General features: G+C 44.5%; 1 protein-coding gene across 1 annotated transcript; it reads left to right on the forward strand.

Annotated features, from left to right (window-relative positions):
* The first annotated feature begins 26,975 nt into the window (after positions 1-26,975).
* On the forward strand, positions 26,976-242,365 carry LOC146833196 (keratin, type II cytoskeletal cochleal-like). The gene is made up of 9 exons (XM_085600854.1): positions 26,976-27,736; positions 30,634-30,857; positions 59,781-59,841; positions 87,317-87,412; positions 89,107-89,271; positions 138,617-138,742; positions 193,187-193,407; positions 241,039-241,067; positions 241,166-242,365. Exons 1-9 carry the CDS (start codon positions 27,053-27,055, stop codon positions 241,591-241,593), a joined length of 2,034 nt encoding a protein of 677 aa, XP_085456980.1. The 5' UTR covers positions 26,976-27,052; the 3' UTR covers positions 241,594-242,365.
* Positions 242,366-243,793: the final 1,428 nt, after the last annotated feature.

Below are 243,793 nucleotides of genomic sequence, written 5' to 3' on the forward strand. Positions count from 1 at the left end.
TCTTGGTGGACCAAATCGCCCACCACGCCGACCAGTCGGTTGGCGAGCACCTTGGCAAGGATTTTGGGCTCCGCATTCAAGAGCGAGATAGGCCGATAGGAGGTAACCCGGTCTCGGGGTTTCCCCTCCTTGTGGATCACCACGATTGTAGCCAGACGTTGGTCCGGCGGGAGGGAGCCCCGCGAGTGGGCCGCCAGGAACATCGCACGGAGGTGGGGTGCCAGTACGTCCGGTCGCAGCTTATACAACTCGATAGGGATGCCGTTCGGGCCCATGGCCTTGCCAGATGCGACCGAGCGTATAGCGAGGGCAATTTCGTCCGAGGTGGGAGCAGCATCCAACGACTCCCTGTCCTCCACCGAAAGGGAGGGCAGCGCGATATCTCGAAGCAGGGCATGAGAATCCGCCTCCGAGCAGGGAGAAACCGGGGAATACACCTCGCGGAAATAATCCGCGAAGCAAGAGACAATGTCTTCTGGCTCGGTGACACGTACACCATCCATCCTCTCAATCAGCGGAACCACACGACTCGCTCTCTCCTTTTTATCCAACCACGCAATCAATTTACCAGCCTTATCACCCACATCATACAGTCGCCCCTGTTGCTCTCTACTGAGGCCCCTGGCTGCCTCCGTGACGAGGGCCCTATAGGCCGCTTGCTTAAGGTGTAGAACATGCAGTGCAGCATTCGTCACCCCACTCCCCAAATCACCCTCTAGTTCAGTAATTTCGGCCTCCACTCGGGTCACCTCCTCCTGCTCGCGCCTCCGGGCATGGGATATGAAGGAGAGGGCCTCCCCCCTAATAACTGTCTTGAAGGCCTCCCAGAGGGAGATGGCCGAAGGGACAGACCCCACATTCTCCTCAAAATACCGCTGCAAGGATTTAATCAGGTCAGCACGAATAGTGGGGTCGCGCAGGTACCAGGCATTGATTGGAGCTACCCTACCCTCCCCCCTCGGGAGGACACCAAAGTGCAACAGGAGCGGGGAGTGATCTGAAATACCCCGCGCCAGATGGCGCACCTCTCCCACCCTCCCAGCATAGGCCGCAGGGACAAGGATATAGTCAAGCCGTGAGAGGCTACCATGGGCACCCGAATGGAAGGTGTATTGCAGCTGCGTGGGATGTTTTAAGCGCCAGCAGTCCACCAATCCCAATGTATCTAAGAGGCCGGACAGCCACGCCTGCGCCCGGGGGAGGTCCCTAGGGGGGTGACGATCCATAGTCCCAGAAACCACCGCATTGAAATCCCCCCCAACCACCAGAAGCCCCCCCGGAAGGTCAAGGAGGAGGCGCCCTAGGTCCGCAAAAGTGGTGGACTGTAGCCCCGGTGGGACATACACTGAAACAAAGACAACCACTTTGCCCTCCATTCTCCCCACCAAGGCAGTGTAGCGTCCCCTCTCATCATGGCTCACCTCATCTATTTCCAGCGGGAGCGAGTTCTTAACCATGATGCCCACCCCCCGCGAGCCAGTCGTGAAGCCCGAGTGGGCCACCAAACGATAGCCACGCCGATTCATGGCACAAAAGGAATTACCAATAAGGTGTGTCTCCTGCAGAAAGACCACATCTGGCGAAATTCGTTTCAGATACTGCAGGACCACACCTCGCTTAATCCTATCCCCCAGTCCATTAACGTTCCAAGACAACAAAGTCAAATCCCTACCCCCCATCACATATAGAAGCCATCATTCGTCCCCCCGAGAGCACCTCAAAAACACCAATACAGTAAAGGGTTTGCCTTGCGGTAAAAACGAACAACACCCCACCCCAACCCACCCGTCCCAACAGAACTCCCCCCTCCCTGCACCCCTGCATGAGCCCAAACAGCCCCCCCAAAGTGCAGTGTGCCTGTCGCCCCATAGATGAAAACACTAACTAGTCCCCCAGAGGAGGAGGGAAAGCCCCCAAGAGACCCCGTACGACCTCCACGGGAGGGGAACGTACACAATCAGTCGATGATGACAATAATGTTGTCCAGAGCAAGGCCTACTATTAGTCCCTCAGTCCTGATCCGGCAAGCCCTCCCCACCAACCGCGCCCCCCCCCACCCCCCCGGCCCCGATCCCCGGGCAAAGTGTCCAACCAGTCCCCGGCCGCCTCGGGACGATCAAAAAAGTGCGTGCGGCCATCCACCTCTACCCTCAACTTCGCTGGAAAAAGCATCGCATACTTGAGGTTCAGGTCCCGTAGGCGACGTTTGACTCCGAGAAAACTCAGTCTCTGCTTCTGGACCGCCGGAGTAAAATCAGGATAGAAGTTGACGTCCATATTGTCGAGTCTGACCGGTCCTTGTTGCCTAGAAGTCTGCAGGATAGCGTCTCTGTCCCGAAAGTTGAAGATCCGGGCAATGAGAGGCCTCGGAGGGGCTCCGACCTTAGGTCTCCCTCCGGTTCCACTGCAAAGAGTTTACTCAGCCCCCGGGGCTGGAGACGGGTGAGGATCAGGTCCTCCACAAACAGATCCGCCGCCTCCTCCTCACGTCCCTCCGGCACCCCGACAATGCGAACATTGTTCCTCCGGGCCCGACCCTCGGAATCTTCCAGTCGACGATCCATCAGGGCGCTCGCCTGGCCCAGTCGGCGCACCTCCTTTTGGAGGGCCGCCACGTCCGTTGTGAGGCCCGAGGTGGTGTGGGCCAAAGAGTCGACCCGATCATTTGTCTTGGACAGATCGGCCCTCACCAGGCCCACATCCACGAGGACCGAGTCAATCTTTTGCGCCAGAGTGTCAAAGCGCTGGTCAACTGAGGCCTTCATCTCGGCGATGGCGCCCATGACGTCCTGGAGGGTCAGATCCGCGGGCAGAGCAGGAGCATCAGTCGGGCCAACAGGGGACCTACGCGGCGCCTCTGGAGAGCCCTTCTGGAGGGTGTAGCGATCCATGCTGTTAGACTGAGGGGCTGCGCCACGGCGGGTCGATTTCACCTTTGCCCGGTCGCCATCTTGTTTCGTGGACATGGCTCCAGTCCCCAAGTCGTGCCAATCTCCTTGAAAGGGGCTGACAAACCAGTTCACGGGCCCCGGGGGAGGGCGACCACGGCTCCGAAGGGCGGATCACAGCTGGCGGGCCGGCAGGGCACCCCGATGAAGCCACACCACCGCAGGCCGCCTCGCGACCCTACCTCGCTGAGCAGCAAGGAGGGCGCGAAAGCGAAAGTGAAAGTGCGGGGTACGCGAATCGCCCAGCCGCGCCCGCCGCTGTTGTTCACTTTGTCTCCGGATCGCCCCACAACTCCAATCCGGGGGGCCGGCGTGGAGAAGGCCGCAAACCTCAATCGATGCTCCCGCCGGTGTCCGAGGTCCGATTTGGAAACGGAAAACGGGTGGCACCTCAGCTCGGTCTCACGAACACAGTCCCCTCGTCTAGGACAGGATATGGTCAGGATTTATGCAGGAGGTCGCGGAGGTCCTCGGGAGCCTCGCACCTACGCGGCCATCTTGGTTGCGCGCTAGGCTCCTCCTCCGAAAAGGACACAGTTAATGAGGAAAATGAGGAACAGAATGTAGAACTCATTATTACTAAAAATGTTGTGGAAGAAATGACAAAATTTACTATCATCTCTAATGAAAGACCAAATATTATTTGTATTTGTTGCCGCAGAAGCCATTATAAAATTCAAACAAGGAATGTTGATCTGTATAAAAAAAGTGATAATGAAGATAATTATAAGTGGAAGGATTTTGCAACATATATATTTCTGGAAAATTGTTTTGAATTGGGTGAAGATCAGCGTATTTGTAAATACTGTTATAACAAGTTAGAAGAAAATAGAATGCCGACCAGAGCTATACGTAATAATTTAGAATTGGATGCTATTCCTGCCGAACTTTCTGATTTAAATACATATGAGTCTATACTCATTCAATGTGTTCATCCATTCCAGACCATAGTACGTATGGAGCCCAAAACTGGTAAATTACCTCCTTCAGATTTACTGAGAGGTTTAAAAGGAAGAGTGGTGTATTTGCCCTTGGATTTGAAAAAAAATATGGAAACTATTGATGCAGATACTTTGGAAACTGAACCATTAGTTATTCTGGTTAATGGTGTACCTACAAAGAATAAGAAGATTTGGCAGGAGCTGGTAGATGTACGGAAAGTACAAAGAGCAAATTTATATTTGAAAAGGAATAATAAATGGTATGAATCAATTTATATAGATGAAGAAGAAGAAGATTTACAAGAAGACACAGAAACACCAACTGGACAAATTGAAAAAGTGGACAAGTCAAAGGAAGAAGAAATTTATGAACATTTTAGCATACATCCTCTTCATTCAAAAGAAGTTATGGGAGACACTATTGATCTGTTTCAGATGAAGAAAGCAAAAGGAACTCCCGTGAGTGTATGGGAGAAGAGCTTGGAAGCTCAATGTTTTCCTCAGCTGTTTCCTACAGGAAAAGGTGGACGATACGATGAACGCCCAGAACAGATTCCAGCTTCTGAGTATCGGACTACAAGACTATATGCTGAAGATTCAAGATTTCGTCAAAGTATTCCTTATTTGTTTCATCTTTTATTTGAAAGCGACTTGTCTGCATTATCTTATGCAGTAAATCTCATTTTAAAAAGTCGAGTACATCTACATAATGTGTCTGCTAAGGATTTTATGGAGAAAGTGCAGCACCGAGATGATCATTTGGAAACACAACTGATCAATCTGATGGCTTGTCAGCGTGGGACAAATGAATATTGGTACCGACGCCATGGAGAATTGAAATGCATGTTAAGGAATTTAGGAACTCCTACATGGTTTGCAACCCTAAGCTGTGCCGAGTACGCTTGGGATGATTTATTGGATTTTCTACGAGAGGCAAATTCAAACATTAAAAACATTGAATACAAGACAGCAGGAGAACTGTGCTCATTGGATCCGGTTAATGTTTGCAGATATTTCAATCATAGATTTGAGGCTATGATGTCCTTCATCTGCAATAAAAAAAATCCACCTCTTGGAGAAGTAGTGGATTTCTTTTGGAGAAAAGAGTACCAAGCAAGAGGTGCTCCTCATATTCATATGCTGTTGTGGATCAAGGCTGCCCCAAAATTTGGAACAGATGCTGATGAAGCAGTGTTATCTTTCATTGAAGAATATGCAACATGTGCTATACCTAAAAGCACAGAGGAGAAAAAGTTAAAAGAGCAAGTTTTACGTTTCCAAAGTCATCGGTGTGGAAAATACTGTCGACGGAAGTACAAGACTAAAGATAAATTCTACACAAAGTGTCGATTTGGATTTCCTAGACCTGTTCTTTCAAAAGGAAGAGTCAACAGTTTTATGTCAGCTGTGCGACATACTATAACCAGAAAATCTCCCAAAAATACATACAACCTAAGAAGAAAAGAAGAGTAAAAATTTATAAATGACTTCAACCCAGTCATTTTATCCATGTGGAATGCTAACATGGATATTCAGTATGTGGCAGACAATTCTATTGCTGTTGCTCGGTATGTCACATCTTACATCACTAAATCTGAGAAAACAGAATTGAAGGAAATGTGGGAAGAGATTTCTCACGAGAAGACTGTCAGTAAGAAGCTGTACAGTTTCAGTTTAAAGATGTTATCGCATCGAGAAATTGGATCCTACGAATGCTCAGATAGGTTATCATCTGCAAGTCTTTACTCGAAATCCAGAAGAAGAATTTGGGTAAGCTTAGGCCTTGCAGGAATGAGAAATCGGGTACTGAAATCTGTTGGAGAAATTGAATATTTGGCCGAGAATGACCCAGAAAGTACAGATATTTTGAAAACAAACATGTTGGACACATATTACCCAAAAAGAAGTCATCATCTTGAGAACATGTGTCTCTATGAAGTGCTGCAGAACTACATTTTTTCACGGAAAGCCACAGAAGACATCAACAATGGAAAATATAAAGTCATTGGTGAGGAAGGATGTTTGGTGAAGCAAACAAAAGGAAGTTTGATAAATCACAGGAAGCTGAGTTGCGACACTACTGACAAAAAGGAATTTTACTACTTGGCACTTTTGCAGCTGTTTAAACCATGGCGTTCAGAGTACGAACTACTTGGAGAATTCCAGAGTTATGAAGATTCCTTCAATGCTAGCAAAGACAGCATTGAATGCAGTACTTTCACAACTTATGTCCAAATGTTAAATGAAGAAAATGAACAGGAAGCAAAAATTGCAGCTGAAGTAGCTAGAGACAGTTCTCAAGACAGCCAAAGTTCAGGAACACTTAGTCAAGATCCCCTAGGACAACCAATTGTAGAAAATGAAGCTGCAGTAGCCATGACTGAAGTAGAAACGGCTATGAATCAAGCACAGAAAGATTCAATCGACTTACTAAATCTGGAACAACAACTGAATGAAGAACAAAAACAAATTTATGAAGAAGTCACCAAAAGAATTGATCATGGATTACTACATGAAAAAAAACAGTGCTCATGCACATCATTTGAACCAATCAGGATGTATGTGAGTGGACAAGCTGGAACTGGTAAAAGTTTCTTAATAAAAGTCATCAGAAGCTACCTACAGCAAAAAACAGCTTCAAATTTGTCTTGTGTGGTAACTGCTCCAACTGGGTTAGCAGCCTATAACATAAAAGGAATTTCCTTACATCGCTTGCTAATGTTACCAGTGGAGCATGAGAACAAAATAGAATACCACAAGATAACTGGAGAAGCATGCTTCGAAGTTTCAAGAGTGTTGAAGAAGATGCAAGTACTCATTATTGATGAGGTGAGCATGGTTTCAAACTTAATGCTTGCCTTTGTGCATTTAAGAATGCAACAAATTCTTAAGAGAGACTATGACGTGTTATTTGGAGGTAAACACGTCATAGTTTTTGGAGATCTTTTACAGCTCACTCCAGTTAAAGGACAACCAGTGTTTTATACTGTGACACATGAAGACACGAAGAAGTCATTAGGAAGCATTGGTAATGCGAATATTTGGTCGTTCTTTGAGTACAAAGAACTCACTACCAATATGAGACAAGCAAACGACAAAGATTATGCTTGTATTCTGAAAGATATCAGAATTGGACTACTCACAGAAGTTGGCAAAAAAGCATTACAGAGTAGGATGCTACATAATTTATTTCCAAATGAAGAAATAGTTGCAGAGAAAATATACAAGAACATTGCTGAAAAAAATACTGTAATCTGCTTAATGCCAACACTACGTGAGTGCTCAATATTCAATGAAGAACTTTTGAAATTGGAAAACGAAGAGATTAAGAAAATGGAAGCAAAGTACAAAATTCAGCATCAAAGAATTACTTTTACATTAACAGGCAAACTGAAAAATAAATTGGATTCACTAGAGAAGAACATTTCCAAAACAGCTGGATTAGAAAAAAATCTATATGTTTGCATGAATTGTCGAGTGATTTTAAGGAGAAATTTGGATGTAGAAAAAGGTTTAGTGAATGGAGCTATGGGAAGAGTTGTGGGTTTCATTAATTATCAGAAAAAAGAAGGAATTGAATGTTTAAAAATAAAATTTGATCAGATAGAAGAAGTTAAAGACATTTGTCGTTGTTCAGTTCGTTTCATGCTTGTGAAAGACTTATATGTGCGTAGAAAGCAGTTTCCATTTTCTCTAGCATATGCTGTAACTATTCACAAGTCTCAAGGATTGACTGTAGATAGTGCTTTTGTAAACATTGGTTCTACTGTGTTCAAAGAAGGTATGGCATATGTTGCTCTGTCACGAGTAAAAACATTATCTGGTTTATTTATGATAGACTTTGATGACTCAAAAGTTAGTGGTGATACAAACTGTGTAAAGGAGTATAATAGATTAAGAAGAACCTATGCTCCTCATTTAGGACAGTATCCTGTGATTGAAAAACATGTTGTTTCTCGGAAAAGGAAATTTGAAAATATCTGTAATGTGGATGAACAGAACAAAAAAAAAAGACAGTGATGTGATAGCAAGGAAAAAGAAAAAGGACAGTGTTGAAGAGGTTGTTGGTTGCCATTTTGAAAATAGCTCTGGTGTCAACTGCTATGCAAATGTAGTGCTGAATGTTGTATTTTATCTTGAAAAGTTGCTAGAACAGATAATAGTAAATCATGGAAAAAGATTGTGTTCTCTGCTGAGTCTCCTTTTTGAGAAGCTGAGTACTGATAAAACTGAAATAGAAAGTGCAACTGATGTTAGAAATCTTTTAGATGTATGTTGTGGTTCTACACAGTTTAAAGAAAATGTCCAGCAAGATGCACAGGAATTCTTAATATATATTTTGAGTGTACTTGAAGATGAAGGAGTAGAAGTAGAAAACTTATTTGGTGTCTGTTACAAATGGGAACATTGCTGTGAAAACTGTATGAACACATGTAGTAGTAATGTTGATTCAGAAAGGTTCATATTTTTACCATTACCACAAAGTAAATCAGTGACTTTTAGTAAATTAGTTAAAGATGCCAATCACAACATGGAATGTTCTGAATCTAAATCTGACATGTTTTCCACGTTATTTTTACAGAAATGTGGTCAGTATGTAATTTTAATGATGCAACGTTGTAGAGCTGATGGTTCAAAATTGGATACTTTAATAAAGAAGTTTACAGGACAACAATTATCAATTTCTGAAAAAACTTTTGTTACAGTTGCAATAATTTTTCATGAAGAACCTACTGTAACTTCTGGACATTACACAGTTTATCTTAAATGTGAAAAAGGCTGGACACTGTGTAATGATTCCCAATTGATTTTCAAGTAACGTTTGCCTTATGATTTACCCAATTCATACTTAATTTTTCTGAAACCTAAATTTTGAAAACTAAAAACTGCATCTGAAGAAATTTTAAAGGATTATAATTGAAGATATCACTTAAAAAGAATTTTGAAATTACTATTTGGCCTAAAGGAAAAGTAATAAAAACAATTGTGGAGTCCTTTGACAGAAATTATTTTGGCATGTGTGCTTTTGCGACAAGGTTTAAAGATGGTTTATCTAGAAAATTTTTATTCATCTAGAAAAGTACTTGTAATATATATGTAATATTTCTAACAAGGTATATTTTAGTGAGGATAGTTTTTGGGCTTTTTTTAAACAATCTTACAGATTGTTTTTTTTTTGCCCGCTGTTAAATGATGAATACAACTGTTTTCACTATTTTAAGTGAAAATTAAAAAATTCTGAAAACAGCAAAAAAGGGCAAAAAATTGCTTTGTAAAATATGTAAAAACAAGTAATGCTTTTTGTAATGTATAATTGAATATTAATACTTTTTTCCTTTTTTTGCAGAACTAAAAGAAAAAATAAAAAAATAAATTCTGTTCCCTTGCAAAATACTAAAAAAAAATGTTTTCAAAATAATTTTTTTTTTTTTTTAAATAAGTGAAAAATATTTGTATTTCTCAATCCTCCCTTTTCATGCTTCCATTTCTTCACCTCTCTTTGTACATTAAATTTAAAAAGAATTTTTTTTTTTTTTTAAAACATCCTTGGGTGCGCGCAGGGTGCGCGCACCCCCCAAAAAAATAAAAAAAATAAATCCCCCAAAAAATGTAGAGGGTTTAGTTTATAAGTGGCTCCTAAAAGAGCCCTTGAGTTACTGGAGGGAAACAGGAAGAGAAAAACGAAAAAAAAGAAAAAACATCTATGGCCTACTGCACTCATGCGCATCAAATTTTCTCTTAATGAGATCAAGACTGGTCTCACCCACAGAAATAAGTCGACCGCAAACAGTGCAGCGTGTGGACAAACTCGCAAAACAAGGTGGTCCAAAAAGAGGTGTGGAAGAAGGCAAAGGCACCACTGCAGAAGAAGTGCTCGCCTGAGCTGCCGAAGATGTGCTCGGCTGAGCTGCTGCAGATGTCGTCGGCTGAGCAGGTGGAGGGTTTGCTCCAGAAGCTCGACGAAAAGTCACTGGATGCATTTTGTCAACATGCCTCAACATAGTGTGAATGCTAAAAGAATACTTCTTGTTAGGATTCCCACGTGACAAGACTTTTTGACAAAGTACACAAGTCACTTTAGGTGCATTTACCTTTTTTTGTCCCTCTGGAAAAGTGAAAAACTGCCATATAAAGCTGTCTTTCTGCTTCCTGCTCCTCTGCCTCTCAAGAGTGTCCTGGTCACTGTCTGAAGATGGTTGCTGTTCAGCCATTGTCTCTCAACAACAGAATAGCTCCTTCTCCAAAGGAATCAGAACTAATAATGAGGGGAGTAGGTGTGGTTTGGGAAGAATCTGGAACTGAAAGTACTTCAAACCAATCAAAAGTGATGAATCATGATCACATGACTTGCCATGAGGGTATTGGGTGTGGTGTTGAAACAATCAGAAACTGAAAGTAATGATAACCAATAAGAAGTGTTGTTTTATTAAGCATATAACCCGAGGTGCAAAAATTAAATAAACTGTTCAACTTTATCCTAATTGAAATTTTAAAAAAAGAGCAAAAACAAAGAAAAGGATACAGATAATATATAAATGAATACATAGTAATTTTATTTTTATTATAAAAAAATAAAATCAATTTAATAATTCAAAAATTAGCATTTAAAAAAACGTACAAATTCACTGAAAAAACCAAAGGTTTCACACACGTTATAGTTAGGAATTAGCATTTAAAAAACCTTGCAAATTCACTGAAAAAACCAAAGGTTTCACACACGTTATAGTTAGGAATTAGCATTTAAAAAACCTTGCAAATTCACTGAAAAAACCATAGGTTTCACACATGTTATAGTTAGCCGGACATTTCTCTCATACCAAACCAATGAAATTCCCCCGTTATAGTTAGTTCAGCTAACTATAACTCGCGTGCCCGCAATGCACTGCTGATGACGTCACATATTACATCACTCATGACATGGTCAGTGACATCACTCATGACATCACTGATGACATCTCAAATGACATCACTGATAAAATAAATTTTTTATAATGTAGAAAATATATTAAATATATTATATTTTGTTTTCCAAAAACATGTAAATCATTCCTATACCACATCAAATTTAAAAAAAAAATAAACACATAGGGGTCTATTAGGATGGCGGTCGGAAAACCACCCCGACCGCCATGAAAGCGGAAAACCACCGTCCGCCGGTACCGTGGAAAAACCGGCGTAGAAATTAGGATCAACCACCCAAAAACAACGACCACGGCGGAACGGGGCCAAGAAAAACAGCCCGTAGCGGGCAGAGATGGCCAAATTCCGTCCGCGGCGGAAAAACACCAACCCGACGCAAGTATAGCGGAGACACCGCACGGGAAATTAGGATATCACCGATGGTCCCGCAGTAGGTTCCGCTGTTTCCGACCGCTGCGGTCGCAAACAGGGATGAATGGGAGAGCCAGCTGAAGAGCTGCAGCATAGCTACCGCTGAGGACGATCCGTGAAAAATATGGCGGACGAATGAAAAACCCCACAAAAAAAGGCCAAAAAGTGCACACAGCAAACTAGCCATGCCCCCCAAAAACACAAAACACACCCCAATGACACAACCACATGGCAAAAAGAAAAATACAATTCCCAGGACAACACACACACTACACCACACAGCAATACCCCATTTGGACACACCCACATAGCTGAATATAAAACCAGCCCCTTCCCTGACCACAATCCTTTACAACACTCCATAATAGAATGGCATTCACCAGATCAGAGAGGAGATGCAAAAGAATACAGCACACACTCAGCACCACCACCACCATTCTGTGGCAAAAAAATGCAGGGCCTCCATCACCTTATACGTTGGGGTGAAAGCTGTTGGATATGTCCTGCAAGGCTGCAGGTGGGGCTCCAACATATCACAAAGGGTTTTAGGGTGGCTCTATCCAGACGGCATTTCCGGATGATGGCCTCATCCTCCATGTCCTCCAGCACTGTCAAGTGACGAAGCAGATTTGGTCTCCTCCTAGTTGAGATGAAAGTGGACACATGTCAATGCAATACATCATGAGATGGGCACAGCATCTCACGTTCTGGATGACACAACGCCAACAATGACTGTCATCAAAATTGAGTTACAGACCAGCTTACATGTAGGGACACCTTCAGCTGCACAAATAGCACACCTGTCAACTTACAGAAAACAAGTACCTCAAACACCACCTTGGTCAATGTGAATGCACATAGGGATACGGCCACATTTACCATGGGCACACCTGGGAGTAGAGCATCCAGCATATGTGTAACAAATCAACCCACAATCAATGCACACTACCCCCAGGTTCGCTGGGGAAGGGAACTAGAGGCTTGTTAGGGTAATAGGAGACGGCCTGCCTCCAACACAACTTGATACACACAAATAGGGCCGCTCCTATAAGAATGACCTAAAAAGTGCTGAGTAGTGTTATGTGACTGTGTTATGTGACTGTGAGTGTGGACATCTCACTAAAAGTTACGGACTGGCCTCACACACCACCTGGTGTCATGCTTCATCATCGGCCAGTCTTCGCCCTCTATAGGTTACTATAATGGTTTTTAATTTCACTTATTTACTTTGGGCCCCACGTAGATAGAAGTTCATCCCTGTCATCAGGTGTATGCCCGCCCTCTATCAAACCAAGTTTTTAGAGGGCGAGGACTGGCCGATGATGAAGCATGACACCAGGTGGTGTGTGAGGCCAGTCCGTAACTTTTAGTGAGATGTCCACACTCACAGTCACATAACACTACTCAGCACTTTTGAGGTCATTCTTATAGGAGCGGCCCTATTTGTGTGTATTAACAAATCAACCCCACTGTCTCATATCTAGCTGCTGTACCTGCTGTACCTGACACACCTTCATGCGTCATTTGAACCTGGCATACATCCACAACACTGTGACCACAGTCGAAGCAGAAATGACAATTGTGTGCATGATCAGACAGAAGAGGACATGCAAAAAAGAACATCATTCATTGAGACGAACATTGCTGTGATTGTCACTACACCTCAACACATTGACATATGTACACATTGTAGAGTCCATAACAACACTGTATTCAATTTATTGCATAATTAATAAAAATTATTACAATCCACTTTTAATATAAAAACAATTATAAAACTTGCGTTCATAAATTACTTATTTCGTCTTTTGTTTTGTTTTTAGTTTTTTTTTTTAAACCCTGTCACAAAGTCCCCGGAAGAATATACTTATAGTTTTTGAGTTCTTAGTCTAACACGTTTTAAGATGTAGTCACGTGGTAGAACGTCCGGCCTTAATCACTGTGTTCCTCTTTAATTGTAGTGTAGGGCTGCTCATTTGCCCGGGAGTAGTTTTTTAGCTTCTGTCATAAATTTGAGTCCCCGGCAAGCAAAAATGGGAGAGGAGCCACTCAACCAAGTTATTATCGCTTGCCGGCATGTTTTTATGTTCAAATTGAGACAAATAGCACGTAGGTATTTACTTCTCAATGTCATTAGCGCTGGTCACACGCAAAACAGGTGAGTTAGAGTTTCGTTATGGTATCCACATAGTCTACATTGGAGACTTTCGTTCTGATGTTTCCACGACGGTCTTAGATCTTTTGAATAATGCAGACCCAGTCTATAGTCAATGAGGATTTTTTTTAAGTGTTGACTAAAGTGAGTTGCTAAATAGGTCTGCTGTTTCTGATAAGAGTAGGAAGAAATTACGGTCCAAGCATGGCGTCGAGTAGCCAATATTGATTTGTCCTCTAGTAGAGATTTCCTTTTTGCCACTCTGTTGGCTATTTTACAGAAAGAACTATGTTCAATTTCTTTGTTCCAAGTTTCTAGGAGATCTAGTTCGTGCAAGCAGGAGTTCAAGTAGGTTGCCCAAGAGACCAACAATATCATAAGTGACATGTGAGGGAGTACAGGGCGATCTACAAAATCATATACACAAACATGGCATGTGTAGTCACCAGTGGAGTAAATGGGACATTGGCATTGTGTGCACAATGATGTGCCATTGACCATGTGGGCACTGTGCACTGTTGATGTTTGCCAGATGGCCATTGTTATTGTATGGCACCCAAATCACGGTAACTACCACCTGTCCCCAGCGGTGTGTCACCAGCAAATCCCATATACACAAGTGCGGTAGTGATAGCCATTGAGACATGCCCAAATGGTGGTTGGCATGCCGCCCGCCACCCAAATCTCGGTGCCTCATGTCAATGTATGGCACCCAAATCGCAGTAGCTACCACCTGTCCCCAGCGGTATGTCACCAGCAATACCCATATACCTAGGCGCGGTAGTGATAACCATGGAGACATACCCAAATGGCCGTTGGCATGCCCCGCCACCCAAATCGCTGTAGCTTCCGCCTGTCCCCAGCGGTGTGTCACCAGCACTCCCCATATACACAAGTGCGGTAGTGATAGAAATGGAGACATGCCCAAATGGCGGTTGGCATGCCCCGCCACCCAAATCGCGGTGCCTCATGCCAATGCATGGCACCCAAATGGCGGTACCTACTGCCTGTCCCCAGTGGTGTGTCACCAGCACTCCCCATATACACAAGTGCAGTAGTGATAGTCATGGAGACATGCCCAAATGGCGGTTGGTATGCCCCGCCACCCAAATCGCGGTGCCTCATGTCAATGTATGGCACCCAAATCGCGGTAGCTACCGCCGGTCCCCAGCGGTGTGTCACCAGCAATCCCCATATACACAGGTGCAGAAGGGATAACCATGGAGACATGCCCGAATACCGCTTGGCAGGCCCCGCCACCCAAATCGCGGTAGTGTCACCGCCATGGAGCATGCCCTTGCAGCCAATGTGAACCTTGATTGCGGTGGCATGATGCAATTTTGAAAATCGCGGTAGGCATGCTCTGCCACCGCGGAGTCGGTCATTGGATGCATTTGAAAGCTGCACCATAGCAGTAGCTACCACCAAGCCCCAGCGGTGTGTCACCACCATGGAGCATGCCCTTACAGCTAATGGGAACCTTGATTGCGGTGGCATGATGCAATTTTGAAAATTGCGGTAGGCGTGCTCCGCCACCACGGTAGGTGTGCTCAGCCACCAAGGAGGCGGTCATTGGATGCATTTGAAAGATGCACCATCGCGGTAGCACGCCACGGAGCATGCCCTTACAGCCAATGGGAACCTTGATTGCGGTGGCATGATGCAATTTTGAAAATCGCGGTAGGCATGCTCTGCCACCGCGGAGGTGGTCATTGGATGCATTTGAAAGCTGCACCATCGCGGTAGCTACCACCAAGCCCCAGCGGTGTGTCACCACCATGGAGCATGCCCTTACAGCCAATGGGAACCTTGATTGCGGTGGCATGATGCAATTTTGAAAATTGCGGTAGGCGTGCTCCGCCACCGCGGTAGGTGTGCTCAGCCACCAAGGAGGCGGTTATTGGATGCATTTGAAAGATGCACCATCGCGGTAGCTACCGCCGGGCCCCAGCGGTGTGTCACCGCCACGGAGCATGCCCTTACAGCCAATGGGAACCTTGATTGCGGTAGCATGATGCAATTTTGAAAATTGCGGTAGGCATGCTCTGCCACCGCGGAGGCGGCCAATGGGAACCTTGATTGCGGTAGCATGATGCAATTTTGAAAATTGCAGTAGGCATGCTCTGCCGCCGCGGAGGCGGTCATTGGATACATTTGAAAAAGGCAGACCTAGACCACCAATTGCTGCAGCTTGGCACCTTTGAAACAACCCCAGGGGGCCATATATGTGTGGGAGGGAGCCTCACATTTCCACTGCTCCCAGAGCCTACTGCCAGAGATCCCTCTCCTGCTGCTGCCTCCAGGGACTGCTGCCAGAGACCCCTCATCTGCTGCTGCCTACAGGGACTGCTGTCAGAGACCCCTCACCTGCTGCTGCCTCCAGGGACTGCTGCCAGAGACCCCCTGCCAGCTGCTGCCTCCAGGGACTGCTGCCAGAGACCCCTCACCACCCAATTCTGCCACTGTTGTCTCATGTGCACAGTGATGGCAAGGACAGAGAAGATCCGTGCCAGTCCCTTCACAAGCGAGGAGCTGGAGGCCCTGGTGTACGAGGTGCTCACACAGTACCCAAGGCTATATGGTGCCCCAAAAGTCATGGTTAGTCCTCAACAGTGGGGGAAGAGGGCAGGGGGGCACGCGTGTAGTTGAACTGATGCAGTATGTGCCTGAGAGTGTGGGGTTGTGTCATGCACTGCCTAACATGCTGTCTCCAGGGGGAAGGTGTGAGTACCCAATGTCACAGGTTTCCCTGCCTACACATGTATGTTTGAGTGACCTGTGTTGTGTTGTCAGCCATACAGTGACGCTGAAAGTTGTTCATGCAGGAGTCAGGACAGTGATTGCGTGGCTCAATGGCTGTGTGTGCCCCTGTTGTCCATCTCAGTGTGAGCCCACTGGCCTGCGCAGTCCTCGCCCAATAAGACAAGGACACATCACTTCACTTACAGAGTATTACATCAGTCTTTTCTCATTGTACTCCAGCTATGAGCCATCGCAGCACTGTAGATTGCACACAACCGGCCTTGTGATGAGGATCTTGGATTTCTGAGATCATGTCCCTCAATGTGACATCCATGACACAGTTATCTATTCACAGGGCAGGGACATTGAGAGCTGCGCAGTCTTGGACACAGTGAGTCTACCCCCAAACACAGGTTGATATGTGATGTATGTGTTGCTCAACCTTAAAATGGCTTGGAGATGTGGGCTGGCTGCACAGGGGTTTCAGTGCTGGCATCCTGCATGTGTGTGAGATGTGCAGAGACTGTGTTCCCCCTCACACCTGCATGCATTTACATCAGATTTTCCCATGCAGATGTACCATGTGAGAAGTATACTTGTCTCTGTTAGACATATATTTGGATTAGTGATGAGTTTGTATCTTGCTGCTGTACTGAGAGATGTAGGTACATAACACTTTGTCACTGATCATTTCCCCTTCTTGTCTCCCATGCCTGCAGCTCAAGGTACCCCAGCATAAGGCCGTGTGGGGGGGCCATTGCAGCCAAGGTGCGGGCTCTGGGTGTCTAAAACCGTCGGCGCACCCACTGCCACAAGAGGTAGGACGACATCAGCCGGCTGGCAAAGAACATTGCGGAGATGACCTTAAGGCTGCTTCCTCGCACTGGGTGTTTGGCATGGCACAGCATGACACCACTAATGGGCCGCATCTTGGCGGTGACACAGCCTGAGCTGGATGCACATTTGAAGGAGCATCAGCAGCAAGCTAGGGGTGAGAATTCTGGGAAGGGTGACTTTGGCTGGGAGTGGCTGCATGAGTACAGAGTCTGTGCCAGCGCTGGCCTATGTGATGTTGGTAGTGTGATGCAGTGGCATGTAAGTGGCTGCTGGGCTGGGTGCAGGTGTTACGCATTGGCCCTACCTGTACTTACAAAGGTAATTTGAGTACTGTGCATTCCCATTGCATTCTGAGTCGTGATCTTCAGGTATCGTCTGCATTGGGGTAGTCTGGGGAATCCCATGGGACGGAACGGCAGTGTGCCCGATCTGAGTGTGCCTTCATCAATGTGTCCATTGCATGCACTCAGATTTGGGAGGCCTAGACATCTGCCAACAATGTGCACCAGTCTTTGGGCCCCAAAGTACAACATGGTGGGTGGCATGGGCTCATGGCCATTGTGGAAAGTCATGTTGTAGTCTGTGTCTATGTTGTCCACTTCTGTTTCATCCAGATATGTCAGTGGCAACAAGTAGTGTGCCCCCGTCATGTCCCTAGGCGTGCTCAGAGCTATTTGTGTGTCTGTTTGAAGGGAGCCACTAGCAGGGTGTTGTGCTGTGTGGTCATCACATGGCCTGAATTTCCAGTTTCCATACACTATTTGAGTCAAATTGTGGTGTGCAACATGTAGTTTAGTCATCTTTTGTTACGCATTGCTTGCATATGTTTGTTCTGTTGCTGCCACTGAACTGACCCTACATCTCTCTCTCTCATGCAGCATCTCCTGTGGTCACGGAGGGACAGGAGACGGACACCAGTGGGGGTGAAACAAGCACAACAGCTGCACAGGAGCCTAGTGACACAGGTGTCACCAGGGGGACAGGAGTCTGCTGGAGGAATCCCAGCCTGAGACGCAAAGTACCACATCATCTGATGCCAGAGGGGATGTATCCATGTTGAAGGGCACAGGGAACGGGGACTCTGCATCATCTTCCACCACACAGCGGTCAGTGCCCACCCTCCCACCCACTTCCTCTGGTGCTGCCCGTGATCGCCTCAGTAAGAGGGGAAGAGTGACCTTCACCCCAGGCACCGCTGCCCCTGCCCCAGTCCCCCCTGCTGCCATCAGTGCTGAGTGGACCTTTTGGGCCAGCTGTGTGTAGGCCAGACAGCTCTCCTTAATGCCTTCATTGACCACGACAAAAAATTGGCACAGGTGGTTGCTTTCATGGAGGGTATACATTCAGACGTGGGTGGGCTGCACCGGACTGTCCAGGCTTTGTCCTCCGCAGTGATGTCAGCCCTTCAACAGGCACATACTCACAGTCCAGCTCCGGTCCATTTGTCCACCCTCCTGGCATTGGCCACGTCTGACGATAGTGACCATGGTCCACATACCTCAAAGTCACGATACAGCACACGAAGCACACAGTAGCAACAACCCAAGCGGTACCGGGCGCAGAGACCATCCCCACAGAAGACCAAAGCCACCCCAGAGCAAGGACAAAAGCCCATCAGACGACACCAGGGGCAAAAATGCTAAGAAGCAGACCTCAGGCTCACATGCCTCACATGCCTCAGAGGCATCCCCATCCAAGGACTCTCCTGTCCCTAAAGCATCTCGCAAAGAGAAGCATACAGTTTCTCTGCCCACCGAGAAGGTGTTGTTTGCCAAGGGTACTCCTAGGAAGGGCTCCAAGGCAGATTCACCCACCACCTCGACTCCCATTCCAAGCCCAGGGAAGCAGGGGAAGGAGGGCACTGTAGGGGTAACACCTAGTAAACAGGGGAAGGAGGGGCAAAGGCGAAGCCAGGCAAAGAGTTCCGCTGGATCCAGCACATCACCAGAGGGAGTGCCAGCGTCTGCACCTGATGTAGCTTTGGTGGTGAGTGTGCCTGTTGTGTCCACACCACTTCCCATTGATCCAAAGTCAGTCAAGCCAGTTAGGATCCCCAAGAAGTGGAAAGGCACCCCTCCACTATCTCCCAGCCATACTGTGTCTCCCGTCTGCATGACTCCGCCTCCACGTGCCACTACACCACCTGGTCCAAGCAGCCCTCTGGCTTGCCAAGCCACTGATAGCTCTACCTCACCTGGTCCGCTCTCTCCCCGGTCAAGTGTCCCCAAGACACAGCCAGCTCCCAGTCCGCCTGACAGCCAAGTCTGAGTGGTAGTCACCCTCACACACCTGTCTCTCACACAGGTGGGCCTGTACTGCACATTGTTACCCCCTGACTGTGTTGCTGACCATGGAAAGGTACAGTCGCACACATTCCCTGTGCAGCCGCTCCTGGACATACTCTGCACTTCGTTTTTGCCACTGGCCTTGTTGCTCTTTGCTGTGTTCAAGTATTCCCTGTGCAGCTTCTCCTGGACATACCCTGCACTTCGTTTTAGCCACTGGCCTTGTTGCTCTTTGCTGTGTTCAAGTATTCCCTGTGCAGCGTCTCATGGACATACTCTGCACTTTGCCCTGCCCACTGGCCTTGCTGTTTAGCCCTTGCCTGTGCAGCTTCTCATGGGCATACTCTGCACTTTGCCCTGGCCACTGGCCTTGTCATTTTACTGCTGTGTGCCCCTTGCCTGTGCAGCTTCTCATGGACATACTCTGCACTTTGCCCTGGTCACTGGACTTGCTGTTTAGCCCTTGCCTGTGCAGCTTCTCATGGACATACTCTGCACTTTGCCCTGCCAACTGGACTTGTCATTCACTGCTGTGTACCCCTTGCCTGTGCAGCCTCTCCTGGACATATTCTGCACTTTGTTTTTGCCACTGGCCTTGTTGCTCTTTGCTGTGTTCAAGTATTCCCTGTGCAGCATTCTCCTGGACATACCCTGCACTTCGTTTGTGCCACTGGCCTTGTTGCTCTTTGCTGTGTTCAAGTATTCCCTGTGCAGCTTCTCATGGACATAGTCTGCACTTTGCCCTGGTCACTGGACTTGCTGTTTAGCCCTTGCCTGTGAAGCGTCTCATGGACATACTCTGCACTTTGCCCTGCCAACTGGCCTTGTCATTCACTGCTGTGTGCCCCTTGCCTGTGCAGCTTCTCATGGACATACTCTGCATTTTGTGCCTTGCTCTTCTCTACTCAGTGCGCCTATTTGTGCAATATGTGAATAGACAGTTGCTCCTGTTGTCTGTTTTGTCAGTGTCCTTACTGAATAAAGTTATTTTGCTGTGTGTATATGGTTTACCGTGCCACATGCTCTGTGTGCCACTTCAACATAGCCAAAGTCTTGGCTCACTTACTCAATTTTTTACAGGGGTTACAGGGACTTCAGTTCTTCCTGACCCTGATACTTGTGGGGGCAATAATGTCAATTTTAAATGGGAAGCAGTTGTCAGTTTCTTAATTTGTTCATGATGGCTATTGTACACATGTCAGGTTGGGGGGCACTGCCAGCACAGAGTGGGATTCTATCCACATTATTGCAGGCAGGCTGTCCAGGGTCATCATGTATGTGTATTCTTCCTTTATGTGTGCCCAGTGTTGTATGTAAGTGGTCATCTTGTGCTGGCCAGTCATCCTAGTCCCATGGCTTACTTTCAATGTGTGCATCTTGGGTGGTCAAGAAGTGTGCAGTGTGAAGAGGGTGACTTTGTCGGGAGTGTTGATGTGTGTATGCCCCTGCATTGTCAACTACACACATGTGTCACCCAGGAGTTGTTTGCCTGTTATTTTGATTGTTCAGCACTGTGGATGTGGTTGTATGCACATGTGTGAGTTGTATGTTGTGCACTGTGTTGGTGTGTCCTTGCAGTTCTGGCTGACTCCTACTTGTTGTGTTTCTCACTTGTGAGTATGCAGAGTGTGTGACTGGCCAGTCAGAGTTGTGTTTTGTTGATCATCCGTGTGCCTTGTTACTGTTTGTGGAGACTGTGCAGACCTGCTGCTCCACACTGCCATTGTGGTTGTGTTTTCTCATGCATTGCTGTCACATGGTGCTTTATTGCCTCCAGTATGGCATGTTGTGTGTGGTGTCATACCATCCCCTATCTGTGCTTCAGATGCCTATCCTTTGTGAGTCTGTACTCCCTCTCTTTGTGTATGGTACACTCCTGCCATGTCCCCTACTGACATGCAGTACACTTCACTTTGATGTCAGCTGTCCCCTTGGTTTACATGTGTGTGTGCCTCCCCATCACTTCATTTGTGACACTGTGCTTTGTGGTGCAGTTATTTTGCCAGGGGCAATGTGTCACTCAGGGCATTTCCCCAATGAGTTATATGTCATGTTCTAGTGCTGTTTGGCAGTCATGGTTGCTCATATGCAGTTCAACTATGTGTGCTGCCCAGTCCTCTGGTCAAGTTGTTTCCACCTTTCTGTCCCAGACTTGTGCATCTGTTGGTGTTGTGTTGGATGTATGTGTGTTGGCTGTGGTACTGCTTCATTTCCTGGGTGTGCTGTTGTCTTTGTGCTGTGCTGATTGGTGTTGTGTGGGTTGATGTTATGTCACTGAGGTCTGTGTGGGGCTGGTATGCGTGGTGTGCACACACTGCTTGTTGTGCAGTGCTGTGTGTGTATGTAGCCTTGTTAGTGCCTGGTGTGCATCCCCTGATGTCCTGCTGTGTTTGCTATGTGATTTATTTGCCAGTGCCAGTGAATCAGTTGTTTGTTTGATGTGGATGTGTTGTTCTGTGATGGTGCACTTCTTGTCTGTGTTGTGGTATGTTGTCTGTGCATTGTTCCTCAGTGATTAGGTTGTGCACTCCTGTTGTGTCTGTGCTCCCATTGCCTTTCCACAGTTTAGCTGCACAGGGCATGTCTGTTCTTGTTGTGGTTCTGTGTGTGTTTCTGGTGGATTATGTGTTTCTCTGTTGTTTCTGTGCATCCCTGTGTGTGTGTGAGGTTTGTGGCTACCCCCAGGGTGTGTGATTGTCTGTCTGTGTATTGACTGGCAATTATTGCCAGCCTTCAGTGTGTTTGACACTGGGGTTGTGTGCTGCTGGTGTGAGTGGGAGTATGTGTGTAGATTCCTACTAGTGTTTGGCAGTCATGGAGTGTGCCAATGGTCCCTGTGTGTTGTGCTGCTGGCGTACTCCTGTGAAGTAGTTGTATACATATGTGTGGCTGTTCACAGTTTGACTTCAGGGCCTTTCTTTCATCCTTGTGCCTATACATGGTTTGCCTTGCTGTCTCCCTGTGTTGTTGCACTGAGTTGTCTGTGGTTTGACTTCACTGACTGTTGGGCTTTGATGGGCTGAGGGTGTTGTTCTCTGTTCCTTGTCTTGCATGTGATGTACACATGTTTGTTGGTTGTCTCCATGGCCTTCCATTTGTGTGCACCCCACTTTGGCTTTCCTATTTGTTGTGCTCCATTGCTGTTGGCATGTGGTGTGTGTATGTGTCTGTGTCTGTGTGTCAGTATGTGTCAGTATGGGGTGTGTATGTGTACGTGTGACTTGGCAGGCTGTGTGTCCAGTTGGATGTTTGTTCCTGGATGTGTGTGTTCATTTTGTGCTTGTACTCATTTTTGTTGCCATGAGTGTGGTGGTGTTGTGGTGTGTGTGTGTATCTGGGCCTGTGCTCCTGTGCTGAGTGTTCCTCTGCAGCCACTCCTGCTGTGGCTGTCTCCCTCGTTGTTTGTTGTGTGGTGTATGGTGTGGATTCACCTGGCTTGTTGTTGTGCAAGGGGGTGCACAGGAGGGGCACATGGCATGTGCCTTCAGGGGGGTGCTACTGTGTGGAGTTGTGGAGGTGTGGCCCTGTGCTCTTTGTGCCCTGCCCATGTCTGTCGCTGGCCCTGCCTTCTGCATTGTGCGCATGTATTCCCTTGTCTTCACCGCTGCGGTGAGGTGACCGGGACATTGCTGCATGATGGTGGAAAATGTGTGTCCAGGATGCGGAGGGGTGACTTGGTGGCAGGTGGGTTATGTGTGGGTGCACTCGTGGATGTGTTCCTGTCCCCACCAGGGTGTCTGATGTTGATTTGGTCCCTTTATCAGCCCATGAGTTGTGTGTTGCGGTTGTGTTATTACGTACCTACGGTGGCGCCTGCGGTGGTCCATGAGTTGCTGGTTATGTAGCAGGTACAGTACCGGAAAAACATGTAGAGCTGGATCCATGGTGGTCGGGACCGGGTGGATGGGACCGGGACTCTCGTTTCGCGCTCCGCTGTCGAGCTTCTGCCGTCTCTCGTTGGGCGGTATCTCCGCTGCGGTGCGACTGGTTGTTTGGGACATCTTAATTTGTGGAGGGGGCAGACGTCATTCCCCACGGCGGTGAGTGTCCATTGGCTCCCACCGCCGCAGTGGCGGGCGCACTTTGATGGCAGTGCGCGTCGCACCACGGCGAACGAGAAATGGGCTATGTTTGGCCATACTAATATGGCGGGCGTGGGTTCTGCTGCTCGCGGGCGGTAAAATGCATTTTTCCGCACCGCCAGCACCGCAACCCCTGATGTCCTGCTGTGTTTGCTATGTGATTTATTTGCCAGTGAATCAGTTGTTTGTTTGATGTGGATGTGTTGTTCTGTGATGGTGCACTTCTTGTCTGTGTTGTGGTATGTTGTCTGTGCATTGTTCCTCAGTGATTAGGTTGTGCACTCCTGTTGTGTCTGTGCTCCCATTGCCTTTCCACAGTTTAGCTGCACAGGGCATGTCTGTTCTTGTTGTGGTTCTGTGTGTGTTTCTGGTGGATTATGTGTTTCTCTGTTGTTTCTGTGCATCCCTGTGTGTGTGTGAGGTTTGTGGCTACCCCCAGGGTGTGTGATTGTCTGTCTGTGTATTGACTGGCAATTATTGCCAGCCTTCAGTGTGTTTGACACTGGGGTTGTGTGCTGCTGGTGTGAGTGGGAGTATGTGTGTAGATTCCTACTAGTGTTTGGCAGTCATGGAGTGTGCCAATGGTCCCTGTGTGTTGTGCTGCTGGCGTACTCCTGTGAAGTAGTTGTATACATATGTGTGGCTGTTCACAGTTTGACTTCAGGGCCTTTCTTTCATCCTTGTGCCTATACATGGTTTGCCTTGCTGTCTCCCTGTGTTGTTGCACTGAGTTGTCTGTGGTTTGACTTCACTGACTGTTGGGCTTTGATGGGCTGAGGGTGTTGTTCTCTGTTCCTTGTCTTGCATGTGATGTACACATGTTTGTTGGTTGTCTCCATGGCCTTCCATTTGTGTGCACCCCACTTTGGCTTTCCTATTTGTTGTGCTCCATTGCTGTTGGCATGTGGTGTGTGTATGTGTCTGTGTCTGTGTGTCAGTATGTGTCAGTATGGGGTGTGTATGTGTACGTGTGACTTGGCAGGCTGTGTGTCCAGTTGGATGTTTGTTCCTGGATGTGTGTGTTCATTTTGTGCTTGTACTCATTTTTGTTGCCATGAGTGTGGTGGTGTTGTGGTGTGTGTGTGTATCTGGGCCTGTGCTCCTGTGCTGAGTGTTCCTCTGCAGCCACTCCTGCTGTGGCTGTCTCCCTCGTTGTTTGTTGTGTGGTGTATGGTGTGGATTCACCTGGCTTGTTGTTGTGCAAGGGGGTGCACAGGAGGGGCACATGGCATGTGCCTTCAGGGGGGTGCTACTGTGTGGAGTTGTGGAGGTGTGGCCCTGTGCTCTTTGTGCCCTGCCCATGTCTGTCGCTGGCCCTGCCTTCTGCATTGTGCGCATGTATTCCCTTGTCTTCACCGCTGCGGTGAGGTGACCGGGACATTGCTGCATGATGGTGGAAAATGTGTGTCCAGGATGCGGAGGGGTGACTTGGTGGCAGGTGGGTTATGTGTGGGTGCACTCGTGGATGTGTTCCTGTCCCCACCAGGGTGTCTGATGTTGATTTGGTCCCTGTATCAGCCCATGAGTTGTGTGTTGCGGTTGTGTTATTACGTACCTACGGTGGCGCCTGCGGTGGTCCATGAGTTGCTGGTTATGTAGCAGGTACAGTACCGGAAAAACATGTAGAGCTGGATCCATGGTGGTCGGGACCGGGTGGATGGGACCGGGACTCTCGTTTCGCGCTCCGCTGTCGAGCTTCTGCCGTCTCTCGTTGGGCGGTATCTCCGCTGCGGTGCGACTGGTTGTTTGGGACATCTTAATTTGTGGAGGGGGCAGACGTCATTCCCCACGGCGGTGAGTGTCCATTGGCTCCCACCGCCGCAGTGGCGGGCGCACTTTGATGGCAGTGCGCGTCGCACCACGGCGAACGAGAAATGGGCTATGTTTGGCCATACTAATATGGCGGGCGTGGGTTCTGCTGCTCGCGGGCGGTATAATGCATTTTTCCGCACCGCCAGCACCGCAGTGGTGCCACTTCCCGCCATCCTAATAGACCCCATAATATCATAAATACATTTTTAAATTAATTTAAACAATAGAATATCTAAAAATTATTAAATTAAAATTTTAAATCATAATATATTTTTTTTTAAACCTCCCCACTTTTAGCCCCTATTAACCCACCATCCCCATACCAAAATGTTTTTTAATTTTTAAAGACATTTAAAACAATACAAATTTACAAATTATAAAAATGTATTAAATACAAATTATTTGTGATATAAAAATGTATTAAAAAGAATATAAAAACATAGAATTAAAAAAACATTAGAAAGTATTTTACACTAAAAAACTATTATATCCAACGATATTTACTCCATTGATATTTTTTACATCGATCTTAAAAGCAACAGTTAAAACAATATTTTTACCCTCGATATTCCTGTTCACAATATATATAAGATGCCAATATTCTTGACACAATATTTCTGCAACACGACATTTTTTATTAAATTTGTATCCAAACACCCCAATAGATATAAAAAGAGTCACATTTTGTAACTTTCCAAAATATCTCATAGATTTCATTTTAAAACTGGACATTTTTATAATTATTGGCTGCAGACTCTGGATTTTGGAACACATCAGTTCCTTATTCACTAACGTGCACCGTGACTAATCTGCTGATAACGAGAAACTTTGCCAACCACTCTGCCACTACGAATTGCTCACTTATATGTACTCTTTTCAATATAATAAATGGTTTGCGCCCATCTGTTGCCATTGCTCATATCCCTCTTTTTCAAATATGATTGATTTTATTTGAACAGACACTCTTGATTTGGTTTTAAAAGACTTCTGTACACAGAACCACATTGGCGACTAGCCCCTTTTTCACACTATCTTATTTACAGATTTTGATATGAGTCTTTTTTTTCGTTTTTCCAAACATATGCACTCCACATTTAAACAGCAGCATTTTTACATTTTATTATTTTTACACGTTAAACTTTTACTGCATGTGTTTGAAAAATAAATAAAAGAAACACTGAAGGTTGCCAAAGCAAGACCTGGCGGCTGTGCCAGTGCTTTTTAAGGAATGATATATTTGCATGGCACACTAGATTAAATAAAAGAGAAGCATTGATTTGCACGTTGGGCCATGAAGCCTGGAAGCAGAAGCTCCCAATATATTTGAGATAGAGAAACGTGGAGAAGGAAAAATGATAGTTGAAGCAGCATTAAAAACGTCAACCCTCCATTAGCATTTTAGGGAGCCTACAGCTATAGAGCCTCCTACCACCTTTAATTAATGTATACTTTGCAATAAGGAGGGTGGTGGTTTGCCACTATCTGACCACATCTTTGTTCTCCAAGACTAACATACAGTGTATTAGACAATGATTATATAAATGTAAGAGTTTCCGTGGGCATTTTAAGAAATGGGCACCGACTCATGCCATGAACTAAAAAGCTACTAATTTACCACTGCAAAAAGCATTGAAGGAGCTGTTTAACATGATATGTGAAGCCGCTTAAACAGTTGTGCATTCCAAAAGGCCTCAAGCAATGCAGTTTTTGTATATTTTGTAGGTGTGTTGGTTTATTTGTGGTTTAACTGCTATGGGGCACAGCAATCTCATTAATTCTGTAAGATGATCTCATACCAGATACAATCAGGGCTAGTTGCTATAAAAGAAGCGCCGAGACAAAGATCAGAGGGTTCTGGTTCCCGCTGCGTCTGCAACTCCATTTAATTTGATTTCCATTCCCCTTCCAAGAAAACATTATGAACCAAGCAAGGAGCTATAGCGCTTGGTCGTCTATCATCCCTGGAGCCGGGAGTAGAAGTAAAAGTAGTGTCAGCTCCTTTTCTGTATCCCAAAGAGGAGTTGGGGGAGGATATGGCCGTGCTGGTGGTGGTGGTGGTGGTATTGTAGGGGGAGGTGGGAGTGGATATGTTGGGAGCTTTGGCACCCAAAGTCTCTTTAGCCTAGGCGCAAATAAAAGAATTTCCCTTCCATTTCAAAGTGATAATGCAGCATTTGGGAGTGTCGGTGCTGGTAGTGGAGTACGTGGTGGTAGGGTATTTTTCAGTGGTGGTAGTGGTGCAGGTGGAGGCTTTGGACCAGGTGGAGGATATGGGTCTGGTGGAGGCTTTGGGCCAGGTGGAAGCTTCGGACCAGGTGGAAACTTTGGCCCAGGTGGAAGCTTTGGGCCAAGTGGAGGTTTCGGACCAAGCGGAAGTTTGGGCCCAGGTGGGTCCAGACCCATGGGTGGTATTGTTGGCGGGCCAGGAGGAGGACCAGGGTTCCCTGCTTACCCGTCCACCGGCATTCAAGAAGTTACAATCGACGAAAGCCTCTTGACACCACTCAATGTTGAAATTGACCCAGAGATTCAAAAAGTGCGAACTGAAGAACGGGAACAGATTAAGAGTCTGAACAACAAATTTGCCTCATTCATTGACAAGGTCAGTCACATTCAATCTTTGCGTTTTTGTTTTGGAAATCTCTACAGTAGCTTGCCCGACCTACTTTGCAGATTAGTAAACATAATGTTGCTAAGCTATGACATCACATTTGTCCTGAGTGCTTAGAAATTATTTTCACAGTTGTGGTACTCAAGAGAAATGTTGCTCATTGTTTGAAATCAACTTGCGTTAACCTATGGAAATCAAACTTAAGATCTTGCTGCCCGAGCCAGATCCAGTCTGAGAAAGAGTCTGTTCAAATTAGTTGAATGAGAACATTATACACTGGCTGGAGAAGCAGCAATACAAGGCTGTCTTTGCTCATAAAATAGTTGCCAAATTAAACTCGTTCGTCAAATATATGATGTTTCCCTCTAATTTCATGTATTTTGCGCCTGACCATGCCTTGCACTGTCTCCCCATTTACAGAAAATAAATGTTTTCTAGACGCTATGTACAGTATTTGAAGCAAGTTATTTTTATCAATTGTTTTTGCATCTTGGGGGCCGATTAAAATGAGTTTGATGAGACTTTGAAGCAGGGTGGAAGATAAACAGCAAATTCAAGTGAAAAAGGAAAGGTACAGACTGATTAGCAGGAGGGACAGAGACATACTGAAAGCCAATCGGAAAACATGCGTCATCAGTACTTTCCTGAAATCAAGCAAATTGTCCTCACAGGGAGGAAAGAAGCAAGTTCTAAAGGAAAGAAGTTTGACAGTGGCCATGACCTACCACCAAAGTGATTGAATCTTGCACTGAGAATGGTGAGACTGTTTTGTGTAGCCAACATTAAGGGCCTTATTACGAGTACGGCAGTCCTGGGACCGCAGCATTCGTGGTGACTGCCCGACCACCACCACCAAGGCTTGTACCCCCACCATGTTATGATGGTGGTGGTGGTGGGACCGCCACAAGACCGCCGCCTCTGCTAGGATCCAGGATCCCACAGTGGTGGAGGTGTGGAAAATGGAAGTAAATGCTGGTGGTGCCAATGCCTGTACCTTCAAGCATATTACGACCTGCTTTTCCACTGCCCATTTCAGGGCAGAGAGTCTACCATGAAAAGGGTTGTGGAAATGCAGGGCTCATCTGGCCATGGCTGTGCGTGCGGGAGGCACATGTTGTGCTCCCCTGTAATTGCACCTTCATTCGTGCATGATGTGGCATGCACTACATGTTGCAAGTCACGCCGTGCAGGAATATGCAGTAGGCGCTGTCAGGGCGGCAGTATGCTTGTTAGGCTCTCCTATAAGCCTAACAGACCACCGCTGTGTCACTGCATCGCACACCCACTCTGAATTCAACTAAGGATCAGGCGCGCAGGAACACCAGAGGCTTGGTGGTCTTCCTGGAACCGCTGCGGTAGCGGTCCCAGAAGAAGACCGCCAAACTCATAAGAAGGCCCTAGTTGTCTGATGATGGGTAAGGTGACAGCGGTTGTATGAAGCCTGCATATTGCTGATTTTTTAAAAGTTTGTAGAGTATGTGAAATCCACAAACTTTTTTTAAAAAAAAGAAAAAATGGAGCAGTTGTAAGTGCCCTCCACCACAGTGAGAAACTGTTATTACTTTGGCAACTGGCCATGCATGTTAAAGTGCTGAAGCCACTGGCTGCTCCCACCGCTACCACAAGGCAAATTCAAGCTGTATAATCTTACCAGGAACCCTGCCCTCAAGCAATGTCCCATTGCCAGATCTGTGACACCAACTCTACCACCAAGCTAATGTCCAACTGCCAGTCCATGCCACCACTTGCACACTCATTCCCAAGGCACAGTTCAGTCTGTACACCCTCGGTCCGAGTGCTTGCCCACTCTTTATGCAAAGAATGTCCATATGAATCCCTCCTGGGACAACCTAGTGTCATTGCAGACTGCACTTGACAGCAAGTAAGCTGGAAATCGTTATAACGATAATTCACGGGTCATTTTTACTCCATATGGAGCCTGGAGGGGGCCATGTGAATTTAGCAAACTCTGCATGTTTACGTGGAGATCAACATTCCACGTCTGCATGTGGCATAAAACCATCCACCATTTCTTCTGCAGTTTATCAAAAGTAGGTTGGCGCACATGTAATAATGACCCATTTGCACAACCTATAAGGTTTTGAGTTCAACACTCAGGGTTGTGGAGTATCAGCAGAGCGGTTCAGAATTGCTCTTATTCATTAGTGCAGTAATCGCAGCATGTTGAGTTGGTGTGTGGCTTCACCAATCCAATTAGAGATACGGCCAACATTCAAGTCATCCACTTGACAGTGTCTTCATCGGTAAACCACTTACCCTCCTTGAGCGTCAATAAGCCTAATAAATGCTGAATGTGGGCTACTAATTCTTCAATGTAACGTAATCCAGGACTTTCCTATTCCTGCTTCACACGTTTTCTTTCCCCATGTCTGCATATTCTATGACATTCATCTTCATAACTAGCAAAGGAGTCCCCGAATTTCAATTTTCTTTTAACTCCAATATTGAAAACCCTTGGTGCTCAACAGGTAGACACAGGTGTGCTACAGTTTTGCACGCAGCGGATTATGAAGAGATTCCTAGACATATTCGGTGACCCTTTTCTGCAAGAATTTTGGTTACCACAGCTACATATGTAGCTGAGAGAATTGCTACATAATCTAAATCTTTTGCCACATTCCATCTGATTTTACAAAACATACAGGGCTTAAATCACTTTTGGCACTTTAGGTCATACTGCTTGCACTCTGCCATGTGTCCACAAACTTATATATGCACACTCTATGTTGCTAACTATTAATGACAACATTTTCCCTTTTCTTGTGGTGGTGTTCTGTGAAGGCTTTTGTGTACGGTCCTTACACCTCACCTATTTATACAATATATTTAAATAAATAGTTTAAAATCTGCAATTGCTTGGGTTTCAGGTGCGGTTCTTGGAGCAACAGAATAAGGTGCTAGAGACAAAGTGGGCCCTCTTGCAAGAACAAGGTGGTGTTTCAACGGGTTCTCGAAGGGACAACATTGAACCCATCTTTGAGGCTTACATCAGCAACCTGCGACAGCAACTGGAAGGCTTGAACAACGATAGAGGCCGTCTGGATGGGGAGTTGAGGACCATGCAGGATTTGGTAGAGGAGTTCAAGCAAAAGTAAGTTAAATTAACTATTGCAAAACTACTGTAGATATAAAACGAAACAGTAAAATAGCACACTTCATATATGTAAATTCATAAAAGGTTACTCATTTGTACCACTGCTTCGTTTGCGTAGATCCCTTCTTAAGTAATCTATTTTGCTAGAACATTCACTGACTTTACTCGGAGACTACCAAAACGTTTTTAAGAGCCTTGCTTTCTGATGTCACTGAAATGGTCTTTTTAGAAAATGGGATTCGGGGAACATTTATCAGATTTTGCACTGGGTTTGCATAAGAAAAGTAATGCATACCCAGAGCAAAATGTTGGGTTGGGATTTACCTTCAAATGCAAATCCTGATTTGTGTTGGGAGCTTGCTTAAAGGAATGCAAAACAACTCTATGGGGATGCCTGGATGGTATGTGTGTCAGCCACGGCCTGTGCAGGTAAGAGCGGTGAGGCCGGGTGGGGGGAAAGGGAATTTCCATGGACGATGACGAGGGAAATTGAAATAAATTATTTTCGCTCGTCATTGTCTGTCAAAATCCCCCCCCCACCCCCCCCCTCTCCCGGCCCCACCGCTCTTACCTGCACGGGCCGCGGCTGATATGTGTGTTCCCATGCAAATGTCACAAATTCCTGTTGACTAAAATTGGTAGGCAGGGATTTCCACCAAAAAACGTACCCCTTCGAGACAAGCTCTTTTCTCAAAAGTTCTCAAACTTTGCATATTTGCTGCACTTTACATCCCACATCCGAAGAGGGGCGTATTAAACATAGCTTTTTGTGCTGGAGGATTCTTCTTCCAATACAAACCATATACTTGAGAGAACGCATACTCCCTCGCACGGTGATGCAAGAATGTCTCATCGGTGCATGGCAGCCAAAAGTTTGCCGGTGCGGGGAAAAAGAAAATCAGCACCATATATTTGGAGATATGGTGCTGATTGTGTCTTTCTCATTGATGTAATGCAGTGCAGCATCTTAGGTTGTTTGCAACACAGTGCACCAAAAATTGGTAAATCTGCCCCCCCCGATCTTCATGATTAAGATCTTACATAATGATCCTTTTTATCTCAGATTCCTTTTGGTAGAAGCAAGAAAAGCACAAGGCATGATTGGAATGGCAACTTCATTCTGTTATAGAAACACTGCTAAGAAAGGTAATAACGTTTCTTCTCAGGCTTAGAATCCATCAAATCTGAGGCTCCTAGAATTGTGTAGTAGCATATACAACTACAATTGAGGGAATAGGGCAGTGAGAAACACTGTCAGATACAGGTGCCTTAGTGAACCCTATATTTTGTAGTAAAGAATCAAGACACATAAAGTATACAGTAACCTCCACTTGGTTCGTCTGCTGAGGTCAGAGAGGGAAACGGTGGATTATGGGCAAGGAGGATCAATAAACATTATCGGCCTGATTAAGAGTCACAAGGACTGGTGGGGTGCAACTCCACACATGTAATCACTGTCACACTCTGATGACGTCTCACCAGTCCCATGTAGTTATAATGTAAATACCTCTGGTTTGACACAGGATTACCGTGTGGTATTCCACACGGTTTCCTTTTTCTAAGTGGTGTACCACAAACATTTACCACCTGCTCTAAGAAGGTGATGAATGTGTGCAGTGGTGTCTGTGTGGGCTGGAGTAGAGGGTGGGTTTAGGAAAGGCCGAGGAAGTTTTGTTCTGGTAGGGGGGGCATTTAATGCTCCTCACCTTTCCAGAGAAAAAATTCAGGGTAGAGCACGGGGGCTTGGCTGCTGTTGCGACTAAAGCCAGAATTGCCCGGTTCTCTCTCAGCAACGTGGAAGATAGGAACCCAGATAACCGTGTGTAAACAGGCTGCCTCTGAGAAGGCTGAGGGAGTACTGTGGGAGAATTGGGCTATTTCTTCCAGTCTCTCCCGTTAAGAGACACCTCCTGCTGCTGCAGTACTACCACTTTTTTGAGGCGGGGTAATTTGCTCCACAGAATGTCTCCTTGGCAGCAGCTCTAGTACTTAACTGCGAGACAGAGTATTTAGAAGTCTTTACTGCTCGCACCCCTGAAATGCAGGCAGTGGGTGAAAGCCTCCACCTGCTTTGCTAATTCAGTAGTGGGATTCAACGAACTGCCCTGTTAACTTTAGGAATCTCTTTACCTTTCCAATTGGGACTCCTTACCTTTCCAAACGCTGTTGGGGGTCGTTGCAGGGGGCAGCTAGAAGCCCCGTGGGACCGTCGCTTCACCCAGACCTGCGTCCCTGCGCCGGAGGACTTCAATTCCCGGCAGGCAGGGGACACACTTGTTGCACGTCATCAGCAAGCGCCCGGAGGCGCTCAAAACACCGAGGCGCCACCCGCAGCGTGGGACTCCTTACCTTTCCAAACGCTGTTGGGGGTCATTGCAGGGGGCAGCTAGAAGCCCCGTGGGACCGTCGCTTCACCCAGACCTGCGTCCCTGCGCCGGAGGACTTCAATTCCCGGCAGGCAGGCAGGGGACGCACTTGTTGCACGTCATCAGCAAGCGCCCGGAGGCGCTCAAAACACCGAGGCGCCTCCCTCAGCGCGGGACGCGAGCGGGCGTGCCGTCCTGCGCCTGTCAACGACCGGAAAGACAGGGCAGGGCCCAGTCTCTAACTCCTGCCACAAGTCACCCTCACCTTTGGCTGGACACTAGAACTTGAGTAAAAGGTACTGTGGGGTTATAGCAGGGGGAATCATGCAAGGCTGTTTATTGTGTTGCATGATTAATTGACTGCATTACACTCAGAAGAATGGGCAAACGGAAATCTATGGAGGGGGGGGGGGGCAGCAGTTGAATATAAAGAAAGGGAAAAAGATAAAAAAAAGCTATCGCCACCAGTTCACATTGTACCCTGACCCGTATTGAAAATCTTGTCAGTGATTTTGAGGTTATTCTAGCAGACAATACACCACAACATGAGGCGTTTCCCACCCCCAATACAGAAGATGCAGGCCAATGTAGAGGGAAGGTGATTCCAGATATTTTTTAAAATAAAAAAACACTGCAATCTCTACCCATTTGCTTAGTGCACACCCAACCAGAGATTAGTCCTGTGCCTGCTGCAACTGGGTCATCGGGCTTTATAGACGATGACCTATTAATTGCAACAGACATTAACACTGATAAGGGGACTGCATCGTCAAGCCCAGGGGATACCACAATTTTATGTAGTAATAAATATGCCGTCTTGGAGGGGGAAACAGGTGACGCGGCAGATGTAATCGCGCAGGCGTCTAAGAAGGGCTCAGTTGAAAATGTAACAGCTATATGCGTAGAAAGATCTGTGGGCTGCCCAATTTGTCCTGGTTCCACCAAGGCTATCCTGTTAAAGTTAGAGAAACTTGAACAGGACATGGTGGATATCAAGAGATTGTTGGCGACACTATCCCAGAAAGGGAATGTAGCTCTGACAAACAAAATTTTGCGCCCTGGCAGTTCCACTCTAATACCAACGCCACTACCTCAATTACCGTCCCCCGTCCTTAGATCTTCATCTGAGGGCGAGCGCCCAAAGATTACACCGATGAGCACCAAGTCCTGCCCCAAATCATATGCTGATATTATAAGATCGCAGGGTGCAGATTTGCGAAATAAGCCTGGTCCTCTAATTGCCCCATCATTTAGTAATGGGAGGATGGAAAGAGATAAAATCACTAAGGGGAGCACAACCTATACATCTGTGTCCAACACCAAAAGTACTGCTAATAATATAGTATACATGACCGGTGTCCCTAAAATGAACAATAAGCAGGGCCCTGAATCCAGGGAATCCATACATAATAAAGCCATTCATTGGCTCAGACACGTTAGGGGCTGCAGATCCATCATCAGAGAGGATTTGATAAGCGTTAAGAGATTGTCTCTATTCAGCTCCAGCAGTGACTGTATTGAAATTCACCTTAATAACCAAATTATGGCGGATAAATTGGTGAATTTGGAGATCCGGTCCTCCCCGCCCAATAACTCAAATATCCAGATTAGGCGTCTGCCCTTATAGTTCACTGAAGGGGCAGACGATGATTCAGGCCTTAATAGAATAGATTGACTAATAGGTGGCAATGCCAGTCCTTATCAGGAGTTTAGCCCTAAGTGGAATTCTGTGGCGAATATCCCCACGGCATTGAATGCTTCCCTTATTGCTCCCAGCATGGACTTTCTAAACCAGACCACGAGTGAGGTAGGTGGGGTAGGGGAGGGTAATTCTGTTATAATCCACATTCTCTCCTGGAACATTGCAGGTCTCAAAAAGAAATTGGCCATCCCCGATTGACATGAATTTATTAACAAACATGAGATCTGCATGTTCCAGGAGACTTGGAGCCTGGAATCCCTGTATATGTCTGGCTATTCCACCTTCTATATACCGGCTGTAACCCAAGGTATGGGCCGCCCCTCGGGGGGACTACATATCTGGGTGAAGGTAGCACTGAATCTGAATATTAAAGTCCACAATGCCAACTCAGAAGATATTCTCCACTTATCTTTTAAAGGGCCATTGAATGGTACCAGAGTCGACCTTTTCAATGTGTATGCAAGAGGAGGTCCGTCTAATCAAAATTATGTTACAATCTCCTGTTTGGAAATGGCCCTAGCAGGTATCCCCCCACACTCTAATATTATTCTGGGAGGTGATTTAAATTGCACATATGAACCTCTAAGTGAGGAAGATCTTTTAGGGACTCATGAGGAAGACATAAAACACTCCATCCCTGTTCTAAATCTGAGTCCCATTAAAAGATGGACGGTGAGGGCACTGCAGATCAATGCCCTAACTATGGAATTTAATCTACGGGCACTAAACGGGAGAACTATTTCGGACCCCAATGGGGCTATGACCTTCAACAGATTAAATGGGCCTTCACGCATTGATTACATTATCTTAGATATAAATTCATGGGGGTATCTGGTTGATATGAAGGTTAAGCAGATGCCAGATAGTGATCACAACCCACTCTGTGCAGACATTAGATGGGAAGCAAGGGAAAATACTATAAATGCTCATTTAGCTTCAAAAGCAGTGATTCCTACTAATTGCAATCGAAGGCTCAAATGGCATAAAGTGTCATGTCAAGAGGATATTTTATCTGGTATAGGTCTCCAAGTGGCCTCTAAGGCAGCAGAATTTGCTCTGCTTAATTCCACGCTCGTCAAGATGAATAGTGCAGACCTTAGTAAATCCTATGAGGAACTTATAGAACATATAGGCTCTTATTTTAAAACAATCGGGGCTAAGGGTGGGACAAAACATGTAGTTAAAAGAGGTAAAACATGGTTCACCACAGAATGTAGAGATCGGAGAAAGGCCATTTCTTCAGCCCTACAGAAAAAAGATCCTGTAGCCGTAAGGTTGGCTAGGCAAGAATACTGAAAATCTATAGAAGCTGCCAAACGGGTTTGGGAGGAGAACCATTAGCAGGAATTAAACGAGGCGGCCTTTTTAAAAGACTCTACTATTTTTTGGGCCTTAATAAACCAATTAACTAAAAGGGGTTCAGATCCTATCCCTAATAACATAACAAAGCAGCAATGGTTTATGCATTTTTCAAATCTTTACTGCAATGAGGTAGGGTCCGAGCAATCCTCGACTGTCCGTCCAGACCACGAGTCAGTATCTATGCAGCCCGAATCAGTTGTTTATTTCACACTTCTAGAGGTTCAGACAGCTATTAAAAGTATAGCTCGTGGGAAGGCTGCAGGCCCGGACGGGCTGCCAGGTGATTTAATTCTTCATGACCCCATAGTATGGGCCAACCTTATCCTCCATTTGATAAATTTATTGTTAAAGGGCCATACAGTTCCAGACTCCTGGAAGGGAGCAGAGGTGGTCGCAATTCACAAGAAGGGGACGAGAGAGGACCCTGCCAACTACAGACCAATAAGTTTAATTGATGTCATCCAAAAGGTGGTTGGCAGGGTTCTTATCTCCAGAATGGGGGCCTGGCTAGAAGAGGGGGACATCTTAACACACTTACAAGCGGGTTTTAGACAGAACATAGGTACTATGGACCAAGTATTTAGATTCACAGCTACTTACTGGAAGACCGTTTTAATTGGTAAGGGGTCCTTGTATTTGGCCTTCATTGACCTTAAAACCACTTTCGATCTTGTCCCCCGGGTCAAATTGTGGTAGGTATTGCACGACATGGGCCTTCCGCGATACCTCCTGGAACTAATTAAAAGATTGCATGATGGCACGTATGCGAGAATCAGATGGGGGAATGAAGGTCAGCTGACAGAGAGAATATCTGTGCAGAGGGGGGTCCGCCAGGGGTGTGTGATGGCTCCCACTTTGTTCTCCCTCTTTATAAATGGGGTGGCAGACCATTTGAAGGAGGACCCAGCGGATGCCCCCGCCCTGGCAGGGGAAAAAATACCTACCCTCCTCTTTGCAGACGAAACTCTCCTTATGTCCAAAACCCCCTCTGGTCTCCAGAAACTTCTAGACAGGTTTAGTGCCTTTTGTACAGATCGCGGCCTTACAATCAATACTATCAAAACCAAATTGATGGTTTTGTCTAGAAACAAAAAATTTAAGAAAATCCATATTGTACTAAATGGCACTTTACTGGAGGAAGTTGATGCATTTGATTACCTAGGGGTCAGGATAAACAGTAAAATGAAGTGGGACTCTCACATTGCCAAGATGCTGTTAAACTTTAAAAGAGTGACAGGAGCAATTGCCAGAGACCATCGCTTGACCTCTAGTAAACCCATCAGCCCTGTTCTAGCAGGCTATGAGGGCAAGGCATTGTCCGCTGCAACTTATGGCTCTGAACTGTGGGGATCTGAAAGAGTCACTGACCTAGTTATAGCGGAGCATAAATTTATGAGAGAGTTAGTGGGTCTTCCGGTCTCTACCCCCATTAAACCATTACTTCACGACCTGGGACGCCGCTCAATTAAAGACATTGTCGGCCTCCGGCCTTTACTTTTTTGGACCCGCCTTAGAAGGACGCCGGAGCTTAGCAACTACGCCGCAGTCCTTGACGAACGTATTGATCTGAATGGCTTTAGGGTGATTCCTTGGCTGAAAAATTTAAGGGACCTGGCGATCAATTTGGGGTTAAAAGAAGAATGGTTATCACAGCTGCCCCCGCCGAAAGACACTATCAAAAAATTGTACTGGGAGAGGATACAAGCAAGGGACTTGGGAAACCCCAAGTGGGGTGCACTAACCGACCAATTTTTGATCTATAAGCCAGTACCGAAGCTGGAACCATTCCTTGATTTTATTACTTCACCAAGAGACAGATTCTTGTTTCTTAAAATGAGGTATGGCACGCTACCCCTGAATGTTTTTACCAGTAGTTGGAAAAATTTTAAGCACCATCAAGCAGCTTGTCCGGGGTGCCCTAATCCAACTGAATCACTGGGCCACTTCCTGTTTGTCTGTAGGGCGTACAGTGGGGCCAGGAGAAGATGGTTAAGCCCAGTTTGTAGAGAATTGGGGACAAGGCAGTCTTCAGTGGCCTTTCGCATCCTGACAACAGACACTACATCCCTGATGGTAATCTGTGGGGTTGCAAAATTTCTGGGGAAAGCGTGGCAAAAACGAACCAAGCTTGTTCGATTGAGCACTGGGTAGATCTTTAAAATGTGTAATTGTGCCGTTCTATGAATTAGCACTTTATTAACCAGCATCCTTTGGCCCTGATCACATTTGCCCGGGCTTGTTGTCTTTTTTTTTCTTAATCATGATTTTTAAGAAAACTCATTTTTAAATGTGCTTTTTTTAGTTTGCATTTGAATATTGTTTTTAGCAAATTTTATTCAATTTTATGATGTAATTGTATTTACTAAATTTAATTCGATTTATGATGCATTGTATTTACTTTTATGATACCTTGTTATCGAATAAAGTATTACAACGAATCTCTTTATAACCTTTCCAAAAAATTGTGGCCTACGCTTTGTTAAACAAGCATTAAAAATGCATTATGAAGACCTAGGGACGTCTGTTGCTCCTGAGGCGGAAGCCGGGAGTTAGCTAGTTTTTAACCTTTGAAATTGTTCTTGTTCACTTTTATTTTCACCGTTCTGATTAAAATTGATAAAATTGAATTTTACCTGTCTCTTGCACTTCGCGCTCACAAGCAGCGGTCTACACCCGCATAGCGCAGTACCTTTGGAGCCATCTCAGCTCCTCGTAACGCTGGCAGTTTGGTACCGGGACGTAGAGGGGCCAATTCATCACAGCGGCCATCTTGGGGAGGACGAGGTTGGCGCGCTAGTTGTTGGGAGGTAGGGCGGGACACGCAGGCAGAAGGCACATAAATTGAGTGGGACTGAACAGCCTGGTAAGACCTAGGGACGTCTGTTGCTCCTGAGGCGGAAGCCGGGAGTTAGCTAGTTTTTAACCTTTGAAATTGTTCTTGTTCACTTTTATTTTCACCGTTCTGATTAAAATTGATAAAATTGAATTTTACCTGTCTCTTGCACTTCGCGCTCACAAGCAGGGGTGTACACCCGCATAGCGCAGTACCTTTGGAGCCATCTCAGCTCCTCGTAACGCTGGCAGTTTGGTACCGGGACGTAGAGGGGCCAATTCATCACAGCGGCCATCTTGGGGAGGACAAGGTTGGCACGCTAGTTGTTGGTAGGGCGGGACATGCAGGCAGAAGGCACATAAATTGATACGGCCCACCTACGCGCTAGCGTACGCGTTTGCGGACGCACCGTGAGCGCCGAAGGAGCGCCTAAGGAAAGCCCGTCTGTGCCCGTCCGTGCCAGGCCGGACCAGGACGGGGGATAGGGCCAGCGCAATGGATTCTTTCCCTCCCAAAACTCTCGTTTACAATGGTGAGCGGTTAAAGGCACTTAGTAATGCGCAGAGGCTCATTTGCCCGATAGAGGCGTTACCTGAGTACATATGTACCTTCTGCCCCCATTGTAAGCCTGCTAATCCAGGGAAAGCGAATAATCTCTGTTATACATTTACCCTGCTAAACTGTAGATCCCTCCCGAAGCACGCCTTGGAGATCCATCTCATCTTAGAGGAAGGTGATCCTGATATACTCTTCTTGACTGAGACCTGGCTGACCGAGTCATCTGACCCAGACATAGTCCAGGCGCTCCCGCTCAACTATTCGATCATCAGACAGGATCGCCTGACAGGTCGGGGAGGCGGAGGTGCAATTATTTATAAAAACTCTTTTAGATGCAGAACCTATGAAAGCCCACTCTTAGATTGCGAAAGCCTTGGTTTCTCCATCTCCCTATCGCCCACATGTACCTTTTCAGGGATCTTGGTGTATAGACCACCGGGTGTCCACCATAATTTTTGCCTTAACCTTGTGGACAAAATCTCTCACTCCATCAGTAATTCCCCCAACTTCTCCATTCTGGGTGACCTCAACATCCACCTCGATGAAAGCGATGCTGCTTCCTCGCAATGTCTGCTTGATTACTTGGGATTAGTACACCTGAAACAAATTGTGACAGAGCCTACACATGTTGCTGGCCACTTATTAGATCATTGTTTCACTAATCTCACGAACTTGGCATTTGAACAGTCCCTCTTTGTCCCCTGGTCTGACCACGCCCTACTTTCTTTTAGGTGGTCGCCAGAAATACAACACCACAGAGTTACTCTCTCTAAGAAAGTTAGCCGAGTGTGGTCCAGACTCCCAGTTGGGGAGTGGGAGACTGCTTTGAAGAGCTGTCCGCCTTCTCTTCACGAGGATCCAGTGGTTGCTAATGAAGCCTTTGACAACTGGCTTAATTCCACCCTAGACACCACTCTCCCTAAGAAAGAGATACACCATCGGAAGGGCCACAACAAACAACCATGGTACTCCGATAAACTTAAGGAACTTAAGCAGGTGTGTAAATGGGCGGAAAGGAAGTGGAGAAAGGATTTTGCACCTGATACGAAAATCCAATATAAAGCCTCTCTCAGATCCTATAAAATTTTACTAAAATCTACTCAAGCAGCATACTATCAGGGTAAAATCTCAGAAGCAGCGAATGCTCCTAGAGAGATTTTTAAAATCTTCCAATCTCTGGTGGCTACTCATAGGACTACTAATCCTGCTCCCGATCCTAAAAAACATTGTGAGGATCTAGCCGCTTTTTTTGCGTCCAAAGTTTCCAATATCTACTCGACTTTTCCAACAACACCACATAGTCCAGATGAAGTGGAGATTAGTCCTGAAACGCCGGTTGTGGTCACCCCTAATTCAACTGGAGCTCTCAAAGCCTTTCCGCTGCTAGATCTGGCCAATGTCGAAAGGCTCCTTAACCACCTAAAATCGGGCTCTCCTCAGGATGTTGCCCCCCCAACGGTTCTCAAGCAGGTTTCTGAAACAGTATGCCCGGTGATAATGCAGGTCATCAATGCCTCTTTAGCTTCAGGAGTAGTGCCCCCCAATTGGAAGAAGGCAAAGGTGCGTGCCCTATTGAAAAAACCTAATTTAGACCCGGAAGATCTGGCAAATTACAGGCCTATCTCGCTTCTCCCGAGCCTTAGTAAAATAGCCGAAAAACACGTCAACCAGGCTCTTTCCTTATTTATTGAGTCGTCTGGTGCATTACACTCATCCCAGACTGGATTTAGAGCCAGGCAAGGAACAGAAACTGCACTGGTGGCGGTAGTGGAGGCGACCAGGGCTATTGTAGATGCTGGCGGCTGCGCTGCGGTGGTCCTATTGGACCTCAGCGCAGCCTTCGACACTGTAAATCACTCTCTTCTGCTACATAGGCTCCGCCATGCAGGGATTTCCGGATTGGCTCTTAAATGGCTTCACTCCTTTCTATCGGATAGATATTTCTCCGTCTTTGAGGACGAGGTGTCATCAAGCCAGCTGCAACTGAGTCACGGCGTCCCCCAGGGATCATCCCTCAGCCCCACCTTGTTTAATATCTATATGAGACCTTTGGCTGAGGTGGTGCTTCCTTGGGGAATTCAGCTTGTCACCTACGCCGATGACACGCAGCTGGTTGTTTCCCTTGTGAGAGACGATACTTTACATCAGGGGATTAACAATCTTACCCCTTGTCTCTCCAATGTCCTTGACTGGATGACCTCGTCCTGCTTGAAGCTAAATGGAGCCAAAACGGACATTATGCTGCTGGGCTATAAAGCCCCAATCAATTTGGACCCTTGGTGGCCGCAGTGTCTTGGACCCCCTCCGAAGCCTAAGACCAAAATAAAAAGTTTGGGGGTCTGGCTGGACTCTGCCCTGAACTTCCAGCATCAGGCTAACAAAGTAGCCGCGACCTGTGATGGGCTTATGAGAGTTCTTAAAAAAGTCCTAGACCTGCTTCCTTTTGAAGCCAGACGTATATTAGTCCAGTCGCTGGTTCTCTCGCGACTGGACTATGCTAATGCTATCTATCTGGGGACCTCAGCAACTACAACAAAAACGTTGCAAGCTGTACAGAACTGTGCAGCTCGCTTACTCATGAAAGTCCCCAAACGGTCATCAGCAAAGCCCTCAATTCGATTGCTCCATTGGCTTCCTATCCATGAAAGGATTGTGTTTAAGACTATGTGCTTGGCACATAAGTCCATTCACAACCTTGGCCCTTCCATTCTGGACCCTTTCTTTCGGCGTTATCATTCGGTTAGATCTAAGAGATCTAACCAACGCAATCTGCTTGTTGTGTCAAAGGTCAGGCTGGCCCGCATGGGCGGCTGCCGACTCTCGGTCCTAGCAGCTAAAGAATGGAATAAACTCCCTGACAACATCAGGCATGAATTAAATCACATTGCCTTCAGGAAGCAACTAAAGACATTCTTGTTTAATAACATCTCTTAATGCTTGATAATGTCCTTGGTCTTGACAGCACTGGGATGCTTTAGGGTAGCCATGCGCTATATAAGAAGGTATTCATTCATTCATTCAATAGGTCCTGCCTTTGATTAAGTTAAAGCCATTTGCTTTGCTAATGGTATTGTACAGCAAAGCAAATGGCTTTAAGTTAATCAAAGGCGAGACCTATTGCATTTTCAATGCTTGTTTTGCCATGGCGTTAAAAAGCCTTGGAATGTGTTCAAAATTGTTTACTAAGGCAAGCATATATTCCTTTATCGGACTGCATGATCTAGTGTGTAGCTATTGTATAGCTCTTCAATCCCTGGTGGCACAGCATCAAGGATAATGTCATGTATGGCTAAACACTTGTAAGGTCCTAAACGCGAGACCTATTGGCTATGTCAATGCTTGTTTCTTTTGAGTTAAGCACTCCCCAAGAGTACATGCATTTTCCAACTGTCTTTCTCATGTGCCTCTCTTACCCTGCCCAATGCCCAACTGAGCACACTTGCCGTTGCACAAACAAAAAATGGTCTCACATCTGATTTCAGAATGCGTAGGGCTTCTTTATGACTATGTGTCCCTAGGTGTCTACATACTGGGATAAGCCAGTTCCTTCTGGGACTGGCATAGGCGGGGCACACAAAAAATACATGGCCTATTGTTTCTTTAGGGCAAGGGCAAGAAGGACAGCCGCTGGGCTGTGATATATTTGTCCTCCAGGAATTAGTAAAAGCATTGATGGGAAGACAACCGTGTCTAAATTGAGTATATAGTTTCCTATCTTCTGGCACTTTTATTAAAACAAGGAAGCTTTCTAACCGGCTGCTAGATTTAATATCAAAGAACAAGTCAGTTAAGCAGCCATGTCATGTATTCATAAAATTCTTCTGTTCTACCCAAGCCCAAAACTGTAGTTTTAGTATATCCCTAGAGTATGTGGGAGGGTGACCTTCTAGCTCCTTAGGCACACCTCTGTCCGCCCGGATGGTATTTATATAGTTAATCCACCCAATTTTATGATTTGTGTCCAGGGCAGAAACTACATTAAAAGCAGCTGCATAGGACATCAGTTCTGGAGTTGTAACTAATCTGTGCCAAAAAAGCAAGGGGCGTAAGCTAACCAGATCATTGATAGACTTAATACCCATATCAAGTTTCAAGGGAAGGAGAGGAGTGCTCTGTGGGAGTGATAACAGGTTTCTAAGAAACTTATTTTCTATACCATCCGGGCAGACATAGATGTGCCTAAGGAGCTAGAAGGTCACCTTATGATTGGTATTAAGGAATCATTCCCCCTCTGTTCCCTACTGCAGACCAGCAACAGGAAGTTAAGTGGCTGACGTGTGATTTCTTCCAGTCTCTAAGTACATGATTGTGCTGCACACCTAAGAGATGTCTGAGGTCCCTAGCCCATTCAACCCTTGGACTTTCAGCTATGTTTGTCAGCTGAAAGTCCAAGGACTGAATGGGCTTGGGACCTCAAACGTCTCCTCAGTGGGTGGTCTTCCTTAAAGTGTGACGAAAGCTTGCATTGGCAGGAAAAGAAATAAGCAAGAGTCACCCTCCAGCAGAAGGCAGTATATAAGGAAGCTTGTACTGTTGCACTAACTATAAATATACTATGTACAGCTGCACTGTTGTTGGTGCACTCCTTGCATATTTGTGAGTAGAAGTGAAGCAAAGAACTGCTGCTTATGCTATGCCCATTAATGAGTCACTTGCATTACAGCGCTCCATGTAGTGCACAAGTGGGAAGCTTGCACTCATTCAGTGCTGTGCACACAAAGGGAGCCTATATCAAAGTCCAGAGTTCTATGTTCACAAAGCATGCTTCTGCTGTAATTCCTTGTGACATGTACACAGTGTAGTGCATTGCCGCTCGCAGTCATGCGCAAAAGGGAAGATTGAGGAGACCTTCAAAGCGCTTTGGGCACTCAAGGGAAGCCAGTACAGTACGATAAAACAGCTTGCATCGATGTTGCGTGTGCTACAACGACTGGTTCAAAAGTGCGGGGGGCAAAGACGATCAGCAATTCTTTAAAAGCAGCGTGAAACATTAAACAAGCGCTCGCCAGGCAGCCGCTGTTTATTTTTGCATCGCGCTTTCACTTTAAAGTGAAAGGGAGATGCAAAAATAAACACACAGTGCCATGAGAGGGGGTTGGACGAGTGCTACGTGCACTTTTAAGTGGGCATGCGTGTTTGGCCGGCCATCTCAGGCTGGCAAAACACACATTTCAACCTAGCTTTCTCCAGTCTGGCTCTATTGAACAAAAAAATATCACCAGGAACGAAAATACGAATGAGGCACATTTTTGTTCTGAAGTGTGATGGAAATATAGATATCAATAGGACAAAGGAAACCAGAACATTTTGCTTGTGTGACGGACAAATGATACATTTGTGTGGCACCCCGTTTTCCATACATTATCTTTTGTGTGCCGTATATGTTTAGTAGTAAAACTGCACGTCTGATAATTTAGTGATCCTTTCAAGAGGCCACTTAAATGACAAATGTGCTCCTTACATATGGGAGTATTCTACTACATCATGCTTTATTCATACCTTTGAGACAGTGTGCTCTAAAATACACCATTGGACACCTACTGTTCTCCTACCACACTCCTGATGAATGGGTGTGGCTCATTTGCTACGCTTAGCTTTTTCATCATTTCTGTGGCTTCAGTGGCATAAAATGCAAACACCCCCAATCTGAAAATTGTTCCAGCACCCTTGTGTAGCACTTTCTGGCTGGCTATGACGTTAAAAAGTAATCAGTATCCAAGAATGTTTAAAGTGGGGTGGATAAGTGGTACATTGGTGAACCCCAACATTTATCACACCATATGTCATATAAAACTAACTTTTACGTTTGAACAGCCTTTAGTGTCCTATGTATCTGAATGGAATTCTATTTGATGGATGCGTCCATTGGGTCTAAGGATGTATTTCAGTCTCTAACCGAACTCATGGGAGTTTCCCATTTAGCAAAATCATTTTCCATTTTTGAAGGCTGAAACTGAAACATCCATATTTCGGTTATATATACTCCCACTGTAAGAGCCTTTGGGATAATTAACAAAGTTGCAGCTATCAATCTCCCTCAAGTTATGCCAGAGTCCTGGATGTTACTAGCATACTGTTTGTTCTTTTCTGTCTGGATGCTAAAGCCAGAGTGGCACAGTGTATGTTTTTGGGAGCTAGAGTTTGCTTAGGGGATTCCTTTCTGGTGTGCAAACCAATGAAACCTGACACTCCTCAGGAGTTGACCCTATTGTTTCAATTTGCTATGGGTTCACCCATATGTCACAAATTACTTCCAATGCATCAGAGCCAGCATTTTGCAATGGGTGCCCTCTTAGACCAAAAATTACATACACTGTACCAGAGCCAGACTTTACCATTAATGCCATCCATAAACAATGAGCGACCCTTATGTCTAAAATTACCTCAGTATGTAAGGGCCAGCTTTCTGCCATGGCTTCCCCCTTCTCAAATGCCACAGCTGTCCTCCCCGATGACAGTAATTACCGCCAATGTTCTACTTTCACCATTTTACCATGGATGCCCCTAAGCCAAGAATTTTCTGCATTTTTCCAAGAGTGCACCATATGCCAAGAATTTCCTCCAGTATGCCTCTACCAGATCTGCTTAGCGATCTTTCACACTTTTTGGTAAGTAGCAGGGCAGGTCCCAAAGTCCAAGTAGCATAATTACTTTACTTCTATTCAACATCTAGTCTGATATATTTTATGCTTATGAGTGTGCTCAGATGGCATTGATGTGGTGTAATAATTGTGTAGATGTCAGCTAAAAGCTTGGTACCTTGTGGTCTACAAGTGCTGAGGGCTGTTGCATGTGGTTCTTGTTGTCAGAGGGGCTGCTACATAGGCTGTTTGGGCTAGGGCTCTGATTGGCTATTAATGCTAGGGGTTCCTGTTGAAATTAGAGATTAGGGCTTTTGCTTTGTTTGGCTATTAGGGCTAAGGCTGTAATTGGTTAATAGGGCCAGGTGTCCCATTGGCTCTAGGGTCTAGGGTTAGGGATCTGATTGGTTAGGTTTCGGGCTCCATTGGCTTATAGAGCAATTTTAAGCACAGGGCTCAGGGCATCTCAGCCTGGGTGTCGAGTCTAAGTGCAGAGAGAACAAGAGCAGTCGCCTGTGAAGCTGGGCGGAGTGGACAAGGGCAGTTGCCTGTTTGGGCTGAGAGGAGAAGAAAAGGACAGTTGCCTGCTTGGGCCTGTTTGGGTAGGTTCAAGGGCCAGAGATGCTGCCCAGTTTTCACTTTCAATCTACCACCTTAAGCCCTCCACATCCGCCAACATCCAAACTAATATCAGCAAAGGCATTCTACTCATGCACCACAAACAAACCTCAAATGGATTTCAATGTGTATTGAACCACTACACAACCACTACAAAACCCCACAAACCACACCTACACACATTTCTACTCCAAATACAGCACTAATGCACCTGCATTGTCACTCAAATCACAGCTCTGTTCTATACCACTAACACATCCACAAATCACCAACACAACACAAAGTCACATTACATACATAATTCAGTGCATCCACACACACTCCCTGTTCAAACAAAACACACTCTCTATCATCTACATGCTCCTAACAGAACTCCTTTGATCATGACAAAACCTATACTCAGCCTTCCATCACACTATCCACCAACATTCACCTCTCTTTTTACCAATTACACACAAACATACAATCCTTACATGCCACCCCACCACACAGTACCTATTACAGTGATCAAATCCAACACATTCATAACTCTTGTCCATCCCCTCTTAGACACCAGATATTCTTCATCAAAACACATCACCACCCCTGTACTATTCAAATACCACTCAACAGCAGTACTGCCCATACAAATCTTTCACAGAAAACCACTATATCAATATCTCATCTCACTACTCCACATAACAAAACACACAAATCAATATAATGCATTCCTTACACATATATTCCCTCACTGTGTAATCATGTATCTATATTTATTATTTCAGTATTATTGTATGAAAAAAACACTCTGTTCTACCCTCAGCCTACACCTCTATCAGTTTATCTTTTATCTGCACTCTCTCGCTCATCCCAAACCCTTTCTACTACTATGATCTAAAAAATAACCCTTCCTAGACTCCTACCTCCTCTACACCTCCTGGCTCACCCCAAACATCAGTTTACTACTATGATCTCCAAACAACCCTACTACATTTTCGGTCATGTTATCTCTCCTTTGGTCCATCCCCAACCTCATTTTTCTACTCCGATTCTCTTTCACCCTAATCCCTTTCTACAGGCTCTTCCCTTCTCCATCTCTCCTTTACACAACCCAGACCTCAACGTATTACTATGATCTACAAATTAACACTTCTGGTTTTCATCTCTCTTCTATCCCTCCATTACTACATTCAATCCAACCCAACAGACTCATATGTCCTCTGACACATACCTCTCTACACTTATACTATACCCATATTTCCATATACTAATCCAACACTAATCCTTTTGGGTTCCAGAGTACCAGGCCAGTCAGCAAAAAGTGCTTCGGTGCCTCATCAGGGGTAGTAAGCGCTATATATAAATACAATTGCAATTACATTTACACAAGTAAATAAGTCCAGTATTAATCACCTCCAGTCTGCTGATATTTTTGGGGATTTTTTTTTGCCCACATGCCACCATCAGGTGTATGTGGGACCTTAAGCAAAACTTCCCTTGCCCATCTACAGACTATTTTAGCTGATGACTCTGTCAGCAGATCGGTATCTATTGGCGTAACCCAGTATTCTTTGGTGTAATCATCAGATATACTGTGCTTTTTCTTTCTGACCTACTCTTTTTTACCGAATTAGTATCACATTCCATATCCACCTAACAAATATAATTAGTAATTTTTAGGCTATTTTGAAACAATGTGAGGATTAAATAACAGCTACTTAATGCAAATCCTTCGCCTAGCTAGAAGAATCATATAAAAAAACAGTCACTTCTGTGAAACTTGTCAAGACAAATCTTGGTGGCAAAGAAATTTAAATATTGGCTTACTTAAATGCAAGTGCAAGAACTGTTGCTACTACGTTACTCACTTCATCCAATATATTAATGAGGTCAGGACAACTTAAGAACATATGTTTATCATCAGTTTTCTCCATCCCACATTTGTTGCATTGAGGTAGTTCAGTTTCGGGGAATTTGGCTATTATATATGTAAATCTTATGCACAGTGTACAAATTGCACTTCTCTGATGCAGTAAATTTGACATTTCAAAAAAGAGTTAAGCATACTCCCCATAAGTTTTCCTGCTTCAGTGTAGGCAAGTGCTATTCCATCTGTCTGTACATGTTCTCCAAAGTCTTCTCTTCTGAGATTATCAGTTTCTAATGCCAAATCAACAACGATTTCTATAAATGCAGGGGATCTTGCATTTACTCTTCATATACCCAACTGTTTTTAAGGTCCATTGTTGTGCTGCCCCCCATGATATGGCCTCCACTGTTGATACCCATAATATCAAGCTTGAACCTTCCTGTAACTGTCCCCATCAGTTATGTCTGCCATCCATAGATAAAGAGCCAATCTGTCTTTCATGCATGCTGGTGTCCTGAGGGTGTTACAGTTCATGGCAAATTGGGCAAAATAATCTATACCCAGAATTTTCCTGAAGCTATAGTATACTTCTAAGCGGCCTTTCAAAACTTTTGGCAGATTTTTAAAAACAACTTTGAGTCACCAAATGTATACGTTAAATATATCTGGACCTACATTTTTAAATATTTGCAAGAATTGTGTACCTCTACTTGAATTATCTGTTGCGGTAAGTAACATTCAGCAGTTTTAATTTGAAAGGAGTTGCACTAAAGTTACAGGACCGGGAGTGCTAGGCTACCTTTATCTACCTTTGTTTTAAGTTTCATTAATGACAGCCTGACTCCTCTGAATGGCCAAATAAATCTACTTATTTTCCCCTGAAATGATATCTTTGGGAAATTAAAGTAGTATTGTATTAAACAGCAAAGATCATTTTGAGACAATTGGCATTTTAACGAAATTAGTTCAGCCATATATTCATAATGGGAGGGTTTAACATTTATTGATCAGACCACACCCTCTATCGCCTTAACCACTTTCCTTTGATTTTTCTCTGGAATCTTGTCTAACTATTGCAAGGTAGACTATCTCAGTTCACCTTTCTAGAGTATCTGAGACTCCAAAACAACATATCCACGTTAGATGTATTCATTTTAGATGCATGGGATTGGTGTGGTATGGTCAGCTGTGTAAAGGATAATGCCAACTGCATGTTGCGCAGTCCTTTCAACAAAGCCTCAGAAACATATGGCATAATTTCCCTATCTATTCTGATTGCCTTGGCTAGTGGTTCAATAGACAAGTCAAATAATAAGAGGGATAATGAACATCCCTGCCTTGTGCCTCTGGTAATCAAAATCTGTAGGTGGACAAAAATATAGTTTCTTCAATACACTGATGATTTCTGGACTTAACCTGAATGATGTCATTGCCTCCCAAAGATATTACCAATTTATCCCATTCAAAGCTTAAGCAGCATCTAATGTAATATTAGCCAAAGGATTTGAAAAGAAAGTTACTAGGGGTGGGTGCTGAATTACGCTTCACCAGCGGAGTTTGCAGAGTTTTGTCCAGTCCGTATAACACTTGTAATACGGACTTCTGACAAAACCCCGCCAACCGCCGCATACCGTAGTTTGTCTTTGTGAGCCGCTCACAAATATTAAGATGGCGAGAATTTGCATCCCATAGCGTGATTCTCAGGTGCTAGAACAACACCCGGCGAGATTTCCTCAATGCATCAATCGCGGGCAGTCGCAACTGTTCGCGGTGATAAAGCTTCTGCTTAAGTAGAAAATCTACTAGAGCTGCACCAAAGAAGCAGAGCCCTCTGGCGTTCAGTGTAGTGCAATTTGCGCTGATTTTGCAGCATAAAACAAGCTCACGGGCAAAAATCAGCACGAGCAGAGCAGCGCACCGAGTTCCACCCACCCCTACAATAGACCATATCAATAGACTCAAGTAATAGATGCATCAGTTCCTGCCGGGAATAATTCCTTTTTATTCAGGGTGTATTAAATTATGGATTACTGCCCGAAATCGTTTATCAAGAGTACTTCCAAAAATCTGCAATCTGAATTTAATATCTATAAGTGTCTATATGAGTTTCCCTTGTTCTAATCTTCATTAGATGTTAAAATAAGAACCATAGTGGTATTGTTCCATTGAAGCAGGATCTCTGTGTTTTTAAGATAAATGGAGTTAAACATGTGTTTTCAAAATAGATACTAAGGGGCATATTATCAAGACAGGCGATAAAATTATCGCCGCTTTAGCGGCAGAAAACTGCCGCTAAAACGGCGATAATGGGCTTGGTAATATGCTCTATGGAATTCCAATTGAAACCCATGTTAGATGTGAAGGACATCTAACCTGAGCTTCAATTGGAATTCCATAGAGCATAATATCAAGCCCATAATCGCCGTTTTAGCGGCAGTTTTCTTCTGCTAAAGCGGCGATAATTTTATCGTCTGTCTTGATAATATGCCCCTATAGACTCCTGTAATCTCTTCTGAAGTTCCTCTGGAATGCTAACTGGATATGCGGTTTTTCCGTTCTTCTGTTTCTTCATTTGCTCAATATTTTCTTCTTCATTAATTTCTTCTATATGGTCTCTTTTTTGTTTGGCAGAAAGAAAACAGAGATGTCTATCTTGCAGCCATGTTGTTAACTTGGATGTGTCTGGGTGCATAGTCTCTTCACATAGAGAGGACAGTGCCTTGAGCATACTAGATTCTAGTTCATCAGAGTTACAGATTTCTATTCCTGTATTTGCGTTAACTAATACATTGATGTAATTTATTGCTGTGTCTGTTAATGTGCTAGAGGTGCTTCAATTCTGTCTGCATATTCGAAATGTTTAATGGTATTCGTCTAACATTGAACTCTGTTTCTCTCTAGCATTCTGCCTGTGCCTCTTCTAACTTATCTTTTAGACTGCTGCTAGTGTCTGGTAAAATTTGTGCTTGAAGCTCTCACTAAAGTTCTCTCCTCTTCCCGGGCTCTACAGGCTTCCTTAAATTACATTTTACTGGAGATCCCCTAATGTATGTCCTATAAGCTTCCCTTATTAAGTTTAGTGTGGCTGTTCCTAAGTAAAGTGAAAGAATTCTTGGTTGTTCTTAACTAGTTCTTGAACAACGTGTGGGTCTCATACCAATGTACGATTGAGTGCCCTTCTGCATCGAACCTCAGCTTCTGGGAACTAAAGGTGTAATAAAATTGCTGAATGGTCTGAGCAATGGGTCGGTACATTCCTAACTGAGCTTACTCTATTTACTATACTATAGTCTAAGAGAAAATAGTCGAATCTAGAGTAACAGCTGTATTTTTTGCTGTAAAACCTCTATTCTCCTTGGAGCCCGCCTTTTTATTGCCAAATATTCACAGACCAAAATCCTGCATTATGCTCATTAATGTGCTACTGACCTTAGGGGGTGTTTACAAATTGTTAATTTGTAGATCTATTGATATCCTTATTGGGGAACATATTGAAAACTACTCCAATTAAAAAGGATGATGAAAAGTGAGGTAAATCAACATCCAAAGTGCTAAGAGGCATGGTGTCATCACAATTGGGAACTCTATCTCAACTGTGAAGTCTCCTTATGGCAAAGTATGGACACACATTTAAAAAAAAAAATGTAACTAAAAGAAAAATTCGTGAAAATATTTTCGTGTTAAATATTAATGTAAAGGTATTTAATTAAATCCGAAAAAATTTCTGAAGTTTTAATTGACAATAAAGGACATTAAAGTAAAAGATTATTTTGTTTACTATGCATTAATAATCATTAAAGGTGCTGTATAGAAATAATTAAAAGTAATTTCATTAGATTTTAATGAAAATGAATGCTCAATAATTTATACATTCAAACAAGGTTTATGAAATATTAAATAAGAAAAGTTTTATTTTTATACTGCTTTTGGAACTATATTTGCTTACATTATTTTGATTGCACTGATTCCTGGGGGGGTGGGGGAAGGGGGGGGGGAGTTTTATGGAATGTTTTAGGTGTTTTTTAGTGTGTTTTATTATTTATGATGAAATTGTCCTGATCATTCATTTTTAGGCTTGAGCGATGTTAGTGCTCACTGAATCATGTCGCCTGCCATTGTGCTGGTGCTGCTTCCCTGGTCACGGCGTTTCTTTGCCTCCCGCCATTTTGGGTGAAGGCGGAGCAGAAAAGAGTGCGTTCAGTCAGCGGGCTAGTGTTTGACTCTGACTATGAATTTAGATGCGGGGGCAGTGTGGCCGGGTTGATGGCACGCCAAGGGCGGGCCAAAGTCAAGCCTATCTGCACCTTCAGCTCCTGGCTGAGCCAGGACCACTGTTCGTTTTGCCAAAGGTAAGAAACCTTTGACCACCTTTTCTCATGACATGACGTTTGCTCTGAAACCCAAAGGCCTCATTCATCTACCTGTTGCAGAGCGTTATCTGGAACCACCTTTAGCCTTTTTGCTTGTGTAAATTGCAAGTGGGGATGTTTGAACCTTCAGGGGACAATCTATTCGGACTATGGGAAGGATGCTGCATGTATTGAAGTGCTGCAAAGAGAGAGGGAGAATTTGCGGCCTTAAGACACAAACCCCCGATTAGCTGCGTATATATCAAGTCGAGGTCTCTGCCTAAGTATTGTCTGGAAATCCGGATCTAGTGTTTATCACATAGACTTGGCTTAACAACCACTCCATGGTGGCGCGCGCCCTGACAGTACCCAGCAGGTACAAGATTCTAATGCTTAACCTGGAAGACAGGCAGGGTACGGTGCGGCAATCATTTTTAGAAACTGCTGTGAATGTATGGAAATAAAGATACCCTTTATTGGTGACTGTGAGATGCTGCCATTTCAGCTCTTCAGCAAAACATCTGTGATTTTGGAGGAAGCAGGCCAGCACCCTAGCCTCAGTATTGAGACCTTTGGTTTTAAAATGCGTATATTTCTTACAGATAAGTTATTTTATTAATCACTTTGAGAAGGAGGACGACTTGCACAGTAGAAATTTGGAGAACGAAATGCAAATTCTACAACTTACTCAGTGGATTAAGGGCACCATCCATAGAGCATGGCATACCCTGGTTTTATTGTTCTCAAATCTTTGCTCTTTTTCTATCCTTTCTATTGACCCTGTGTGCTGGTCTGATCACTTTTTATCAAACTTCCAATTTATGTTTTGCGACAAGCCTCTCGCCAATCATGCGACCCTCCGGTGATGTCAAGGCCATGGAGGAACGTTTCTCTGGAGTTGTTTTCTGATAACTTCTGTGCATCCGTCTTAAATGCAAATCTTCCTGTCGATATAAATGTTAAGGCCTTAGCGAGTGCAATAGTTGAAGCATTAGATAGATGTGCCCTTCTTAAATTGAGGAGGTTGTTGAGATCTTTCCCTTCACAGAAATGGTACATAAATGATCTCAGAACTGCGAAGAGGGAAGGGAAAGCTTTAGAGCATTGGTCATGGATTTCTAAATCCCCATTGGATCATACAGCTTTAAGAGCCACTTTAAAATGTTATCATAAAAAGCTTAAGATTTCTAAAAAGGCTAACTTTTTGAGGAGATTTGAGGAGAGTAGTAGGTCCTCAAAGGAACTTTTTAAGATAGGCAAGGAACTATCTCAGCCTACATATTTGTGTCAAAATATTCCAGTCTCGGCCTAGCGGTGTGAAGACCTGTCAGAAATATTTCATGAGAAGATCAATAAGATATACTCTACTTTCGAGATCAACCCTCCCTGGCAGAGTTCTTCCTAGAAGAAGTCAACTCTCACCATGGAATATTCATCCACTGGGGAAAATTTTAGGAACTCACACAAGAAATGGTGTAGGAGCCCATGAAGGAGGGGAAATTGGGTTCACCATTGGAACCCTGTCCCGATTTTATGTTCTCTAAGTGAGCTTCATAGGCTTCTCGAAGCAGACCTGTAGTCTCTATAATGGTTTGGAAGCGTTCTTGTCCAGCTGATCTTATTTTGTTTATTTGGCTCTGCTTAAAACAACACTTTTGCAGACTAATTGTGGTGTTCCTCAAGGGTAATCCCTAAGCCCATCTCTATTTAATGTCTACTTCACCCCCTTGGCGAATATTGTCAAACCTTTGGGTTTTGAGACATTTTCTTGTGCAGATGATACCCAGCTTATCGTTACCATTCACTGGAATCATCCTCAAACCCACAAAAATATTTTGGGCTGATGCGCGATTTCTTCAGCCGCAAAGCAAGGCCTGCGCTGGAGTCGGAGCATGCAACACATACGTCAGTGAAGCGTTGCTCGGGACTCGGGTTGCGGTGATTGTTCAGCTGTACGGCAGGCGCTGCATTGATTCTACGGCCGCACAGCAGTGATATGTTGGTGTCTCTACTGCACGGCCGTGCTGCGTCGGAAAAATGGGTGCTGAGAGTCAATGCGTAAATCTTCTTAGTTCTTAGCAGGAAAACTACTGTCAAGGGCCCAGAAATAGAACTGGCACCACTTAGCAGGTCAGAACTCTCTGCAGAGGAATTTAGGGACTGCAGATGAAGTCTTTGAAGGCCCTGAGCATTCCTACAGGAGACAAGCACACACAAGCCCTTGGAGAACCTTTGAAGGCAGGATGTACATTTTGAAGTCCAATCCTTTCAGTCCCAGGACTGAAGTAGCAAGCAGCATGCCAGCACACAAAGCAACAGGCAGAGTGTCAGTCCCCTCCTGCGGCATCTAGCTCTTCTTCCTGCCAGAATGTCCTCTCAGTCCAGAAGTGTAATGAAGTTATGGTGTCACAGCTCCAGTACTTATACCAGTTTCTGACTTTATAGTAGGCAAACTTCAAAGGAAAGTATTTGTAGTGCACAAGACCCTGCCTTTCCCTGACCTGGCTCCAGACACAATACAGGGGGAGAAAACAGCTTTGTGTGAGGACAGGCACAGCCATATTCAGGTGTCAATGACAAGTCCTCCCCCCACTCTAGCTCAGGGAGATCCATCAGCCTGGTGATGGGCTAGCAGGATACGCAGGGCACACCTCAACTCCCTTATGTAACTGTCTAGAGTGACTGCACAAACAGCCCAATTGCCACCCTCCCTCAGACATAGATTCTACAGAATGGTAACCAAGGAAATGGCCACTTTCTAAAAGTGGCAATTCAAACACGCAATTCAAATGCCAACTTCACTAAAAGATGTATTTTTAAATTGTGAGTCCAGGGACGCTGAACTCCAAATCTCTATCATTTCCCAACTGGAAGTTACACGTGTCAGAGGTTACAAGGCAACTCCCATGATAACATGTGGGAGAGATATTCCTTGCAAAAGTGAAAACTTAAATTAGTAGCATTTCACTATTAGGACATGTAAAACACACCATGTCCTACCTTTCAAATACACTGCCCCCTGCCCATGGGGCTACCATGAGCCTACATTAGGGGGGCCTTACGTGTGATAAAAGGTAAGGTTGGGGCCTGGCAAGTGGGTGCACTTGCCAGGTCAACATGGCAGTTTAAACCTGCCCACATAGACACTGCAGTGGCAGTTCTGAGACATAGTTGCAGGGCTACTGATGTGGGTGGCACAATCAGTGCTGCAGGCCCCCTAGTAGCATTTGATTTCAGGCCCTAGGCACACCTGGTGCACTTTACTGGGGACTTACTAATAAATCATATATGCCAATCATGGATAACCCAATCATAAATACAATTTACACATGAAGCACTTGCACTTTAGCACTGATCAGCAGTGGTAAAGTGCCTAGAGTTTGAAAACCAGCAAAAAAAAACAAAAATTAGGACACAGTCAAAAACAGGAGATTAAAAGCAAAAAGACAGGGAAAAAACACACATAAAATGCCAGGTCTAACAGGGATGATGTGTGTGCTTCATAATTAAAATAGATAAATAAATTAAATGTATCATTTATCCCTTTAGCGTTTTATTTTATGTCACTACCTCAATTATTTTCTATGGGAGGGTGTTGCAGTATAAGTGATTGCCCACATATGGTGCTGGACATACTCTAGCTCTGAGCTGAGTACATTTACAACTGTTTTGGGTATTTTATGGCTGTAGTAAAAATGGAAGGGCGGTTTGTAAATATCAATGGGCTTACACTTTTGAAGACATCCTTCTCTAACCTCCCTGCTCCTCCTTGAGCCCCTTTCCTTTAGTAGTACCTATTCCGCATTTTCCAGCTACCCCCTCTTTCCCTCCTACATTCATAACTAGAGGCCAGTTTTTTTAAATACTTATAATGAGGGAACAAGTCTGATGTGTTCAAGTACCTATGCCTTGTCCAGGCCAAGTTCAATCTCAGACCTTTGGAATCAATAGTCACATGTGAAATTAAGCTTCTTTCATGAAAACAGCTTTTCTTGGCAGCCATGGCATTATCCAGCATCAAAATCATGCTCTTTGCACTCAAACTCTTCATGATGCTATGAATGGAGACTGTGCCAGTAAACAGAGTCAGTACCAGTCAATTTAGCACTTGATGGTGACATCTTTGGTGGGGCAGTGGGGGGAATGGAGTGGATGCTCACAGGTGGTGGTGTTTCGGGTCACTTGTGCTCCTAGGTGGAGGAGCATCAGGCCACTTGTACTGAGGATGGTTCAAGTCATGGTGGCTTGTGGCTGCGGGACACTCGGGCAGAACATTACAGCAACATTGCACCTCTTGCATGATGAAAGAGTGTCAAAGTTAGGTTGGGGAGGCTGGGAGACCCACTCTATACTGGTTCTGCACTCTTTGAACACTCCCAACAGCAGTCCTCATTTCCCGATGCTATCCAGACTTCTTGCATGGTCAAGTCATCCTTCCCCTTTCTCAACAGACCAGCAGCCTCAGGATCACAGGCAGACTCACAGTTCCTCTCAGTCATATTGCTGACTTTAAGTCCTGTCCCCTAATCCCTGGAAGACTGGCTGTAGAAGATATCATCTCTAGATCTCAGGATTTCTTTAGGTACTCTGCAGAGTATCCCCTCTTTGGTTAATGAAGAAATTGGAACTGAGTGGGAAAGGTTGGGTCCCACTTTTATAGGGAAATGTGGATCCTGTTGTTAAAGGCTTGAAACTGGTTTGGGCCATTTCCTCCTTTTGTGAATCTCAACTTCATGGAGTAGACAAAGGGCCTTATTTAGAGTTTGGAGGATGGGATACTCCATCATAAATGTGGTGGATATCACCTCTGCCACAGTATGTGCATTACAACCTTTGAGCACATATAATACGGAAGACGGGATGTCTGCCACTTTTGTGATGAAGTATCCCATATATCAAACTCTCAATCAGGTCCATATTCTTCATCTCGGTGAGGCTCTTCTCACAAGGCAGCGATGAGGAGTGTCTTCAACTGAAGCATTCACAGTAGTGGCACAATCACATGGGGAATTCTGCATCTGGCAGTTAAGTGCCCTTTTGGGAGTAGCTCTTAAAGGAAGACAAGGATCTGAAATGAATCCAGTGACTCAACTCCCCCTGCCCGCTATCAACTCTGACAGTTATTCTGGGGGTTCTCAGCCAAATGGTCACTGCTACATTTTCAACACAGCGCTGACTACATCCTTGAACTCTTTGGTATCTGGGGTGCTTTCCAACAGCCTAAAAATGCTATCAATATACTACTTTCATCTTGTGCTACGTTGTACCAGGGACCAACCAAAAATGATCCCACATTTCTGTTCAAGCTTAAACTCACATTTAGAAGGGTCCTGCTAACAGAACCACAAAGTACATGCACACATTTTTCTGAATGTCTGTGTAGAGTCTGGTCACTACAACCATGCAGGGCTACACTTCAGTGAAGCAGGTATTCACCACACTCTTCCCAAACAAGAAAAAGGCAGTTCAAAAACATATGGTGCACTGCCACGACCGCTTAAGGTTTGTGCCCCAGGACATAGACAGTAGTCAATTTGAGCATACACTTAGTGTGCCTCTCTAGACCACAGAACCGGATCGACTTAAACAATCACCTAGCAAATAGTAGGCAGTCATGGCTTTTGTGCATGTTAGACCAAAAGAAAACATCAGCACACCAGATATCATGCTGCTGGGTTACTCAGGGCAAGAGTTGCACGTCTGTGTTACCATGCAGGCTATAGTCCTGTGCCAACAGGCATCACCTACCCCACAAATAAATCCTGAACCTTTCTCCACCATTGGAGAAGTCCAACCATCTGATTGGCAGAATGGGCTACAAAGTTCATATGCATTCCCATGATGTAGTCCAGGTCTGTGAGTACCTGAATTTGAAAAGTGACAGAGCATTCTTCAGCCTAAAGTGGATGATTTTAAGCTGGTATAAGTGAACTGGCAGCCAGCTACATACGTATGTTGGCACGCTATCTGCATCTTTCGATGTTCATTGCCAGAGTCAGCATGTTCAGCATAATTTCCAGGGTTATGCTCGATAAGGACATATTAGAAAAGAAGCAGGGTGGGCATTAGGGGCACCAGAGAAGGTAAGGGCAGATGGCCCGTAAACTTGCAAAAGGTTCACCTATTCATCACATCTTTAGTCAGCTGCACAGATCACCTAACCACCCTCAACCCTGCCCTCACTCCACCAGCCGTTAAAGGGCACACGAAGAGCCACATCTATGCTAATGACAAAAAAAAAGCAAAAAGCAGCCAACAGACATTAGCTAGGAGCCCATCAAACTGCCCCTCATATAGATGATAAACTGAAGTTTCCATCCTTGGTGCAGGTTTTAGGGACCCTGTTGATTTTCATAACTTGTCAAGGACATAGGGTTAACAAGGGCCAATTTTCCAGATTGGCTGGTCACTTCACTTGGGCATTGCATTTGCTATTTGTAGCAGTCTCATCGAACATCAGATGCTTGCACGTCAACACAATGTTCCTGCAGGAAATAATCCTATCTTTCTTGATGTAATTGTTAGGTTTTTCCTTCCTGGAAGGATAAATATTTTGCAGTTAAACACCAAACCATATAATCTATCGAGGATTTTTAGTTTCCCCCATATTCCAGCAAGTTAGCACCAACTATTTTCACGAGTGTGCCACTAGGTATGGGTGAATGTGAGTAATTAAAGTACATATCTAATTTTTCCCAACAGGTATGAAGAGGAAATCATCAAGCGCACAGCCGCTGAGAATGAGTTTGTAATGTTAAAAAAGGTGAGTGCACTTTAAAAAACACTTCACAGATGAGGGGTACTTTACACTGACCGTGATAGCGATGGTAAAGATAGTTTTGCTACCTCTGATTGCAAATCAAAAAAAAATCTTTTTCTCTTGTCAGATGTTAACTTGCATAGATATCTTGATGCCCATGCACATATTAATGTCCAAAATGACACAAGGTTTATCACAAAAGAAGGAGCTTATTTATAGTATTCATTTCAATGCATTTGGTTATCTGTCTTAGCCACCTGCTTTCAACTTTGCATAGTACATAAAATAAATAATTATATACATTTTATATATACGCATTATTTCCCATATTATTCAGTTTCAACGTTAATAAGCAAACATGAGTTTGCACAATAGGTACTTTCCTAAGTGTACATTTTAGTCTATAGCCAGTGTTGTATTTCTATTCTCGTTAAGGAGCATTAGTTATTGATACAATCTGATACAATACAAAAGGGACACCTATACCTTATCCATGATATGTGTACATTGTAATGATGCGATTACGAAATGTAATAGTACCAGTAAAAGAACTGCAATATGAATTTATGCATCTTAGGATACACTGTTTTGTGTATATGCTTTAACCCCTTAGCTGCTGAGGCTTTTCCATCCCCAATGGTGGCCCTGTTTGACACTTTGGGCACTTTGTGCTTACAGCTTCATAACTTTTTTTCCACATAAGGTTTCAATGCCACATTTATGTCCTTCTTTCCAACATCCTGGGGATTCTAAAGGTGCACAGGGTTTTTTAGGTTTCACTTGAGCAAAACTACAAAATAGCTGAAATATAGCTAAGGACCTCAGTACGATGTCGGTCGGAATGCTTACCGACCAACTCGGGTTTAGAGAGTCCGACCGACCGATTACAATGTTTCCGAATACCTTTCGGAAAGTCTCTTATTGACTTAAATGGGAACCTGTGTTGCGACCGACAACACAGGCTCCCATTAAAAAATGGGGTAGTTGCGGAAAACCATTAACCCTGTTACGGGCACCCCATGGTGTCTGCCACACTGAGCATGGTAGTAGAGAGGGGTAAAGAGGGTATCCATCACAGTGGAGACCTCTGGGTGAGGGGGGGCCTGCTATGGGCCCCTAAAGTCAGTTTCTGACAGCCTTTTCGTGACCGTCAAACCAATTCAGAAAGGCTATCAGAATCTGACATTGTAATACGTTGGTTGGAAATACGGTCCATAAACCTGTACGATTCAGCTCAGACTGACTCGGAGTCTCCGAATGGCAGTTGGAACCACATCGGAAAAACCAAACAGTTACTTTTCCATTGTGATTGGTCTGTAGGAAATGTTTCCGAGTTGGTCGGAAACATGGGTTTCGACACGGGTTGAGAAAATCCGAATGCCGTTTGGATCCTTTCCGACAAAGATTGCAATGAGGCCCTTAATGTTTTATTTTAAGGGAAAAAGTGCTGTGCAAGAGTTGAGAAGGGAGTAAGGCAGGGATGCGTATTAGCCCCAACTCTTTTCTCCCTTTTTTTAAATGGGCTGGTGGAGGAGATTTTGGCCCTAAAGGATATAGATGCACCTAGGCTGGCGGGTAGAAAAATACCTGCATTAATGTTTGCAGACGATACCCTGCTCCTGTCCAGGACTCCCATGGGAATGGTTAGAATCCTGGATGGTTTTGCTTCATTTTGCAGGAAAAGGAACTTAGTCATTAATGTGAACAAGACCAAATATATGGTCTTGAACGCAGACATTACAAATCGCCCCGCACCTAAACTGGATGGTCTCCACCTTGAGCGGGTGAACATCTTCGATTATTTGGGCTTGACCCTCAACAATAAGATGAACTGGGGCCCCCAGATCTCAAAAGTGAACTTGAAATTTGTACAGATAACCGGGGGAATCTTAAAAATGTACAAAAATAGCCCATTAAAGTTGATTAGCCCACTAGTGGAGATATACAAAGCACAGGCGAGGGGCTTGGTGGCCTATGGTGCTGAACTTTGGGACCATAACACAGTCCAGATTTTAACTAAGTCAGAAAACCAATTTATTAGACAATTACTGGCACTCCCTATGAGCACTCCTATGCAGCCGCTTAGGATGGACCTGGGCATTCAACCCATTGCGGACCTGGTCTCCTCAAGACCGGTAATGTATTGGCGCCGACTATGGACCACTCCCGAACTTGCAAACTTTCGGGAGGAACTAAGAACTATTCTGTCGATTCCAAAGGCAGGTGCCATTCCCTGGTTAGTCTTTGTAAAAAAATCACTGAGGGCAATCGGGAGAGAAGATCTCTGGCTAACACCTGAGGAGTGATGCCCTTCTCTTTCAAAAAAGTCTCTGGCAAAAATCCTAGAGGAATATAATCTGACCCAGGTTTTTCGATCAGTGAATAGCCCTAATATGACCTCGGTATTCCTTGAGGTCAAAAATGGTTACAGCTTTGAGCCTGCACTAGATTTGATCCACCCGGTTATTGCCAAGAAACTATTTATACAATTTAGGCATGGCTCTCTCCCTCTCTTCTCGAGAACGAACAACTGGGCTGGATTTAGCAGACAGCCCTGCCCTGGGTGTGGTAATCTCGAAGAATCGGAGGTTCATGTAATTTTCTTTTGTGTAGCCTATAAAATCCCCCGTAGAAAATGGATAATCCAGCTTGCAAAAAACATGGGGGCTAGGAACTACAGAGACCTGTTTAGGTTATTGAAGTACGATCCCTCTCCCTTATTTGTCACGGTGATTGCCAAATTTTTATTTTCAATGTGGCTAATCAGAAGACGATTATTATTGTATTAATGTAAATCCAGCGGCACTACTCATCTTAAATTTTGTGCTCTTTTTTATGTGCTTGCTTATATGTCTCAAATTTTATTCCTTTTTGTATTTCTGTAACATCTTTTTACATTTTTTGTACTTGTTTTATTGTGTCTTATTGTGTATCATGAACTTTTATGGCTGACAGCCGAAATAAAGTTTTCTGACTGACTGACTGCTGTGCAAGAATCGTGTTTTTTTCCCTAAAAATTGCATCAACAAAAGGTTTGCTCTGCTAGGGTCACCATCTTCCCATCTTTTTGGAACAAATAGAGTGGTATCAAAAAACATTGTTTTCCACCACTTTTGCAAGAGGTAATCCATTTTTCCAAATTTGTGTGGTATCAACCAACTAACATTTTGTGGTAAAAAAAGGCCACAAACCATCAGCAATCCCAGAAAGCTAAACATTTACAAAGTAAATAAAATTCTGAATTTAGAAAGGGGTCATTTGTTTGGATCTAGCATGGTTTTCCCAAAGAAACTAACTGTTGAAATGAAATAAATAATGAAAATTAGTTGGAAAAACAGCCATCTGTAATTTTTTTCACGATGGCCAATTTACAAAAGCAATACTCTATTACATACGATAGACACTTCTGGTCGTGGGGAAGTATACTTTTTGTAGGCTCTCCAAAAACATGCAATATGCAACGCCAACAACGGAGCGGCTCGTTTTAATGATTTTTTTATTGAGTACCGACTGTACAGCAATTTATATGGTAAAATATAAGGAATAAAAAATTGGTATGAAGGAAATCTATGTATTCTTGAAATGTTCAGAAGATACTGAGTTGAGGAACAGTAGTTATTTGACCACCTCTGAACTTTTAATTGCTCTTACTAATTTGATTCCGAAGGCATTGTGTGAAAAATCTTCATTCAAGCACACAAGCTCACATTTGAAATCCACAAATGCAAAGAAATACAATTGGTAATAACAAATGTTACTATTCTGTGTTTTCATGCATCTCCAGATAAAAACACTGCAAAAGGTAATAGCCAAAATGCATCAAACCCAGACAATTTTTGAAAACTAGAAACCCAGGGAATTCAGAGTGTTGTGACTTGCGTAAGCCTTACATGGTTTTATCTGCTTGCAAACCTCAACTTGGCTAAAACACTCACTTTCCTCCATTTCTGTAAGGTTAAGTACAGTAATCTGTGGGAATCCACAAATTTCCCACCACACAACGTTCCCCCACATCTCCCAATAAATATAGTGCTCCACTTGTCAGGGTGGACTTTTGGTGCATGACAGGAAAGGGACAAAAACCCAACATGAACAGTTCTAAGTTTTCTACTCAAAACTCACAATATTATGTAAGTTGGTCACTGTGAAATTTGGTTCCACGCTCAGCCAATACCCATGGAAGGATACCAAACTCAGACATTTCTGAAAAACAGATGCCCTGTGCAGTCCAGGGTAGTGTGACTTGTGTTGATCCCAAGATGTATTTTACAACCAGAAGCCCTTGCAAACCTGCAACTTTGGCTAACAACACATATTTTCCTCCAACATTTGAGAGGGAAAGTTCTGGATTATGTGGTGATACAAATGTCCTTCCAACCACCATTCCCACAGTCTCCCAATAAAAAGTGTGCCCTACTTGGTGGGTTGATCTAGTGCCCACAACAGGAAAGACCCCAAAACACAATGTGGAGACATCAATATTTCAGGTAAAAAAATGACCTGATTTGGCAATGGGGGGATGTGGTATTGAGACTCGGGCTCAGTGGCCACCCAGGGAAACAAACCCAGATATTTCTGAAAACTAGACATCCGGGGGACTCCAGGGTTGCATGCCGTGCATGGATTCCACTAAATGCTCTTACCAACAATACCCTGCAAACCTCAATGGTTGCCTACAATCAAACATTTTCCATGTATTTCTGTGATGGAAACATCTGGAACCTGCAGAGATCCACAAAATTCCTAGCATCTAGCATTCCCCCACTTCTAACAATAAAAACGCTTTCCCTCTTGTGTGGCTTGGCTTCTTGGCTGTGACAGGAACGGATCAAACTAGGGATAAGGGGAGCCGTTAGTAGCAGAAACACTGATATGGCTGGAGTGGGGGAACCACAGGCCCGTGCTCAGGAGGGCAGCTCCCCCCCAACCAAAAATAATGATGGGTGGGGGGAGGGAAGAGGGCCTGAGGTGAACTTTAGTAACATGGAACCACTGTTTGACCGTTTACCACTGCTAAAAGAACATGATGTTGATGTATCACTGAAACAGCTTATTTACTTCACAGATAAGTATTGTTTCTGTACTGCAAAAATGAAACTGCCAGTAAAAACATTTATAAAAAAAAAAAAATAGTGATGGGTTTCTTCGCTGGTGTCTAGTGGGTTTTCTGCCACGCGAGTGGCAGATTGGGGGTAAACACCACTTATCTGCTTCCCAGGAGAGGCAAAAAGACTGACTAATCCGGGCTGCATGGGTGGGCCGTAGGTCCATGCCCTCAGTCTTTCTGCCACCATGGAGGTGAAGAATTAAAAGGGTGTAAAGCTTGTGTTGAACCACAATTGCAAAATCTCTTCCAGTTTGCTGTATAGGTTTCGTTAGTAGAAATTGCTCGAGAACTTGCTAGTATCTCTCGGCATTCTTGAGGAATATCTAACGATTGAAATTCATGCTCATAAGGTTCCAAGCTGGCAAGTTTAGAGAGGTCAATTGCGGATGAAGAACCTGTCCTTGTGTCATGGAAATTAGATCCTGAATTACTGGGAATTGCACTCTGGGTTCCACTGACAATTGGAGGAGTTCCGTGTACCAGAACTGTCTTGGCCAAGCCGGGGCTATCAAAATTATGTGGCATGGCTCCGACCTCATTTTCCTTAGTATCCTCGGAATTAGAGGGAATAGGGGAAACGCACATGCAAACATCCCTGTCCAGCGAAGGTGCAGAGCATTTCCCTGCGATCCTGCTTGTGGAAATCTGCTTGCGAAATGTTTGCATTTTTTGTTGTGTTGATTTGCAAACAAGTCTAACTTCGGTTTGCCCCATAGACTGAATATTCATAGGAGTTGTTCGTGATTCAGTTCCCAGTCGTGGCAGATGGAAGGTGGTCTGCTTAGGTAATCTGCCCTTGTGTTGTACACTCCAGGAACATGCTCTACCTGCAGAGCGATGTTGTGCTGTAAGAGCCAGTTCCAAATTTCCTGGGCTTGAGCTGAAAGGGATTTTGACTTCGTGCCACCTTGCTTCAGTAGGTAAAACATTGTTGTCGTACTGTCGGTCCTGACTAGAACTGTCAAGCCGCGGATTCTGGGAAGGAAGGCTTGAAGGCCCAAGAATACCACTTTCAATTCCAACAGATTGATGTGCAATGTTGCCTCTTGAGTTGACCAATGACCCTGAATCTCTAGATCCTGCAAGTGTGCTCCCCAACCCTGTAAGGAGGCGTCTGATGTCATGAGGTAACTGGGAGACTGAGGTTCGAAGAGGAGACCCTTTGATAAGTTGCCCCTGATGCCCCACCATGACAGTGCGTGCTTGATCTGAGTGTTGATACTGAGTTTTGTTCTAGAATGAACCCAGGGCTTGAACCCATTGCTTGTCTAGAGCTTCTTGCAGTGGTCTCATGCGCAGGCGACAGTTGGGGACCAATGGGATGCAGGATTACATCATTCCCAGCCAAGATTTGAAGATCCTGATTGAAGTGGACCTTTTTGATTTTATTGTTGCTGTCAGCCGCAAAATCTTTAGTGTGCGTTCTTCCGAAGGGTATACTTTCGCTTCCTGAGTATTTAACACTGCTCCAAGGAATTGAATCGACTGCGCCGGGATAAGGGAAGACTCCTCCTTGTTGATCCGAAGCCCTAGATCTTGGAATAGATCCATGAAACTTACTAGGGACCGTTGCGTTTCCTGGTACGATGCACCTTTTATCAGCCAGTTGTCCAGATATGGAAAGATCTGGAGGCCTTGGTGTCTCAAGTGTGCCGCGACCGGTGCCATACACTTTGTGAAAATCATTGGTGCAGATCTGAGGCCGAAGGGTAACACCTTGAATTGGTAGTGGCGCCCTGCCACTGCGAACCGCAGATACTGTCTGTGCTTTCCGTGAATTGGGATATGGAAATACGCATTCAAGAGGTCTAATGATGCCATGTAATCTACTCTGCGTAATAATAGGAGGATTTCATGCAGAGACAGCATGCGGAACAAAAATTTTCTTATGTACTTGTTCAGACCTCTGAGGTCCATTACCTGTCTCCATTTGGTAGACTGCTTTTTCCTTATAAGGAAAAAGTGTGAATAGAATAATTTCCCTTATTGTTCTGGGGAAACCTCTTCTATTGCTCCTTTCACAATGAGAGCTAAGACTTCTGCCTTGAGGGCTGAGAGATGGTTTTGCTTCCTGTGAATGGGAGGTCGAGTTGGAGGTTTTTGTATGAATTCTAGGGTGTGGCCTTGTTGTATAATGTCCAACACCCATCTGTCCAATGTTATTGACTGCCAATGATTGGGATAACGAGAGAGGTAATGGATCTGCTTGAGGTGAGACGGGGCCGGTGGCGCCTGGAGATCGTCACTGTCTTCGACCGGAGTATTGCGTCTTTCCTCTTGCAGCAGGTTTTCTCCTAGCCTGCTGTTGGTAGGAGGTGTTAGAGGACCGATACGACTGGTTGTTGGAGAATTGACGGTACCCCTGCTGTTGGTAAGGTTGGTACCTGTTTGACTGAAAGGAGGATCGCTGAAGCAATTGTCTTCTCGATCCTCTACCACGAAAGGACTGGAAACGGCCCTGCTGTAGGGACCCCACAGCTCTTGCTGTGTCCATGTCCGACTTTATCCCTTGAAGCGCCTCGTCAATGTGCTTCCCAAAAAGGCTCTCCCTATCAAAGGGCATGTCCACGATTTTAGCTTGGACTTCGTGTCTGAAATATGGAGCTTTCAGCCATCCTTGCCTGAGGACCGCCACTGCTCCAGCCATCTGTCTGAAACCCACTGATACGATGTCCATGGCTATGTCAATGGACTCCGATGCTGCTCCAGCTCCGTCCTGGAGAATTGTAGCCGCTTCTTCTCTCTTGTCGTCCGGAAGATGAGACAGAATTGGTGCGATATCCGACCACATTTGTCTATTGTATCAGCTGACGAGTGCCTGTGCATTTGCTGCCTTGGTGGAAGCCGCTGCCGTCACTGCAAAGTGCTTTCCAGCGTCATCCATCCTCTTGCCCTCCTTGTCAGGAGGAGCTGAACAGGCAGAGACTGGATTTTTGGAGTGTGTGCGGCCTGCGTAAAAACCGACTCAGGACGTGGATGTCCTATCAGGCACGCTGGTGATGTCTCAGGAGCACAGTATTTCTTCTCAATTTTTGGAATTGAGGCTGGCACTGAGGCTGGATTTGTCATCAATTTTAGTCCTTCATCCCATATATGTTGAATTATCTGGAAAGTTCTTGCAGATTTTTTAGATGCTTACTTGAAATCATATAGAAAACATTCATTCTCCTTCACGGGCAATGAAAGTTCAAACCTCTTCGAGGCTTTTTCCATCAGATCATGGAAACTGGCAATATCCTCCGGCGGTGAACTCGTCGGGGGTGGCGATGGTGAAGGTGATGTTGGGACAATATATTGATCCCATTCATCTCCTACGATGTCATCTTGGAGAATCTCTCCTTCCTCTATTTGATCTTCGTGATCACTCTCCACGAGGTCATCCCGAATAGTTATTATTTTCGGGGTGTCTACTCTTTGCACTGGAGGTGGATGTTTAACCACTGGAGCCTGCACCACTGTCTGTGGTATATTTGCTGTGGTGGAGGCCGGAGTGTTGTCATCTGGAAACGGCGATAATAGCTGTTTATCATGTGCCTCAAATCAGATATTAAGGATATAGGTATTGACATTGACTCTTCCTGGGCATTGGGGTTCACTTCCTCCTCTTCCTCATAATTGTAAGCTTGATGGAAAGATTCATAGCGCTTAGAACCCTGTACCGGGTGATCTTTAAAGGAGAATTGTCCTGTACTTCCTCAACTTCTTCTTCGTCTGACTCTTGACTTTTAATGTGCAGTTGAGAGGGACTATAGGCTACTCCATAAGGCCCTTCCTCCTCAGACTCCTGACAATCCAGAATAGTGGATGGAAGAAGCGGTGACATTTTTGGCGTGGAAAACTCTGCTTTCTTGTCCGCCGACGAGCCCGTCGACGGAGCAAATCATTTAATTGAAATGAATGTGGAGGACTTCATCATCGGTGATTTAAAAACCGTCACCGCCGACGGCTTGCTCGTCGACGGCCTGCTCGTCAACGAGAGCGTCGTCGGCTTGCTCGTCGATGAGAGCATCGAAGGGATCGTCGACGATGGTCTCACACTCACCGTCGGCAGCGTCGTCGTCGTAACTGCCGTCGACGACGCAGTCATCATCGAGATTGTTGTCGTCGTCGATGAGGTGATCTTCGTCGGAGTCATCGACCCCTTCATCGGCGTGCTGACAGGTATTTCTTTGGACTTCAACGACAGCAGCGACGACGGAGCCTTCGTCTCCGTGGTGGTTTTGTGTGGAGTATGAGGCAGAGAAGATGAGGATGCCTCTCTTTCTTTAGAATTTACAGATTTTTGTCTTTTTTGTTCCACTTTCTCCTCAGAGGACTCCCTCTTATGCTTCTTAGAGGAATGTCCTTTAGAATCTCCATCAGTTTCCGAGTCTGTGGTTTTCTTTTTTTGAAGCCATAATAATAGGCATGCCTCTCTGTCTTTAAGTGTCTTTGGATAGAAGGTGCGACAATGCTTGCACTCCTTTGGGACGTGCTTAGGGTACAGACAGTACAAGCACTCCTTGTGGGGATCCTCAGAAAATATTCTGGCTTTCCCATAGGATCTGCAAGATCTGAAAAGCCTCTTTTTAGAGCTTTCAGACATTTTGAATAGAATATAGGCGAAAAACAGTACCTCACTTCCAACAGTTGAAGGTCAAAAGTTCAGCAAAGAATAAACTGAGCTAGGCTCAGGGAGACTCCTTCTCACACGACGGCAGTTGGAAATCTGAGGTATGGTGGCTCTGCTGGGGATGGTATATCTCAGGGCTGGCAGCTGATTGGCTGCTTTTTGGGCCACATAATGAGGATAAGTGGTTACCCAAGGATATACTTTTCTATGGTTTCTCGGCAGTTTTTTCTTTTACTGCTATGGTTATTCTTTTACCGTGAGACTCCCACCATGACGACAGGGAAGATACAAGCATGTGAATCTATGAAAGATTCAATAATGGAGAAGTGTATGCATCTGAACTCAGCTTCTTCACTCTATTAGTATATTAATGGAGAAACCTGAAAATAAATGGGGGCTGGGTTGTGGATCAAAAGATGAGGCACCAGCAGTGCGACAGCTTTAGAAGCATAGGGGCAGATTTACAAGCCTCTTGCGCCACTTTTGCGTCACTTTTCCCATGTTAAAAGTGACGCAAACGTGGCGCAAAGGGCTTGTAAATCTGCCCATACTACTTTAGCCCACTGAAACTATTAACTCTGCTGCCCTTTTCAGGATCTGCGTGACCTCCTTGAATTTCATTTGAGCGATAATGATGCCACAAATAAATCTGTGAATCATCAGTGAAGGAGTGAATATTAATACTGTGACTGCTTTGGATTTCCAGGACAGTTCTTAAAATAATCACTTTTTAGTAAAACATTGTTACATTACTAAGCTGTGCTTATCTATGCCACCCAGTAGCAGGACTGGAAACCCTTTCAGTAGCATTTTAAATGCAGCTTTCATCAAAAGCACCATGCCCCCTGCCTTGAACATATGTGTGACCTTGCAAACTTCCTTCAATTTGGTGGGAGGGAGGGCCAAAATACTGGTAAGGAGTCTAAAGTGGAAGTTTCTTATTTGCACCTGGTCAATGTTATGGCAACTGAGAAGGTCCTCTTGCATCAGACCTCTCAGGCATCTCTTGATACTGTTTGTAGCCAGGGAGGATGCAGGCTCATATGGCTGTGAGGTAAATCTTGTAGGCATCCACGTGCACTTAGTGTCAGCTACATGGGACAAAAAGGACATGACTTTATCAACTGAGCATGTAAATCATAGATGTTATTAGTTAAATCCAGGAACAGTAAACAGACGTCGCTATGCTAAGTTATGTTTGAGTCTTTTTGGCATCTGCCAGTACCTCCAGGATTGCTACTATTGGGTCTAGAGATGTTGAAAGTACTTTTCTGAGGAGCCAGACACACATGATGAGCAACAGTACGGTGTTGCACCTTGAATATGGGCAGGGCAGCTCTCCTAGGTTGGACGCATATGTCATCCTTCTACACAAGGAAATCTTATAACAAACCTTGTGGGGCCAAGCCAAAGTGACCAGAATCAATGTAATCCCCTCAAATTGGAATGCCCCTTTGAATCCAGTTTGATGCTGCTCCCCATTGAACCACTACCCTTCCCAATCCAAGAGGCAAACAAGATGAGTAACAATAGCATCAATAGAGGTCAACCCCAGGTCCTGCAGAAATACTTTTTTTTAATCCAAGTAATTTTCTATTGGATATTAAGCATATACACCGGCCAGATGGAACAATCATTACAAAAACACTAGGACGATTGTGCCGTAAATACATATAAAGCAAACACAAGGAGATGATGGACGGAGCGCTGAAACTTTTCAGACACTCACCCCCAGTCACAGATCTGGGTTGAATCCATCATCATTCTTTAGCTAACTTTGCCACCCCAGTTCAGACACAGCTATATGCAAATCAGTCTTGGCCCTGTGCCTCATGGCAACAGTCCAGCCCGAACTGCCAAGCCATGTCTTCCCTGGACCGCAAACAAGCATCCTAGGACCGGTTTCGGGGTAACACCACCCTTAAACCAGGCTAGCTTGAATCCAGTGGCAAAGTGAGCAAACGACCCATGTCTGGGCATACCCTGCCAACTTAGGGCAAACAAAGCAAACACAAGGAGATGATGGACAGAGTGCTGAAACTCACTCACCCCCAGTCACAGATCTGGGTTGAATCCATCTTCATTCTTTAGCTCACTTCGCCCTCCAGTTCAGACACAGCTATATTGAAATCAGTCTTGGCCCTGTGCCTCATGGGAACAGTCCAGCACGAACTGCCAAGCCATGTCTTCCCTGTACCGCAAACAAGCATCCTAGGACCGGTTTCGGGGTAACACCACTCTTAAGGCAGGCTAGCTTGAATCCAGTGGCAAAGTGAGCAAACGACCCACGTCTGGGCATACCCTGCCTACTTAGGGCAAACAAAGCAAACACAAGTAGATGATGGACGGAGCGCTGAAACTTTTCAGACACTCACCCCCAGTCAGAGATCTGGGTTGAATCCATCATCATTCTTTAGCTAACTTCACCACCCCAGTTCAGACACAGCTATATGCAAATCAGTCTTGGCCCTGTGCCTCATAGGAACAGTCCAGCCCGAACTGCCAAGCCATGTCTTCCCTGGACCGCAAACAAGCATCCTGGGACCGGTTTCGGGGTAACACCCATCTTAAGCCAGGCTAGCTTGAATCCAGTGGCAAAGTGAGCAAGCGACCCACGTCTGGGCATAACCTGCGAACTTAGGTCAAACAAAGCAAACACAAGGAGATGATGGACGGAGCGCTGAAACTTTTCAGACACTCACCCCCAGTCACAGATCTAGGTTGAATCCATTATCATTCTTTGGCTCACTTCGCCCTCCAGTTCAGACACAGCTATATTGAAATCAGTCTTGGCCCTGTGCCTCATGGGAACATGGCCCGAACTGCCAAGCCATGGATGCTTGTTTCCGGTCCAGGGAGAACCTGGCTTGGCAGTTCGGGCTGGACTGTTCCCACAATGTTTGCATTGTCCAGCATTCTGTCCATCAATTGTTTCTTTTGCTTATGTCGCTCTAAGTAGGAAGGGTATGCCCAGACGTGGGTCTCGTGCTCACTACACCACTGGCTTCAAGCTAGCCTGGCTGATGAAGGGTTATGCCCTGAAACCGGTCCTAGGATGCTTGTTTACGGGACAGGGAGGACCTGGCTTGGCAGTTCGGGCTGGACGGTTCCCACAAGGAACAGGGTCAAAACTGATTTGCATATAGCTAGGTCCAAACTGGGGTGGTGTGGTGAGTAAAAGAATGATGGATTAAACCCAGATCCTTGTGACTGGGGGTGAATGTTTGCATTGTCCATGTCCGACATTCCATCCGTCAATTGTTTCTTTTGCGTACATACATATAAAGCAGGAGCCCATGCTAAATAGCAGTGCCAATCAATGCTCCATGTGGAAAGCATGGACTCCAACGATCTTTACAACCAAAGTTGTCCTAGTGGGTGCAGTGACTGGACAGGAGTCCACCCTCACTAATCGACAAATTTGCCCAACAGGGCCTACGACAGTACAACATGGGAAACTGAAGAGCTGCTACGCTACCTGTTAGATCCACACAGCTGACCCTGGGGTGGGGTGGTGGGGGCCACTTCGTAAATCCCACAGATTCTGAACCAGAAGGTTGAGGGGGGAGATATAGTGGGGCTCATGGAGGTCTGATGTCGGATTAATCCTCCAGTATTTCCAGGTATATGTCCCGGGCATCTAAATGGTGTGATATCTGAGTCTTCCTTTGCCCATATGTGTACATCTTGTAGCAGGAGTCAAGAGCGGTGGAGGGGCCCCCAAGAATTTCCAAGCCATGGCAATGCACCTTTTTGATTGGACATACGGCATGTCAGTGAACTTAATAGTGCACTTATTTTTATGTATACGCGCCATAATTCCCAGAAGACACCACAGAGGGTCAACCGGCAGAGTCCTGTTGGTGCTGTTCATCAGCTTGGATGACACCACCCCCAAGATTTGCAGGTGCAAGACCATACCATGTGTCAGACGGCTGTTTCTGGGTAGGGGCAGTGGGGGCATGCGGGGGCCACCATCTGGAACATCCAATGAATGCATACACAAGTGAGGTTTGTCCGATGCAGGTAGTTAAAATGAGGGCATTTCAATCAGGTATTCCTGGACACCCCATGCACCTGTCCAAGTGCTGCATTTCACTGTCAATTTCTAAGATCCAGCCTGAGTGTAGCATTCCAGCCCTCCTTCACGGTCGGGAAACGCGTAACGCGTAACGCGGAAGTCCAGCATCGCTTGGTACAGCGCCGTAATCACATGTGGCCATGGCCATGAGTGAGCAAAGTATACAATTGTAGAAATGGGTTGAGCTCCGTGCAATCAGCCCCCAAGGCACACCCAGCATGGCAGACAGTGCATAGTAGGATAGGAACTGACCCTCCTGTAGGCAATACTCATCAAGAAGCTCCCCATGCTCTGATGTTGTGCTGTTTAGCCATCTGACATGAAGCCGGTAGTGCCCATACAGGCAGGGTCAGCGACTATGGAGGAGGGAGATGTTTGAGCTCAACATACATGTTAGACCTGGTATCCTTACGGTGGTCTTCCCCTGAACCTTTTCCCTAATGCCTCCATGTTTTTGCTGGTTCATTTTGTTGGCTTAGGACTCTGACCACCTTACCAATGATGACCAATGCTAAACTGCATGTGCTTCTCCCTTAAACACGATGACATTGGTGTATACCTGATTGACATATTTGTTGTACAGCTACGTCCCTTGTAAAGTTGAATACCAGATACCTAGGGCATGTATTTCAATTGCTAATAGTGAAGTAACCCATCAAGCTTGTCTCAGGCCTGCCACTGCAGTGCTTGTGTGTGAAGTTTACTGCTACTGAGACGTTTCATTTAAAACTTCTTACCAAGCCTTAAATTCCCCCTTTGTAACATATAAGTCACCCCTAAGGCAGGCCTTAAAAGGTAGGACATGCACTTGTATGTTTTGCACACCCTGATAGTTACAAACAGACAATTTTGTTTTTTACTATAGGGAGCCCTACCCCTCTCATAGGCCAACATTCGGAATTCCTCAATACACTTTCAAGTTGCTATTCCTGATCAGAGAGGAGTAGCTTTTTCATGTTTCATATTTTTGGAATGGTAATGATAAATCCTTTTTACTGGTGAAGCTGGATTTTATATTTAGAACAACGCATATATATATACGATAATAAATGTGTTGTTCTAACGCAACTCCACCATCAGGCCCATGATTGGATACAGCGCAATTAGCGGAAATGAATCATGGCTGGGCCCATGGGATTTAAATTTGGTCCCAGCATAGTAACGTTGTTACAAGTTGGAGAGAGCAGAGCCAAGTAGGTGTAGTAGAGGGTAGGGACTCTTGAGAAAGTAACTGTGTGTGTCTATGTTTGTGTGTTCGGGGATGGTCAGACTGTGTGCTGGACGTTGCCGTGCTGTGTGTCACTCAGCTGTTATGCCTCATTGAGATAACTACAGAATCACAATGGAATGACTGGAAATGTAGTTTCTCTTATGTAATTCTCTGCTGGGCTCTTATATGGGCAGGGAGATGGCTCAATCCAAAATCAGAATGACGGAGCCAGAATCAGAGCCAGAACCAGGCCAGGGCAGACCAGCCACGGAGCAGGATGTGCAGAATTAGGGCTACCCTGGCCTGTGTGAGAGGCACACAGCATAGTGAGCAGAGACAGGACTGGAGGAGGCAAGTGGGAGGACCTGGAGAGGAGAGAGGGCAGAAAGACTGAGCAAGGAGGGGCTAGAAGGAGGGACGGTCTGAAGAGGAGGACAGAGGGAGAAACCGGAAACGAGGGCGGGACCTGGGAATGGAGAAATACAGACGAGGTATCCCTAGAAGGAGTGACCACGTGAGGAGGAGGAAAGAGGGAGAAATAGGAGAAGAGGGAGCAGTGGTCAGATGTGGCATAGCGGCCAGAGCAGCCCACCTTGCAGCTGTTGAATCAGGGTCGAGTCTCAGCATTAGCTCAAGCATCCTGTGATTCTGCACACATCACTTAATCTCCCCTGCATGAAAATTGAATGTGTCCATCTGAAATGTAACTGGTGGTCATGTAAAGTGCTGTGATAGCTTCGAATCGAGTTCTCACAATATAAAACTGCAAGAAAATAAAACAAAAAAGTTTAAATAAGCAGTGTTGTGTGAGGGGTGTTTGGGTGGAAAATAGAAAGAAAAGACAGGCACGCCATGAACAATGTACAGGTTGGATATTGTCTCTTGAACATGAACACTATGTCCTTGGAGCCACCTGGTAACAATACGCAATACTACTTCTTTTGAGTGAATGCGTTGCGATGGCCGACCAGGAGGAACAGTGAACACGTTGTGATGGCCAACCAGAAGAAACAATGAGTGAAATCCGATGGGAGGGAACTAAGCACCCAAAGGAGAAACAATTACAACTAATGTAGCAATCAAATGCCAGCATTTGTGAATGGCACAACAAAGAACGAACGAAAATCGATGGGTGTACTTGAAGTCCAAAGAGTACATACAGCATGTCTTGCAGACAATGCATGTGCGCTGCCTAGGCGACCTTAAAAGTGTACCTGCTAGGCTAACCCCTCTGCCTATGATGCAACTGCTCCACCAGTGGTTGCAATTAACGATTCCCAAATATGAACCTGTTAAACCTTTACCATACGTCTTTTGAAAGAAAAACAAAAATAAAAATAAAAAAAGATAGGCAGATAGCCATTGACTATTGGACTCTTATCATTTTACCTATATGTATACATACGTATTTTTCTGTCAAGAGAAATTACCTTACTTGATTTTCCCATGAGTTCACTCTTCCTTTCACAAATGTGCAGGGCCAAGATGTAGCTTACTAGGTTACAAAGAGTTTCTCCCTACAGATAGGCAAATATCATCTCTGCCTTACTATGTAAAGCAATGCATTCTTCCTTGACTTCTTATATCATTCCCCCAAAAATAAAGTAAAAAGTGGAGTCTGCAAATGCACATAGTTTTTTCCTCAAGGGGAAATAATTTTATGCTGTGGACAAACACATTCATCTACAGCCCCACAAAGTTTGGAGGTGTTCTAACCCTCTGCTAATCCTTGAAGGGGAGATACTTTAGATCTTTGTTGGAGTAAATCTTTTACTTTTTTTCAAGGTATTCATGTATTTTGTTTTTAAAATAACAGTACATAATCTCTGTTGCAATAAAGCATACAACGTTATGAGTGTCCAACATTTTCCACCAAATTCCGGTACCTCAGGTGTGGTGGTAATACAGAAAAGGACAAACAATGAAGCCCACTGCTAATAACCTGCTAACTAATCAATCCCAGGAAAGCCGCCGATTGCACACAGAATATCCCAACCTCCTTGTAGTATTGTTTCCATCCTCGAGGCTCACTTCTTCACCCGAAGAGGGAGAAAATGGATAGAGGAGCCCACTAAGAGGGGAGGATACAGTGCTGCTTCAGACAGCCACTAAGCCCTACAGTGGCCCAGCAGACAATCGGGCAATGGGTAAAGCCCATTCTTAAATAATCAATCTGCATCTCTCCAGTGTTTCATCTGATTCCTATCATGGTACAGTGTTACTATCAATGTTCTCGCCCAGTATAATGCTGCATTTTGTGCTCACTTGTTCAAGGTGGTCTATGGTTCACTTTGGGTTATATACATGCTAATAAATTGTCCCAGTACTCAGGATCCAGAATCTCCGGTCACCCTAGGTCCAGAAAAAACATCTACTTCTGCTGCCCCACATTTGGGCAAATCTTTGAGCCAGTTCCTGAGGACCAGAGCCAATGCCGCCTTCCAAGTCGTCGATTTGCAGCGCTTGGCCAATACCAACAGTAGTTCAATAAATCTGTTAACATGTTTTGTTTCCTAGCTGCTCTTCACTCTCCCTAGCAGACATTTGCCCATCTCACTAGGAATCAGTTTATCCGTCAAGTCCAAAAGACATCCCCACACTTCCACCCAGATTTTTTTTATCTGGCAAGACCACACCATGTGTATGAATTCCAATTCTGAGTTTGGGCGTCTGGGGCAGCATGAAGACTCCCCTGGATACATCCATCCAATATGCTTGGGAGTCAGATACGGGTGATGTAAAAAATTCAAATGCATGTATCTCAGTCATGAGCACTTCGATATCATCTTAACATTTCTATTCATTAGGAGTCAGCCCCTGAGTTAAACGTTCTTCCTACAATCCTGTAACCTCCCTAGGTGCGTCCCAACTTCTTGTAGCAGGGCAGGACAGATGCATGTGATCGCCTGCCTCACTGCACCGTGTGTGAGCACAACCTGCAAGAGTGAGGTGGTGTCGGGGACCTTAAGCCCCACTGACCAAGTAGCCAGCAATAGGTATTTTGATGCATTGTATAGTATGAACGGCCCTGGTATCAGTGCTTAGAAGTCTCGTAATTCGTCAAATGTTATTTGCAGAGAGTTCCCTTCTGCAAATATATCGTCCCATATTTTTATTCTCAATTCATTCCCTGGCTACGTATTGTGCGCTGGTTTATATCTTTGACCCATTCCAGGCTGGTAAGACGTCAGAGTAAAATTTGTGAATGCCTACTCCCAGGTTTTTTTGCATTCCCAAACACCTAGAGAAAACCAAGCCTTGATCTTCCCACGTCCCACTCCTCTGAGGGGTTTAACGCCTACCAGGTACATTTCTGTGCCCTTTTCATCTGTGCACAAAGGCTCAATAGTATTGGGTGGCTTTATGAACCAGACCCAAAGCTTTTTAGGTTTCTAGTGCTCTTTTTCTCAATAATGAAGTCTGAGGTGGGGGGACTTGATGAAACCCAATAGGAGTCTCAGATTTAAAAAAATTAAATAATAAAGGGAACAGTAGTAAGCCTTAGGGACTTTTCGTTTCAAGGAGGTCATCTGTAGTGTCCAAATCCGCTTTCTCCAACCTACCACTAAAGAAGCCATGAAACCACCACATGTTGTCAGCAACGAGAGAGGCAACCAAAAGGGCCCGACAAAAGTTAGAGTTGATGGCCACATTGGTTAAAGTAGGACAAAAAGGGTGCACAGTTAGTGAATCATTTGCATGTGAAGGGCTGACATTAGATTGTATTATATGAAATTGAGGGGCCGATTCCAATCTGGGTCGGAAAGCACTCTGACTGAGCCGGATCCGGAGTGTTTTCCGACCGAGCCGGAGTCCTGCAGTCCGACCGAGCGAGTACGATGCGGCCGTATGCTGCCGGACTCGGTTCGGTCAGACTCAATGGGAGCCGGGCGTACGACGCGTACATGGACTCCCATTGACTGAATGGGTACGTCGCGGACAAGTGCACCCCCTACAGTGGGTACGAGTCGGTGCCATCCGCACCGTACATGCCTGTGTTGGGGAGACTCCAATTGGATTGTGGAACGTCGCACTCCTTGTGTATATGGTAGATGCTGTTGGATTTATTTAGGGTGCCTGGTAAATGACCTCCTGAGCCAGGAGGTGAAAATTATAAATGTAAATGCGTTGTCTCCCGTAGGAGTAACGTCCTTTACTCAGCACTCCGTTGTTGTCAAAATTCAAATAATGGTAATCCAGTTAATAATGCTTTCTTTGACAAGTTGTTTTTTAATTCGAATTGTGAACAATTTCTTTAACATTCATACTATTTCAAGCATAGTATAATCCATATGGGTTGTCAACAAATTCATAATCAAGTTCAAAGTATTTCAGCCCTATGCATTTCGGGCGAACCCTTCTTCAGGGGAATTACATTTCTGAAAGCGTACTGATGGCGTTCAAGAAAGTAGCTTCCGTGATGTTTGGGGAGACCCATGGGTCTCCCCCTCTGTCCAAGTTGTAGGGCTGCGGTGACAGGGGGTCCGACACGAACCCCAAAGGCAACCACCCGGACGATTTGCGAGCCGGACACTCCGGCTCGCACAGGCTGTCCAACACGTGCATCGTACTGGCTCGGTCGTGAATCGCATCCAATGCACGCCACGGTTAGCCTACGACCGAGATGTACGGAGCTGTTCGGACCCAGAAACGACTCGGTCGGTGAATGTCATGTAGCTCGCATCGTACTTGCTCGCTCGTACAGCTGTACGAGTCGGCCGGAGAACATGCGTACGGCTCGTAGTTTTTCCGGCCGGATCGCGTTCGGTGCCCTTCGGACCTAGATCGGAATCGGCCCCTGAGTGTTCTGAGCAAAAAAATTGTTGAAACTTGATCGTTACTGCCCAAAAATCAGGTCGCAACAATGCCAAGGTGTGCCACACAGCCCAGTAACTTCCATTTGAAATACAGTTGCCATGGACTATACCTCTGCCTAAAAAGACCCTTTCTGGCTCAAGACAAGAAGAACATGGAGCTGAAGATGCTGTGCACATGTGCTAAGCCTCAATCAGCCATGACACTTCCCACAGTATTTGGTCCGGGGACATTGATGCAAACACTGCTGCTGTGACTAATATATGAAAAATAATTCTAATGAAGGTCCCAGTGCTCGAAACCGCAGTAAAGTATTCATCACCAGATGGATTTCTTACAGTGTCTCAGAAAAATCATCATTATTAATATACATTTTTTTACTTAAACAACTCCCTACTTGACATAATTTTAAATACACCGCCTGTATTCAAACCAAAATGAAACAAAGGAAGAGAAGGCAAGGAGTACAAAGTAGGACTTGCTTTCGAACCAGAATATAGAAAGAGTTCATGAAGGCCTGCTGTGATTAGTTGTATACTTATTGGGTTCGACTCAAGAAAGTGAGTCTGTTTAGTGTCTGTAGCAATATCCTTAGAATGATTAGACACATTAAGCCAGCCTTACTAACACTTTTCACCATCACAGAGTGATGCAAAGCGGCACAAAGCAGGACATTGGTACTTACTTTCCTGCACAAAAAGGTATTTTGCACCGGAAAGGGGCCCCTTTTCTGAACAAAAACAGTTTGCATTGATTTATGTCCCTTGTCATCAGGATGTTGTTACTGGATTGTTACAGTGAGAAAACCCATAGCTTTCGACACAAAGCTCGATCTGCCATGACTGCTAGAATGAATGAGAACGATGTTGGCCAGAGCGGTCGATCCCTGCCTGGCGAGGGGATCTCTGAGACAGAAAGCAGGAAAAGGGCGAGCAGTCCCATTCACACCCGTGCTCCGGAGTCCACTTGGGACAACTTCCAAATAACGGCGCCCGGCTCCGGCTCCTGCAGAGGCTGCACGCCGCTACCTTATGTCAGACTCACGACTCAACCGGGGACTGTAGAACCACGCAGCAGCCCAGGGAGCTCGAACACTAACTGGCGCTGCCTGCAGCGGGCATTGGCAGGTTGTGCCAGAGGCAATTGTAGGATCCCGTCCTTCTACAGCCCCTACCCCAGCAAGCAGTGTGCCTTCCTACCTGGAGCTCAGCTATGTGCCAGCTCCTAGATGCACCCCATGGTGGGTCACTACCTCCAGGGGAGAGGAGGCATGGCGAGTGCGCCCTCTGACCATGCCCAAAACAGGCCCCCGGGGGAGCCCCGCAGCGTGGAAACCTCGAGCCCGCACGGGCCAGAGCCTAGCAGCTGGCACCCCAGTGGGAGAACCCCGCTGGCCTCCCCCCCAACACCCTGGACCCACGCTGTGCCGGATCAAGGCACTAGGTCTCCGACCACTTCCTGCCCTCTCCTTGGGCAGCCGTGTGCTGGACACGACCTGGGGAGGGGGCTGCTGCCCTAAGCACCCCAGGAGCTCCCCCCCAAGGCGGCCACGACAATGGCCGGGTTTCACCGCCTTACCTATGGAGGAGTTGGGGGGGGAGCACTCACCAGAGTCAGGTCTTGGAGATCCCAGGGGCAAATCCAAACTGCGTCAAGCGCAGTAGCAAAGAGGCCGCCAGGTGGGTGGGGAGAGGCCCTTATACCTGACAAGGTTGGTGGAGGTGTTGCAATCATCTTTAGAAACTTCCTTCAACTGAAGGCTTTTCCTTACAGCTCCTTAAGTACATTTGAATGCCTATCTCTTGAGCTTCAAATACAACACTGCTCACCCCTCAGATTTCATGCCATTTACCACCCGCCTGGTGGCTGCTCTTCTTCTTTTTTGGAAGAACTCACCGACTTCATCAACGACCAATACTTGCAAAGTGACTGACAGATCTTCCTGGGAGACTTCCATCTTCACTGGGACTCATTGGAGGACCCATCTGCAAGTAGGCTGGCCACCGTTCTCTCAACAAACAACCTTATCCAACACTGCACTGAAACAACACACTCGAAGGGCTCAATTCTGGACCTTATTATATCTAAAGCAGACATGCTTACTATTGCTATCCCTATTCATGTAGACTGGTCTGACCACTTCCTCATTCCCTTCTCTCTTCACCTTTCACACTCTATAACTCTTGACCAACCTAAAAGGACTACTACCTGGTTCTGTAACACCAAAAACATTGACCTCAATACTCTCTGTGATCCTGCTATGATATCACTTCCAAGGCTAGACCCGAACTTGGACGTCAATGATCTCACCTCCCAATGCCTCTGAGTCCTTGCAGTCAAAATCGATAATGACGCTCCTCTTCAAAGCAAAAAGAAAAGGCCTATTCCCTCAGCACCTTGGTTCAACAAATCCCTTTATCAAGAAAGGAAGAACCTGAGAATCCTGGAGAAACAATGGAGACAAGCTTCATCCACCACTAATCTTGCTACGCTACGTTCAGCAAGATCCAAGTACCACAAAGACATCTTCCTTGAAAAAGCATCACACTTCAAAACCCTCCTCGATTCAGGTAAAAACAGTCCCAAAAAACTTTTCGATCTCATCAAAAATCCTAACTGCTCTCCACCAACCCTCAAGCCGGAGGATTCTCCAAAGAAAGCAGCGGAATTCACTATATTCTTTGACGAAAAAGTGAAATCATTGGTGGATCAGGTCATTCATCCTACCCCCCTAGAGGAGCGCAAATCCTTAGTCATTTGGCAGAACTTTGATGCCATCTCTGAAGATGCCCTCCCCAAATGCATCCTTGAAACAAAGTCCTCCAACCATTCTCTCGACCCCATCCCTAGTGACATTGCCATTGACTTCTACACCCATACTCTTTCTTAATGGACCGGTATGGTTAACCTCTCCCTCAGCAAGGCTCCCTTCCTATTACCTTTAAAACAGGACAGGTTACCCCTCTTCTTAAAAAACCCACCGATTGGACCATTGCAATTCTCTTCTTACTGGCCTCCCCAAATCCCACCTTTCCCCTCTTAAATCTGTTCTCCATTCAGCGGCTAGTTTTATTTTTGGGGCCAAAAGAAGTGACCACATCACACCCTTGTTGTCTTCCCTCCGTTGGTTTCCCATCGAGGCAAGATCAATCTACAAAACTGCCTGTATCACCCACAAAGCCTTGCACACTTTATCTCCTCGCTACCTGGCGAATAAACTGAAAATCTCTGGAGGCTCTAGACCATCTTGTAATGCAGAAAAACTAATGTTTGAGCCCCCCACTTTTAAAAGGGAAAGATCGATGGCTCAATCTTTCTCAGGCAATGAGATGAGAATCTGGAACTCGCTTCTGCCACAGCTCCGTACCACCACCTCTACCCGGACCTTCAAAACTGACCTCAAATCTCTTCTCTTTCAGAGACACTTCCAGAACTAATGCACACCCTTTCAAGTCCCCCAAGGAAGTTCTTTCACTATTGTAAATGTGTATTCTTTGCCTGTACAAGTGTCATTCTAGTGTGTTTGTGAGTGACTGCCATCTATTGCTGTATTATACGTCTTCTTTTATCTCGTTTGCTTTTGTAACATGTACTTTTGTAACATTCTTCTTATGTAATGTAACTGGTCCTATTGTAAAGAGCTCTGACACCTTTGGATAAAGTCTGCGCTATATAAAATTGCATAAATAAATAAATAATCATCCCCACCCACCCCCTACTGGAAGTGACGCTGCTCACGGACCCCGGGGGGGGGGGGGGGGTCCCACACGCTAGACTGTCTTGTGTGCCCTCATGTGGCACTAAGGCAGCCGCCCTCTTATGAGGGTCCCCTTCGTGGGCCACGGGCAGCCAACAGTTTGCATTGATTTATGTCCCTTGTCATCAGGATGTTGTTACTGGGTTCTTACAGTGAAAAAACCCATAGCTTTTGACACAAAGCTCGATCTGCCATGACTGCTAGAATGGGAGTTTCAAAACGAATGCCTCCTTGAAGCAGACGCTAACAAAGATAAATGTTTTCATAGTTCCTAAATAGTCCACTTACTGCATGTGTGCTGGTGTTCACAGAAAACACCCAGTGCATAGAATCCTTCCATGTTTGTGTAGACATAGGAATTTGTAGTGGAGAGGAATGCCTCCAGTACAAGTCCAATGCCAGAAAATGCACATTCACTTCTGCACCATGGTGCAAGGCTGTGTGTTGCACAATGCAATCTTTAATATTGTCAGTTCAGGGAAAGGCAGCCGGCCCATCTTTATTGATATTGCTTTATGCTATGTTTTTCTTCTTGAGCAATGCACCAAATTTAGTTGCTGCGCAATGTTAAGTTAAAAATTAATACATTGACTAAGACTGGTAAGCATGGAATTGGAATTTCCCATTTATATTTTATCGGATACTGATGGACCAGCGAGAAACAGCGCTTAATTGTCATTAGTGCACTCTTGACAGTAGGTAGCAAGAACACGATCATATTGCGACAGCTTGCACGAATTGGAGACTTTAGTTAGCCATAATAGGTTCCCTCAATTCAAGATTCAAGACAGCTGATGCAAAGGCAGTGACCACTGAACCTGAAGTAAAATTCATCAGAAGTAAGCGCAATTCCCATGACTCCTCGGATTACCAGGCTTTGATAGGAGCAGCTACCAGAGCACACGTGTAAATGCTGTGGTCAAATAGTACTGTACAAGTTGGTCACTGGGAGTGAAGGCATGGTATTACTTATGGGAGCTACAACTCGCTCTCTTTCAATTTGAGACAGATTTTTAAAGCCATAGGCAAACGTTTTATACTGTTGGAAGTAAGTCGTCAGTTCCTCACCATCCAATTGGCTGACTTAGCCAGACATAACTTCAGGAACTTACTGTGTTCATTTGGGTTGGTTGAAATTATATTTAGCGCAATTTCAGGGTTAGAAATAAGTAAACAAATACATATAAGTGTTATGGATATGAAAAAGACAAGTAGACCCGAAAAATCTATAATACTTCACAGAAGTGTCATGAACAATACTAGACAAGACTTCCTTTTATTTGACTCTTGATTACTTTAAAAAATATTAACAACTCTGAGGAAGCCCAGCTTTTTACCCAATATGCTTGCAAATTGTTGAACTCTGTGCAAAATAGGGGTGGGCAGTAATTTCCGCTCCACCGGCGGAATTCACAGGGTTTTGCAAACTCTGCGTTATACTTGTAATGAGGAGTTCCGGCAAAACTCAGAAAAGCGCCGCGTGGCGGATTTGTTTCTCGTGCATGGCTCACCAATTGTAAGTTGCTGACTGAGAGCAACAATTGGCATCCCCAGCTCTATTTTTAGGCGCCAGGATGGCATCAGCCGAGATTTTCCCAAGCAGGGGCATTTGTGACCATTTGCGTTGAGAAAGCTGCCGCTTGAGTAGAAAATCAACCCGAGGGGCAGCAAAGAAACTGTGCCCCCGGCACACTGTATGGTGCAGTTCATGTTTATTTTACCACATGGAACAGGCTCTCAGCGCTAAAAATCATTGCAACGTGCTGGTTGCGCCTACTTGCTAAACCTCACAGAATTTCGGCAACGTTTTTATGCAACTCCGCAGAATTCCACTGGGTGAAATTCCAGGCGATCCACCCACTCCTAGCGCCAACCACAATGAGAACAGAAGCTGTTCACATTTAAACATGTCCAGAAGGTGCTTATTTCAAAACCTTGAAACTTCAATTTTATTTGGAAAATGAAGCTCACCTTTCCACCTATAGTGTATGTATCCATTGCAAATGTTCAGTTGAAAGAATGTTTGTATATTTTTTTAACTATATTTGAAGAAAGATCCTTGCTATTCATTATTTTGCAAATAATTATACAGCTTGCTGATGCATTTGTGGGTCTAGATTGTGCTTTTTATAATCTGTAAAATAAATAAAATAACTACTTAGTCTCCGAAAGTATTGCTGGCACTTTAAATGCAGTCACTGCTATGGATCTTCTTTCCAAAGTAGCAGCTATCAGTAGAATATCAGGAAAGGTGCAGGAAAATTAATTATTCAATCTGCTCCACCCTTTTCACCATTTGTATTTAACATAGTCTTTCCTTCTTACACTTCGGAATGGAGGCACTTCACTTTTTCAGCAGGGGTCTCACATTAAATCAGTCCTTTATAAAGTGCTTGGAAAGTGGGGTTGATCTTCTCAAGTCATGTAGAAGGCAAGAAAAGAAAATATTGGGAACAGCGGTGTAATGGAGTGGTTCATTATTGTGATCATAGTATGTAGTGAAAACTAACAACTGGCTCTACTTCACAGATTTGAGAAATTCAAAGAGCGCTCACTTTTGCACTCATGGATCGAAGATTTGTATGCTGAACACCACATTCCTCTGACAGAATCCTTGATCTAATATACCATTGTGGAGGTGGCTGTACTATGACTAGACATCCATCAAGTTTCCTTTAGGAGTACAGTTAGAATTTCAAGAAAGCAATCTTCTTCACTGACTTCCTCCAATGGGGTGAACTCGTTCAGATAGCAGGCTCAACTTTGTCATAGCAAAATTCGAAAGTGATGAACTTTGATTAGAACATTGGAATTTTGGAAGCTCCATTGAAACAATGGAGTACTCCAGGCTTCTATTGGCCGGTAGAAGCCCGGAGTTCCAGCATTTAAATGTTTGTTCACAGTTATTGCTGTGAACAAAGGCCTCACGGAGCCCGAGGGGATTTCAATCACCTCAGGCTGCGTGAGGCAAATCCTCTCAGGCACCGTGAGACCTTTGTTTAACAAATTAGAACATTCTGCAGTCTAGGGGTGGAATTTTCTAATAGTCTTAAAGCCTTCGGTTTGGGCCTTTAACGCCGGAGCAGGTCTTTAATGGCCGGTAGAGCCCACTACGGTAGGCTCTAAGGCTATATTAGAGCCTCCACATGGCAACCATCTAAGTTCAGTAAAATATTCGCATTATAAATTACTACTTTCAATACATGCATTTTCTGTTTTAGACTAATAAATCAGCATTCCAATTTTTTGTCATCGATCCTATCATCTATGGGACAGCAAGTATGATATCAATCAATAGTGAGCTGCTTGACCTGAAGAACAAAGTGCAAACCAGCCTTCAAAAGGCTCCATCCTTAGAAAACATGCATTAAATGTATGAAAATATACTTATATTTAAATTGTTTGTACTCGTCCTGTTAATAATATGCTTTACTTGCCCACGTTCCATTCAGCTGATATTGTACATATATATTTATGCCAGAGCAATACCAGTTAATGTGGACGAATGACATCTATTTCCAGCAAGTCAACTAATTAACACACTTCTTCTCAGTAACACTACAGTGCAAAAGTTAGAGTTCATGTTATTACCACAGCACCAGGTACCAGATGTGAGAAAACATTTCTTACTGTCTCACAGATGGCGTGTAAAAAGAATATGTTGGCATAGGCTTATCCAGTATGGTTTTTATCGGAATGCTAGTTTGGGTAAATACTACTGCACATTCCAAAACAGCATGGGGTTTAAACCAAATATGCACATTGCACTTGCGCTGGAAGCAACATGGTGTGATGTGTATTACCTGTGTTGAGGGTGGGCATATTACATTCCTTACGTACGTGAGTATGTGTGCTTATTGACCTGGAGATAAAATAATGTATGTTTCATTTTGCAGGATGTGGACACTGCCTACATGACCAAGGTAGAGCTGGAGTCCAAGGTGGATAGTTTCAATGATGAAACCAACTTCCTTAGAACGCTTTATGATGCGGTAATTATTTCTTAACAGCATGATAAGTCAGTCTTTTGCATTTTATAATGAACACTAGAATAAATCTCATGTATAGTATTGAACATATGCTCCTTTCAAATTATTTTTGTATTTTTATTATACTTTTTCGTGTATTCTCCCTTGTTCTAGCACATGGGTACTCACAAACTTTCTCTCGGGGACAAATTTACAGTGTGGTTTGTGGCGGGGGGCCGCACCGGTGGGTTTGGGGTCAGAGGGGGGGGGGGGCGGGTCTAGAGCAACAAAAAAAATTGTGACCAAGAGGTTGAACACAGTCACCTGCAGCAGACTCATTAGTCCACTGAGCCACCAGACCCGGAATACACACGTCTGTCTATGTCTGTCTGTCTATCTGTCTATCTGTCTGTGTGTGTCTGTCTGTCTGTGTATGTGTGTATCTGTCTGTGTGTCTCTGTGTGTCTGTGTCTCTGTCTGTGTGCCTCTGTCTGTGTGTCTGTATGTCTCTGTGTCTCTGTTTCTCTGTCTGTGTGTCTCTGTGTCTCTGTCTGTGTGTCTCTGTCTGTGTGTCTGTGTGTCTCTGTCTCTATCTGTCTGTGTGTCTCTGTCTGTGTGACTCTGTGTCTCTGTCTGTGTGTCTGTGTGTCTCTGTCTGTGTGTCTCTGTCTGTGTGTCTGTGTGTCTCTGTCTGTGTGTCTGTTGTCTCTGTCTGTGTGTCTGCGTGTCTCTGTCTGTGTGTCTCTGTGTCTCTGTCTGTGTGTCTGTATCTCTCTGTATGTCTCTGTCTGTGTGTCTCTGTCTCTGTGTGTGTCTGTGTGTCTGTGTGTCTCTGTCTCTGTCTGTCTGTGTGTCTGTCTGTGTGTCTCTGTCTGTGTGTCTCTGTCTGTTTGTCTCTGTCTGTGTGTCTCTGTCTGTGTCTCTGTCTGTGTGGCTCTGTGTCTCTGTGTGTCTGTATGTCTCTGTCTGTGTGTCTCTGTGTCTCTATCTCTGTGTCTCTGTCTGTGTGTCTCAGTCTGTGTGTCTGTGTCTGTGTGTCTCTGACTGTGTGTCTGTCTGTCTCTGTCTGTGTGTCTGTCTGTGTGTCTCTGTCTGTCTGTTTCTGTCTGTCTCTGTCTGTGTGTCTCTGTCTGTGTCTCTGTCTTTGTGTCTCTGTGTCTCTGCCTGTGTGTCTCTGTGTCTCTGTCTGTGTGTCTCTGTGTCTGTCTGTGTGTGTGTCTCGGTCTGTGAGTCTGTGTGTCTCTGTTTCTGTCTGTGTGTCTCTGTCAATGTGTCTCTGTGTCTCTGTCTGTGTGCCTGTGTATCTGTTTTCAAACATGAAGCTTCCCAAAAGGCCCTTTAAATGTCAGCTGTGAAAGCGCTTACAGCTGACTTTTAAAGGGCCTTTTGGGAAGCTTTCCGACGGTGCCATGACCTCACAGAGGCCGGCAGTAAACACAGAAGATGGCAGCATGAGCATACGTAGGGAATACCTATTTAATACGTATTCACAAGGTATGCTCCTGCGGTCATCTTCTGTGTTTACTGCCGGCCTTACTTGAAACGTAGAAACTGCAAGGCAAGGTCTGCGAGCCGCCAATGAAGGCCTGCCGGGCCGTACTATGAGTACCACGGTTCTAGTGGGAATGAATGGAGCCTAAACATATCCAATAATAACATAGCAAAAGTTTCAAATGATTTGACACAGGTCACTAACCGATTCTTGATATCTTTGGCAGGAAATTGCTCAAATACAGGCACAAATTTCAGACACATCTGTCATACTATCCATGGACAACAATCGAGTCTTGGACCTGAACAGCATTATCGCTGAGGTTAAATCCCAATATGAGGAGATTGCTAACAGGAGCCGGAATGATGCAGAGCTAACGTACCGAAGCAAGGTAGGTAAACACGATTTGGAGCTGTACTAAACGGCAGCACATTGCATCCAAATGTTCTCCATCGAATATCATTTGTCAAAGGAGATGAGTAAATACTAAACCATAGGGGGCTTATTTACAAGACCCTTGCGCCACCCGTACGTAACTTTTCCCATGTTAAAAATGCCACTTGTAAATAAGCCCCTAGTGTTTAACTTATGCGCAGGATGGCGGGATTCATTCCAGAGTTTTAGAATTATCACTGATTCATTATGTGCACATTTATCTTATGTGGCGGCCCTGAAAAACTGTCATGTTCTAAACCCTTATGACCCTCTGTTGGGCTCCCCGACTTAAGGCATTTCTATGCTTGACTAAAACAAATGGTTCAGTGCTGCCATGGTCTAGATTACTGTACAGACTTTTAAGTCCTCAACAACTGTAGTTTTCCACTTGTGTATAACACATTCTCAAATAGCACTCTGTGCGAACACGCATACAACTTTTTTAGTCTCCTGTATATGTAGTCTCTGTACGTAGTTTTGCTTTTGTATACTGCCAGAATTTAAAATAAATATTAACGTGCAAAACATATTGTCACTTAAATATTGACTACCAAAATTTCTTATAGGTAAGTATAGATCTACTATACTTAGCTCCACATCTAATTACTTTGATATTGTCAAAGTATATGGACGTGAAATTATAAATATTGAATTTTCTCTTAGCTTTATATATATATACTTACCTTCTCTCCCTCTCTGCATATCTTTATATATATATTGCCAACAATTGATTCCGGATGCAGCATGCAACACGGCCGGTGCGAGCATGCGAGGCAGAATACAACCTCGAATTTCAATCCATTTACCACCAAAAAAAGTAAGTTGCACTCCAAGGATTACGTTAAGGCAATTTTTCTTTCCTTGCCCCCATCAACCAACGTGTTTCGACCCTCTCGGTCACCGAAAGGGTGGAAACACATTGCTTGATGGTGGCAGGAAAATAAAAATTGCCTTAACGTAATCCTTGCAGTGCAGCCTATTACTTTTCTTGATGGTATATATATATATATATATATATATATATATATATATATATATATATATATATATATATATATATATATATATATATATTATCTACTGGCGGTCGCCAGTAGTTATAGTTAGGACCTATTTTCCATAGGAAATCCGCAACATTCTATTCCCAATAAGTCTGGCGCCGGTTGACAAATATTCGCAAAATTTTCCAAACTTTTGGCCAGCTCCGCTCCGCTCCTACCCCGAAAGTTTCGTGGTGATTCGTCAAGCGGGGGCCGAGAAAAAAGGGGGTCCCAAAACACGTTTTCCCCATGCAATTTCCCGTAGGATCTGTTGTCGCAGCTACAGCCCGAACCACTGAACGGAATTACACCAAATTTGGCAAACAGGTAGTCCTCAGTTCAGACTCATGCCTTTTGCATAAATGGTGTGAATCCGTTCAGTAGTTCCTGAGAAAATTAGAGTTAAAAGTACATATATATCTATGGCCGGGGAGGATCCGCGCACCCTACCCGCACCGTAAGCGCACCCTCCCCGAACCGAGCGCGCATCCCTCCCGATCGCGCGCTGAATGCTAATTGGCTATCGAGTGTCTGTCTACATTCAAAACCAGGAACTGTTGGCGGCCATTTTCTGCCTCGGTAGAAGCGGGGCTGAAGAAGCAAGGGGAATAAGTGTGTAAAACATATAAAGGGGGCAGAGTGGAAATACTCTGGGCCCCCTTTGACTTTTTTTTATTCAGCAAAATGCGTGACGTCATCAGCAGTGCATTGCGGGGGCGCGAGTTATAGTTAGCTGAACTAACTATAACAGGGGAATTTCTAGGGTTTTGTACGAGGGAAATGTCCAGCTAACTATAACGCCCCTGAAACCTATGGTTTTTTCTGTGAATTTCTAAGGTTTTTTTAAATGCAAATTCCTAACTAGAACCCCCCTGAAACCTTTGGTTTTTTCAGTGAATATATGTATATATATATATATATATATATATATATATATATATATATATATATATATATATATATATATATATATATATATATATTCCAGCAAGTGACCTCCTCCCACGGTCGCGGTCACGAAACGAGGCGCACTCTGGCAACGTGATTAAATGAATTTAATGGTCACACGCGAAAAATGCACAGACGTGTTTCAGCTACACGCCTTCCTCAATGTCACATTTTTTGGTTTCAAACAAGTTTTTTTATACAAACAATATTCAATAAACAGTAAAGAAAGAGAGAGGACTGGCAGTTCATGAACATAAAAAAGGGGGTCGGTGTTAACAATACTGCGTGATTACGGTGGCCATGATGAAATGTCAAAAAAGCCTTTGATACATATGAACTTCAAAGATATCAATAAAGTATGTTATACCATGATTTGTATTTCATAATGCGTTCATCAATCTTAGGTCAGTCATCTTAAAACATCTATGTACAAATCAATTAATTGCAAATTCATTCATTGTTTTTGTTCACCGAATACATAATTCATGATGTCTACAATCCAGCCCATGATGGGCTTCACATTCACCAGGGTACTGAATAATCATCATTCTTCAATTAATTATGCCCTGAATGGGCCCCACCGCTATAGAATTCTCTCTTTTTCCTCTTACTTAATATTTATTCTATGTGGACCCAGAGCTCTTCCTCATTGTTTAACCCTTTTTGGGTCTTAGTTTGTAATTCTACAATGTATCGCGATTCAAGTTTTCTTAGTTTCTTAGTTCTGTTCCCCCCTCTTTCGTTCTTGGGAACACGATCTAGACAAAAGAATCGCAGTAAATTAGCATTAGACTCATGTTTCTCCTCAAAGTGCCTTGCAACAGGATATGCTGCATCATGAATTTTAATGGCATGCATGTGCTCAAGGATTCTCTTTTTCGTAGGATGAATCGTACTTCCTACATACCTCCTGTTGCACGAACACAGCAAACAATAAACCGCATAGTCAGAATTGCAGTTCATGAGTTTGCTAATCTTTCGTCTAGTCTTCCTTCCTGGTATGCTGTAATCTTTCACATTGGGACTATTCTTGCATGCCTTGCAATTCATGCATAGACAAAATCCCATAATCAAATCCTTTTCTTAGGGGCTTTTGTAAAGTGGCTCCTTACTAGCTGATCTCTCAGTGCTGGTCCTCTCCTGTATGTTATCAATGGGGTCTGCGGAATGATGGGTCCTATAACATGATCTGATTTCAATATCTTCCAGTTTCTCCTGAAGATTTGAAAAACTTCTGTGGATCCTGTTGTATATTCTGTTATCATCCTCACTTTCCCCTGGGGTTCTAAAATAGGAACTTTATTCCCCCCAATTTCTAACAGGAGATCCTTCCTTTCTACCTCTCTGATCTTTTTATTGGCATTAATCAGGGTATCTTTTCTGTATCCTCTTCTAAGGAACCTATTGAAAGCATTACTACTTTCCTTACTGAAGTCCTCATCAAGTGAGCAATTACGTCTCAATCTTACAAGCTCCCCATACGGTACTCCACTAATAACACTTTTAAGATGAAAACTATTGGCGTGTAACACGCTGTTTCCCGCTGTGGGCTTCCTGCATAAAGTAGTCTCTATTTTGTTCCCTTTTACATACATCATTAAGTCAAGATAGGGTACACTGGTCTGACTCAGTGAATCTCAAATTCATATCATTTTTATTGAGCTCTTCTATGTATGTTATGGCCTCTTCCATTGACCCTCTCCAAATGATGAAGAGGTCGTCAATGTACCGAGACCAGAGAACCACTTTTTCCAACTAAACTTCATTTTTGCCTGCCCAGACCACGTGCTTCTCCCACCAGCCAACTAATAAATTTGCATAACTGGGGGCGAAGCACGTGCCCATCACAGTTCCCTGTTGTTGGTGGTATATTTCTCCTGAAAATAAAATGAAGTTATTGTAGAGACAATATGTAATCAGTTCTTTAAGCATGATGTTGTGTTCATAGTATTTCAGATTTCTCTTTTTTAGAAAGAACTCTACTGTTCTTATATATATATATATATACGAACAAAAGGCATCTAAAACGGCGACCAAAGATATATTAGAGGAAATAATACATAATGAGCAAAGGGTAGCTGATAAGAGAACTGTAATAAATCTAACTGACACAGTTCTAAATAAAGTTGAAGAACAACTACTAGCCCTTGGGTTCTCCTATTGCCCTGAAAGTGCGTTCAATTATGCAGCTACTCGAGTTGATGTTTATAAAAGTGTAAGAAAATTAAAATTGCAAAAATACTTTACTCAACTAAATCTTGCAAAACCCAACATCTCGGACAAAAACAAAGAAAAAAAAGAAAAAATAGAACAATTATACAAACATCCGAAGATGAAGCAATAAAAATGAACATGGATGAAATTGATAAACAGCTCATAAATGATCTGCAAAAATTGATAAATGAGGATGAAACAATGAGTCCAAATATTGAACTCTCAGGATCATCAAGTACTATTTATAAACCAAGCAATACATCCTTCAAGCCTCCTTCCACCTTTAATCCCATAATGTTAAAGGATAAGATCGATGCGCTCCATGAACAAGTTGTGGGTGGTCTAAAAAATCTCAACTGCAAAATACAAAATGCAAGTAGAAGTTATGTTATGTTATGTTAAAGGTTTGTTGAGCGCGACAGCTGCCCCAGCAACGGGGCGTCCCGGCGCTAAGAACCATAGCACAACCTACTGGGGGGGGGGAGGATAGGGAGAGTAGAGGCTACATGAGAGGGAAAAGGTGAGTTTTTATTGCTTTGCGAAAAGCGGACAGATTGTCAAGGCGGCGGATGTGGAGGGGCAGGGAATTCCATAATTTTGCTCCCAAAAGTCTGAAGGAGCGACCCCCGATACGGCAGAGCTTCGTGCGGGGGACCACTACTAAGTGTTGGCCCATGCAGCGAAGATTGCGTTGGGGGGTGTAAGGTGTTAGCAGCGATCGGAGGAGTACGGTACCCTCAGTTTCAAGGATTTTAAAAGCAATGGTAAGTGCCTTAAATTGAATACGGGCTTCCACCGGAAGCCAGTGGAGTCTTTGTAAGATGGCTCTAGCAGAGCACCTTCTGGGAAGGCCTACAATTGCCCTGGCCGCTGAATTCTGAATTCACTGAAACCTGGTTGTTTCGGCTTTGTTAGCGCCTAATAATAGGACGCTCGCATAGTCCAACCGGGCAAGGATGGTGGATTGGACAATAAGCTGCCGTGTTTTGGAGTCAAAGAAGCCTAGAATGGGATTAAGGCTTCTCAGCAGCCCAATGCATGTGGCTGCTACTTTTTTAGTGTGAGTTTGGTAGTTCAGCGAGGAGTATAGCCATACTCCTAGGTTTTTGACCAGAGATTTGGGAGGGGGGATGGGGCCCAATAAGGGGGGCCACCAGTGATCATTCCAACAACTGGTGCTCTTGCCCAGGAGTAGCACCTCGGTTTTCCCTGCATTCAGTTGTAGGCAGTTTGCAGTCATCCAGTTGGCGATTGCAGCCAACCCATCCCTAAATCTTGTAGCGGAGACCGAGGGCATATCAGTAAGGGTAATTACCAGCTGTGTGTCGTCGGCGTACGACACCAGCGTGAGATCCCATTCTTTGGCCACTCCCGCAAGGGGCTGCATATACAAATTAAAAAGGGATGGACTGAGGGCAGAGCCCTGCGGGACTCCTTGACCGATCGCATGTGATTGGGAGATAAATGGGGGGGCTGACACGCGAAAGGATCTGCTCGTGAGGAACGATCGGAACCACTCGAGTGCCAGATCACTGGTCCCAATACTTTCCAGGCGACTCAGTAGGATATTATGGGAGACCGTGTCAAAGGCTGCGCTGAGATCGAGCAATATCAGCGCAGCACTCTGACCGGTGTCCATAATCCTTCGGAGGTGTTCAGTGGTGGACAGAAGGGCGGACTCCGTACTATGTCCAGGCCCAAACCCGTGTTGGGAGGGGTCCAAGATGTTATTTTTGGCCATATGGTCAGTGAGTACGGTGTTCGCATGGGCTTCTGCTAATTTGGACACCCAAGGGAGCAAGGAGACGGGCCTGTAGTTCTCCGGCTTAGTGGGGTCTAGATTGGGTTTTTTAATAATGGGGGTGACACAGGCCTGTTTCCAACATATGGGTACTGTGGCCGATGAAAAGGAGAGATTAAGGAGCGAGGCCAAGGAGGGAAGAAAGAAGTCCAGAGCTCCTAGAAAATGGGCTGGTCTCATGGGGTCTGAAGGTGCACCGGTTTTCACTTTCTTGCAGAATTTAGCTAGGTCTTCAAGAGTGATAGCTGGCAGATAGGTGAGCCTGGGACCTTTAAATGAGAAATTGGGGGAGCTAGTGTGGTCAGAAGGGATATGTGAAAAGGTGTTATAGATCTTCCTCACCTTTTCTGTAAAGAAAGTGGCAAGGTCCTCGCATTACTGAGTGGAGGAAATACACGAGGCAAGGTTGCCACTGTTTTGCAGTTTTTGGACCAGTTTAAAGATTGTTTTCGTGGGGTTGGAGCTGGAGTCGATTTCCTTGGCATAGAAGGATGCGCGAGCAGTGCGTATAGCTTTATGATATGACTTGAGTGTGGCCAAATAAAGAGCTTTGTCCTTGTCCCTATAGTCTTTCCTCCAATGACGTTCCGCTCTTTTGCATTCCTTTCTAAGAATTTTCAAGTTCTCGTTATACCATGGGTTAGAATGGGTGCTCCGTCCTCTAGTCCATTTGGCAGGTATGATAGTGTTGATTCCTTTGGTGACCCAATCCTGAAAGGCGGCATATGATGTGTTAATGTCATTTGTGATCTCAAAGTTGGGTTCTCCTAAACTGGCGGGAAAATCCATATTCTGGAGTTTATGCCAGGGCCGTTTAAGACAGGAGGCGGACGATGCCCTGTTAGATTGGATAGCGGCCGGTATCACAAATGTGACAAGGAAGTGGTCAGTCCATCCCATGGGTTTAGGAGGATCTGCTCTGGCTTCCGGAATATTAGTGAAAACCGGATCGAGTAGGTGACCAGCAGAGTGAGTAGGGAGTTGTATCAGAGGGGTCAGCTGCAAGGCAGTCAGGTCCGCTAGGAGATTACTGATGGTTGGATCCGAGATGGAATCGAAATGGAGGTTTAAGTCCCCTAGGATCGTGAAATTAGCGGAGCGTGCAACCAAAGCATGGGATGTCTCTAGGAATTCCTCTGTGAATTTAGAGGTGGGCCCCGGGGGTCTGTAGATAAAAAGGCCAGAGAAGGAAAACTGAGGGCTAGTGGTGATTTTAACACGTGCGCACTCGCAGCCCGTAATATCTTCCTTTACAAATGAACAAGTGTATGATGTTCTATAGATGGCGGCAATGCCGCCACCCCTAGAGTCTCTATTAATGGCGGACATAGAGAATCCATCTGGTAGCGTAAGATTCGGGATGCTAGTTAGTTCATCCTTGAGCCAGGTTTCACTCAAGAACAGTATGTCTGGGTTCTCGTCTGTCAATAACGTAAATACCTCAGAATGGTGCTTTACCAGGGACCTGACATTAAGCTGAGAGATTGTGAGCGAGGAGTGGTTCCTTCTGGTGGCTCTGTGTCGGGGCAGTCTTGGTTCAGATATAATTAAGTTACAGGAATTACACTGAAGAGCAGTCTGACCCATGCAGCCCTCTAGCTAGTGGCAGTGTAGGCGTGGGTTAAGTGCTAGGAGATGATTTCTATCATAGCAGTGTGCCGTCCGAGTTTTCTGAGCAGGGGGACTGGCGAGAGGCGATGACTTGGCGATGACGGGCGCAGACGGGCGCAGACGGGCTTGCCTTAGGCGCGCCTTCGGCGCGCAGACGGCCCGCCCGCTGCGCCCGTCCGCTGCGCGTACGGTAAAGACACATACTTATATGGGAAGGGAGGAAAGGGGCGTGGCCTCCAAGTGGGCGTAGCCTATCTGCACGCCAGTAATGGCGCCGTGGTTGTTTGCGAGTCCGCTGACAGCGCAGGGGCAGCTGTGCGGTGTGCTTTTAGGACCAAGTCCTGTGAAGCCAGGTGAGTCAGTGCTTATAAAAACAACAGTTTATCCACAAGTGACACACAAATATATAAAACAGATTAGTGGCAATCTCCCGGCTTTCCGCCTCAGGAGGTTAGTAGGTTCTGGCAGGCGACGCTAGTAATCAGCGTTATATACCTGCTCGGGAAGGGGGCGTGGCCTCCAAGTGGGCGTGGCCTATCTGCACGCCGGTAATGGCGCCGTGGTTGTTTGCGAGTCCGCTGACAGCGCAGGGGCAGCTGTGCGGTGTGCTTTTAGGACCAAGTCCTGTGAAGCCAGGTGAGTCAGTGCTTATAAAAACAACAGTTTATCCACAAGTGACACACAAATATATAAAACAGATTAGTGGCAATCTCCCGGCTTTCCGCCTCAGGAGGTTAGTAGGTTCTGGCAGGCGACGCTAGTAATCAGCGTTATATACCTGCTCGGGAAGGGGGCGTGGCCTCCAAGTGGGCGTGGCCTATCTGCACGCCGGTAATGGCGCCGTGGTTGTTTGCGAGTCCGCTGACAGCGCAGGGGCAGCTGTGCGGTGTGCTTTTAGGGCCAAGTCCTGTGAAGCCAGGTGAGTCAGTGCTTATAAAAACAACAGTTTATCCACAAGTGACACACAAATATATAAAACAGATTAGTGGCAATCTCCCGGCTTTCCGCCTCAGGAGGTTGGTAGGTTCTGGCAGGCGGCGCTAGTAATCAGCGTTATATACTTGCTCGGGAAGGGGGCGTGGCCTCCAAGTGGGCGTGGCCTATCTGCACGCCGGTAATGGCGCCGTGGTTGTTTGCGAGTCCGCTGACAGCGCAGGGGCAGCTGTGCGGTGTGCTTTTAGGACCAAGTCCTGTGAAGCCAGGTGAGTCAGTGCTTATAAAAACAACAGTTTATCCACAAGTGACACACAAATATATAAAACAGATTAGTGGCAATCTCCCGGCTTTCCGCCTCAGGAGGTTAGTAGGTTCTGGCAGGCGACGCTAGTAATCAGCGTTATATACCTGCTCGGGAAGGGGGCGTGGCCTCCAAGTGGGCGTGGCCTATCTGCACGCCGGTAATGGCGCCGTGGTTGTTTGCGAGTCCGCTGACAGCGCAGGGGCAGCTGTGCGGTGTGCTTTTAGGGCCAAGTCCTGTGAAGCCAGGTGAGTCAGTGCTTATAAAAACAACAGTTTATCCACAAGTGACACACAAATATATAAAACAGATTAGTGGCAATCTCCCGGCTTTCCGCCTCAGGAGGTTGGTAGGTTCTGGCAGGCGGCGCTAGTAATCAGCGTTATATACTTGCTCGGGAAGGGGGCGTGGCCTCCAAGTGGGCGTGGCCTATCTGCACGCCGGTAATGGCGCCGTGGTTGTTTGCGAGTCCGCTGACAGCGCAGGGGCAGCTGTGCGGTGTGCTTTTAGGACCAAGTCCTGTGAAGCCAGGTGAATCAGTGCTTATAAAAACAACAGTTTATCCACAAGTGACACACAAATATATAAAACAGATTAGTGGCAATCTCCCGGCTTTCCGCCTCAGGAGGTTAGTAGGTAGTAGGAAGTAAAAACAACAAAAGGAATTTACAATATCATCAATTAATGACTAAACTCAAAAACAACAGTGAAAGAGTCATTAGAAACGTGCACAAAGGGGGAAATGTAGTACTATGGAAAAGGGATGACTACATTAAGGAGGCAATGCTACAACTAAATGACAATACCTGCTATTGCCGTAGCAACAAGGAAACATTGAACATGGTTTACAGAACTTACAAGATGAAATTAGTAGCCTGGAAAAACGCTGGCTTAATATCCATGGATGAATATAAATATTTAAAAAACGAAAACCCTGTTACACCAATATTATATTTCATCCCTAAAATTCATAAAGATGCAAATAAACCTCCAGGAAAGCCGATTATTTCAGCCAGAAACAGTCTACTGGAGAGAACATCAATCTATATTGACTTCTTCCTACAGGAATATGTCCAACAATTGACATCTTATATGCGAGACACAGGGGACTTTTTAGCTAAAATGGTTGAATGCAATTGGCAAGAGGACTATTATCTTATTACACTTGATGTTACCTCACTATATACATCAATTAGGCATAAGGATGGCCTAAGGGCATTGCAGTTTTACTTGTCACGTAGAGGTATCAGACATACAGAACATACCAACATGCTGATAAGTATGGTAGAATTTTGTTTAAAGAACAACAATTTTATGTTTCAAAATTAATTATTCCAAAAATCAAGGGATGTATCCATGGGGGCCAGCTTCTCCCCAAATTACGCCTGCTTACATATGGGCTGGTGGGAGGAGATGGTTCTCATGAAGGAACATACCAAATACATGAAAAGGAATGTGAAGGTTTGGTGGAGGTTCATCGATGACCTCTTTTTAGTGTGGCAGAGCACTCAGACAGAGGATGAAACATTCATCGATGAACTCAACAAGAACCAACTCAATTTACAATTTACTGCAACCATTAGCAAGACCACAGTGAATTTTTTAGATGTTGGGGTATATATAAATAAGAACAAGCTTGAAACCAAACTTCACAGAAAACCGACAGCGGGCAATGCCATCTTGCACGCAAGTAGTGCACACCCAGGGCATTTAATCGAAAGTATACCCTACGGTGAATTGTTGCATTTAAAACGGATGTGCAGCAATGAAAAAGATCTTAAAATTGCTCAATCAGAATGTTTAACAAGATTTAAAGAGAGAGGTTACAGTAAAAAATGTTTGGACACTGCCCTCATAAAAAGTAATCTAACATCTAGGAAAAATCTCCTCACTAAACAGAAACCTGTAGGGGGAGAGACAACAAATTATCCTGGACAATTTAAATTTATGAAATATAATCAACAGGAAGGTGCAGTAAAAAACATAATCAAAAGAAATTGGCATTTAATTAGAAAAGACCCCGTAATTGGTGATTCAGTACCTAAAAAAACAGCAATAACATACAGTAGGGGTACATCAATGAAAGATGTTTTAGTCAAGAACAACCCAAGTGGCCCACTAACGAAAAACACGTGGATAAGCCAGAAATCAGGGTTTCACAAGTGCAAAACCTGTAAAGCATGTCAGCATGGAGTCACCACAACTAGCTACAGGACTCCATTTGGCGGGCAAGAGATAAATTTTGACAAGGCGTTGGACTGTAAAACCGATCATGTAGTTTATGTGCTGGAGTGCCCTTGCAACCTAAAATACGTAGGAAGACCTATTTTACAGGGGCACAAAAGGGTGCTCCAGCACATACGAGCTATCAAAAACAACGACCAGTCATACCCAGTGGCCCGCCACTTTAATGAATCGCATGGGGGCAACCCCAAAGATATAAAATACTTCCTCATAGATTCTATTCCATTGAACCAAAGGGGAGATGATCGGGAAAAAGCACTTCGTAGACTCGAAATGCTATAAATTTTAAATCACGACACCAAACATCCAAAAGTTTTGAATACTACAGAGGAGTTACATGCTAGCCTACTCAGTTAGATATTAACAATCAACCATGGCACTTTGTGGTAACCAGTGAAAACAGCAACTCAGTTCTTCCATAGACACATTTCCTGTTGTAAGAGATCTGCAGTTTAATGTTAATCGCCAACTCTATCCCTATTTTAACACACTTAGCTGGATAAGTTTTGCACATACGTTTTTATTAATTAGCACAAGACACTTTTTGACACATTTGCACATCGGAGCACTTTTATATAAACAGGGAGGGTCATTACATCTTTAGAAAGTTGGACACCATTAAATAAGGTATTTGTACCTAGATTGAGTATATTGAATATAATTTGCAACTTGTTCATATTGACTAACTTTTCTAAGTTGTATACAAAGGTTTCCAAATGTAATACCAGGTAGAATCCAATGAAAAATGGTATATGGTAATGTTGCCCTGTTCTATGATCTCAATGATAATGAAACAGAGGTTTTTTGAGTACGATCCCAGGTATTGGTACCGTGATTGTACAAAAAACAACAAAAAACAATTTAGTATGCGAATGTCTGCTTTTAATTATTTATTTATTAATATTTATGTGTTTAACAAACAGTGTTATTTATATATGTATTCAATTATGAATTTAAGCATGCTCCTCAACTGCAACTGCTATTACCTATAATGTATGCCAAACATTAGGAAACCACTTGAATGTTACCATTTCTATGTCTATGATCCACCTTTGTGTTACAATGCACTGGTCATTTTAAGTAAATCACGCGGCAAAAAGTCTGAAAAAAATGGTATTTGAACAACTGGTCAAGCTAAATGCGCGTCATGTGATCAAGTCCCCCGTGAGGGGAGAAACGAGTCATGGCTACTGTGATCTGTGAGGAGCAGTAATAAAATAGCTAACAAACGAATTTCTGTGGTCCGTGCTCTTTCTTTCGCATGAAGGTGAAGGCAAAATGAGAAAGAGTGTATATATATATATACCAAACAAACTATCCCGTTGTCAGAGCACTCCAGGCGCAGATGTAGTGAAAGCAGCCAGCATTTCTTTATTTAGAAAGATTTTAAAAGCCTAACGCGTTTCAGAGTGAGAACTCCTTGCTCACAAGCATCTCCATTGGCTGCGCAGTATTAAGAAGGTATTGTCCCAGCATGCTCTTTTCACAGGTGAGTTCATTATATATATATATATATTTCCACCAAATGATTCCTTTGGGCTAGCGCGCTCAAGGTCGGTGAGAGTGGTGTGGTAAAGGAATCGAGGTCCACATTCAATATCACCACCAAAGAAGATCACTCGCACTCCAGGAGATTTATTTTCAAGGCTTATTTAATCCAGTGTATAACAGCCATTACCTTTGAAAGCTCACAAACCAACGTGTTTTGCCCAGATTGGTGTTGATCACGGTTAGCCGTGATCCACCTTTACAGTCTATTTATACACAATTACACAATTTAACAAACATAAATTAACAACAAGACTGATGAGGGTTTCATAATGGATAATCTGCTTATTATTATTATTATTATTATTATTATAATATTTAATAATTAATGTTTTGCACATTTTATTGTATCACATAAAACTACACCTCCCATAATGCATCATTATAGGCTGACTGGATAATTGTGTATAAATAGACACTAAAGGTGGATCACCGCTAACCGTGACCGTGATCAAGACCAATCTGTTCGAAACGCATTGGTTTGTGAGCTTTGGAAGGTAATGGCTGTTATACAATAGATTAAATAAGCCTTGGAAATAAATCCCCTGGAGTGCAAGTGATCTTCTTTGGTGGTGTTTGATACATACATATATATCTATATATATATATATATATATATATATATATATATATATATTCACTGAAAAAACCAAAGGTTTCAGGGGCGTTATAGTTAGGAATTGGCATTTAAAATACCTTAGAAATTCACTGAAAAAACCATAGGTTTCAGGGGTGTTATAGTTAGCTGGACATTTCCCTTGTACAAAACCCTAGAAATTCCCCTGTTATAGTTAGTTCAGCTAACTATAACTTACGCCCCCGCAATGCACTGTTGATGACGTCACATATTACATCACTCATGACATGGTCAGTGACATCACTGATGACATCACTGATGACATCTCAAATGAGATCACTAATGACATCACTGGTGACGTCATCCAGTGACTGTGTGTTTCTGTAAAGTTTAAATATGTTTTATATATTTATAGTGAAAGAACCTGTGGAAGAATGAGTGGGTGTACAAGTGTGTGAATGGATGATTTTCTAGGTGCGTAACTGACTCTATAAGTGAGTCATTAAATGTATCTTACTGCAGACTAGTGACTAAACTGTGTGAATGTCTGTATGTGTCTGTGTGTAGGTTTATAAGTGGCTGCATGGTTTTGTGAATACCTATATGAGTGTCTATATGGGTTATTGATTGGTTGTCTGAGTATCTGTATGGGTGCCTGAGTGTTTGTGTGGGTAGGGTGTGTGTGACTCTATGCATAGATGTGTGAGTGGGTGATTCTATGGGTGCATGGTTTTAAGAGTGCATCTGTGATGAACTGTATGGTTGGGTGAGTGTATGTATGGGTGTGTAAGGGATTGAATGTATATCTCAGTGGTACATGTGTGACTAACTACATATGTGAAAGGCAGTATATATGTGTGTAAGAGTATATAAGTGGGTATATCTGAGAGTGTGTGATTGTGAGAGTGGCTGTATGGATGAGTGTGTGCTTGTATCAATGATTGTATAAGAGCGTAAGAATGTGGTACTATTTTTATGAGTAAGTGAACTTGAATGTGATTAACTGTATAGGTGAGTAAATTCGACTGTGTTTAATTACTTGCACGACTGACTAGGTGTGTCAGTACCTCAATGGATGATTGGCGGTGTGTGAGTGTTTATATAGGTGTATAAATGCATATGATAGTCTTGTACGGAGTGACTGTAAGTATGAGTGACTGTACAGGTGAGTGAGTGGAGGTGTATGTAGACCTAAGAGTTAATAATTGGGTATTTAGTTATTGGTATTGGAGTATCTATGGTTTTCAAAATGCCCGCCTGAAATTTTGAGTCGGTGTATCAAAGGTTAAATTAGGGTGTGAGAAGATGCACTAATTTATCACATGGATGATGTCATCTGTGATGTCATCAGTGATGTCATTTGAGATGTTATCAGTGATGTCATCAGTGATGTCACTGACCATGTCATGAGTGATGTAATATGTGACGTCATCAGCAGTGCATTGCGGGGGCGCAAGTTATAGTTAGCTGAACTAACTATAACAGGGGAATTTCTAGGGTTTTGTACGAGGGAAATGTCCAGCTAACTATAACACCCCTGAAACCTATGGTTTTTTCAGTGAATTTCTAAGGTATTTTAAATGCCAATTCCTAACTATAACGCCCCTGAAACCTTTGGTTTTTTCAGTGAATTTCAAAGGTTCCTACCAGTACACCATAAATAACTCATCTTTCAAGTTCTTTTGTAGATTAAGAAGTATATTTTCTTTTACAGAATCTCTGCACTGTGCACCTCTCAGCAAAAGCATGGAAAAGTTTCCCTTTCATTTTCCACACATATACATGTAAATATCAAATCACAATCCTTCACCCATAAACTCAAAAGCAATCACACATTTCTATTGGTTAAACATTTCAACCCTTTCCAACTGAAATACATTTCAACCCTTCCCCCAATCTGCCTTCTGCCTGTTACCATAGAAACAGGTTATGGAACACTGCACTGAGCTCACAGGTCACAAGTTCAGCACACAATGTTCCTACACAAGACAGGAAGTGTGCTTGACTTGTCAACATATCAGCTTATCATATATAATGTTCCTTACAATCTCTTTTTGTTAACCAATAACAATCATACCTTTAAAAAACAGAAATATACACCCTACCTTTCAGTGTAGAAAGTTGTCATACAACCAATGATTTCTTGTCGTTTTTCAAAAAACGTTGCCGTGGATCTGTGCACCCACCGCGAGAGAATCCGTGCATCCAACGCGATAGGATGCGCGCACCGTGCGCGCATTTCGGCTTTTTTTTTTTTTTAAAAAGAGGGGGGCCCCAGGGGGTCCTTCTGGGACCCCCTAAGCACCTCTAGAGGGTCAGAGTATTTCCACTCTGCCCCCTTTATATGTTTTACACACTTATTCCCCTTGCATCTTCAGCCTCGCTTCTACCGAGGCTGAAAATGGCCGCCAACAGTTCCTGGTTTCGAATGTAGAGAGACACTCGACAGCCAATTAGCATTCAGCGCGTGATCGGGAGGGTGCACGCTCGGTTCGGGGAGGGTGCGCTTACGGTGCGGGTATGGTCCGCGGATCCTCCGCGGCCATAGATATCACTAACTTTTTTACCCTAATTTTCTCAGGAACTACTGAACAGATTCACACCATATATGCAAAAGGCACGAGTCCGAACTGAGGACTACCTCTTTGCCAAATTTGGTGCCATTCTGTTCAGCGGTTCGGGCTGCAGTTGCGACAACACATCCTATAGGAAATTGCATGGGGAAAACGCGTTTTGTGACCCCTATTTTTCTCGGCGCCCGCTTGACGGATCACCGCAAAACTTTCAGGGTAGGAGCGCAGCGGAGCTGGCCAAAAGTTTGGAAAATTTCGCAAGGATTTGTCAACCGACGCCAGACTTATTGGGAATAGAATGTTGCGGATTTCCTATGGAAAATAGGTCCTAACTATAACTACCTACTGGCGACCGCCAGTAGGTAATATATATATCACATTCCTACACCCCCAGCAGCTGAAGATATTTCCACCAAACTTTGCATGAAAGAAGAATTTTAACGTACTTCTGTTTGTGTGGTGTTCAGTAGTGGAGAGATTAGCATTGAACAAAGTTGCTTACGGCCCTTTAGTATAACTATGCCATTTGGGAATCTCAATTTTGTTTAAGAATCTAGTAATTTAAAAAAAGGTATCTGATTGAACAAAGGGGCCTTTTTTCCCCTCTGTCAATTTCAAAACCAGGGTTACCAAGTAGGAGAACCTGTCCCAAGAGATTTGATTGGCTACAGCAAGAAAAGAATTCTTATTGCGGCAACCGTTTCTATTATGTGGGGTACAGTCTCCATATCCTAAACATTACCAACAAGCATTGACAAAGCCAATAGGTCATGCCTTTTGGACCTTCTAAGTGTTTAGATATGCAACAGTTGATGTTGTTGCAGCAAGGATATTGTGCTGCATAACTAAATACTTATACTTATAAGGTCCCAAAAGCGAGACCTATTGGCTATGCCAATGCTTGTTTTAATGTTTTGTGTGTTTTTGTTTGTAAGGAAGGAAGGTATGCAGTAATGTTGAAGAATGTTAAGTGAAAGATTTTTGTACATACTGTGTGCATTTTAGTGTACAGTCTAGCTTTGCAGCTAGCATTGTTATGTCATGGTGTTTAGTTTCAAGCCATGTTTTAAATTCTAAATGTGGAAAGGGCAGTTGCTTTGTGGAGTTGAAAGATGTGTGGATGCTCCATTAAAGCTTCTTCGTAAAGGTTACTTGTTGATCATTGTTACAGACTTTTCCTCTGAATTTACCAGTGGGTGAGTCTGGAATCCTGATAGATTATTTACGATATTGGTGTGAGTATATTATGCAATGTTCGTCGATGTTCTCAAAGCATTTTTCCTTCACATTCATTAAAAGAGAAACTCGAAATGTGTGATTTTCTGTGTTCCTTTGCTTCCAAATGTTAGAATGTGTATACAGCACAGGTGCGGTGTTCTAGAAGGGAATGATATTTTATAGCTCTCTGACGGGGGTGGGGGGTCGACATATTTATAAGCAACACCGGCTGGCAGCCAGGAAATATATTCTGAGTTGGGAGGCCTGCTGTTTGGCTCTTACCACGTGTAAGAGTCTGCACATGACAGCTGGGCGAGCTCGAGGAGCTATTAAGCTCAACGTATTTGAAGCTGTCCCGTGTCGTATGATACGCCATGGGTGCACCCTGCCACTTTAAGGGAGCAGGGTGTGGACTCTTATCAATGACAAGGCACGTGAACTGGTGCAATCATAAGGGTTGCCACGTGACTAGTAGTTTAACGGCCTGGCTGATATTTTCATGACAAGAAAAGTAAACAATAGAAGTTTATCAAAATTGGGATTCCCCCGCCCCCTTGACATATAAGATAATGACGACACATACAAGCTGGAAACACTTAAAAAGAATTTCAGAGCTATCTAAATTATTAATAAGTGTACCTTGTAATACCCATTAATTTAAATAGCATTTTTTCTTAGTGTATTCCCCTCCAACTTTATTGCAAACCTATGTACTGCCACTCTAACATGCCTGAGTGTAAGATTACTCACTGAAAGCTGCTCAAATGAAGACAATATCCCGAACCGCTGTAATAAAATACAGTGATGTGCTATGGTACCCTCTGTCCACTCCAACACAAAATCACAATAAAAATTGATTCATTTATTGTATTGGCAGGTCAGTAGCACTGCAGTTTTAGCGGTGGCCGCCAATGCAGTGAGTTTGCGGGGAAGCAGGACTGTCCGAGACATTCAGCCAGTACACCCACTGGACACTCACTTCTCTTAACTATGACTGCACGTGGCAAACGTGTGAGCTGTTAAGGGCCCAGAAGCAGTATAAAGGACTAAGGTGAGGTGTTTGAGATTGGAGAGACCCTTGGACAGCGACAACCTGACGGATGCATGAGAGGGAAGAGACAGTGAGATCAGACGGTGCACAGCGGGGTAGATGTGCATTACCTTACTTTTTAACAGAATAGAATGTAATGTAAACACAACGAGAGCAGTGTGATGTATTTTGTTTCACTATTTTGTATTAAACGGAATATACTTGTACACATTTGCATTTAAACCTGATACTTCGTTTTCCGAGTAGGTTAAAATGTTTCCTCAGGATGTCTTTAACATTAGCATCCGCGGCAGTAACAGACCCAGTTAGATACTAAAGGTATCAAGAGTCTGGCACCAGCACCGGGTGAAGCACCACGGGCTGTTACTAGAGGTCCCTGTAGAGCAAGGCTCAAAGACAAGGGGTAAAGTGCTGCACTATAACACGCAGTCACTAGAGGTCCAGCTCTGGTGGGACAGGGCTGCACTACTGCACGCTGTTACTAGAAGGCCCTAGAGAGCGACACTTTATGGCAAACGGTACAAGGGTGCATTACCGCACCCTGTCACTAGAGGTCCAGCTTGGTGAAACAGGGCTGCACTACCGCACTCTGTTACTAGGGATCCCTGGAAAGCGAGGCTCAAATGAAAGGGTACACACTACCGCATGCCGCTACTAGAGGTCCCTATACAGCCACACTCCAACTCTGTTGTAACATGGCTGCACCACCGTACGCTGTTACTAGAGGTCCCAGTAGAGCGATGCTCTAAGGCAAGGGGTACACTGGCGCACTACTGCACGCTGTCCCTAGAGGTCCCTGGAAAGCCAGACTCCAGTGCTGGTGGTGCGGGATGCACTACCACACGCTGTCCCTAGATGTCCCTAGAGAGCAAGACTCCAAGGCAAGGGGTACAGGGCTGCATTACTGCACACTGTTACTAGAGGTCCCTGTAGCGTCACACTCCAGCTCTGATGGAACAGGTGTGCACTACTGCACGCTGTCACTAGCGGTCCCTTGAGAGTAAAACTCAAAGGCAAGGGGTAATGGGGTGCACTGCCACACGCCGTTACTAGAGATCACTGTAGAGCCACAATCTAGTGGTACAGGGGTGCACTACTGCACGCTGTCAGTACAGGTCCCAGGAGAGCAAGACTCCAAGGCAAAGAGTAAAGTGCTGCACTACCGCAAGCCGTTTCTAGAGGTCCAGCTCTGGTGGAACAGGGCTGCACTACCGCACTGTTACTAGAGGTCCCTGTTAGAGCGATACTCTAGCTCTGGTAGTACAGAGCTGCACTACCACACATGGTCACTAGAGGTCCCTGGGAAGCCAGGCTCCTGGCGCTGCAAATAAGAGGGCACATAATCACTGGAGGTTCCCAGAGGTGCCCCCAGAGATGGGATCGGAGCTGGGTGAAGGATCGGACAGTACCAGAGACCCCAGAGAAACTTTTTCGAGAGGACACGCCAGTACAATTCATCACCGCTGCTGGTACTTAGCTTACTTAGCCACATCAACATTTTAGGCAATTGGTTTACGATGACACTTTTACTCAATTCAATTGACAGGTAAGATTCACTAATCTATGCATGAATGAGAAAAGACCCACCCCGACAAAGAAAACTAACACCAGAAAAAAAATACCAAATGACTCGTGTCAGGAGGACGCTATTTCCAGTCTCACCATTTCAATTGCAAAATAAGCGCGTGCGCCTCGCGCTGTTTGACGAGGAGAGGAGGAGGTAGCAGGGGGAGGGGAGAGAGGAGGGGGCCTGCGCCTGTTTCCCTTGGGGGAGCGAGCCAAGGACACCATCTGTTTGCAAATTAATTACAAACAGCTGGTTTCAAGCTCGCTCCCGCAAGGGAATTGCCAAACGTGCCCGCGTTGCCATTGAAAGCAATGCAACGCGTGCACGTTTTTGGCCAAAAAAGCGAGTCAATTACAAGAGGTACCCTCCTATGCATGGGCTTTTAAGGGGGCGGGGTCTGGACCATAGTGGTGTAAGACCCTCAAAGGGCACCACTCCGTATTTCTTTTAAATTTAAAAGAAAAAGAAGCAAAAAAGTCCTGCAGGGTTTGCAGGTCCCTTTTCTGGCTCGTGATTCACCAGCACATAAAATGGCGGCCAGGGATCGCCATGGTACCGAGATGAGAACTTGACTACCTGGCTGACACTTAAGGTGTTGGGGATTCACTAGTTGAAAATCAGAATCACCAGTCAGAGTCAAGATTCAGGGAATGAATCTTGGGTTGAATTCACAGTCTTATTTTAGAAGTCATAAATCCCCCAAAAAAGGCTTGGCTGAAGACCGAGAATGACTCGCCAGCTCTTATAAACAATGTGGGTTAGCCACTGTTACGATGGAATGAGTACTTTAAAAAGGAATTTTAATCCATCAAAGAAAAGGAAGCACTGCCGGTTACAGGACTTCAAGCCCCGGCTGGTTCCCTGCAACTGTCCACTCGTGATTCATGGGACTGATCAGATGTTCTATTCTAGAACATGCTGATCGTGCCATGAATCAAGGGTTTGGAAAAATAACACATGACAAAGCTCGTGCATGCAAGCACGAGAAAAACTACAAAAGGAAGATATAACAGCCACCCATCCTTCTCTGTACATGGTCATATGCATGTGGATGTCCGCCTCGTATGAGTGAGCCGCCCTATGTCCTCCCCAGGGTGCAGGTGGCCGAACTGGGGTTGGCTACTCATGATGGGCCTTGCACCCCAGGTCTGCAGCAGAAAGTGCTTGCCCACACACCAACAGATACAGTGGTGGGCATGGCCAAAGGTGGGTGTTGGCAACTTTCAGCCCCTTCCAGCCCCTTACAGCATACACAAATCAATGAACCAAGAAATTCACTGGAAAATAAACATCAATATATCCGTTCGATGTGGTATGACACACAAATACATATAAAAATGCAAATTGTAGATTGTAGAAAAGAAAGCGTATGTTGCAGCCTTGCAAGTTTTGCAACGAATATACTTATGCCAATCAATCGTGCTTCATGTTGTCACAAAATTTCCTCTGCTGCAAAATTTGTTTAGACTACCATATATTTCTCTGAAGCTTTACATTGAACATCTGTCAACTCCGCACGCAGTGTTACCCCATAAATCAATAAGATATTCGAACGACAATTAGTTTTGAAATAGCTAACTTACATTTAGTTCTGGCAGTGGAAGCCCCCTCGCCTAACACTTCTATGGAAATAACATGCTCTAAAGAAACGTTTTCAGCCCTCATAAAGTATTATGTGCAGTGCAAATCTTCAAGAGCTGAGGCATTTCTCCTGCTAAGTTCTAGCTTAATAATAACATGTAGGTCGCACTGTCTAAGAATGAAACGTTTGTGACTAAATGCTGGGCTAATACAATCCAAAATATTATTTTGAGAGCCAAAGAAACCTCAGATTCATAAAGGAAACTGATATTATTCTAGCTTTAAAAGCTGTAGTGGCCTGGCATATTGCTCAGCCATTATAATTATTCATAAACCTTTTGAGCTCCTTTAGTAAAGATAAACATTGGGGGCGTGGCCAAGCCGCCGACCGAAATAGCTGCGCAGGCTTGAAGCTCCGCTGTAGACCCCGTGGGAAATGTCTTCCCTGGTGGCATCGGTAGACCTGGCGAGCAGCCCTGCATTGTAGGAAGGGACGGAGGTGCAGCCGGCACCGAGAGAGTGGCGAAATATTCATGTGGTGTGGATAGGCACCGAAGAAGCTCCGAACTGAAGATAGCCAATTCTACCGACTGGGCTTTACCATGTGCTATGCGTATTACCTTATTGAGTGTTCGCATGAATCTTTCAGCCTTCCCTATTCGCTTGCGGCCAACAGGGGGTGATCCGGCGATGTAGTATACCTAGATTTTGGCAGTATGATGCTAATTCTTGACTTTGGAAAGGTGATCCATTGTCAGTTCTTATTTCTTTCACGAGTCCATGGGCAGCCATGATTTTCTCCATTTTCGGTATGACTTTACAAAAAAACACATACATACATACTTCAGTCGTGCTAAGGGCCGACAGTATCTCCACCTCAGGATACTTGGAGTGGTCGTCAATGGCTACCAGGGTATGGTGTCCATCTGGAAGGCTGCCAAAATCTACACTCACTCGGGACCAAGGGACCCTCGGCCGAGGTTCCATGATGACAGGAGCAGGTCGAGGTGCCTCCCCAGTGACCTGGCACGAGGGACATGTGCGGACCGTGGCCTCTACCAAGTCGTCCATTAGCGGGAACCAGACCTTAGTGCGAAGTCTCGATTTTGTTTTAACCATGCCCTGGTATCCCACATGGGCGAGGTCCACTATCCTCTGTGTTAGAGAGGTTGGATTTACTAGCCGGTGTCCTTGTAGTAAGCACCCGGTGTCATCCTCAGTGAGCTCACCCCGGACATGGTACAATCCGTCCATTATTCGTTGTGCGGTATCTGTCAAACTCTTCCACTCCTCCTTTGCTTTGTGCCAGTTGTTATTCCGGATGGCTCCTTTGGCGCCCTGCACACACTCATCTTGGCTTGTGGCTTCCCGTAGGCTGGCCATGGAAATGGGTATGGGGCACGATCGAGCGGTGACACACCTAACGTATTCCTCCGTGTCCGCGGCCTCCTCCATTTCCTGGGCCGTGTCTTTCCGAGGGTGGCGGGACAGGTAGTCGGCTGGGTTTTTGGACCCAGGCTGATACTCTATTTTACAATTATAGTTCTGGAGTTGGAGCATCCACTTCTCGATCCGCGGCGGCGGCTTGGTCGAGGTCCCTGAGAAGAGTGCCACCAACGGTTTGTGGTCTGTTGCTACCACAAATGGTTTTCCATACAAATACAAGTGGAAATGGTGGCATCCCCAGTCGATAGCAATAGCTTCCTTCTCTATTTGCGAGTATCTCTGTTCAGTCGCGGTAAGGGAGTGGCTTGCGAATGCCACTGGGATCCAGTCTTCTTGAGGGTTCCTCCTTTGCAAGAGGACTGGTCCTAACCCGACCGGTACAGCATCCACAGCGACCAATGTTGACTTGGTGGGGTCAAAGAACGCCAGGGTAGTGGCTTCCGAGAGAGCCTCCTTGATTTTCTCGAAGGCCTGGGCCTTTACCTACGCCCCACTTCCAGGTGGTGGATTCTTTTGTTAGCTCCCTCAGCGGCGCCGTCATGTTGGCCAGATCTTGGATAAATCATCCACAGTAATTGACCATTCCAAGGAAGCTACGGACCTCCGTAACATTGGTGGGGGCTACAGCCTCTTTGATGTCCCGTACTTTCTCAGGGTCCGGGTTGACCCCTTCTGCTGAGAACGTGTAGCCGAAAAATTGCAGTTTGGTGCATAGGAACTCGCACTTCTCTCGATGAAGAGTGAGGCCAGCCTCACGTATTCGGCGTAATACTTAGAGCAGTCTTTCATTGTGCTCTTGGATGGTTTTGGCGTGAATCATGATGTCATCACTGACATTGATTACTCCTGGGATACCTGTGATTAACTCCTGTATCACGTTTTGGAAGACTTCCGCGGCACTGGATACCCCAAAGCTCAACCTGGTGTATCTCCGGAGTCCCACGTGTGTGGAAAACGTGGTGATGTTGCGGGAGGCTTCATCCAGTACCAGCTGGTGATATCCAGACCGGAGGTCCAGTTTTGAAAACCAACAGGCTCCCGCCATTTCTCCAATGAGATCATCTATCGTGGGAGTGATGTGGCGTTCCCATTTAATCGCGACGTTAGGAAGTCGCATGTCGACGCAGATCCTCACTGCGCCCGGCTGTTTAGGCTTCCGGGCAACGACGATGGGAGAAACCCACGGCGTGGGACCAGACACTTTTTCAATTATTCCTGCTGCCTCTAGCTTCTTGAGCTTCTCTTCCACCAATGGCCTCAGGTGAAATGCTATCCGCCGATGTCGTAGAGCGACCGGCTGGACCGTTGGGTCGATGTGGAGATGTATTTCTTTCCCTCTGAACTTTCCGATTCCCCGGAAGACTTCCTCAAACTCGCCCAGAATGTGCTGCAGAGACTCCTGGTGCACTCCGAACGCAAATGTCACGACTCCCAAGTCCTCGGCCGCTCGGCACCCCAGCAGCATCCCTTGACCGTCTTCTGTGACGTATATGTTGGTGGTGACTGACCGCGTGCCGTGGGAAATTACCGTCCTGAACCGCCCGAGGATTTTCAAAGGGGCTTCTTGGCCATACGCGAACACGGTGATCGTTGAGGGGTGTAGAGCCGGCTTCGGGTGCATGGTGCTGTGTAGAGCGGCGGCCATGATGTTAATGGTGGCGCCCGTATCCACGACAGCAGTGACCTCCTGTGACCCCACTCGGATGCTACATTGTGGTAGGCGTCGTGCCTTGCGGGTGGTGGTGCCAATCATGTGGATTTTCTGCACCACTCTCTCCTCCTCTTCGTCATCATCCATGTCGCTGGGTACCGGTTCTTCTTCCTTTAGAGCGTTCGCCATTTGTCGGGGCCTGCGTTACCGTTTTGACCGGCATACCTTCTCGAAATGGTTAAACCTTCCGCACCCCGAGCACCTTTTGCCTTTTGCAGGACATTCTGCTGCTGCGTGCGGCGATCCTCCACAGTATCCACACAACTTTGGCTGTCCTGGGGACTGGGTTCCTGTTCCTTTCTTGCTCCACTTCTGTGCGGGTCTGGTCGACACCGCGTTTACAGGTTCGATCTTCACTGGCGCTTGAAGAACTGCTTCAATGTGCGCCGCCCGCGCTTTCGACAGCTCCTTCGTCCGACCCATCGTTAGGATCTCTGCCAACGGCTTCCCGGACTCTTCCAGTATGCGCTCTCGCAGCTTGGCTGAGGCGCAGCCCTGAATGATCTGCCCTCTGATTTCTTCAGTCTCATCCCGGAAACCGCACGTGGCTGCAAGGTTCTTCAGACGGGCGTAAACCTGTCTAATGATTCTTCCGGAAGCTGGCGCGCTTGCCGGAAGATGAACCTCTTATAATCGCGGTTAGCCATCGGTTCGAAGTGTTCGTTAAGGGCGGCTATCAGTATGAGGTGTGTTCTGGGAGTGGCCTCCGGTAGCGTTTTGACGATGTTATGAATGTCTTTTCCACCCAAGTGAATAATCATTGCCCTTTTCTGGTCCCTATGGACCTTGGTGGCTTCGAAAAATATGCGCAGCCGATCCTCCCAGTCCTTCCATTTGGCCGCAATCGTCGAAGGTGGCCCCTCTACGATGAAGGGTTCAATGGGTGGTATAGTGGCCATGGCCGATGCTCAGCGCTGGGCGTGGTCCTCCCTGGCCTCTGCGGGCGTGTGTGCACTGTCTGATACGCTTCTAGGCCTCTCGGGCTTTCCCCTTCTGCCCTTGTGCTTGTAAGACTGGGGTCTAACACTGCGCACTGTGCTTGCTCCTGACTGGTGGGCCTCTCTCCTATGCGAGGCTGTAAGTAACTAGGCCACGGTATGCAAAGGCTGTGAGTAACTAGGCCACTTTATGCACAGATGAGTGTTCCTAACTTCCCAGTGTTCTGGTCTACAGACCCCCAGCTCCAGGTACTCACGGTGTGTTGCAGAGGCTGCCCCCCCACGCAGCAACACGAGTAGCAGGCACTGGTAGGGCGCAGCTGCGTTGAAATGCCACGATCGGCACTCGGTGCAATCTGGAGCACGTGTCTGGCAGGCCCACGGACTTCTCTGCCTCGAACGCGAGCACCACAGCACCCCCTCGCTAGGCGGCGTGGGCGCGCTGTGCACCAGGGACACCACAAGAGGCACAGCACTCCAAACTCCGCGCCAGGGCACGAGCGCCGCGAGCCACAGGCAGCGCTCGCGTCTGCCACACCAGCGTACTATGCGTCAGCGAGGGCACGCCCGCCCTCGTCGCCAGTTTGTGTGGTGTTCTCCGGCGCCCGTTCCTAAACGGGCATATGACAGCCGTGGTGTCGTGACTGTAGGCCTGCGGCAATAATGCACGGGGACACAGGGTGTAGGTTGCTTAGCCCGCCGTCGCAGCCTCGAGTGGCGTACGTTCGCGCGTGACTGGCTTTTATTGACTTCAGCCCACGTGACTGGACGCGTACGCAAATGGCGTATTGCGTCACCGGTCACGGCATTACACCCCCCATGGGCCTATGTGGGGCGAGCCCGCCTGGCGTTCTGCGATACCTCCTCTGTCCTTCAAAGCGCCCGGCACCAGTACGACTGCTCAGAGGGTCGACATGGCAGAAAGCGGATTACGGATTACTCCCCACAACGGGGCCGGCCGGCCCGGATACCATGTTGCAGGAGCTTCGGGCTGGCTTTAGGGCGTTGGGACACCCGTTTTGATGCCCTTGACAAAAGATTGGAGTCCATGGGTGCTAGACTTGATCAACATGAAGGGCGATTGAACATGGCTAAAGGCAGGATCTCTGATTTAGAAGATTGCGCTGCCCAGACGACTAAAAAGCTGGACAGAATGGAGAAGCTCCTCAAAGCATTTGCAGTAAAAAAACGCAGACATAGAGGCGAGAGGGCGGCACAACATCCTTATAATGGGTGTACCCGAGTCTACCAACACCGGGTGGCTGGACGGGTTCGTGGAAATGCTCTTCACAGATCTGTTTGGGGGCGAGGCCTTCACCACCATGTTCGTAGTGGAACGTGCGCATTGTATTCTGGGATCACAGCCGAATCAGGGCTGCTCGCCAAGGCCAATCATCTCCCGCCTTCTCAACTTCAGGGACAGGGACACCGCTTTGCGCATGGCGCGGGAGAAGGGGCAGCTGAACTGGCAGGTCTCTACCCTTTCCCTGTACCCTGATTTTACTGCAATGATGCGAGGGTCTTCGGTATGGAATGTTATACCCCGCAAGGTTAAAGGGTGACGTGGATGGCTGCTCTCCAAATGAGGCCCAGGAGTTCTGCCAAAGATATTCTAAGACAGACAGACAGTGTGGATCGCCATCACCACAGCAGTAGCAAACTATACCTGACTCTGGCACCAGCGCATATTTATTTACAGGCAGTTGGTTGACTTTGCTACCAATCTTTGGTCCTTGAGATGGTAGCGCATGAGAGAACGTTTGCAGGTCTGATCTGGTCCATCCCCTTGTTTTATGGTTCATTTTTCTTTTTTATTTGTACTGCCGCCAGGGACGAATCATATCAAGATTGTCCGGCACCAATGTGCCAAGAAGCTGGGGCAGCGGCGCAGTGTTACCACCCCATCGAGTGCGCATACACCTGTTTTATTTGATGCAATCTCACAATGGTCTTAGTTTGGTTTTGTTTTTCTCCATTGTTGCATGGGGAAGGGTATTCCCCTTGAAGGTGGGAAAGGGGGATGGGTGGTGGGCGGGGGGGACTTGGGGTGTTGAGGCAGAAATATATCACATGGTTTATTTTTCAACTACAATTGCAGTCTATATATCAGCAGTTGGGTCTAGTCACACTATACAGACAGGGTACAGATTATGACTAAGAGAGTGCAGGCAGAAGCCGCTGTTACAATAATGTCTTGGAATGTTAGAGGATTGAATAATGCCTGTAATTGTAAATGAGAACTACATGCCTCTGTTGTTTCCACCTTCCCTAACAAGAAGAGACTGGTCTATCGACTGTACCAACCCACTAAAATTAATGACAGCTGGATGTTTATCATGTATTTCTATGCGTAGCTCCAATTGATTTACGTATTTGACCATTTATGTATTGTATGTCTCTATAATGTTTAACATTGTTAACTCATTATGAGGTCTTAGAGTGCATGAGTATGTCTAGATTTGTGTTTGTTTGTGTGTATTGGGAGTGTTTGTGTGGGATTATTGATGTGTTTACCCTTGTGGAAATTTCATTATGTTAAATGTCTCTTTTAGAATCTTTGATAAAATGTGATAAATAAAAAATATACATTTTTCCAAATATCTTTTTTCCTACTCTGTTTGGGGAAATGTTTCTGTCTGTATCGCTAGGCTTTAATATATCAGCTTCTTTCTGAGCGCTCTATAACCAATTTTCAGGCAATTTTGGTCTTTGCAGATTGTATTTTCCCTTCTGATTACAGCAGATACTTAAGTGAGATAGCTATAGTGTGGATGGAGAAGGCGCACCAGGAATTCCTCGCAGAGCCCTTTTCGGAGGACGAAATCAGTGACACCATTGATGCACTCGATGCTTCTAAAGCGCTAGGGCTCGATGGATTCACAGGGTGCTTTTACAAAAAATATAAGACCCTAATTATCCCCTGTCTTATTGACATGTATCAAGAGGCAGTGGAGGCGAAGGTGCTTCCACCGACCCTAATGGAGGTGGTCATAACACTGCTGCCAAACCCAGGAAAAGATACTCAGTATTGCAACTCATATCGGCCATTGTCGCTCCTCAACTTTGACAATAAGAAATTGGCTAAAGTACTTGCGACTTGCCTGACTCTCATTGTTGAGAAACTGATATCACCGGCGCAGTCGGGCTTTATTCCTCATAAAACTACAGCTCTTAATCTGTGCACATTGTTTGCCACACTACATAGGATAGCGCCCATGGTCCCATCAGTCGCAGTATTGCTGGATGCGGAAAAGGCATTCGACTCCTTGGAGGGGCCTTTCTTGTATGCTACGTTGGGGCGACTTGGGGTGCCAGAACGTTTCTTGGCGGTGGTTAAGCTGCTGAACACTCTGCCCATGGCTCGCATCCATCACAACGGGACACTGACCGAGGAGTTTAGGCTTCTACGGGGTATGCGGCAGGGGTGTCTGCTGTCCCCTTTGCTGTTCGTGATGGACCTCGACCCGTTAGTGTGGCATTTTCAGGATAAGCACAGTCACCGTGGTCTGCAATTTATCACAGGACCCCTGCTCTTAACACTTTACGCAGAGGATATCTTCCTATATGTTAGGCACCTGGATAACCTGACACCACTGTTACATAAAGTGACTAGATTCGGTGCCCTGTCGGGGTTATATATAAATTGGGAAAAATCGGAAGCCTTCCCCCTAACAGTGGCACCTTGCGACAGATTGACGGAATATCCGTTTATATGGTGTAGGGAGTCGGTGAAGTATCTTGGGGTTCACATTCATATGGAAAAGAATCACATTTACAACTCAACTATGGGCCGGTGATGGAACAATTGGGGCGTAACATAGAGCGTTGGTTGTCCCTACCTCTACCGATGGCTGGAAGAATAGCTAGGGTGACCAACCGTCCGTAAATTTCACGGACAGTCCGTAATTTCGGCTGTCTGTCCGTTGTCCGTGAAGGATTCTTTAACGGACGCCATTTGTCCGTAATTTTAACCGGGCACCCCTCGCACCACCCTGAAGCCGATGTTCCGTCGTTTTCACCCACCTCCCTGCTTGACTCCGATGCTGCTGAGGTGGGTGTAACAGACTTCGATGCAGTACCAAAGCTCAGATACCCAGCAGCATTGGAGAGGCACAGCGGGATGGCAACCCTCACACCTTCAGCCCTTGATGAGCTGGTAAGAGGTGCTTGAAGGTGCCTGAGAGGGAGGGGCTGCAGCTTCAGGAGCAGGGGCATCTATTCAGATGCAAACAGCCCTGAATGCGTCATGTATCTGCAATTTAGTGGGGCCTCACACATTCCCTTTCTGCCCAGGGCCCCAAACATCCTAGAACCGGCCCTGATTACACCAAGGCAGCACGTGGTTCTCTGCACAGAGCTTAATTACTGTAACTAAATTCTAAGCAAACCTCGGTTCTTCAAACATGCAGTCTGTACTGTAATAAAATAAAGAAATGGTACAATCGCACCCACACTGATTAACAAAGTATGGAGGACAATCAGTTAAATCAGTTCTCTTGGAGTATCTCCTTTAAGTACTGTACATCACAGTGTGTGGGGGGGGGGGGGGCAAAACTAACATTTTGGAAAGAGAGCCTGTCTTCACGTTGTCTTGTCCAAGAGGGGGTGAGGAGCCTTACCCCCACCCTGGCAGAGACCAAGATGATACTAGAATACTGCATACCCACCCCTGTGCCCACCCTGGTGGATCCTGTTCCCCCTCCTGTGATGGCTCCTACCCCCCACCCCCCGTGATGACTCCTCTCCTCCCTGTGGTGCATACTGTCTCCGCCCTGGGTGACTTCTGTCCCAGTCCTGGAATGGCTCCTGCAGCGAGGGTGAAGTTCTTGATGGGCCTCTTCTCGAAGGCTCAGCTCAAAATTAATATGAAAAGGTGGGCGAGTGAGTACGTGAAGGCATGGGTGGATGGCTGGATGAATTAGTGAAAGGGTGAATGGATGAATGAAAGATTGAATAGATGGATAATGAGAGAGGATGAGTGGATTGATGAGTGAGTGGAAGGATGGATGAGAGAAAATATAAATAGCTGGGTAGAAGGGTAGTTGGATGGGTAAAAGGGTGGATGAATGAGTGAAAGTATGGATGAGTGAAAGGATGGATGAGTGAAAAGGTGGATGATGAGTGAGTGGATGGATGAGTGAAATGATGGCTGGATTGATGAATTGATAAGTGCAAGCGTGAATGGATGGACGGATGAGTGAAAGGGTGGATGTAAGGACGGATGAGTGAGTGAAAGGGAGGGTTTATGGACAAAAGGATGAATAGAGGAGTGAAAGGATAGATGGATGAGAGAAAGGATGGATGAGTGATAGGGTCAATGGATGAATTCATGAGTAGATGGATGGGTGGATGGATGGATGGATGGATGAAGGAAGGATGGCTAAGTGAAAGGGTCGATGGAGAGAGAAAGGGAGGATGGATGGATGACTGAAAGGGTGGATGGGTAGAAGGATGAGTGACTGGGTGGATGGATGAGTAAGTTAAAGGATGGCTGGATGGGTGAAAGGGTAAATGGGTGGATGGGTCGAATAGTGGATGGATAAGTGTACAGATGGATAAGGTGAAAGGATGGATGGATGAGTGAAAGGATGGATGAAGAGATGGATGAGTGAAATGATAAATGGAAGGATACATGATGGATAGGTTTGTAAATGGTTGAATATGTTTAGATATGGCTGGGCTTACTTATATACTATTGTGCAACCTCCTCTGACGTGTCTGTAAAACGTATCTATTGTCCTGAAGTTTTGTCCTGAATTTTGACCTCCTGTCCTGAATTTGTGTCCTGAATTTTGACCCTTTGTCCTGAATTTTTACACTTACCGTCCTGAATTTGCACCAAGGCCAGTTGGTCACCCTAAGAATAGCCATAATAAAAATGGTGGTTGTTCCACGATTTCTGTACCTTTTTAATAATATCCCTATACCATTGTATAATAGCTTCTTTCCAGTACTTCGGTCTTTGTTGATACGACTGGTGTGGGGGCGGGGGGGGCAGGCAGCCTTGCGTTTGTTGGGATACGCTAATGCTCCCGTATAAGAAAGGTGGATTTGGGGTCCCGAACTTCCGGTTTTATTATTTGGTTGCGCAGGCCAGGTTTGCCCATCACTGGTATCATATGGACATCAGGATCCCATATTACAGACCAGAGGCTTACCTGGCACTGCAGATGCACCTAAATACTCTATTGCCAGCTGTGTTTCCATAGGACCCGCACGACATCCAAACGTTATCCACGACTAGTTGGGCAAGGATTAAACTGCAAACGTTAACTGCACTCTCCTGCATTGCCCTTAGCTGGGAATGGCTGGATCCACAAGAGGACCTGGTCAGGCGTACTCTGGCCAAGTTGACATTTGGCGATCTTTTCTCCAAGGGTCATGTTTTCTCGGTCACGGAGGATCCCCGTTTCCGTAACGCCACATGATGGATCATTTCGTGCTCCTAAGACTGCAGAGGGCGCTGAAGGCAGCCCTTTCCAGCTATCCCCTAGAACCGCCAAATTTTACAATATTGACAGGGGTTATAAAAGATGGAGATGGCAGTCATCTCACCGCTAGAATGTACAAGGCAGTGATCTCTATGCTTCCTCGTCGGGACACGAGCGTGACCTTGGGCACCCAATCACAGATATGCAATGGGCCGGTGCTGTACTCAGATTCGCCGGGTAGCCCCCAACCATCGGCTCAAGTTGCTGCATTTTAAGTTTTTGTGGAGGGCATATTTAATGCCCAGTAAAATGCATCGTATAGATCCCTCTCATCCTAATACGTTTGAGATGTGGCTGCCCGGATGCCAATTTTGCGCACATTACACGGACGTGCACCAAGATAGTGACCTATTGGCACACAGGTTTTGTGTTCATCCTCATTTCAAAATAGGGAAATTATTGGACAATTTCAATCCTTTTGTAAGTGTTTTGTCATAAGTAATATTATGTTAGTTTCTGAACGCTACACATTAAAACAGTTATCTTTGTTGAACTAATTACATTTTTTAGCAGCCTTTGTAAGTCTCTAGGTGTTGGAGACAAGATGACCAAGTCATCAGCAAAACCTGAATGGCTAATGTTCACAGTGCTCGCCTTTGGTGGACAGACACTTACTAGATCCAATGTCTCTACTACATCTGTCAAGCAAAGGAAGAAAACCAAGGATGCTAGCATGTACCCCTGTTTCAGAGCATTATCAGCCAAGATCCTAACTGGAAGGCCTTAGAGCTTGCTGCTCAATATGAAGTGCAGTAAATTAGGGTCCAACTTTCAATTTTAGAAGTTTTAATACAATAATATTATGCGTGTGTTAGCTTGGTTACATTTTATTTGCAGTTTTTCCATAGTTCTAATTTGTCTTGTAACATTTTTGCAAATAACATCCCATCTGCTTCGAGTAAGGCACGTAGCGAGCAATTGCTAGATATTGACAGGCTTTCCCATTTTAATACAGCTCCACTATGAAGTGCAGTAAAATATGAGTCAGACCCCCATTTCTGGGTTTAGGCCACATCCTTAATCAGTTTAAAATGTACATACAAATTACAATCAAGCCCTTGCTGTGGTTTAGAGGTCAGTGTTAATGATAGACTATTATGTTCCACACAAGTGTTTTTGTGAAATCCAGTTTGGTTGAATTTTAATGCCGATTTTTCAGTGAGCCACTGTCCCTTTTTGTTTAGTAATATTTTTGGAAAACCTTCATTTCCATATCAAGTAAGGCAAAAAACACTAATGACCAGATATTGATGGGTCTCCCAATTTGTAGGTTGGGTGTAAAACTGATCCGTTTAATGAGATGATATCCAAATGACAAGACATTGGAAGCAATAGGCTTAAAGGGTGGTTCCACTTTTTTGTACTGGCTTTCTATGCAACATTTAGGAAAGATTTTGAGCCCTGTTCTCTTAATGGTTTGATGCTTCAATCAGCTTAATACTTTGCAGTTCTGTGATAGACTGTAGTGCCCTGGCTTTGTTTTTCAGTAGAAAACATAGTTTCAAGAGCTCTTTTCGAATGTAAGTTGAGTATGTATGGTTCCAACAAAGGGAAATAATCTACAATTTAGCTTCAAAATAACTGTCCCCTCACTGAGACCAAAATGTCCTAAAGTTGTTTGTCTCAACAAACTCAACTAATTTATTCCGGGAACTATTCTGTCACTCACGTTTTAATATTTTGATCACCATTCTGTAATTTTTCTGTTTTTTGCTTGATTAGCCTATCTATCTCATCTGTATTCTAATTTTTCAAACACAGTTTTTCTTACGTTTGATTTAAATTTGCTTTGCTTCATACTATATGAATTACCTTTTTCAGTATTCAGTAAGCTGTATTTTTTACCACTAATTTAGTCTCGGCAAAGGCTAGTAAACAAAGAATTGTCTCTTGTACCTGCTGTACTAAGAAACAAGCAGTTCTAGAATCACAATGTGTGGGCAGCATATCTAGAGTAGTGCTAACTTCATGATCATGTGCGATACAGTAGTTAGTTCCTTCTCCAAAACGTAACCCCACTTAAGGTAATGTTCACAACCTTCTCAATGTGTGTACTGCCCTTGGTAACTTTTTGCAGATTATTTGAGTTTATTTCAGATGCTGCGCCTACTTCTGAGTAGACAACTGTAGCAAATTCGCTTCTAAGGCATGTTATGAATCTGTACTACGATTAGGATTTCATATGAATGATCTAAAATTTTAGAGTGACCTGGAAACAATAAGCAATTTATCTTTTAAGCAGATCCTAAAGAAGCACAGACTCGAAGCTTTACTTTTTTCTAAAATGTTTTGTTTAATTTTCTGATTTCCGTTAATGGTCCTTTACATATTTGTGAGGATTTGGGTGTATTATACAATATGGCTGTGGGTCTTATGGTGGAATACATTTGCAGAACCTGTCTTGGATCCAGTGAGGTTTGTTTGTAAACCTTAAGCTCAACCCTGTGTAGCTGTGGCTTCAAGCAGCAAGGCTAAACAAAGGAACTTAGTGCAAAGCATTTTACAGCACCCAACAACAGAATAAGAAAGTGACACAACAAGAAAGAAACAAGACAACCATTTATAAAAATAGAGCGTATCTTTGTGAATTTTTAAAGACCTTAATGTTCACAATCCACCTGAGGGTTCCAGAGATACAGATTTTAGAAGAAATAAATATTTTTCCATCCAACCGAAAACATCCATTGGTAAAAAAAAACTTTGAAAACTTTTGAATAGTTTGAACAGTTAGTTCGGCGACTCTGGCCTGACTTGGGTGACAAAATGTGAAAGGGGGAAGGTCTAGGAGTCCATTAGGATTACTTTAGACAGTTACTTGGCCACCAGAGCCTTTTCCAGTCAAATTTTCAGCCTTTAGAAAATGACAGCCACAGACGACAATGGAGTGGTACTGATAGTGGGGATGCAGACAGAAAAGATCCTCAATGATGCTCCTGGAGCTGTGCAGTCGACGGTGGTGAAATGTGGTTGATCCCTTGGTCTACTAGTGGGGTGAAGTTACTTTGACCATGGCACTTGGGGTCCCACAATGTCTTCTTTGTGGCAGTAAAAGGCCAGCTGTGGCTGGGCTACCAATCTCGCGACAGAGCGGTCACAGTGAATATCCTTGGTGGGGGTTAGTGTCCCTCTTTGGCAACAAATCTGGTCTCTGATAGCACACTCAGATCTTGCAGACACGGGTGCAGCTTTTGGCTATTTTGGATTTGTTACTTGGCATGCCTGGTGGCGGTCAGTTACAGTTCCTGTGAAGTGGCTATGCTTTGCCGGTTAGGGCTTCCTCAGCTTTGATGTCCCTGATGATGTTCCAGGGGCCAGCCGACTGACCCTTGGAGCCACTGCTTTGATCTGCGGCTGGAGATCAGCTTTTCCACGAGCCAGATGCCCCAGTCCAAAATCACTCGCCCAAATTGCTGCAGGTGTATTCCTTCCGATGGCATCCCCTCTCTTCGTGCAGCTTCAAATGGAGCAGGGTAGTTCTCTCTTCAAATCCAACGTGTACTGAAGTTCAGGGTGCCAGGGGTGCCTAATATATCCCAGGAAAGTGCTTCGGGTGGGTCAACGCTGTCATCAGCCAATGAGCTAGCAGGTCTCCTCCTGTTTGGTGACAAAGTTCAGGTGATTGGTGGCATTTAGTGGTCCCAAAGTGCAATATTCTTGCCAATCTCAAGATGTCTGAACCTTGGCTTGACTGTGAGGAGCTCGGTAGCCCACCCCTGAGGTGTAGCTACCAAAGGGCTACACGACCATGGGAAAACTGGTTTGGGGATAGATTTTCCCCTCTGGCCCTGTCTCCAACTTGTTTACAGGAACAAAAGGCTTTCTACTCTGATGTGTTGCCACAGGTAGCCTTTCAAAGGCGGCTTTCCCTTTAAACTCACCTTTTGGGCTAACATCCCAAGCAGCCTTCCCAAGAGAGGTCACAGCACAATCTACATCAACTGCTTTTTGTTCCAGAACTGGGAACCATTCACATCTCTCCCCAGGCAGACAGAAAGCTGACTGTTTTCCAAGGCCACAGAGTGGCAAATTTCTGAAAGTTGATTAATTTTTAAAAGCAACATGAATCTCCCCTTGGGGCATCAAATAAGATTAAATGCCACGTTTAATTTGAAACCGTTTCTAGGGGATTCTTGGCATTAAACCTCCATACATGCTAGATACACTTTGTAGGGTCCGCATCGTAGGACTACGCATGCTTACTCTCATGTTTATAATCCTGCACATATTCACTGTTTTAGCACCATGGTAGAATTCTACCTTCTATTTACTCTGTTGGTGCTTGCAATCTTTTACATTTGATTCTGCCTAATGATTGTCGCAGCAAACATGTTTTATGCTAGAATGACACTGGTTCAATACATGCTTACTGAAAGCGTCCCCATAGTTTATTCTGTGTATCTCTCTGAAAATAAGTAAGCACGATTAAGCGAAAAGTACTGTACCGTACTGTTTCAATGAGACCTGAAGGGTCAAGGGTTGTCATGTTCTATGGTTGCTAGAAACTATTCCCTCTGTGGTAAGGTTAGGGGGCGTATGGTGAAACTGTGAGCTAGCAGGTCTATAGGCTGACATATCCTTTGGGGGTGCCCAAAAAAAGTCTTGGCACCAAGCCCTTAGTATATGTTATCCAACAAACGTGCAGATCCTATGTATTTTTAGGCATCAAACGATGCCTGCCATAGGGCCCCATAGACCTCCCTTAGGGAAACTTACATATACGGCTAAGGGAGTGGTGGCTTTGCCATTGAGTCTAATGGCAAAGTCGAACTAGCAATGTACACTTTGCTCTTCCAGTCGACAGTGACAGGCTGGGAGCCATTTTGTTATTTGTTAATCTCACAGTGGCACAAACAATGCTGCACCCCTATGTGGGCACTCTGCCTTCCATACCCTGGGTACCTTTGGTACCATATACGAGGGACCTTATAGGAAAGTCAGTACTTGAAAATTGTGTATAGCCAATTCAACATAAACTTTGTAAGGGTAAGAACACTGGTTTGGATAGCAGGTCTCAGTGCACTCTCAGAGTAAAAGAAAACAGCAGTTATTAATCCAAATCAAAGCAAATGGTGGGGGGGGGGGGGGCTGCAAAAAGGCCTGTTTCTGTACATGACCTCCCACCCCCAGCTAATTCATCTGGGAGACCTCAACCCCAATCTTGGTGACTCTCCCTGACTATTTATAGAGGAAGGATGTAGGAAACTAGCTGTCCTGTTGCAGGGCCTACTTTGCCTTACATCCTTCTTTCAAGGTCATTCACACTGGGGAACTGACCTACCTCGACTTTGACTGGACCCACCCTAAACTGAACTCTTCCTCACTCTCTGTCTTTTCCATCCTTGCTTTGTATTTTTGGTTGAGAGGTACCTATTTCCTCTAACCCAACCTTAGCTAGGGCAACACTTAGCTTACCAAAGAGGGTCCCTAACACTGGAGTAACCCCACCAAGACCAACAAGGCCAGGGGCCAACTTTGCTTTTTGTCATGGGGTCTGATCACCATGCTAGGGACAGTGCTGCCATAAAGGTAACCACCAAACAGAGGCTACTGACAGTTTTCAGTGCCTAGAACCACACCTATAGCTCTTTGTGTACAGGTGGATGTGCTACCTTAGTGGTTACTTAGGGTTCTTGAAGCCCCTTTTCTTTTTCAGAGTGGGAAGGGATTTCCACCTTAAATGGCAGACATCTGTCTTCCATTCTTCCTTCTGTCAGATCAGGTGTGAGACCCTATTGCTGAACAGTTGCTTGACTCCTGAGGACTTCTTGAGGAACAGGTAAGGCCTTACCAGTACCAACTTTGGGTGTTTGCCTTACTGGGTTAGAATTCCCTTGGCTCACTGGGTCTCCTTCTAAGAGTTGCCTTTTTTCCTACCTTTCTTTGTTGCCTGACTCACTGGGTCTGCTTCTAAGAGTTGCCTTTCTTTCCTACCTTTCTTCCTCTTGCCTTTCTTCTAGGGCCTACATTTCCTAAGCCTAGGAATGGGACCTCCAGAATACTTGGGTGAGACAGTGCTCTAGGTAGCTGCACTCTCTAGGCTCAGACCAACCTCTGGGAGGTCATTGCCAAGGAGTCAATCTAGGGGAGGGCTGGACTGACTACCACACTATTACATCCAAGGGAACCACCTATCTCTAGAGTTATTAAGGCCCCATTTCTGTTAGTGACCTCCCCCGGGATAGCCCTTACTCTCCTTACTTGTCCATGCAAACATTGGTCTGGACACACTAAAATGTCCACCACTATAATGTGACGGGCACCTTTGTCTCTCAAGGCAGTGATTGAGATCCCATTCACCTTGAGGTGGTGAAAGTGTTTACTGCCATCCTCTGGAATCACCAACTAACCATCCGGATCCTCTCCCAGTTAAAAGCATATATGATATCCTCATCAGAGGACTCCTCCTCGAAGGCAACACGAGCTAAACTAGAGGTTAATTTTCTCTTGGGACAGGCTTAGTCCTCTCTGCAGTGCCTTGTTTGCTGATAGTCAAAGCAAAGCCTACTGTCAAAGAATTTCCTAAGCCCTGGGTCTCCCACTACTCTGCTTGCTACAAATGGGACGGGATTTGAACTCCTCTCTCTTAGGGTTCTGGGGTTCCTAGGGAAGCTCTTTGGTGGGTTTACCACCTCCCTAATTTCCCTTTTGTGGGCTGTCACCCCTTCTTCTTGGGATCACCTCTCTGGGTTTTCTTGGGAATTATTTTTCCAACCCTCTTATCAGCCCTCTTTTCCAACTCTCTAGGAATAGAAAGCTTTGAATATACCAGATGCTGTTGTAACTTTTCTGAGGTACAATTTGTAATGATATGTTCTTTGATTACTCAGTTATAGAGCCCTCATAGGTATCAACCTTGCTACCCTTTAGCCAACCATCCAGTGACTTTACAGATGAATCCACAAAGCCCACCCTTGTCTGTGCTGTCCCTTTTTGGTGTGCTCCTCAGCTTTAGTATGAGACCAAATAGCTAGATCAGTGCCTTTCTCATGTGGGTGTAAGATTCTGCCACCTCCTCTTCTAGTGTCAGCAATCTGTCTCGCTCTACTGGTGGTAGTAACTCCCACAATAGGGCCCCCTAATGTTGGGCACGCACCCTTCTCATCCTGAGAGCCTCTCATAGGATGTCCACAACTCGTCCATGTCATCCCCTTCTACAAACATGGGAACTAATCCCCTGGGCAAACTGGGATAGTGGACACCACCTGTGTGCAACTCTGGTTCTCTGTTTCTGCTACCATTATCTTGGGAGTTAACCCCAGCTTTACCATCTGCTGGGCTAGGGCCCGTTTTCTCACTTGGACTGCCAAAGTCTTCTTCTCAATCTCCTGGAGGGAAATCTGGTGATCCAGTTCCTTGGATCTCCCTGTGGAAGTGAAGATCCTTTCACTACCAGATAGTGAGCCATTTCTTTGTCTGATCCTGGGGACCACACTCTCGTTGTCCTGCTCGATATCAAAAGGATTTATGCCAATGTCCTTTTCATCACCACTATCAGAAGTATCTTCTCCCACCAATTGGGCCTGGGCTCTCCTTGCCTCTTCCTATTCTCTAAGGGCTTTTTCCAATTTCCCCTTTTTGGCAGTCATGCCAAGTTCAATGTTCCTCATCCTCCACATCCCTCACAATTCATTGACTTTAAGTGTGGGCAGGGTAGCCAAGTCAATTGCCATGTTATCCATCTCTAAGCCTTTGTAAAAACGTTTTGATTCTTTAGGAAAAACTGCTTGTGGACTTCTTTGGCTCTTGGAAAAACAGTGCCTAGCAGTGGTGGATGCCTCTATATGTGGGTGGTTGAGCTAGGGGGAAGGTGGGGGAGGCATGGGAAAAAGACCATTACCTTCTTTGCCTCCACACGTCTCTCCTCCATCCTCACTCTCTGCCATTAGAAGCACCCGGGCTCCCGTACTCTCCCATCCAATCACAGCGCTGCAAGAGCAGCATCATGATAGGTCTGAGCGGCCTGTTTGACTGCTCAACCAGTACCTGGGAGGCTGTGTATGTTCTCCACTGGGCTGTGCAACACAGCCCAGTGGAGAACATGTCAAGTGTGCATTACTGTTTGGCTGGCCCCAGAGGGCAGGCCAAGTCGTCATGCACATTCAGGGAGGTAGTGCAGACTACTCCAGCTCCCTCTGATGGCGGCGTGCCAAGCCCCGCCCAACCTGGCTGGAGTCCTGCAAAGAAAAAAAAACTTGCACTGAGGTTCAGAGTGCCAGGGGCAGGGCATTATATCCCAGGGTAGTGCTGTGAGGGGACACCGTGGTCACTAGTCAATGGGCTAGTAGGTCCCCTTCTCTTTGGTGACAAACGTCCGGTGATGTGTGACATTTGGCAATCCCAGAGTGCAATATTCCTGCAACTCTCAAGACGTCTGAACCTTCCCTCGACTGTGAGGAGCTTGGTAGCCCACCCTAGAGATGTGGCTACCTAAGGGCTACACACAAATGGGAAAACCGTTTTGAGAATGGGTTTTCCCTCTCTGGCCCTGCTCCAACTTGTCTACAGGAACAAAAGGTGCGTTTTCACAGGCAGCCCTTGAAAGGTGGATTCCCCATTGAAGCTAATCTTTTCGCTAACACCCCAAGCAGCTTTCATGGGAGAGGAGGTCACACCTCACTCTGGGTCAACTGCCTTTGTTCATGAGCCAAGGATTCATTCACACGTCTCCCCAGGTGGCCAGAAAGCTGTCAGTGTGCAGGGCCTTTGTGAGGCCACTGGACTAGCTGGGGCATAGAGCGGCATCTTTCTAAAAGTTGAATAACTTTAAATGTGACATAAATGTTGTCTTGGGCATCAAGTTATATGTAATGCCATGATTAATTTGATATCTGACTGTATCCAGTTAGGTAGTCCCATTCAGAAGTTAGCCAGGCGGGGATGACAGCCAGTAACCCTGCGTTGGCCAATGATGCTACTAACTTTGCCCCAACAAAACAACAATTTCGAAGTGTTGCTGATAAGAGATATAAAAAAGATATATCTCCTACTTAAGAATGTATAGCTCCCTGCCATATGGCTCCATCGACCTTCCCTAGGGGAAACTTACATATAAGGTGAAGGGAGTGGTGACTTTGCCATTGGTTTTAATGTCAAAGTTTGATTTGATTTATATATTTGTAAGGCTCAAGCAAATACCCAGAGGCGTCTCGGCGCTACATGACAGGATTACGGAGCGGACTGGCTGACAAGGCATTGGCTGACAAGGCAGGAAATTAAACCTTTCAGAGTAGACTGGAAATCTATTGGCTAAAGAGCCAGGTTTTTAAAGATTTTCAGAACAAGAGCAAGGATAAAGCTGTTTTCAGTCCTCAAGGGAGTGAGTACCAGTTGCGGGCAGTGCAAATAATAAAACTCCTGCCTACCCAGGAGTAAAGCTTGTAGGAGGGAAAGGCCAAATTATTAGTTGAGCTGTAATGAAGAGTTCTTCTTGGCGCATACCACCTGAGGATTTCCCTCAGATGCGTTGGACCTGCGCTGTGAAGAGCCTTATATACAATGGGCAGGGCCTTGCCTCACAGGCAACCAGTGTAAACTGTTGAATCATAAAATCTGTGGACCTTCAACAGCATCTGAGCAGCCGATTTTTGAAGAATCGATCATTTATGCAGCGAGATGTTGGGAAGGTTTGGATATAATCCAACACAATAATCAGCTCCAGCTAGCACAAGGGCTATAAGGGGAGCTTTCTGTAGATCAAAAGGTAGGAACTGCTTGATTTTCATACTGACACACAATGTGTAAAAAGAGGTAGAGATCGCTTTGTTGACTTGTTCCTTGTATATGAGTCTGTTTTCAGTTAAATCATAAAGATTTCTCACCTTTTTTACCCGCTTAGGAAGAGAGTCGAGTTCCTCTGGCCCCAGGAAAGGGACCACAATGAAGTGTTGTAGCCAAATAAGATGACTTAAGTATTTGATGAATTTAATTTAAGACAGTGGTTGTCGATCCATTGGCCTACAGCACTCATGCAATTCCAAAATATGTTGCTCATATCATGGCCGTTACTAGAAAGAGAAACCACAATCTGGGTGTCACCAGCTTATGACCCTAATGACAACCCAGAATATTTCACTAGAGAAGCCAAAGATGTGCCATACAGGTTAAAAGGATTTGAGCATAAAGACAAGCCCTGTGGGACCCCGCAAGTTACAGAAAAGGGTTCAGATGTAAAATCATTCAGGGAAACAGATGGAATATGGCCAGTGAGGAAGGAGCACTATAGTAAGAGTGGGACCCGCCCCCCCCCCTCAATCCCTAATTGTTGCAACCGGGCAATCAAAAGGTCATGATTGCTGCAGATAAGTCAAGTGGGAAAAGGGCAACATTTCGGCCCCTATCCACGGATGCCTTATTTACCTCTGTGGCCACTCAGTACTGTGGCCTTTGCGAAGCCTACATTGGTTGAGTGTCATCTAGAAAATTATGATTTTCCAAAAAGGCTGCAAGCTGCGAGTTTAAAAACTTTCATGACAAGTTAAGCTGGAAAAGGCAGCCTCGATATAGGTTGATAATTGTTTGGATCGAAAGGATTCAAGTTGGGTTTCTTCAGCAATGGGAGAATTGACATGGATTTCCACTGACTAGGAAAACAACCTACCCGAAACGTGGCATTAAAGATCACCGCTAACTAGGTGACTACTAGGTCAGGTACTAGCTGTACAATGATGGAGGGGCACGGGTCAGAGGGAGATGGCTAGTTTAACTTGTTTCTGGGAGATGTTCAAATTAAGTAAACAAGATCCTATCTTTGTTCCTGGGACAAATCTCCTTACTAGCTGAATTTTTACCTGGGATCAAAGAAAACTTATCAAAGATAGATTCAACTTTATTCTGGAATGACTGAGTCAGTGAAGCGCAAAAAGCCTGACTAAAATCTGCTGAATATCTAGTGGCAGGAGAGGAGACTTTGGTCACTGTTTGAAACAAGGCTTTGTTGGAACAGCGAGCCGATTCAATTGATTTATTATAATAAGCCGATTTTTCCGTAAGAATAAGTTTTTTATATTGCATGATCAAGGCTTTATAATGTGTTTTTCTATTGGAACAAACGTTCTTTTGTAGATGTGTTCCTGTCTGTGGCATCCCTGTTTAGCAGTTTGAAGTGTGTCCCCAAACCAGGGCACAGAAGGTTTACTTCTCGTAGAAGTCTTAAGTTTAGCAGGTGCCAGTTTATGAACTGCAAAGTTGAACTAGCAATCTACACACCAGTCTTGAATAAGCACCGTCACTAAAGCCTTCCTTTTTTAATCATAAAACTCAAGTTGTCTAATGTGATAATATACCATTTGTGCGACCACCAGTATGAAAATGCAATGGGTGAATGTGAATTGATCAAATGAACTGTTCACATTTGATCACCAAAGGAGGAATATGCCACAGCATTGGTTATCTAGTTTTAGTTTTTCAAAACAGGAGCAACCTTTTGTGTATGAGGAGGTTGTCAATGACACCAGCGCAATTCAATGTCCAGCATTGGTTATCCCAGTTTGTAGGTTTCCAACAAAGGATCAACCATTTATGCAAAAAGAGGTCATCAATGCCACCGGAGTAATTCAAGCTCTAGAGGGCCATTGAGAAAGGGGATGTTCCCTTAGTTTTATCAGGCGGGCAATGCTGTCCGGTGGTATTCAGGGGTAGATTACTAGCTGGGGATTCCTGATGATTCGAGAGGCCACAGTGAAGTCATTTGGTGCTTTTGGAATCTATCTACTGATGCTCTTATGGCACATCCTCTGCTGTGGGGCATTAACTTACCTCCAGGGGAACATTTCTGCTGCTGGTGGGTGACGTTTGTCTCTAAGTGTCATTCAAAGTGTCACACATGAGACCGGGAAATGTCACACATTAGGACACTGCAACATGGAAATGTGACTCAAAACTTGGCAGCCTTAGATTATTGCATTAACCATGGTTCTTAGATATGAATTTGTCTCTTTGCTATAATCACTCATTGTAAAAAGTTGTTAAACATCAACCAAAGTTAATCTGAGTAAATTAAAGTAACCAAAAATGGTATTTGACCAATTAAATATCATACCTAAACCAGTCATAAGAGCATTTTTATATCACTGTGGGAAATGTGCCCCTTTTGCAACGTCACCTTAATTGTTTTCACCTCTTTCTGTACCCTATATTTTTGCTGGCTGTATAACTCTGTGTACTTTACCCCAGCTAACCAATAATAAAGTGCCTGTACTCCTCTTCTCAACATGGTGAAATTGACATACACCTAATTGGCATATTTAACTTATCTAAAAGTCCCACGTACATGTTGAAATCGGTACCCAAGGCGCAAAAGTTAAATGTCAAAAGTGGACCGCAGTGACCATTGTATCATCCCCTCCAGCGACTGTTCCAACATGACTGCAGGACTGCCATTTATAGCCTAACTATTACAGTTTATATATATTGTTTTTGAATAGGTGTGAATGGGTGCGTATTCTGTCTCTGGGATTATTGGGAGTACACTAACAGAGTCAAACTGGAAAACTGGATTTTAGTGTTAGATATGGGAGAACTCTTGGATTACCAGAGTGCACTCCCAACACACACTCTCAGCCCTCAGAGCCAAAGTTGAGTGTGGACGAAGACTTTTGTCAACTTGAAAATGCCCAAAGTGGGAAGGGTTGGCACTTGGAGCTTATACTCCAATGGTTAGGAAGTGCTCAGGAGACCAACCATTAGCTAATGCCAGGCATAAATGTCGCTCCATTGTGGTAATTGTCAAATTGCACCTCAGTCCTTGATTACTGCAAACATTGACTGTTTTTGTCAGTTTGCATTTCTTAGTGTTATTCCTAATTAAAACTAGGGGTGGGCAGAACTCATGGAGTTTTACTGTGCGGAATTCTGCAGAATTACATAAAAACTCTGCAAGAATACGTGGATTTTTGCCCACTCTTTAAGTCACTTTCTCACGCATGCAGACAATATAGCACTTGCATCAGGCCAATGAATATCACTTCTGCATTTATGATGGGGCTAGGCTATGTCAATAAAAATGCATTTATGGCCAGCGGCTTATGCACACATTTTTGCCAGGCCCATGCTCCTCAAGATGCACATCAGGGCAGTTGCTCACAGCACATCCAAGCACCAATCCCTGGCTGGGCCAATAGCTACGTTCCTCCAGGAGGCCCCAACAAATACTCGGCAGCTGCTACTCAGGCTGCAATGCACAGCGAGACCGGCTGTTGCCACGATCTTTTGCCCAGAACTGCGTGTGCTCCTCTTCGGCGCGTTTGTGGGGACACTGCTGCTTCCTCCAAAATAACACTTGTGAGTTGTGCTTTGACAGCTTAGCTCTTTGAGTAAAAAATACAATTGCTTCTCCCTGCTCCTGCCCACCTCAGTTGTGGGACCCGGTCTCAATCAGAGGCGGCAGGGTCAAAACAAGTATCCTCGCATACACATTGGGCTCAGCAATGGACAGGAGCGGGTTGCTCTATCGGATCGAATGTTGGGGAACAAGCAACAAGAATCTTCATAACTTCTTTACTCCCTGAGCTGTGTTAGTGATAGTGCGAGTTACAAAAAAATGAAAGTCAAACCCTCAGCACATTTTCAGAAAGATGAACACCCAAGGGATGTCAGGCCTGTTACAAAATATAGCAATTGGCTGGTAGCCAAAGCATTAGCTCTCCATTTTTCATATTTCAAACACTTCAGAAATGTTGCAGGTTTTTAGTGGCAATTCAAATACCCACATAGATTGTGTGAAGGGGGCTTTGGTGTCTAAGGGGTAAAAGAGGGTGTGACAGAGCATGCAGGCTGGGAGTGGAGGGGGGTAAACTGTCTTTTCAAGCTTCTCACACTCTTTATTGCTGTAACCACTTCCGCCTATAGCTGTGTCACATCTAACAAGTTGTCACTCTTCTTCATGCTTGTTAGCAAGTATGAGGTTGATTAAAGCTGTATGGATAACAGTGTACTGTGTTATTGACAGTAAAGGCCAATTCTCCTGTGTCTGATGTGCCATGGGAATAAGCGGAATGGGAAGAGTGCTCCTTATACAACTGCTACAGTTGATCTGTCCAGTCTTAAGAAAAATCGGGCACGTTTTGAAGAAATAAATATTTTGTGCACAATCTGGGGCAGCTGCGGAGATGGTCTGACACATAATATAGACAGGGCAAACAATAGTGCCCTAGATCTGCTAATCTGACATCTTCATACTCATCTGCTCTTTTATGAGGTTGATCTGGTATTATCGTTCTGACAACTTACTTAACAACGAGACAAGATTCGTTTTTAATTTTGACATGATAAATACTTGCACCGAAGCGTCTCTCTTCATCCTAATGAAATAGTATTAGGGGTGGGCAGTGAACTCCGCCACATGGAGGTTGGCGAAGTATTTGCGGAACTCCACGGTCCAAGCAGAGCGCGGAGTGGCAAAAGTCTACGAACTCTGCTGGCAGGGCAGAATTTACTGCCTACCCCTACTTAAAATGTAAAAATATCATATCCCTAGTTATCCTCACTGGATTTTTGTCATTTTGTTTAACAAACTTTACTCTATATGCTAATTTGGCTTGAATTTTGTTTTGTTTTGCATCACAACTTTATTAATGCTTTGGTACTGCATAAATACATTAAACACTGCTCTTAATTAAGCCTGTCTACTCTGTGCCATAGTTATCAGGGGTCTGATCTAAGGTTAATTTGGTAGCTTAAAGGGTGCACCCTGACAAGGGTTGTGATTATTCTTTGAGATGGGTAGTTACCCTTTCCAATTAATGATCCAATGTATTTCATTCTTATACCCAGAACTTGTGTTTTTCGGTACTACTCAGTGATTTAGGTTGAAATTAAAAATCCCTTTTGTAATTTGACATCAAAATTGACTTTTTATTTTTAAATTGACTTCTGATTTTTTAATGATTAATTTGATTTTTCCTAAATTCACTCCTTCTCTGAACTTTTTGCACCTGTGATTTTTTAAAGAATGGACGTTGATCTAAATAGCAGGGAGAGCCTTAGCATGGCAGATATGAAGGGCATATGCAAAGAAAGGAGGAGGAAAAGACCCTACTGGGCCAGGAGAGGAGCTAGTGGTGGATGGACTTGAGGTCCCAAAGGGTACTTGAGTCCAGTGAAGATGTTGGCAGCGAGAGTGAAGTGCCTAGGAGAGGTTAAAGAGTCCATATCCGCAAAGACTTGGTGCCTAGCTGTGTGGTGAGGGATGACATCCATAAGTGGTTTGCAGCATATAAGGCTGCCACCTTTCCGTGTTGAAAACACCTGCTGTTTATGTTTTAAGATTGTGCAAAGGCCCAAACTTTATTCTTAAGTAGAACTGTATATGACATCATCTGAATTAACTTTTAACATAGACTTGCTAACTTTAATTATCAGTCCGAGGCCATTGGGACATCTGAAGAACACATTTTAATGTTTTTTCTCCAAACATTTACTGTTTAAAGATTTGCTTATAAGAGGATAAAAATACCAGCTTTCGTTGTTTTTTCTAGTTTTCGTTTTGGCAGGGATATTACAATACCAGTCATCCCAGCATAAAATTGGCCAGGTTTCAACCCTAGCAGCATATGAGGTGGGCTTGTGTTTGTACAGCATCACAGAGATTAAATGGGGGTCATTCTGTGGAAGCACGTGCTAATTTGGTGAGGAGTACCTTATTATTAAGCCATGTTGTAAGACTGTATCGCTGCTGTGCAGCATTGTTGAAAGTAAAAACAAAAAGTGCTATGATGTGGCCAGCATCGACTGCACAATAGCACTTTTTTGTTTTTACACTTTCATCTTTTCTGCACAACATGGCTAAAAAACTATTCACAAAGCCAATAGATCTCACATAGGCGAGACCTATTGGCTTGATGCGAGTCCCCAAGTATTCTTACCTTGAAGTGGATAAAAACATTATGTTAAGGTAGTAGATATTATGTTATATTAAATGCTTTAATAAAGCAAAATTGAAGGTTCAAAGGGTTTCTAGATGCTAAAATTGACAGAGAAATCGGCCCTAATTACAACTATATGGCGGGAATCTGAGTAATGATATTTTCCAAGTATATTAAATACCACAACCCATTCCATCCCATTAATAAAGGCACTAGCGATCTAACAAAGGGAGCTCATTAAAGTATTTAGGGAAACATTGTCAGACCTTAAACTCTTTAAGAAATAAAAGAAATTTGAGAGTGAATCTCCAGTTGCCCCGGGGTGTCATTCCCCATCCTGAAGACTAGATGTGTGAAGGGACTCCCTACCTTCCTAGCTCTACTGATCCAAAGGATCTGGAATAACAGGAGGTCAGAGGAAAAGACTGTAAGGGGGAAAAGCAAGGGAATGTACCATGCACTGCATAATATGCAAAGCACATAATTTTAAAAATGTTATTTGATTTTACAGGACGGCAGTGAGGTTGTCAAAGGAGTAGTATCACTGCACAAAATGTATGGGATTTTAAGAGCTGTCTTGTGACCACTTATTCAAAAACTGCTGTCTCATATAAAGCATTCTTGGTCAATCCCAAATACAGGGTATTACGGTAATCCAAGCAAGGACAGATAAGGCTGATTAATACCAAAAAACAATCCTTTCTGCGCCCCATGAAAAAAGACCCTTTTAAAGTCATAACTGGGAAAAAAAGAAAAAAATCACACAATAAAATATAAATACTGTCTTATATCCTGCTGCCTCTGGCTATACCAATTGTTAAAGGTCTTAAATCCAAGATATAGGCGTCAGCTGCAGGCGAGGGCTTATACTGAGGAAGGACGTGTAACCAGTATTGCCCATGGGAGAAGGACTTTAAGGCTATTAGAAAATTCCACTACTTAGGATATAATCTTTTAAGTTAAACTGGGAGGAGAAAAAAGACAAACACTGAAATGTAGGAGGAAAATTCCTATACTATCCATTATTTGACCTGAGCTACTCTATTGTTCTTCAATGGCGCTTCCAACATTTAAATGATTTCATTAAATTTAAAGCCTAAATTTCACCAGTGCATTCCTAGAATTGACCAGCTTTCATCTCTGCAGGTTGCAGATTATGAGATCATGAGTTTGAAGATCCTCCAATTAGCATGACGTTTATTTTTAATGCGATCCACTTTAAAAAGTTTGAGCCCATTAAATCACCAATGTCTTTCATGCAATTGCCATATCTTTCTGCAATAGATTCCTGGTAATCCTCAATCCTCAGGATCAGATGTGTGTCCTCAGCAAACATTTGGATGAGTAATTTACAAGCTTGAATACAGGCCACCAGGGAATCAGCATAGATGTTGAACAAAGCATGTAATATGCTCAAACCGCAATTAATCCCATTTTGTGTGCTGATAAATTCTGCGAAAAAGGTGGGATATAGGCCACCTATGTGTAAGACTTTTGAAAAGACTCAAATCATCTATGCACAGATTGATACTTGCCTAACACTTGAATGTGCAAGAGCAACTACCCAGCAGTGTACTTTGCTGACAGGTGACAAGTGATTCAAAGCTCCTCCATGCAATGACATTTCCCTGTTTCTTATTGACAGTATGAAGAGCTACAGTCCTCGGCTGACCAGCATGTTGATGTCCTGAAAAACACCAAGAATGAAATTTCTGAACTAAACAGAACAACCCAGAAGCTCAAGGTTGAAACTGAAAACGTGAAAAAACAGGTAATTGTTTTCCTATTTTGTTACAGCACAACCAAGTGTACGAGACAAACTACTGGTAGTTATCAAAACTAGGTAGCAAAGTTTAAAAGAAAACTAGAGGTGGGCTGTGAACAACGCTCAGCCAGCGGAGTTTTGCAAACTCCACTGGGAGCGCGGAGTGCGACATAAAACTCTGATTTCTACCGCATGGCAGAGTTTTTCCCTGCTGCACACCCCTAGAAGGGAGCCGGAGACCGGGGGGCAGATTTATGTTGCCTGGCGCATCCCTGCAAATCAGCAAGGATGCGCCAGGAATGATGCGTCACGCAAGTTTACCCTTGCGCCACACATGATGCGCCGCATTTATAATGCGGCGCATCATGGCGCAGGAATAAACAGATGCGTGACGCATCCAATGGCGTAAGGTTGGCGCAGTGCTTCAGTTGCGTCGCAAGCGCGACGCAACTCCAGCACTGTTCCAACCAACCCTATCCCTAACATGGTGCGTCAAGCCTTACGCCTGCTTCAAGCAGGCGCAGAGTTTTGGCGCATCAGCGTTGGGAAAGTGACTCAGTCAAATCTTATAGATTTGACTGAGTCACTTTTCAGGGGCGTTCCTGCGACGGAACGCCCCCCCCTATGTCGACACGCCCACGTGAAACCTGACGCAGGTTTTACGTGGCGCAGGGCTTTACATCGTGACGCATCTCCATAGATGCGTCACGATGTAAATATGGCGCAACGTGGCGCAGGGTTTACACCGCCGCTGCGTCACAAAAGTGACGCAACGGCGGCGTAAAAGTGGCGCATCTCCGACATAGATCTGCCCCCGGATATTTAAGGATGTGGCACATTTTTTAGTTTTTGGATTGAATTTTAGCTGGGGCTGGCAGTGCAGTTACACTCTGAACACAGATACGTATGAAATCGAAGAAGTCAAACACGCGCCAGTGCTCTCTTTAAAACCAGTAAAGGTTCTACAAGCTCCAACTTGTATCCCTGGTTTGCCTTTATCACCTCGCAGCAAACTTTCAAGGTATGTCTGCTGGTCAGTATCCCTCTTCTTCCCTTGCATTGGGCAGTGACAGTCTCCGGCCCCTCTCCTCAGCAGAGGACTGGAGTCATTTGACTACACCGGAGTCAGCTGACAGCCCTGCAGAGAGGAGGACGCAGTGGGCACAAGGGCAGCGCTGTGGGGACGAACGGGATGGGCAGCGCATTGAGGGACTGTACAAGGAAGGCAAGGGTAGTGCCTTGAGAGAACGGGCACTGACAGAAGCAGGAACATCTTTTTAAGTGTGGTATTGTGCCCATTAGCAAAGTAGTGACGTCAGGCTCCGGTCACCTCACCAGGGATGTGCCAGTCCCCCAGAACATGATGAAGAAGTCTAAGCACACCAGTTCCGGCCCACAGCCCCCTGGCACTGCAAGCGAGGCAATTATTTTGTTGTTGGGAACCTAAGCTGGGCAAAAGCAGGCAGTTTTTGTTCTGAGTTTTAATCACTTGGGGGCATATCATCCACGAGGCGATAAAAAAATTATTGCCGCTTTTGCATCCGTTTTCGGGCGAAAAGCAGCGACAATTTGAACGCCCTATTAGCAAGGACAAGCTAACGCGTGAATCAATACTTTAATGAGATGCAAAGTGGGTGTTCCTCCCCAGGATAACGGGAGAGAAATGTCGCTAAGCGACATTTCTCCTATTATCAAGCCTCACGCTAAGAAGCATAGCGGCAAGGAAAGTAGCGATAACCTCTGTTATCGCTACTTTCCTTACGCCTGCTTTGAAACTGACTTAGCCATGATATCCTATGGAAGGTGGATATCATGGCTAAGTATGCCTTGCCCTATCAGCAAGCTATCGCCAAACCCTATGCGATTATCGCTGTATTTCCAGCGATAATCGCACAGTTGGCAGCTTGCGCTCTGAATTTTATCGCTTTGGAAATAAGCGTTGCTGATAGCACGCTATCTCCGCGATAAAATTCAGAGTTGGCCAGCTATAATTATCCTCGCGCTAAGAGCGCTGAGCGATAATTATCGCCTGGCCTTGATTATATGTCTCGTGGATAGAATTTGTAGGGCTGAAATGAACAGTGTTGGTGAAACTAAGAGAGTGCCTTGAACCTTCCAATCCTCCACTTCCAAATGTTGCATTTTTGATGCTTCAAAAACATATTTTAGCAAACCTACTGCTGCAACAAAATGCATTGGTGTGAAAACAATGCAGATGAAAGTGTTTTTCATAATGGAAACAAGTAGATGGCGAAGGATATGTAGAATAACGCACATTTTCTCAGCATGCAGAAATGGAAATCTAAATTAAGCAGAGAGCAGTGTGTATATACTTCCCTTGTCTGTGACTTATGCATGTACACTAACAAATAACTTTATTGTTAAACGTATGCCTAAAGGCATTTAAAGTCTTGCTGATGTTCCACACAATTACTTTATGCATGTAAATCCTTAGTTCGTTGAAGGTAGGGTGGAACGGAACTCTGCGGAATTCCACAGAATTTTTATACAACTCCATGGAATTCTGTGTAGTGCAGCTCTATGAACTCCGCCCACCCCTAAACCAAACCACACTGGCAAAAGAAACTACAATAATTGAATTTGAAAACAAATTCTACTCAAACTACTACAGGCTAGACAAAGCTGCAAACCAAAACCTAGTCATTTCCATTGGGAAAGTACTTGATTATTTCCTATTTTCAGTAAGATTTCAAGGAATAAAAACCACTCACAATGCAGTAATGAGACACTGCTCAATTTCAAGTTCAACCACAGATTAAAGAAGGAAATAGATCTTGCTGAGAGCACCACTTATGTTTCTACAAGTGAGAACAAACATTAACAAAGCCAATAATTCTGGGGTTGGCCGCCAGCCTTTTGACTTTGGCAATTCGTGTTTTGCTCTATCCTGGTTTTGCAAAATGTTACTGTTGGAAAAGATGCTGGGCCCTCGTCAATTTAGAAAAACAACGGGGTATATTCTCAAATTTAGCTTAACACTACTTAGCAAATCACAGTCCATCGCGTGAAAATAACACAGTTTTAACGTCCAAATCCCAACCCGGCGGCACCATGCGATAGCAGCATGATAATGCGCCAAATGACCGCATAAAAACCAACGCGACAAACAAAAAATGCGAAATACGAACTCCCAAAAAGTTGCAATGCCACAAAGGGCGATACCAAAATCAGCGAAACCAGCGAGAGGCCTGAAAGTCCCATGCATCATGCAGGAAAATGCACTATAAAAGCAACAAACAAAAAACACCAAAACCTATTCAAACTGCGTAACACCATGGATGCACCCGGACCGAGTGCAGCAGACAAGCCGAACCCCACAACCCCATGGAAGACCAGCCAGGAACCTCGTGTTTGGGAAAGGGCAAGGAGAAGAGGAAGACTGGGTTCAGTGCTCAGGAAGACCGGATCATCGCAACAGAGGTGATAGAACCCCATCAACAACTGTTCGTCACCTCCACTGCGGCACTGGCAACCCAAACGGAAATATGGTAGTCCATCGTCACCAACGTCAATGCAGTCGGAGTGTCAAGGAGGTCAATGGAGGAGGTCAAGAGGCGCTGGCATGAAGTGCACAGCCAAACCAAGGAGAAGCTCGCCGCCATCAGGAAGGCAGCAAGGGCGACTGAAGGTGGCCCTCCTGCGCCACAGGAGGAGCTGGATGAGCTGGAGCGAATGGTGGCCACAGTCATCAGTGTGGAGACGGTGGCAGGAGTTGGGACCTGGACACAGCTTGAAATTATCTGACCCAACAGCAACAGGTTGAGTAACCACCAGGGACTGGGGGACGGGGGGAGATAGGCACAATGGCACACATGCACAATTATGTGTACCACACTGCACACCCACAATGATTGTGGAACATGTCCCTGATACCCTTGGCACATTGCAGTACACATAGGAACACCAAGTAGGCCCCCATCTACTATATGCACATATGGGCCCCCTCCAAATCACCAACGACACAACCCACCCATGCACATATGATGAATACAGAAAAGCAGTGGCTGTGTGAGCCACACTGACTATGCAAGTGACACTGCATGACGATATCATGGCAGCAGTCAATATACATGACATGGTGCATGATTCGACATGGAGGTGGCCCAGTGCGGATCACATCCGTAAAGGAGCAGGTCACACTCTGATATGTCCACATGCACCCACAACCCATGCCGTCCAATACAAGCAGCAGACGAACAATGCACAAGGCCACAAAATCTGTCCAAGAGCACATATGACCCACGTCGCAAACATTTCAGCCCCCGAAAAGCACACAATTCAAAGGCACACCGCCTCAAAGTTATAAGGGTACACAAAATCAGAGCTGCAGGGGCAACTCCTCCACAATGCAGAACACAAACATAGCAAACACAGAACATCAGCAATGATGGCAATGTGGTTTAAAGTGCAACACATAACCACAGGTTAGAGGACACAACAGGTTCCGCTTGTGCATAGTAACTGGCCACTCACATCTGGCATTGACTGACATTGTGTGATGATAATGTACGGGTACTACCACACATCCATCATGTAGTCGAAAATCCCACTGTCTGCCATCAAATAGCCAGCTCCACCAAAACAGTCACAATGTGCATTGTCATGCAGTCTGTATGTAAACATCTGCAAAGCGTCCACATACAGGGGACACTCTGTTATCCTGCATCTCCCCTTAACATTGCAAAGCGACAATCAACACTTACTGCAGAGCAGACCACAAACCCCATCATTGATGATGTAGAGGACTACCTGTACATATGTCAAGACACCCTCCAACGGATAATGGACAGCCTCTGCAGCCCATCCCTAGGAGCAGGGCAGGCCAGCTGTCTCGATGTGACCCCACCACCTGCACAGACCACGCAGCAGGAAACACACACAACCACGGCTGTCTCTATCAGGACCCCCACGAACAATACATGGAATTTCAATGTCGTGTGTTGGGTTGCCAGGTGGAGTTAGCGGATCAGCTCAGGGTAGGTTTTGAGCTCGTGGAAGCCAAACTCGAGGCCATACGTGGGTGTCTGAGTCCCATCAGGGACCACGTACAGTCCCTTATGGACACCCCCTGTCCGCACCATGCTCACCGACAATCCTTGGCTGACCTCGCTGGGGCCATTACTCGGATACAGGAACTGTCCAGTCAGACAGGCACCAGCAATGACAGCACAGAGTTGGCACAGATGTGGAGGACAATGGAGATCATGGAGCAGATGCAGGCTGAACACCAGCAAGATGTAGCAGGGATCTTCCATGCCCTGCAGTTCATCATCTTGCCATTGCTACCACTGAGCCAGTCCCAGATAACTGCAGCGGGAACTTCGACATACACATCTCCGGCCCCATCATCTTTGCGCCCTGATGTGTCAGTGGCACCCAGTAGTGCAGCCATTACACCTCCACACACACCGGACACACCGGACACCGAAGAAGTATCAGAGGAGCAAGATGTGGATGGTAATTACTGTGTGAGGAAGGAGGTAGTAGACCCCGACATGGACTGCCACATCTTCACTGCTTGACAATTACACAGCAATCCTGCTGCGGACTGCACTCTCCCTCTTCCCAATCTCTTTTCGATCCCCAAAGGACTCTGGTTGACCCACCACTAGGCTTCCATGTTATGTGGGCTTGGATGACCATGTACTGCTCCAGCTCCGTCATTCAGCAGAATGTGAATAAAACATTCAAATCACACAGATGTGTCATGACTATGTTCACTCATGTATGCAAGTATGGCTGGATGTAGGGACAATGATTGCAACAGAAGGTACACCCTGGTGAATGACATCAATGTGCATGTTTATCCCTGAGACACATGGCCAATCGGATGACTGTGAAGGTGAGTACTAGCTGTGTCCCCATTGCACATTAACAGCAATCTCACAACCCCCCAACGTAGGCACACGTCCATGTATTGAATAGGACTGTGTGTAGGAATGACCAAATCGGTAGCAGGCAAGGAGTGGTGTCCTACATCACATGTGACAACAGAACTTCATGTTGCATACCTACTCACACACATGTTTGTGGACACTTTATGTTATGATTTATGACATTGCTCCACATGGTCAGAGGATGGACACCATACTCACATTGCTGAAGACACGTAAGTGCACAGGTCTGCCAGCAACTATCCCAAAACAATGTCTGGCTCACAGCGGTGGAGCTGTCAAAAGGGACCCACCCCCATTGTACATGCATCAGTCAGACCCTCCCTGTGTAGGGGCGATGCTCATTGTGGCACACGAGTGGTCAATCTAATCAACACTCATCACAGTTAGACACCAGTGAAGTTGTGTAGACTTTATTGGAATGTGCGTGTCAGTACAGACAAGGCAATGGCCACAATAGGCAGGGACATGCTTAAGACACTTGCACGCAGCATGGGAACCTTTCGAGGTGCAGGAAATGGGGAGGCAGAGCTGAACACCAATCATTACGGATGGCAACAGTCTCAGCCCACCTTGCCTTGGTGGACGAGTCATGTGTTGTTTGGCGTCTGCCCATTGCCCCGTGTGAGGGGGCACGACTTACAGCCCTTTGGGTCTGCATAGTGCTCTGCCACCGTACTGTGCCGACTGTCTGCTCTGCTGACAGTGATCAGGTGAAAGGGTCCGACAAAGTCACATGTCGTGCTACATTGTCATGTGTGTGCTCTCCCCCCAGCAGTGTGTCCGAATCGGTAAGGTTGCCAAACGACGCTGTGCTGCTCCGACCATGGAACTGCATCACCTTGCACAGGTGTGTGTACACACGCGTAATTCCACACACATGCATTCAGAGTCCAGACGAAGGCAGACATGTCCTCTGTTGTGGTGGGATATGTGAGCATTCCACACGATGCAACATGGTTTTGGGACCTGTGCTCTGGGTGACAATCCGATCTGACTGCAGGAACGTAGTTACTCGTCCATGAATGCCAGTGCAGCCTCATGTGCAATGTGTTCCAATAGTACTTCGTTGTCGGGTTCAAGGAACACCAGGCTGAGCCAATCCATTAACTGGTGCAGGCAGATGTGCTCATTCCTCGCCGTTTCCCCAATCCACAACACAGGCCAATAGGGGAGTGCCTCGGTGTGGGCACTGCACACGAGGAGTTGTGCAATCTCCCATGCGCAACTGGCAGCACATACGCCAAAGATCAGTGAATCCCATGCACAGCTATCCCAGTGACACTCCTGTTTGTGGGCCAACAGGGGGCGCACTGTCAGGTCATAATCCAATTCAGGTACCGTTGCGTTGGATAGGCAGACCTCCATGGGCCACTCGAATGTGCATTATGGACAGTTGAACCAGGGCTGGACGCAAGTGACGTAGGCAAGACGGAAACCCAGACGGAAACTGATTTGCAACACTGCCATTGGCAGGGATCCCAACAGATGCAGCATTTGTGCACGGTACAGTTCACCATGACAGGGGTTGTGCATGTGCCCGGGAATGCCTGCCATTGTGTTTGTTGGTCTCGTAGCACCGGCACTCCTCAGACCGGCGGAAGTTCGGTGGACGATATGCCACAGCTCTGGGCAATGAGTCGTATGTGTGTGCGATGTTTGGACGTATGGGTAGTTTTTAACTTATGTGTCAAGGGCATCCCTTGCAGGTGTAGGTCATGCAGGGACAAGTGTGTGTGGGGTGTGGGCACGTTGGTGTTTCATTGGCGCAGTTCGTGTTGTGGGGGTCGTCAGAGGCTTGTATGGTATCTCACCCAGGGTGTGCCAGCTGCTTTCAGGACCAAGGTCGGGGGCTTGGTTGGCCTTCAGCCTTGTGTGTTGAGACAAAGGGGCTTTCATTCCTGATATCAGTCTGACTACTGCTTGCATTTCTTGATTGTGATGTGGACTTTGCGCTGACTTTGATGCCAGGCCTGTGATTTAGGGTGCACAGATTTCGAAACACATGCAGCTCTTGTAATGTTTGCATGAGCCAAGAGCCCGAATAGCCTTGCGCTCCTTGTTCAGTCTCTCTCTTTCTCTTTCTTTCTCTCTCTCTTTCTCTCTCTCCTTGTCCTTTTATGAGTGCCTGACACATCGTCTTATCTTGGATATTGTCTTGCAGGCTGCGAGTCTCAGATTGTCCAGGGATGCCCCGCCATGACTCTTCAAAATAGTTGTTTGGTGAAAAATTAGGATGTGACATTTTGTTTGGTCTTTCAATGGTGAATGTATGAATTAGGATTTCAGTGCTCCATGTATTTTTGATTGTTGCAATTGTGCGACATCAGGCGGGTGCTTTTGTTCATGTTTTCGTGCCGTTGATGTGCAGTGTCTTGGTCCGGGGCACAGGGGGAGGGGGGTGTGGTCCTGGGGTGGTGGCGGTGGGTGTTGTGGCCCTCTTGGGTGTTCGGCAGGCATGTTCAGTGGCTTCATGGCATCTTTGTTCTACAGATGTGGCTCTGGGCTGGGCTCTCTTTTCTGGTGAAGGCTGCCGTTCGACTTTCCTGGTGCTAACATGCCTTATCGCATGTTTTGTGATCGTATCGCAGATCTGGTTGGTCGTTGAGAATGTTGAGGTGTGGTGTTGTCACGGCTTTTTGCACGGGAACACCTACTCTGCATCTCATTAGCGATAGTTGCCGAGGTCATCTGTGGCGATGTTTTTTGAGGATGCTATCATCAGAAAACTGGTGCTGTGGGCTGTTTGCACCAGCTTGTTATTGGGGCGGTAAATTTATCGTGACTTTGGCTGCGATAAAGTGCGGAGAACTCGGCAATAGGTCCTTGAGAATATGCCCCAATGAGTAAAGGAAACATTTTTTGTGGTACAAAAAGGAACACAATGTAGTTCCTGCCACTTTGTGTGTGGATGTGTTCCTTATGAAATGAGAGCATTTTGTAACTCACAGTGAATTCAGACAATGACTACAAGTGGGCTGTATGTGAAAGAAATATGTGAATGATACAACAGTCCTATGGATGAGACTGTCTGAAAACCCTTATAAGTAACTTTATTATACACATAATTTTAGTAAAATTAAAAGGTCAAACTAACACCAGACCTAAAAAAAGGCAATTGATCTGGTGTTGCCTGCCAGCCTCTAGCCTTCACAAATACTTTTGTGTAATGTTTTTGTAATTTTTTTATTACAAATGGATATAGTTTAAAAAGATAGAGGCTTGCAAAACATATAGAGGCTTATAAAGACAGACTGAGGTAGATAGATAGATAGATAGATAGATAGATAGATAGATAGATAGATAGATAGATAGATAGATAGATAGATAGATAGATAGATAGATAGATAGATAGATAGAACAGCACAGATTCAATTAGCACTCAAAACAAAATAGAAATAGCTACAAGCAGGACATACATACTACATTGATGTTCAAGTATAGCTGTAGTCAGTGCTTTAAATGGGCCGGTACTCACCGGTACTGAGCACGGGCACTTCCGAAGTTTTTTGCAATCAGTACCGGCACTTCTCTGTAGCCAGGGAGAGTACCGGTACCCTGATCCTCGGCACGGCAGGCTCAGGTTAGGTTTCAGCTCCAGTGCAGGCCAGAGGCCGCTCTGCTCCTGAGCAGCTTGTAATTAACTCGGCTGAAGTATCCTTTTCTAGAGTGGCTGGTGAAGATTCCGGCAGCGCCCATTTGAATGTCTCCAACCTGCAGGGTTAACCTGTGATTAACAGGACAGGGTCTCTTGACAGACCCTGCAGCAGCCATTCGGGTGAAAGTGCCGTCACGACTTTCATTTTGTGTTATGAGTTAATCTGTGTTTTTTTACTTAAACACATTTCTCATGTGTTTTAATATGTGCTGCAACTGGTACAGAAGTTTCTATGTATGATGATATTTTGCCCTTAGCCCCGCCCCTTGCCCCGCCCACTTGCCACACCTCTATTTTAATGAGAACGTGCACTTATTTTTCCCCATTCAAAGCACTGGCTGTAGTCCTCAGAATATATACAGGAGTTAAGTTATAAATGCATTTCATTGCCTGCATTCTTAAAAGAGAATTACTTTATAAAGAAATTGACACAACCTGGTATACTCTAAAATAGCAGCAATCAGATTATATAAAAAAGACAGCTTCAAAAGCAGTTGGCATGTGTCCTGTGCTGTGAAGAGCTGGTAGGAAGCGTCCCGCTATCACATTAAGCTCTAAACACAAAAGCAACACTAAAATAATAATTAAGTACAAACACAAACACTGGCACTAAAAGGGAACTATCTTTGTATGCAGATGTGCTCTTTGTGAAAGAGGAAAATGCAGTCATTCAAAGTGCAGTTAGCTAGTGGATACAGTAGGCTGTCCTACTGCTTCTTGATGTACGCTGTAGTGGGTATAAGCAAAATGTGAATGACACAACAGACCAATCGATGTAGAGAGCTGGCTAAAAGCCCCTTTAGGTGAGTATATTAAACATATAATTTTTGTGAAGTCAAAAGGTCTTGGCTAACGCCAGACCTAATAGAAAAAAAGGTATTCCCCAAAGCTTGGCTAATCGTGCAGGACAGGTGGAAGGGAATGAACCTTTCCTCGCTCTTACCAGACCATTAGGATTGAAAGCCAGAGTCCCACTTTCGGCAGTCTAATTGCAAATAGGACCAGAAACCTTTCTAGGGCTCTGCTTTCTTTTTAGGATGTAATTCGGCCAAAATCTTAGAGACACGAAGGGACAACAGAAAGTCTTTGAAAATCGGATAATTCACAGAAAGTGTATGAAACTACTCAAACACGTGGAAAGCTAACAATTTATTAAAAATCATAAAAACAGAAAAAATACTTATGTTTGGATTCACAAAATAGGTCAGTACATTCGAAATGACAAGTTCTAGTGCCGTCTAAACGTTGTTTCTATCATCTGTCACTGCGTAAAAGAGGGCCTGGTTATATTTTCTTTGTTACTTAATGCGAAAGTGTGACGGAAAAAAAGCACATGTACACTGGTGTATGGAAATACAAAGTCACATTTGCGACAATTCGTGACACCATATGATAATCTTACCTTCTGCGTGCCACAGATGAGAAAAAGCCTTTCCTAGGATTTCATTCGCTGACAGTTAGCATTGCGATATAATAAATCTTTCTTCGCAGCTTTGGCTCTGCTCTTCGTTGCACAATATAGACATGAAGTAATGTTGCTGCTGGATCTCAAAAAAGCGTGTAAGACGGTGGAAGAACATGTCCTATTTTTGCAGTGCAAGTCTCAGAACCAGAAACCAGAAAATAAATGTTCTATCCACGTGAATCTCACTTTCTATGCACTGTAAATAAATAAAAGACAAGACCATCTTAAGACATAACACTCTCCATATCAAACAGTGTAAGCAGAAACACTGAAAAGTGTGTGAATTACACTCTGCGCCAAAGATAAAGATCCAGACTTAAATGTAGCTTCATTTTACATAAAACATAAAAGTTTAATGTTTCTTCAATTGAATTTTATTCTTGGCACCACAGAGAGTCCTTCCTCAGACTCAACTTCTCTTCAAGGCAGACGAGAAAGAGGAAGTTCTTACTTAGAAGTGCACTGTAGTATGTATCAGAGATGTGGCATCTGATCTGAAATCCACATTTGGGACCACTGCTAAATGGAAAACAGGCTGCTGTGGGTTCTTAAATCCAGTAATCGACGAGGCTGTGGTAAAAACCATCTCATGTAAAATGTAGCCAGATTCCAATGTCATTTGGGATTCCAGAAACAGGAATATCTAGCTGACCAGGAGAATCAATATTGTTGTGATTGTCAGTGGTGATATGAGACTACTTGTGGCATGTAGCATTATTTAGAAAATGTATAATTCTAAGCCAAATATTATAGAAAAGGGCAACCTGTAGTAGCTTAACCACCAGCTTGTAGAACAGTGGCGGCTACTCTGCTAAGGCAGAGGAGTGTCGCCCGACTGCTTTTCACAGTGAAAAAAAAGGAAAAAGGAAAAATAAAATGATAACTCAACGTTGGCTGAATGCTGAACCACATTGCTCAGACCAATTACAACGCTGCATTGCAGCGTTGTGATTGGCAATGGAAAGCCTGGTAGCCCGGGTGCTTCCTGTTTCCAGTTTTTAGAGAAGAAGCCAGGAAGAGGACGGAGGACGGAGGAGAGGCGGCAGCCACCCAGCAGGGAAGTGTTTCCCCCCCCCCTCCTTACCCTCTTACCCCTCCCCGCCTCACTGCTGCCGCCCGAGAGCAGCTACCACTGTGGTAGAAGTGAATAAAATTAAAGATTTGTTAGTCTTGAGCTAAAGAAGACACAATCAATCTAAAACTATAGCCCCATTGCAAGTTTAGTCATCTTCATCACACTCATAATTAAAATGTTTGTTTCGTAAAATATTATCCATAAAATATACATCAAGTAATATATACACACCACATTAAAAACATCAGTAACACCCAGGTAAATGTCAATCAGTCCTCAAATAAAAACAGATTTAAAAAACAGTTAATTATACAGGTGCAGTCTTTTCTTAACAGCCCTCCTTAAGATTCAAGCCACGTGAAAACCAATGTGTTCACAAGAAAACATATGTAAGAACAGAAGGGCAGGTTATGCATGTGTCAAATTGATGCCCTTAAGAAGAGGAAGTATACATTTGCAATGTAAATCACAATAAAAATTACAAAATAAGATAAAATGAAGGGTATTTTGATTAGAGATGTTGTCGAAATGACAAGTGGGAAGGTTCTCCACCAGAGACTACCCTTTAGGGAATGCAAGCAGTTGATGCATCAGTCTAGGCGAAATCTAGTTAAAAGATAGCAATGGTGACAATTATTAACAAAATAAAATCAAGTATGGCTCGCTGTATGACACTGTTTTAGAGTTACAAACATCCACAAAGAACCGTTTTGCAATTCCTGGGCCTCCCTGATAGATTTCCTATGAGTGAGGAAATTGGTCTTAGGCCAGGCTATATCAAGTTTGAAATAGAGTTGGTGGCCTTAAACAGTTCAGGTGGCCAAAGGGGCTGAAAACCCACTCGAACATAGTTCAGCAAAGCAATTTTCTTCACATAATCCAAAGAAAGACACTCCCTCATGAAGAGCCAGATAAATTCAAGATCTGAGCTATCCCCAGATTAAAAGCCATTTCAGGAGAGGTCAATGGGCAATTAAATGAGCTATATAGCCACTCTCTACCTCTTTGTGAACAACATGTGCTGCTTGGAAAGGCCAGCAAGCGTTTAAAAAAACAGATTCTCTGCCATTTAAAGCAACAAGCAGTCTACATACCCCCAGAGTTCACTGCCATATAAGGCAACAGACTCACATATGGCATTATAGATCTTGTGGAAGATCGGAATCGGTTTGTTCCCAGACCTGGCAGCAAAAGAAAGACCATTTGGTCAACATCAAGTGGGTCCAGAATCCTTTCTGATCAAACAGGACACCACGATATATAAAAAAAGAGGGGAGCCTAGAGATTTTCGCCCCCCCAATACAGTGTTTCCTACTTCTTGTAGATCTTGGGCCCATGACCATAACATGTGACTTCCTCAAGCTAGTTGATAAACGAAAAGTGGAGAGAGACCATGAAACTCACAAAGGTGTTCAACAGTCTTGAAAGACCCAGAGCAGTCCTTGCTAGAAGGACAGTGTCATCTACGTTAAGGAGAACTGAAATAGATCTCTTCCCCATGCGAGGTAAGTCAAGATCTTCCCGAAGTAAATGGCCCATGAGATGGTTGACATACAGTGTAAATAAAAATTAGGCTAAAATGCAACCTTGCCTAACCCCTTGATTAATAGTAAAGTAGGGGCATATCAACAAGGGCTGTATCTCTGCTTTTTTGGTTTTAAAAGCCCAAAAAGCAGAGATAAAACTAGCACCTTATCAACAACAGGGTGCTAACATGCAAATTTGCATGTTAGCACCCTTTTACTCTACGCTTCCCCTTGCATCTCTAATGAGATGCAAAGGGGGCGTTCCAGAGTAAAATAATAGGAGAAATGTCGCTAAGCGACATTTCTCCTATTATCAAGAATATCGCTAACCCTGTTAGAGACAAAAAAAGCAGCGCTAACCGCGGTTAACGCTGCTTTTTTACGTCTGGTATTTTTCTGACTTAGCTATGATATCCTATGGAAGGAGGATATCATGGCTAAGTTTGTCTATCCCTATCAACAAGCTAACGTGAGATTATCGCTGGGTTTCCAGCGATAATCTCACGTTAGCCACTTAGCGTGAGGATTTTTATCGCTATTGAGATAAGCGTTGCTAATAGCACACTATCTCAGCGATTAAAATCAACGCTAGCCGGCGATAATTATCCTAGCGCTAAGTGCTTTTAGCGATAATTATCGCCGGTTGTTGTTGATATGCCCCGTAGTTTGTACAGTCCCCATTCCCACTGTACCTTACATATACAGTCAGGTCCAGGTGCAAGTCAGCCAAGAAATTAATGATGCTATCATTAATTTCTAAGGAGATCATCAAGGGCCATAGTATATTCCTCTTCACCCTGTCAAATGCTTATGTAAGGTTCATATACGCCAAGTGGATGATACCAGGCCTAGCTACAGTAATTTATTGAAAATTAAATATAAATCCAAAGCCTGATCAATAGTTTCCCTGCCTAAAACCATACTGAATATTTGAGAGACTCCGATTCTGTTCTACCCACTCTTGAAAACGAGCCAAGATAACCCTTCCAACAATCTTGATAGCCGAAACAAGTAAAGAAATGTACCTGTAAAAACTCGAAATTGGGCTTGACACCTCTTTTAAAGATAGGGATAATCACAGAGTGCAGCAATGAGAAAGGCAACCCAGTTATAACTACGGCGTTCAAAAACATAGTGAGAATTGAGGCCCACAGGTCGACATCCATCTTGAATAAATCTGGGGTGCTCGTCTGGACTTGGGGTCTCATTGCTACTAATCCACCCAATGGCCTCCCCGTCCTCTCCTAGTTCAAACCGGAGATCAGAGTAGTCCTAAACGGCAAAACACTCTACCCTCGACTCTTCAGGAACCACAGAGCCATAAATGCCACTTTAGTGAGCCACCCATTTGGCCTGGACAATAAAATCATATATAGCCGAGGAATCATTGCTAGCGAAGACAGGTAAATTGGCAATTTTCCAAAATTCGGCACTGCAATTAAAGAAGCAAGCATCTGACAACTCCTCCTAGGCTTCATGCTGCAGAGCTTCCTTTCTATTTTTGATGGTCGCTTTAAACAACCTCCTACAATCGCACACTCTGCCCGCCACTCTGTGTTTACAATTAAGGGCCAGTAACAGAACATGATGAGCCCTTGAACAAACCTCTTCCAGCTAAGCTTTCGCCCTCATGCAGCTGTCACCACATCATTGCCCTCCAAGAGCAGTGATGAGATGGAGTTCCTATGGTGTCCCAACTCGTGGATACTATAGTAGGGTTATGGTCACTCCAGGCCTGATGTGAAATAACATAATTAATTACTATCGGACAAATCGAAGCTGAAAATAGATAATAGTAGCCACCCCCTTTCCCGTAAATGAAGGGTTAAATGATTTGTGAAGGCCTGTCCCCTAAAATTTAAATAACTCCAAGCCACAGGATAAGTTGAAGTTGCACATAATTTCATTCAACAACTCTCCCTGAGAACTATGATCGAAATAAAGAAGGTGACCCTCCGCCTTATGAGGCATATGTCTATGCGGCTCACAGTAGTATCACACTGATGCAAACTAAAATCTCCTAAGTGACCACAGGGATAAAAGGGTTGGACTATGTCCTCAATTGCTTGAGAAAAGCACGTAGGACAGACAATTGCAGCTTGGTGTCCATAATTGAATTCTAGTTATGGAAATTCAACAGTATGACACTCTTAGAATTAAAACATTAACTTAACTCCCAACAAATAGGCAGAAAATGTATCATAAGAGGAGGTGATACAGCCCAATTATGAGACACTATTGTGGCCAGAACCCTCTTGGCTCTGACAGACAGGGAGGGAAAAAAAACAGAGGTATAGCCCTCGATCAAAAAAACCTTAGAAACATCCCAGTTCTTACAAAGGTTTACGCACACAGGATCATTCAGTGTACCCATCACCCCAGTAATATTCCAACTTAGCATCTTGGCGCTACTAGCCCTGCTTACTGGACCTAATATAGTGGTCGTAACCACAATGGGTATATTGTCCAAACGGATCCCTAGTGGTTCCCAAAGCCTTTGACGAGTGGAGCGAAATGGGGAAAATATGCCTGGACAAGGGGAGAGAACATAACTGACATAGGATGGACCGAAATTCTAGAACCCCCAACAGATGATGGTGCTTGTCTATAAATCATAACAGGTAAAGGATGCCTACAAGGGATTTTGTTTCAACAAGGACTAATAATTAGTTATTTTAAAATTCCGGTGACTTTCATTCTCTGTGTGCCTGCTGCTGACACCTTACCTGCCTGCCCTGGCTCCAATCTTTGTGTCTGTTGACCGTCTCCCTCCCGCTGCCGCCATTCCACCGCGGCCGCTGTGAGGAGGGGAGACTACATCCCCCAGCTTTCCCTGCGGCAGAAGAGGAAGCCGCTTCCTGTACTTTGGCGCCTGGAGGCGTTATAAACTTCAGCTGGGCTTCTGACAGAGCGGGTGACTTTCATTCTCTGTGTGCCTGCTGCTGACACCTTACCTGCCTGCCCTGGCTCCAATCTTTGTGTCTGTTGACCGTCTCCCTCCCGCTGCCGCCATTCCACCGCGGCCGCTGTGAGGAGGGGAGACTACATCCCCCAGCTTTCCCTGCGGCAGAAGAGGAAGCCGCTTCCTGTACTTTGGCGCCTGGAGGCGTTATAAACTTCAGCTGGGCTTCTGACAGAGCGGGTGACTTTCATTCTCTGTGTGCCTGCTGCTGACACCTTACCTGCCTGCCCTGGCTCCAATCTTTGTGTCTGTTGACCGTCTCCCTCCCGCTGCCGCCATTCCACCGCGGCCGCTGTGAGGAGGGGAGACTACATCCCCCAGCTTTCCCTGCGGCAGAAGAGGAAGCCGCTTCCTGTACTTTGGCGCCTGGAGGCGTTATAAACTTCAGCTGGGCTTCTGACAGAGCGGGTGACTTTCATTCTCTGTGTGCCTGCTGCTGACACCTTACCTGCCTGCCCTGGCTCCAATCTTTGTGTCTGTTGACCGTCTCCCTCCCGCTGCCGCCATTCCACCGCGGCCGCTGTGAGGAGGGGAGACTACATCCCCCAGCTTTCCCTGCGGCAGAAGAGGAAGCCGCTTCCTGTACTTTGGCGCCTGGAGGCGTTATAAACTTCAGCTGGGCTTCTGACAGAGCGGGTGACTTTCATTCTCTGTGTGCCTGCTGCTGACACCTTACCTGCCTGCCCTGGCTCCAATCTTTGTGTCTGTTGACCGTCTCCCTCCCGCTGCCGCCATTCCACCGCGGCCGCTGTGAGGAGGGGAGACTACATCCCCCAGCTTTCCCTGCGGCAGAAGAGGAAGCCGCTTCCTGTACTTTGGCGCCTGGAGGCGTTATAAACTTCAGCTGGGCTTCTGACAGAGCGGGTGACTTTCATTCTCTGTGTGCCTGCTGCTGACACCTTACCTGCCTGCCCTGGCTCCAATCTTTGTGTCTGTTGACCGTCTCCCTCCCGCTGCCGCCATTCCACCGCGGCCGCTGTGAGGAGGGGAGACTACATCCCCCAGCTTTCCCTGCGGCAGAAGAGGAAGCCGCTTCCTGTACTTTGGCGCCTGGAGGCGTTATAAACTTCAGCTGGGCTTCTGACAGAGCGGGTGACTTTCATTCTCTGTGTGCCTGCTGCTGACACCTTACCTGCCTGCCCTGGCTCCAATCTTTGTGTCTGTTGACCGTCTCCCTCCCGCTGCCGCCATTCCACCGCGGCCGCTGTGAGGAGGGGAGACTACATCCCCCAGCTTTCCCTGCGGCAGAAGAGGAAGCCGCTTCCTGTACTTTGGCGCCTGGAGGCGTTATAAACTTCAGCTGGGCTTCTGACAGAGCGGGTGACTTTCATTCTCTGTGTGCCTGCTGCTGACACCTTACCTGCCTGCCCTGGCTCCAATCTTTGTGTCTGTTGACCGTCTCCCTCCCGCTGCCGCCATTCCACCGCGGCCGCTGTGAGGAGGGGAGACTACATCCCCCAGCTTTCCCTGCGGCAGAAGAGGAAGCTGCTTCCTGTACTTTGGCGCCTGGAGGCGTTATAAACTTCAGCTGGGCTACCGCCTCGCGGGACCGCGCGCGGGTCCGCGCCGGGCTAAGCCCGGGCAAAGGGCGGGCCCTCTGTGGCCCTCAGAGGCCAGAGGAGACAGGGCTGGGCCACGGATCGTCGATTCATCTACAGCCTATATTGTTCAAACATTACCCTGTGGTTTGTATTGTGCTCACCCCCACGTATTAGTAGAAGTTAGAAATACAATAGGGACACCTGGATAAAAACGCATTTGTTGCCTTTGCTACCCAGATTGCACGTGGATTCCTTGTACTGTGTCTAACGCTCGGCCGAACTCGTTGCATAGGTCCCGCCTCACAGAGGGGTGCTCTTTGTTGTGGGCTGCTAGCTGCAGCTGGGGGAAGATAGGGGCAGAGGGCTGCGAGCAAGAGGGCTGGGACTACATTTCTTAGGAGTCCCAGTAACCCCGCCTGTTCAACCTGGCCTGCTCTCCCTCCCCGCCCCCGACCCCAACAACCGGGTAGCCTCTGCTAGAGTCATAAATTAACGCGTGAATACGCTGCGCGAGAGTGCGACGGAGTTTGCCGGGGGCTACAGGGCCCTGACAAGTATTTTACAGCTTTCTTTCTAGTAAGTGAATTTCTTTGTATCCTGCATTGGCGTGAAGTAGGGCAATGTCTGCCATAACAAGTACCGCCAGCGCCCGTTCAACTACCTTACCGACTGAGATTGGTCTATTGGCTATCGGCCCTTTAGATAAATTCTTTTTTAACCGTTTATCTTTAATTGATAAAGAGTTAACCTTGGCCAAGAGGCGCGCAGAGCGCAGACAATCAATCGAATTGCTTAAAAATTCTACGGACAGGTATTTAACTCAAACATATCCTACTCTGGTGACTCCATTATCTTCAGTAAACTTTCCAGTTGACAACGAACAATCTGAAGGACAGACACAAATAATAAATGAGGAAACTGTTACAGATTTGAATAGTTCCAGTGGGAGTCACAACCGTCTCATATTGCTTCCTGAACCAGATGCTCAGGTTATCCCGACTCGACCTAAGCTTGGGTCTAAGAGAAAAAGAACAGCCCCACAAAGAAAATGTAAAAGTGTGGTCAAACCCCCTCTAAAGCAAAGGAAGCTACACAAAACTGTGGGTACAAGAGAGGCTGTTATTGAAGAAAATCATAGTATAGGAAGTGTTCAGAACTCAAACCATGTTCCCTTGGGTATTCTAGACTCACAAGAGAAAACTTGTCTCGAGTCTACCGTATCAAGTAACGATAAATTGTTATCACCTGCAAACCTGCTCCCTGAGCTAGAAAGATTACTCAGACTAATACTTATCCCGATAGAGAATAGAATTGCCAAGCTCTCTGATAGGTTAAACCACTTTGAGCAGGCAACACTAGATAATTTTTATTCTACAAAATCATTGATTAAATCTAATGCAAGGGTGGATTCAAGTATAAAACCCCAAGATAATACTAACCTTGTCACTCAAGATAAGGGCAGAAGGTCTCAAAACAACTCGCCTTTACTTCCGAAGACAAGTAACACCATTGTCAAAACAACTACCAAATCTACTGACTTGGTATATTTAGGCCCTGTCCAACTTCAGCCTAATACCACTAATACCACAAATCCACCCCAGTCGATGGTATTTCAGTCACAAAATCCATCACCCGTGGCTGGTTTAGGGGTTACTGTACGTTCCCCAGTGGGTAAAGCTTCAGTTCCCACAAAAATAACCAACAAGCAGTTAGCTCGCAACAATCCTGCGGTTGGGACAGGGGACAATGTACGTCTTCCAGCAGGTAAAGTTTTAGTTCCAACTCAACCAACTAATATTCAGTTGGTGTTGAAACCTGCACCCTGTCCTGGTCCTATAGTTTCCAAATCAATCCCACCTCCCGTGATAAAGCCACACCATAGAAAACCCCCAGTAAACCTTACTCCGGACTCCTTCCCCTATGTAGCAGTCCTTACAAACGTCCCATCACTCCCCATAGGGCAGAGAGAAACCTTCCAGATGCTTAAAAATAAGACCATGCACTGGTTAAGGGAGAATAGACCTCTCCCAGGAGATCTTGATGGGTTAATCATAGGGGTAAGGAGAATAGATTGGATAGGGTATACACCAAAAAGCTTGGGTGGGGACTGTGTTGTGGTCAACTTTCAAGATCCAAGGGTGGCGGGATGGATAACTAGGCAGGGATGGGGTGAAAACAAGGGAGATATTAGAATTGTAGATCTTACCTTCTTCTACCCCCGCCCAACCAGTGTACTGACTAGCCTGCATAACGAACCCCTGAACCCTTCTGCTGTATCCTGGCCAATTACTTCCATACCAGCTTCATTATTTGGCCAGAACTATACCACATGTACTAATCATAATCTCCAAGCTGGACGGCTGGACTCAGGGTGGGGATATTGACAAATTACTAGAGAGTGGAGTAGTAGTACTGGAGGGATTAATAATGAGTCCAAGGGGGCCCGTGAAGATCATGTTAGTTCTATTGACACAATCTTAACTGCTGGTTACACAGCGAAGGGGAATTTTGTTGTAGAGGGAGGTACCGGGATGGAAAATATAAATGTTAGTACTGTGAAACCTCCTGACCCCATTGACGATCTGGGGAAGGTAGTTACTAACATCAAAAGCTTAATGATTTCCGGAGTGTCTTCTTATACTAATAATCATGATGGGTCTGAGTTTAGCTTTGGTACGCTTTTATCCTGGAATGTGGCAGGGTTGAGTAGCAAGTTAGACTCCCAACTCTGGGTAGAATATATCTCTGGGTTCGACGTATGTTGCTTCCAAGAAACCTGGGCTTGCGACCCCCTGTTTTGTTGTGGCTATTTAAACTTTTCGATACCAGCATCGAAAGGTGGTAGGGGTCGGCCCATGGGAGGTCTTACTGTATGGGTAAAACAAGATTTAGACATTACCATCAAAATATTGGACCTGGGAAGTAGGGACTTACAATTGTTAAGAATCTCAGCAGATAAGGGTCCGTCATTGGACTTGTATAATGTTTATATAAGAGGCAGTAACACAACCAATTCTTCGACCTTAGAACTGTTGTCTGCCTGCTTAGCGACAAAGTCCCAAGATAGCAGGGTAATTATAGCCGGGGATCTTAATAGGACTTTTGAACCTTTAGACTCTACAAATGATCCCCTAGGGAAGGATGAGGACAACCTATGGGGAGTACCATCTTTGTGTTTAAACCCCGTCCCAAGGTGGACAAAAGACATCCTATTACTAAATGCTATTTGTATGGAACATGGTCTAAGAGCACTGAATGGGAGAACTACAGGGGACAAGGAGGGTAGTTGTACCTTCGATAATGGTAATAGCAGGAGCAGAATCGATTATATAATATGTAGTCTTCAGTTGTGGCAGGGGGTTATTGATATGGCCATCAGGCCTAGAGTAGAAAGTGATCACAACCCCCTTTGTGTGACCCATAGGTGGTGGAATCCAGGAGTGGGAAATTTGTATTTAAAGAACGATCAGATTCCGGTCATGAGCAACGACGAACGTAGGTTGAAATGGCCAAGGGTATTGGCTAACGAGGAAACCATGACCTACATCAACAATGAGGTTGATAGCGCAATCATTGCAATGGAGGCGGTTGATCCAACAGTTCCCGGGGTTAGGGATATCACTGACATCCACAATAAGTTATTTTCCCTCCTCAAACCATGTTTTTTGACTAAGAGTAAGAAAGGGAGGAAAACCCAGGAAGTTGGAAGGTGGTTCAATCGCCAATGTAGATCAGCACGTCTAGTACTGGGACAAGCTATTAGGAACAGGGACCGCGTCGCAATAAAAGAGGCAAGGAAACTGTATAAACTGGCCATTTTCCAAGCAAAAAAGAAATGGGACGAAGACCACTGGGCCGAGTTGAAAGAGGCCTCTAACAAGAAGGACTCTCGGTCCTTTTGGAAAATTATTAAGTGGGGTAGAGGAGGTGGCCCAGCAAAGCCAGATAATAATGTAGCTGAAGAAGCCTGGGTTGACTACTTCAGACCACAATATGCTGAAGTCATCCACCCCGGGGTAGGTGAAGGCATAGCGCCAGTCTATGCTATTGACAACATGTTCTCCCCCAAAGAAGTAGAAATCGCGATTAGATCTGTGAAAAGTGGGAGAGCCCCAGGGTTAGATGGGATACCCCCGGATATTTTTAAGTATGATATGACGAGATGGGTGAGGTATATTTTTTTAGTAGCAAATGCCCTAGCCAAGGGGGGGGGTGGTCCCCGACCTTTGGAAAGGTGCAATTATTATTCCCATCCATAAGAAGGGAGATCGCTCATCGCCGGCCAACCATAGGCCCATAAGCTTAATAGCAACCATACAAAAAGTAGTGGGAAGAATGGTTGCAAACCAGCTTATGGACTGGGTTGATGCCAACAATGCCCTTTCCATATACCAAGCAGGATTTAGACGAGCTACCAGTACCATTGATCAGGTCTTCCGCTTTACCACTCTGCGGTGGAAGACGGTTTTACTGGGAAGAGGATGCCTATATGTCGCGTTTGTCGACCTGCGGGCGGCATTTGATTTAGTCCCCAGGTTTAAGCTATGGTTGGTCTTGCAAAAAATGGGAATTCCTATTGATTTGCTTACATTAATTATGCGTCTCCACGAATCTAATTTCGCAAGAATACAGTGGGGTGGGAATGGCGAGTTTACTTCGGACTTTCCCGTGGAAAGGGGTGTCCGACAAGGCTGCTCCATGGCTCCCTTACTCTTCTCATTATTTATTAATGGGATTGTTAGGCGAATGTTGGAAGCAAGCGTAGACGCACCCTCGTTAGCGGACGCCAGGGTTCCGATCCTGATGTTCGCTGACGATACTCTTATCTTGTCAAAAACCCCTGCAGGGCTGCAACGTGCATTAAATATTTTTGATACCTTTTGCACGGAGCACGGGCTTGAGGTAAACGTGGGGAAAACAAAATTAATGGCCTTTACCCCAAACCGTAGAATCTATCCCAAGGTAACCCTAAATAATTGTAAGTTAGACACCGTTAAGGAGTTTACATATTTGGGGGTACAGATAGCAGAGAGCGCTGGCTGGTCGCATCATTTGGAAAAAGTGGTCATAAAACATCAACAAGTTTCAGGTGCTTTGAGGGGTGAACACCGCAAATCAAAAACAAAGCCGATTAAACCCGCACTTATAGTGTACGATGCCAAGGTCTTAGGTGCCACTTTATATGGTGCGGAGTTATGGGCCTGGGACAATCTAGCGGCCTTACAGATATCTAAGAACAAGTTCCTCAGAGGGATAACAGGACTTCCTCAGAGCACCCCCCTAATACCATTGTTCCTGGAGTTAGGTAAACGCCCAATTACTGATAGAGCGCGATTGCGCCCTGTTCTCTACTGGAGGCGTCTTTGGACAACTCCAGAGATTAGACAATATGCAGAGGGTTTTCTCTGGATAATTAAGGAAGACATTTTTCACAAGATAACTTGGCTTAAAAATCTAAGGGCAATGCTAATTGATCTGGGGTTTTCCAATCTTTGGAATAACCCAGCGGGTGAAGAGTTTCCAAGCAAAGAAGACCTCAAATTACGTTATTGGGATTGGGTGGGTGGCAATTTGCTGAACGACGTTAGGTCCGACTCTATGGCTGGTCGTTTTTTGGAGACAAAAATTTTTCCTATCCTAGAAAACTATTGGGATACTATTACGGTACCAATGGATAGGAAGTTAGTCTTCCAGCTAAGATCCGGATCTATTCCCTTAAAAAAACTAACGTCACGTTGGCATAAGTCGACCAACAGGTTATGTCCAGCCTGTGGTAATGCAGAGGAGAGTGTAGGTCACTTTCTATTCGTATGCAAAGCCTACTCATTACCCAGGAGACTATGGCTTACCCCTGTATGTAAAAACCTGGGGACACGTGATAGCACAGTGGCTTTAAGAATTGTGTGTACAACAACCCATGAATCGATAGTCATTGGGGTAGCCAAATACTTGGGTTGGGCCTGGGCCATCAGGCAACGTTTAATGGGGGGGACCAGTTAATCAGGTTTTTCTTTTAATTTTTTTTTTTTTGGCTAAAAATGTAAAATTACTTGTCAAATGTAAACATTTCTATGCCTATACTGTATGAGCTGCACAGAACGCCTATATGAATTTATATTTGTAAATATCTTGTTTTTTAACCTCTAATGTTTTTATGCTGTGCTATATGAATTTATATTTGTAAATATCTTGTTTTTTAATCTTTAAATGTTTTTATGCTGTGCTTTTATGAGAAATATCTCGAATAAAGCTTGTACAACAAAAATTCCTTTGAATTTAAGTATTCATCTGTACTCCTTTTTAACTTGATTTATCTATAAATAATTTTGTATTTTCTACAAGAAGATAATCCCGTGTTTTGTGTGTTTCTTTTCCTGTGCTATTCAAGTTCATTAATTGATGTTGTCAGATGACAAATTGGGTGCATGTTCCAATTGGACTCACTCGCAAAGGAATTTTAGAATAACTAATTATTACTCTTTGTTGAAACAAAATCCCTTGTAGGCATCATTTACCTGTTATTATTTGTTCTGCCCAAGCCCTCAAGGGTGTATTGGGTTAACCCTATTTCTATACTGTCTATAAATCAAGCACACAACTAACTCTTTACTGTCAATGTTCACCACCACACAGTCCCCAGGTTCTCTCTTCTGACAGGGGCCTACACAGCCCACCCTCCTGGCCATCAAGTTATACCTCAAAAATAAATTCCCATCAGCATTACAGGCTCTGCACTAGTGGACCACTTTGTTGATGAGTCGCTCTGTAATTTCCATGCATCCTTCATCCAGCTGTGGTATGTTTGTTATTCCCATCACAAAAGGAGAAGCAGCCGGGAGGAGCTCTAAAACAGCTGAGAAGCAAGTAGCACTGGTACACTGCTGTAAAGGCAAATGATTCCTGGTATTACTCATCAAGCTTTACCTCGTTCCCAAGTCACTGGAGCAGTGGTCGAAGTGGAGGAAAAAAGTAGGGGAACTGTGGGCGGAGAACCAGAGAGCGAGAATAACCCGAGGATTGGATAAGTGGGAGGAGACAGAGATGTGGCCAGAATGCGGAAAACATCCCAATTGTTAGTACTTATTTGGCATTTCACTGACCAGTTACATCTAATTATGTTATTTAATTCAACTAATAGATACACATGATCATTTTTTTAAGTAAGTAAATCTTTATTGTATGATTACCTAAAATCATTTACAAACAACAATCTATATTGCAACATAAAATCTGGAATAAAATATAAAACTAGGTAGTTAAAACCTATGCGAAAGTCATTTATGAAAATCTTATTAAGACTATATTTTTTAAGGCCCAAAGAAACTAGCAGCCTATGTGTATGCAACATACCACAATGATCAAGAATATAAAATCAATTGTAGAAACATATAAAAAGCACAACATTTGAAGCCCAAACAAGTTTAGCCACGTTAGGGTGTGCAAGGGCCAAGTATTATGAAAGTCATAGCTCAAAAATTGTGTTATATGGCCAAGCGTTTTAAGGTATAACCAAGCATGCACAAAGCTGTGAGGTGCCTCGGCGTGCAATTTTAAACCATGGACAGGCATGCATAGGGCTGTACAGTGCGTGGACGTGCATCGACAAATTGAGGTAGATTACTCCAGGATTGCGTTGTGGCACTTGATGTTCTGCATCGTGGCCAGGCGTACCTGAGACTTTAAGGTACGCAAATATATGTAGACAAAGAACCGTAGTTCTGGAACTTCCAAGGTGCCGTAAAGTACAGAGTGTATGTGTGCAACCATACGCTTCCACGATCCTAAAGTTCCAGATTAGTGCAAAAATACATCTGGTGCCAAGTCAAACGCAGGGCCCCTCCCGAAACGATTTGCAATAAGGCGCTGAAGCCTAAAGTGCATGAAAAAAGTGTAAATCTGTGTGATGCCCGTTTTTGCAAAAGACCCTATCAGAGGGATTATGCAAAAGGTGAAGTCATACCCATGAAGGCTGAACCTGGTTCCCCAGCTCTGACCATAGTGCCACATCCTCTCCCCCACTGTACAGCATACTGCCCCACTATGAGAATCTCGCACTGCCTTCAACAACAACCCAATTGTCCCCGCTATAAACACCTGGATGCAACTCAATTCAAATTACGCACTAGACAAGAGTAATATGCTGCCTAAAAAAAAAGTAACATCATCCTGGAAAAAGCAAACACTCATAGGGAATGGAAAATTAAGTAAAGCATGTAAAATGTCAGATGGAACAACATGATTACCGTAACCCTTTTACACTCACTATTCAGAAATCAGTGAGTGCTTTTGCCTGAAAAGTTAAGGACATGATTACATGGGCCAGAAGGGACCCGATTTAATGTCCATTGTTTGTATTCTTACAAAAAGTGAGCAGGATGGTTTAAAAAGACCACATCCTGAAAACAGAGCCGCAGTACACGTTTTGTTTTCCAATCCCCCCATTAACCAGGTATTGCAGTACATCTAGGATTGGTGCACTTCCCCTCCCAGGGAAAACAATGTTGTTCTAAGAAAGACAAGAAAACAAAAGTAGCGCTTCACTGGCAAACTGTAAAGTGGCACTAATGTTTGGGTGAGAATAAAACCAATCTGCCCTCTTAGTGACCACTCTGTCTTGCTTTATTTATTTATTTATTTATTTATTTATTTTTCATAGTTGAACCTTTTATTTCTCTGTCAGAAAAAGACAACATTTTCAGCAAAAGTGTTTTTCTTTCTGGGATCCATTTCACAGGGGAACTAATAAATGAAAGGAGAAAAGAGAGCTTGAATACCCTGTTTCTTGAAGTCACAGTTTTCAGTAAGTGAGGAGGAGCTAGACAGAAAGAGAGGGAAGAAGAGGAAGAAAGAGAGAGGGGGTTAGGGGAGCAACTGCCAGAGGCAGAGCAGAAGTACACACTATCCTTGCCTTCTTTGGGAAGAAGGAAAAGACAGAGTCCTTTTCCTTCTCTGCCTACCCGCCCGTCCCTGAACGGCCACGAACACCGAGCCTTATCTGTAGGCCTTGGCTATTTCTGCCTTCCTGGGATGCGTGTTTATATAAAAAAGTAGGGTAAGGGAATCTATTGAATTAAAGAAGTAGGAGCAGGCTGCGCCCTGCCTCTCCCACCCACTTCGACCACTGCCCTGGAGGGAGGTATAGAAAGACAGGACTTAGGATGGTCCACACGTGTCGGGCTATTTTGGGCTTCCACTGTATTAGCACCTAGATTTGACTCCCTGCCATTCCCAGCAGCAACAAACTGGGAAGAGATACGTCATTGCCCGAAAGGTGACCGCGGGCTGGCATATCTCCAGGTTTTGGGGGAAAGAGAAGAATATATCACAGCTAAATTAGGGAGAACTGGTGAGACGGTAAAAGCCTTGCTCCATGGTGGAAAGCCTAAGATAATAACTGATCCAGCTGAGGTAAATTACCAATCAATGCATGGTCACAATTGAGGTGCACAGATACAAAACCTTTCATATCAATACCCACATCACAGAATGACCTGCCAGCAGTCTTAAGATCAGAGGGGCATATTAACAAGCCAGGCGATAAAATTATCGCCGCTTTAGCGGCAGAAAACTGCCGCTAAAACGGCGATAATGGGCTTGATAATATGCTCTATGGAATTCCAATCAAAGCCCATGTTAGACGTCCTTCACATTTAACATGGGCTTCAATTGGAATTCCATTGAGCATATTATCAATCCCATTATCGCAGTTTTAGCGGCAGTTTTCTGCCGCTAAAGCGGCGATAATTTTATTGCCTGGCTTGTTAATATGCCCCAGAATTCCTTCTTATTTCGAGTCTGAGTGGGCTCCTATTTTTATGCCTACAAGTAGAACAGTGGCAGCTCCTCTGCTATAGCGGCAGAGTGTCGCCCCACTACTTTTCTCAGTTAAAAGTAGGGAAAAATAAAATAATAACTCAATGTTATTATAATTTTCTTTGTTCCTGCTGCGGCGCCTTGGCGGGTGGGGGAGATCTGCTCTGATCTCAGAGCAGGGGGAGGAGTGGTGGGCACTATGTAAGTGTGCATGAATTTTCTCCCCCCAAGCTACATTACAGCCCGGGTGGAGAACATGCCCAGGCTGCCATTCCCTGACTGACCGCTGAACCATGACGCTCAAACCAATCACAACTCTGCATTGCAGCATTGTGATTGGCTATGGAGAGCCTAGGAGCCTGGATGCTTCTTGCTTCCTGTTTTCAGAGAAGAATCCAGAAAGAGGTTGGAGGACGGAGGTGAGGCGGCAGCAGGCAGCCGGACGGCTGGCAGGTACGTGGTTTTGTTTCACCCCTCCTCCTAACCCTCTTACCCCCTCCCTGCCTCACTGCTGCTTCACGACAGCAGCCGCCACTGCAGGACCATTGAGCTTGGTGGAATATTCCGCCATTGCAGGATGAATGTCCACAATAGTCTGTATCTGACTGACGAAGATAAGTGGTCAATTAGACCACTGTTCCCTTCAATACTTTTAGTGGGGAAGACCATTGGCACCAGCCCCTGAAGGCCATTCTAGCTTGAAACTGCCCAAATCATGTTCCTCCTCCACTGCGATGATCTCATAACAGAGCCCCTACCCCGAAGTCAAATATGGGAGAAATGAGGATGTCTTCCTAGTCACCCTTGTCAGCCAAGCTCTTAGGGGCAGGGGTGGGTTTGCGCTTAAACATATTGTTGCCCCACAAACGTGCCTTATGTGGGACAGAACTTAGTCCCAGCCATCGAAGCCACACAGAGCAAGAACTGTGACCTTGCGCCCGACGAACATAGCCCAAAAGAGCCCAATGTGACAAACAGTGGTTTCAGGAAAGTCACTTAATAACAGCACGCCACAAAGGACATCTGGAAGAAGATGGGTTCACCCCGGCCTCCTTTGGCCTCCAACGGGCCAAAGATAATAACTGATCCAGCCTTTGCCCAGGATGTGCCTGGGTGCATCCCATACAGTAGGGTAGTCAGCAGCGCTTTGAGTGTGCTTTTGGCCCTGCACTCTCAGGGGGAATTTTGTGTTCCTATGCACCTCCTGCTAACCCATCACAGCGTGGATAACAGTGATCCTTGGCGGCACCCACCACGCCCTGCAAGAGCCAAAGAAATGTCCTGCCAAGCGGAGAAGTCAAACAGCACTTTGAGCGTGTTGGTGGCCTTGACCTCTCAGAAGGAATGCTGGGCACTGTGGTCCTACATGCCTCAAGCACAGTAGCGTTAACAGGGATCCTTTTCGGCATCTGTGCTGCCCTACAGCATCCAAAGAATTGCCCTGCGCAGCAGGGTAAACCGCAGACCTAGCCCCCTCCAACTCAGCTGTCAGGCTTACTGTGCTGCACTCTTCACTCAAAAATGTATACCATTCAAATAACACACATCTCACCCCGCACCTACACAAACATGCTCCTCACCCTGCAATCAAGGAGCACACCACTGCAGTGCAGTCATATGGAACACCGCTAGCCCTGCAATCACACAGGCACAGCACTCACTCTGCAATCACAAGGGCACAGCTCTCATCCCGCACCCATTCAAAAACACCTCTCCTGCTACAATTGCATGGGCACACATTTCACTTTGCACTCACATGGGCACAACACTCACTGTGCTCTCACAAAGGTGCAACCCCCACACCGAACATTAAAATGAGAAAGCTGCTTAACCTGCACTCATGGGCACACATCTCACCCAGCACTCATAAGCACACCTCTCACCCTTCCATCACATGGGCACACTATTGAACTCACATACCACTCACCCTGCACTCACACAGGGACACCCCTGATCAAGTACTCACAGACACAACCCTGCATTCACATACACACACAGCCCTTCCTGCACTCACAGGGCAACACTTACCACCCTGCACTCACATGGGCATGCTCACCCTACATTCACATAGTCACACAATACTCATCCAGCAATCATACAAGCACACCACTCACCCTGCACTCACATGGGCACACCTCTCATCCTGCAGTCATACAGATACACCCCTCACCTACACTCACACAGATGCAAATCTGCATTCCCACTGGCCCACCTCTCACGATGTATTTACACACTGCCCACCCTGCATTCACATGAACACACTCCTTATCCTTTATCCATAAATACATACCCCGGAACTTAAATACATACACTGCTTAACCTGTGCCCACACAAGTAGGGGAGATGATGTGGTCTTATGGCCAGAGCTGCCAACTTTGGAGCTGGGGAACCAGGTTTGAGCCTCGGCGTGCGCTCAACATCCTGTGATTCTGGGCAAATCACGTAATCTCCCTGTACCTTCCCCCCCAAGATTAATGTGTCCTTGTGTAATGTAACTTGGTACTCGTGTAAAGCACTCCAATACCTTCGGGTCGAGTTTGCGCTATATAAATCTAAAAAAAAAAGTACAGTGGCTATCCTGAACTCACATGGGCACACCACACATCGATACTCACCCAGGCACAATCAACTTGCACTGCAATCATATGGGCACACCGCTCATACAGTCTCACTCCTCATGCAACACTCAACAGATGCATCACATTCCATTTCCTGCACTCACACAAGCCCAGCGCTCACTCTACACTCACACCTCTCACGCAGTACTCAGACAAATGCACAACTACTGCAATAACATATGCCCACAACTCACACTGCACACACAAGGGGCACACCTCCCACCCTGAACTTCCATAGGAACATCACTCAGTTTCTTTATTTCAAATCTGTTTTATTGTTTTCAAATATCTGTAAGCACAGTAAACACACATACATAAATATCTTAACGGATCCTGTTGATACACTTCGACAGTCCCCTTGACATGCCTGAATGAAACTGAGAAAATCAAGAGTAGGCTAAACATATTAAGTATCTGCCTACATTTTTGCAAATCCAGCACAGTGCCAAAGTTATTAGTACATCACTCAGTTTCAATGCTTATGCTGCACATACATAGGCACACCCTTTTTTGTCTGTAATCTCACAGCCACACTAACTACCAAGAGCTAATATAGACATACTGCTTAGTCTGCACTCATATGGGCACATCTCTCATCCTGCATTCACATGGGTACACCTGTTTCCCTCACTCACATAAGAACAACTTTCGCCCTGCATAGATACAACCCCCACTTCTTGCTCTCACATATGCACAATACTCACCTTGAATTCACACTGGTAGGCTGCTAACCTTGCACTTACACACCGCTCTTAAAGGCACACTGTTAAACCTGGCACCTAGGTACTTATACAGACAGACTGCTAATTCTACACTTGCAGGCACACTACCTACTCAGCACTCACTTGCGCATAATGCTCACCCTGCACTTACAAAGTTACAAAACTCACCCTGCACTCACACACTGCTTCCACTGTAGTAACACATGCAAACTACTCACTCTGCAATCATAGAGCCACAACGCTCATCATGCAGCTATACACCTTTCGCCCATGACACATACACCCCAAACCACTTACCCTTCGCTCACATGGCATATCTCTCTCAATACACTATATATTAAAGACTCATCCCTACACTGACACAGGCACAACTCTCACCCTGAATTCACACAGATGTAACTCTCAACTTGTAATCATACAGACCCATCCCTGCATTCACACAGGCATAATGCTCAACCTGCATTCACATGAGCATACCGTTGACACTACGCTCAAACAGCCATGGAACTCCCTGGCATTCACACATGCACATTCCTCTACCTGCACTCGAACATGCACACTACTTTCCCGCACTCACACAGATTCACTGCTCTACTCCCAAACTCCCACATCACTCACTCTGCCCTTGCACACTGCTGACCCTGCACTCATTCACCACTCACCTTGTGCTCACATGGGTAGAACGCTCACTGTGCACCCAGACAGGCATACTAATCACTCTGCTCTCATCTAAGCACACTACTAACCATACATACACAAAGACTCACCATTGCACTCACACAATGCTACCCTGGACTTCAATCAACCTGCATTTACTCACCACTCATCTCTCTCAACCTGCACCCATACAGACAAACCCCTGCAGTCATAAAGGCACACAGCAATCACCAAGAGAAACCGCTCACCTGGCACTTACCTGCACTCATACATACCCATGCCTGCACTTGCATAGGCACACTGCTTATTCTGCAGTTACACAGGCACACCAACCACTGTGCACTCACACAAGCACACCACTCATGCAGTATATATATGGACACAACTCTTACCATACACTCGTAGAGGCACTCCACCCACCCTGCACTGACTCGGGCACACCCTGAACTCACATATAGCTTACCTGCACTCGCTCATTCAGATGTTCTCAGCCAGGTGTGTCTCTGCAAGGCTACCGAGGATGAAATCACTCTGCCTAGCAAGTCGGTTGTGTTAAGTCCACATCTGATGGAAAACTTTGCTGCATCCCTCCCGTCGGTTACCTCCTTACACAATATGGCCTGGGCCTCCTCTAGGACTATAGGCAGCATTTGTGCAACCGTATCCCAAAATGTATGAGAATATTGGTCCAATAGGCACGTGATATTCACTGACCACAGTGGCAGGCTGGTGGAAAAAAACATTATCCTACCGAAGGTGTCCAGCCTCCTGGATTCCCTATCCAGTGGAGTGGTAGGGAACGTGCCAGGGTGAATGCGGGTTGACAAGGTTTAAACCACCAAGCTTTCTAGGGCGGGGTACAGGGTAAGGAAACTGGGATTCCCAGGAGTGCGCGATGGCAGCAGGCAATCATCCTATTCACAGGGGCCCCTATGCAGGGTTTGGAGCAGGCCCAAGTAAGAATTTTGTACTGACTTTATTAAATGGGAGTAAAGGTTCTGAGGGGGAAATTCCCAGCTGAAGTACCTCCATCAGAAGAATTTTTTCTGCCAGTGATGGCAGGTTAAGGTCTAGTACCTCAGCCGCCCTGCGCACCACCATAGCAAAAGAGGTGCCCTCCTCTATAGCCACAGTAGGAGGGGAAACCAGGCCAGTGGCAAGTAAGGTATCTAAGCCACTGGCCTCACCCAGTTCCTCATACCAGTTGTCCTCCTCAACAGGTTCTTCTCCATAATGGTTCATAGATCCCTTCATGTCTCCCTCTCCAGACATACCCATTGAATAAGGTATAGGCTTTACTCTGGAGCCCCTCCCCCCGGCCCCAAAGGATCTCTAGAGTGGCTGGACACCCAAAAATGAGACACATGGTCTCATAAAACTCCTTAAAATGGATGAGGGGTCACTCTGGCATAATCAGGTCAGCGTGCAGCGGACCAATGTTCAGACCCTGCTGACTAGCAAGACCTGGTGGGTCGACGCTCCCTTGTCCCTGTCCCATCGGATGCGCGGGGAAGTCGAAAAGTGTTTGGATTTCTTTGTCTTTTTATGGCTATGGGACTTCCCCAAAAACTTCAAATGCAACGATGAATGGCAAGAAGGACTCAATGATCAGTCGTGGGACTTTGCACAAGAACCCGACCTCTGACGCTGCAGAGTACACCGATGCTGGATGGCAAGAAGCTTGAGGGACCACTCCCTCAGTTCCTTCAAGTGCATGGCATGGCAGTCCTCACACACCTTGGAGTAGTGTACCAGCTTCAGGCACCACAAACACACCAAGTGGGGGTCTGTCACTACATCTGCCTATGACAGGCTCCACATGGTTTTAAACCAGCCAGTTTCATCGGTGACAGCCTCACACCAGAAAATGAAATCTGAAAAATGTCGACAAAAAGTAAAAAAAAGTCCAGTCAAAAAGTGACTGAAGGGTGGCTCAATCTTAATCTGGCACAGAAAGGAAAGAATGTATGCCAGTGCGCCAAGGTAGCACCTATTTAGATACTGCACAGGTCACTTCTGGAACGGACGACACCAATGCGGAACCAGACAATGACACCTGCCAGCTAGGGGTAGGCCATATATTCCACTTCCCCAGCGGAGTACGTGGAATTCTGGTGACTTTGCATTACGCTTGTAACACGGAGTTCCGGTCAAACTCCGCCAACCGCCGCGTGGCAGAAGTTTTTCTCGCACGTGGCTCTCCAACGGGAAGTTGGCTAGTGCGAGTGAGAACCGCCATCCTCTAGCATGATCAGGCTCTAGGAGGGCACCCGGCGAGATTTTCTCAACACAGTGGTTGCAATCATTTACTGTGAGAAAGCTGCCTCTCGAGTAGAAAATCTACTGGAGCATCAGCAAAGGTGCAGCGCCCTTTAGCGTGCCACGTGGTGCCATTTGTGCTGATTTTGCAGCGCAGAGCAAGTTCTTGGCACTTGAAACCAGCATGAGCACCGCGATGTGCCAATTTCCGCCTGTTCACCGTGCCATAGTGCCAATTTCCGCCGTGCCATAGTGCAGACTCTCCATGCCGGATCTGGTGCTTGCAGATGTGTCATCGGTGATGAAATCAGCGCCCTCCCTGGGTCAGGATGTTTAGTGACCTGCCGGTCCAGGCACACGGCCGATGGAACTTCTACCCGTGCAGTTTATCAAGGTTCAGAGGATGAAAGGCTAAGGTGAGCCTCCTGCAGGGGACGCATTCATCACATCACTGAACCAGCAGAGGCTTTGCGCTGTAGAAGACGCCTCAACCCATTAAGCCAATTGTCCCCAAGACTTCTCAAAGGAGCATAGACACCAGGAGCACACGAGGAATCTTATATTGGTGCACTAATAGCTTCGGGTTCACAACGGTGCTGCAGCTGCGCTAAAATGATGAAAGGTTAAGTCGAATCCGGTGGGTGGAAAACCATGACCTGAAGATCGCACAGACCTCCACGGCAGGTCTGTTCGCGCATAGAGGTGCTGTTACCACAATAACAAATCCAAGCACTGCACCGGATATAGCGCCCACTGGCACAGCGCCGCACTAAGAGGAGGACATTTTACTGGGTGTTTGAATCTGTGGTCTGTCGTTTACACCGAGCTACTTCCGCCGAGGGAGTCAAACATAGCCCAGGGGCCACCCAGAGGTGCTTATGACGCCTAGCCAGTTTGAGGACTCTGTAAACCACACTAGTAGGAACTAACTTTGCCAATCCGCTCAAAGCGCCTGGAATCCCGCCGCTGCAGAAACCTTGCACGAATTAACCCTCAAATCCCAATTGTTGTTTATTTTATTGCAGTGTAATTTTTGTGCAAGCGTCTTGTTGGGCACAATTATGTACCTTGACGCTTGAGGCCAGAGCACATCTGATCACATAAAGTGAGCCGATGATCCACTTGGCTGTAAATAGCGCTTTATTAACGTGGTTGAAATGTTGCATCATTCACCTTGCGCACCAGTAATAGTGCATGATTGTTACAGGCACGTCCTATAAAAGTTATTCTGCCCACTGTAGCCGTGCACTGAAGTCTGAACTCAGTGCGCCATCGCACGTGCACTCGCTCAGAAGGCTGCACACCATTAAAAGTGGGGGGAGGCTTCTTAACAATGAAGATGTTATAATGTCAGGGAGCTGGCGGGAGATTACAGTGCACGACATCGGGCAGTTCGCATGTACAGCGGACAGGGAAATCGTGTAAAAGACAGGGTATCTTTTACAACAGAGAATATGCGGTTGGACCCATATTATAAACCACAAAGAAAAGGAGAATATGAATATACATGAGGGCGGGCAAAACACATACCTGTGTTTTCTATAGGATGGAAATATAAACTATCGGGGACTATGCAAATATAAAGTTTCAGTGGGTGAACATATAGAACATATATATATATATATATATACACTCCACCAACTCCGGTAATGAACCAAGGGCTGTCGCGGGCGGTCCGAGTCAGGATACCGGAACTCCTCGTATACACTCCACACTGTCCCCTTAAAGCCAAGGAAACACTCGGACACTCCGTAGAAAGCAAATATTTAATCCAGCAAGCAGAACGACGCGTTTCACCTTTACGGCTTTGTCACGCTCGTAAAGTCAACATTACACCATGTTTAAATACACCATGAAAAGTAAGTTAACCATTAAAATTGAAAGCGGACTTCTCATACACATATGGCTAAATCAAAGCGCTAATGCAGCGGCCATTTTACAGTGTAGTATAGCCTGAAAATAACAGTGCGATAATCACCAATTCCATTCATAACAAGAAAGTTTGATGGTAGTTACTATAAATTCATAAATATAGAATACCAAAAAATACAAATTAATCAATATGCCTACAAAAACGAGCCATAACATTACATAAACGGAATGATATAACATTACCGAATGTAGGCTGAAAAGAATGGAAGAGGGGGGAAGCACCACATGATCTTCGTCCGAGTGGACAGTGAGGTATGAATACATATCACATTTGAAGCATAGCAGGCAGTGGCCACATTAGCTGCATGTGAGGGTAACAACTCAAAATAGTGTAAATCCAAATCAAGAAAAACACTTGTACAGCTCAAATAGGAGACAAGAGAACATATTCACAGGTTATTCAGTCAACATCATACATGTGCAAAAAATGTGCAAAAATACGAGACATAGCGCATGCCTCCGAAAGATTACGCCCAAGTGGGCAATTGTGTTGACCAGAACATAATGACAAGAGTCCACATACAAATAGATCCTAGATGTTCTTCAACTAAATAGTCCACATGTGAGAGAAGTATCTGGAAATGAAAAAGAATTAGGGTTAAAACCTGAAAACCTCTTTACAGCAGACAATACATGTTCAATTCAATTGTGCAAATGTACTGCCAGTTCCTCACTTAAATTCAACCCCATAGGGGCCAGACTGCCCAAATCAATGATGTATCGAGATTCCAACTTTCTGAGTGACAATTCTCTATTGCCACCTCTTACACCCAGATCAACAGTGTCAATTACCACCATTCGAACCAGTGTGTCATCTTGCATGTGATTGTCAAAGAAATGTCGTGCCAAAGAATATTGTTTGTTATTATTTCGTATGGCACGGAGATGTTCCAAGACTCTTTTCTTAGCCTCATGTTTCGTACTCCCAATGTACCACATGTTGCACGGGCAGATCAGAACGTAGACACAGTACGTGGTATTACAGGTAAGTTTTTTCTTGATAACAAACTCTCTATTGGTGTTAGGTACCAGTAATGTGTTACAGTCACTGCTGTTTTTACATGCTTTGCATTTCCGACAACACCTAAAACCTGGTATCCCCTTAAAGAAATTACTCTCACGTTCAGTAATGTGATTGTGACTTAATAAGTCTCGTAATGAACGTCCTCTCTTAAAAGTAATTTGGGGATTACTAGCCAGGTTCTTATTAAGATGATCGTCAGTGAGCAACACATGCCAATGTTTTTTGAGGATCTGGCGTACTTCAGTTGCCTGGCCTGAAAATGTGGTGATGAATCTGAGACTTTCTTCTTGTTCGTTCTTACATTGGGGATACAGAAGATCATTCCTAGATTTAAGTTCAACTCTAGAAATAGCTTCCTGAATTGTATTGTTCGTGTATCCCCGTTCTCTGAATCTCTGGCACATAATTTTCTTTTCGTGCATATATGCCTCACTAGAGCTACAGTTTCTTTTAGCTCTTAGTAGCTCTCCGTAAGGGATGCTGTATATCAGATTGCGTGGATGGCTACTGTTGGCACTCAATATACTGTTTCCTGATGTTTTCTTACGGAAAAGTTTGGTGCATAGTTGGTTATCTACTACCTCCAAACAGACATCCAGAAATTCTAAAGATTTTTCACTGACATGTTCAGTGAACTGAAGATTCAATTCATTTTCATTCAGTTTATCAATAAAGTTTCTGACAGACTTTTCATCACCACACCAAATAAAAAATATGTCATCAATGTAGCGCAGCCACAGGGCCACATTGATGAATTCCGCCATTTCCATGACAACCTGCTCCTCCCACCAGCCCATGAACAAATTGGCATAGCTGGGGGCGAAGCAGGTTCCCATGGCTGTGCCCTGTGACTGCCTGTATATGGTGTCATCAAAAATAAAAAAATTATTTTTGAGACAAATCTCAATCATCTTCAAAATCATCTGTGAATGGTTAGTCAGTGAAATGGATCTAGATTTGAAGAAATGATTCACAGCCCGCACACCCAGATCATGTTGGATACTGGTGTACAAACTGCTAACGTCAAGGGAGACCAAGAGGTAATCTTTCTCCCAATGTATACCATCAACAGTTGTAAGGAAATGGGTGGTATCTTTCAGGTAGGAAGGTAGAGCCACTACATAAGGTCTTAGAAAATAATCAATGAATTTGGATGTGTTTTCTAGCAATGACCCCATAGAAGACACAATGGGTCTACCCGGTGGGTCACTGATACTCTTGTGTAGTTTGGGGAGTAGGTATAGAATAGGTATTCTGGGATGAGCACAATATAAATAATTGAATTCCTCCCATTCAATCAAACCTCTCTCTCTCCATTCGACAAGTGTTTCCCTGTACATGATATTAGATTGTAAAACCTCAGCCATGCTGGATACACAATAGCAGGTAGTATCATTGAGTTGTCTCAAACCTTCAGCCAAATACTTCTGTTTGTCTAAGACAACAATATTACCACCTTTATCAGATTGTCTGATAACAATGCTCTTGTCCCCCACCAACTGATCAATGGATGCAATTTGTGCAGCTGTAAGGTTCTTTTTGGTTCCTTGAATCTTTTTGAATCTAAGTTTATGTAAATCATGTAGGACACCCTTTTCAAAGACCTCTATGGCGTCACATTGAATGTTGGGCAAAAATATTGACTTGGGTTTGAACTGACTCCCGGGATTATGATCAAGGTCTATGCCCCAAGTATCCAACTCAGGACTGACATCCTCACTAATGCTACTAGTCTCATTAGTAGTATACAGGTTATGTAACAATTGAATATCACTCAAATCTAAGTTACTATTATTCACTGTATTGCTCACTGTACCATGTTGCGTAGGTTTAGTCATAAACCACTTTTTCAGTTTTAATTTTCTAGAGAACAGGAACAAGTCAATTCTAGTTTGTGCAAAGTTCATATTGGAAGAAGGGCAAAAAGACATACCAAAGGAGAGAGTCTCAATTTCATCACTGGAAAGAGACCGCTGGGAAAGGTTGATGACAGTCATATTTTCTGTTTCCTGCCCCTTGTTTCCATTCCCATGGGAGCTTTGTCTGCGTTTGTTCCTCCTCTTTTTGGCTTGTTGGTTCCTCCTGTTCTTCCTCTGTTTCCTCGTCCCCGTCCTCTGTACGTACCTCCATCCTGTTGGAACTCTGACCTGTTTTGATTTATCAGTTGAAATTGTAATAAAAAATTACTCGCTTTTTTCTGAGAATCTTGTGGTACTTCTTGATTTGCTCCTGTGACAGATACATCCGACAGGTTACCATCAGATACATCGCTTTCACTAATATCCTTAGATGTGGCGGTAAAGCTTGGTACTGTAACCATCGTTGCCGTTTTCGGTTGGCTCTTTTCAAACAAATGATCATATTTCCTTTGAAAAGTTAATGTTCGTCCAGTTTGATAGTCTTTGAAATCACGTAGGAATTTCCTTTGTTTTTTAGCAGTGATTTCCTCCTCCAATTTCTCCATTTTTACCATCAGTTTTTTCATATGTTCTTCAAGGGCTTCTTTGGACATCAGTTGACTAATCTCCAATGTTATTCTGTCAATTTCTTTCAGGAGCTTAGCACGATCCTTCAAAGCGTATTTCACTAGAATCCTCATCATAGTCATAGAACACGCTGAAGAATTGTCAGACCACTCTTCCAACATATCAGTGTCTGGATCTTCATATGTGGGTATCGTGAAAATTCGCAGCCCTCTAGGTACCCTTTTCACTTCAATATAACGTTGTAGGGACTCAGCTTCCCACCACTTGGATAGCTCCTTCCTGTGCAATTTCTCCAACGTATTTAATAGTGTTTGTAGATTAATTTCATCAGTGATACTAGATGTCGAAATCGATGCATCACTGCTGGGTCCAGTCTGGCCAAAAAATAGTTTGTCTGCTGTTTGTTTTCTACGAGCATCAAGGCTGCTTGCCATCTTTTCGTATCGCTTTCCACTGGTGCGTGCGTGTAGAGACCCGATTGTCTCGTGTTTAGTCACACGCTCCCTTGCCCCCTGGGTACCACGTAACGATAGGTGAGTCCTCCGCACTATAAGCACCCCCTACGTGTAACAGGAGATCCTGCTAACACTCGGGAGCACTCACTGCACACGATGTCACTCACCCGAACGTGTGTAATTAACACTGTGTACGCTGGTGGTAATGGTATTACGGTACCCGTATCCGAAGAAAAGATCCCAGGCTCAAACAGATAACATATGATCTTCGCACCAGCGTCACTTCCCAGCGGGGGTCAGCCCAATGTCCTTTGAATTTACACTCCACCAACTCCGGTAATGAACCAAGGGCTGTCGCGGGCGGTCCGAGTCAGGATACCGGAACTCCTCGTATACACTCCACACTGTCCCCTTAAAGCCAAGGAAACACTCGGACACTCCGTAGAAAGCAAATATTTAATCCAGCAAGCAGAACGACGCGTTTCACCTTTACGGCTTTGTCACGCTCGTAAAGTCAACATTACACCATGTTTAAATACACCATGAAAAGTAAGTTAACCATTAAAATTGAAAGCGGACTTCTCATACACATATGGCTAAATCAAAGCGCTAATGCAGCGGCCATTTTACAGTGTAGTATAGCCTGAAAATAACAGTGCGATAATCACCAATTCCATTCATAACAAGAAAGTTTGATGGTAGTTACTATAAATTCATAAATATAGAATACCAAAAAATACAAATTAATCAATATGCCTACAAAAACGAGCCATAACATTACATAAACGGAATGATATAACATTACCGAATGTAGGCTGAAAAGAATGGAAGAGGGGGGAAGCACCACATGATCTTCGTCCGAGTGGACAGTGAGGTATGAATACATATCACATTTGAAGCATAGCAGGCAGTGGCCACATTAGCTGCATGTGAGGGTAACAACTCAAAATAGTGTAAATCCAAATCAAGAAAAACACTTGTACAGCTCAAATAGGAGACAAGAGAACATATTCACAGGTTATTCAGTCAACATCATACATGTGCAAAAAATGTGCAAAAATACGAGACATAGCGCATGCCTCCGAAAGATTACGCCCAAGTGGCCACTTGGACGAAGATCATGTGGTGCTTCCCCCCTCTTCCATTCTTTTCAGCCTACATTCGGTAATGTTATATCATTCCGTTTATGTAATGTTATGGCTCGTTTTTGTAGGCATATTGATTAATTTGTATTTTTTGGTATTCTATATTTATGAATTTATAGTAACTACCATCAAACTTTCTTGTTATGAATGGAATTGGTGATTATCGCACTGTTATTTTCAGGCTATACTACACTGTAAAATGGCCGCTGCATTAGCGCTTTGATTTAGCCATATGTGTATGAGAAGTCCGCTTTCAATTTTAATGGTTAACTTACTTTTCATGGTGTATTTAAACATGGTGTAATGTTGACTTTACGAGCGTGACAAAGCCGTAAAGGTGAAACGCGTCGTTCTGCTTGCTGGATTAAATATTTGCTTTCTACGGAGTGTCCGAGTGTTTCCTTGGCTTTAAGGGGACAGTGTGGAGTGTATACGAGGAGTTCCGGTATCCTGACTCGGACCGCCCGCGACAGCCCTTGGTTCATTACCGGAGTTGGTGGAGTGTAAATTCAAAGGACATTGGGCTGACCCCCGCTGGGAAGTGACGCTGGTGCGAAGATCATATGTTATCTGTTTGATCCTGGGATCTTTTCTTCGGATACGGGTACCGTAATACCATTACCACCAGCGTACACAGTGTTAATTACACACGTTCGGGTGAGTGACATCGTGTGCAGTGAGTGCTCCCGAGTGTTAGCAGGATCTCCTGTTACACGTAGGGGGTGCTTATAGTGCGGAGGACTCACCTATCGTTACGTGGTACCCAGGGGGCAAGGGAGCGTGTGACTAAACACGAGACAATCGGGTCTCTACACGCACGCACCAGTGGAAAGCGATACGAAAAGATGGCAAGCAGCCTTGATGCTCGTAGAAAACAAACAGCAGACAAACTATTTTTTGGCCAGACTGGACCCAGCAGTGATGCATCGATTTCGACATCTAGTATCACTGATGAAATTAATCTACAAACACTATTAAATACGTTGGAGAAATTGCACAGGAAGGAGCTATCCAAGTGGTGGGAAGCTGAGTCCCTACAACGTTATATTGAAGTGAAAAGGGTACCTAGAGGGCTGCGAATTTTCACGATACCCACATATGAAGATCCAGACACTGATATGTTGGAAGAGTGGTCTGACAATTCTTCAGCGTGTTCTATGACTATGATGAGGATTCTAGTGAAATACGCTTTGAAGGATCGTGCTAAGCTCCTGAAAGAAATTGACAGAATAACATTGGAGATTAGTCAACTGATGTCCAAAGAAGCCCTTGAAGAACATATGAAAAAACTGATGGTAAAAATGGAGAAATTGGAGGAGGAAATCACTGCTAAAAAACAAAGGAAATTCCTACGTGATTTCAAAGACTATCAAACTGGACGAACATTAACTTTTCAAAGGAAATATGATCATTTGTTTGATAAGAGCCAACCGAAAACGGCAACGATGGTTACAGTACCAAGCTTTACCGCCACATCTAAGGATATTAGTGAAAGCGATGTATCTGATGGTAACCTGTCGGATGTATCTGTCACAGGAGCAAATCAAGAAGTACCACAAGATTCTCAGAAAAAAGCGAGTAATTTTTTATTACAATTTCAACTGATAAATCAAAACAGGTCAGAGTTCCAACAGGATGGAGGTACGTACAGAGGACGGGGACGAGGAAACAGAGGAAGAACAGGAGGAACCAACAAGCCAAAAAGAGGAGGAACAAACGCAGACAAAGCTCCCATGGGAATGGAAACAAGGGGCAGGAAACAGAAAATATGACTGTCATCAACCTTTCCCAGCGGTCTCTTTCCAGTGATGAAATTGAGACTCTCTCCTTTGGTATGTCTTTTTGCCCTTCTTCCAATATGAACTTTGCACAAACTAGAATTGACTTGTTCCTGTTCTCTAGAAAATTAAAACTGAAAAAGTGGTTTATGACTAAACCTACGCAACATGGTACAGTGAGCAATACAGTGAATAATAGTAACTTAGATTTGAGTGATATTCAATTGTTACATAACCTGTATACTACTAATGAGACTAGTAGCATTAGTGAGGATGTCAGTCCTGAGTTGGATACTTGGGGCATAGACCTTGATCATAATCCCGGGAGTCAGTTCAAACCCAAGTCAATATTTTTGCCCAACATTCAATGTGACGCCATAGAGGTCTTTGAAAAGGGTGTCCTACATGATTTACATAAACTTAGATTCAAAAAGATTCAAGGAACCAAAAAGAACCTTACAGCTGCACAAATTGCATCCATTGATCAGTTGGTGGGGGACAAGAGCATTGTTATCAGACAATCTGATAAAGGTGGTAATATTGTTGTCTTAGACAAACAGAAGTATTTGGCTGAAGGTTTGAGACAACTCAATGATACTACCTGCTATTGTGTATCCAGCATGGCTGAGGTTTTACAATCTAATATCATGTACAGGGAAACACTTGTCGAATGGAGAGAGAGAGGTTTGATTGAATGGGAGGAATTCAATTATTTATATTGTGCTCATCCCAGAATACCTATTCTATACCTACTCCCCAAACTACACAAGAGTATCAGTGACCCACCGGGTAGACCCATTGTGTCTTCTATGGGGTCATTGCTAGAAAACACATCCAAATTCATTGATTATTTTCTAAGACCTTATGTAGTGGCTCTACCTTCCTACCTGAAAGATACCACCCATTTCCTTACAACTGTTGATGGTATACATTGGGAGAAAGATTACCTCTTGGTCTCCCTTGACGTTAGCAGTTTGTACACCAGTATCCAACATGATCTGGGTGTGCGGGCTGTGAATCATTTCTTCAAATCTAGATCCATTTCACTGACTAACCATTCACAGATGATTTTGAAGATGATTGAGATTTGTCTCAAAAATAATTTTTTTATTTTTGATGACACCATATACAGGCAGTCACAGGGCACAGCCATGGGAACCTGCTTCGCCCCCAGCTATGCCAATTTGTTCATGGGCTGGTGGGAGGAGCAGGTTGTCATGGAAATGGCGGAATTCATCAATGTGGCCCTGTGGCTGCGCTACATTGATGACATATTTTTTATTTGGTGTGGTGATGAAAAGTCTGTCAGAAACTTTATTGATAAACTGAATGAAAATGAATTGAATCTTCAGTTCACTGAACATGTCAGTGAAAAATCTTTAGAATTTCTGGATGTCTGTTTGGAGGTAGTAGATAACCAACTATGCACCAAACTTTTCCGTAAGAAAACATCAGGAAACAGTATATTGAGTGCCAACAGTAGCCATCCACGCAATCTGATATACAGCATCCCTTACGGAGAGCTACTAAGAGCTAAAAGAAACTGTAGCTCTAGTGAGGCATATATGCACGAAAAGAAAATTATGTGCCAGAGATTCAGAGAACGGGGATACACGAACAATACAATTCAGGAAGCTATTTCTAGAGTTGAACTTAAATCTAGGAATGATCTTCTGTATCCCCAATGTAAGAACGAACAAGAAGAAAGTCTCAGATTCATCACCACATTTTCAGGCCAGGCAACTGAAGTACGCCAGATCCTCAAAAAACATTGGCATGTGTTGCTCACTGACGATCATCTTAATAAGAACCTGGCTAGTAATCCCCAAATTACTTTTAAGAGAGGACGTTCATTACGAGACTTATTAAGTCACAATCACATTACTGAACGTGAGAGTAATTTCTTTAAGGGGATACCAGGTTTTAGGTGTTGTCGGAAATGCAAAGCATGTAAAAACAGCAGTGACTGTAACACATTACTGGTACCTAACACCAATAGAGAGTTTGTTATCAAGAAAAAACTTACCTGTAATACCACGTACTGTGTCTACGTTCTGATCTGCCCGTGCAACATGTGGTACATTGGGAGTACGAAACATGAGGCTAAGAAAAGAGTCTTGGAACATCTCCGTGCCATACGAAATAATAACAAACAATATTCTTTGGCACGACATTTCTTTGACAATCACATGCAAGATGACACACTGGTTCGAATGGTGGTAATTGACACTGTTGATCTGGGTGTAAGAGGTGGCAATAGAGAATTGTCACTCAGAAAGTTGGAATCTCGATACATCATTGATTTGGGCAGTCTGGCCCCTATGGGGTTGAATTTAAGTGAGGAACTGGCAGTACATTTGCACAATTGAATTGAACATGTATTGTCTGCTGTAAAGAGGTTTTCAGGTTTTAACCCTAATTCTTTTTCATTTCCAGATACTTCTCTCACATGTGGACTATTTAGTTGAAGAACATCTAGGATCTATTTGTATGTGGACTCTTGTCATTATGTTCTGGTCAACACAATTGCCCACTTGGGCGTAATCTTTCGGAGGCATGCGCTATGTCTCGTATTTTTGCACATTTTTTGCACATGTATGATGTTGACTGAATAACCTGTGAATATGTTCTCTTGTCTCCTATTTGAGCTGTACAAGTGTTTTTCTTGATTTGGATTTACACTATTTTGAGTTGTTACCCTCACATGCAGCTAATGTGGCCACTGCCTGCTATGCTTCAAATGTGATATGTATTCATACCTCACTGTCCACTCGGACGAAGATCATGTGGTGCTTCCCCCCTCTTCCATTCTTTTCAGCCTACATTCGGTAATGTTATATCATTCCGTTTATGTAATGTTATGGCTCGTTTTTGTAGGCATATTGATTAATTTGTATTTTTTGGTATTCTATATTTATGAATTTATAGTAACTACCATCAAACTTTCTTGTTATGAATGGAATTGGTGATTATCGCACTGTTATTTTCAGGCTATACTACACTGTAAAATGGCCGCTGCATTAGCGCTTTGATTTAGCCATATGTGTATGAGAAGTCCGCTTTCAATTTTAATGGTTAACTTACTTTTCATGGTGTATTTAAACATGGTGTAATGTTGACTTTACGAGCGTGACAAAGCCGTAAAGGTGAAACGCGTCGTTCTGCTTGCTGGATTAAATATTTGCTTTCTACGGAGTGTCCGAGTGTTTCCTTGGCTTTAAGGGGACAGTGTGGAGTATATATATATATATATATATATATATATATTCCACAATGATTGTTTGCTTCAACTCGAGCCTCTAATGACGGCGGGCCGTGGTGGGTTAGTGAGACCCATAACATCCAAAGTCCATTATTCCCATGCCACAAATAATGATTCACGGCACTCCAAGGCTGTATACAGATTTAAAATCTGCTTACAGCCCTGGAGTGCCGCGGATCATTATCTGTGGCATGGGAAAAATGGACATTGGATATATATATATATATATATATCCAATCGAGTTGTGCTCTAAGCTTGAAGACCCCACACACGACGTGTAAGTGAAACACTTTATTCTCTTGCAGGCAGCAGCAAATTCACAAATTGTCAGCCCAGCGCATTTTCTGCCGGTAAATGCCATACGCGTTTCGGGAGTCGTTCCCTTGTTCACTGGCTTCGGCAAATGGTGGAGAAAGCCTTTCACATTGTGCACTCGCGATGATATTGACAAAGTCCCGCCCCCTATGGGCGTACGCCTTAGTGCATTCTGGTTATGGTGGTTTGCTTTGTTAAAATCCGTAATGGCAACAGACTCTCGTTCTCCCTTGAGTGGTGATAACCCATCGGGTCGCTGTTGCAGGCAAAGAGTGGTCCGCTGCTTCGTTTCTGCCTGATAGAGAGACCACGTCGTTCTCGTTGTGCACCTGATAGTGCAAGTGCACAGACCTGCTCTGTCGGCAGTGGGGAGTCCTCGTGACCGGAGCAGGCCACTATATATCCAATCGAGTTGTGCTCTAAGCTTGAAGACCCCACACACGACGTGTAAGTGAAACACTTTATTCTCTTGCAGGCAGCAGCAAATTCACAAATTGTCAGCCCAGCGCATTTTCTGCCGGTAAATGCCATACGCGTTTCGGGAGTCGTTCCCTTGTTCACTGGCTTCGGCAAATGGTGGAGAAAGCCTTTCACATTGTGCACTCGCGATGATATTGACAAAGTCCCGCCCCCTATGGGCGTACGCCTTAGTGCATTCTGGTTATGGTGGTTTGCTTTGTTAAAATACGTAATGGCAACAGACTCTCGTTCTCCCTTGAGTGGTGATAACCCATCGGGTCGCTGTTGCAGGCAAAGAGTGGTCCGCTGCTTCGTTTCTGCCTGATAGAGAGGCCACGTCGTTCTCGTTGTGCACCTGATAGTGCAAGTGCACAGACCTGCTCTGTCGGCAGTGGGGAGTCCTCGTGACCGGAGCAGGCCACTATATATCCAATCGAGTTGTGCTCTAAGCTTGAAGACCTCACACACGACGTGTAAGTGAAACACTTTATTCTCTTGCAGGCAGAAGCAAATTCACAAATTGTCAGCCCAGCGCATTTTCTGCCGGTAAATGCCATACGCGTTTCGGGAGTCGTTCCCTTGTTCACTGGCTTCGGCAAATGGTGGAGAATATATATCGACGCTCCAAATCCTTATTATTAAAAGCAAGTAAGCACTCACAGGAGACACTCGGAAGAAATTTTATTCCGATACAGCAAACAAACGCGTTTCGGCGGACTGCCTTCCTCGGTCTTTGCTAACGCACCGGGAGGCCGCCATTTTTAATGCCTGCATAAGTTGTAACATCCGTATGACAGAAAGGGCAATAAAAGTGGGCATTGAACAAGGGATGCAAAAAAGTCCCTTCAAACCGAAATCACTGTTCGTCCCTCAAATGCCCTACGATTCCATCGACGTATTCTCAGAGGCAATGGTTAAAGATCTACTCAATTTTCGAGGCAAAAAATATCATGGGGCTGGGAGAGACAATCTAACCAGAGAGAAGAAGATGGCACTAACTAATTTAACGGAAGACAAAACGATCATTATAAAACCTTCGGACAAAGGTGGGAATGTAGTTCTGCAAACAAGAACACAGTATCGGGAAGAAGCACTCCGACAACTGCACGATACAAAGTATTATACACCGACCACACGAGAAGTGTATTTGGCTAGTGTGGAAAAATATGAAACTATGCTTGAGTTGTAAAATACCAAAGGTATGCTGGGAAAGGAGGAACACCTATTTTTAAGATGCCCAAACCCAGTGACAGCAACTTTTTATCACATTCCAAAGATACACAAAGATGCAGTGCATCCGCCTGGAAGACCTATAGTCTCGTCCCAAGGAAGTTTGACGGAACACATGTCTATGTTCATAGATCATTTTCTCTTTCCATTCGTGACTGAATTGAAATCTTATATAAGAGACACCAAAGACTTTTTGGGTAAAATTTCTTTGATAAGATGGGATCCAATGTACCTGATGATGGTGTTAGATATTACAAGCTTGTACACCTGTATCAGTCATCATGATGGTTTGAAAGCATTACAGCACTTTTTAAACAAAAGACAGCTTAGGTTTGCTGCACACAATGACATGATCTTACAATTCACTGAATTTTGTTTGATGAACAACATATTTTTGTTCGAGGACGGATTCTTCAAACGAGTATCAGGTACAGCGATGGGCACCTGTTTCGCCCCCAGCTATGCAAACTTTTTCGTAGGCTGGTGGGAGGAACAGGTGCCCAAAACATATGAACATGGTAACCTGACAGGAAGAGTAGTTGAGTGGTATCGTTATATTGACGACTTATTCATAGTGTGGCAGGGTGGAATTGAATCCGCAAATGGTTACATTACCAATCTAAATAACAATCATCTTAATTTGCAATTTTCAGGCGTAGTTAGTCCAGTGGCAGTGAACTACCTTGACCTGAAGGTATTTGTAATGGAAGAACAGTTACACACTGCCCTACACCGTAAAACTACGGCAGGTAATTCCACCCTATTTGCCACGAGTAACCACCCACCGAAATTGATTCAAAGTATTCCGTATGGGGAACTGTTGCGTTTGAAACGCAACAGTTCATGATCATGTGACTTTGAGGTGTCAGCTAAAGAATGCATACAAAGGTTTGCCTTAAGGGGATATAATCCCACATTATTGCAAAACACACTTAATAAGGTGAAAGGCATTCCAAGACACAAGTTGTTAACCAGCAAACAGGTGTCAGAAAACCAGTCAGATATTACCCATGAGGGTAAATTCAGGATGGTGACTACCTACTCAGCAGAAGCCAATTATCTGAAACGTATGTTGAGGAACAACTGGCATTTTCTGTGAACCGACTCTGTATTGAATGAGGATATTTCATCATATCCACTAGTAACTTTCAGAAAGGCACGATCTTTGAGAGATCAACTAGTGCATAGCCATCTAGAGAAAGAATCCCCAGGGGTGAGAACCCTGAAAGAAATGAAAGGTTTTTTCCCCTGTGGGAAATGTAAGGCGTGTTACAACAGTAGAGGAGTTCTCTCTTATAATTTACCAGGCATACAAGTGAAAAGAACCATTAATAAATGTATCACCTGCAGCACCTCATATGCAGTATACTGTTTAGTATGTCCATGTAACCTATGGTACATAGGTAGCACCATACACCCACTGAAGATCAGGATATTAGAACACCAAAGGGCAATTACCAACAAAGACACTTCATATCCTGTAGCGAGACACTACGCTGAGAGACATTCCAGCAATAGGAATTTATTAAAATTCTATGGTTTGGATGTCGTACCAGAGAACATCAGAGGGGGTGATAGGCTGAGGGAGCTGCGAAGACTTGAGTCACGATATATAGTTGACTGTCAGACAAAGTTTCCCAAAGGCCTAAACAGTGGCGAAGAATTGGCATCACATTTGGGATTATGAGGTGTTTAAGATTGTGACTTGTTATGCCAGGAAACCATATATTGAAAGTATAACTGCCATTAACTGTTTGATGAAATTATTGATATATGATTGTTAGGGGGATTTGGGCAAATGAAGTTGACGAAGTCGACCATAGTATTAGGATGACTTAAGCCGATCCACGGCAGAATTGTGTTGGGTACCTATCTTGAGTTAATCTGTGGGTCTATCAAAAACTGATACACAGTAGTGAATATTGGGAAATTTCAGAGCCAATACATGGCATTATATGATGAATAGTGACGAAATGTGCATTGTGCACAGAATGTATATCGTTTGTCTGAACATTATCCTAATGGACTCTAGACCCGTAACATGCATTTTAAAGATGTTGATTTTCTCGTAATTTTGAATGGTATCCAAAATGGACTGATTGAGAGAGGCACAATCACATATTTACCTATGGCGGAGCGTGTGATTATCGCACCAGTCCGCTTTTAGTGTTGCTACATGGGTGCTTTAGCTAATACATGGCAGGAAACACGTTGAAATGCCACAATGTGTGAATTATGTATGAAATGTAACTCGTATATTTGGGTATTGTTTACATAGAGCTCAACATTTATGATTACGAATGTTTTTTTAATGATATCTAAACAAGGTTTCATTGAATGAGTGACAACTATACATTTGTAAATGGCGGACTCCGTGCGATCAGTGCACAAGTCCCCTTTCTATGTTGCCATACAGATGTTACAACTTGTGCAGGCATTAAAAATGGCGGCCTCCCGGTGCGTTAGCAAACACCGATAAAGGCAGTCCGCCGAAACGCGTTTGTTTGCTGTATCGGAATAAAATTTCTTCCGAGTGTCTCCCGTGAGTGCTTACTTCCTTTTAATAATAAGGATTTGGAGCGTCGATGATTTGTGGCTTGCACCGCCACAACAAGAGCACCCACCCGTGAGTGAATTCCCGAATAAAAGTGCAATTCGAGCCGAGATATATATATATATATATATATATTCACTTAAAAAACCATAGGTTTCACACATGTTATAGTTAGCTGGACATTTCCCTCGTAAAAAACCAATGAAATTCCCTCGTTATAGTTAGTGCAGGCAACTATAACTCACGTGACCGCAATCCTCTGCTGATGACGTCAGATATTACATCACTGATTAAATATGTGTCTTTCTGAAAAATATATATTTGTAATATATGTATAGCTAAAGATTAATGGAAGAAGACATGGGTAAATAGGTGTCTAAATACAGTGATGTAATATCTGACGTCATCAGCAGAGGATTGCGGTCGCGTGAGGTATAGTTGCCTGCACTAACTATAACGGGGGAATTTCATTGGTTTTTTACGAGGGAAATGTCCAGCTAACTAAAATTCGCGAGGATTCGTCAACCGGCACAAAAGTTATTCAAAATAGAATTTTCAGATTTCCTATGGAAACAGGGTCCTCACTATAACTATCTACTGGCGACCGCCAGTAGATAATATATATATATATATATTCACTTAAAAAACCATAGGTTTCACACGCGTTATAGTTAGGAATTAGCATTTAAAAAACCTTGCAAATTCACTGAAAAAACCATAGGTTTCACACATGTTATAGTTAGCTGGACATTTCACTCATAAAAAAACATTGAAATTCCCCCGTTATAGTTAGTTCAGGTAACTATAACTCGCACGACTGCAATCCACTGCTGATGACGTCACATATTACATCACTGTATTCACTAAGATACTGTTAATAAGTCAGTTATACAATTAATTTTACCAAAAAAAACATCCATTTAGACACTTATTTACCCGTTTATTCTTCCATTAACCTTTAGATATACATATATAAAAAATATTTATTTTACAGAAAGACACATATTCACTGGATGATGTCATCAGTGATGTAATATGTGTCGTCATCAGCAGTGGATTGCGGTCGCGCGAGTTATAGTTACCTGAACTAACTATAAAGGGGAAATTTCAATGGTTTTTTATGAGTGAAATGTCCAGCTAACTATAACATGTGTGAAACCTATGGTTTTTTCAGTGAATTTGCAAGGTTTTTTAAATGCTAATTCCTAACTATAACATGTGTGAAACCTATGGTTTTTTAAGTGAATTTGCAAGGTTTTTTAAATGCTAATTCCAAACTATAACGTGTGTGAAACCTATGGTTTTTTTAGTGAATTTGTAAGGTTTTTTAAATGCTAATTTATGTATGTATTATTATTTTTTTTATATATTTATTTTACAATAAACTACCTATGTATATAGTTATAGATTGACTGTATCCTGTAATATGGAATGGCTCAGCTTTTCTTTTTTTAATTTGGATAAAGTTGAACAGCATAGTTAATATCTTCTATAAACTTATAAACAGTTTAAAATCTTTTTTTTTTTTAAGTGTTTTCACCGCGATTTTTTGAAAAAAAATAAAATGTTTTTATCACCCTTCGGGGTCCTTCAGAGACCCCCTGACAAAGGCTAGGGGGTCAGGAACTCTTTACCCTGCCCCCTTTTCACGTTCTCCACCTTTCTTTTTCACTGCCACACACAAAATGGCGTCCGACACTTCCTGATTTCGACCGATTCGAATGTTGACTGACATCTAACCACCAATCAGAATTACGCTTGCGCACGGCACCGTGCGCGCACGGTGAGCGCATATAGATATTTATGTACTTTTAACTGCAATTTTCTCAGGAACTACTGAACAGATTGACACCATATATGCAAAAGGCGCATCCCTGACCTGAGGACTACCTCTCTGCCAAATTTCAAGTAATTCTGTTCAGCCGTTCGGGCTGTACCTTGGACTAAAGGTCCCTATGGAAAAATGAATGGGGAAAACGCGTTTTGGGACCCCCCTTTTTTCTCGGCCCCCGCTTGACTAATCACCCCGAGACTTTCAGGGTAGGAGCTGAGCGGAGCGCCCCATTAGTTTCGAAAATTTCGCGAGGATTCGTCACCCGGCACCAAAGTTATTCAAAATAGAATTTTCAGATTTCCTATGGGAACTCGGTCCTAACTATAACTATCTACTGGCGACCGCCAGTAGATGATAGATAGATAGATAGATAGATAGATAGATAGATAGATAGATAGATAGATAGATAGATAGATAGATAGATAGATAGATAGATAGATAGATAGATAGATAGATAGATAGATAGATAGATAGATAGATAGATAGATAGATAGATAGATAGATAGATAGATAGATAGATAGATAGATAGATAGATAGATAGATAGATAGATAGATAGATAGATAGATAGAAAGATAGATAGATATAATGTTTCAATCTCCCAGAGCTACGTGCATGCATCTGTTAACATGTTTACGAGGCCAGTGTTTCGTGGATCACTTTGTCACGTGCTCCAGGACTGCATGGCACTGGGATGACGAGTGTGTGACGCAGAGGTCTCTGGGAGCGCCACGGCTGATGCTGTGCTGGCCGCCTCAGGTGTATGCTGCATGGACTTAGGAACCCACTCAGCACATGAGGGCAGAAAAGAAATACACTCCAAATCAACACCACTTCTCTGGGTTAGTTTCTGGCCAGACTGTGAGGCGGGGCAGTAAAACAATCGATTTTATCAGGAACTGCGACATTCTTTAAAAAAACAAAAAAATCAATGAAGTCGGTGTCCTGGCACTGTGAATGGTGTAAGGGAACACAGCCTGCAGGATGGTTCAGCGAATTCGATCCCGGCAGGACCAAGGCTTTTCCTCCTGCCGAGGGGGATCACACGAGTGTCTTCACACTGCATTCTGCAAGCACACGTTTTTCACGGTGCTAGAAACTACACAAAGGGCTCTAGTAAGCGCTGTAAAAGAACAACATGTCATATTTTATTGTTGGCTAATGATTCTTAGATGCTAGACTAACTGGAAACGTCAAATTTAAAATACTTAAAAGATACATGTCCCAGTCCAGTCGGGTCCAAATACATGCACGTGCATTTGCACGCGCATGTTGACAGCCCGACGGCGTTAGCAGCACCCAGCGCTGCTCTCGCCATGCGAGGGCTTTATACATGTGCCCGCGTACGGAGGGACAAAGATGGCGTCGGGCTGTCCACATGCGCGTGCATTTGCAGCTGTATGTGGACAGCCCGACGCCATCTTTGTTCCTCCGTATGCGTGCACATGTTGAATTGATTACAAAAAGCCCTCGCATGGCGAACAACGCTGTGCGCTGCTAACGCCAGGCGAGACCTAAAAAGGGAAAAGTATGCTGCCACATTAACGTAGCTACTAAATGCGTGTGATAAAATGTGAAAATTTAAAAAACATTAACTAATTTAGCCGTTGTATTTGTAATGTTATTTAATTATCAACTCTCACAGTGATTCCATTTCTGGTCCCAGCATGAAGTTATATGCTAAGAGGAGCACACTTTTATATATTAAAAAATTACAAAAAGACATTCTAAATGAAGAATGCACATTTGTTTTCTTCTTTTTCTAGATTATTAAATTGCAGACCGCGATTACAGAGTCAGAGGAGCGGGGAGATCTTGCTCTAAAGGATGCAAAGGAAAAACTGACAGATTTGGAGGCAGCGCTGCAAAAAGCAAAAGAGGACATGGCACTGCAACTGCGCGAGTACCAGGAACTACTGAATGTCAAGCTTTCCTTAGACATTGAAATCGCCACTTACAGGAAGCTATTGGAGGGAGAAGAGAGCAGGTACAACTATATAATAATTAGCACCACCGTCAAAATGTAAAATCACAAACTGCGCTGCTACTTGCATGTGATTGTTGGCAAGCAGAACATGGGTTAATTTAAAACCTAACTCCATAAAAAAGGCAAACTAGACACCCTCCTCATTGACCCACTCTCATGGTCGGTGACAGATGCTTTTAGAGGGGCCAAGGCAATCCCTACATCATGGCAGACAGTCACGTCACTGCGATTAAGATCCTGAATAAATTCTATTTACTGAATCCCTCAGCAGAGCAAGACCTCTGACCGCCTGGTCAGAGACCTGCTCTCTTCCCCAGCAGCTCTGCTGGTGAACCGATTACCTCTGACCCCGCTCACCTCTGCTGGTAGGTGTTTGGGGCCCTCCTCCACCTGCAGGGTCCTGCCTGCTCCTCATTCCCTTTGGTCCACTGGGAGAGCCTTGCTCTTCTGCTGGCCCGCTGCTGTCTGTCTCTGTGTTTGTGCCGGTTGGTTCTGTCTAGTTATTGCGCCTTTTGGTGTCTTGATGTTGTGCCTTTTTTCCTCTCTGTGCCTTTTGTCCCGGTTTTTCTGTCTTTCCTGTTGTTTCCTGTTGTTCCTGTTTGTATCCTCTGTGCCCGTTTCCTTCCCGCTGCTGCTGCCCCCCAGCCCGCCCCCCTGCCGGTTCCCGCTCCCGCCTCCCAGCTGTGCATCCCTCCCCCTTCCCTATTTAATGGCAGACGCTGCTTGGATGTCCGAGCAAAACCTCTGACTTCCTGGTCAAAGACCTGCTCTCTCCCCCAGCAGCTCCGCTGGTGTGCCAGTGGCGCTGACCCCGCTCACCCCTGCTGGTAGATGTTCAATGCCCTCTTCCACCCACAGGCTCCTGCCTGCCCCTCATCCCTGGTGGTCCAGTGGGGGAGAACCTTGCTCTTCTGCTGGTCCGCTGCTGTCTGTCTCTGTGTTTGTTCTGTCTTGTTATTGTGCCTTTTGGTGTCTTGTTATTGTGCCTTTTTTTCTCTCTTTGTACCTTTTGTCCCGGGTTTTCTGTCTTTCCTGATGTTTCCTGTTGTTCCTGTTTGTTTCCTCAGTGCCCGTTTCCTTCCTGCTGGTGCTGCCGCCGTGGCCCTTCCCCTGCCGGTGCCGATTCCCACCTCTCAACTGCGCTTCCCTCCCCCTTCCCTATTTATTGGCAACCGCTGCTCGTGTGTCCAAGCATGGCCTCTGACGTCCTGCTCAGAGACCTGCTCTCTGCCCCAGCAGCTCTGCTGGTGTGCCGCTGCTGCTGACCTCGCTCACCTTCTGGTAGGTGTTTGAGGCCCTGCTCCACCGGCAGGCTCCTGCCTGCGCCTTATCCCTGGTTGTCCAGTGTGAGAGCCTTGCTCTTCTGCTGGTCCGCTACTGTCTGTTTCTGTGTTTGTGCCTGTTTGTTCTGTCTTGTTATTGTGCCTTTTTTCCTCTTTGTACCTTTTGTCCCAGTTTGTTGTTCCTCTTTCTTTCCTCTGCCCCCGTTTCATTCCCGCAGCTGCTGCCCCCGTGGACCCTCCTCCCTGCTGGTTTCCATTCCTGCTTCTCAGCTGTGCTACCCTCCCCCTTCTCTATTTAATGACGGCCACTGTGCGGCCTACCCGCTGGCGCGCCAATGGCAAGCCCATCCGCAACCCATCCGCGCCCAATGCCAGGGACCCTGGTTCAGACCCTGGTTTTCTGACCTCCCACTGCTACGACTCTGCTGCCCTCCTCGCACTCAACCCCAGAAGAAACAATAAGTGCCAGCTGTCTACGCCGCACACCACCCATAGCCAGTTCTCCAGCCTACACTGCCGACAATCCTTCACCATCCTCTGCTCACCTGCCATTGCCGCACACACGCTGGACGCCAGCACCACCGAAGCCCTGAAGTGAATCATCCTCAACGTGCACTCCCTGCACAGACATGCTGTACAGATTTGGGACCTTCAACCCCCTCTCGCCAGACGTCGCCTTTTCAAGAAAACTTGGACTAATGCCTCCCCCGCACCCGACATCGCCACCGCCATCCCTGATGGATACAAGATGCAGAGGAAGGACCGCCCCAACCGCACAGGAGGAGGACTTACCACCACACACAAGAGCTCCCTCTGACTCTCTACCTCTAACACGAGCCACCCCCTCTCCACCACCGAACACCTTCACTTCCAGATCCAGACCATCCCTAGAACAACGCTTTGCGGCACCTATGCTTACAGACCCCCCGGGCCTGGCGCCTCATTCACAAATACCATCGCTGAACTCATCGCACCCCACATCATCGCCTCAATGGACTACATACTCATTGGAGACCTGAACTTCCACCTCGACAAACTCAGCATCCCCAACTCGGCTGCCCTCCTGGACATTCTCGCCAACATCGAACTGCAACAGATCATCACCACCCCTACCCACAAGGCAGGACACACCCTCGAACCCATCTTCGCAGGAGGGAACAACATCTTTCAACACTGCCACTGCTCACAAACCCACTCCATGCCCACCGTAAAGGAACTGGAGCAAAGTCACAGAGGAGCACCTCAACTCCACCCTCATCCACGACCCCCCATGCCTCGACCGATGCCAACTTTGCAGCCAAAAAACTACACAGCTGGATCACCAACTGCGCAGACAAGCTTGCACCCTTCCACAACCCCAACAGACAACACCCCTTGTAGGCCACCTGGTTCACCGCTGACCTCCAAGAAGCCAGACGCGCCTGCAGAAGTCTCAACAAATGATGGAGAAACAGCAAAACCACCGAAGACCAGACCTCCTAGAAGAACGCAATGACATAATACCACCAACTCATAAGATTCACCAAAAGAACCTTCATCCGGAACAAAATCCTCACCAACTCCAGCAACTCAAAGGAACTCTTTAGCATCATCCAGCAATTCACGAAACCCCCCAGGGAAGCCATGGACATCACACCCTCCCAGGACCTCTGCAACAAGCTCAGCTCCTACTTCCATTTGAAAATCAAGGCCCTCTGCGACAACTTCAGAGAACAGTCTCCAGAAACCACCCTTCCCCCATCGATGACAGCCAGCCCACCTTCATCGCCTGGACCCCGGTCACCACCGAAGATACCACCACAACCATGAAAAGCACTCACTCAGGAGCCACCACGGACCACAGCCCGCTGCACATCTTCCACAGAGCTGTCGCCGCCATAGCGCTCGAGCACCATCCACGCCACCTTTGAATCCAAATACTTTCCCCGACAACTGGAAATGTGCAGAAGTCAAGCCCCTCCTCAAGAAACCCTCCGCAGACCCGACAGACCTGAAAAACTACTGACCCATCTCTCTCCTTTCCTTCGCAGCCAAAGTCACAGAGAAGATCATCAATGTCCAGCTGACAGAATTTATCGAAAAGAACACCATCCTCGACTCTTTCCGATCTGGATGCCGCAAGGCCACACCAAGGCCCTCATCCTTCTAGACCTCTCCGCAGCCTTCGACACCGTTTCCCATCGCACTCTCGCAGCCAGGTTCCACGATGCCGGCATACAGGGAACAGTCCTCGACTGGCTCCGCTCCTTCCAAGCTGGCAGAACCCAAAGGATCAGACCTTTGTCTTTCCTCGCTGAACCCACGGTGATCAACTGCGGAGTACCCCAAGGATCATCGCTCAGTCCCTCGCTCTTCAACTCCTACATGGCCTTCCTCACCGCCATCGTCAGACAGCATGGACTAAGCATAGTATCCTACGCCGACAACATCCAGCTCATCCTCTCCCTCACGAAGGACCGCAGAGCCACCAGACTCAGCTTCCAGGATGGAATACATGACATCACAACTTGGATGAGCAGCAGCTGCCTGAAGCTCAACTCGGAGAAGACAGAAGTCCTCGTCCTCCGACCCACCCCCACCTGGTGGCTTACCGCCCTTGGCAACCCGCCCACCCCCACGGACCACGCCTGGAACCTCGGCATCATACTCAACTCCTCCCACACCATGACCCACCAGATCAAAGGCTCCACCTGCTTCAACACCCTCTGCATCCTTCGAAAGACCTTCAAGTGGATCCCCCCTGAAGCCAGAAAGACCGTCACCCACGCACTCATAACAAGCAGACTGGAGCATGAAAACGCTCTCTACGCTGGAATCAACAAATCTCTGCTACGCAAACTCCAAACCATCCAAAACACCGTGGCCATTCTGATTCTCGGCATCCAACAACATGAGCACATCACCAAACACATGCGAGAACTCCACTGGCTCCCTGTTGAGAAGAGAGTAACTTTCAAGATACTCACCCACGCCTACAAATCTCTCCACAATACCGGACCCAAATACCTCAACGAAAGAGTCTCCTTCCACGTACCCAAAAGAAACCTCCGCTCCGCAGACCTCGGCCTAGTAGAGACCCAGCGCATCCGCAGAACCAGAGCGGGGGAAGAGCCTTCTCCTACATCAGGGCTAAGGCCTGGAACGAGCTCCCGGTCAACATCAGGTGCTCCCCTACCCCGCACATCTTCAGGAAAAGTCTCAAGACCTTGCTCCTTTCCTAACTCAGAGCTGCACCCCCTCCACCAGCGCCTTGAGACCCTCACAAGTGAGGATCGTGCTTTAAAATTCCCTGATTGATTGATAAGCCTAGTTGTGTCTGTTAACACTTTAGCCTGACTTACAAAGTTATTTTTTTCAGTTGCAAACGCTGCGTTTCGCAAAATCACAGGGATAGCATTCACAAGCTACCTTTTAATATTTATATGAGCTCTTTAACAAGTCAGAAAAGTCTTTCCAACTCATAAAAAGGGGTTCTACGACCCTCTCTGAATCGAAAATAGAAGAGTGTGTGAAAGAGGGTCCCCCTTCGGTCTGGGATTTGTAGAGGGCCAATCAATGGATTGTGAACTCAATTATGGATGGCAACTATTGATCAGATATCAACATCTCAAAGGAGTGCTACCTGTTTCCCAAAGGGGAAAATGTCCCGTAGGTATTTTTTTTTCCTTTGGGAAGCATAGCAGAAACCTTCGGGGAGCAGGCAGTGGTCCAAGTGGTACCTGCTCTCCCTCATGTTTTTTCAAGCAGGAACATTTAGTTTTTTCTTGGAAGGGGCACTGGTCCGCTTAATGTACATGGCCTTCATTAAGGAAAATGTTTCTCATTTGGTAATGCACATGCAGAGGTGGGATAGCCGCTGTATCTTCTGCAGACAACCATACCTGCATTTACAGCCAATAACAAGGGTTTGTAAACTGAAACCTGCCAAATTAGTATTCATTAAGCAGGCCGTTTTCCAAACCCTTGCAAATGTACAATCTGTGGTGCAAATGGGAAATCTCAAGCTTGCGAATAGGATAGTAGGCCCTATGTTGCTTATCTTAGTAGTGAGGCAGGGTGAGTCAAGGATGCCCGAGTTGAACAGGCCCAGAGGGCCATACATTGCCTTGTTGCATAATTTATTCTTGAATTTGTTACTTTTGTAATGCATATTTTGTTTTTATGATCTGTTGTTGAAAATAACAGGGCTTTCACAAATTCACCAGTTAGTTGTACAACTAATAGAACTTTTTGCTTCCACAATCTGTCTCATTTTAATTCACTGTTATTGGTTTTTTTTTTTTTAAAGACAGTGCACATACATCACGTGCCTGAGTTAAAGCTGCTCAGTAGATCATACAAAGATATACTGTATTTTTTTCATACAATATAAAATAACGCACTGACTTGAAATTCGGATACATACCATACATTGTACCCTGGTTGATTCAGGCTGTGATAACAGTTCCATCAGGGATAGAGTAATGGGAACAATAACACGCCTTAGTAGTACAAATAAACAGAGGTACTGGATACAATATCAGATTACCCCATTGGAGGTTGGCTGCACATCAGTTCCTGCAACAATCATCTGTTCAATATCTAGCAGAACAACGAAGCTCACAACTTCAAATGCACTCACTCATCCTGGTAACCACGCTATAAGGAGATGGTCAGATATAGACCTGCATGTCCCTAAGGCGGGACCCATATCTATGGTGGCTTTTTGTCAGATTTTTTCATAAATTCCAGCAGAATTGAGTCCAGCCAGAGTGTCCCTGAAACTCCTTTGTTGTTGGATAGTGTTCGCTGAGTTCTCCATCTTGGTACAGTTCAGCATTTCCATGACATGGCCTCGAAAATGTCTTTCATTTAACAACCGTTCTACCTGGTTCAAATATACCTTGGAGGTGCCTTCTGTAACCTCTGCAACTAACTCTTGCATGGGGTTGCGAAAGGCCTTTCCAACATTTGACAGGAGGATGGCGTTGGGACTAAATCCCCCAGCAGGCACCAAGACATTGGGTGCAGGAGTGTGCGAAAATTTAAGGTGATATTTGAAACAAGCCAATATACCCATTCTGTTCACCTGCAGAGTGGAACTGCTCCATGGGTGGAAAATACAACAAAAACAGTTACCAAGAAGCACTGAGAGGAGTTAAGCAACATATTTACCTTGAAGCTAACTGCCTTAAAGTAAATACATTGCCAGGAACCCTGCATTTCAAACAACGTTTTTCTGCGGGGAAGTCTGTGTACCATGCATACCAGCAGGGTCCTCCGTCAACTCTAGCAGGCAGGCACCACGTACAATTTCTTCACCTGGGAATCGTATTTTGAAAAGCACTGCTAGAAGCTAGCCAGTGTAATTTAACCAAATTTAATAACGATGAAGTCAACTGTATCTACCATCCCTAACAGTGACTGAGCAGCATAAGAAGTCTTCCTTCAGTGCATTCGTCATTGCAAGGAATGAGGAATTCTTGTTCCGAGGGGCATTTCACATCTATTCAGCATTTGTTTCAATCAAGAGCAGGCAGATCCAAAAACAGCAGGATAGATGGCACTGCCAGCAGTTTCTCAACTGCTTACAATGAATTGAAAAGAAAGGATTCTGCCCAACCACTAATGGGCTAAAGTGTCAGCAGTGTTACAAAATAATTGTTCCTGCGTGACATTGATTGTGGTGTGTGGCTGAGCCTGTTGCCCATGACAGGAAATGCCACATAACACAATATAGAAACATCAAGATGTCACCTTGCAAATTTACCCATTCTGGCAACATGGCTTAGTTCGGTATGTGGGCCCAGACTTGTCTGGCACACAGGGAAACTAATAAAACCCAAACATTTCTGAAAACTAGACATGCACGGAAGCCCAGCTTGGTGTAGCTTGCATGAATTCCCCTATGTTTTCGTATGCAAAATTCCTTGCAAATGTCAAACTCTTTTTAAAATAATGAATTTTCTTCACATTTCTATGAGGAAAGGTTCCAGAAACTGTGCAAAGCTGCAAATTCCTACAACATAGCATTTGCATACTTCTCCCCATCCCCATATTAAAGATACCCCACTGCTATGGCCCGGCCTATTATCCACATCATGAATGGCCCCATAACATTGTGGCGACATTAAGATATTGCCTCAACAATTATCCAGATTGTTCTGCTTTCTTACACCACCCAGGATTTCCCTGGTCTTGAGGTTTTCAGGAATACCCAGAACTGGTAAAGTTTCCTGGTTGCTGAGTGAACCATGGCATGTGAGAAAGAGGAAATTGAGATTTACTCTCTCTCTGTTTGCCCATATCTCAAAACTACACCCAAAAGAATCCAAATTTCCTCTTGCTTGACAAGGGAATGGGTATGCTGTTGGCCCCAGTTCAGTAGAAATACTGTTGGGGCTCTAGGAGTGGGTGATATGCTTTGTGTGAGGACAGGACAGCCCCCACCCTATTCATTTGTAGAAAATAAAACTGCTATCCCTGGACTTTCTGGCCCTGGAGTACACATTGGGGTAAAACCTCCAATATTTTCTCCGGGGATGGTGGGGCCGCTTTTTGTAATGGGTACGGGCCAGTGTGACTATAGGGCTCTTTTGGGGGTGCAGATAAAAAAAATCCTTCCTGGCTATAGTGGGCTTTCCAACCCCTCCCACACCCCCTGTAGAGGAGACATTGGGTTTAAACACTAAGGAAAGGAAACACTGATTTATTTTATTTATTTTTAGCTGGGGGGACACTAGCCCACACATGAAGCGGGACTCTACCACCCAAAAGTAATCTCTGGAGCCTAGCGGGTGGATCGTTGCTTGGGGTCACTCACCTGTGGTGATCCACAAGCAGGGATCGACTAGGGAGAGATACAGTTAGAAATGGGAGATTGTACCTTTGATTGGTGCTCGGGGCATTTTTCATAGTGAAAGCAGTGAAAGTAATTTGCAAGGACTGCTTTCAGTTTCACATTGTGTTATATCAGCGTGCTATGTACACTTCTCATCACACAATATGAACAAAATTAATCTTCGGACGCTAGGGAAGCACTTTACCCATGTCAAGAGATTATTTTTTTCAAAAGAATAGCCTTGTGATACAAGGGGAAGATGCACAATCAGATTAATCTCTAAGTACCCACAGGAGTAGCTGGTGAGGGGAGAGAGATTTGTAGGGATACAAGTCACTATCTCCCTGTCTCTTAGCAGTACTTTCACAGAAGTATCTTACAACCCTTAGTCTCAGGTCACAGCCTGGATGAAGTTAAGCCCTCAGAGACACCTAAAACATTTTTGGGGGACCCTCACACACCCTATAGGTGTCATGCTTCATCATCTGCTCTCATCCTGGTCCCTCAAAACTAGGATGGGCAGAACCATGCTCCAGTTGGCACTTTGGATTTGTTTTCAGACAGGCTGTAAGTGTAAGCACAGTACTGGATAAGATGTTCATGTCCACCATGCAGAATAGGTAATGCGGAGGACATGAAAGTCCAGTCCTCCACATTAAAGCAGTTAAAGTGAACACGGTTTTGTTCATTGTTTCAACTTCAGGAAGTAACTTTTAGTTTCTGAAGAACAAAGTAGCAGAGTTGTTAAACAATTTTAAGTCCACCACTATTTAAAAACCCATTGTTGGATCTGATGTTAAGTTACCAGGTCATGAACAGTTGTGCTGTTATTTTTCAATCACGTATCCAGGTCACTACTTTCCGAGAACCCTCATGTAGTGCAGTTCTCAATATAAACTAAAATCCACAGAATCCCTAATAACCACCAAAGTACCCACAGCGGGCAGAAACAACAGAAGTGCTACAATGCTCAAGTTAATGAGCTGTGAGTCTACTGTCGGTCTACGGCCGGTCTACTTCCGGAGAACAAAATAGAACACTCAAGACAGAGTCGGAGTTTATAAACATCAGAAACAGCTAAGCGACTCCGACGGAAGTTACCTGATAACAACACGTGCAACGCAGAGACGAGTAGGTCATGTGTTTACAAAAATCGAAAATAGGAAATGGGCTATAATCAGAAAGCCGTTAAATAGAAGGTGGAAAATTGGTGCCATCTTCAAACATTGTGGGATAGATAAAGAATGTCTGCAGTTTTGTAGATGTATTTGTTTTTTAATTGTTCTTCTATGCATGGGTGAAAAGATGTATAGATTTTTTAGTTGTCCAAAAACCTGCTATACCCAATCCAATAACTGAGCCATGGCTTACCATGTAATTGTTTACAAACCCTGCATCACTTGACCATGAAAAATAAAATGAATAGAAATTGGGTTTGAGAGAAAAGTATGCATTCTGAAATATAACCAAGATTTTATTCAAAGTTTAAAGACAGGGTGAATTCTACCACACCACATTTTGGATTCCCATAATGCCATGCCATTGTAAAAGTGCTATCATGGATGTTTACTGGGAATATGAAGGCACAAAATTGCAACCATTGACAAACTATAGGCTATCTTCTGCAAACCTGCTTTCCTCCACACAAATGTACCTCCACATCTGTGCATGAGCCTATTTAATAGGACAGAAAAAGGTCCAAACTTTGGCACCTAAAGGGAGTCAGAGAAGCTAAAAATAAAAAATAAAAAATAATTGATGGGTAGAGCTGGGTTGTGTGACAGAACCATGCATGCGATTACCACAGTGTGAACCACGCGCATCTTAACCACGCATATGCCTTTACCACTCATGCCATTACAACACAATATGATCTCCAATGATGCCCTGGCACCCTGCCGCAGAATTGCTGTAGTCTCCTTTTTGTCTCCAGGAAGGTGGTCGAGGAGAGAAACAAGATCGTACCACAATTGGCGGTCATAGTAAATCAGAATGGCAAAATCATTTGACACTCTGATGGAGGTGGCTGCCAAAGCTGCAAAGAGTTTGCCAATGTTGTCTAGCCTTCTTTCTTCCTTGTCTGGTGGAGCTGAACAAGTAGCAGAAGGGTTTCTGGAGCATCGCTGTGTCGCTTGCATGACCATTGAATCTGTCCGAGGATGCCCTATCAAGCAGGAAGGTGAAGAATCGGAGGCCTTATATATTTTGTACATCTGAGGAACCCCAGCAATGACTGAAGATGGGTTCTTCATCAATTTCAAACCTTCCCTCCTTATATAAGTGACGATAGGGATAGATCTGACGAATTTCCTAGTCTAGTCCTTGAAATCATATATAAAACATTCTGTTTGTTTGAGGGAGAGTGAGATCAAATCTCTTGAAAGCACATTCCAGTAGCTCATGAAATCCTCCGATACCCTTAGGAAGAGAACTTGCAGGGAAGGTGAAGGCGATGGAGATGATGAAGCGACTACATAGTCATCTGATTCCTGTCCCGATCTATCGAAGTCTTGGAATAATTCTACTTTCTCTGGCTCATCATCTGGATCGCTGTCTATATAATCATCCGTGATAGCGATGTTGGGAGAATCAGGTCTGATTTCATGTGTCCGGTCTGGTATAGGGCTTGTAGGCAAATGTACCGTAGCAGGTGCCTCTGTGAGTCCTGGAGTGTGTTTCCGGAAAGCTTTTATAACTGTCGTTTAGAATGTGCCTTAGGTCAGTGACCAAACAGATGGGCCCTGCAATGGATTCTCCCCCCCCGGAGCCTTGTTGTTCTTCACCAGGCTCTTCGTAAGGATGGTACTCCTGGAAAGAGTTGTACCAATGGGATATGAGCTGGCAAGCCATGAACAAATAGTCCCCTTGCAAGTAACTGGATGTGTCCTTGTCAGGATCAGTTTCATCTTCCAAGTCCAGGCACTAAACTCTCAATTGTGAAGGACTGTTTGCAGGACCAAAAATCCCTTTTTATCCTGACTCCTCCATATCAAGAAGGTGGGCCAGATGCAGTGGGGATACCTTGCTGGGTGACGTCAAGGCTGGTCTGAGCTGAGCAGAGAAATTCTCAGCAAAACATGGCGCTTTTTTGTGTCTCGTCGACAGGCTCATTGACAAAGAGATCTTCATTATAATAGTCACGGTCGCCAACACTGGTCTTGTCAATGGCGACTTAAAAACTGTTGTGGAGGGAGTGATCGTTGACACGGTCATTGATGGAGTGGACGTCGACACCGTCGTTGTAGTTGACGAGGTGGTGGTGGTCGTTGCGTACCTTGTCGATGAAGCCGTCATCGTAGTCAAAGTGACAGTCCTCACCAATGTTAGAGGAGTAGCCATTGATGGAGTTCTTGTCGACACCGCTGTTCTCAACGACGTGTCCATGGACGGTATTATTTTCATCGATGAGGTAATTTTTGAGGAGTGATAGGCACAGAAGAGGATGTGGTGGATGATTTTCTTCTGCGCAGAGCCTGTAGAAGTGTCCTTAGAGGTTGGTTTTTCCAATTTTGCTGATTTTTCAGAAGCCTTCAGTCTTCTAGAATCTTTTATAGATGAGGCAGTGCCCTAATTATTGCGCTTTTGCTTAGGTGAAGAGCGACTTAGACCCTCCTTCTCATCAAAAACCAGATTGGGATCTGTTTTTTTCTTCTTTTGGACCCATAGAAGTAGTCTGGCTTCCCTGCCTTTAAGAGTATATCCCAGAAAAGGTTCTGGAGTGTTTTCATTCCTTTAGCTTATGCCTAGGATGTGGAGAGTATAGGTACTCTTTATGAGGATCTTCAGAAAATAGTCATGCCTTTCCAAAGGACCTGCATGTCCTGAAAATCCTACCTTAGACTCTTCTGACGTATTGAAGGCAAAACACAGTACCTTAGAGCTGTATCCACAATAATACTTCCTTGAGAGGAAAAAAAGGGTCCAAAGTACACCAACTGTAACAACTGAGCAGAACACAGGGAGACTCCCTCACACACGACATGCGGTTAGAGATCTGGGGTATGGTGGCTCAGCAGGTGAGAAGTGGTTCAGGGTCCTGCTTCTCATTGACTTAAGTTTGGATCTCTTAAAGCAATGTGAATTGATCAACAATCTCACTTTCTTTCTCTATGTTCTTTTAATGTACTTTTATAGTGCTGCCTATTTTAAAATGCTGGTGGCATCCCACCACGACGATGTTGAAGATTCAAGCATGTGAATCTATGAAAGATTAAAAACTGGAGAATTAGGGGGTTACGGGGTGGGCTAAAAAAAAGTGTTTCCCATTTTAAATCCCATTGGAATCTTTACTTTTTGGTACAGAAAAAACGCTCAAGGGAATTAAACCAAACAAAACTAGAACTTTTCAGAGGGAAAAGCCTTTTTTTGGTTTGGTGCAAATTGGTTCAGTAGTTTCCAAGAAATTAACATTACAAAAATGGTTTAATGAGCTTGACAGGATTTAACGTCTGTGATATCTTGACCGCTATTGTGTAGACAGTCTTCAAACCCAGGTTTGCGTTCTGTCTGTAGACCTAAATAAAAATTTTAAAAAACCTTCCCTTCCCATTGGATTAAGGAGATTTTTGCTTCAGCCATTCATTTCAGGTTAGCTATGCCAAATTTGAGTCTACTGACCTGAATGCTCCAACTAGCCGACCACAGCAAAAAAATGTTCAGTTGTGATTGCCATCGCAGAACAAGGGGATTGGTCCCAGTGTCCTGTAAAAAAACTGAGAAGAGTTAAAATGGAACAGGCAAAGCATTCCCTGAACCACCGCCTCATTTGTTCAAAACTATATATATATTTTTCAGCAAGGTTAGCACACCGTGGACCAGGGTTTGCAAGATGCCCAGTTTCCCAAACATGCCCTAAACAAGGTCTCTTGGACTATTTTTTGTCCCTGTCTCAAATTCACAGACACAGGTCTCCTTTCCCCTGTGCTGGAGTAAATGTCCTACTATTTACAGGGTGCAGCATACGCAGCATTTCAACTGGACTTTTATTTTTAATTTTTAAAAAGGAATATATTTATCTTCAAAAATCTTTGGCATTACTCTGCCTAAAATGTATTTGCTCATTGCCTTGGTGTCCGGTTCAAACATCTAGGGCATTCATCATGAGTAACCCTGGGCGTAGTTTGTGTAGTAGCACTACACATAGCTAACCCTGGGCGTAGTTTGCATAGTAGCACTACACGTAGCTACGCAGAGTTTACTTTGATCTACAAACTGCGTAGCTGATAGCACTGTGTGCTTCTCTGCTCAGAACAATAATTGCAAACAGCATCTTGCACAGTGCAAGTTATGATAAAATAAGTATTTTTAAAATGCATATAATCATTTCACAAAAGTGAAAATGATAAATTAGCAAGCAGTGAGAGAGGTGATGATTCTGGGATCCTCGCTAACCTATGGAGAGAACCAAGCAGATGCCTTGAAAACAAAAAGCACATCTTCTTGAACGAGTATTGAAATTATTGTTACATCAAGCTGCGTTCCACTCGTCGTTACTAGATGTCCCTCAGGAGTCAAATGCAAAAGCTTCATGAAAGGGTTTCAATGCCTTTACATTTGACCCGTGAGGGACATCTAATAACGACTAGTGGAACTGCAACTTGATGTAATAATAATTTCAATGCTTTTGCATTTGACTCGTAAGGGACATCTAGTAACGACTAGTTGAACTGCAGCTCTTTGTAGAATTATTTTGATAGTAGACACTATAATATTCACTGCCCACTGCTAATCTCCTCCCATAATGCTTTGTAGGGCCTTTCGTTGGGATTGTATTTTTGCCCATAACTGTGCTTGGGGTGGTCCTAGGAGGAAGGGACCACCACTGAATCGTTAACCAGCATGATATGCTCTTTGTGTTCAAGGCATCTGCTTGGTCCTCCCCCTAGGTTAGGGGGGACCCCAAAATCATCACCTCATTGCCTAATATTGTGAATTGTTTATATGCTTTATAGCATGTAAAATTGCTTTGTCAAGCCATTTATGGGTATTGTTGGTAATACTGCTACACTATATGCATTTTGCGTTGTGTGTAGTAGTGCAAACTACGCGTGCTCCGTGAGCAAAGCGTAGTATTATGCTTAGGGTTAATCAAGAGTGCTGGGCTGGAATGCATGCATTTTTTGGGTTTACTAAAGTGTCCACATGTTGTAGAACTGCATCCACTTGAAAGCAGTTCTTCAGAACTACATCCATACGCTTTATCAAGATCATGTGACTACAGTGTCGCATGGCTTACATAGAAATAACTATTGATATACTTAGCCATCCACCAATAGAAATCAATAGTACCAATTCAAAAATGTTACACCTGTAATGTACGATAAAAGAATAAGTTGCACACTACGGACTGTATAACCCACAATGCTTCACATTGGTATATACACACATTGAGTACCATCATTGCCATAGTTTATGAAAATATTATATATTTAGTCCTGGGGTAAACAGTCATAAAACCCCCTTCTATATAACCATATAAATGTCATACTATCAATACAAATACATTGATATACTAGGTGATATAAAGTCAATTTGTATACTTTTACAAAATTCAACACCTATCCCATTATGCGAGCCGCTATAAATTCAAATAAGGATTTGTTTATATTCACTATGTATCAATTTCCTTTTACTAGTTTTAGTAGAGATTAATTATTAAGAACAATGTGTGGATAATCCATAGCCACAAAAAATATTGCTACAAATAGCATAGTACAAAGAAGTGTGCAGGTCATCGTTATGTATTATGCTACCAGCTTTAGATGAACTTCAGCACATTAATACATACACAAAATTAGTTTAAAAGTTATTTACTGCATATGTATTGATGTATCACATAAATATTGCAATGCATCTCCATACGTCTAATAAAAATGCATATCTGTCGGGTCACAGATATAATATCCACTCCATTGAGGAGCTCCATCGAAGTGCCATTTTTATTGTGTGTTGGTACCACTTAACTGATAAGATAATATGACAATTCCTCCTGCACATCTTGACCTATTGGCCACCCAGTTCAATTATGATCTTTTTACTCACACTTTTAATTCTGTTTCCACCTCTCAGAGTTTTCCTTTGGTAACATATACCAGCAAATCTAGGTAATGAGGGGTCACCTTTGCAGTATTCTTCATAATGTAAAGATACCACATATTTCACTTCACTCCTTCAGACGGTACCAATATTTCCAGAGATTCTGAATCGTAAATAGAGTATACTGCTTTTACCATACAATAAGCAACACAGGCATTGTAATGCAACTACTATGTAAGAGCTCTTAAACACAATCAATAATCTGATATGGCATATTTATCTGTTTCAACAATTGATCTTAGTGCATTTATTTAAGGCTAACGAACATATATTACAGTTAGCAGTGAAATCATGTCTCTGACAGCCTTGTCCTATATATCCTAAGTGGTTTAATCATAATGTGTCCACTTGTGTACATGTAAGATAAGCATATGTCTGATGTCTCTTGGCAGCCGACCTAATGCCATGCACTTCCACGGTAAAATTGCAAAATAAAACTGCTTTCTGCTACCAGGCATCAATTATGTGGATGAGGTCTCCCCCTGTGCCTGATGACTTTTCACAACCTGCCTGCCCATGATCCTGTGTCATGTCCCCATATATTCCACAGCCTTTTGCAAACTGGAGCCAATGAGACATTTCCCAACTCCCACACTGATGGTGCCTACAACAAGAGAGTCCCCATCATAACTATGGAAACAATAAACAGTATAACCATGTCTGTACGGACCCAACAAATCACTCTGCTTGGGGAGAGCAAAATGTTATAACAGTGTTTCCTCCAGGAGTGGCCCTTAAAAACTAAATTCGGTCACCCCCTTTAACAGGTAGAATAACAGCTAAATTGTCTGTCACAAGGCATCCATTAGTGTAAGCTTATAATCCACTTACAACCCAACTCTTTCAATTATGGTGTCCTTGGCCATTGGAGCCATTATCGGTGTTCCTTTGTCTTAAATCTCCTGCTCAGAACCTATGGCCTGAAGATATTCCCATCTGTGTCTGCAACTAATGTATCCATTTATTGGACCCCAGCAAAGTCCTCCACTCTTTGAGGGCCACACTCATTTGGGCACATTCAAAGTCGGCCTACTGCCTCATTGACTTAGCAGACCCTGTACTACATGGATCTTCCTTTACTGCACTTTCCTTGCTATCCTGTCTTTTGTGAGGCTTTCATGTCCTGTGGCGTGGGATGCCCCTGATCCTCAAGCTAGGACCAGACCTCAGTAGCTAATGTAAAAGAAATATTATCTGTCATTGTGTATAATACAAAGTTTTGGCTGGTAAAATAATGCAAATTTAAAATTGAGCTGGTGAATGGCCTTTGAAACTGGGATACAGGCAGCTCATACGTTTAGCACGCTGTTAGCGTAATCTGGAGGATACAAACAATAATACCCTCTATCAGCCAGAGCTTATAGGACCGTGATATCTGCAGAACAGTGTTTCTGACTTTGAAAGTCAGTAGATGAGCCACAATTGATCGAGGAGAAGCACCTGGCAGTGATGGGTCCCAGGGACCCCAACGGGCACGTTCAGTGTTGAGAAAGTCCCTTGCACAACTGTTTGAGAAAGCCATTCTTCCACCAACAGTTTAATACTAGGGCCCTGCGTCCCTTCTGGCACACCAACTAGGCGCACATTGTTGGTTCTAGTGGGCCTTCTGTATCTACCATTCTGTCAGTCAATATTCATGGCTCTAAGGTCATGATCTGGCACTTGATTGCAGTTCAATTACAGACCATCGCATATTTGCCAGAACTGATTCCTTTTCTGATATTTGTTCAGCCATCTTTTGATGTTTGAAAGCTTTATTAAAAGTATTGGAATACAAAAGACATCAGCCAGTACAGCTAGGTTAAACAAAACAGGAATTAAATAACATCGAACAAGCTAATATCCTATAGATAAAAAGCAAAAGCATTTTGTAGAGATTTTTAGGGCATAGAGGAAAGGGAAAGAAATGGAAGTGAAGACAAATAAATAAATAAAAAGGGGAAGAAAATGCTAACATTGCAATATGAAGGAATAACAGTAGACAATAAAAAGGTTGTTGCATACAAAATGGCAATCAATAACTCAAGTTAAAAAAGAGATAATAATAATAAAGAAATTCAACACTTTAATATAGGAGAAAAAGGAGTAATCTCCTCAAGGCGGCCTAAAATTTTCGGAAGTAATACGTAACATGGCCTTCTTGGTCACCCAAACTAAGTATGAGGTGAGAGATAACCAGAATAGATCCCTATTATGAGTGGGGTTACAGGAGGAAGCAAAAGCAATGTCCAATCTGTGAAAGTGACATAAAGACTTCCACCAACAGCGTATGGAAAGCTTTGTAAGGGATTTCCAATTAGAAGTAATATGCTGAAAGGTAAGGGCAAGTATAAGATCAAAGAGACCATGAGAGTGTAGAGGAAGGTCGAAAGAGTCAGATAGGCTGCCAAGAAAAACAATAGGTATAGAATACGAAGATGAGAGTACGAAAACACGAGAGATCTATAACCAAACAGCATCCCAGAATTGAGAGACAGAAGGGCAAAGAAACAAGAGATGAATAAGATCAGCATCAGGAGAAGAACATGTCCAACAATTAGAATCAGAGGAGGAAGAAAAACGGGCTAGAGAAAGCGGAGTAAAATATAGTCGGTGATATAGGTAGAATAAAGATTGAGTGAGAGAAGCAGAACGAGAAATTTTCAAAGATCTAGACCAAAGCCTGTCCCACTGAGCAATGGACCAAACACAACTCAAATACGCCTCCCAAGATAATTCCACTTTAGATTTAAGACGATCTGGGTTAGGGGATGAAAATAATTTATAAATGAGAGAGGCCTTAGGAAGAATAAAAAGGATTTTAAGAAGAGGAGTTTGGGAAACAGAAGAAGAGGGGGAAGAGGGAAGAGAATAAAAGAGGTCCAGAATGACTGTCATCAGAGTGAGAAATTTTAGCAAAAAGGAACGAGGACAATGAAAGGAAGTCTGAAATTGGAGAGAGGAGCAGGGAGACATTCCATCAAAAAGCTGATTAACCCATATGATGCCCTTGGACCTCCAAGACTTCCAGAAGATGGGTCAGTCAGTCAGTCATAATACTTTATTTCGATAAATCAATATCATAAAAAGACAGAGGAACAATATATATACACTCGATCAAAAACGTAATTAATACAGAATAAATTCATGATATATATACATACATTTACTATTTACATATGAATAATACAAAAAATATATACTTTCTATAAAATCCAATCCTAAAGAAACATTAAGAAGAGGTCAGTTAAAATAAAACAAGCTATACACATCACTTGCATAAAATCATCAGTGTAAAAAATATTCATGGAATAACCATTATCAAAGGGCACTATACAGTTCATCTTGTTTAGAGACCCAAATTCACAGGATTGTCAAACAACAACCTTTTCTTAACCCTAATAGCCCCCACTAGAAAATTTACAACATGGGATATTATCCTTGGGGTCTGTAATAGCTGGAGAAACAAAAGTGCTGGCTTGACCTGTATGAACCCAGCCTCCTTGAGGATCGGAATCAAATATTTCCTTCTTAAGGCCGTGAAGTGATCACAGAACATCAAAAAATGCAATGTGTTCTGAATCGAGAAGTTGTCACACTTACACGGCAAAGCGTTTTCGGGAGAACACCAAGTCGGAAAGTGACCCAAAGATAAATGGATCAGATTCAACCGAAAACGAGTTAAGAGGAAGCGATGATAAGGCAAGTTAACAATAGTTAAGTATGGTTCCGGGCCAACATGAGTACACAGAATAATACCCGACCTTACCGTTGGTTTCTCAAGTTCTACTTGTTCCCTATCTAGTCGTAACATATCTCCCATCAAGCCTTTAATCAGGACTATGTCTTTCACAGTTATTGTGGACAGGGATAAAAAGAGATCTGGTCTCCCTATCTTAAAAAGACTGTTTTTAATATAGGCTAGCCACGGTATTTTACTTACCCTGTCTAGCTGCAAACAGTCTTTTAGAATGGTATGGTTAAGGGGAATTTCTTGATTCAGCCAGATCCTAAGCCAGGCAAGGACAGGGGCCACTTTAATCAGGTCTGAGATGTATCCCATGCCAAGTTCAGAATGAACAATGTATGTAGAAGTTGACTGAGGAACGGAAAGGACTGATCTTAAAAATTTATTTTCAGTAATCTGCATACTTTCCATGGAACAATTGCCCCAAATAGCACTGCCATATGTAGCAATGGCCAGGCTTTTGGCTTTATAAATTTTTAGCAGAGTAACTATTGGTCTTGCTCCCAATTTTTTAATAAAACTCTGGAGGGCAGAAGAAGATCTGGCGAGAGCAATATTTCTATTTTTTATATGGGGACCCCAGGTACCTCTCTCATCAAAAGTTATCCCTAAATAGGGGAAAGTGGCTACTCTGCAGAGCTCTTGTTTCCCACATGTAAATGTTTTTATTAACTTATTATTTTTTCCCTTGCCCATTATCATGATTTGGGACTTTTTGACATTAATCTTTAAGTCCAGAGTACCCATAAAGACTTCAAAAGCATCCAATAGCCGTTGAAGACCCACACCAGTACGGGAGAGCAAAACAGCATCGTCCGCGTATAGGAGAACTGGAATACCAAGTTCACCTATACGCGGAACATCAAGAGATGACTCTTTTAGGGAAGGTTCCAGGGCATTTATGTAAACAGTAAAAAGGAGGGGTGCCAAAATGCACCCCTGCCTCACCCCTCTTTCTGACTTAAAATTACTTGTACAACGCCCTACCGAAGTAACTCTGACCGCAGCTATTAGATCAGAATGAAGGTCAGCTAAGAGACAAACAAGAGCCCTGTCCAAGCCTATGTTAAGCAGAATATTCCACAGCTTAGAGCGATTTACAAGGTCGAAGGCAGACGAGAGGTCCATGAACCCCAGGTACATGGACCCCTCCCTAGCCCTCGTGTATTTTTCAACCAGTAAGTGCAAATTGAGACCTTGATCAATTGTGCTCCTTTTAGGTCTAAAACCGTACTGAACATTAGATAATACCCCTTTCTCAATTAATCAATCATTCAGTCTTGATAAAATGACCCTACCCAGTATTTTCACCGATGAATCGATTAAAGAAATCGGTCTGTAACAGGATGGGTCTTGCCTGTTTCCCTTTTTGAAGACCGGTATAATAATGGATTTTTTCCATGAATCCGGGATTTTGTCCGTTATAAGGACGTTAAAAACATTACATAAAATTTTAGACCAAAACTTAGGTGCATATTTAAAAACGTCCCCTGGAACCCCATCGGGGCCTGGAGCTTTGTTTTTCGGGGTCAAATCTATTGCCCGTTCCACTTCTGCTGGTACAAAGGTGACAGTGGCCTTAGCAGTACTCAGTTCCCCATCATCCGCTTCTGTGGGGGCAGCGATAATAACAGTGCTGTTAGATTCTGTATATATCTCGCTAAAGTGTTTAATCCAGCCCTCATCAGGAATATTTGCCTCTAGAGGGGTATTTGAGTCCTCTAAGAAAAGTGGCTGATTTATTATTTTCCAGAATAGACCACTATTTTTTAGTGTTTCTGGTTCTAGAAGTTGCGCTAAAGCATTATCTTTCAAAACCCTCTTTCTTTCTAGAATTGTTTTTTTATATACAGACCTTGCACTCACTATCTCCGCACGGATTTTGGGAGTGGCTTTCAGGGCTTTAAGTAGGTCACCGTGAGCCTTTGAGCATTTCTTGTCGAACCATCTTTTACCCACTAACACCTTCGAGCTGGATTTATTCTGGAGGCTACGATCAATTTCTATGCAAATGTAATCAAAGGCTGCTATGACCTTGTTGCACTGGGTTCTATTTGTTAAACATATTGCAACTTCGTCCTCGGTCCTAGACAAAACCTCCTGTAAAAAAGTTTCAGGGACTATTTTTGTCCATTTCAACCTACGATTTTGGTCTTTTACCATAAGATTTACTCCCCCTCTATCTTTAACTGATTTTAGGGAGATTACATCTGCAAGCATCAGTTCTAAAAGAACAGGATTATGGTCACTAAAAACTGATACCTCTGTATAATATTTAATCACATTACTTAACAAAAAAGAAGTCAAAAAAATATAATCTATAATGGTACCCATGTCTTTTCCTTTAACCTCTTGAGTGCCCATGACGAGATGGTCTCGTCATGGGCCGCGGTTGTTCTGTGCCCATGACGAGACTATCTCGTCATGAACCCCGCCCGCTAATGAAAGGGCCGGCACAGGGCGGGGAAAGGGCGGGGCACTCAAGGGGTTAAAAGTAGGGGATCTATTTTTCCCGTCCCCACAGCCTGATTCATATAAATTCCATCTTGCTAGGAAGATTTCAAGAAGTTCACCACGCCTAGTATGTTCTAAATGCGTTAAGGAGGAGAGGGGGGAGCATCAACATCCTGACTAATGCATGGTAGGGAACATGGGTGTATGTTAAAATCCCCTAATAATATTAATTCAAAAGTATGTACATTGGTACTATAGACTGACAGGAATTTGTCCAGTACTTCTAAATTTTGACTGGTACAATCGTTAGCATGAGAGTTATAAAAATTAATAAAAAGGATCTTGGCCTTTTCTTGCGAAACAAGTTCAACGATCAGACAATTTTCCGAGCCAGATGAACATTGAGTAAATTTACCTTTTATGTCCAATTTAAATAAGCTCAAAGGCCCCCCTTAGGTCGTCCTGCCACACTGCTGATAGCTGGGATACAAAAGTGGCTATAGCCATCCATGGAAAAACTATTCGTCAAATCCCAGGTCTCTTGTAAAGCAATGATATCAAAGGCTTTGAGTGTCAATAGCCATTCCGGGTTCCCAATTTTGTTCTTTATGCCAGCAATGTTCCAGGTGGCTATTTTGAGAAATGAGGCTGGTAACTGGGTAGGCTTCCTCGTGACATCGGAAAGTCAATCATTTTCCTCCAATGAGGATAAAGCAGTGTAGCGATTATAAAGGGGAAGAATGTTGTCCATCTGCCTGTTCACTGGTTGATGACCATAAGAATCCCCACCATTTTGGTACACAGATACATTCACAGGCATATTAGAAAGACGACTAGCCATTCCCCTTATTGGACCATATCCAAGATGCTCTGGCTGTTGGGGTAATCGTAGTTGGGTGCTGGTCAGATGACTATAAAAATATCCAAGAGGTCTAACACAAACTGAATTATCCTGGATGGGTAGAGAGGCAGCTCTTAGGAGGACAGTAGCAACATGTTGTGGATATTTAAAATTAACAATGATGCAATCCCCTCTTATGTTTTTCCTACCATTACCAATCCAACCTACTCTACGAGTGGATATTAAGTCATTTGAAAAAGCCAGCGGAAAACCACAATTCTTATTCAGCCAAGCAAGTGTTTTATTTTTCAGAGCATCATGGGTTTCCAGCCTAGAGTTAGACATGCAGGAGTCAACCTCAGGAACATTAGTTAATACCACTGTGTATGGAACACACTGTGGTGGGAGGTTGACAACATTATTCCTCCTGGGTTTAATGCTCCCAGTAGCTTCTCCCTCTACTAAGTTCTTCTGGTAGCTTTTTTGTGCTATGTGTGATTGTCGTGAGGTAGGTGCTAATGCAGGTAGGGTACCCACTGATGGTTGTAAAGGTGGGGTGGTAATCAAAGCATTTACAGCCCGAGGTGCCTGACTACTACCCCCAGGACCGCCCTCCCTGATGTTAACAGTAGTGTATAATACGGGTTCCAATAAACTATGGCCCATGGAGCCCGATGGACCAGGTTGAGGGGTCGTCAGGGAGGAAGGCCGATTCAAATGAGAATCTAGGAGACCTTTCAATCTGGTAACCTCTAGTGAAACTAAATCTAGCTTCACCAACAGTGGGCTAATCAGAGCCTCTAGTTTGGACTGTAGGATAGATACCAGGTGTTCTATGTGTGCTGGGTGAAGAGTACTTCTCTCAGCATTATTAATGGGCTCTGAAACACTAGTTAAAGACTCTGGGGTAACCCCCCTGCTTAATGGGGCTGGACCTTGTTTTTTAGGCTTTCGGGTCACCGCTCTCTTGACCGGAACCTTCCTGCATGCACGCACCGTTCTCCGCACGGGAGATGGGGTAGAAATAACCTTTAGACAAATGGCCGGACTCTGGCTGGGACCAGGGTCATTTGAGGTTACACGCTCTTCAGTGCTTACTAAAGTAGCCAGGTCATTATTTACATCAACATTGTTAGTGTTAACACAGCCACTATCTAAGGGGAGCATTGGAGTAGTGGGCGTGGTTGACCTTTTTGGTGACGTTTCTGGACTCAATCTGCCAAATGAATGTCTCCTGTCTTTATTAATCTTATTTACCACTTTGACAAGATAGTTATCCATTGTCCTAATATCATTTGTGGCGGCTAGTTTTACAGACCTAGGCTTAGACATGAAGTGGACAGCTGCTACTAACTATAGATAAATTAAGCAACAATGTCTTCACCAGGTAGTATACACTGTAATGCAAACGATACACCCAGCTGAGACTACAAACATACACCGCTAGTCTATATGATATCTTACTTGCAAGTCCAGAGCCTAAAATGTATGGCCCAAAGTCCGTGGCCCAGCCCGGCCTCCTTCGGCCTCGGATGGCCACAGACGGCCCGCCCTCTGCCCGGGCTCAGCCCGGCGACGCCCCCGCGCGCGTCCCGCGACGCTGAGGGAGCCGCTGCTGAAGTAGCGCCTCCGGGCGCGCTTTCCGCCGGAAATGGGCGGTGCAAGAGGGGGCTGCTGGGGACTGTAGTCTCCCCCTGTGGCAACCTCTGATGGCGAAAGGCGGCGAGGGAGAGAGAGCCCAGGTGATCGCCGTCGCTTCACTGCTGATGCCGGTGCTGCAAATGGCCAGAGACCCCCCGCTCCACCGAGGGAGCCGCTGCTGAAGTAGCGCCTCCGGGCGCGCTTTCCGCCAGAAATGGGCGGTGCAAGAGGGGGCTGCTGGGGACTGTAGTCTCCCCCTGTGGCAACCTCTGATGGCGAAAGGCGGCGAGGGAGAGAGAGCCCAGGTGATCGCCGTCGCTTCACTGCTGATGCCGGTGCTGCAAATGGCCAGAGACCCCCCGCTCCACCGAGGGAGCCGCTGCTGAAGTAGCGCCTCCGGGCGCGCTTTCCGCCGGAAATGGGCGGTGCAAGAGGGGGCTGCTGGGGACTGTAGTCTCCCCCTGTGGCAACCTCTGATGGCGAAAGGCGGCGAGGGAGAGAGAGCCCAGGTGATCGCCGTCGCTTCACTGCTGATGCCGGTGCTGCAAATGGCCAGAGACCCAGAAGATGGGTCTATTATTTATAAGTATAAGCGAATTATACCAGATAGTGGAGTTCAAAAAGGATTCGCGAGTAATAGGCATAGGATTGAGAAGAGGTTTCAGAAGAGAAGAAGTATATTTAAATAAAGGAAGGGACGTATGAGCAGTCTTAGCAGAAAAACGTGTAATTTCCTCAAGAGAAAAGGGTAACAACAATGTCTGTTCGATATGAAGCCAAAGAGGAGTGAAAGGAGAATTGGCAGACGTAAGCCATCTAGATGCTTGACGGAGAGAGAAGGACTTGTGATAAAGACGAAAGTCTGGGAAGTTGACACCTCCATTAAATTTGCATTTACGAAGCATTGTAAGGGAGATTCTAGACTTCTTGTTGTTCCAAAGGAATTTAGATATACAAGAATCAATTTGTTTAAAGTACATTGCAGGGATATGAATGGGCAACATGGAGAAGAGGTACAATAAAATGGGTGCTATCATCATCTTGATTGAGTCCATTCGTCCAAACCAAGAGAGAAACAAAGGGTTCCAGGAAGAGAATAATTGCTCAATTCGAGATAATACCGCAGACATGTTCAGATTAATTGAAGAGGAAATAGAATTGGAAAACCAGACACCTAAGTATTTAATTTTCGAACTGTTCCAAGCAAATCCGGTAGAGGAAAAGAGATGGGGGAGGCAAAACTTAGTAAGAGGGAGAATTTCAGTTTTATCTGAATTAATCTTATATCCCGAAACCTGTGAAAATGAGTCAATTTCAGACAATAAAGAAAGGATAGAAGTTTCAGGAGCAGAGATGAATAAAAGAATATCGTCTGCATAGGCAGAAAGTTTCAATTGACTATCCCCATAAGGAAAACCCAAAATGGAATCATTGTTGCGAATAGAAGACAAAAAGGGTTCAAGAGCTAGAACAAAAAGAAGTGGAGATAGAGGACAGCCTTGACGAATGCCCCGTTGAAGAGGAAAATACGAGGAGACCCGACCATTGACCAGAACCGAAGCTTTAGGGGCAGAATACAGCAAAGAAATAAGAGAAATAAAATGGGGGCCAAAACCATGCCAACGCAGTGAGGCGAATAAGAAAGACCAATCAACTCTGTCAAAGGCTTTCTCTGCGTCAGCAGAGATAGCAGCTAAAGGTACGGAGAGAGAAGGAACTTTGTTCAGAACATTAAGGAAAAGGCGAGAATTATCAGAAGTGAGCTGCCCTTTAACAAATCCACACTGCTCTTTACCAATTAGATGGGGCATGAGGGGATCTAAACGCAAAGCAAGTACTTTAGCAAATAACTTATAGTCTACATTTATTAAAGAGATCGGCCGATAATTCTTGCAGAATTTGGGGTCGCGACCGTCCTTAGGAATAAGACAAATGGTGGCCTCCTGAAACGTACCCTCCGCCTTACCCGATAAATAGAACGATTGAAAAAGAGTCAGATGTCTGAGAAGTAAAAGGTCAGAGAAATGTAAGTAAAATTCAACTGAAAATCCATCGGGCCCGGCGTCTTGCCTTTGGTGAGAGTGGTCAAAGCAGTAGAAAGTTCATGCAAAGAAAGTTCAACTTCAAGATCTGAAAAATTAAGATGGGGAGTCGGGGGTTTGGGAAGTTTGTCAAAATAGGCTTGAATAAGAGGAGGAGTGGGAGGATTCTCTGGTGTATAAAGAGCGCGATAAAATAACTGAAATTGGTCCAGAATGTCCTGATCTTTATGTAATAAAACATTGTCTATAGAGTGAATAGATTCAATAAGGGAGCATTCCTTGCGCGACTTAAGATAGTTAGCTAAGAGCTTCCCTGACTTATTGCGACCACCATATTAACGAGCGCTACTGCGAAGAAGTACCGAGGAAGCATTATCAGTCGTGATTTTATTGAATTCTAACTTGGTTCGAATAAGGTCCGGAGAAACATTATTATTAGGAGAAATATAGAACTCATGCTCCAAAGATTTAATATGAGCTAGTATATCTTTCCGCTTCTGAAGAAACCGTCTCTTCTTCTTGGAAACAAAGTCAATAATAAATCCGCGCGCAGTGGCTTTGAAAGAGTCCCAGAGAAGATGGGGAGAAATGCTAGGATCTTCATTAAGCGAGAAGAAATTGATAGCAAAAGAACGAAAAGAAGAGGAGAAAGAGGGATCGATAAGAAGAGAATTATTGAAGCGCCAGCGAGAAGGCTTGGGACGCGGAGGAAGCAAGTCAAGGTCCGTCACAATGGGGGCATGGTCTGAAATGACTATGGGTTCAATAGAGGAAGATAAAAGGTTTTGAGATAGAGAGGGAGAAAGAAAAATTTAATCAAGGTGAGAAAAAGATGCATGAGGAGGAGAGAAGAAGGAATAGTCAAGGGTGTCAGGGTGAGAAAGTCTCCAAGAGTCAGTGAGATGTACTTGAGAAATAGTGTCTAGAAATTGTTTGTGGGGCCTATGAGGTATAAATCGGACAGTTGATTTACGATCAAGAAAGGGATCTACAATCTGGTTACAATCACCGCCAAGGATGAAAGAATCATTTCTATGTTGAAAACATGTGTTCGTAATTGAGGGCCAGAAAAGTAAATCAGGTTGAGTGGGACCATAAACATTAAACACAGTAAGAGGGACAGAATTCATTAGTAACTTAACTAGTATCCATCTACCATCAGCATCCGTTTCTTGTGACAAAACTTTACACTTTAATCTTTTGTGACATAAAATAGCAACACCATTCTTTTTATTGGTAGAAGGAGAGAATAAGACCATACCTACCCATCCTCGTTTTAACTTGAGGGACTCAGCTTCAGTGAGATGAGTCTCTTGTAAAAGAACTATATCAGGGGAATACGAAGCTAAGTGGGAGAGAACTCTCTGACGCTTAATGGGATTAATAAAACCTTTTACATTCCAGGAAATCACTCTGAATTTAAAAATTGGGGAACATTAATAGAAACAAAGAGTACAACAACATATGAAGAGTAAAAAATGCCAAGAAGTGAAAAAAGAAAGAGGCACGAAAAAAGGAAGGTTCCAAGAGGAAAGGAAAGGAAAAATAAAAAATAGACTATTGAAAGAGTGAAAGAGTAGAATAATAATACGAACAAAGGGGAGACAAAAATAAATAACAAATGAGACAAAAGAGAAGGGAGAGGAAGGGAAGGGTGAGGAGAAAGAAGTACAAGAAGAGACAGTACATATCCAAAAAGGATGACTGAGAATAACATACCTGAAGGGGACATAGAAAGGAGAACGGGGTTGTGGGAGGATTCGACAAGAATGACCTCCCGGCATCAGGAGATCCAGCCGCACCAAGACGGTGGACGAGGAGGACAAACCATATGGGACGGAGGGGAGTACACCAGACGATCTAGGTGAATAAGATAAGTATTAAACACATAATAAAGGAAACATATTATGAAAAAAGAAACAAAAGTGCACAGAAAATGAAAAACAACCCAGCAAACAGTTGAGCATATTAACAATTGAGCATATTAACAAGGGTGGATTTGGGAACATGTCATATCCACAACAAACCAACACTATAACCCGCGGAGGCTAATGCGAGACTGGTAACTGAATGAACCTGCAAGAAAAAAGGAAAATTAAATGGTCAGCCATGAGCAGGAGTGGAGGTATCCATGCCAGCATTAGTCTGAATATGAATGAAGTTTTTGAGTTCAGCAGGATCATGAAAAGTCCATGTTTGATTTTGATGGGTAACTTTGAAGAGGCAAGGGTGAAACAAACCATACCTGGCACCAAGAGAGCGCAGAGGAGCACGAAGATTCAAAAACTCTTTCCTTCTTGTAGCAGTAGCATTAGAAACATCCTGAGCAAGAAATACCCTCTGGCCCAACCAGGAAACTTGGCGTTTGGACCTAGCTGCAGAAAGAACTAGAAGGAGATCAGTGAACTTCAGAAACAGAATGATGACTCCTCGCGGCTTAGTTGATGACAATAAACGAGGACCAAGTCTATGAGCTCGTTGGATACTTAAAGAAGTGGTGGCAGGGAGGTCCAAAAGTTTCAGAAGGAAAGAGGAGAAAAACGAGACAGGATCATCACCTTCCAAAGACTCCGGCAGACCATAAATGCGTAGATTATTCCTTCTATTTCTGTTTTCTAAATCCTCCGTATGTTGTTGGAGGGCAATAACAGATTTTTCTAGTGAAGAAATACGTTGAGAGTTAGTATGGATGTCTGTTACCTGCTGCTCCATGGATGTCACACGATTTTCCATAGTTGACCACTTTGCTTCAAAAAGCTGCATTTTAGTGTTGGTCTCCTCTACGAACGGACGTAAAGCGCGTATCTCCTCCAGCAATAATTCCATAGATATAGGAGATGGCGACTTATCTAGGGGAGGAGAGTCTTGTTTCAAGCGCTTTGATGACGTGGTAGGAGGAGAAGCTTTGTTGAGAGTCGGCTGTGACGAAGAAGGACGGTTGGGAGCTGCTACCGCCATTTGGTCTGTGGTGGAAGAGGAGTCTGCTGCTAAGGAAGAGGAAGAAGGGGTCACAGGAGGACACTTTGAGAGCACAAAAACAAATTTTGGATTGCGTAATTTGCCCATAGAGACCTGAGTTTCCAAACAGTGGACTGAGTAAAGACCAGACTACAGGAGCAAATCGTATTCCAAGCACAGGAGCTACCAAAGGGTGCGACGAAGAAGCGCAGGAAACACCGTGAGCAATAAAAGATTACTACAGCGCAGCAGTGCCCCAGGCTCCAGGCTCAAGTGATCGTCTTAATTAACAGCAAAGTCACACTTCTGGTGAGGGGCCAAAAGATCACTACTCCACTGGATACTTCACATATAAATCACATACAAGTCTTCAGTTGGTTTCAAAATGACCCTTGAAATTTAATTTAACATTTATAATTTATAATGGCCTCTCGTGAAATCCATAGACAATTGCTCAAAATATACCATTTGCCGCTGTCGTGGATAGTGCGGCGAGTGATGTACAAGAACATACCACTCAAGCGCGTATTATAAAAACTGCAAGTCCATAATATGCTAACACAATTTCGCCCTTTGACATAAACCGGCAGTCGTAAAACCATTAGATAAGATTGCGCCAGACAGAGCAACCTGAGATCTCCTCAAAGACGCTTTACTGCAGTGCCGGATTCCTTGAATAATATATTGGTCACACGTGGTTCACTTCTGAAGGATTCTGAGAAACTGATTCTGAGAAAATTATTCTCTAATAGGCCAACTGTAAGCACATCTGCCCCATAGCATTAACGGCTGGGCTGGTGCGCGTTTGCTATTATTTAAAAGTGACAGGGAGAGGAGCCACAGTTGAAGTAAAACAGGAGCATATTATGTGCATGAAAAACGAAAAACAGGTTTAGAGCATCATTGCTGAGTGGAGAGATAGAGGACAAGTGTACAGTTCACCTCAGACGAGCGTCGCGTATGTCTCAAAATGGCGGACGCGCTGAGGCGCCGATTCATCACGGCAAAACGAAGCATATCAGGCAGAAAAGTCGTTTATTCAGGTCTCACCGGTCGCACGCCATGTTCCGCTCCCGGGGCTGCAAAGGGAATCCCTGGAACGACACTGAAACCGCCGAGATTGAAAGGGAATCCGTCTCAGTGTGGCGGAGCTCCGAGCTCAGGTGGCCATCTTAGCCGGCGTCCAAACCACGCCCCGTTCAGCCATCTTTTGATGATCTGCTCTGACCACTCTGATTACTCTGACCTTAAGAGCCACTGAGTCAATCTCAGCTTTAAGCGTATTTTTGGTGTCTTTAATGGCCATAAAAATGTTATAGGTGTGCTCAACAATAGGCGATCTAACACCAGTGTGATCTCCTCTGCCCCTATGGCTCCCATCCGCAGAATCTTTACTGGGCTGGGGCTTGATGACTTTGTGGTGTATGTTTTTCAAGCCTTTCTACCCTGTGCTATTGGTATCACATCTCCCAATAGCATCACAGGCCCAAAGAAGATCCAGTCACTGCGCTCCACACTATAACCTACTAGCTAGATCAGAGTCCATCCAGCTAGAAAAGGAAGCAGTACCCCACAGCGCACCTGTTCAGGGGGCAGCAAAATCACAGCAAGAATACTAAAAAGAAAAAAACTGTGTATATGACACAATACAGAAAACCGTAGCACCTAGGAATTTTCCAGAATGTCAATAGCCAGGGTGGTTAGTGGCACAAATCAGAGCGCCACAGGGACGGTCATATCATGGGGCCATTCACTTCCACCGCCACCATGGGGTACCAAGAGGGTGCAGTCTAGTCCAAACAGTCACACTTCCTTCAGGGGTTCATTCACCACACCTTTGTTGCGATTCACTGTTCATTCGGGGTTACCCTGCCAGGGCGTTGCTCAGGGTCCCCTGTTTCAGACAGCCACAGTCACCAGCCACTGCATGATCTTAATGGGCTCCCCAAAGCTGAAACTATCTACCCAACAGTTCATGGCTACAGTACCACGTTCCGGCCCCACCGCAGGCTGAAGATCATGTTGGGTGGCACCTATAAATCCTCAGCTGCACTGAAGTGCGTGACACCAGCCAGAATCAGTGCCAGTGGGTCGTCAAATCGCAACCGTGCCCTATATTCCTCATCCCAATTTTCATTTTTCAAAGACTAGCATAAAAGCCCCTCTACAAAAAGATCTCTATTATATGACCTGTTCTCTTGCAAGTTGATTATAAACACATTCATCAGGAAAAAGAATCAGTTTCAAGGTCTACATTCACTGCACTTTAATGTTTTGAGCATTTATCCTAGATCCAGCATCTAATGAATTGACAAATTGCTTTTTACTGATTCATTCAAACTGTAAAGATATATTTATACAACAAAAATGTTTGTACTTGGACAGAATGATAGCTCTTAGTAAACTGTAAATAGTTTAATGAGGACATCTTCTCTGTTATTGTCATCCTTTAGTTGGTACTCATATTGCTTTCGGGGGTACCTGTTCTTTGTTGTTTGATCTTAGCCTCCTACATTGACTTCACCCTTTTTCTTCAGACAAAACTGGTGCATCAGACCTTAATACAAGGGGCCTGATATAGAGTTTGGTGGATGGGTTACTCTGTTACAAAAGTGACAGATATCCCGTCCGCCTTAAAACAAATGCATTATAGCCTATGGCACTGGCAAAATGGTGGACCACATTTCCATTATGTTTCTGATGGAGTAACCCATCTGTCTAACTCTAAATCAGGCCCAAAGTCTGTTCAATCAATTAGCCACATCAGTACAAATATTTATATTTTTGAAGGAAAGTATACATCCTTCCACATTCCAAATCTCTAATTCCTATATCAAATTTGCACTGCTTACTAATGCAAATTTCTTCCTGGCATTTGTTCAAATTCATATTAATTTTGGTATAAAATTCCTGTATATCTTGAGTCTGTGATAATGCATTCAGTTTGGATTACCTAACAGTGAGCTACAGGTTCAATTGTTGGCCTTTTATTCTAGCATGTTTAACTAGTGTTCTTAGTAAGAACACTGGAGATCATTTTAAGTCTATTCTTCAGTATTTAAGGAGGGTTTGCATCAGCATAGCAATATGTTCATATCTCTTTGCATTACATTATTTTCAATATGATTTTGTAAGGAGGCTTCTTCCCTCCACCTTTTAATTTCTTTGGTTTTATTTTTTTCAAAGCTTGTAGTTAGAATTTTACACCATTAACCACTGTAGCATTAGAGGAATGATTAACCTATGCAAAGCTTCATAAAGAGCAGTTAGCGAAAAGCGCCATTGTCCTTTATTTACAAGCTTCAAGAGTGATAACTTTCTACCATATTCAAAGGATTATGAGTAAAAGAAATAGTAACAGAAATTAATTGAATAAAGTACTGAAATTGCTTTGCGTTTCCCTATCAATGATTAAAAAGTCACTTACGAGAATGCTTGAGACAGGTATATGACTCTTGCTGTAAAAAGAACCAGATCAGTGTGTTATCAATCTAATGAAGACATTCAGCTTCTATGTACATAATGCAGTGTCACCTACCAACCAGGCTGTCCCTTGAGTGGTCACAGCACACTAATAGTTCCAAGGCCACCATCTACAATCTGCTAAATCGTGATCTCCAATCTCCATAACATCCCGCATAGTCACAGGATTCCGCAGGTCAGTTCCAGCTGTTAACATCCATTCAAGATGACCAACAAAACAGCTGATAAAGCAGGTTCCTCGCAAGTGAGTGGACCCTGTGGGCCTAATTTACAGTTTGGAAGACATTGTTCGGACAAAATATTAAATAAAAAATATCGAGATGCAGAAATAACGATTTTTTAATATTGTGATCCACGAATATCGCGATGCAGGTATATCATTGACAGGAATATCAATTTTCTAGGCAAGTAATATTGATTTCAAAAATATCCTTGTTGTTAATATCCTTCACAAAAATATCTATGTTTTTAATATCGATGTTAAAAATATCTATGTTAATACCTTTTAAAAAAAATATATTGTTGTTAATAATATTATTTATCAATTATTTTGATATATTTTAGTATATGTTTTAAATGTATATGTTAGAAAGTGCTTGTATATTTATTCGTAATGTTTTTTTAATATAGTCTGAGAATTTTTTGTTTTTTGAAATTTAATTTAATTGCTTATTGTAATTTGTTGTGCTGTGGCGGTTTGTGGGTTTTGTAACGGTATAGGGTGCACAGTAATTTAATTATAATTAATTATCAGTAACATTTGAATCCTTATTATTATTTAATTGATAATTATGTAAATTGTGCAATACATTTATTTGTTCAGTTAAGTTTTAGGTATGGGTTGTGGGGTTTGTAGTGATATAGGGTGGGAAGTAAATTAATTATATTTAATTAATGAGTATGTGTTTAATGATCTTTAATTATTATTTGATAATTAATTGTGTTAACTATGTAATTGAATTATTCAAAGTTAGGTTTTAGGTGTGGGTTGTGGAATTTGTTGGGGTACAAGGTAGAAAGTAGAAAGTAAATACATTTTAATTAATGACTAATTTATTTTTAATGATTAATTATTTCATTGATAATAAATTATGTAAGTTATGCAATTAAGGTATATTTTAAGTTATGTTTTAGGTGTGGGTTGTGGGGTTTATTAGGGCACAGGGAGGAAAGTGAATTAATTATAATTAATTAAAACTGAATTTAAACTAATATTAATTGTTGAATTGTCAAATAATTATGTAATTTGTCTAATTAAGATATTTTTTAAATTATATGTCAGGTGCGGGCTGTTGGATTTGCAAGGGTACAGGGTGGGAAGTAAATGCATCAAAATTAGGTAATAATTAATTAAAATTAATAATTATTTATTGATAACTAATTATATACATTTTGCAATGAAGATTTTTTTTTAATTACGTTAGCTTTGGATTGTTGTGTTTATAGGGTTTTTAGGTGGGATGTTAATTAAGAAATAAGTGACAATTAAATATTACTTTATTATTAATTATTTAATTGATCATTATTTTAATTGTGAACTTGTCACATTTGTTAAGTTATATTTTAGGTGTGTGTTGGTTAGTTTGTAGAGGAATGGGGGAAGTTATTTAAGCAATCATAAATAAAAAAAATAATGTTCTTATTTTTTCTTATTTCATATTTTAATTATGTTATTCTTTGCTATTCTTCATGACACACGGTGCAGGGTGTGCGTTGGAGCGCTACATGTGCCCCCTGGCCACTTTACAGTGGTCCACGATGGACGAGGCCCTGTTTGGGGTCCGCAAAGTCAGTTTCTACCAGCCGATGAAAAGGCTGTCGGAAAGGGATATTGTAATCTCGATGGCAGTGCCTGCCTCGGCACCACCACCATTCAAGGTTTACAATTCCGACCGCCACCCTGACAGGATATTAGATCCTGTTGGTGACGGTGATCTTCCCCATTTGGTTTGCACCAGCATGAAAATGCGGCAATCGGACTGAAGAGCTGTCAGTCAGTTGGACCGCTACCGACAGCTTGTTGATGGCGGTCCAACCGACATCGCAATCAGGATCTAAGTGTTGTATTTTAATTATGTTAACAATATTTGTGATAATTGACAAAAATATTAAAAAATTTAATATTTATGTTTTTTTTTTTACATTTTTGTTAAAATGAAGACATTTAATGTTTATATTTAGAATTTTATATTTTGGGGTATTGAATAGAGTTGTTAAAATATGTTTTTTCTTTGAAATGAAGTACTCTCTCTGTACTGTACCAGTGAATGGAGTGGAAATAGAAAATGTTACCCCTTCTGTGTCTAACGCTTTACCAACTGTTACACTGACTGGAGTGGGAATAGTAAATGTTACCCCCCTCCAGAGTCCAATCCTTTCCCTACTGTTGCAAGGATTGGTGTGGGAATAGTAAATGTAACCACTTTTGAGTCCAACGCTTTGCCTACTGTTGCACCTACTGGAGTGGGAATATTACATTTACCCCTCCTGATTCCAATGCTTTCTCTACTGTTGTACACAGTGGGGTGGGAATAATAAATTAACACAGCAGAGTTCTACGCTCTCCTACTGTTGCACTTACTGGAGTAGGAATATTACATTTAACCCCTACTGAGTCCAACGTTTTCCCTACTATTGCACACACGGGAGTGGTAATAGTAAATTGTAACCTTCCTGAGTGCATCACTTTCTATACTGTTGTGCACAGTGGAGTGGGTATAGTAGATGTTACTCCTCCTGAGTCCAATCCTTTCCCTACTGTTGCACCGACTGGTGTAGGAATATTAAATTTAACCTCGTTTGAGTCCAACGCATTTCCTACTGTTGCACCTACTGGAGTGGGAATAGTAAATGTAACCCCTCCTGAGTCCAATGCTTTCCCTACTGTTGCACACACTGGAGTGGGTATAGTAAATTTTACCCTCCTGATTCTAATGTGTTTTCATCTGTTATACATAGTGGAGTGGGAATAGTACATTTTACCCCTCCTAAGTCCTACGCTTTCCCTACTGTTGCACTTAATGGAGTGGGAATAGTAAATGTTACCCTTCCTGAGTGCATCGCTTTCTGTACTGTTGTACACAGTGGAGTAGGAATAGTAAATGCTATCCCTTCTGAGTCCTAAGCTTTCCCTACCATTGCACACACTGGAGTGGGATTAGTACATTTTTATTTCTTCTGTGTCGAACGCTGTCCCTACTGTTGCACATACTTAGTGGGAAATATATCTTTATTGTTAGTGGAGTTTAATAGTTGTTTTAGTATTGTTTACTTGTTTATTATTATTATGTAGATATAAGTCCTCCTAACATACAGACTATCAGCGCAGGATGGTGTGCGGCATGCTAGAGGGGTAGAGAGTAGAAGCGGCTGACACCGAGATTAAGCAGAAGACATGATGGTGAATGAAGGAGGGGGCCTCGCAGCAGGCTGGGCTGGCGGACCTCTCAGGGGCACTCAAAACCTCCAAAGTGTGAACGTCTCCCCAGGGACATAAACAAAAAACCTAAAGGCACTGGAGGGCCACGCCGAAGACAGAGGACACTGTAACCAGATAGTTGTGGCAACTCGACGTAGAATAGTAAATTAAAGTTGTATGGGAAGCCCTATAAAACAACCGGCATAACCTGTAGAGGACTGAGTGCATAGATGCAAAACGCATCGGGCAACACACCGCAGGAGGAGGTGAAACCCTCCGGGACAGTTCTGTGCAGTACCAGCTATATCCATAAAGAGAAATCTCTATCCAACTCTGGCGGGGGTGAGACCATTGCGCCCTCCTGATATGGAAAAGGAAACTTAGCAGTACTGTATTAAAACAAGTAGCAAGACTGCCCGACAACTTGGGGAGGTGGAGGTTGCCTAGCAAAGACTAGGTGAAAGGCAGAACAGAGCTCACAACAAGTGAAACCTGGCCCTGGTCCCTACGTAATAATAATCCCCCAGAAAACCCAGGCGCCCAAAACGCAAGCATGGTAAAAGAGAAGGGTGGCAAGGCAGCTCAGGCAAATAAAATCTCCAACTATGCGCAACCGCTCAGGCTGGACCAAGGGGCACAGATGACGATGCTGGCCACAAGCATAGGCGAGATGGCACAAAGTACTGACCAAACCCTTACATAATGGAGGTGCTCAAGGCTATCCACACCACCAGAGACGAGATGATACAAAAAATTGACTCCGTCGCCAGAGATGTGGACTTGCTCCGATGTGATCTAAAAAAAGTTTCAGACAGGGTCACTACCACTGAGCAGACGGTAGACAAGCTGCAAACTGAGCTACACACTCTAAGGTAAATGGTAATAAGCCCCCAGAAAAGTGTGGTGCCCCTAGAAGACATGGAAGAAAGGTCACGGAGGAACAATCTTCGCTTTGTCAGATTTCCTGAGAAAGCAGAACGACCGTCTGCGGAACTCTTTTTGGAGGACTGGTTGGTTGCTGCATTGGCCTCAAAGAAACTCTCAATGTTTTTTACAGGGAAAAGGGAGCACAGAGCATTATTCCCCCCCCCCCAGCCCTTATTGCTCGTTTCCTCAACTTTCCTGATCAGGACTCTATCCTGCAACTCACCTGTGGCTGGGGCCCGCTGACAAATAAGGGCCACCAAATTTCCATTGACCCAGATTCCACCCAGTGAGTAAAAGAACAATAGCAATCCTTTGTTGTGGTAAAATGATGCATAAGAGACTTGAACGTTAAATATAGTCTCTTATTCCCGGCAAAGCTGAGGGTCGAGAGTAGAGGTAAAGCGTTATTTTTCTTCTCAGGGGGGAAGCAAGTGACTGGCTGGATGCCAGAGACTCCCCCGGAGCCTGTCTGGTGCCCTTCACAGTGACACCAAGGAAATCCGGATCTCAGAGGCAACCCAGGATCTGACATCAGCAGACTCGGTCGCAAGACCGTACCAAAAGCCGATGTACCAGCCGAATCAGGGTCTGCCCGGATGGCACTCTGCAGGTCTCCGATATTGTCCCGGACTCAAGAGCCTCATCACCAGGACGCCTCATGAACAGTAACCTGAGCGCAGATACGGACCCTTAATGGTGGTATAGGGTGGAGGTACATGAAATAAAGTGGTTATCCCGGAGGTACCCTCTGAACTGAGACAGTTGGAAAGACCAAACCGAGGGATGGCGATTGGGGGAGATGAGGACAATTAAGCATGGAGCTTTCCACACGAACTGTGATAGATGGCAGGGGCATGCCCCCCAGAGGCAGGTACCTAGCTGAGGAGCTGGAGGCTAGTCTTCACACCTCACCAGCCGACCAGCCACTACCTTCAAATAGGGTGGGAGCGAAGGGTTCTGGGTAGTAGTGTGTTTCTTTTGCTTCTTATAAGGTTATAAGTTTGGGGATATGTTCAGAAAGAATGGGGCAACATCTACATGACTTCTCTGGGTTATTTTCAGAATGGGAGGGAATCGTGATATTGCCCAAGGGGTGATGAGATGTTGGGAATGTTTTGACACAGTTCAAGGGGTCCTTCCTCCATAGAAGTCAGTTTAAAGAACTTGCAATGCTGAATGCCTGGATGAGAATGATCATGACCATTAGACTAGATTGGAAGCATGCTGTGCAAGAAGGCGAAGGGTGCAAACTATGGTGACCACTATGAGTAATTTGATCACATGAAATGTTCAAGGCATAGCTGCTTTTGAAAAGTGAAGGCGTATATTCGCTTATTTGAAAAGATATAAAGTAGCAATGGCCTGTGTTGTGGAGACTCGTTTCTGGGGAGATTCTATAGCGTGCCTACGGAAACCATGGAGGGGGCAACTGTACGCCACTTCATATTCTGAGTTTGTAAGGGGGGCGCTGATATGGGTGGCACCCGGGGTTCCGTTCCAACACATACACCACGTTGTCGATACAGAAGGGAGATATGTTCTTTTACATGGGAGGTTGGATGGAACATAACTATGTATTGTCAATGTATATGCGCAAAATCACGCTGATGCCTCCTTTTTTACTGACCTTTTAGAATCAGCCTCACCAATATTTGGGAACACCAATAATGCTGGCAGGGGATATTAATTGTGTCATTGATGGTTCTCTTGATCAGGAACCACCGCGATTCCGCAATAAGCTGTAAATGACTAGCACACTACAAGGCATGCTACAAGGTATGCACTTGTGAGATCTATGGCGTGAGCGCCATCCGACTACACAGCAGTTTTCATGCTACACGCCTTCCACAAAAACCTCCAGTAGACTAGATTACTGGTTTCTCTCTACAGATCTGGGTTGGATCGTGGGAGGGATAACTTACCTGCCCACATATTTTTCAGACCACTACCCTGTCCTGTTAGAATTGGGAAGTAGAGGGGTAAGGCCCAAGATACCTCTGTGGTGGCTCAGCAACAAAGCGCTGACAGACCCTCCATTTGTTACTACGATTTCGGAAGAACTAAACCGATATTTTCAGGAGAACTGGGGGTCAACCTCATGCCGGGCAATTGAATGGGAGGCCATGAAGGTGGTTATGTGAGAAGTCTGCATCAAGACCACATATGGGGTTGGATCCCAATTTGAGCGGAACGTGGCAACACACGAGGCTAACTTGGGTAAACTGGAGAGCGAGATTTCCAAGGCCCCCCAAAAATTGAAGGAGTGGAGTGAGGCCAAGGAAGCCCTCATGACTGATCTCCACAGATTAGAAAAGAATGTTCATGTGGCCTATCGGCAGAGGCTATATAGGGAAGGGGATAGAACAGGGCGTTGTTGGCATGTTTGGTGAGGCAGGAAACACCTGTAGCACAGATAATGCAGATCCGATCAAAAAATGGGACATTGGTATACATGCAACGGGTGATAGCCGAAGCCCTGGCGAGTCATCTACGAGCGGTGCACACAATACGCTCTGGACTAGATTAGGGATTGATGCTTACCTATTTAGATGCGATGGAATTCCCCTGCCTGATGCCCGAGGACCAGGAGACTCTGAACTCCCTGATTACCAAAGATGAAATAAATAGAGCTATAGGTCGTCTCAAGTCGGCTAAAAGCCTGTGTTCCGACGGGCTCCCAGCAGAGTTTTACTGACAATTCGCTCCTCTCCTGGTAGATAGCATCCTAGCAGTCTATAACGAGGCATTGGGTAATAGTGCTCTACCATCCTGCATGAGGGAAGCACTCGCCACCATGATATTAAAAAAGGACAAGGACCCCAGCCTGCCCAGCTCTTACAGACCTATATCGCTGCTAAATGTTGATAAGAAAATACTAAGTGGTATCATGGCAGAATGACTTCTACTGAAGATGACACAACCAATCCATTCAGACCAGGTGGGGTTCATCCGCAGAAGATATATGACGAATAAACTGAGACGGTTGACACATGTATGGCATGCCCCTAGCCTACTGGAAATTGATAGTGCCATAGCACTGTTGGATATAGAACAAGCATTCAACTCAGTAGAGTGGCCGTATATGTGGCAGGTCCTTTGGAGAATTGGGGTGGTTGAGCAATATCTTCATTGGGTTCAGCTAATTTATGCAGCCCCCACGGATAGAGTGCGAGTAGGCAGGGCAGTATCGGGACAACTAATCCTCGGAAGGGACACCCGACAGGGATGCCCGCTTTCACCCCTGCTTTTTGCAATTGTTATGGAGCCATGGCCACTCGTCCAAGAACTGTGATGGATCCTTGGGGAGTCAGACTGGGTGAGACTAATCATATAGTCTTGATATAGTCTTGATATTCAACCCCTAGTTTGTGTTGAGGGAAACCATAATGTAGCCAGTGCCTTTACCCTGTCACTGTCTCAGTCTTTGCCCTGAGGGCCTTGTTTTCTCCTCTGGGCTTGTTTTGTATAAGCTGCGGAAGAAGGCTGTCTATATTGTTGATGTGGGTATTGAAGCCGATGTTGCTGTTAGAGAGGGTTGTTATAAATGGGGATCTCTAGTTGGCAATGGTTTACACCTTTGTCCAAGTAGGGACCCTTCTTCCTATTCAGGGTAAGGGGGTACACTTCTAAAATAACCCCTGCTCACCCCCTTGTTAGCTTGGCACGAACAGACAGGCTTATCTCAGAGGCAGTGTGCAAAGCAGTTGTGCACACATACAGTAACATAGTGAAAACACTACAAATAAACACCGCACCAGTTTTGAAAAAAATAAGCAATTCTTTATCTAAACCAAACAAGACCAAAAATGATAAACATCCACAATACAGTTCTGGAAAATATGCAGTTTGCAAAAAAACCTTAAAATTGTAGAAATATCAGCAAAACACAGTTCTTTCGAGTCTGTAGCTCCGTCCGGGGTTACCGCAATGCTGAAAACAACAGAGTCTGCCTGTACCAGCCGACCGCGTTGGTACGGGCCAGCTAAAGTGTCGAGAGACTCGTGAACAGTACCTTTCTCGTTGCGGCCAACATGTTGGTGCAAGTGGGTTGGGGCTACCGTTGCGGTTGCGTTGCAAAATGGAAGCGGTACAGGGTGCTGTGCCCTCACGGCGCGATGCAGACAGCCGCTCGGTGACAATCGTCCAGACGGCATCCGTGAGACCAAGGCTTACAGTGCAGGGTGAGGCGGTACTCGATGTGGTGCTGGCAGGTACTGCACTGGGGACTTACCAGTAAATCCGATATGCCAATCATGGAATCACCAATCCATAAACACAATTTACAGGGAGAGAATATGCTGTTTAGCACTGATCAGTAAAGTGCCTAGAGTCATAAAACCAACCAAAACAGGAGGCCAAAAAGCAAAAAGTCTGGGGATTAACCTGCTGGAAAAGCCAGGTCTAACAAGGTTTGATATGATTGACATCCTGATTTGTAAGAACATTGCCTTCTACTTGCTCCATGAAAGGGGATCCTCCTCTGTTGCAGACTACCCAAGAACCTTGGTCTGAGTTGCTTGCAAGGCATCACCTACATGTTTTCTTGACAAGTACTTCACTCCCAAATGGCAAATCCAGAATTTTGCTTTGCACTTCAAGCCGGAAAGAAGTAACCTTCAACCACAATTGCCTCCTAGGAACAGCTGTTCCTGACACTTTTCTGAAGCAGTTGGGTGCACTGTCCAAAGCACAATCTATACTTGCTGATGATGCCTGAAATTGTCTCCTTCCTGAAGGATCTTTTTTATTTCCAATTGTAAACTGTGTGGAAGATGGTCAATATATGATTTCATATCAGACCACATCTACCTGTCTTAGCGAGCAAGTATTGCTAACTAATTGGACGCTCTAACTGTGATTACTGACACAGACGAAAAACATTTCCCTATATTAAATCTTACAGATAGTGTAGAGGTTGGTGCTAAAGGGTTCTTCGAGAATGGGCGGCCTGAATTACCATGGAATGTGGTTTTGGGTGTCTAATTAAACAAGCTGACATTTTCTCCAGTGCTTTATATTTTTTGGGTAAATTGTGGCAGGACCGCTGAGACGATTGTTTGATGTTCCATTTTTTAATATCTTTCTCCGAAATGAAATGAACAATAGGAACTTCTTCGATTCTTTTACAATAGGGCTCTTTGAAGTCGTATATGAAACAGTCTAATTATTTTGTAGGCATTGGTATTTCAAATCTTTTTGCTGTTCTCTCCAAAACGATGGAAACTCTCCATATATCTTATGGAGGAGAATCTATAGGTTGTGGAACTAGTGGAATTGGGGATAGGATTAAATAGTCATCCCATTCAGCAGCCACGTCTTCATCTTCTGGTCCTTCCCCTTCCTACGGAAGGAATGCAAGAGAAATGAACGCATATGGAGGAAAGACAAGACAGCAGACAAGAAAGGTACGTTCCGTGCTTCCATAAAAACTTACAAACGGGGGCTCCAAAAAACCAAGAGCGCATTCTACGAAGATAGAATTAAAAACTCGCCCTGCTCTGCCCAAGAAACTTTCGCTATTCTTAAAGAACTTCTTCAGGCTCCAGTTCCCCCTGCAAAACCCCTGGACCCCAAAGCCGCGGAAAGTAAATGTATTCAACTGGCCACTTTTTTCGACGAGAAAATTCAAAAAATTCTCGCATCCCTACCCCCGCCGGCCATACGGACAGGGACCCTTCTAACTCTCCCGACTGCCACAGTGATTCCACCGATGCCCCCTCACCCCTTCTCGACACCTTCGGCCCAGTATCCACGGAAGAGGTCGCCGCGACGCTGGCCACAATTAAAAGTGGCTCCCCCAGCGACCCTGCTCCACTTCGTTTCCTGAAAAAAGTGTCCAGCACCATTATCCCTCCTCTCACGTCCCTCATCAATGTCTCCCTCACTCAGGGAGTAGTCCCTCCCAGCTGGAAAGCGGCGGTGGTCAAAGGTCTTTTGAAAAAACCCTCACTGGACCCCCAGGACCTAGCCAACTACAGGCCAATCTCCCTCCTCCCCGGAAACAGTAAAATCACGGAGAAGCTAGTGAATAAAAAACTATCACTATTTCTTGAAAGTAACAACATACTCAGGAACTCCCAGACTGGTTTCCGCCCCGGCCAGGGCACTGACACCGCCCTCCTGGCGGCAGTGGAGAAGGCCAGAAGCATTCTGGACACAGGAGGATCAGTGGCAGTGATCCTCCTGGACCTCAGTGCGGCCTTCGACACTGTAAATCACCAGATTTTAATCCAGCGGCTGAGAGATACTGGAGTAAGGGGCACGGCCTTGAAGTGGCTCATGTCTTTTCTAGATGGTCGCTCTTTCCAAGTCTGGGAGAATGACAGCCACTCTCCCACGATCCCCCTCCGCTGTGGAGTACCGCAGGGCTCATCTCTTAGCCCTACGTTATTCAACGTTTACATGTCTCCGTTGGAGGAATTGGTCACCCCGTTCGGCGTGACGATCATCAATTACGCCGACGATACCCAGCTGGTGGTAACCCTTTCACACCCACACCAAGATCCTTCCGATCTCCACAGCTGTCTCACCGAAATCCACAGCTGGATGAACACCTCAGCGCTGAAACTGAATGGGTCCAAGACCGATATCCTGCTGCTCGGACATAAAGAGCCCTCCCTGCCGCCTAACATCTGGCCCGACTGTTTAGGTGACCCCCCTGCCCCCAAGGAGGAGGTCAAGAGCCTGGGCGTATGGCTCGAAAAGGATCTGAGCTTCAGAACTCAGGCCAAAAAGACAGCAGGAATATGCTTTGGTCTCCTCAGGGCATGTAGGAAGGTCTTCCCGTTGCTTCCCGCCACTTCCCGGAAACTATTGATCCAGGGCCTCATCCTGGCAAGGTTAGATTACTGCAATGCAATCTACCTGGGTGCCCCGGAAGCTACTTTTAATACCCTGCAGAGAATCCAAAACGCCGCTGCCCGACTACTCACTCACACACCAGCCAGATCTTCGGCAAAGCCAGCTCTGAAGCTCCTTCACTGGCTCCCAGTCAGAGAGAGGGTTGCTTTCAAAGCCCTCTGTCTGGCCCACAAACTTATCCATAACAAAGGCCCACCCATCCTCAATAATTTTATCATCCCCTACAAAGCGACAAGAGCTCTTCGAACAAACGGAGAGAATTTCATCACGGTTCCCAGAGTAAAAAAAGCTCGGCCTGGAGGACGCCGCTTCTCGGTCCACACTGCCAAACATTGGAACAGCCTCCCTCGGAGTCTAAGAACCGAACCAAATCTCCTTCAGTTCAGGAAGGCACTGAAAACTCTTCTCTTTCCCTGATTCCTCTTCCCTCCTGCTGCTGTTCCCCCCCGAAGTCAGGTTCAAGCGCTGGGATGCTCAAGGGTTACTACGCGCTCTACAAAAACCTTAAATTAAATTAAATTAATCCATTGACATATTGTCATCTGTTAGAAGGATTGAGGATTTTGGTTGTGGTGTTTGCTTGAGAGAAGATGCAGATGGTAAGTTACAATGTGTTTTCAGAGTAGATGCGTGCACACAAGATGATCGTGGATATGTTGTAGCTTTTCTAGTTAAAGTTGGTTTCAAGGGCTCTGGAACCCTTTTATCATAGTCTGCAAGCATGAGTCTTAAATCAGTGGCTAAGGATTTTGGCACGTCTAACATTTGCTCTTGATATTGTAGTTGTTGTGAATAGGGTTAGATCACATCCATAGAGTGGTCTCCATGAACCTCACTCTGAGAAGATTAATATTCCTCTACATACTATTCATCGCTTTCATCATCTTGTTGGCATTTTACAAGGAGTTCTGTTGGACTATGTGCTATTTTAGGGGCCATCATCATCAGTGTCATCCTCGTCTAGTGCATGACTTGAGGGTAGTAGTGATATCCTACTGGGAGAGCATATTCTGACATTAATGGGATTGAAGAAAAATCTATTTATCAAACCTTTCTTTTCCCTTGTTGATGATGTTCTTCTCGTTAGGTTCTGTCATAAACGGTGTTGTTTTTGTCAGCGACAGTGTCATCGTTGTCATCAACGAAGTCATAGTACATGTAACTGCAGTCTTCAGCTAACTAGTAGTAGTTACCATTGCCACTACTGTTGTTGTCAATGTCATAGTCACTGTTGTTAACTAGACACACTAATATTTATAAATATATTAAATAAACGGCAACCATTTATTTACAGTCAAGTGAAAAAAGGAGCTTAGAAGGTGTCCTGCATCACTTAACTTTAGGAGCACCTCCATTTTTACATCTTGTAACAAAGTGTAAAAATATAATAAAGAACCTTCAAAATTCAAAAAAGCCTATTTTAGTACCATGGAGGAGCATTTCGCCTTTGTACATCAGATAATGTAAGTGACAGTAATTTGTTTTTTAAAGGACAGTTTTTAAACATAAATTTAGAAACATTCATGCAGCTTCCCATTCTGACAGCAATGGCATTAGTGAACTAAGCGGCAAGTGAGTTGTTATGTGCACCCTCTGGCTGTTCTGGGTTACTATCATACATTGACAACATTGTAGCTTATTAAAGCAAGCACAAGAAGGTTTTGTAGGACGTACCCTGAAGTCATGTATTTCGAGGTCCTCTTATATGTGATGATAAACAAAAAGGAGGCGAAATGAAACAATTGCCTAGGATCACACAATTAATCAGGTGGGAAAGCCGGGATTGATGCCAGGTGCAATCCAACCACTAGATGTACATGTATCACTTCCCCTACGCACACATTACACCTCCCACGCCCCGACTGCCACCCTACTGGCATCAATGCAGCCCTCGGTCACACACAAACTGAGCTTTTTGGACCCTGGGAAAATGTTTGGGAGAACCCATGTTCTAGGTTATGTTTAACTTTGTACTAATTTCTAGTTATATTTTGGGTCTCAAACTTGGATGACAGGGAATGATTCAAGCATGTTAACTATCCTGTCCTGGAGAATTATAAATACCAAAGGTACTGCTAATTTTAGGATTCATCATTACCTTGGTATCAGAAGTTGTCCCTTATGAAGTGGGCAATGGACAGATTACACCAGTGTTGCCATGCTAAAACAGTTTTTTAGAAACACCAAGACAATTCAACATGCAGGAATATTGCATGCAAAATGACTGCAGTACAAACAACTCCCAATTCGGGTGGAAGTTTCTGTCCAGATTAGGAGCTCTGATTAAACTGCATGAGTGCCTATTTGTGAAAAAAATACTTCATATTTGCTAATGTCTTTTTCTGGCTGAACATGAATATTTGATGTGCAAGCTGAGCAAGGGTTTTTGTGTTTTTGATAAAAACTAATAGTTTTTGAAAATCAGAAAGTAAATGGCCCTGGCGCATTGGGGGGATTCTCCAAACATGGGGTCATGTCAATTGTTTACTGTTCTGGACTCCCATGTGTTCCTTGGTGGTCCCAAACAGGACAAATATACATTGGAATGACTGCCCTAAATAGGCTGGCAGTTCTTATGCACACTGACTAATGGCCTTGTGACAGATTGAAACTTCTCTGGCAGAAATCTAGTGCTCTGCCAAATGACAAATGTGCCTACAAACCTTGCAGTATGGGGTACCCACCACACCTTCTGTAATGGTCACATCTACCTAACTCTTAAAGAACCACTAACGACCTGATTTAGAATTTGGTGGGCAGAGTACAGTCCATCAGGGTGGCAGAAGACATTACCTCTGCTACCCTAACGGACTACTGTCTGCCAATTTTTGAGATGACCATCAGATCACCTGCCATCTCTATATATTGAAGGGATCCACTATATACTTTATTTCAATGTACTAAAACTTTAGTGGATGGCTGCCATCGGTGTTGAAAGCTGTTCACCAAACTTTTTACTTTTTTGTTTCTCCAAACCAAACTCTGCGGTAGCCAAAGAGTAATTCCAAACCATACCAAGAAGATTAAAAAGAGGGAAAGGAGCACACTGCCTGGCATACAACCGCACAATTCACCAAGGTGCACTGTGGTAAAAGCAGTGCATAATAACAGTCACTTTAACTGAAAGTCTTTATTAGTTACTTTTGGTGGTACAGCCACTGCTTTGAACATCAAGACTTGTTTCGGTATATTTGTCCGTATTCAGTAGAGAGTAACAAACCAAATTTGGGGGTGCTGGCAATACCTAGAATATTGTCTAATCCTAGTTAACTGAAAGAATGATCAGAGTCTAGCAATGATATTAAGGGCCCTATACAATATTGAGATTTCTCTTAACTACACAAATCACCCTATGTTCGCTCCACTCTTGCAAAATTATTTGCTCATATTCAAGTTTAATGAGCTTCAGGCAAGCTGTGAATTTTTCTAGACCAGTGATGCTGTAATAGTATAGTGGTCCCAGAAGCTTCTTGTACTACAGGCATCCTACACAGGGTTGGTCCTCATGTGATGCTCTACAAGCATGTAAGAAATTATATATGGTAGAACTCTGGGACCACTTGCTGAACGACCAGGCGAAGCTCATTCTATATTTTGTTCTTACCTTGGAATCTGATTTAAGGGTTGGCAGACTGTACTTCTTCCGTCTTAGTGGTGGGGGACCTCTACTATACTGACAGACTGCCATCTAGCAAATTTAGAGATGACTGCTAACCCAGTGGTCATCTCTGTACATTGAAGGGAACTGCCGACACTGCGGTACCTTTCAAGGTAAAAAGTATGGTGGATGGCCGCCATTAGTTTTGATGATCAGACATCTAACTTTTCCAAAGTTTTTGTTTTTCAGGAACAAGCTCCCGAAGTGGAAAACAAAACACTAATGACCCCCCACAACCTGGAAATTATTTCCCAGGATGAGGGTATCTTTATCGTTTTCTTCCTGTCTCTCATCGCCAGCTTTTTCCTCATGGTGATGGACAGGAAAAAAAGATACTGTACTGTCCACTATAAATAGAACTAAGTAGGAATGTATTGTGTATAACCTTCATTTTTATGCGCTCCTTTCTTTGTCTTTTTGCAGGTTGCATGGAGCTGGGCCTATGACCATCTGTGAGTAATTTGCTGCTGTTCATTTTGTAATTTATTTATGGAACGCTTAGCCTCCAATTGAACAAACTCTAACAATTTTGAATTTCTTTACTTTTCAGCCCTGGTCAGATCTGGAGCAGGAGGTGTGAGCGTTTTGGGTGGCAGCGGTGTGCTGGGCAGCAGTGCTGGCGGCCTAGGTAGCAGCAGCGGTCTGGGCCTTGGTGGCAGCAGCAGTGTACTCGGCGATGGAGGTGCATATGGCTTTGGAGCCAGAAGCGGAGTTGGTTTTGCAAACATGGGGATGGGTGGTGGAGGCGGAGGCAGCTTCAGCACTGGAGGTGGTCTCAACATTGGAGGTGGTAGTTATAATGCAGGAGGGGGTAGTTTCAGTGCAGGAGGAGGTACTTATGGTGCAGGGGGAGGAGGTTACGGTGCAGTAGGCGGCAGTATGACTGCTTCCAGTGCAAGAGGATTTTCCTCAGGAGGTGGAAGTAGCTCTAGTATGCAGATGGCATCTTCTAGCACCAGAGCAATCTTCAGAAATTAAATTATAAAACTGGAGTCCATATTCTCTAATACAGAGCTGGGAATACGACTACACATGACATATTGTCTGTTATTATTGCTTTAATGGGGGAAATGCAGCGTTGGCATGTTCATTGCGTTTTCCTTTAAGCCATATTTAGCATTGTGTCTGCTTGGTAAAAATGTTTATGTGCAGATTTCTTTGCTAATTTTGTATCTCTGCACTGCGTAAGCAAGAGCTTCTATCAGAATGAGGTGTGGACTCACAGTAATATAGCACTTTCTTAAAAGTAAGTTGTTCTTCGTCAATGTCCACGGAGGGCCTTCTGTTCGCACGGCCATATTATCCCTCCTCAAACCACCAACTGCCCCCCATAGTGTGTTATGCTTATTAGACTAGAAGTCATTTGTTAATGCTTTCAACCTTTCTGACCATTGATAGAAAAGTGTCCTTAAATTCTCAGTACTTCCATCAATGTTCGTTTCAGGCCGTTTGATAATCTGTACACTTCAGCTATCTTTTTCTGGAGCCCTGAAATTGGTCCAGCAACTTCAAACGCAAAAGATTGGTTTTCTGGAGACCACACGTCTGCATTTTATTCAGCGTATGCAAACCGTATTTTTACTCAAGTTTCTTGAATTAAAAACGGAATTTGTCTCGGTAAAGCCGATATGGGAATGGCAGAAACTTTACTTCTTGCTTGGCAAAAGCAAACCATGGCACTGCTGCCAGTTCTTGTACTCCGAGACTAAATTTCAATTTTACTCAAATAAAGAGCATTTAAACAGCATAATGCATTACTGTATTGATTGCCTACTAAGAAGCAGAGAAAAGTGATCAGTGTAATTCTGGCACACCTTCACCAAAGGCGACTCCATCTCACGAGATCTTGGGAATTTTCTGCAAGCCACCAAAGGGGCTGAAAAGAGTTTTCTGCATGTGAAGTCTTCTTCTGCCGTGTGGAAAATGCCCACCATATGTGAATGGTCCACCTCAGTTCCAACAATGTGGTCACCCGATTAATGAACATGTTACTCCAGAACTGATTAACCTTAATCTAGTGCTATCAATTGGTTGGAGAATTTGAGCACCTAATCAGCCATTCTTCTAGATACAAATGTTTTCATGGGTGATCCGTGCATGGTTAAGTGTCATCCCTTTGCAACTTTGTCCCCTAAGACCCTTGCGGTCCACGTTGCCTACAACACACAGATGCCTATAACACCTCTGGACTCTTCATTAAGACCCACCTTCATGACATAGGCATGGCCTCAAGAGCACAATATAAGAAACATAAATGAAATATTAAATAAAATAACTGATAATGTGGTATGGTTCAAGTAATGCGAGTGCCTGAATTAAAAAAAATACATAAACAACTCCAAGAACATTAGTCCATAAACTACATTACACTAATGGCCGTGACCACAAATGTAAAGTTTGTTGAAGCAAAAGGATATGTGCAAGCCTTTCTCCGGCTCCCGGTCTTTTTGGGCATGACCCCTTGCATGCTTCTTCATTCATATGTGATAGCATACCTGGATGGTTATAGGGCTACATCTAGATCGGTATGCGAGGCAGGCACAATTGATGGATGTAGGAAGTTAAGAATGTCGTTGGAGTAAAAGTATCAGACTTGTTACAATTTGTGCAGAGCAGAATTCCCATGTCGAATTTCACTCCAGACAATTATAATATGACCGAAATTTCAGCCGCTGGATTTCTCAAGGAGAAATTTCAGCTAATAAAATCACCTTAGTAAATGGGTTGCTGGACAGCTTGGTATTCAATCTCTGGCCCATGCATTACCTTGTGCCAAAGCACAGGGGAGCATGTAATGCTCTCCCTGACTTCCAACACTGTCCCATTCCCCAACCCCCCTTTCCTACCTCTGACCGTCCACTACTTCTTCGCTTCAGAGTCCTGAAGACATTTACCCGCCTTCTCCTGAGCAGAAGTTTGGTTAGTAAAAACTGTTCAGTACAATTATTCCCTATTTAAGCCCTCATTACGCGTCAGGTGGAGTGGAATTACCTCATGGGATTTCACTCCTTCTGATTCCAAGTGGGTCCGTTTCTGCACACTGGGGGCATATTTATGAGCCCCTTGTGCTGCCGTAGCATCACTTTTTGTGACAATCCAGTAGGGCAAACCCCAAAATCATATTTATGATGCAACTCAAAGCAACTTTGCGTAGCTTTGAATGACCTTATAGATATGG

The sequence above is a fragment of the Triturus cristatus genome, chromosome 4_2 (genome assembly GCF_964204655.1).
Source record: "Triturus cristatus chromosome 4_2, aTriCri1.1, whole genome shotgun sequence".
NCBI lineage: Eukaryota > Metazoa > Chordata > Amphibia > Caudata > Salamandridae > Triturus > Triturus cristatus.

Bases quoted from the DNA above. Each gene is read 5' to 3' on its own strand.
- LOC146833196 (XM_085600854.1), top strand. From the start codon at position 27,053: ATGAACCAAGCAAGGAGCTATAGCGCTTGGTCGTCTATCATCCCTGGA. The intron at 89,272-138,616 runs GTAGGTAAACAC...TCTTATTGACAG, and splicing joins AGCTAACGTACCGAAGCAAG to TATGAAGAGCTACAGTCCTC. The intron at 193,408-241,038 runs GTACAACTATAT...GTCTTTTTGCAG, and splicing joins TTGGAGGGAGAAGAGAGCAG to GTTGCATGGAGCTGGGCCTA.